The following is a 271282-nucleotide window of genomic DNA, read 5'->3' on the forward strand; positions in this document are numbered from 1 at the left end:
TTCGCTGCTCTTTGCCTTTTCCTTCTCCGAGAGCCAAGCTCAGACCTTTGGTGAATCTTAATTCAGGCCCAGGGTTATGTCTGTGATAATGCGGTGCTCCTCAATGCTGCTGTCGTGCATTAAAAGTGAGACAGGTCTTAAAGCATACTTGCAGAATTGGCGCAACTGGAGTTCTCCCTAAGAGTATATCTTACTGCAGAAAAAAACCCCAAAGCACAACAAAACACAAAATACCCACCCAAGACTCCAGCAAAACTAGAAGCAATAATGAAATAAATAAAAATCAAAGACATACCCCAAAATTATTTTTGCTGAATGTATCTTAACTCATTGATCTGTGTTTTTCACAGACATTATTCTGGCCTTAAAAGAAAAACTACGTCAAAGAGGCTTAAAAATTTATTATTCAAATATTTAACATATACCAGTAATTAACAGCAGCCCATACCATAAGCCGGTATGACTCCTATCTGAATGTATTTCAAATTTATATTTGTTGTCTAATTTAACAGAATGCCTTGCTCTCTGAGGAATTAAGGATTCAAAATTAAGAGTTAGATACCCAGGCAGTAATTGTAAGTGCTTTTAAGAAGCTTTGCCTGTAAGAAGCTTCCTGAAGTTCTCGAAGTTACATTTAAAAATTTTTGTACAAAACCGTGAGTGCTTCAAATTGACTCATCTTCATGCAAGTTTATAGTATCAATTTCTTTCTCAAAATAGATCCTAAGGAAGCTACTGGGACTTCACTACAGGAGAAAACTCCAGTTTTCTTTCTTCTTGAGACTCCTTCAGAAACTCGTTTTTGCATTACCAGGCTCCTCAGACTGAGTTCAGTTTACCAGAATGAGACAATCCTTTATTTCTAGACTGAGACTTTGAAATCACATGGGATTTATACTTCAGTATTGCAGCTACACACATTATTTAATTTCTTGTGTTGCCACCTGTTGCTTCCATTACCTGTCATAAAATCCAGTCTACACCTTTAGTTTTGTTCAATTTGCACTGGAGGACAATTGCCTAACCAGGAACTTAATTGGATTATAGTATTCACTTTGGGTTATCATTATGATGAACAGACATCCTAAATTTATGAGGACAGTGAATTGGCATCATTATTTAATACCTATTCCAAACGCATTAAATCAATTATGTTGTAAATATACTGTATCTGCTCTTAGAAATTAGCCATATCATTAACAAATGCTGAGAAAAAAATCAGTACCTGCTTTTACTTAATCAAATATTACTTATATTCACTAATAGCTACTGATATATCTCCTCTTCAGCTCATGTAAATTGCGATTCTTCATGAGCAAACCAATTAGAGTTAAAATGAGGAATTTATTGGGAGCAAGGGACTATTACGTGGAGCTATTAGGCAAATTTGAATTGGAAGCCCCAAAATAGAAAGGTTTGACTCTAAAAGAGACTATAATATGTTAAAAAGCATTAAATTAGTTTCTAGGATGGGCGTGTTACTAATCACTAATTTACTGATATAATCAGAAAAGATGGGGGGGATGAGCATTTTCTGAGCCATGTTGTACCATGGGAAGAATTCTTGGAGGCTGCAGCAGGGAATTCATGTGCAGGCATTTCTACACACCTATTTATCATGTTTAGCTTAATTTCCTAAGCAAATGAGGCTTGTGCAATAAAAGTATCTTGTCAGTGTGTGCCTTGTAAATGCAAGCAGTTGGCTAGCACATTTGCCAATTTCAGACAAATTTAACCAGGTTGTAAAAATATTGAGCAAAATGAAATTCCTGTAAATTTTGAGAATTAGAGGAGCAATATATAAAATAAACCCCCTTAAATTTCCTAACAGAAGCAAACATGCTCAGACTCAACTTGGTACCAGAGAACAGGTTCAGGGAGAGATGTTAGAAATGGCCCATTTCTTTGGGACTTTGGCCACTAGCCACAAGATCTGGAAAGACAGTCCTCAGTTTGGGCATCACAGAGCTACTTGGGTTTTCACTCCCTTTGCATTCCTCCTGTTAATGTAATTCTCTTGCATTTTCTTTCTTTCACTTCTTCACTGTCAATTTCAATATGCTGTGATTATTTGCAGCTAGGGATGCCAGTTTCTAATGAAAATGACCATTGAACATCTTTTGAGTTTTTCTGGAATGAGCCTATGAATACAGCAGTTAAATAGATCAGGCATCAGGTCTTTCGTAGTTTTTTTAAACTTACCAATCAGTGAATCAGAGATCCAAAGTGAGGATGGAAATGTACAGTGAAGGTTGTCCCATACAAGTCACAGCCCATTTATTTGGTTGCCAGAAGTTAAGGCATGTACTGGCAAGGCATGTATTATTATCTCTCCGGCCACAAAGTATATTCCAACTGCAGAAGATTAGGCAAGGAAGAACTTTTTGTCCAGTGACTAAAGCTTACTAATGTGTACAAAGATTGTTTTTACATTTGGTGTCTTTTATGAGTGGTCAGGAACTGAAGAAATAAGAACGTTGGACTTCAAGAGAAGAGTGCTCCTGTGAAAATTGAATTTAATCTTGCCTGAGGTCATAGTTTTTGACATTAGGGGAAGTCAGGCTTTTTATAGCTGACCTATCAGCTGTATGTGTCTGAGTGTCCAGCTTCAGTAATCAGTTGAACTCTGCTGATGTCCTAATTTGTGTTCAGGACAAGGAGAGCTGTGTTTTGATACTGAAAATGCTGTGCTACTTAATATCCTGAAAAAGAAAACCCAAACATAAGATATCCCAAACTGGACACTCAACACAGCTTTGATATTTGTTTTCTGGTGCCCCAGTTCTGGCTGTAAAACAGTAGATGATGACTGACTTCTGCCTTATGGTTACATTCTTCTAAATCACTTGGCATTCATGGTAGGAATGGGGGTAAAACACTGGTAAGAAAATGGGGTATATGTACATGTATTAATTTAAACAGCATTCCATGATGAGGTGAGAAAATGTCGTTACTAGTGGAGATGAATAAGGAAGCCATCCTCTGACTTTGAATATCTTGTTTCTGGTGCTTCCTGACTTAAACAGTCTTTGTCATTTTACTGGCTCCAAAACATTATCATTTTTAAATAATTAATGCAGGTAAGCAGATGCATTAAAACATACAGTAGTTTTAATAGCACTAGGAAGTAATGAGCTATGTATGCCATAGTTCTGCAGTGTCGCCTTTCATGTGACACATACAGAGCTCATCTGGAATTGCCATACATTGTGTCGTTGCCATACAGCCACTACAAATGAACTTCAAGGGGCAATACTCCAGCATGTCCTATGTTGGAGCTATTAGTTGCCTGTCAAGGCAGAACAACTTCTATGAAACACTGGAATTTGATCAACCTTTTGTTGCAATCTCCAGAAAAAATTCCTTATACCATTACATGCTCCATTGTTCTTGACAGCTACCATAAAAACTGAAATATTAGGATCCAAAATAATTAAAATACTATGTTTAATCATGAATGGACTTTAAAAAAAGGTCAGATGCTTCACCTTGAATAAACTTGCAATTGGAAACCCCTGTGTTCCTGAGGGTTGGCATTTTACAACAAAGAAAAATAATAATGTTTTGAGTGCTAATGATAATATGAATACTCTTATTAAAGGGCTGGATATTTAAGCCTTTAAGCACTTACCTAACAATATATTATTTACATAGAACAAAAGTGCTCTGAGACAGGAATCCTTGTGCGTTTTGCATTATGCTATAGATCAGTCAGAACCACTAAGTGAAATGCAAACAATAATGCAAACGCAGCCTGCCCTTTGTAGAAAGATGTGTTTTGTAGTATGAGCGACTATACATAAAAAGGCATGGGGCTGTGCCTGCAGTGAGGTGGGACAGGGAGAAAAATCCAACTCCTGGAGGAGCAATATGCAAATACAGGAACAGTTTGGACACAGGAGCCGGGTGGTTTTCCACGCAGTAGAGTGTTGGGAAATCCTGCATCCTGGCTGAAAAATTTTGAGGGAAGTGGATTTCCCTATTTTACTGTTTCAAAAGATGATAGTTTCATTCTATATTGTACAAGTTAGAGGAAAATGTTGAAGCTTGGGAACACTGACTAGAGACATTGTTTTCTTCTGATACATACAATGTCCATAGTAATTACATTTTCCTGGTGCATTTCCCATTGGGCTGTCCAGATTGGAAGCCATGGCAGATGGAGAAGTAAATAGGTCAATGAATTTTGAATTGCTCGATCCTCTGCTTTTTCCGGTCTTGTTGGTTTGTCTGTTTTTTCAGAGTCTTTGTTTTCCCAGTACCTAAATAAAAGCCAGGGTCTGATATCCTACAGCTGTAGAACTGCCTGGCCTTCCAGGAAAGAGAAATCCTATCTTCATTATTGTTTCCATTATCATTTTGCTATAATAAGATAAGGTAGTTCCTGATGAACTAATGAAAATTTCATTGATGTTTATATCTGTGATACCTGATTTAAGGATCTGAAATAGATGCTTTTAGGCAGAGTTTGGAAATAACTGTTTACTTTGCAGAGTTAATTTGATAAGAGAAAACAAGCGCTCAGGAATTTATATATAAAATCTCAAGAAATGCAGATAAAGAAATTTAAATGAGATTGAAATTAAATTGTGACTTTTAACTGACAGATTCGTATTCATTTTCATCTTCATGGGACTGCCATCTCTGTTAGTGATATTATCATGGCCTTCCAGACTCTGAATAGAAACTGTTTTTCCAGTCAGTTACAGGGTTATCCCTGAATTGTAGTTTTATTTTAATTTTAGTTATTCTAGCTTTTGTGCTGCTCTTATACACCAGGAAAATATGTGCAGGCTTCTCTTGCAAAGCATTGCTATTTGTCCTAATTGTTAGTTTTGGAGGCGCTTTACTGTTACATTACAAAATAAAATTAGTTCCAGAACAAGGAAATTTACAGTTTTTTTGGGGACAGAAAACAGTACAGAGGGGTGGAGAAAATAGCTGAATTTTAGAAAAACCTGTCAGAAAAATTTTAAGCTCTTCTCCTCAGAGATCTGTAGCATTTTGTGTTTCAAGTGTCACTGTTGACTTGTTAGGAGTCGTTGAACTTTATACTTATGTACTTGTTCGCAGTGTTTAGGTGTCAATTTCTGAAAGGCTACCTAGGAACTCACTGAGCTCTTGCTAAAGAAAACAAGTCCTAAATTTCAGTGAAAACCCTCCTCATTTGTGCTGTTTCAGAAATTCTGCAGTTTCTTCAATTATTTTTTTTCCTAGGCTTTATGACTTCGTTGTGTGTCTGGGGGGGAGAGTGGAGGGGTGGTGGTTGGGGGGGCAGTTGGGTGGTTTTTGTTAGTGTTTATCTTTTGTGCAAGTCTTTGTCTTATCAGTAGCTCAAATACGTTGAAGACTTTGCGTAGGATTCTTTCCTATGTGAGCTGCTGTAGAGTTGACATGGTCCTAGTGTTGAGATGGCTCCATGCACATGACTGGACACTTTAACAGATGTGATGATCCCGGTCCCCAGGTTTGCAAACCTTTTCTCCATTTCAGTGATACAAGTATAGCTTTTCACTGTGTTTTCAATTGTTCATCTTTGTGTCCTGTGTATATTTTATGTCTGACATACCCCAAATTACTTCAGGTCTATTGACTACTTCCTGCTGAAGAGAATTACTTGGGGGTTTTTGTTTGCCTTCGAGCCTCATTTTACCTGATTCAGTTTCTGGGTTTTGTGTAGGACACTCTCCCTATCCTCTTGATTACTACAGGAGAAATGCCTGCTGGCTGCTCTCAGTCACTGCCACATCAGTTTTCCTTGTAGTTTTACCTGCTTGCCCAGCTTGTCAGTCTGCCTGGGATAACGGCTCTTCTTGCAGGGGTAGGTTTATTATTCATGCACAGGTGAGAATGACAAAGTAAAGAGCCAGTAAGGGCTTGTTGTATGAAGATGGTTCTGAAAGAAGCAATTAATGGGTTTACCAGTAATGTTCTTAAACTAGCTGTAGAAATTACATTGGAAATTGATATTTTTGTCTGTGAAAACGCTTGTCGTTTGGCTTGGATCCGTGCAGCACTGAAAAGACAGAATAACAGATCCCAGGAGCTGTTTGTTTTTGCAGTTGTTAAAACCGATGAGCTCAGTGTTTGGAAATGCTGCAAAAAGGGAGGGAAGACCTGAAGCCAAGCAAGGGAAATTCATAAGCAGGGTGGAGAGAGGAATGTCAGATAGCTGGTGCCACCTAGTGGGAGCTCTCCAGAAGGTTGAGTGGAACCAGGCTGATGCCTTTACACCCTAAAGAAATTTCAGAGGTCAGGCAGTGAAAAAAGGCAACATTGATGAGGGTATGGGTGCTCAGCAGCATCAGTAAGCAAGACAGGGAGTGTGTGAGATGAAGGCAACTGATGGTGGATCATGTTTGGGTGAAAAAATTAAAAATAGTTCATTGCATCTCTGATAACAGCTTCAAGGGGACTCATGTCTTAGAGTTAGCTGACAAAAAAGAAACCCAACCCTTCTCAATCAGCATAGAGGAACTCTTTGGCTGTGATGTAACATAAACCAACTAAAGTATTGCCCTGAAAGGTTAGGGAGAGACATGAGACAGTGTGCACATGCATGATTTATTAATCATACCTGAATTATAGGTGCTTTGAGGCAATGGCGCTCATAAAGTTTTATAAGCATTTACACAGCACATTTACACTGTGAATAAAGAACTGCTATGGCTCCTATTAAAACCCTTTGTATGGAATTATTGCATAATAATGATCCCTGAGAGTAAAAACTACTAATCTATGTTATCAGAGACTCTGTGTTTTGGCCACAGTGATAAAAAGATTCTGAGACGCATGGAGGCCAGCACAGTGCATGACTTTTAGTTTGACTTTAATTTTTTTTTAACTATTTGTCTGGTTTCCTTAGAAAAGGATGCTGCAAGCAGCCAAGTGTGTTGTGTTTGTGTATTGTTCTCTTTAAAACATTGTAATTCCTTGTCTGATTCAAGCAGACTTAGCAGAGGGCAGGAATCTCAGATATTACATTCCTGAAAGTTTTGTGCAAATAGGTGGCTGGGTAAAGGAGAGTGAGTCACCAGGGAAAGGCTGAAATGGGGCATCAACTAGCATCTAATAACATGGAAAAATACTTTATAAATACTGGAAGCACAGGAAAAGCTACCATTACTTTTCAAAGTAAACTATAAACCACAAGATTTTCAAAGATAAGCTTCTGTTGGAACTGTTTGTTTAGGCAAAAGTAACAGAAAACTGGTAGCAAAACAGGAATGTGAACAGGATTAGGTAAACAGCATCAGTGGATTTGCTCCTGATTACGCTCTGAACTGGAATCACATTGCTAGAATAAAGTCATCATCATACTCCAGCATGCTGCCTGGTACCATGGCACCATTTAAAAATAGAAAAATTCTTAGCTGGAGTACATTTGTATCAGGACCCCAAAGCCAGAATTTGTCTTCACTAAGATTTCTCTTGCTGTTTCATAGAGTATCTTAGTATACGATGAACATGTTCTTGCTATTTTCCACTCATTCTATTTTAAATGTAAAATAACCTTGTCCCTAGGTGGGAGTTCAGAACTACAGTATATCATTGCCAGCAGACTAATGGTCCTTCATGAATTTGAGAGACCTGTGATTTGAAAGAAGGTGGTAATTCACACAGTCCTAGAAAGAACAAATAGAAATGCACTGAACCCTCACTTTCTTTGCTGCCCCTGGGACTCCTTTGCCTGTGTTGTCTCCAGACTCAGAGATATAAATCGGGCAAATCCTTAAGGAGGAGGGGGGGAGAGAGATGTCAGCAACCCAGTGGCCCAGATCATTGGTGATAGTCCATGTGTTTTGGTAAATATCCCAAGTCCCACAGCATCACGTACACTTGTGAATTCTGAACAGACCTGATTCTCTGTTATTTCTCTGTGGACGTTTTGTGGGTTTATTTGGAATTTTACTTACGCTGGCCACTAGAGGGCTGGGGCATGAGATTTTGTAAGACTGGTTGTACATGCATGTTACTTCTAGCATGTTGTTCATTATCTATTCCTCAAAAGGAATCTCCTTTTCAAACAGCCCCACAGAAGTTCCTGTATTTAAAAATAGGAACCATAAAGAGTTTGCATTCTTCTTTTGGCTTCTTACATATTGCATGATTCAAGAAAAAGCTTGAACATATAAGGAGGAAGTGACACAGAGATATTGCTCATGATACGAGCACTAAGTAACAGAAAACAGAAATTTGGCAGAAGCAGTGAGGAAGATTAAAGTACATCTGGAGTAGAGTTGTGTTATTCCAAGGGGATAAATAACCAAAACAACTGGAAATCAAAATGCATTATTGGATATTTAAGCATTCAAATACTATTAATGAGGAGAGTGAATTTGCCAAATTCTGGTAAAATAACATTTTATTATGGTGAGCTTTCTACAGTGACTCCAGAAAACTTCCTGGTTGCTTAGAATTAACTTGTTTTATCTGTAAAGTGCCTTAAAGAGTGGCAATGGCTGCTGCAACAAATCAACGTGGCTTTTGAGTTCATATAGTGCATGCAGAATAAATATGGTACTAAGAAAGCCGATGTTTTCCTCCAGTTTCAGATAGCAGAAATGTCCAAGCCTGAAGGTTACAGTTATATAAAATAATTCATGACCTACTACCCTTAAGAATGGTTGATTAAAAGTGCAATTCCTAATCAATTCAAGTATGTGTATATACTTACCTAAAGACTTCACCTGCTCCTTTGAGGAGCATACGATGTAATGCATGTTATGTATATAAAACAAAGACTTGAATTCCTGCAGTTTTCTGGGTGACATACTATTTTTATTAAAGTCACCATCAGATTACTGAATATAGTATACTCAAGATTTCACTTTTTCTTTTTTTTTTTTACTTCAAAATTTAATATGTGATTACTTTGTTATGACTTGACTTATAACCTAATGCATGACTAATGCTGATATGCAGTGATAAGACTTCCTGGTAGAGTAAATCCCAAGAAACTCTAGTAATTTTATTGTCAATTTGGACTCATACCAATGTTACAGTGGAGAATTTTTTCATTTTTATTTCCACAGTAAAAGTAAGAGGCCCCAGCTGAAATATGACAGCCAGACTGCATGTTGGAACACTTTAGGTCTAGAGCCAGCCCTGTACTATGCAGTCTGAATCTTTTTCTAATTAGAATGCACTTGATCTACTGTTACAGTGTTGAAGAGCTTTTGAAGTCATACTCTTGCTTTTTCAGTTTTGCAGGGTATTCTGAGGAAAGAGGGTTGTCTCTGTTTTGGGACACATAAATGAGGTTTGGTTAATAGATTACAGTAACCATAGACTAGATCACATTGTAAGTTTCACACTCCACTTTGATTTGTTTGTCCTAAAACCCTGGCTGTTTCTGGTTTTTTTTTTTTTTCCTTTTCCTGCACTTATCACAGTGATATTTGGAGGCATATTAGGTTTCAAAGTCAGCTTACTAAACTTTCTGAATCTGTCTTTTTTTTTTCCCTCAGGTCACTATATAATGTCTTTTCAGGATCTGTTCATGTGTTTCAGTGCAACTTTTGAAACTAGTTCAAGAAGTAGGTTTTATATGACTTTCTAAAGACATAATGCCTGAGGATCAGTCAGGATTACCCATCCTCTTTGAACACGTTACTTAATCCAAATATGCCAATATTTCTCTATAAATATCAAAGGCATATGGCCTGTTCTGAAACAAAGTAAATTTTTGACAATGGAAAATAAATTTACTTTTTTTTTGAGTAGGAATTATGATAGCTAGGATATTTTGCTTCAAAACATGTTCCTTTCCTTATTTGAAGGGAAAAGCTAAAATCCTGACTTTCCAGGTTCACACTGTTAGCAATGTACTTTTTACAGCTTACTTCAAAATCCATGTTAGTTCATTTGTGTAGGATAGAACCCACAATGGAAAATTTCAAGGTTCTCAGAGGCTGGGCAACACTTCATAATGTCACTTTTGGGGAAATCAGTTGTTCCAGAAGAGCAGGGTTTGGTTTAAACTTGATGTTTTGCATAATAGGTTTAGAGTAGATATTAGGAAGAAGTTCTCCACTATGAGAGTGGTGAGGCACTGGAACAAGTTGCCCAGAGGAGCTGTGGCTGCCCCATCCCTGACAGTGTTCAAAGCCATGTTGGATGGAGCTTTGAGTACCCAGGTCTAGTGGAAGGTGTCCCTGCCTGTGGCAGGGAGATGATCTTTAAGGTCCCTTCCAACCCAAGCCATTTTATGATACTATAAAATTCCTGCCTGGCAAATACTGATCTGTAATCTTCATGGGATAGTAGAGTGCTATGGGTGACCTGCATTTGCATGTATGGAAGCTACAGCATCCACCAGGTTGTTTTGCTGGGTGCTGTTGGGGAACCAAAGCACAAGTGGGCATACAGACACCTTGTTGCTGAAGGAGAGTGGGCTGCCCTCAACACCTGTCCATCTCTGGCTCCTCAGTCCTCAGAGAAAACCTAATAGTTGTTTCAAGAGCTAACTTGGAACATTAAAATTTCCTGGTTCTAATAGACAAGTTACTTTTATGGCTATTACAGTTTTTCTCACTTTGCACCTTACTGTCCCGAAGGTATCTGTCCTTCTCCTGTTGCCACGGGGTCAAAGAAGTCTCTTCTTCCATTGTGTTAGTTTAGCCCTAATATCCTTTCTTTTCACAAAGTTCCAGCACCTTCTTTCTTGCTGTAGTTGAGTAAAACAGCTTGGTAAACTTCTTCTTTGGCCTACACAGCTCAAAGGTTGGTGCTTCGGGCACAGCATGTGAACAATATGGAAGATGTATAAGAAATGGAACTCAGCTAAAGGAGAAGCAGTAAAGAAGCAAACATGAGATATCATTTGCCTTCTAAAAGGCATATGTAGAGTATCCTCTGGTGGTAAAGTTGTAAGTGGTATATGCCCAATATTTTTGGTTAGCTCAGGATTTTTTTCTGGCAATAATAAACACTATTGAGGGTGCCCAAACTGTTACCACTAGTCACAACTTCTGTATGGGATCATGTGAAAAATTGCAGTGTGTTCCAGCTGGGTGGTGCTTACCCAGGTATTATGACAGACTTCAAAGCCACAGACTAATGATAATATTTGGGGGGGGGGTTTCACTTACAATTGTGCAGTTAAGCATATGTATAGCAGTCTTGTATAATAGGAAAATTCACCCACGAGATCTGGCCTGAAGTCTTGAAAACACTGGGAATCTTTTCAGTACGGCATGGGCCCCAAACCTTCTATTTATAAAACTGATCCATAACATGCATCCAAGCTTTCTGTCCTGTTTCTGTGCCATAGTACTTTGTTTGGACACAATTTAAATTCCTCTGAACTCAAATTCTCCTTGACTACAAGAAACATTGTCTGAGATCCTGCCTTTAAAAACAGCAAAGTAACCCAGCCTCTATGCTCAATCACAATTTTTGTCTTTGTTATCTGAGCTCTGTTATCTGAGCTGCTTTTAACATAAAGATTGGTATGCAAAAAAGAAAAAAAAGGAACACACAATTTGTCAAAGCTCTGTTTCTGAGATGGGGGCATAAGTCTTGTCAGAGTCCACAGGAAGGCAGCTCACAGATAAAACTTACCTGAGAGATTGCAGATGGAGGTTACAGTCATCACTGAATCAGGGAAAGGAAGAATTCAACCATGGCTTTTGCACACTATGTTAATACCATAACTGCTGGTCTTTTGACTGTTTTGGATACCATGTTGAAAAGTCTTGATGTCATCCAAAACCAGATTGTGACTGTACTGTAAATCTCCAGTTTTTGTAGGCTGTGGGGGAGTTTCTTACTTCAAATAATGATCTGCTTTTACTGAAAATAAACAATTAGGAATGTCCTCCTGCCAACTTAAGTTACTTTTCTTTGCACCTAAAGATTGAGCCTGGGTTTTGATGTTGTAATTTATCATACTTCTTCTCTGTCGAATATCCTATAAACAACTTCTGCCTTGGAAGTTTATACAGACTTGACTTTGAGGCCATATTGACCCCTGAGATCAGGGCCCTATTCCTCAACTGAATTTGGAAAAGGGATTACAAAATACAGGGTATGAGCACTTCATTTGGAATGTGATTAATGTGCAGTAAAGAGCTTTTAACTAGCATATCCCCATCACTAGAACCCATCCAGTAATGGTCAATAATGCTGATACAACTGAAGAGTATAATAGAGAAGACAAAAAGAAGAGGCAAACAAACAGGTTGACTGATGATACCCAGCTCATTAGTAAGCTTTTTAAAAGGAGAAAAAACACACTAAAAGAATCCCTACTCCAACTTTCCTGGTGTGTCTTATTTTCTATGTTCCTTCTAGAATGCAGCTGCCTTCTGGACAAAGACCACCTATGTTATCCATATTCACCTATGTCATCCATATTCGATGATCCCAGAGACGGACTCCTCGTAAGGGACTGAAGCAACAGGACAAGGGGTAATGGATTAAGACTTAGAGAAAGTTCAGGTTAGATATAAGTAAGAAGTTCTTTACCGTAAGGGTGCTGAGGTACTGGAACAGGTTGCCCAAAGAAGTGGTAAATGTTCCCTTCCTGGCAGTGTTCAAGGCCAGGTTGGACAGAGCCTTGGGTGACATGGTCTAGTGTGAGGTGTCCCCGCCAATGGCAGGGGGGTTGGAACTAGGTGATCTTAGGTCCTTTCCAACCCTAACTATTCTGTGATTTTATATGTTTCTGATGCATATTCATCAGCAAAGAGGCTTATCCAAGCTTTTTTAGGAATCTCCATTTGGATTGAGAGGTGTATGACCTGTAATTTCGTCTTCTCACAATAGTAACTGCCACAAAAGTAAATTACTGAAGTATATTTGTGGCAATACTTGCAGAGATAAATCCTTCTGGGGTTCTTAGTAGGCACTCAAATGCTGAATAATAACTCCTTTGAAGTAAGTATATAATGTTTTTCTGGAGGTTTCAATGAAATACAGCTTCATGTTTCAAGATGTGGCAGTGATATGGAAGCCTCTGCATGCAAATCTACTGCAGCAATTATTTTGTGCCAATGAAAAATTGTTTTACTTTTTAATGAGAAAAGAAACAGAGACTAAAGTACAGTCATGTTATACATTAAAAAGGAGTGGTATATTTGTTAGCCAATTTTAACACCTTGTAATGAGAATATGTTGTGACAGATATAGTTCTTACAGTTACAAGCCGGTGGTAAAATGCTGAGATATTTTGGCTCCCAATTAACACAGTACAATTCTACTTTATATAGGTATGTGTGCTGTCATGATAGGTTAGTTGTTCTTGAAACTATCCAGGCATGATTCCAGTGTTCATTTTTACGTTGTGTTTATCCATTACAGTATATGGATGGCACTGATGTGTGAACTTCTCAGCAAAAGCAGAGCATCCCTGATCACCACAGAATAAACTACTCCAGTCCATTTGGCACTTCTCGCTGACATAGGGCTTTTCCCAGTAATTCTGTTTTCTGCTGTTCAGGCATCCAAGCTGGGAGCCAGTTTGAGATATACTCTTCCTCTTCTTTTTCTCTCCTTGCTCAATGATCTTAACTACAACTTCTTTACATTTCCATTCTGTTTACCTTCTATGATTCCTCAACAGCAACAGCATGTGTTCTGCTTTAGAATACTGCTACAAGGAATATAATCTGAAGGATTAAGCAGGTGTAATTCTGAAAACACTGTTTTATGTGGCTGTTCAGTTATATTTCGGAGCTTCTCGCAGCTCAGGGACCTTGTATATTGTTCCTGTGGACTACAGAAAGCACAGGAGTGTGTTACTCCTTATGGATGTTACATCCTTACAGATGTTCTTCTGTCACAAAATCCATCTGAGAGAGAAACTGGAGACCTTGGACTGGATGATCTTTTGAAGTCTCTGGCCCTGAGCTGTCCTGTGGTTGTGGTGCTGTGCAGGTGTTGCAGGTGGCTTCCAGCTGCTCTCTGCCCAGTGGAACCAAGTCCTTCATGCTGTGATGTTGCACCCAAATAATAAAAATTCCTGGTTACAGAGTTCCGTAAGGCAGCATGTATCTTTCACAGAGATACATGGAAGTGCTGGAGAAGTCTCCAGGTCTGAGTGATCTTTGTGAGAGGATCTTTCAACCCATCTACCTTTCTATTCCAGGACACCTTTGTGGAAAGCTGTTGGCTCTCATGAGTCCATCCTTGGCTTCCTTCTCTTGTGCCACAGTTTTCCTGCACATCTGTAGCTGAATATATTCTGCCCCCTAGGTGGATTCTTCCCCATAGGACAGCTACTGTTGTTCTCTGTTCCTGTCTCCGCACATCTGCAGTTTTATTTCAGAGCCAAAACAGAAAGTGAATAGGAAATAGAAAAAAACCCAAACCTTCCCCAGTTGGTGGAGGTTTCATCATAGAGTTCAAAGATGTTCACTGTGTCACTAAACAAGAAACTGTAACTGCATGTAATGTCTGTCTAACCTTCCCACCAGCTGATGCACTTTCATGTATAGATTATATGCCCTTTACTATCTTAAAAAATAAAAAAAAAGAACAAAAGAACATTCTATTGTACTATACCTGTGGCTTGGGCACTGGCATGGACCTTAAGATAACTGTGCTCTGAGCATCCCATCTCTGCTTCTGCTTGACTTCGTACATGTTACATATTGCCTTTTGTTCCATGTGAATTAGGAATGGTAATTTACATCTTCCCCTGTGTTGTTTATTTATTCTATAAAAATTTAATCTCCCATTGTATGTTTTTTCACAACTGATTTTGTCTCAGTGGGTATCCCTAGATGCTAATGTAATAGAAAAAAAGTATTTGACTGCTATGAAATTTTACTGGGGGGGGGGTGGTGGAGGAGGGTGTGTGTTTGTTTCTCTGTTTTCTTTCTGCCTATAAACTGCTGATAACATTCAGGAAAACGTTTCCAGAGCTTTAAGGCAGCCTTTTATAGAGGTTTGTAAAGTGTTTTGAGATTGTCAGGATGAACATGCTAAAGAAGCTCCAAGTGAAATAATAATAGAGTATGTTAATTTCCTTGATACAATCCATAGAGTTTCAGCAGAAACAAGTCATAAAGTGCTTATACCTAACTGATAGAAACTGGGGTCTTACAAAACTTTCTGATTCCCTTCTTCTCCCCACCCTGGCTCTTTGTCCTGTTTTTCACTGACCTGCTGTTCACAGTGTGCTGATGAGTTGCATGTTTTCAGTGCAGACTTGATTCACACAGCCCAAAGCCTGCATTGTAAGTAAAGCACTTTGTTTTATGTTGCCTCATTATTTTTCTTCACAGTACACCATGACACAAGGGTGTTTTTCTGAAGATTAATTGAAACCAACAAGTAACTGTCTGACCTGCGCTAGTTAGAAATGACCTCCTAGGTATCAATTTAGTATACTTCAACTGCTTTTTTGGCTTGTGCACAAGTATTTTTGGCAAATTGATTTAAAACCTATTGTATTAGGGTTGCTGTAGCACAGTAGAATTATTTATGTCTCAGAATTGCACTCCTTACAATCTAAGTTTTATTTCACAAATGAAAATGCATCTGTTCAGTTCTGCTAAATGGACATTTTACTACTGTGCAGTCCCACATTTGCTGGGAACTGCTCAAACTGGAAGTTTTTTTCATGGTGCTAAAAGTGGTAATCTGTGTACATGGAGAGTCACCAAGGCAGCTCCATACAGGGCTTTTGGTCACTTACTTTTCTCAGGAACAGCTTCTATAGGAAATGTTTGTGGAAGAAAAATCCTAGGAATTTTAAAGGATCGGAAACATATTTTGAATTGACATCTTTGTGCAAAAGAAAAAAACAGCTTACAAAATAATGATGAGTCTATAGCTCCATGTTATTTTTATTGTTTGTATATACCCAGAACAAACCCTATTTGTAAAACTTTTGCGAAGTATCAGTAAGTACAATGTGCTGAAGTGTGCTTGTAGAAATCACATAATAATTCATAGAAATATAAGCAAAACGCAGAGCACCCACAACAGTCTGGAGTTCACAGTGCTAGAAGGGAGCTCTTAATTCTTAGAAAAATTATTTGTGATTCTGGAAACAACTTCTGCAACTTTCATTTGTCATCTCTAAACTCGTTGACTGTGCTTTATTGGCAACTACAAGCAAGTCAGTTATGGCATGAGGAATGTGCTGAACAAGGTCAAGAACATTTTATGGCAGCAATTTCTTTCCTTGGTAACATAAGGCATAGATGTTTCAGCAGCTCAGTAAAGGTGATTCAGGGTCAGCCTTAAAAGTGCTGCCTTAAAAGAGTCATAAACACACAATGGTCCACAATTTTCAACTGTACAACTGTTTTTACAGTGTGAGCATAGTCAGTAATCATAGAAAGTCCTGTTTGGTTTACACCTAGAGGGAGAAGAGCATAGTAAAGATTTTTTGGAATACCCGTATTTCGGTATGTCATAAACATGCTAGAAAAGCTCTTCCCAGTATGAAAATTTCTTGTGGAATTAGGAGTTAAAAATTGTCTAGACTAGGTAGTGACAGGCATTCTTACAGCTTCAGCAGAAGTTGGTCATAGTCCCTTTTTCTGGAAGATAAAATTATAGGCATTTTGTTTGCTAGAAGAAGAAATTTCTTTGTGAGAGAACAATATATGTTTCCTAAATATGCCACAATTTTTTTTTTAGTATGCCTTTTCTACAATCAAAATGTAGCTGTGTCCTGTCCACTGTCTGTCCTAGAAAAGGGAAAATAAGTGATGCTTCACTTTGCCAGGTCAGATTTATAAATCTCTGGATTCTGGAACCCTAACTATTAGTGGGATAGCATTTGCTCCATATAACCACCCACTAGAACTGGAGTTTGCTCAGCAAAATTGTCATTTCCCACCTCCAAAGATCAGATACTTTCTTAACATCCTGATCTGTCTAAGGCTTAATAGTAATAAATTTGTTTTACATCTCTTAAGGCTAATAAGATCATTGCAGTAGGGAACCGGTGGAAACATTCATGTTCTCTGAAGTTTAGACTTGTGTATCACAACAGATAGTGATTTCTAGAGACAGATAGTTTATTATTAGTTTATTTTGCATAATTAGTCTGTCTGTGTGCTTGCATGGACTTCATGAATCACATCTTAGCTCATTATCTTTGGAAACAGACCTATTATTTTTGAAAGCCATCCAGTCAGTAAATTAGCTTGGAAGAAATGATAGTCCAAAACACCTTTTCAATAGATTACTGTCATGCTTGGTTCTTATCAAAGAGAAGCCTGAATTTTTTGTCATGACATATGGATTAACTGAGCCTTCCCTGCTGTGGGAAAACAAAAGACAATTGGTGATGCATGGAACAAACTGATCTTAAAACAGACATCAACAAAGAAACATGACAGCATGAAAAGACAGAGTGCAGTCTGCTGTCCACATTTACAAAGTCATTCTGTCTGTAACTCCAACATACATCTATTGTCTATTTTTTTCTCAAAGTGACACTGTTCCTTAACTACGGCATCTCAAAACCCCTGCACCTCAAATGGAAGTAGGGGTGTGTTAACCAGTTTCTTTTGGTCTCTATCATGCTTTCATGCTTGCCATTGAGCCACAATAAACTCACACAGTGTCACCACGAAATAATTCTCCAAGCACAGTTCCTTTCTTTGCTCTGCCTTTCATTTGCTCTTCCACACTGCTGAGACCATACAGAAATTTCAGTGTGATAAAATAGAAAAAGCTGATTGTCATATTTTTCCCTCATTATTTATGCATGAACATGCCTTTTGCCTGATTTTTTTTCTGTTGTACTTGCTTATAATGTATTTAAATAGCTCACTATATACCATGTAATGTGACTTTGTAATTGCCAATTACAGTTTTATGATGCATCCAGATATATTAGGGCACCGTAACACAGCTGGTTCTCATGTGGTGTAAGACAATGGTTCTGTGCTGGCTTGGCTCATGTCTTTCACCAGATCCTGACGCTCAGAGGCTTGACAGACTGTGAATGAGGAAAAGTCCTTGTTTGACAGTAGAAGTGACACAGCCATGGGCACTTCCTTCTAGGAGCACAACTTGAAATCTGAACAACTAAAAAAAATTTCATTCCAATGAATTTTGGTTATCTAATGTTCTTGTTCAGGTGGACTGAATTTGTATGATGTTTTTTATCCCTGAAGAAACTGAGCATTTTTCAGTGTCTTCAGTAATAAATGCTTAGTATTTTCTTGATTTTTAGAGAAATGGATATTTATTTCCTACCTCTTTAAAAGTATCCATTTTCTCTGAAATTTGGGATATTTGTGTGAAAAAAGTATTTGTACATTGTTCAGTTGCTGTCATACTGACTTGCTTATAAGAGTGATTGATTCTTAAAGAACAGCTAATAGAGCTCTTTGCCCACTATCCTCTTGTCATTGCTGTAGACAGAATGAAATATTTCAGCCAAAGAAACTATTGATTTTATTTCATCTTGTAAGATTGTCATCAGAATGAGAGAGCTTGAGCCTTTCCTTACTAATCCCTATTTTACATTGGTAATTCCTTTAATTTCTTTCTATGAGAAATAGGTGAGAGAGGCTCACATAGCTTCTGTAGATGGGAGGACTGGAATCATCATCCCTTAAAACATTGCCCTTTAGAATTATTCACAAGAAAAAAGTATGGACAGTGTGACTAGCACAGAAACTCTTGAGAAGCTAGAAGAAGAAAATGGTCGCATCTTACTTTACCCATAAGACTTTAATTATTGATGAAATCTACCTGCTTACATAATTCCCATAATGTAAATAAACTTGCATATCACATACATTAATGGATTTGTCCTTAGGCCACCTTGGCAAGGCAGGAAGAATCTAAAGGGAAATTTGAAATTAGAACACAACCCCCCAGTGCCTTAGGACACTGAGGTGAAATATAGGTACTTAAATCCTGGCAATACAGGGAGAATTGCAAGCCTTAAGCTCATAATGGTCGTGTTTTTCGTAGTGATGTTTCCCTAGTGCTTAACATTCTGTTTCAGCTGTGTCCAATACTGTCTCTGCCTCAGCAGGGCTCATCAGCATTGCCTGTCCCATGCTGACATCCCTTTGTGCAGACTGCTACCTGAGATAACCTCTACAGAAGAGATGAAGCCAGTATCTATCTTCACTAGAAATTATGCCGGAGTATACAGGTCTCTATTCTTGCCCACCTGTTCAAAAGAAGAGCCTTTTCCTCAGTGTTTCCTGTACATTTGCCAGTCTTCCTTTATGGAAGCACCTGACAAAGGACAAATAAAGATGAGAAATTGGGGATTTCTGGCAAAATGCTGGGAGAATGAGGAAGCCAAGGCAGGGCCGTAGATGGATGAAGCTGTTTTGAACAGACTCTGGCTCCTCAGTGCAGTGCAGTGTGGTGCAGGAGCAGATGGAGGCACTAAGCTGAAAAAGAGATTACTTGGTCTTGTTCACTCTTCTAAAGCTTGTCAATTTATCCAGTGATCGCTTGATGTAAAGATCAAGATGATCCCAGGCTGAAATTCCAAGCAGGCATAATCATTTTTTCATAAGGCAGTACTTAAGCCCTGAAGAAAGGGAGATTTAGGACACGTCTTTGTCTTTTGTATTTTTCTATAGGACAATTTATATAGCTTCCTTCTTGGTGATGCTGAGAATCCATTTCTTCTCTGCTGCAAGATTAACTGTTGCAAGCTCTCCTTTAGGAGCTAACCAGGCTGAGGTTAATTTGTTTAGAACTTTACAACTCTTAGAATTATAGAATAGTTAGGGTTGGAAAGGACCTTAAGATCATCAAATTCCAAAGCCTCTGCCATGGGCAGGGACACCTCACACTAGACCATGTCACCCAAGGCTCTGTCCAACCTGGCCTTGAACACTGCCAGGGAGGGAGCATTTACCACTTCTTTGGGCAACCTGTTCCAGTACCTCAGCACCCTTACGGTAAAGAACTTCTTACTTATATCTAACCTGAACTTTCTCTAAGTTTTAACCCATTACCCCTTGTCCTATTGCTTCAGTTCCTGATGAAGAGCCCCTCTCCAGCATCTCATGACTTCTTTCAGGTCACCTACAAATTTGGTGTGAGACAACAAACCAAATGTTCCATATAATTTTAATGCCTAAGCTATTAAATTCTGGTTCCTGTACTGTATTTACTGACTTTCAAGTGAAAACATATCCGTAAGATGGACAAAATAGTTTAATAGTTAATAATGTATATCCAAATATCACTGCTATGCTCAACAGTTATAGAAAGCAAATATAAAAACCACAATGAATTTGAAGTTTCAAGTTCAGTAATGCTGCAATTAGCCAAAATACATTCCAGCAGTTCAGGATGTGAACTCCATTTTCACTGAGAGTTATTAAAAATGTATACAAAGAGAAACTGCTTTTCAAACTAAATTTTAGCACATTGCTGTAATTTGTATTAACAGGAGCAGATGTCCTGGGGGGTTGTTACATACTTCAACACACACATAGTTAAGTGACAGGGGAGGAGTGACACAGCTGCAGAGGCATTCCCCTTTATCTATATCATGTCCAGACCAAGCTCTGAATGTCAATTGCGTATTGCCCTGGTCCAAATTATCAGCTATACTAAAAGCTAATTGATGTTAAGTGAATGTTATCTACCATATCAGTTTAATGAAATTAAATGTTTCTGTCAAATTTTCCTACTATGAATTTAGTACAGAAATGGGAAAATTGCTGCTACAAGGAATGACATAGTAGGAGTGAGATTTTCTTCTGCAGTTGTTTAGATCTGCAAAATCAACTTTGCAATTGCTGATCAATCACCAGTCTTATTTCCTGCATGCACTGTTGCTAGAGATAAAGGTCTTGTAAAGAAAATTTAGGAGGCAACTTGCTGATGGTGTATAAAGATACAGTAGAAGCTCTCTTGTTTTTCTGTTAGCCCTGCAGTGCTAACCTCAGTAGATTTGGCTTATCAGTAAATATATGGTTGCAAAAGAAGGTGCTGCTATACTGAAAAGAAAGTTGGCAGATATTATTTTTCTATTTCTAATTCAAATATAATAACTGATCATTCCCCATGACCAGCAACATTGCAAATAAACTCAGCCATCAGGTTTAGACTGTCTTGACACCATGGGTGTAATTGCCCATGCTATCACAATAGATGGATGCATGCTAATTTGAGTTTTTAAATGTAGCTAGTCTATGTTTTTGTTCAGTCTCTAGATGTTCTTCTGTGATCTAAAAGACAAATATATACCTCTCTTAAGAGAAAGCATCATAGCATGCTATAATGTCAGAGTTAGTCTACAAGGGTTTTTTTTGTTATTATTTGTATTAGTGTAAGGCTAAAATTCACGAAGCAAGGTTCGGGATTCTATTGCACCCTAAAAACAAACCACAAAGATTATTCCCACTTCAGGGAGCAGAAGGGTTGGTTACTGGAACTCACTGAAAGTTAGTTAAATTGGCAGCCTCCAAAGCTATTTCATATAGTTACTTGAGGTAGAACCTTTTTCTTTAGTAACTCCATTCAGGAGTTACCAGTGAAAGATCAGTGTGTTATTTTTGTACCTGAGTCTGCAACACACTATGGTTATAGTGATAGGATCTGTAATTAAAGGATGAATACCAGCAAGGAACATAGGATTGAAAGGCACTGCCTGGTGACCCAATCCAGTTCCCTATTATAAAAATATATTTTAGAATTGTTTTAATGAACTTACAAATTTCCATCATGTAGCTAGTTTTTTAATTTGTTCCTATTGCTTGTCGTAGGAGGATATTCCAGACACTTATTGTTTGAACATACATGTATGGCTAGTTTGGAGTGGCTTGTTCTTATGCCAGCATTGTTTCCTATCTTTGCCAGTATTCTTGTGTGCCCCTGATATTTATCCTGTCCCACCCTGCTTTTCAAAGGGTGTTTTAAAAGAGCAGTCACATAACCATCTTTCTCTCTGCTCTAGTCTTCATTCTACTCATTTAAAGAAGCCTCATTTTTGGTCATCTAAACAGATCAAATTCTCTCTAGTTTCCTCGCTTCGTATTCTCCTCTTCATCCTAACAGGTGCATGAGTGACTCCATTTCTCCTCTTTGTGTGTCATGGCAAAACCAGCAAAGATTGTTGTTACTATTAGTCCCCAAGTGTATAATCTAGCTTCTTGTGGTTTTAAATTTCATCCTTGTCTTACTTCAGCCTCAAAGTTATCTTGTGTTTCCAACATGATATTTTCATTCTCTTCAGCTATTCTTACTCTTTCTCCAGCAAACTCCATGAGGTTATGCCTATCATTTGTGGCATGTGCAGAGATTGTACTACTTTTTTCCCCAAGTCTCGTCCTTCAGAGATTCGTTAGTGAGCTTCCCGTAACTAAACAAGTCCCTTTTGAACACTGCTCCCTGTTATACTTTCCTTAGCTTTTCTTGCACAGTAAGCTGCTTAATGTTAAACTAGTAATTTTCCACATGTAATAAACATTTCACTAAAGTCTGCATAGGTTAGAGTTTGCATTAAAAAGGCACTAATAAAAAAAGAATGTTGAGTTCATTTGGCATGATTTAGCTTCATAAGCTTTTTAGAATTTTATACCATTAATTATAGTAACCTTCAGAAATATTTTGGATTTTTAGACAAATTTTGAGGTCAGTCTAAAAGCCTTGTAACTGCTCACAGTGCCTTTTTTCCTCCATATACCCAGGTTCTTTATTTCTTATTGTCTTGATACTTAAATTAATAAAACATGCTTGATTCGCAGTACTTAGTTCTATTAATGCTGATTTTGTTGGAGTGAAGACTGCTTTTTTGACTGTTCAATATTCTCCTCAGATACTTTCCATGTAAGTCTTTGTAGCAATGTGGGTTTCTCCACAAGTTAATAATAAGCACAGAATTATTAGTTGGGGATTCCATTCCAACACCATTTTGTTGTTCTTGGACATGATCACAGTACAACCCTTTAAGCTGCAGATAAACAGACATGCAGGCATGTGTGAAATATTTAATTGCTACTTTCTTAGTGCAGTTCTCTGCTTGCTGTTTCATGAAGCATGGTCAGCGCAATTCCCATACTCAGAATGATTTTATTTGCGTTTAGCAACAAATACTGCTGATGCTAATATCTGTCTCCCTTAAGAATTTGAAAAGAAAGCTTATTAAACTATTTTCAGTTCATCAGCTCCCAATAGACAAGAGTTTAAATCCTGCCTTGAAATATGTAAATACCTATATATATTTGCATGGCAGTATGAGGTTAACTCTTATGTATTAAGAGAGCTCTTCCAGAACACATGTCCTTGAGAATAAAAGAAATTAAACACCTTTTCATGTATCACAGTTATTACAAAGACAAGAATCCCCTTTGCTTCTCAAATATCCATGAGCAGGAAAACAATCTATCTTCTGCTAACTTTCGTAGTGGCTCATTTATTCTTTTAAGAGATCTTGGTTACTAACCTTTGATAGAGTAATATGAGGGAAAGCCTGTAAACACCCTCAACTGCAGTGTGCAGGCATCATCTCCTAGAGCTGATATTTGAAAAGAAAGCTTGCTAAAAGTTTAGGAGTTAGGGAAGAATCTGGAGCAAAGTGCTTCAGCAGCATAAGGGAAAATTATGCCTGTGTGATTTTTCTTTTTTAAATCATGGGCCCTGATGTGTACTTTGGAATACATATTTTACCATGAGGCATTCCGTTTCTTCATGTATTTGATCTAAGACTACACTAACTGTGTGTTTAAACAGTATGTTTGTGCACATGAGTTGGACCCTTTTCAGTTAGAAACATATCCAGATAAATTTTTTGTGTTTGTAGATGATGTGGGTCATTGTTGTCTATGGGGAGAGAGTCCAGAAGGAGGGGAGGAGGGATAAAACTGGCTTTCTTTATCAAAACATGACAAAGTTATCTGTATTTTAAAACATCTATTTTAGTTCTAAAATAATCTGAAAATATAGGTCAGGTCTTGTAGTTTCTGCTCATTCAAAATGTATACTGAAGTTTGCAAGTGGTAATAGGGGAAAAATAAATACAAAACCTTACATTGTTTTTGCTTAGATTTTGGTTTCATCATTCCCATGAAATTCTCCTGCTTTCTGTTAATAGTTGGCAAATAGGTTTATGGTAGGTGAACTGTCTCTCAGAAGACAAAAGCACAGACAAATGCTCCTTTATGCTATGGATAAAGCACCTTTCAAAGGCAATAAAGACATGAAGAATAAGGAAAAATCTCTCTTCTTTCATTTCAGCCTTCCTTCCCTCTTTCCCTCCAAGCCACTACATTAATTAGCTGTCTGACTGATTACTCAGTCAAGGACTTAAAAGATCAATAGTGACAGTAGCCAGGTGGGTAATTTAGAGGGAAAAACAGCAAAGTAATGTTCTAATGTCTTTCTGAGAATGAAGTGTGGTCTAGTTGTGTCAGCAGAACAGACAGAGAGGAAAGTTATACAGAGAAACACACTATTGAGTTTCAGTTCTTCTGCGACAAATTATCTCAAAGAGTATTCCTGGGGTTTCATTAGGTCCTAATTGGAAGCAAATAAACAAAGCATTTATTCCTGTGAATTTTAGTATTTTAAGTACCAGTGATCTACTTAGCTCTCTATTAGACAAAGGAATAAATACAGGCTTTCCAAGCAGCTCGCATCTGAAACACATGAGCAATTCCAAAGGGATGGGGAAACCCTGAGGAGAATTCTACTTCTGAGCATTTTCTTGATATATTTTGTGACAGCATTTTCAGTGCTGTAAATGAGAGCTACTAGTTTCAATATCTAAAAAGCAAATTTTGAGGGGGCTGCCTACCCCAGAGAATAAATTAGAATGCTTGAAGTATTAGCACCAGTTATGACTAGTTTTACATGCAGTGCTTGCTGGAGTGTTGTTATTGCCTGTTTTGTGTGATTGAGTTCATCCCTTTAGTATAGCCCTGACACTCACTGAACTATGCTGTGGACTAACTGAAAAATTCATTAGGTGGAATAGACCTCTTTTATCACTTTTTTTTTTTACCTATTTGTTTAAATTTTCTTGGAGAATAGCTCTTTGAAATTTTCTGCCCTCTGGACAGATCAAGAGTATGTGAAAATCAAATCGTGTTGTCTACCTGTGGTTGGCTGGCTAAGTCTCAAAGGGCTCTCTGTATTTCCTGACTTGGTGAGCCTTAAACAACCAGAGCATGAATATCCCAAATTTGATTTCTCTGAACACATAAGCATGCAGGCACTCTGCTGAGTTTCTGAATGAGTTGATTGTTCAGCTGTTTGCAGATTTTTCAGGTAGGTAGCAGTATGACCAAAAGAAGATCACTGAGATAAGAACTGTTCAAAAATAAAAAGGTACTTCTTCATAGAAAACATTTTGTAATAATTGCACTGCCCTGCAAAAGAGTGGATTGCTCTGAAGTTCTAACCCATAATTCTTTTCTTTGTATTGAGATGAGGCTGGAATAGCTCCATTAAGTTTATTTGAGTTACATGTGGCTCTCACCTGTGTAGGTCAGAGAAGATGTGAGTGTCCCCCAAATGTTTTGAGTGTATACAAAGACACTTGTATACATTGTATACTTGTACAGATGAACCACTCATTGGAGTGTCATTATCCCAAATCCAGAAATAGATACAAGTATTCCCAGTTGTTATTGCCTGCCAACATAAAACTTACTTTAGGATTATATTGTCAATAGCATGTTCTTGCTAGGGTTTTGGTTAACTAATGCTAAAGAGAAAAACTAAGAAATTATATCAGCAATCTTTATATAAGTCAGTGTGGGTAACATTTAATTTTCTCTATTAGATGCAATAGCTCCATACAGAAATATACTCCTGACTTGAATATCAATGGTTTCTTATTCTGTCAAAAAGTAATACTGCATTTGAAAGTTCTTTTCTCTTTTAGACTGCTATGGCTTCAGATTGTTCAGGCCCTCTTTATTTTCCCTCCTTTCTAACCCCTGCTGGCCTCTCCTCTGAATGATCCTCAGATATCAATGAAAACATGCTTCTATCAGGCAAATGGGAGAACATGGTTGGTGACTGTTGGATGGGTAGCGTAGAAATGACTGTGGAATGAGTAGGCTGTTGGCAATAAATTCCCTTACAAAGAAAATGTACTGAACTATGCATGCCCTGCCTCTCATCATTGCGTGCACTACTAGCACTTGCAAAGCAGTGCCTGCTGCAGGCAGGACTCTTGCCAGGTTCCTGGTTCCCATTCCCAGCCCAGTTTGCTCAAACACATAGCAAGTTTGTCATTACTCTTAGCGTGGGGCTTTGGCTTTTTGTGGCAGTTAATGTTTGTGGATGGTTGTGTTGCTACCAAGTAATGAAAGAGGTGGTCAGAGGGCAGAAATGCTCAGAAAGATAGAAATGAAGCAGGAATTTCAATTCAGAGCTAATGGATGGGGTTTGGAGGCTTCTATTAGCAGAAATTAGCACTGTATTAATGTATTTCAGGCAGCGTTTTTCACAGTTGAATATGGTGTTATTTTCTTCGTGATCCATTCCCTGACAAGTGGTTATAATCAAAGCTGTCTGTGAGCACTATTATCAGAAACTTACTATTATGTGCTGTAGGAAAAAATATCGGAGAATGATGCAGTGCCAGAAATCTATTATATGTTTTAAAGATCTAGTGCAATGCTAAGTATTTATTTATGTACTACTTTTACCTCGTGGAAGAAAATAATTTGAACTTAATTTTCTTGTCTTACTCAACTGCTTTAGAAAATATACCTCCCAAAGTAAGTCCATAATTATGATTAACAACACTGGCCATATCCTCAGTTACTGTAAATTAGCATTCCCCTATTCACTGCAATGAAACAATGCCAATTTATTACAACAGAGAATGCTTCCAGTGGCCTTGGGATGCTGTTTTACATCTTTAAGGGTATTATAAAACCTTCTTTAATTCAGCATTGTACAGAGTTTGCTCTGGCCAGAACAAACTTAAAAAAGGGGAAAATCTAGCATAGTGGTACTAAAAGACTTCACAATTATCTTGTAAGCAAAATTAATCCTTTAATACATTCTGTTAATTAATTGAATCAGCAAAATTGCTATTGCTCTGTCTTCTGGTCTGGCTTTGTACAACAACTGTATTTTCTTCTCAAATTTCAGGTTAGCCATATACTTAAAAATATTACAGTAATTCTGGTGATGCTCTTACCTTTCTTGTGGAGGAAGGAACTCCAGTGAGACAACATTGAAAGAAACTAATTACCTAGAAATGTTTATATCTATACAGTTGACTATGAAATATGAATAAAAAAATCATAAACCATAGGGATTTTGAGGTTAAGTTTATGAGTTGGCCATAGTAAATTCTGCACTTTTCAGTTAATAAATCCACAAGAAGGCTAAAGATTAATCAGATTAATTTGAGCAACAGGTAATCAGTACATCTTTGAAAACATTTTCTGTTTCAGGCTGGTCTGCCATGCTCTCCATCCAGTTGGTGCTGATGAAAATGATCATCCAAGACTAAGACTAGTAAAGAAAAATTCAGAATTCATGAGGACATGCTAATAGACAGTTCACATCTGAAAACAGGTACTATCCCTGCAACTTTCCAAATCTCCGTTTCTCAGCATCCCCTCTTTTTCGTCTTACACCTGGGAATTGAAAACACAAAGTTCAAATAGGTTTTCGAATCAGGGATACTGTGAAGACAAATGGCAAATGTCTGTTATCCCAGCTGCTAAGTTAATTATTGTAATGGAAACATCTTGAGAGAAGCATTGCATATGGTTATTAGCAATTAACCCACCACTCCAAAAATCAAGATTCCTGCTAATAACAGACCACAGCACAGCCTTCCTAATTACAATCTCTGCACATTTTTTTTTCTATCAGAAAGGAATGTTAAATCCTGTAACTAGCTATGACTGCAAAAGACTGAGAATGGAGACTTTGAGAAAAATGAAGACAGAAAAGGGTGGTGTGTTACTGACTCAAAGTTGGGGACACATTCAGTCATGCTTGAAGATATAAAAAAAATTCTGAAGAGAAAAATTCTGGTCAATGAGAGAGGATAATAATAAAAATTATAAATTTTCCTTCCCATAGAAAGTCATTCAGTGCTACATGGAGGACACAAGCTGTTTTTTTTCTAACTGTATTCTATGCAATTGAGTTAGATTATGTCTCACCTGCACCAACAGGAATCGGCACTTTAGCTGCTCAGTTCAAAAGTTGCTTTAGCAGAGCAAGATTCAATTTAACTTACTCATTTTGCCATTCCAGAAGGGGAACTGTTTTGTTAACATGTCCAGCAATTGGTTTGGTGGTGGCCACTATGTGGTTTGTAGTTATCAATATCAAAGATGCACAGTTGCATAGCAAATAAGATTCAGGACAGTCGATATGTGTGTAGCTGATCAAGGCAGGGATGTGGAATATAAAGAAGTCACTGATGCAGTATCCACAACCTTTTTTTTTTTTGACCTAGCCCACAGTTGCCACTGTAAGAATCAGAATAAATTAATTTGCTTTTATCTCTGTATTATCTGTGTCAGGTCTGAAGGTTTAACTGACTTGGGCACAATCAGATCAATTATCCCAGCAGGCTTTTGAAATTGCTTCACCAGTGCTGTAACTCTTACTTATTTGAACAGTCCCATTTGAGTCAACAGCTTTTCAGGATATTTTCAGCTAAAATAACAGCTGAGGATAAAACATTAGGTAGTATTTGTCAGAAGGGCACACTGCCCTGGGTTTACATTTCAGTTCAGGCGAATGTCAGTGTCACAGTTGCTGAAGTGGGGCCTGCAAAGCTTTCTGCACAGATTGCAAGGAAATTCTACACTGCTCTGTCCTCAGAATTCAGCTGCAGCTGTATTTTGCTGTGTGGCCCTTAGGCAAAGGTTTAATCTATTAAGTGGCCTTCACCGACTACGAAGCTCTGCACTTTGGTACCTCCCAATTGGCATGTTGCTATTCCGTTATTCAATAAAAGGATGTAATAAATGTTGTGTATAATTTGAATGATCACATGCAGGTTTGAAAAGTAATAATGAACAGTTGATTTCTGAGTTCCTTAAGGTGGAAAAAATTAGAATGTTTTTTTAAAGACTGATTTACTTCTCCTGGAAAAAACAGCCAAGCAGTAAGATCCTTTGCTATTTTGCCATTATGTGATCCTGAAAATAATCCAGGTTGGGATGACATCACAGAACTTAATGAACACTCTGTCTTGTCATAATGAAGGTCTATTACTTTACAAAAAAAAGATTTTCTGTGTTGAAGAAATGAAATGATTAGAAAACTATGTGGTCTATAGGAGTTAATGAGATTAGCTCAACACAAGGTCCTACAGAGTTAGAACTTCTCCAGACACAAGAATGGCTTAGCCATTCAATGGAAATTTCAGGGTACTATTAATCTGCTCTAAGGTCAGATGAAGGCTATATGTTTTCTTCACCACAAAAAAGAAATCAGTGGATAAAATCTCAAGGGGCTCATGCCAATGCAAGCTTCAAAGCAATGAACAATATAAAACAAGCTTTCTTGTTATGATTGGTAAATGTTTACCCAATTGAGCAAAAGCCTTAGAAAATAAAAACCATACAGGAAAATGGGCTTGTGAAGCACGTGTAAAGAAGAAGCCAGTGTATCTTATGACAGGACTGAAAGGAAGACAAATTAATGCACTATAAAACTGAGGCTGACTCCTAACCCAGGAGGGTGTCAGTGTACCCAGCAGGTCTCTCTGTCACAGATTTGTACAGGAGCTAATTTGCAGCAACTCAAGACCAAGCCCATTCCACAGGAGTAGAAGGAAATCACAGTCATCTTTAGCATTGGCTGGCTCAGGACCCATCTGCTTGGTCACAGCCCAACAGCTGGCTAGTCACGGCTCTCTAGAGGGAGGAGATTTGTGGCGTAATGAACCCTGAATTCTGCATTAGATCATAAAATGCTTAAGGTGTGTTTTTCTAATTTTTTATTTGCTACTATGCACAGTTCCCTTTCCAGGTCAGTTGGTCTTCCTTCGCTTGCCAGAAAAGGGAAAAGACTTGCTGTTTGACAGCAGTAAAGGTCTAGAGAGATCATAAAGATGACAAGATGTATGGTTTAGAGGATAACAGGCAAGGCAGGGATTTAAGAAACTACTCCTTGGTTCCCAGCTTTACATCCTTGCTGTCACTAACTCTCAGCAGTGGTGGTGCGAGCCTTCCCTCATGATGTTAAATGCATTTATTTCATGGTAACCTCTTTGAAGTGCTCAGATGTGATTGCAATGGATGTCACACACAGAACACAGGACTAGAGAAAAAAAGAGAAGCCAAGATGTGTCTCGCAGTGAAGCAGAAATGGCTTGGCATCCTTGCACAGAGGGAGAGAGTGTGGGGGCTGGTCAGCTCTTCTGAGAGCTGGTAACCAGCGTGAACATGAGGTTGCACATAACTTCATCTGCTATTGAGTGAAAACAAATTACTCCTTATCTCCACCTCTCTGTGCTGTACCCAACAAGAATTTGGACCAGGAGGAAAATCCCTTTCAAAGAGAGGAACCAAAAAGACATTGCAGGGAAGGAGAGGTGAGGCTGGAAGGACATGGACAGCGCTGGGCAGGAGAAGATCCAGTGGCAACCATGAATAAAAAAAAAAAAAAAAAAAAAAAAGGAAGGTGGGGTGATTTAGAGTAGATAGTAAGAAAAAGTTCTTTACTGTGAGGGTGCTGAGGCACTGGCACAAGTTGCCCAGAGAAGCTGTGGCTGCTCCATCCCTGGCAGTGTTCAAGGTCAGGCTGGATGGGACTTTGAGCAAATTGGTCTAGTGGAAGGTATCCCTGCCCATGGCAGGGGGGTTGGAACAGCATGAGCTTTAAGGTCCGTTCCAACCCAAACCATTCCATGATTCTATGATCCTATAACTCGCTCTGAGCGGGTCTCGCAGGAGACGGAGGAGGCGGCAGAGGAGGAGGAGGACACGAAGGAGGAGGTCGCGGCGAAGGAGGGGGCGGGCACCAGGGTCCCACCGCCCCGGGGAGCGGCCGGGGCGGTCCGGTACCGCCCCGCCAGTGGCGCGCCTCGCCGCCGCTTTAAATGATTTGGAGCACCGGCGGGTGTTGGGCTGCTGCTGCTGCGGCGGGCGGCATTCCTGTTGCCGGTGCTGCCGAGCCGCGGCAGCCCTCGTCTCCCCTGCCTTGGCAGCGCGATGGGAGCGGGGCCGGCGGGCCTGTACCTTGGCCTATGCTGGGCGCTGGCTGCCCGGGCGAGCGGCGCGACGGAGCCGCAGCTGCAGCGGGGCATGTGAGTGCGGCGCGGCGGGACCGGGGCTTTGTCTGTGGCCGGGTGGGGGCCTGCGCCCCTCCGGCCCCCCACGGGGCTGCCCGGCAGAACGCACCTCCGCGGTCATCCACACAGAAAGTTTAGTCGGGTGCGCCTTTAACTTGCCCAAGCGCCCCCAGCATCGCAGGTTTGTGGTCCGCGGGGTTGTCTTTGAGTGGGTACTGGTGAGATCCGCAGCCCCCGGGGGAAGGCGGAGGGGCTGGTTCGAGTTTGATTCGAGATCTGAAGTGAGCTTGAGAGCGCGTCGGTATCACCGAGTCAGTTTCTTTCTTTTTGTTTAAAAAGCGAACGAGTGGCGGAGCTGAGGCTTGTACGGCTGCACAGGTTCGTGCTTCCGAAGGGCTACGTTGAGCTTGACCTGAACAGCAATAGAAAAATCAGTGTAGTGAAACCTAGATGTAGTCAGAAGGAGTAGAGACCACGAGGAGATAGAGGTGAGAGCGATGGAAAGTATTCACCAGCGGCTGTGAGCACCGCTCGTTTGCAGACACAAAGGAGTTGGGACCACATATACGTGTGGAAGTTTCTAAGAGGTGTATTGCATGGCATGAGCAGCAAATGTACTTTGTTGTAAATGCAGTATAACGTTTTTGACAACAGGTAGTATTCTGGGCAAATCTAAAGCAGAATAGGTTACAGCATGCTCAAAGTCAAACAGTTGAAGTTTTTGTTCACTGAAATAGAAAATAAAATTGCTGGAGATTTCCCTGCTTTGTGTTGAGCACCTTGTTCTCTGTAAAACTCCTCTTGTATTTTTAAGGAATGTCATGTCCCCAAAACTGCAGCAGCCTGACAACAGCCTGTTGTCAGTGTGTACCCTAATTTCTAACCTCTTTTCCTATTTGACTTGATCAATTTCCACCCTTATAATTAATTTGTCTTTTGTTTGGTTTGATTCTACTTATTTCTTCTGTTACAAATTAAAAATTTCTAAGCCTGTTTCTCATTGGTTTTCTATGCATTATCATGTAAATATGTATTTACCAGAAGTGCTTTTAAGGTGGTTTATGTTACTTCATTTTACTAGAGCACTAAGTGTGTATCAGTGTCTAGAGAAGTCAAGTTGATTTTCTGGTAAAGCATTTTTCTATTAAAAGTGCTCTGTGTTTCTTTCAGGCATGCTTCTTACTCTCTTTGTAAACAATTACTCTGCTGTGAGGAAGAATACTGTTGGCATCCATTAATCTGTTTGCGTTAGACACTGGTAATAACTGTGTTTCTGTGCTTTTGAAGCTGATGTTAACTGCAAATTGTCTCCAAACAATTTGTGTTTGCTTTTACCTTTTTAAATGCAGTGTTGCTGAAAGAATACATGAAATATTTCCTTCTGGAAATGGCACCATATGAGGATATTGCTGTTGGGCATGAGTCATTGGGAGCAGCAGTGCAGTGTTATCCAACAACAACATAAAAGCCCACCAAACCTCATACGTACCCGTGGCAGAGCCTTGAGTGCTTTTCCCAAGAAGCATGTTCTTGCAACTATTGTCATTCTTATTACTTTTCCTGAGGTAGGGCAAGTACATATGTTACTCCAAACTTGCTTTACACTACTTACCATTGATGTAAACAAATGCAAGACGTGATAGCCCCTTAGGAGTGAACCTGACATCTTTCCCCAAGAAACAGTGAAATGCTCAAAAGGATACTTAGTGAATCACCTTTTTCTGGTAATTCAGGTTTTTTTTTTTGTTTTTTTTTTTTTTTTGACACTGGTCATCTGTAGTCAATGGGATAAGAACAACAAATGTATTCCTTGGAATGTACCATGTCAAGAGCTTTCTTTAGAATTTGCTGTTGTTGTGATTGAGATCTTTTGTGGCTGAGGATATACAGGATATTCTTCATAATTGTTTTTGTTCCGCTGCTAGCTTGAGTGTTTGCTCCCAGCTAAAAATGAAAGGGATCTGTGTGGATGTTGGTATTCTTCTTCCAAGCCCCCTGAGGAGATTTAATGTAGAACAGATTATATAGGATGACTAGCTATTTCCATCAACTACATTTCCAGACAATTAGCCCTTGATGATCTTCTAATAGAAGTTTAGAGAACATTGGAACAACCAGAGAACAAATACACAATTTTCATCAAAAAGCATGCTATTTAGGCCTTGAAACAACCATCTCTCATCATAAAAAGCACATTTTAGTAGCTCACTTGGCAGTGAGCTTTGTAGTTTAAAATTGCAGCATGTAATGATGTTGCAAGTGTGATATGTGGTTATCTACTGTTGAGTTTGCTTTCAGGATTGTGCATCCCAGAAGGATAGGATAGTTGTGGGGCAGTGCAGAAATCGGAGCTAATTGCAGAGGGCTTGAACTGCTGTCAGAAGTGGTAAATCCTATCCTAGAGAAATATTCCACTGCAAGTTTTAGAAGTGCAGATGCTGGCTCATAGTTGCAATACGGAACAGAGCAAGAGTCAGGAATGGTTCTGAGGTATGTGCTGGGAACCCCCTTTGTGCGATAAATATTACCTTTCGTAGTTAAGACTCGGACATGGCTCAAGAATGGATTTTTCTGTTCCCAAGTGGCATGAATGAGAACTTCTTTGAAAAAGTCATGAGAGAAGCTTCATCCCTGTCTACATTAAGCCCGTTGACTTGCTTTGTGGTTTTGCAGGTCCAGGATGACAGTTAAAATGTGTGATTTGGTTTTGAAAGATCCAGTAGAAATCTGAGAATAAACAAATTTTGTTTAGGTTTCTTTGACTGCTCAAGTGTTGCAGCTGCATATTTTCACTCTATCCATAAGCAAGTAAGTTTGGTCACGTTCCAAGGAACACCTGGATTTAGAGCTGGATTCCTGCCTGAGTAACTGTTTTCCAGCTTGTTCAGTCCTATGGGGCACTGCAGGCTTGTTTGTGCTCTTCCAGATAAATCCTATTCCCGAAAGGAAAATGGGGAATTTGGATGGTATCTACATTTGCAACTCTCAAACTTGGTCTTTTAATTGTACAAGTTATTGGTCTACGAAGATACAAGACTATTTTAGCACCATGTCTCACTGCAAGCAGATGTGGTTGTGGACACTATTCCAGTATATTTCAGAATAAACTATTGTACAACGTATGTTCATAGAAAGAGGTGCTTCTTCATTTTGGTTGCTGTAGTGGAACAAATTGCGTGTGACTTTGAGTATGCTGGAATGCAGTGCAAAAAACAAAGTAACACAAAAATGACTTCTATATAGTATTTGGCTACAAGCTAAAGCTGTATCACCTGGCATTTTGTCATAATGCTGTCCAAATGATGTGAAAAGCTGGTTGAGTAATAATTTCTTGGTGAGAAATTGTCTTAGTATATTGGCTGTTTAGCCAATATACCGTGTTTTCCTCTCCAGTGATACCAACTTGCAGGTGTGAGGAAAGTTTGTATTCCTAGTGGTAAATAAGGGCTCAAAGCATGTTTTTGTTCTTGGAGCTGAGTAATGTAGTAGATTTTCCTTCAGTTTCACTGAATAAAATATCCTCTGTTCAGAGACTTGATAGTTAAAAGAAGACTGCAGGTTTTCTGGTGAAGAGAAGGACCTGACTTTCCACTACTGTATTTAAAATTTCTTTTTTTTTTCTTTTTTTTTTCCTCTTGTTTTAACATTGGTAGAAATGATTCTGGCAATCCAGAGTTGCTGCAAAATCCTGATTTAGACTACTGAATTTTACCTAACAGGTGTTATTTCAGCTGAAGCCTCGAATACTACTTCCCAGTCCTGTCTGCCTAGAATCTGTAAAGTTGCAGTAAGCCCTCAGTACTTTTGGATAGTAGCTACCTCCAGCCTTTGAGGTTTGGACAATGTGATTCTAGGATTCTAGTAATTGTGGCTTAAACGCTTTGGCATAAGAGATACGACAGTCCCATCTCCTCTACCATTCCCTCGCCCCCACCCCTGCCCCCGTTCTCTTGCTAATCTTTTAGTATTGAGCAGTTCTTTCTAAGAAAGAAAAATACATGTTGAAGACTGAGATGCTTCTCATCTTCATGAACATGAATATCATGATGAACGTCTTTCTAACCTGTGCACTACAGTATCTGGCCACCAGATAGAGCTCGTGCTGGTCAGCATTAAAACACAGAATCACATTTTTCCGGAGTTTGGACTTAAAGCCTCTGCTTCTGAGTTTCTAAAGGAAAATTACTTTTTAATTTAGCCTTTTAACAGATGGAAAAGGGCTATATGTAGTTCTTTTCCTGCTTTATGACGTTTTTCTTCTGCTTTTTTGGGAGGAAAAAGGAGATCAAGAATTCCTCCTAAACTCTGAAATAGCTGTAAGACTGAAAATACACAATAATAAAGTGTGACAGCCTGAAGTAGCTGTATTTATCGAAGATGAGCTTGATCTCATGATGGACTGTAAAATACCAGTTTTATAAATGTCTGTATAAAGTATTTATAAATTATTTTCATATTGGGTACCACATGAAGTCTCTATGAGAAGCTTAGACATTTGCTGCCCATAATCACAATAGCTTATATATACTGTATGATTCTTAAATCTGCAAGTTTAAGTAAGGTAAGCCCCAGTTCTCATTCACTTTTAATGGGATTTGACTTCCTAAGTTACTCCTCAAAAATGCACTCTAAGAGGGGAGATCTTGTCAGTGTTTCTTTAGGTTTAATTGTGCTGCTTTATGAAATACTGATGTAGTTTAGTTATTTATGCATGCATTTATTACGTGCATTTAGTGCATGTTTGCAGTATTTCTGATTACTAGGAAAATTGCCTGCTTCTTGTTTCAGCTTTTTTCTTCATTGTTCATATCCGGTGCTGCTTACTTATCATAGTTCTAGATATGCTGTGATCTAGATATGGCAGAGAACATGGAATATTTTTAGTAAATTTAAAGAAAACTCTGGATGAGAAGGGGTAAGATTTTTTGGTAATGTAAATCCCAGTCTTTGGATGACTTGTCAGTGGCACCTTCTTTGATGGAAGCAATGCTTTGGCTCTCAGAGTTAACAGACCATATTGCAGACTTGTGTTATTCACCAATTAAATACCTTTTCTCTTTGAACGCAGTTAATAGATTTCCTCTTTCTGAAATTCAAGCCTGTTATTGCTTATGTCTTCCCTAAAATCTATGACTTTTATTTCTGAGCAGAAAGAAATTTTCTTTCATTATTGCAAAATCAAAGCATTTTAAAATTGCATACTGAACATATGTAGTCTTTGTTTTATACTTTGGATTCCATGCTGCTCTTGGTTTAAAACTAGTCATTAATTGTTCTGAAGGTAAACTTGGGTTTTCTGCCGTTGGCGTAAGAAGTCATGTGCTTCTGGATATAATGTGGGCTGAGCTTTTTTAAGCTGGGTGCTGTGCTGTATTTTTCTCAGTGCCTTTGACCTATGGGTGAATACTTGCCTTTATGTGTGTGAAAAAGGGAATGTTCTTTAGTAAGAGTGCTTTTTTGCATTTTGTAGTAGAAACACCATACTGCTTTCCCTTTGTAAGTCAGAGCAGAACTTGGTTCAAATTGTTGCTTGGTAGGGAATGCTACGCCCAGACTGTGTTTCTATGTACACAAATTAATTTGTTACTAAAAATATGCTATCTCAGGCTATGCTGGAGAAAGGAGGCTTTGTAAGGTGCTTTGTATTGCTTTATAACTCACCGAATATCAAATGATGAAACACTTGTGTAATTTGGGCCTAGTCTTTTCAGGTGAGGATATTGCTGTATAGGAAATGAGTATTCATACACCTCAACCCATATAATACCCTTTGGGGTTTATACTTCTATTTGTTTTTGCTAGACTCTCCCTGCCTGACAGATGCATCGTCATAGGTGAAAAATACGGTTGCATGAACTGATCACTTATAATTGTATTCTTCATGAGGCAAGGCCTGTCCATCCTTTTCTGTCTGTAAAGTAACACAAGTAACTTGTGGGTTATTTAGAACTTCAGTATTTTTTTTCTAATATTTCAGATGCAAATGTTTGAGGGTTTTTTTCCCCTTTTTATCACTATTGAAGATGCTTAGCTCTACCAAAATTGCTTAATGTTTTTAACATAATCAAACGGGTATTTGCATAAGTGGTACCAGTAAAAGTCCTGGAATATTTAACACTTAAAGCCTTTGTACGTAGGGACTTTTCTTGCATATATTGCATGCTACCTCATAAGTAAGCTTTCAAGAAAAGAGGTTTTGGCTCTAAGCTGTTAAAATCTGACACACACCAGAAAGGCAGTGAACAATTCCTAAACTCTGGTTGCCAAACTGAAACTGAGGAATTCGCTACCTTCTAACTAGTTTCACTGTCAAACAATATGACACTCACTGAAAACCAAAATGAGCTTTTTCTCCTTATGACACGAATGGTATAACATTTTTTGGTGATTTGTATTTTAAAATTTTAGCATCAGGCCCTCTGGTGCCTTCTTGCCAAAAGAAGCTGGGGGTGTATGTACGTGGCAGATTTACTGGGGTGACTTTTGTTACATACTTTTCTGCAATGGAATGGTAATTGAGATGGGTGTAGTTAATGTGGAATGTCATCCAGAGATGACTGATGCTATATGATTGCATTCCTCTTATAATTTCATATTTTTTAATGCTTGGTATTGTCTGAGTTCTGGACAACTTGCTTTATTTTTAACAGTGAGTAGGTGCAAACTGTTTCTTAGCTTCTTTGTCTGTGACTTCCAATATGATTGACCTCCAACATTAGAGGTGAATCCTTGGGACAAAGGTTCTTAAATTGTCTGTAAGGCAGTGTGTGTGCTAGAAGGATTTGTCAGTGCTGTGTGAGGCTTGGTAGGCCTCACCACATGCAGTGATGCTGACAAGCTCCTGGATGCTGTTCTTTAAGTCATATACTTAGAAATAACCCCAGTGTAGACCTCTGTAGAGGTGCACAGAAGGTACCAATAAAGGGTATAATGGTTGTAAGAAGGTGGTAATATCAGGTAGTCTCTGAAATTATTGTACCATTGTTTTGGTAGTGAATTTTCTTTGTTTACAATAAAACTCATGCCAGAGCAGCCATATTCTGGGATAATCAACTCTTTTGGGTACAGTAGATACACTGTAATATGCATGCTTCTCTGAGCATGAACGGGGATGGGTATTTGGAGGTTACTGGTGGTGTGTGCTAAAGTGGCAATAATACATTTGCTGTCTTGTGGTTGTGCTCTTTGATGCCTCCTTCTCCTGATCTTGCAGATGCCGCTTAGTGCCTGGAGAGGTCAGCCAGTAGAAGAAACTAGAAAACTGAATGTTCCTGGGGGCTGAGGCTATGTGACACTATTAAAATAAATAAATAATTGTATCCATTTAAAATGCAAAACAAAAGATGACCTGGCAAACTGTAGTTAAATGGTCTGGATGTGCATGTTTATCTTCTGCTTCTCTTGCTAAGCAAAACAGATTATTCTGTTTTGAGGGAGGAAGGAGCCTAGTTAAATAGAAGCTAAATGACAGATGCTTCACTTTGATAGCAGTAGGAACTAAAAATCTTATTGTTATAATAGCTGAGTGTGTAATTTATCATCTCATATTGATTTGCTCTTAATCTAGATGCAGTGCACAAAGGTTGGAAGAACCCTCGTGTTATTTAGCTACACCATGTAATCGGAGAGAGGATGTGAATAAGACACAGCAGTGCATTAGTAACCTGTGCGCTTAGGAGAGTTTTCTGTGGTGGACCTTTGTCCACAGATCCAGAGAATAGTAGTGATAATGAGATCTAATCTAAATGAGCTTGGTGCTTACAAGCTGTATCCCAGAGGGCAAATAAACATCACAAATATTGATACAGGATCAGCAGAGAGCATGGATTGATTAGTGGTCAAGGGAGCAGGATGTCCTAATTGTCTCTGGTAGGGTTGATTAATTTTATCAGTGAAATGTGGGGAAATGAGCCTTAAAATAGATTAAGGGTAGAAGGGCAGTGTGGCATTTTTAAACAGGAAGAAAAGCCTTTTCTGTCATTTCAGCCTTTGTGAATTATTGCTATTGAGCAATATGTATCTAGAGACAAATTTTATCTTTATCTTTGTTTATATGTATGTATATATATATATAGATAACTTGTCCTTTGGATCTTTTGTTTCTGTGGCCTATTTTGTAATTTGACTATTTTGTGTTAAGATAAAACTTGGTTTTCTTTCCTTTCCACTTGATGTTGCTTGTAGCAAACTAATATGTTGTTTGCATACAACATCATATTGCTAACCAGTTCCCCCTTACAGTGTAGCATGTTTGTGCATGGTGCCAACCTGACTTTCTAGAGGTCTTTTATAAGAACCTGAGGATGTTTTGCTTGGGTAGTTGGAAGTATGAGGAGACTCAGGCAGTTTTATATCCCGAGACAGTTCTAGCCAAAGCCATTGTAGAAATGTACATCTGTGTTCTGATCAACATTAGTGTATCTCTGGAGCAAAACTGTTGATATCACAGGAGTAGATAATTTAGCCCTGACAGTAATCCTGGTTTCCTTGAAGAAAATTCTTATTTATCTTTTCAAACTGAAGCTGGGAAAGCATGTAGACTGTGCTTTTCCTAAGCTTTTAATAACGGCATAAAGGAAAGGAGCACCGACCAATTAGTGTTTTGAAAATACAGAATTCTGGCAAGTTACTTATGACAGATTTCATCTTCTGACTGTTTCATGGGAAGATCGACAGTGTTCATGCTGCAGATTCTTCAGCTGAGGCAGCTCAGGCTACAACATATCATTTTTAGGAAGATGTTAACAGCCTTCTGTCTTAGTGTAGAAAGTGGTGTCATTCACTTAGTCTCTGTGGAAAGTCCTAAAATCAGACAGCCAAATCATGCTTTCTTGCTTATGCATTAATGTTTTGATTTCAAGTTTGCGCTGTTGAAATAAACCTTTGGGGATATCTTGATGTGTGTTTGCTCTCTCTTTTTCTCTGTCTCCCATTAAATCTACCTACCTTTAGCCTCTTGATTTGAGCTGGGAAAAGGTGTACTGAATGAGAGATTTACTTTGTCAGAGAGCCAGGTGTTAAGACCATGTTAAACAGAATAACAAAATAGCTCCCTCATAGAGATATGATGGACCTCCTGAAATGGTGAGCTGTTCCCTGTCTGCCTCTTGTGTGTTATCTCCCCATCTCCTCACCTCTGTTTGCCCCTTTTGGACCACATGTGCCAGGAGTGTGTGCAGAAAGATGCCTCTCTGCTCCAGATGGCCTTGACCTGTAACTGTCTTTTCCTTTGTTACAAAAAAAAGTGTACTTCTTCATCAGAGGTCATCTATTGCTATATAAATCATTTATGCTCTGGCGAGTGTGTGTAAAAAGACTGATGTCCTTCTCAGACTTGCAGAATCATGGAAAAGGATAAAACTGCCAACAATCTCACTTGGGACATTGTAGACAGGTTATTTGTATTGTGTTTTTTCTTGCCATGAGTAGTAGGAAGGCTACAACCGCTTCTTGGGGGAGCTCAGTTGTGGTGACACTGGTGGTGACAGCTTGAGGTAGGAAGGTGTAGGACTGCAGGTCAGGATAAACGACTACAATTGCCAGTGATTTGGAGGACTTGAAGTATGCTCTCTGTATGTCCAGGTGCTGAGTAGTTGAGATTGGAGTCCACTCAGCTTGTGGGCTGCTTATTGGAATAGGCAGCAAATGCCTGGTGAGGAGAGCAAGCCAAGGGGTGGGCATGCAGCAAGTCTTTGCCTGAGTAATTGCTTCAGCCTCATAACTTGAGGCTCATAGACTTCCTGAGCCAGGTTTGCCATCTTTGTATTTAATGAACTTCTGTGGACACTATTTTGACCTTTTTTTGTGTGTGTGTGAAGATGCAAACTCCTTTTAAAATTCTAAATGCAGGAATGAATTATATCCTGCCTGGAGATATTTTTACTTTTCTCTGAACTTTTCCTCTTGTGCAGTGGTTCACAGGGATCACAGCCATATGATTAGCCAAGTCTGCTCCTGCTTCATGTTGGTCTAATTATCTGTTCATTAGAATCTTGAGTCTTGAGCTGGGGCTGTGTAGGGTGTCTTTGTTTAAAGTGCAGTCTCCTAATGCAAATATTAAGAGAGAGCTTTCTGGCTTGCCTGTGTCAGACTGACAAGCTAATAATAGCCCTCATGTTAGTCTTGGCTAACAGAGAGCATCAGTATAAAAAGGTTTTATGGGGCTGGTATATCAATCAAATCATGGAACATAATATGCATTTGTGTATTTTGCTTGTTTTAACACTTAAGCTCCCATTAAGAAATATTTTCTGAATGCAGAGGGCATGGGAGCAGAAATTTCTTCCTCTAAATATACCATTACATCCACTTGAGATTTCAAATCGGTCTTAGATGGCCTCCAACTAATAGAATGCCATAATACAAAACTGTTTTTAATAGCTATAGTCTTGCTCAGGAAACTCTTCTTAAGTTTATAGGTAACGTGTCAGAGCAGTGAGTCAGATGGCTTAAAAACTGGTGTGTTGAATGTGTGGGGGAGTTGTGAGGATGGCTGATTGTTGGAGAGGGCATGTTTTATTTCCCAGCTTTGCCAGCAGAGATTACATGTTATGCAATTGCTGCAATTTAATTATAGTGTAGCAGAGGTTTTGATATCTGCCTTTAAATTATCCCAAGGGCATCTAGGAGGAATGGCCTACTTTGAATAAATCTTAATAAACATATGACTTTATGCTGTTGGCTTGTTGTGTTCTGAGTGTCATTTGTTCCTATTAACTATATCATAGAAGTCAATACAGCTGTTCCTGGAAACATGGCAATATGACATGAGTAAGTATTTGTAGGATGGGCTTCGTATTGTCATTGCAACAATTGTCAGCATCTCTCTTTTATTTGTGGAAGAGCAATGCATATGAATGTACCTTTATCTGGAAAGTTAGGCAATTCTAATAAAAGGAGATATGCATGAATTATCAGTACATGATGTTCCATTCACTAGAGGGAGAGTAATTTTTAAAAGCCTGCTAAGTGAGGCATGGTTGCTAAGTAAGGCAAGGGTTTTTATTAGACCAGCTGACGTAATGGAAAAAAAGCAGGCAAGATCTTGAGAGTACAAAGATCTCCTTTGGATGTGAAACAAATGGCAGACTGCACGAAGAATGGTTTTGGAACAATAGCTCTGAACTTAAGCTAAATACGTTAAATGGTGATGAAATACGAGAGGAAGGGATAGCTGAGACATGTGGGAAGAATTGTTAGGTAATGGAGATGACATGGGAACATGGAGCCAGGGTAGTTTCTGGAGGAATTTAAGGCTATTTAGAACTACAGTGCTACTGTCTTCTGTCTTGCTTCACGGTGTTGGCAGCTGCAGTTAGGGCAAACTCAAGGAATGGCAAATAAGGAACAATATAAAAGTGGACTGAGTGGAGGAGACAGAATATGAAGCAATGTGGGAGGGATGTTCACTGAAAGTGTTCTTTAGGATGATAGAGATGAGCAGTTCCTCCAGGGCCTGGGAGAAATAGGTATTCAAGTTCAGGAAACAAGAATGCTGGTAGGGTGGTTTTTACAGAGGCATGTAGGGATAGGGTAACGGAGAATGTCTTTAAACTGAAAGAGGGTAGATTTAAATTAGGTATTAGGAAGAAGTTCTTAGCTGTGAGGGCAGTGAGACATTGGCACAAGTTGCCTAGAGAAGCTGTGATTGCCCTGTCTGTGGCAATGTTTAAGGCCAGGTTGGATGGGGCTTGAAGCAACCTGCTCTAGTGGAAGGTGTCCCCACCCATGGCAGGGAATTGGAACTGGATGAGCTTTAAGGTCCCTTCCAACTCAAACCATTCCATTATTCTAAGAAATTAACTTTTGTCAGGATGTTTTCTAGTACTAATTTTTTTTTGTGCTGGTGAGCTAAGACAACCAGAGTATATAGTTGTGAACCTTCTTTTTATAACTTATTTTAAGTAGGCTACCTGGAATTCCTTGGGGGGAGGGGGTGGTGGTGGTTGGTTGATTTTTTTTTTTTTTTAATCTCTTTTTTTTTTTTCTCCCCCCCCTCTACTTAAGTGTCTTGCTTAAGTGTCCTTGTTGGGTGAAGGTCCTTGTTACGCTGAGGTGGGTATCTTGGGTATTACCTTTAGCTGGGGAGAGCTGTTCTACGTTTGGAGACCTGGCTGGCTTTCTCAGTCTGTGTGTGATTTGCATGACTGGCATCTGCAAGTACTGAGTGTCTTTTGCACAGTTCTGTGAATATTGTGGAGTGGACTTGATGTAGGCAGACAGGGTTTCTTCTGAGTATTTAGCTCAGCAGTAAAAATGACCACACTCTACTGTATTTTTCTGTGCTGCACAGGCTTAATTTAAACTACGTGAAGACCTGCAGATGAAAGACTTACTCTTTTTTTTTGTTTTTTTTTTTTTTTTATTAGAAAGGCTAACTTTCATGGTGTTGAGGCATAATAGAGACGTGTAAAGTACTTTGGGCCTCTGAGATAAAAAAAACACCATAAAGCTTGAAAGAGCTATTAACAGTATCCAATGTAACTAATGGTAACCTTAACTGCCCCGTAGCTATTGGGCCAGAACACTTCTTTCTTATTGATGGAAAGAAAACCTCTCCTGTTTTCCAGTGCAGGCTCACGTTAATACCTCTGATGACTGGCAGAGGAAACAAGTGTGTTACTCTTTGTTACTTTCTGGCCTGAAGAGGGGTCTCAAATGTAAATTTGGGGAGGGACTTGTCTGCTGGGCACTGTGACACAACTGTTCAATGTTATTTACCATTTACCAGAGTGGGTATGCAAGAACCCTGTTTTTAGCCCCCTTGTGCTTAAATTTGCAAAGCCTCACCAACTAGAACAGGCTGTCTTGGGGAATTCATGATTTAATTATATTAACAATCTGTAGCCTACTAAACATCACTGACTTTCATTTTTGTTACAGAAGGCTCCTGCCTGAAAAGATAACAACAAACTGCACCATGTTTGGTAGCATTAGGTAGACCTTGCAAGTTTCATGCAGTTATTATCTGGCATACTGCGTTTCCTAAATCACAGCATGGCAAACAAATTGTAATAGTGCTGACAGAATCTTTGCAAAACCATCAAGATGTAAATTTTTTTGTTTTTTTTTTTGCCTCCTGAAATCCTACTATTTTTCTAGCTAGGGCTAGGTAGCAGGATGAAGGTTACATGCCATCCTACAAAGCAATGCTTTTATTTTGGTCTTCTTATTTTAGTAATAATCAGCAGAGAACAACATACTTCCTGTTACAAATTAAATGTGCTTTCCTGAGGGGGCTGATAGCAGAGAGGGGCTGTTACAGAATATGAATTTGCTGTAACAAATAGTTTAGATTAGATAAATCTCATCTGCCCTTGAATCCAGTGTAAATTTTCCATTGACTTGTATGGAGCCTGAGTTTCATTGTATGTTTGTGTACTGTTTATAAGACAGGTGCTGTATTTTCATTGTGTATGTATGTTGGCTATTCAGTAGCTTTGGGCTGTGGAGGTCAGTGACTAAAGTTGTCAAGTCTGATTCCCACCCTTGCATGTCAACTGAAATAGGGGCTGTTGCATGTGTAAGACCTAGTATTAGGATTTGCAGTGGTCTTAGTGTAGGAAGAGTGTCTCAAGCCCCCTAGCCTCAGTCATCTGCTTTTCAACTTGTGAGGCACCATCCTTTGTCAGGCAGTACCTCATCTGAAAGAGTTGCTGTAGGTCAGTGTTTTTGAGGGAGACCAAAGAGCATCTGCTGGGTTGTCAGTCAAATCCTGTTTCAGCACTTGAGCTCATTTTCTGGGAACAGCATACAGTTGTGTTTTGCTAGCTGGGCCATTCATGTAAAAATTGCCATCAGGATGTGTTTGTGCTCATGGCTTGTACAACCAATACATTAATGAAATCTTAGTTTCATTAATACCTGTAGACCATTTGCCATTCTGAAGTCACTGGATCATGATTTGTCAGTTGTTTATCAATACTGGATTTTTAGCAAGGTGGCTGTTTGATCAGGTCAAGGTGAAAAAAGTCATAGAACTAGTTTTTGGGTTTTGTTTGGTTTTTTTTTATTTAAACAGCCATTTCAAAACCTGTTTCAAATTCTATTAAATGTAAGACACAACATGATTTTGTGTATTTCTCTAGACTTCTAAATTTTGTGCTAGAAATAATAAAGTATATCTTTCTTTCCCTCAAGGCCAAATGTCTGTCCAGTGCTTGAGTTGGCACTGGTAGGACACCCACAGCCGTGTGTCCAAGCCTTTAGTCGAATGGTGAAGATGTGGAAACAAGGTTGCGCAAGGAGGAGGTGGTGTACTGGCTATGAGAGAAGGTAGTCTATTATCTATAATTATAAATTGATTCTGTTACTAAGCTTAATGCAAATTCTTTATAACTTTTTTTTGTGAGGGAAGTTGTAAAATACTTCATCAGATGTGTGATATAGTTATGTATATAGTTGGTGTCCTACTGAGGTTTGCTTTGTTATTACTGAGTAGAAAATGCAGCTTTGTTTTCGTTTTGTTTTGGGTGTGTCATGAACTTCTTGGCTAGTGTTAGATCAGAATTATGTATTACTGGAAGACATTCCTGTCTTTTTCAGGTCAAGTCTAGCTGTCAAGCTATTTATTTCAAAAAACTGAACTGCTACTTCTGTCTTGCTTAGAACTGATGTTAGACCTGACTCCCCCAATGACTAAACCCCAAACTTATTATAAACCAAAATTACTCACCTTTGACTAGCCTGAACACAAATTAATTAGAAAATATGTGGACATGACATAATAGAGCATTGGATGTTATCAGGGTGCGTTTTACTCTTTGTTTCATTTTTAACAGCTACTGTTAGGGGCATTTTATTCCTGATGAGATGTAAATAACTGGAATAAACTTACTCTCTTTAAAGGTCTGGGTACTACACAATTTACAAGCAGGTGTATAGATTGGAGCATCAGACTGTCTATAAGTGCTGTCCTGGATGGGTCCAACATGACAATGAACCTGGCTGTTTGCACTGTAAGTTGATGGCAAAACGCTGACAAACCAAGAGAGGTGGCATGCTTAGGTCTTACTTTCCTATGCTTAATTCTAGGAAGATGGGGTTTGTTTCTTGCTATTTGTAACTGGGATTTCCAGTTAAAAGGATGCGATCTATTGATGGGTAAGAAAACTTCATTTTAAAATAAAAAAGCTGGCATAGGCAGAAGTACCAGCTACCTCTAAACAGTGGAAACTGATTTTTTTTATTATATTTGTTGCAGCATTTTTGTGTCAGCCTGACTTTGACAGGCCAACCGAAGTTATTGCTGTTACCCAAATTATGCAAAGAAATCTGCTGTAAGGCATTTGTTTATTGGATGTAGCACTCACTGCAGAGTCTAACTGGTTTTGGTTTTTCACTGCTGCTATTGCCATTGAAGCAATTGTGTTTCTACACTAGGGTCTTCCATTTGAGAACCTGTTCCTATCAGTAATTTTTAATCATGACTGGATGTTTTTCTGAAAGATGGAACTTAATTTAAATGATAAGGATGCAATTTAGCCCCTGTTAACAATGAGTAGAAGATAGCAATCTACTTGGTGTTTAGTTTTGTTTCTGTTTTGTCAGTAATTGTATTTTCTGTTTGAAAGTTAGCATCTGTTCCTCTGTATCTTTTCATCTTCATACCAACTTGAGGGATACACTCAGAAAGCTTGCTTTTATGTTTGTCTCTTTGTTTTTAAAAAAGTCTTAAGAGGTATTCCTGTTAGTTTCAGACTGAATCTACATATTTAGTGTGCACCTGTTTAGTTGTAAGAAGTCTGTAAGAGATGTTTACAATCTTTTTTAATCCCTGGTGTAAAGGAGTTTTAAGTATTTGAACACCAATAGCTATACACAATCCTTTTCTTCCTGAAAGAGCAGTGCAGGCTTGCTTTGAATTCTTTAAAGGCACAAAAGAGGTTGAATTAGTATTTTATATTTAATACTCTTTGCAAGTTTGGCTGAAGTATGTTGAATTTAATTTATAGTAAATAAATAATGTTCAGTGTTGGAGGAAAGGAAATATTTTAATTCCCTTGGATATATATAACATCTTCTAGTACACCAGTGTTTCTTAACCATTGCTTCATTATTCTCTGGCAGTTCATGTCTTCTTTAATACTGGATTCAGGCATTGCTTTGAGTCCTAAGAAACTGCCTTTGGTCTCTGAAACATACTCAGGTTAAACTGCATTATCTTAGTCTTATTTCTCACTTATTTTTTTTCATATCAACATGGTAGCTCCAACCATGATGATAATTTCTACTGCAATCTAACCTCTCCACTTAAATAAAAAGCTGGGTTTCTTCTTATTTGGAATTTCCTGTTGCAGCAGGACTATGACAGGAAGAGCAATTGTGGAAGACCCTTGGCACAAAAAACTGTAATACACCCACCCTCATTTCATTCTATTTGTGTGTCCTAGTGCTGTGCACTGTTGGCACTTGTTTCAATGGAGGGAAGTGTTCGGAAGCAGGATCCCAGGTTTGCCAGTGTCCTGCAGGATTTCAGGGTCCTCGCTGCCAGTATGGTGAGTCAAACTAAATGTCTCAAATGCATCTGGTGCTTGGGTAAAAAGCATGCTTAACAATATTTTTTACAGCATGAGCATTTTATTAATGTAGACTTACAGTTGCCTTTGCACTCTAACTTGTTATTTGGTCATTTTCTTATTTTCCAGAATTTGCCTTGTTTGGTATTGAATTTTAACAAAGCAAGAAGAAAATTTAACTTGGTTGATATCAGATGAGTTTCTGTAGTGGATAATACCATTGAATATCAGCAGTGGTATCCAGTGGAATATCTTTCTGTTGCTTCTGAACTTGAATGTTCTCGTGATACTCTTGCTAAGTTTCTCCATATTGCTTTTTACCTTTGTGAGGATAAATTCTAAGTCAAAACAGCTTGAACAGCAGGTAAAAAAAAAGGCAGCAAATGAACTGAATCTATTTTTTTCATGGGTTTTTTTTGGTGCATCTGTAAGTAAGAAGGCTGATTTTGCAGATCACTAGCAAATATTTCCTAGTATTCTTGAAATATGCACCAATCTTTCATTTCAGTAACTGTGTTCTAGCTTATTATAGACTAAATTCTATGAACTTATACTATCACCCGCTCTTAGTGGGAATCTTTCTCTCATATGCTGGTTCATAATCTAATAAACCCACAGTGGGTTGTCTTGTAATTAATGTGGAATAAGATGATCACATATTGTGTAAAGCTCTCTAAAATTACAGAACTGCATCCATCTGGCTTCTTATGGGAGGAGGAAAAAGTAATTCCTTCAGAGTAGGCTGTGACTGGGACAAAGAATTTCTTTTGTATTAAGAAAATGATAATTTCTTTTTCAACTGAAGCACATTGTGTTTCTTTCAAAGAAAGGTGGATTTTTGAATATGTAAGTCTTTCACTTTTAAATTCCCATATGTTCACATCCTCACCTGCCTCATCTGTCAGGAAGTATAAGTTGGAAGGAATGTAACTGTTTACAATGATCCCTGTAAGAGCTAAAAAGCCAAGCTCTATACTTGATATGTGGTTTCTATCATGCTTGTTTTGTAACCTTTGTCATATTCTGATCTCTGGGCTCCACCAAGGCTTATGTGATAGTGTGGGCTCACTGCACCAAAACAGCTGCATCTGTATGGGTAGCAGCCTCCCTCAGTAAAGGTTTAAAGCAGCTGGAGTTGCAGCAGGCATGGTAAGTGGGAAATGTAAAAAGTCAACAAATGTTGCAACAGTTTTGTGGTTTATTTATTTATTTTATTTATTCATGCCTGGTCATAGATGACATCTTTCACTATAAGGAAGCATTTAAATAAAATGCAGAGCTCTTTACAAGGAAGCTTCTACTCAGATCACACTGCAGTGTGCCAATATCTGCCATCGGACATGAGTTTAGTTGAGCACATTCTAAGGGAGATGGTGGAATTGTGTTTTTCTTTACTGCTCATAGAAACAAGCTTATGTATGTCACTTGATATGAACCAGAGTGACACCAATGCAGGTTATTTTGTTATTGACTTACAGTAAAGCTGCTGGTTCAAGGTAAGTAGGATCAGGATCTCTAAGGAGCCCATATAATAAGCTTTTGCCAAATACAATGTAAGTCTCAGCAAATTCTAAACAGTCTTTGCTAGTTTGAGTCTCCTGTTTCTTGCTAATACCTACAGCACTAAGGCATTTCTAAGAGGCAGATTATGTGGGTGTGACATGTGGATAACACAGGTCAGATTTTCAAACTGAAATGAGATAGTGTGGCCACTTTGTCACAGGTTGGTGACTGCAGATACTAAAACCAGTGTGAGGTATCCTGAAATGCTTGCTTTTTGCAGTTGAGTGGCTTTTTGTTTTTGTGGCTTGTCTGCTTTCCGTTGATTCCTGAGGTTTGAATGGGGTTTCAATAGTCACAGTTTTCAGGTTTATACAGTTGCTGCTATTGCAGTCTGGCAGGGGTAAGTTTATAAATTAAATTCTGAAGGGAAAAACCTACTTTCATGGACAATTCACCTGCCTAACAAAAACAAGGTAACTTTAGAGTGTAAGGCCTTTTTAACTGTTACAGGCATCTCCAGTTAGATGTTGGTGAGGTTTGTATTGTATTTGTTCTAAGCAGAACTAAAGAAAATGTACTGAGGAATCAGAAGCTATAGACTCTGTTTTACTGTCTGATGTTGGAATATTGGTCTTGTAAATCATCTTTAATTTAAAGTGACTGCATTACTTAGCAGTAATATCTCAAACTTATAGACAGTTAAGTTTAGTCTGTCCCCTCCTCTCCACTTGTCTGTGCAGCCTGGCTATAAATAAACTGTTTTCCTTCCAATACTTAACCCAAAGGAAAAGGAATCTCTCCTACCATCATCTTTTGCTTTGAGGAACAGGTGGGTGCCAGGAAAACTGGTTTGTGATCTTGGAACATGTGCTATAAAATGTTAGTATAAAAGATTATACTATAATATATGAAGCTGTCAGAGGGCACTGTGATACAGAGGCACACTTCTGCATCTTAACTGCATTTCTCAACTGAGTCTTTGGTATAAGTGTTCAGGTATTCCTTTTGGAGGCTTTACAGGAAAAGGGAGGCTCTAACTGGGTATGAGACCACAAACTTCTGGATGAAAGCTGTCCATCAGGCATTCCTTGGTTGTAGTCTTGGTTTCCATCACTCTTGGTGTTGTGGCCTCCTGTTAATCTCTTGACAGAGGAGGAACCATAAGCATTTCCTAACTATATGTACACTCATTTGAGCAAAATTGTTCTATATATTCCATTTTATAGCTCCCCTCTCAAACCTCTTTGTTCATCTTTGTTTCTGTCATTCAGTAGTGACAGCTAATTCTGAAAGTTTCACTTGTGAAGTGGCTCTCATTATCTCCCTGCTGGGCACTACAATCCACAGACAATAGACAAACTGTTATAAAAATATTATTAAAGCCAGTTACTCTAAAATATAAATGGGGGCATACATTCCTAATCTAATTTTTTTTGTTTGTCACATTTATATTTGCCATAAAGTTAGTGGGTAGGCCAGCCTCCTGCAAATCAAGTTGCTACATGCTTTGTCGTGGTCTGTCCTGCAGAAAGTTTGGTATGGATCATTGAGCATGACTTATAACAGCCCAGTGCATCATAGCAATCTTCAGCTGAGGTAATTATTCACAATTGGCATGGTTGCATCTAACAACTTTATCATATGCTTTAGCAGCCTGCAGCACAATGTTATGAGTACTGTAATGAACTTTAGGTAATTGTGACTAGAAATGTATTGCTGCATTGCTTCCATACTGTACTCCATAGTTTTATTATTTTACCCTCACAAGCAGCAATAAAAAGTTAGAAGAAAGATTCATGGGTGGAATGGTCGAGATCTTCATATAGCCACTACAAGGATTCAGTAACAGATTGAGCTGTCTTTTACATTGTCTGTTGCAATTTGTCTTGTAATAATAGACTTACATCAATTACAATGTAACTTGCAAGCTGTATTTCTTTCTATATTTCTTTACTTGCTTGAGAGTTGAGATTCCCATTTCTCTTGAGCTCAGTGAAGGGGAGGAAATGCACGTAACAGAAAAGAGAAATGGTAAAACCCACTGCCAAGAATCAAATCCGCTGCAGTGCTGGTTTCATTGTTATTCATTAGTTGTGCTGGTAATCTTGTTCAAGGCCTGCTAGCCAGCTGAGCTGGACATCAAAGTAAATTAACTTCATTCAGCTTGTTTAATTTGGCCCTGAGACTTGTACTTGGACATGCAGCTAGTGAAAGCATGCCACGTTCTACAAACAGGAGTAGCTTTATTTACTCCTTGTGTACATAAAGTTGTTCAATTTAAAATGAAGAGCTAGTTTTGATTCTTAAAATCAAACCTCAAGTTATTACAGGCTTTACCAAGTGCCTCCTGCTGGTTTTAATAATTCAAGTAAAAGCAAGAATGAGAACCAAATAGGCTTCAGAATTTCATGAGTGAAACAAAATACCAGCATTACAAAGGTTACGTAAGAGGCTACAGTAATTAGGAAAGAGTAACTGCGAGTGAGCATCTCTGAGATGATGAATGATATCAGAAGACAGATAAAAGTAGGTAAGGACTGACCAAGGCAGACTTGTCAGGGAAGTTATCTTACAACGACAGGATGTTTGTCATCTGAGCTTAATCATTTGAAGAAAGCTGAACACAGTATTCCAGTGTTGAACAGATTATTGTCAATATATTTCAGTTTTACAATGTGGTGTTGGCTGTAATGCAGGTGGAATTTTAAATTAATTCTCTTACAATACCTTATATAGATGACTAAAGATTGCGTGCTTGGGAAACTCTACTTCTGAGAGGCAGTGTAGTCTGCTGAATACAGTGCTCACCTGATATTTGAGATAAGGGCTTTGCTTTTTGCTTGCCACTGACCTTGGATATTAGTTCAGTAACTTCTAGCAAGTTGTATTGCTATGCCTCAATTTCTTTGTATGTGGAATGTTGATAATGATAGCTCATTCCTTTGTAAAGTGCTTTGAGACCTAAGTAATTAAGCATATGGTAATAGCATTAGAATGTGTATATAGAGGCAAAATGCACAGTGAATGGGTAGCTAAAATGAAATGCTTACGAGATATTAATCAATTAATTGACTAGCTGTCAATCTCTCCCTTACCTCTGGTCACACGCTATTAAGATGTTGAACTATATAAACAAAAATGCCATCACCTTGTAATCCAAGTAGATCAGAGTTTAAATTACAGAACTACCTAAAGGTTTGGTTGTATGTTTTTTGTTTGGGTGTTTGTGTTTGTGGGGTTTTTTGAGTTTTTTTTGTTTGTTTTCTAACCATTGAGTTAAATGGCAGGCATTCGGATGGATCTTCTCGCAAATCAAAATACTCATTCACTGTGAAAAAGAGTTTTCTTAAATTTTGCTCTAGGAAATATTTCTTCTTGCAAAGTCATTTGATAGAACTTCTCATTATTGTTCTGACTGCCATTTTGATCTCGTCTAAAGATGCATATTTTCTTCTTTGAGATGGACACCTAGGTGTGTATATATATATATATATATATATATGTATCCATAAAACAGTACTGCAAGTTTTCATTCTTTGTAGGTTCCTTAAAATGGCAAGCTTAAAACTCCATGGGTCTGTTACATAAAGAGATGTCTTTAGTTTTCATGGATCTTCATTTCCCAGTGGAACTACTTAATGTTTGAGTATTTGTGAGGGTAGAGTAGTTATTAATGTACTTAAGCAGTCTTGCTGATAGGCTTTCACTATTGCCAGTGGTTTTATAATTTTGTTTTCATATTTTGGCTATGAAATTTTGTATTCATATTTTGACCATGCAATTTTACCAAAGACAAAATTTTCAACGTGAACATTATTATTAGCCCATTGGAGGGTGGAAGAAGATAACACAAAGGTAATTTATTCAGATTACTCTAGAGTAGTGCATGTAATCTCTTTAAGATTATTAGGAACTTTTTCTGTTTTAGTACAGTAATTTTGCTCCAAATGACTTAGTTTCACCAGTGAAGAGCTAGCAAGCCAGTCATTGCAAGGGAAGCAGAGATATCTGATTAGGCTGCTCAGGATAGGCAGGTACCTGTTCTCTGGTAGAAAGAAACCTTGTGATTATCCTCTGCTCCTAGTGGGCTCTGCTCTTCTCTCTCTGCTCCTTTTCAGCTCCCAGGAAAAATGACCCATCAACCCTGTAACTTTTTCTTTGGCTACCATACTTTTCTGGTTTTGTGATTAAGAAGCACTGGCTGACAGAAAATATGAAGGTGTAGATGCTTTTGCTCCTTTGTATTGTAAGAAAGAAGCGCTAGTGTCATATGAGCTTCTGACAGCTTGAGAGCATCCTGTTGGTCTCGTATGTGCTCTTGAAAGTTGTACAACCGTTTGTGCCTGCATTAGGGGCTGTGGTAATGAGTGTCTTTTTCAGCACTTGTCAAGGTAATAAGTGTTGCTGTACTAGAGTATCCAAAACCCTCCCAAGTAGTGAAATTTGAAAATGTGAATGTGTTTTAAACAACAAGCACAGCTAACAAGGTGTGTTGACATGCTTCATCTTATCAGAAGTGTAGAGCAGACCATGACGCTTCCTTTCTGTTTGTCATGTGTGAACCGCACAGGAGAGATGAGTAGCATGAGGCAGTTCCATGTGATTGTGCTTTACTGTCTTATGTGGCAGGCTGGTTGTAGCCAGCAACTAATACTTGATGTTGTTAAGGAAGTAGACAGTGCAGGCATCTCAGCCAGTTCTAAAGCAAATTGCTTTAGTTCAATGAAAATAGCAGGAAGTCTAAACTTCAAACAACCTTAATATAAGTAGGGCATATTACAAATGCAGAAGCCCTTGATTTAGATGAAGCGACCTGCGAATACAGTATTTGTCTTTTTCTGTATGTCATTCCAACACTGAATGTTTTACAGTTCCTTTAAAACTGTTTCAAAGCCTGTTTCAGATGATTTTTATTTAGTGCTAAGTGTGCTCTGCTACTGAAGATGCAGTTGAAAAATCCCCATTGTTTAACTTATTTTAAAGTTTTTTTTTGTTTTAAAGTCCTAATTCAGTTATCTAGCCAACTCTACCCTTGCTAAAACTGCTAGATGCATATTTATATGGCATGGCAAGTTGTATGTTAAACTCATGTAGAATGATCCTATGGGCAAGAAAGCTAACCCAAAGGAGATCTAGAAATCTGCTGAGTCTAAAATCAGGATAACATTTTCAAATTTCCCCTCATTAACTAAAAATCGGTGTCTTATTTCATATGAAGATACCTTTATTACTAGGGTGTTGGCCCTCTTAGTATGCATCTTTTCACCTTGCTTGGTATTGTCTGTAACATACTGGCATCAGGTGAGTTCGTACCAAATTCAGCGTTTGTATTTCTCGGTGTAATCCTCTATATCATCAGCCTCTATCAGCTTAGAGTTGTCAGGGTTAAATTAGTGTTCTGCTGTCACTGCTGCATTCATTCCTGTGCTGCTTGTGTGATCTACTTCTTGGTGACCTTGGAAGCTGCTGTCAGCACTGCCTGTTTGTGCCTCAGATTGGGGCTGCAAAGCCCCACAAAATCTACAAATCTGGTTTTGGCCCTTGCAGAAGCAAGAGGGAAGAGACAAATGCTGGTGTCTTGCTCATTCAGTCCATAATTGGTTTATCATCTTTAATGAAATTTTAGCCAAGGTAAAGTCTTTTGATGTAAACTTTCAGCAGGTTCTGGTCTCACTGGGTAATTGGAGACCTTCAGCACTTCAGTGATCTGATTGCCTTGAAAACCTGAGAAACAAATATGCAGTGGTTAATTCTTCTTCCCCCACACATCCTCCAAGCCTTAATGTAGCATATAAATTTCACATTAGATTCTTAAATATTTTAAAAGAAAAATCAAACAAGCAAGCAAACAAATAAAAAACCCCAAAACTAACAAAGTATTGTAAGTATTAAGCAAACAAAAAACCCAACAAACCAACCAACCAAATAAATAATAATAAAAAAATCCATTTCTATGAAAATGCAAACCTCTACATGTAGGTCTACCAACACGGTCATCTGCTGTCACTGAATAATGCCTTCTGGATTTGGTCTCATAGTAATACACCTTTCTCTAATCTGTCTCCTGTATTCTACACTTTGGCAACTGATAGGTACCCTGACACTTAAAAGAGGTTGTGATTTGAATAATAAATTACAGACATATATAGTCACAAATTAATACAAATCAAATGTTGGACCTAAATATAAAATGTCACAGAGCTGGAGCTGATTAGAAGCTCCTGTGAAAGATGAGTTGAATGTTCTTCTATGCAGCTCTTCTATGTAGAGGCTTGCAAAAGACAAACATAGTGCGCAAAACACTACAAAAGTTCCAAGCTATGTAAAATCTCAAGAAAAAAGGTTAGATTAATGGCATTACTTGTCCTAATGATCGATAACAGTGGATTCAGAGGTTATTTCCAGTTTTTATTTCAGCAAGCAAGATCCTATGAAGGATTCAAAAATAACAACCCAAAATCATAGCTTCCTTCAGCCTTTTCATTCTTTCTTCTTTGGCCATTCCTCTGTTCAGTTCCTTCTTGACACACATTTAGTTTTTGCCAGCTCATCTATAGTAACACTTTCCAGCATTGGTGAGATATGAACCTCTACAGATCAAAAAGCTCTTTTAAGTAGCCACTGAAAGGCTAGAAGGAATAAAAGCTTTTTCACTTTAATATGGGAATGGTAAAACACTGATTTAAAAAGCAAGCCTGGCTCTCACCTAGATATGACAGGATATAATAATCAGCCCATCTTGCTGAAATGCTTTTGAGTGCCTAGGCTTCACAGCCATTAGTATGAAGCGACAGGTAGACAGATGACAGGAGTGAAACAGCAAACAAATATGTCAAAAGTAAATGAACCTAAGCATAACCACTTGAGAGCATATTCATTCTTACTGTGCTTGGTACAAAAGACTCTTTACTTTTTCCATGCTAGACAAAGTAATGGAAGAAAACTTGCTTTCTAGCTGCTAGCATTTATTTGATGTTGGTTTAGGAAATGTGATAATAAACTAGAGAAAAGATGAACATAGCACAGAGATGTTTGCAGGTACATTTCCCTCCCTTCCTATCAGAAGGCAGGTGAGCAGACCTTGAGTCTCTAGAAACATCTGGATTTTATTTCATGACTCCTGCAGGTCTCGGTGACCATGGGCAAATTTATTTGGGTATTCAGCCTGTCTGCTTCAGTGTAGTGCAGAGGTATCTGAGCTAGATCACAGTCAATTAGGTCAAGTAATACAGATGAGTTTAAATAGCCCATTGTACTATAGCTAGACTTTTCCCGACACTCAGTTAATGCAATTTTTATGTAGATCTGTAGGTAATCCTTATATTGAAATTATCTAGGTAACCTAGGGTTTTAATTGATTTGGAAGAATATGCAGCAGAGATTGTTGCTATGCATCTCATTCTTATCTCAACAGATAGATCTCACCTTTAACCTTCTTGTCCTCGGAGTCAGAGGTCAGGCACTTCCGTCTTTGGTTGTGTTTTCTTACCCATCCTTGGAAGTCATTGCACTGTCATGTGTTACCAAAGAGGTACAAATAATGAGAACTCTTCACAAAGCAAGCTTGACTGACTGTCGCTTTCTACTTCAGCAGCATTACTCTAGCATGTTGCTGATTGCTTTTATTCCCATGGAATATTCTTGAGGCACTGTCATTGCAACATTTCTTACAGAAGTGAGGAAGTGGAGGCTTCTTGAGCAGCATTTCAGGGGTTATAACTGAGAATCAAATTTAGGTTGCTAATTATTTTTTGCTGGCCTAAACACTTTAACATGTGTATATGAACAGTTTTTGACTGTAGAAGGAAAAAGCTATACTTCTAGAACTGTGCATATGCATGCACCTACCCAGTCAGGCTGTATCTCTAAGTCTGATTTAAGACACGGTGGCTTTCAAGAAATGATCTTACTATTAAAGGAAGGCCTGTTGTTCTTTTTCTGGTTCCTTTCCAGCCCTTGCGCACAATTCTCTCAAGCAGAGTATTGATGCTTGCTTTGTTTTAGTCTCTGTTTTAAAGTTGAAGAATAGATCTGTTAATGTGTATCTTGTTATACCTCCTTTCTACACAGAATTCCTTCCACCCTGTGCCTTATGTCTTCTTGGGTGTCCTCTCAGCGCTTTCAAGGAAACAGCTATTTGTTTTTATCCATTATCCACCTAGAAATTTGTTTTCTCAGGTGTGATGACTGCAACAGACTTCAATATAAGTACTACTTTACAGTCATTTAACAGTGTTCTTCCGTGCTGATGTTTATTTCATCTAAAAGGGGCAAAAGAGTTAATTACATTGTCTAGAAATTGAGACAGAATCTTGCCAGCAACCACAAGCTATTGCTGCTCACTTTGATATAACTGAACTCACAGTAGTGGTAGCTGGATTTAATTATAAGTTTGCAACCCTGTGGTTTTGGCAGCAGCTGCTGAAGAATGGATAATGCAAGTAGCCTTCAAAGCCATTCACATTAGAGATAAAACCTTGTCATTCATGGAGACAGCTGACTGAACAAGTATTGAAATGAACAAAGATTTCCCCAGGGTGTTTGTGGTATGAGGTTTGTTTTTTGTCTATCTGGCTTTTGCTCAGACATGCCAGGCATGCGGCATTTTATTCTGTTTCCACCCAAAAATGAGACTAATCACAAATGTTATAGAATAGAATCATAGAATGGTTAGGTTTGGAAAGTACCTGAAGATGATCTATCTCCAACCCCCCTGTCATTGGTAGGGATGCCTCACACTAGACCATGTCTCCCAAGGCTCTGTCCAACTTGACCTTGAACACTGCCAGGGATACCACTTCCCTGGGTAACCTGTTCCAGTGCCTTACCATTCTCATAGTAAAGAGCTTCTTCTTTGTATCTAACCTGAACTTCCCTTGTTTTAGTTTGAGTCTATTACTCTTTGTTCTGTTGCTATAGTCCTTAATGAAGAGTCCCTCCACAGAATCCTTGTAGGCTCCTTCCAGATACTGTAAGGCTGCTATGGGGTCTCAATGCAACCTTCTCCAGGCTGAATAGCCCCAGCTTGCTCAGCCTGTCTTCTTATGTCCTTAGAATACCTAATATTCTAAGGTACTGAACTTGCTGAACAGCAATGTATTTGCATGTGTTTTGTATTATAAGTGACTTCTCTAATGCTGAGCAGTCTAGGCTAAGCATCAATTGTGTGATTCAACATGTAGCTAAACAAGTTCAAAAGGAAATAATACTTTAATTAGATTTTTGTTGTATTTCTGTAGTTTATTAAGTAAGCATTATCCTTGCTTGAAACATGAGGAGGGAGATGAACGGGAGAAGGCTAAACATGTGCAAAAGGCACTAAAAATTTAACTTTGTTACTTTATTCAATGATATATTGGTAGTAGACTACTGTGATTGGCATACTATAGAAAAACATACCTATTGAAATTACATTTCAGGGTTTTTTTGGTTGATGTTTTCCATTTTTTATAAAATGGAAATTTTCAAATTCTAAAGTGAACTTGAGTCTTGAAAAGATGAAAACTAGAAGCTACAACCTCCACAGACAACTTCAAATATTTTTTCAAATAGTATTTGAACAAGAGTAGGGTCTAAATGACGTGGAAATTCTAAGCTTGATGCAGATTATATGCCTGGTTTCAAGCTTGGCTGTATTAGTGCCATTCAGTACAACATGACATTTACCCCAAAAAACTGTTGGCTGCTATGACTTCTTTCTCAAGGCAAATCTGCCTCTTCTGTGTAACTGGACACATTGTCAGGGTCTGAATGGAAAAAAACCCAGTGTTGGAAATATTTCATTTGTGATCCCAAGGTGAAATTAAGACACAAATGAGGTCAAGTACAGTGATCAGTCAGTTCATTTAATTATAAAAAGACAATTATAAAACATGATTAAAAAAAATAGGACAGATAGAAAAAAAGATAGAAATTAAGTGATCATTCAGAGTGCAGACAGATAGTTGTCCCAAGGGTCTGTAGTCGTCATCTTTGGAAAGTGCCACCCAAGATCAGTAGTCATCAGTGATGGAAGGTGTTCACCATGGTGATTACTTTCTTCTCCTTATATTATGTGCCGGGGAGAGTACCTCTGTTCTTAATGTCATGTACTGCACATTCCTTGTGGATCATGTGCATTCATTTTTGTTGGTCTTGCAGCCAGCTCTTCAACTGCATGTCTGTCAGCAGTCCTTGAGATAATGGACAGCAATTCCTTACACCAGTCCTTGAGATGGAGGAGTCTTGGCTCCTCCCACCCATCTCTCAGATAATGGATGGTGGAGTCCCATCTCAGCTTCTCATATCAATCTTTTATGACAATGGACAGTGGTTTCTAATTTCAGTTCAATCTCTCACACACATGCACACCAGTGTGTTTTCAGGAGAAGGCATTAAGCAAATCTGCAGGATTTTGTGTATGTTGCGGACTCTGTGCTTCATCTTTTTCCCTGAACTGCGACTGTCTCATCCCTGGAAGTGTTCAAGGCCAGGTTAGACATGGCTTTGAGCAACCTGGTCTAGTGGAAGGTGTCCCTGCATATAGCAAGAGATTGTCTGAGATTTCATTTCTCATGTTGTATCACTGGTAAGTTGCTACCTTACTCCCAGCAGTTTTGGTAGTTTTTCAGTGGTAATATGGGCATATAACCCATAATGTTTTTATTTAATCTCTGGAAGTTGTGGTATGGGCTTAATGTTAGTATTGTTTGTAGGCAATGATCAGGTTAAAGGTTAATTCTAGAAGAAAAATGGTCTGGACTTTATACAAATTAGATTTGTATATACATTAATTAGATGAAACAGGTTTAACTACTCTTGCTGAATTTTGCCCTGCTCAGAAAGACTTTCTAGCATCTCTAAAATGGTTGCAACTGTACAGTACAAACCACAACAATTAGGCTTGCACTGTGGTGCAGGCTTTCAGCTTATTTAGTTCAGACATTCTCTGCTGTCATTTTCTAACACCACTGGTCACAGTTGCTTTCTACAATAACTTTCTGTGCTCTCTCAAATTTTGAGTTTAGGAATGCTTTGGAATATCTGAAATCCTTTTCTGTTTTCTCTGCTACAAGTCTTGCTGTTCTCTGAAAATAGGCCCCAGTTAAGGTATGTTTTGTTGAGCACATGAAGGCAGATGAATATTTGTCAAATTCTAGTCTTGACTGTTTCAAAGCTCAGCATCACATGGTACTTAGGCCAGTTCTTAGATGCCATCCTTTTTTCCCCAGTAATAATGAAACATTGAATTGCACTGCTTAAAGCACAGTTTTTATCTGCTTTGGTAGAAATCTGTCACTTTTGCTTTGTCACCTCTCCTGTGAAGGACAAGGCAGCTACAGGGGGCATGGTCTCTGGAGGTGCTAGCCTGTGATTCTTTAAATTTTTTTTCATTCCTATTGTATGTCTTGATCGTTCCTCCTTTTCTTCCTTCTCTTATTTTTTTTAAATTTTTTAATTTTTTTTTATTATTTTTTTGTTCCTTGTCCTTGCTACTTTCCAAGCCTGAAGTTGTTACTTAAACTTCAGATCCAGTTATTTCAAAACTGTTTTCTGCTTCTTCAGGTACTTCCAAAATAACCTCTTTTTCAATAAAACTGAAGTTGAAAAGGCCAAATTTATTTAGTGGCCATCTGTAATAAAAGTTGCTACTCTTATTTGTAAGACGCCTGGAAGATTCTGGTAGTGTGCATCACTTGTACGGTACTGAAGTGTCTTTGATATCCTTCTAAAGAAAACTTATTTTTAACAGTTTCCTTTTTTGTAAAATCTAATTGCTTTTGGTTCAGTGAGAATTCATGGGCAATTGCTTTTCTCACAATTACCTACACTGTAAGTACAGCTTTTGTTATCAGGGCTGCTGACCTGAATTTGTTTTCTTTCTTCATAAGCTAGTACTGTTTTGGAGTTCAGAAAAGCTGATGGGAGATAGGGGAAGCAGTACTGATCCATCAGAGGGCAGATGTCTTTCATAGTTTACTTCACATATGAATACTAGAAATCCTGTTAGTATATAACAAAAAGCTAAAAGGGATGGGGGGAATAGCTCATTCCAGTGGAGATTTTTAGGGCTGCTCTTGTCCATCTATCTCTTCTTCCTGCACCTCTGCCTCAATCTGAAATGTACAATGCACACTTGCATTTGCAGGTGTGAGTTTATTTTTATCCTTTCATTTTTTTCTCTCCCCCCCAACTCTTTCTATGGACTCTGCATCTCAATGCTGCATTTATGCTGTGAATAATGTAGAAACTGTAAATGTAACTCATTTGGGACGTGGGGGGGAAAAACCACATTCAATACGATGTTAAGCCTTCTGAATATTTTTCTTATTTTGGATCTTTGTACCCTATGGAACATAGTCTTGAAAGTGTGTGTGGTGCTTGCTTAATTCAATAACTTTGTCTGCTCAGTGTGGTACTGCTATAAATAGAGTTTATATAACTGATGTTTTCCAAACTGTGGTCTGCAGTGTATTTCTTCTCGGTCTTTGCACAAAGAGGTTGAGAGTTCAATTAAATCCTCTCTTTCCCTGATTTCTCTGCTTTGTGGTTAAAACCTGTTTTCACTGACTTGGAGGTGGTACTATAGGAATGTATTTTGGAACTGAATTTGGAGTTCTTTTTAACCTTAGCACAGTAAAGCAACAATCTCCAATTGTAGTAATCTCCCTTTTAGTTTTATATAGTGTGGGAAACAACAGGAAGGAGAATGTGCTACCAGAGTAGATAACAAATATATGTTCATCAGAGGGCAAATTGAATAACTGTGAAATATGGGAATATATTAACAATGCTTGCTAAATTTTTTGCTCCCAGGGAAATTCATCTGTGTCATGACTGTACAATCATACTTTGATTGCAGTGGAATTTACTTCACATCTCTAGAGAATTTAGCCACAATTTGTTTCAAGTTCCACCTCTGTTCCAGCCAAGCAAATGTGAGACAGAAGAAAATTGCACAACACATGGGGAAAAAATGGAAAAAGAAACTGTAGGTGTAGCTCTAAGTTGCTCCTGTAGTCATCTTTGAATTTCAGATAGCTTTGTGTGACAATTCATTTATCATGGCAGTTCATTATCCCGCCAGCCACTTGGCATTATCATTTATTCTGACAAGCACATAATAAAGGTGAGAGTTTTAGAGCTGATGAACTACTGTATATGTGAATAAATTCTTTAGAATTTTTGTGTTGAACAGCTAATTTAGTTTCATTGAAAACATTTTCTTTTGGTTTCATCTAATTCTGTAAGAAAATGGGATGGCAAATCAAACAATTCACCAACAACTGCTATGTTATCAATCCTATCATAGAATATGGACAGCTTTTTGGAGGTGAAGGATAAAGCTAACCAGTAATTTTAAAATGTCCAGAACAGTTCAAACTGAGGTTTGCTCAGTACCTGATGACTTCTTTCATTTTCTTGGAATTCCTGTGTATTCTTAAATAATCATTTGTAATGTCAGTATGCTGTCTTCATTTAAAATGAAATAAAAACCTAATAAAAAAAAAGTTGTCTGACTTGCAGTATACTACATGCATGCTTTAGTAGAAGTCTAGCTGGGCAGTTAGTGAACTGTAGCACTTCGCAGAGTTCCATTACTGCATCCCAGTAATGATTCATTCTGCATGCCTTAGTCTTAAGGAAGGCTGTCTAAAGAAAAAAGCTTGAACAACCCCAGAATATGCAGTCCCCACACTTAGTGAATGTACCTAAACATTTAAGAAGGAGAGATGCACAAGTTGTAGTGGGGGAAAACTTGTGGGAGAGGACCTGTGTGAAGTTAAACATGCTCTGACATGGCTTCTGTTAACCCTAAGTTCTTGAAATGCAGCTACTCTGTCACTACAAGTTCTCCTTCTTAATTGATGTGTTGCTCTCTTGCCCTCTTTATGAATGCTCATTTACATAAGCTTTCAAAAATGCAAATTCAGTGGCAGTATCTTTTACTGGAAAGTGTGTATAGGAACAGCACATTCAGATTTCTAACCAGATGAAAATACGTTATCGGGGAAACATTGTACTGTGGAATTCAAAAGTTGAATACGCTTGAAGTATGGTTCCTTGTAGTGAAGGTTACAGGCCAGTTACCTTACAAACATTTCTGACTGACCTGCAGTGAAGTTCAGTCTGTCTGTACAGTTCATGGGATATAATGCCTTGGGCCTTTTTTCCCCTTAATCCTGATATAGGTACTTAGTAACTATCACCTCATTTATTGGCTTGTTCCCTTCCAATATCAAATTTCCTGTCTGTAGTTTTAAACAGAATCCCTCTCCTCCCCCCCCCCCCCCCCCCCCTCCTTCTTTTTTCTGTTGTTGGGATACTCAAATTTCTGTCACCATTTTCACCATTTCAGAGATTTTCTCTGTGGTCAGTATTAACCTTATTCATTGCTAAGAGGAAACCTGGTTAGTTTTTCCAACTGGTGATGGTGAAGAACCCTTGCCTACATACCATACTATTTGACAAATGTGCTAGTCTCTCCGTAATGGCAGTCTTATGTGTATAGGCTAAATTATCTGATGATTTGCAGTAAGGCACAACAGCACTGACCGACATCCATTCACTCTGCCCTCATACAATGAAGCTATATTCATTTTCCTTTTCCCAGGTAAATGGCTTTATTTGATAGTCCTGAGGATATGGGCCAGAGCATATTACAATTCTCTGTGGAACATGTCTTCTGCATTGCTTTTATTGCACTGGACTATCATTAAAGTTGGTACAGAAATTCTGGAGAGCATGTATGAAGAACTTGTTCCTTCTGGCTTTGGAAGAAGATTGTGTTGCTGCACCAGCAACTCAAATTTGCAAAGGCAAATGCTTAATGGCATGATGTCCTCTGTCATGTTCTTCCCCAAGTCTTTCTTTCCACTATAAAAGACTGTTCTCATATTTGTCACTCAGCTGTTTGGGATTAATACGTAAGTGCTTCATCAGAGCAGCTGAGAACTATATAGACCTTCCTGTAGTTCTCCAGACCTTGGAGAATAAGCAGCCTGTGTTAAGAGAACAGTGGCTTTGAGTGTACCCACCAACAGAACTGTGGAAGTGTTATTTTTTTTTTTCTCTTGATGAGCACTTGCCCCACTTCTGCTTTTGCACAGCCTAGTAGAAGCCATTTGCATTGCACTTGATCTCTCATACCCTCTGTTTAAAGGTTTTGTGTAGCAGGTATTTCGCCATGTTTAAACTCCTAAATATTGGTTTTGGTTTTTTTTTTGTTTTTTTTTTTTCTAAAGAAGATAGGCACTTAACATTTCAACAAATTATGTGTAAGAAAATTAGATCAAACCCAGTATGTTTTTCTTATTGTTGCAATCTGCAGCCAGATTTTAGGTTGCAAAAATAGGCCTTGCTACTCAAAAGTACCATATGCACATACTGACATGAAGGGAAGACTGACTCAGTTGCACATCAGGCCTATGTCAAATGGAGGCAGTGAAGACATGGTCCAAACTCAGTGTGGGAAGGATAAGTTGACAGCATTTTCCTGCGAGAGAACACGTTATTCTGAGAATCTATTGGTAAAGGATAGGGAATATTTTTGTTTTAGCTCCTGTGTTTTCTACAGTATGATGATGGATCATCTTAACAGTATAGTGATCCATTCTTCTAGCTCCTCTGAAAATTAGACACTTGGGTGAATGATACTTATCTAGAGACCCTGCAAGTAATTTATGGGAAGTTAATGTCTATAGGGAAAAAGGCATCTTCATATGTCTGGATAGATGCAGAGCCAGTAGTGCCTAAGAGGACAGAAAGATCTTTTCCTGAAAAGTCACTACTTCCTTTCATTTCTCCTACCTTTGCACACATAGATCATTATATAAAGGCTCATGGGTGTCTGTAAGTAACTTGAACTGGTAACAGACAGTCTCTTTTGGAATAGATGGTAGGGGTGAGTCTGAGAAACTTCTGCAAGTTTAAGGGCTGTTTACTATTTTTTTCCTGGACCAGTTTCTGATTTAAAGCTTTTAATTGTTGGAACTAGTATGTGGTGCTTCCATTCCTTCATTAAGAGTAATCTTAACTGCAGTGTGAGTTTGTTTTTTGTGTTTTGTTAGTTTCTTTTTTTGTGTGTGTGTGTGTGGTGCTTGTTTATGTTGTGGTTTTGGGGTAGGTTTTGTATTTGATTGTGTTTTTTTTTTTATTATAAAAAGCAAACTTAAAACTAGTGATGAAAACCAAACATCCCCCACAACAAACCCACTGATGAGTATCATTCAAAACCATTCTGAATCCATAAATGTGGAGAAGGTAAATTACTATTTATTCCTTTTCTTGTCTCATTACTGTCTCTTGTTCCTAGATGAGAACAAGAAATAATTTCTTTTTTTAGTTCTAATCATGCATGTTTTTCTTCCTCTCCCTTCAGTGTCCTGAATCAGACTAATCTCCTCTTCTTCACTTCTTGTAATACTGCTTTTAAATGTCAAAATATTAAACTGGCCTTCCTCAAAGTTTGTTTTGACCTTCCCTGCTGAGCATTCTAATCTTGTTTTGGATAAATATAAAGGTTTTGATATGCAAAGCATGTCATATTTTTTCATATTACTTTTCTCAAATGACACAGTTGTACATCTGACCACCTTCTGGGGATGACCATCAGATACTACAGAGTGGCTTGGAACTTGTCCTACCTCTTACCACTGCTAGAAATAGCAGCAAGTAAATTTTATATTTCTTTTAGAAGTATGGAGTAATAGAGCTTTTCTTGGAGGTTGGAAAGGAACAGAGTGAACAGTTGTGTAGAGCTCCAGCTGAGCTTTCCAAAAAACAGGGTAATGGCTGTTCTAGCCAGAGACTCTCAACTGTCCTATCCCTTTCCACATCCTATTCAGCCCAGTTGTCCTCCTTGGCTCTCTGTTGAAGGTGGTGTTAGCCATTAAGTAGGACTTCTGCAACATTACTGAGACAAGGGAGAATGGCTTTGAACTGAAAAAGGGTAGATTTAAGCTAGATATTAGGAAGAAATTCTTCATTATGAGGGTGGTCAGACATTGGCATAGGTTTCCCAGAGAAGCTGTGGGTGCCCCATCCCTGCAGTGTTCAAGGCCAGGTTGGACAGGGCTTTGAGCAACCTGCTCTAGTGGAAGGTGTTCCTCCTCATGGGAGGAGGATGAAACTAGATGATCTAACCCAAACCATGCTATGATTCTCTGATTTCATGAAGATGTAGCATAAATCTCCCTGTGTCTAGACTTACAGGTAGGAATAAATGTCACTGAAAAATAAGTGGCTGATCCTACAAACTGTACTTCTGACCACAGAAGGGATGAAATGATGCTGTAAAACTTCTGAGTTCTTATGGCCTGTGTTATGTCTGGAAGCAAGCAGCCTCATCTTATTTGTTTATGAACTACATGTTATTAATGTTTGGGGTTTTTTTCCTAATAATTGCAAAGCCTTTCCAAATCTTAGATATTTTCTTCTTATGAAGAATTTTATCTGTATGGTGAAATACTCATGAAAAGCCTATTGTGTTCACAGCGAAGAAAGATTCTGTGGTTTAAAAACCACTCCTTTCAAAATTTTCTTTAAAATATTGCAACAAATGTGTTAAAACTGAGGAGGTCTATTGATTTATTCCATACAACAGTATGGTGTTGTGTTATGTTAGATTTCTCTTTTAGTAGAAATGTATTATTGATTGTTTTCATTTTGACCAGATGGCAATGACTAGCAAAGTAAGTCTGCACAATTTGCCAATATCGGAAAATATTTGAAAACTTCTTTGCCATTTTGCTTGACTGTAGTGTACTTGTCAGGGTACCACTCGTTCTCATACTTAAGTAAATAATTGTTTCATTTCATTGAGAATAGATTTAAGCTTAAATACAACTTTATATAAATGTCAGTACTCTGTAACTTCCTGTTACATTTCTTAGGTAGGAAAAAAATGAATGTTGTAAATAATTGAAGAAACTTTGACTGAAATTACCTTGACTTACACTCTTTTCAGCCTTGCTGGCTTTGAGGGAGGGATATAAGGCAAAAGAGGACTTGATGCGCAGTTAGCCTCAATGAAATAGAGGATCTTTTTGATCTTAGACACTTGCAGCTCCTATTGAAACTTCTGGGAAGTCTTAGTGAGTAACAATGCGTTACTCACTTTACACAACTTTGCGTTCAGATGAATGGACCTTAAACATATTGTCCCAGCAGAATCTGGGAGAGCAGGAACAAAGTGGTAAAATACCATGTTACATATGATGGATCTGTCTAGCAGGGTCCTTGCTAACTGCATGCAACCTAAACGTGATTTGAAGCTTCAGAATAATTTTGCAAGTGATGTGCTGTCACCATGGAGTAAATAAGAAATGGTCACCTTCTAGCAGAGATTTATGTGGGACTTCATAACAGAAGGTATGATTGAATCTTTCTGTCCAGTGACTTTAAGCTGGTGTCCAGTCAGCATGGCAAGAAAGTACATGCTAGTTCAGGCGGAGAGGGTAGAAAAATCAGGTAGAAGGGAAAAAAGGAGTTTTGACTTAAGTGGATGGCAGTGTTATGTGATGTGGAATGTGTTCTTCAATTATGTTGATTTGGGACTACTGAAGCCAGAAGAGAGAGAAAACTAGGAATAGGATCCAGTATTGTGCATGATTATTCTATATTAGTTACACTAATTTTTTTATATAGTTTTTTTTTTTTTCCTGGTTGAAGCCAGAAAGTTGGTGGTTTCTAATACAAACTAGTGTTTTGGTCTTGGCAATGAAATGCAGCTATAGTCATCTATCTAGGATTTTGGCCACACGGCTTGCTTAACTCTACCCATCTGTCATCAACATCCTTTATTCTGTGGCAGAAAGAAACTGAGAGTTTGACTTCAGAGATGCTTGTTATGCCTGGCATGTCACTGTGCATGACAGATCTGATGTACTCATATAGCAATTAATGGTGGTGCAGACTTTCTTTTGGCACCATTGTGTTTCATGAGTTTCATCATCTCGTACTTAGTTTGAAGTGAACAAAATACTGAATATTAGACTGTGAGGGCTGAAATTGCACATGCCTTTGCAAATAGCATAAGAGAAAATGTGCCACAGAGTAGGGCTAGCCAGGCAACAATACTTCTGTTCTATGTTTTCAAGACCAGAGAGTTGTTTTGTTTTGGTCTTTCTCTAATTCAGAACAGAGCGCCACAATTCAAGTGTTTCTGGACCTTAAGATCTTAATTATTCTGCTTTGGTGTAGAGTACATATGTTACTTGAAGACAGTGTGGGCAGGTATTGTAAAACCTGAAGTATTTTTTTTGCAGTTTCCATTATACTCATTAATATAATGAAGAGCTGTTCAGTGGGACAGTATGACATGTGCCTGGCTCTGCACAAGCCTTGCAGCTTGGCTGTTTTGGGACCCTGGCCAGCGTGGCTTCTAGATGCAGGGGATGTATCCCTAGAATGTCTCAGGTCTGTGAAGAATGTCTCAGTTCTGTGACTGAAGGAAAATCCTATGGTTTCAAGGTCCATAACCCCTCCAGATGGGCTCTTATGGGTTATTGGAAATCGGGGATCTCTAGCAGCCGTCTGAATGAGCTGCTGAACATCTATGCTCTGCACTAGCATATGCCTTCTCCATGTTTCATCAGAATTTGCTTTCAACTCATGTGTTTTCTGTAAGATGCTTATTTCAGTGAATGATCTAAAACTGAATAAGCTTGTTTTTCTTGGAAAGTTCTCAATAGCCTTTATTGTATATTAAATTCTGCTCATGTTTCTGGCAGAAATTTTAGCCTAAATACATATACTCAATTTCCTTCTGAGACAGAGTGGTTTATTTTGTGTTTTATTTTACTAATTTGACATTTAAAAAGTAGTTTCAGCAGAAGATATTTTAGGCTAAAATATGAAATATTTTTAAGCAAGATGCTTAAGCAAAATTCAGTATCCATTCACATAAAAGGAGGTAGTAAAACAAAGAACTTATCTTCACCAAATAAAAAAATCCAGAATGCTCATGTCACTTAAGCCTATATAAAAAATTACTCTGAATTAATTTTAGGTTTCTGTTTGTTCTGCAATGTGATTGTCAGTTAACTGTTTAAATGCAATTGTAGCTTCATAGCCTAATTTTGGTGCTGTTGATGTGAATGTCAAACTTAGCCTCCTTCAGTGGAAAGAGAATTGAACCCTTAGCTTAATGTTAAGAGTGAGAATACACACCCAAATTTTTACTTTGCAAGAGTAAATTATTACAGAAAACCTTCCTGTCTAGGTTTTCAGTGAGTAGAATGTGTTTTCCATATTCAAACTGTAAAGATTAACAAGTTGAAACTTCCATTAACTTTTCTGGTTTTGCTGAGTATTACAGCATATTTCCAAACTGTCTTATAGGCATAATATTTCATGATTTTGCTTATTGTAGTCTTTAAACTAAAAAATGGTCTTCTAGAGTTGAGCTGTCCCAAGTCCAGTTTGGCAACTGTTCCACCTTAGGCTTGTATGCTTCTCATTTTAAATCTTGTTGATTGAGGTATTCCATACTGCATTACAGTTTTCTTACATAAATAAAATTAATTCTCAAAGGGACTGAAACAGCAGTTGTGGCAGCCGATTCTGGACTGTGACTTTTCTGATCTTTTTATGCCTTTGCTGGCAGAGAATGTGTGTATTGGTCCTGACTCAGCTACTGTGCTCTTTTGTCTGCTTTTTGATTTTTGTCTTTTCCATCATTAACAATATCAGAGGATCATTTAGTCACCTCAGCCTAGGTCTGAATAACCTATATGCTAGTCACTTTTGGCCTTTTGCCCTGGATCATCTAGGCTTTAGAAAAGACTTAAAGTAGATCTTTAATATAGGAAAAAAATCCTCGAAGCTCAGACTTGCTTATTTTATTTCTTTTGCCAGTGTTGTGTGACAACTGAAATCCACAATAATAATAGTTTCAAACCATCATTGTTTAGTTACTTTTCCCCAAACACTACGTAATTCTTTCTCGGTGTCCTGGCTAGTGAAGGGATGGAAAGGACAGGTATTAGATGTGATCAATTCATTTTGCTGTTTGCATAATACCCAGAAGCATTTTGTAAAAAATCACTTTTTGCTGTACAGTAATTTAATATGCAGAAATGAGCAAATATCTTTAAAATGTTTGTACCTTTTAATTAACAAAGCTATGTGCCAGTATTCTTTCAGTGAACATCCTCTGTGGAAGAAATTTTTTATGCCTTCTTTTCTTGTGTGGGGGAGTGGATCTCAAGATACACTTTAGCAAAAACCTTTTCTGGGATTGTACATAAATATCTGCAGAAAGCAGCATGTCATTGAACTGGGTGATTGATTTGTGGTTATGTGGCTCAAAGTATGTTAGAAAATATTCTGTTTTTTAAGTAAACCTTTCTGGTTTCAGTAAAGGTGCAGGGTGAATGGTGTTTCTCTGCTTTTCTTAGGGAGTTTTATTTACATACATATACAAATATACTCCGGTAAAAACAAGTCTGAGCTCACTATTACTAAATAGTCCCTATTCTTCCTGTATTATATACAAGGAAATTCTTTAAAGCTTGCCTCTTCCCAGCTAACCTTCTGACAAATGCTTACAAAAAGAGAAGAACCTTTCTAGACATTTTTTTTTTCAGAGGATCTGTTTCTCAGCTGAGTGTCCTTTAGGACTAATGCTTTAGCCCTAGCCTAGATACTGAAATCTAGGCACCATTAGCTAGAGTGTCCCAATTACTTTAATTGACACAGACATATCTGAGGAGAGAGACTGTTTCCAAGGTTACCAGGATTTGAATTACAGCATCATTTTTTTAAAAAGAAATGAAAAAAAAGGCAAAAAACACCCAAGAAAAAACATCAACCTTCCTGTGAAATTCCAGTCCTATTAGAAGTCAAAGAAATTGTAATAAGAGCGCAGTAGGCTGTTCCCAGCACTAGTAAATATGATCCTGAGCATAATTATCCAATGTTTTATCTAATGATATGGCCATTTCATTTGCTTTTGATTTATTTGCAAAGTACTGTTGTTATGGCTGGTTGCTGGATCATGCCTTCAGCCACTGAGGAATATTGCTTAACACATTCTTCAGTGTAAGATCCATGTGTGTGTCTGGCATTGAGAAAAAACACGTCTTCCCTTTTCACCATTTTCTGGAGAAATGTGTGTTACAGTCAATAGAAATGAGAGTTGAGTCTTCAGCTGTGTTCTATATTGATGTTTAAATCTTCATCTTAATATAAATTGGCATAATTCTAGAAATACTGTCTTCCAAACACTTTTTAATAATTCTTCAAAATAATTTCTGTGCCGTGATGCAGCTCTTAGTTCCCTTGCTGCATTCCAACATCTGTTTCACTTTAGTGGGAATTTCAAATGCTTATCCTCAATGTGGACTGTGAAGTTTTTAGAGTATAATTTTATGTAGTTTTCCAGGAATGACTAGTACTGGAAATGCCAGCAGAGCATGTGTAGGTTCTGAGATTGTCCTGGATTACAGGAGGAGATACAAGAAAGGTTAATGGATAACATTATATATATATAACATATATATATATAATATAATATAACATATATATAATTTATAATATTATATATATAACATGCGTTCTGTCTCAGTTGTCCTTTTGCCCCACTGCTGTCAACTTCACTGTGCATACTGGACTGTAACACTGAACAGGAGTTTGTGACAACTGGAGCTCCTGTCTGTCAGATTGGTGGCTTACTTTCCTCCATAATGTAGTTACATATTTGAGTCATCCACCCCTTTGCCCCACAGGCCCTCTTCTCTTTAGGTTCGCTAGAAGTCATGGAAACCTCAAAGACCTGGTGAGGGACTATTCATTAGGGACTGTAGTGATAGGACAAGGGGTAACAGGTTGAAACTTAAACAGCAGAGGTTTAGATTGGATCTAAGGAAGAAATTCTTTCCTGTTAGGGTGGTGAGGTACTGGAATGGGTTGCTCAGGGAGGTTGTGAATGCTCCATCCCTGGCAGTGTTCAAGGCCAGATTTGATGAAGCCTTGGGTGATACAGTTTAGTATGAGGTGTCCCTACCCATGGCAGGGGGGTTGGAAGTAGATGATCTTGTGGTCCTTTCCAACCCTAACTATTCTATGATTCTATGATGGCTGCAAAGGAAGATAAAATGTTGGAAGCATGGAGGGGAAAATGCAGCAGTAGCAGGGGAGCAACTATAAAATACACCTTAATCTCTGTCCTCTGGCAGTCAGTTTAGGGATGATCATTGTGGGAATTGACTTGGTCAGTGTTGGAGGTGGACAATTACTGTTGCATCCCCGTCTGGTGTCTTGTAGACTCAGCTGTGCTCAGAGGTTCGGAGCATCATTTGATCTTAATTCTATATTTTCTGTAACAGCCTAATGGAGAAAAAACTCTCTAAGTTCAGCCAGTTAACTTTCTGTGAACTCTCTTGTTAAATTTTCTTCTATTTCCATCATTTTAAGTCAGGAGCAGCTTTACTGGCCCCAGTCTGAAGCCACCTTATGTTACTGAAACTGGAGAGTTTGAAAACCAGTCTGCAAAAGGTTTTGTGGTAGAAACTAAGGAGTTTTTTCTCCTGTTGTGGAGATGCTAGATGGAGAGCATCTAGTCCTTATGTTCTGGAATGAAGAAAGGTATCCAGTTAATTTATACCTTAGTATCTCCTGTGGATGTGGTACCTTCTGCACACTCAATTTGCTGGTTGGACAGGTCCAGTACCATTTTGCCTAGTCCTCTGGCAGACCAGTTTTCCCAAAGTCCCTGATTGTCTGGAACATAAAACAGCAAAAGACAGTGAAAGCCTCGTTACTGGGTCAAACCTATTGCTATGTGTCTGGACGTAAAATGAGAGAAATTCTGTAAGTAAAATGAGAGAAATTCCATGAGATCTTTAGAGCAATTATATAGCTGCTATGAGTTTAAATGAAGTTCAGTAGGACACACTGGACTTAAACCCTTTTATGATCATCAGTCATCTGTGTGGATGACAGTGCAATTGTTATGGGCATGCTGTCAAACCTCTAAGACTCTAGTGAGGAATAATCTGCAAGGAAGGATCATAAATTTTGTCATGGAAGTGAAACCAATTTTCTTCTTATTGGACAAAACTGAAATGTACATGGATCTTATCCAGTGGATATCTCCTTTTAAAGCCTTTCTGGATTATATCTGCTTTATTGAACTATAACCATTAAATAAAATGCTGTTCTTGAAGTTTGAGATCTTTTCATTAGAGAATTGGAAAATATTACAATAGGTGGGAAGAACTTGTGATAAATTTCCTTTCTAGTCCGTGGTTCAGGTGGTTACAGGAAATTATGAGATTAATCTAGGTTTTGGACTGTGTTTGGCAAGGAAAAGAGACAAGAACACTGTCTGAATAGCATAATGAAACTAAGGCATTTAATTTTTTTTAATATCTTCAGTAAGTGAAGCCTGCCAGTTCTAGATATGTGGCATCATTGATTTAATCATATAAAGGTACATACACAGAAATTATACACAAATCATGTATTTGGAATTATTGAGAGTTCTTTATACCACTTCTGTGGGGAAAAAAAAAAGCCTTTTGAAATATTTTTTAGAGGTCTGAGTAGAGAATTGCATTCCTTAGTGTTGAACTAGAGATTTTAGATACTCTAACATGAATCAGAAGTTTGTGTTGAGAACTGGAAAAACACTGAGCAAAGATATATTCTCCATATAGAGAAGACTTACAAAGAGAAAAGATTTTTTTTTTAATGAAACTAAATATACAAAGACCATCTTCTTTTGAGCATATTTGTTTCTTTATTTTAAAATTCAGTCACCTTTTTCTTCTCATACGGAATCAAAGACTTTGGATAAATAAATTTTAAATAAGATCAATTCCTTTAATTGCACTGGTGCGTGGTCTTCTTCTGGTACTTTTATATGGGGAGCAGTATTGCTGAATGTTTTTGATTGGGACCCAGTGCAAGCTATGCCAGCAAGGAATTGTTTCTGAATGTGTTTGAAAGGGTGTTGTATGCAAAATGACTATGCCAGCAGAGCCCTACTGTCCATATTAATATAAAAGCCAAAAAGGTGCAGAAATGCTTTGAGGGTTCTAGTTAAAGGCTGGCGAAAATCCCCTCTATGAGACTATTGCAAGAGTAATGCATACAATCATAACTTAAACTGTTGAATCAGAGAATGGTTTGGGTTGTAAGGGACCATATAGGCCATCTGTATTCTGCCACGGGAAGGGAAACCTTCCACTAGAGCAGCTTGCTCCAAGCCCTGTCCAACCTGGCGTTGACCACTGCCAGGGATGGGGCAGCCACAGCTTCTTTGGGCAATCTATGACAGGGTATCAGCACTCTCAGCCCCCCTTAGGTACTGGAAGGCTACTGTAAGGTCTCCCTGGAGCCTTTTCTTCTCGAGGCTGAACACACCCAACTCTCTCAGCCCTTTGATCATCTCAGCTTTCTGATCATCTGATCATCCTCTGTTCATCTGCATGGCCCTCCTTTGGGTTTCCTCCAACAGGCCTATGTCCCTTTTGTGTTGGTGCCCCAGAGCTGCATGCAGTACTCCAGGTGGGGTCTCATTAGGATGGAATAGAGGGGGAGAATCCCATCCCTTGACCTGCTGTCCACACTCCTTTTAATGCAGCCCAGGATACACAGCTGGCCAAGAGGCCAAAGTAAAAAAAAAAAAAAAAAAAAAAAGAGGTAAAATACCAATCCAGAAGGTGCCTCACAAACAAAAGAACCCAAACACATAACCCCATACAGTTACAGATTTATTTTTTTTCCCCCAAAGAATGGTAGTACAGACCTTATTGCAAAAGAATTGCAGAATTTACTGGTTTTGAAGATCTTTTTGTTTTTGACTGTTAAAGTACTGTCCTTCTTTAGTAAATGTGGTTGTGCGTAACATGTATGCTTTGCAGACATACTGTAGGAGTTGCTTATCAAATACATTGAGACTGTTCAGTCAGCCAGTGAGACACCTCCCTGTACCAAGTTTCACAAAAAGTATGTTGGGCATGTGGAGTGAGATTATGAACTTTGGTTTTATTCCAACCTATTGAAAAATTTTTTTAACACACTTTTCATCATTTATCACATATCTCATTCATATTCAACTGGTGTTCTGGGATTTGCCAGATTCTAAGGTTTCTCATTTTATCATGTTTCTGCTTGTTTTTCTAAGTAGCTGGTTGCACTTCATAACTGTCTGGGGGTGAAGTCATGGCTTCCTTGAAATTTATGGAAAAACTCTCATTGACTGTAGTGAAACTGAGTTTTCCTTCTGAAATCTGTTTTTAATTATGAAAACAAACCTTAGCCTTTCATTTCCTTTGCCTTCTCTCTCCTTGCTTGACTCTTCATCCCTGCTAACTTGCCTTATGTTCAAATGCTCTTACTTGCATGTTGTAGCAACAAGAGCCTTTATTTCTTTTGGATGATAATTTTTTTTTTTCACTAATTTTTGTGCCTTTTGAAGAGAAGAAATAGACCAATAATTTTTGATGCTGACAGCAAGCAGAACATGCTGGATAAGTGTAAAAAAGTATACTTAGGTTCATTTCTGGGGATGTTAACTGAAAGCTCAAGGGATCTGTATTCCTGAGTAAAGGTATTAGAGTGTACATAAGTCTGCGAGATCTCACCGTTATGTTATTCCTAACCCTGTGGGACCAGGCAGGGACACAACATCCCCTGAACAAGACTAAATCATATCCCATTTTCAAAAAATACCTCCATCAAGTTACTTTGTGTTGCTGAGAACTCAATTGTCCTACTGAAGTAAAAATTGAATTTAGCATTGCTATAAATTCTTAAGCAGTGGGTAGAGTGGAAGCCTGTTTTATAACTACAGTGTTTTGCTTCCCCAGTTAAAGCTATTTTGTATTGTCTTTGAAGATTCTACTTAAAATGGCTGACAGGTATTTGGAGAAAACAGATAGCTATGTTTTCTAAATACATATATGGTAAATAAAGCACAGTAGTTGCTTTAGTGAGCATTGTTCTGTTGCAAGCCCTGGTTTTGTAATGACTTTGTAAAAGAGGGAATTTGATACACAACTTAATCCATTGTTAGGTAACCTCAGCAACCAGTTCCTATGAAAGTGAATATGAAAGAAGCTCATGTCTCTAGATGTTGCCTTCCTGCAATTGCATTTCTATAACAAGTTGAGGAATCATTAATAAATTTGAAACATAGGTTTGCCCCCTTGCAGCAGAATGGGGTTTTGTACTGGATTTCAAAGAGAGCATAGTGTTTACAATTTATTTCAGGAGTAAAATAAACTACTCTTTCAAGCAAATTCAGCGTATATATCGTATTAAAAAACCCACTGATTTCTCTAAAAATTTCCAGTGGGTAGCTTATTTTAAAGTAAACATTTTTAACAATCTTTAACTCCTTCAAATTGTGGAAACATTTGTCTGTTGGACTGTTCTTGTGATGTTTTTTTCTTCCTATGTTATTTTCCTCTTATGTATCAGGAGATTTGAAAATAGCTGAAGATATATCAGGATTTATGCCTTATATATATTGCTCACCCCTTAGAACAAAGTTTCAAAGGTTGCTTCTGAGAAAATTCTTCAATGATGCTTTTTTGAGATATGTATTTTATGGGATTATAATAAGCAGCTTCTGATCTCATTTCTTACTACCAGTTTGTTCTTAGGGTTGTCAGTTAATCTGTGTTCCTCAGTTTCTGAAATAAAACTGAGCTTATCTTGTAGTATGATATTTAATAACTTTTACATAGCTAACCAGAATGAGAAAGGCTGCTCATGGAAAGATTTTTAGAAATTCTAGTAACATTGTGCTTAATATGCTTGTGTTCTTATGGTTCTTCAAAGGGTGTACCTTTGTGGCTGCTGTCCTTTAGAGAAAGCAAGAAAGTAAATCTTGAAAACAGTCCTCCGCATGTTAACATTTGGTATATTGCATCTGTAAGTTCCCCAGAATTTGGGGGAAAATAATTATGATTAAGCTAAATAATCTATGAATTTAGGCATATTGTAGCATCTTTCTGTTTGTGCTTTTACTTGATAATGCTACATCTGTTCTCTGGCTATCATTTACAAAAGACTATGATTTAGAACTGTAATAAATATCAGCCAGTACTTGTACTAATCTGACCTTCAGTTGGAATTATTCTTCCAATTTAATCTTTAGAGATAGCAGATTTCATTGCAAATATATTGTCTTCCACAATAATGGCAGCATTTCCTTGGTGAAAGTGGAATGTTCTGCAGGAATTGTAATTATGACAGGTTTGATCAATATGTACTTCCTCAGAGATTTACTATAGCTTTCTTGTTAGGAAGCTAAAGAAATTACTTGCCTTCTGTAGGACTGCTGTGTTGAAATGCACCAAGCACAGCATCACAAAAACAGATAAGACAGTTAATCTAAAAGTCCATTGTAAAATAACAAATGTTATTACTATGGCTTATGTAGAATGGTCCAGTGTATTCCTAGAGAGCAGCTTGGATGATTTACATAGTCCTGATTTCCATTACTGCTGTCTGTGATGACTAACAGTGTGCTGTCCAGAACACAGGATTTCTGCAACTTCTCTTTGTAAAAATCTGTTGCTCTGAGCCAGCTATATCTGTTGTTATTTAAATGTCTCAAATATATACTTTCAGAGGACTAAAATATACAGACGTTGCTGAGTAAAGCTGAGAGAAACTCTGGTAATTCTTCTCTTTCGTAGATTCACTCAGGCTCATTAACGAAATCTTGGTATGTGGGACCCAAGTCAGTCCACTTAGATCTCTATTGGAGTTGAATATAAAATGCCAACTCAGAGCTGTCTTGTGTTTGCTATATAATTTTCAACCATTCAGTGTTCTATGATGCCCTCAAGAGGTTATTAAGAAAGTAATTCATTCTGGGAATCCAAAGTGTAGTACTGTTTTCCATAAGCTGCATAATGGAAGAATTTTATAGATTGTTAAAGCTCATTTTAACATTCCTTATTTCATTTTCTGCTTTGGATTAATGCAAAGACCACTGCAGACAAAGGATGGATGTTTGCTGCTGGATTCATGAACTTTGGATCAGGGTGCATAGGAGTCAATGAATAGAAGCAGATGGTTCCTATTGGACAAAGAGGTTCTGGGAAATCAAGTGTGTGTGTGTTTCTACTCCTATTTTTTGCCAGTAACAAGAGCACCAGTCATGATTTCAAGGCCCCTAGTGTGTTTTTACCAGATGCTTCCAATGAGAAATTCTTACTTTTTCTGGCAGTAAAATTAATGCACGTTACCTGTCCAGCACATTCTGTGTACTCCATAGTTAGTAATGTTAGAAGACTAGAAAATATTGGTAGGTGTAATAAAGCCACATTAGCATAAGCAAGTACACAGTTGCTCAGAGCATGGTACTGGAGAGGGTTGAGGTGGTTCACTGGAAAGTACAATACGTAATATATTAACATATAGTAGTGCCAAAATAGAAACTTTGGATGGAGGCCAGAGGAGGAGGAGCATATTCCTGGTGTTTTGGGGAAAAAGAGACAAAAATACAGGGGACATCTACCTTATACTGAACTTACAGATGCAACACAGTAGATTCTTTTCTTGTATAACTTATACAGATAAGAAATATTTCACTTTTTTGACAGGATTTCATATTAACGTTTTTCTTGTGGCCTTTAGTTATGGATGGGGTCCTCAAAGTGGTGAAAATACAAAGGATTTTTGCTTATCCCTGCTCAATTGCATGTTAAATGTAAAAGGCAATCGACACTAACAGAGGGGGAGATAGAAATTTAAACTATTTCTTGGTTTAGATTGTGGTTTTGTCATATCCATGACTTAATTTTTGAGCTTCTTCAAAACAAAGTAAGTTGGATTTTTTGAAGGTGAGGTATGATTTAGTTTTGTTTAGGGGAAGTTGTGTCCCTGCCTGGTCCCACAAGGTGAGGAATGACATAAGACCCTTTGTAAGGAGAGATGTTTGCTTTTATTTTTATCATATGGGCAATGAAGTCTGACATTTTGATTGATAGGACAGAGCTATTGGGGACCTTGAAGTATGGTAAGGCAGGAAAATATCTTCTGGATGGTGCAGAGAAAAATGGAGCCAGTTGAAGAAACAGCACTAAGATATGGCTGCAAACAGCACTGGGTTTTGCTGTACTTATCTGGACCGGTGTTTTCAGAAGTGTGTATGGATATCAGCAAGGGAAATAGTAACACGGGGTGGAGGGGGCAGAAGGGGAAATAAATCTTTTTTACAGTAGTCAACATGTAAAAATGGGAGTTAAAAAAAAAATTTAAGCTTTCCAGATGAATATTCTGTTATTGATGATGGTAGGCAACCAGGTCTGGCAGCTGGGATCTGCAGACAGACCCAAATGATGTGCAGATTAGCAGGTTGCCTGACAGGATGATTTAGTACCCGATAGATAAGAGAAGATGTAGTAGTAACTTTTTTTTTTTACCCAGACAGAAAACATGTCTGGAGCTGGAGACCTCATTAAAACATCAAAACAATTTGTTAATTAGTTTGCCTATTCAAAAGTACGTACCTAGGAGTCCAATGAAATAAATGGACTGGAGTAACTGTCATTTCTGCGGAAAAGCAGGTTTAGAATTTTAAATCTAAATAAAAGCAGTAAACTAGCTCCTGTTTTGAGCAAAACTGAAAATTAGAAAAGATGAAACTACTGATAAACCAAGTATCAAGTAATTTGTTTAACAGAAAAAGCTACCCCAGGGATTTGGATGGGTCTCAAGAAGTTGTTCACTTTTATTACCTGCAACATGGCCTGTCTTTGCATTTTATTTCTCCTCTTTATTTTGTAATTGCTAACCATTTTCTTGACCTTCATTTTCCTCACCTTGTCAGTTTGAGAAAAGTAATCAAATGCCTGACAGTGATCAGAACAATTAATCTCTTGTGCTTCATAATTTATTTTTTTTCTTTTGTTGCATTTTCTTTTTCTAAAGCTAAAACATATTTAGCTTCAGACCTGTGTAGCTGACATGTTACTCCTCCATAAGGCTTCTCTATTTTAGAAATCCACTGAGACTTTCAAATAAATTGAATTGACCTCACAGCTCACTGCCTGTTTGTCTCTTTCCTGACCCTCCTCTCATACAGCGAGCACACAGATCTGAATGAGTATAATTATATAGGAAAGCAAATTCTCTGTTTATAATTGTATTTAATTGCTGTTGCTTGGCATTGGAAAGTGTCAATACTGATTTTATCAGAAATGTGTTTTCTACAGGGACTTTTGTTTGAAACAATGATCATCTCAGTTGTTTAGTCCAATCGCTATGCCATGGCTAGTTACTAGACACTGTAATTGGTAGCTAATGGCAGGCTTTGGTTGTGTGTGTGACACTTTGTTTATTCAGAAGCAAATGTACCTTTCTTCAGGTAAGTATGATTCTGGCTTGGGTGAAATTAGTAGCTCAGTGTGCTGTTATTCTTTCCTGTGATCATCACCCCTGCAAAGTGGCTTTCCCTTTTGTATGCTATCTGTAGAAAATCTGTGAGCAGTATTCTCTTTTGCATGCCCAAGGATGTCTCTGTTTCATCAGGTGTCTGGTTATTTTGTGTTATGTGGGAAGTCTCAGAAGAGGAATTCGTCCAATCATTTGAGGTGGGGATCTTCTCCCTGTGTAGTATTTTCAGTCCAGCCATTGTGAAACCATGCAAACATTTGTAAACTGGAAGGTGTAGCATGCTGTAAACAAAGGGGATGTTTGTTAATGTACTATTGCCTGTGCAATCAGTAAGCAATAATAATGATGCAGTATCTCAGCCAGTAAACTGTGGGATTTTCTTGTTGGTTATTTTTGTTTGTTTTAATAAAAATATGATCTAGGTGACATCTCACTAAAAAAGCAAGGGATTTCATTTTAAAATTTATGTATGTCCTACTTTCCAGTGATTTAATTCACTAGTTAAATCCCTATAACTTTTTTTTTCCTCTATCACTCCTGATAGTGGTACTTTCAGGGCAATTTCTGTATATAAAATTTATGCAGTTATTTTAATGAAAATTTAATGTTTTCTTTTTTTTCTGCATAGACAACACCGAATTATTTTCCTTTTTTAGCAGCCTACTATGAAGTAAAAGAACATGTTAAGCTCTTCAGATAGCTACAGCAAAGCTAAAGGTTGAATAGAAATCTGTCTTGCTGCTGCTGCTAGTACTGACAGTGATTCTCCTATTTTTGTGGCAGTTTGTTTACCAAGTGGAAATATTTCATTCACTCCCATGTTCTTTCTTAGTTTTGTTTTTTTTTTTTGTCACAAAGAGAATTGGACTACATCTCTTAATCATCATTAAGAAGACCTAATACAAGGGCACTAAACAGTGGTGCCAAGAGGGCTGGTAAATTTAGCACTTTTTTTTAAAAAGAAAAATGAACTTGCCTATGTGAAAATCAAACTTTCTTCTCACCTTATCTCCATGTTTAATCACAGGCCTTGCTGCTGCCATTCTGCCTTTCTGGTGCTTACAATTTTGATATAGTAACTCATACCATTTTCCAGACTTGAAAGCTCAAGGGAATGCCTGTAAGCACATATTCACAATACAGGTTTTCTGGATTAAATTCACTATATCATTCCTAAAAGAGAAGATAAGTTTGAATTGGGAAATCTGCCCAGTTTCTCTGTAATGCAGTGTCTTCTTTATGCCTCAGATAAAGGGAATGTTGGAGACATGGCTTTATTTAAAATGAAATTAATATTTAGGAAAGAGAGATGAAATAGTTTTCCAATGTCCTCTAGGAGAGGAGCATACTGTTTTACTGAAATGACTGTTACAAGGTTTGAAGACTTATCTAGTCTGAACTGAATGTACACTGCTAATTTTGGCTATGTTGTTCTTCTGTTAGCCTGAGAATTTAAGCATTTGAGCCTGGAAAGTGCTTACAAGGATCTTACTATCATCTTTTAAGTGAATCCTTCTAATTACTTTATCCAGTCCACACTTCATATTTCTCATGATTTGTGTGGAAAAAAAAAAAGATGAAATAATGTGAAACATCAGTTCTGGATCCTTCCATTTGTCCCAGAGCAGGAGCAGGGAAGCTGCCTTTCAAGTTACTGGATCACCAGTGTGCCTCAATCATGCCGTCTCTGGTGGAAACCCTTCCAAGGAGGGAGTTGTCTTTGTTCCCACTTCAGGCTTCCTGTACGGTGATTTGTGTAAACTGATGTTTTCAGTGTTAGTGAGCTATTAGATGTAAAATGGGTTAAAGCCATTTATGTTTGGTGCTAGTATTGGGAGTATAGTACTTACTTGGCTAGGAGCTGCATTTATTTTTAGGGTGTGTAGGGTAAAGTAAACGTAAGAAATGCTGGTTATCTTTTTTTCCTTACTGCTTACAAACAGTGGTGCTCTCAGCACTATACTTACTTGAAAGCTCAAAGGCTGTTTCACATTAGACAGCTTTATTCTCTGAAAGTGTATTCTCGCACCAAAAGAATTATGGAAGTCTCGGACCTCCCTGCTTGGTCATAAGTCCTCTAAGCTTCCATCACCCTTTGCAACTATGCTTTTAATGAGACTGGCATTCACATCTGGCTTTTACTACTGTGAATGTGTGACAGAAAACAAAGGGTTCATTGTTTAAAAATGAAGAGCTAAGGCTTGTAAGAAAGCACTAGGAGTTGAAAGTGACTCTAAACAAAATCCATTTTATATGAATTCAAGTCTTCACAAGTATTTCTTGTTTATCAAAGGCCTTCATTTCTTAATTGTGATAGGCAGAAACTGTATAGGCAGAAACCGCATAGGCAGAAACTGCATAGTCCATTGGTTGGTATTGTTTTGTTCTTACTTTGCTATATTAGATGCTGGGTTACTTTAGGGTAGCATCAATGTTCAGTAAATCTATTTATCTTATCCATAAAGACCCCATGAGTCTATATTCTCTGTTAGGGAAAGTATATTTATGGTTACAGGCAACCAAGTATTGTTAGCCTTGGTGACAAATAATGAATAATATTTGCAATGGAAACAGAATAGCTTTACATTTCACGGGCAGACTCTGCAGAGAAGGGCTGTATCCACTAGAAATTTCTCACACACTTTGCATAAGCAAGCAGAGAGGGGCAGGTCTAGTGGGGGCTGACTGGCTGATGGATCCAAGGAGTTGCAAGAGGGATTGCTAACCCTGCAAGCTAAAACCTCTCTTTTTTTTTTTTTTTTTTGAAAAGGAAAGGGAGTGGGCATTTTAGAAGGCACTTTTCTGTATGAAAGCAACATCTGTGGCATGACTTTAATAGTAATCTGTAGCTGTGAAGAATGTTATGATCTTTTGCTGTCCCACAGAAGGTACTTGCACAAAGCCCCTCTTGCAAAGTGCAGAAATACGTTAACTTCACGAATCAGAAATTTTATAATTCATTAGTACTCTCAGAATTTCACCATATGTTATGGGAGCGATATATTGGGCTCTGTGTTGGTGTTGCTGTAAGATTGTTTTATGTACTCTGTGCTGGGTTCTTTCTGCTTTGCTCTACTATTGCTTTCCTTCTCATACCATTTTTCTCTGGTTCATTTGAACTAATTCAAAATGGGGAGAGTTTCACCCTGCTGTGTGCTCTCAGCTGTGTCAGCTTGGATTTTTTCCCCAAGCTATCTCCAAGAGATTCAGTAATGGTGAAGGAGGGGAAGCTCTTGGGCTATATACAGGCACTAATTTTATTTAAGGTAATTTTGAAGTTGGAAACTAAAAAACAGTGGAGGGGGGAAATACTATGTTTATATCTTCATAGATGGTTTTACTTAAAAGGTAGCCTACAGAACCTTTCTGTCACTGCTGGGGGTTGCCAGGAATCCTGGCTCAATTTCAGCTCACTCTGTTTAGCTGAACCCTTTGCTTTGATGTATGGGGTTGGTAAGTGCCGTGGTTACTGTTGGCATTCAGAGAATCATCTGTGAGGGAGATGATGTGATTTACGGGGCGTGTAAGGTGCACCAAAGGTATCGAGTCTTTAGAAATTAATGTTAAGCATGCTACTGTAGCCTTTGATTCAGTGAAAAGTAAAAACAATTTGTAGACAGACCTGAATACAATATAAAGAGGTTAACTTCATTGCAAGTTTTCAGCAATTTTGTTTTTCACCTGCAAACAGCTGATGGGCACAATTTGTAGGTCAGAGTGTGAATTTTGTTTGGCAGCTTGTTCATGGTACACTTGGCTGGACTGTAGTACCCATCATAGGGACTGCTGCCAGCTTGACCTTGTTGGGGCTGGCAATCTCCAAGTCAGTTCCATCTGTGAGATTAGAGGTTTGTGTGTCTCTGTGCTCACAGATACTTGGTCTGCTCATCTTCACTTGTCTGAGATGTGACAGATGAGGTCCTGCAAATTTGTTTTCTTGGAAATAACATTGTATCTCCTTTTTCTCATGTAGTGATTGATTTCTTTTCAGTAATTCTTGACAGAAAAGGGAAATTTAGAAGTCTTGGTTCTCTAAACTGAAGCAGCTCCTATGGTTTGGCATCTGAATCTATTCCAGAGCAAGAAAGATGTAGTCTCCCCTTTGGATTTGCTTGGCATATTACAAGAGCTTTCAATCCAGGCAGAGAGAAACATTTTAAGAATGAACAGCTTTGTACAAATGTAGTTTGACCTACTGTTGTGATGCAGGTGCATAGCTTTTGTTAAATTTTCTTAGGTAACAAATGGCACAGACTTAGTCTGTAGCAATAAAATTTTGTATTGCATTGGTCCATTTATCAGCTGGCGTGAAGTGGAGAGAAAACCTTTTGATCGTTTGTGATATCTGTACTCCTGTTGCACCATACTCCATAGCATTGGTGCTCTTGGGGACACTGGTGCATACACTTGATATAAAATACTGTTCACTGTGAGTGAGGTTACTGTAATCTGTCCTTAAAATTCAAGATAAGGAGTTTCAGCACTGCCAAGTCCTGAATAGTTGCTTTTGTTGTAGAGACGAGCAATTGAATGCAGGAAAGATCACCAAGGTCTAAGGGAAACAAATACAAAAGAAAGCACTATGCTGAACAAGCAGAAGCCTTTGCATTGAACAGGCAGCAGAAACTTTATCTTCTGGGAGCAAATTGTGTTATCTCTGACTGTTTTCTGCTTCTGGAGCAGAAAACTGCTTTGGCCAGGAAGGTTTCTTTTTCCTTCATAGTCTCTCATAATGTGGCCTGATTTTTGCCTGTTAACCTTTCATGCTTACACAAGGTTAGAGCTTTGAGAATGTTTTGCTTTCCCCACTAAAAGTTCCAATATGAGGAAAGAACAGAATGTAGCTTCATCTGTTGCAGCCCCTCAGCTAATACAAACCGCCGCAGAGCTACTGAAATTGCAGGGCTGACTGCCAAAATGGTTTTTGTCTGCCTCCTCTTTTTCAGGGGTGAGTTGTAGGCATCAACACACTAATGTTAGGGGTGTTTTTTTTTAAACATCATCCCCTTATCACCTTATCTCTAGCACATGGCAGTTTTAGTCTATAAACTTTGTGATAAATGGAAGAAATTGAGGCACATTGGTGATCAGTTTGTGGATGTACACTGACTTAGTGAAACTGGCAATAATTAAGCTAGTTTTGTAACTCCTGGGTGCTAGTTCATTCAGTGTTTAAGCCTTGCTGTCAAAGGGTATCTATTTTGATAGTAATCTGCTCGTCTTCCTGAAGAACAGGTAGCTACTGTAGCTTTTTTCAGAAATGCCAGTAACCTAATTAATTTGGGAAGTCATTTGGGGTATTTGAGCTTGACAACTGTGAAAATGAGACTTCTGGGTTGTAGAATGATGCCCACAGTCTTCTGAAATGAAGTCAGTTCCAGAAGGAGAGTTGTTTTTCTTTTTCTTTGACTAAACTCTTGAACATTTACCACTGCCATAGCACCAGTAAAAGTTCTTTGGATTGAGTAAAATGCAGTGTGGCATAGATGAGATCTCGAAGACCAAACTTGTCTGAAGCTAATATGCAATTCTTCCTGCCTCAGCCCTACCCTGCCAGATTAATGACACCATAAACTGAAACAAATCTGAAATATGTATCTGGGTCAGGCCTTCTGTACTCCTCCTGTCTTCAGCTTGATCCAAATACTCTTAAGTCTTTCTTTTCATCATTTACTTTTGAAATAGACCAGGCTCTAATTGTACCTTTAGTGAGAAAGGTGATCTTTTAACTAATGATTTTTCTTTTACTGAATTAATTTCTTTGTGTTTGAAAAGAGACTTTGTTTGCCCCTGAAATTACTCTGTTATACAAAGGGAACTGAGATTTAATAATGATAATGCTTCTCTTGTACTTCCTTTTAATGTTTCTTATAGGAATGTTCTGGTACAATCCTAAGCGGAAGTCACTGGAGTCTTCCCATTAACCTGACCAAGGTCATACAAAAAATAAACAGTATTTTTCATGAAGCTTGAGCTATATCTTCAAATACTTTTCTTTAATCTGGTCTATAACAGATTGATAAAGGAATTGGCTATAAAGAAACTAAAATATTTGTCTATTACAGACAACTTTTTTCAAAACTGAAGCATCCTAGGTTTTTCTTGTTGAAGCTTGACAACGTGAAAGGTCTTGGAAAACTTATGTGTGTTAATGAATGTATGAATTTTATAAACTAATAATGTAGTTATAAATTAGCATTAGAAAAACATTAAGAAATAATGTTTTATGAATAACACACCTCAATTGTGACTTTGTGACATTTCCATACTTGAAGTAATTTTGTTTTAATTGGGAATTCTAAGAAACTGCAACCCTTACATTTCCTGAATTTTGAGGTCCAAAAGGGATGTAAAGGTCACCCACTTCCTTGAATAAATGTCTTTTTTCCTAAGTCACAAGCACTGTTCCTTTAAAAGAGCAGGAACAGTAACAAGATGCCACCTTCTTCCCCAAGAAATTTGGAGCCAGGAAAGAAACTCTGTGGGCAAACTAAATATAACTATCTAATATTTTATGAAGAATGATTGCTCCTCCAGGGTAACTGTTTCACGTTTTCATTCTAATAAATTTGTTAAACAATGAAGCAGGTAACTCGGTCCTTACTTTTAATGACTGGTTTCAAAAAAGTGCTGCTGTTCATCGAGTTAAGTGCTTAATTATTGTTCCCTTGGCTGTTTACAAATACGCCCTGAAACAGTCTATCAGTGTAAAGATTAATTGAAGTAATTTCATTGTCTTGCAAAAATTTGAAATCATTTTGCTGTCTAGAGAGAATTTCAGAAGTTTTTCTTGATGTTCCCTGGTTTTAAGAGTAGATTTGTAGCTAAAGTATGAGCTTGTGTTGGGGTTATCCTGGATGACAACTTATTTTTCAGCTTTAGACAATAAAAGCTGTCACCATCCCTTCAAACTGCATACCTTTGGTCAGGAGCTGATCCAAGCACGTATCTCAGACTTTCAGTCAACCCATGGCTTGTGGGTTGTTTTCCTGCAGGACTCAGAGGACCAAAAGAGCTTCTACTGTAGTGATCAACAGGGTATACTAATAAGAGAAAATGAAGAGACAGTGATTTTTTTTCTTTTAACAACTTGCAAAAGTTGCTTCATTAAACCAACACCAGTACAAAAAATGTCTGTTCAAATAGACAGTGCCTACCTGTTAAGAGGTTGGCATCCTGAATTACGTTTTATATTTGATGCATATTCGGCTTTTCATTAGTGTCTGTGGGCTTTATGAAGTGTTTATGAACTTCCTTCTTTCTTTTATGAAATTGCATTAACCTCTAGGCTGGAGCTCCTCAGTCCAGTAGCAATAGACAGAACTGAGAGAAAACTTTAAAGATTTTATTCTCCTCTTTTAGTAGGGTATAAAGGTCTCAGTCATGCTTGGGCCTTTGCTGAGCAGCATACAGCTATATAACAGGAAGATAGTTTCTTTCCCAGATACTGTAATAAGATAAATATAAAGTTGACAATAACAGGTGGAGGCAACAGATTGAGAGAGCACAAGTTAATGATGATATTGCTATAATTAATGTATTAGCAGTGATTATTTTACAGCAGCTGCTTAGTTGTCTAAAACAACCTATTCAGCCAAAGTAACAATGACATAGGTGAGAACGTATCTTATAATAACAAAAAAAAAACAAACTCAGGATGGCTTTAGTTAACATCCAGTCATTAATGCAAACTCATCTTACCATTTCCTTGCAGTCATTAGTGATTTTGAATAATTTCTACTCCTCTTCAAAATCTGATCCAGAAGATGGTTCTTGTGATGATCTTGGAGCATCTGATGTTGTAGTGACATGTGGGTTTTCTTCTCACCCATGTTACTTTTGACATGTATTTTTCTAAATTCCTGTTAATATCTGTGCTTTTGGGGGAAGATTTTTTTTTAAAGCTTAAATAATGAATTTTTAAAGAATTATCTGTTCTTGGTCACACTCTTGGAGTCTATAATTTTAAAAGTTGGTGGAGAGACAAAGGGAGTTCACATCTTTGTGAAACCATGCTGAGTGAAACCCTTGCTTAAAGAAGTGTAAAGTAAGGTGGAAAGACATCCATTTCATTTTTTGAAGAGCTTGGAGATAGGGTGTTTGATGGTTTGAAAACCAAGTCAAATAATACAGTGACAAATGTCCCTTTAACTATATGCAAGTGTCTCAGATTCGTCTGTACTTCTTTACATGTTACTTAGGAGGGGTTGTTTTACACTGAAATAGTATCAACCAGAGAAAGAAAGTTACGGCTACTGTGGCCATAAAAACAGGAGCAGCATCAAGGGAAGTACTCCCTTTGAAAGAGGCTGGCATTAACTAGGTTTTCTTTCTGACCATGAAAAAGCCACAGGTTAACATTGTTTTAGTTTAGATTTCAGAAGGTAATAGTCAAGTGTAGGCAGCTTAGACTGAGGAGCCCATAGACTAAGGTAGGCAAGGTCTGTTGTGCTCATTCATTGCTGTCATTCTTCAGAAGTGTGGCAGAAAGTCATGACACACAAATATTTCTTACTTTAGTCATTGACCTCAGCAATATACCTGTGAAGCTATTGTCTTGCCATTAAGAAGATAAGGAATATCTCTCTGTGAGATGTGTGAAAAGTCCAGAATCTAATAAAATCTGGGAGTTTGTTCCCACCTGGTTGTAATTGCTTTAGTTCTCAACCCAGCTAATTTGCAGATAATAAATGCTTGGAACAAGCATATTAGTTAATTAAATACTTACTATAGCTCTTTCTGAAATAGTGACAACTCCTGGAACAGATTAGGGGAGTTCGAGTTGTAATGTACATACTCCTTAGGTTTTTCCTTTGCTTCAAGGAAGTGCTGCCATATATGTTCACTGCAGGTGAGCTGGTGAAGCTCTTGGCATCAGTCTATACCAGGAGAGTCAGTAAGTGTCCATAAATAATGGTGATCTGTTCAGTTCTTGCAACAAATAAAGAAGTAGCTGTTCACTGAGAATGATTTTCTGGGAAAAGAAATACCTTAAGTTTAGATTTATTTATTTATTTATTTATTTATTTATTTATCTCCAGAAAAAGTAGAAAAATACTATATTAAGGTAAAAAAAATATTAGGAAAATTTTCTTGTAAAGGCAGTCTGCTTGGCTTTAAGTGATGTAGGTTGCTTTGCAACGTAGTATTTTACAATTTAAGCTTGCAAGACCTAGAGTATGTTATCTTTGCTCAGCACATCACATGTATTAATAATTAAAGTTGGATTTCAAGGGACAACTGGGCTTTGATACACAGTTTCTCTGCCTCCTCACTTTTTTGTTCATTAGTGACCTTTGGAGCAAGAGAGGAAAAAGAAAGATATTTTCATTGAACTTATGCTTTGTACAATGAAAGGGCAAGTTTTGAACTGCGTTTACAAATTTATTTTTTCATTGGACTTTCTGATTGGATTAGCAATACTGCTGGCTTTATTACCCCTGATTAAAGTCAGGGCACTGGGGATCTGACAAATTAATTCTGTCTGTAGTTCACCCAACACACACTATTTAATCCTGTTGATTGCAAGGCTTACCAAAATTGTTAAGTCACAAAGCTAAGTGACTCTAAGTCGGCAAGGAGAATAAAGGTAAATAAAGGATGACTTGAGAAGAAAAGAGCTTGCAAATTGTGCATACCCATACAGCCTCTACTGAAAGTCTAGGAAATCAGTGTTAAAAGTTAGAGATCTGGATGACTGTTCAGTCATCTGGTCTGTCCCTGTACTATTGCAAGATTATTTCTTATGGTATGCATTTTCTGAAGTACTTGGAGGAACGAGTTTAGGTCTGAGTATTCTGCCCATAAAAATATACTTGATGGCAAGGCAGAAAGAAACAAAGTATGTATGTCATTTTTACTGTCTTCTGTGTGCCTTTAAACTCCAATTTCCTAAATGTGGAGGAATGATTAAATTAGTTTGCTCACATTAAAGACTTTAGATTTTCTTTTTTCTCCACAAAACTGAACAGTAGTGATTCTGCATTAAACATATTAGTGGCAGACAAATTAATAAGCAACTATTTTCAGTTATAATTACTTTGTGGTTTGGGGTTGTTATTGTTCTCCAAATGCCTTATGTCTACAGTCCTCAATTTCTGCCATGTTCTTCGGGTGGCAGCCCTGCTTGTCTCCCACCATGTGGTGTGAAGTAATTAGGCAGACTGAAACCAGATTTAGTGGTGATCCTTCTATTTTGCGAAGATTTTTGCACTGCTCTGTTGAATCTGGCCTGCTCGCTGCTGCTTCTGGCTTCTCCTGCTTTTTTGCTGCGAGAACAACTGGTTTGGTGTTTTTCAGAGTTCTGGTTTGCCAGCCCTTGGAAGTCATAAGAACACATGATAGCCCCTAGTGGGGACAGAAGACTAAAACCTGCACTGAGTAGTTGCTGAGAGTGCAAGTTAAATAGCAGAGATGATGTATTTCACGACTTCTTCAGAAAAAGGCTGGTATTAAAATTTGTTGCTAAAGACTAAAAGGACATGCTGAGGTTTACCTTAAAAGTTCAACATCTGGAGCCCCCATAATTCTACGAGTGAATGTGACTGACTGTTCCTGCATGGGATTGTGCTCCTGAATTGAGAACGGGGAGGTGCAAGTGAGAATTCACACTCTTGTTTGTTGTGCCTTGCTCAACAACGCTGCCGTGGGAGATGAGAGTTGATCCCGACTTTTCAGTATTATTGCTTAATTCAATACAGTATCATTGGAAATCTGCTAGAAAGCACTAAATTAGCTTTAGACTGTAGAAGGAGGTTGTATAAATGAGAGATGATAAAGCTTTTTTTAAGGGTGTAATTTGTACTGAACACTCTTGGAAAAAGTTTTGTGGATTTGGAGGCTGAATATTACAATTTCAATGTGGCAGAAATATATTTTGGTGAGAAATAATTCCTGAGTAACAGAATTACGCTTAGTGTCCACTCAGCTTCTATTCTGTCCAGGGCAGCATCTGGCTTATCCTCCTCCCCAATTTTATGTTTGGGTAAAGTCTGAGTAAGAAAACTCAGTTGCACTACAGTTCGCCAAGTAACTTGGGGATCCAGTCCTGCTTTTAGGTCCTTTTCTAGCTCTCAGTTTGTTGCTGTAATGGGTTGTGGAAAGTCTCTGTCTACCCAAATAGAGGGCTGATGTTTTTGTCTCTCGTTTTCTGACTTCCCGTGAGAATTCACTGCATAGCTTGACCAGATTTGCAGATGACAGGCCCAGTCTAAATTAAAGAAAGATCGGGAAGAACTTTTGCTGTAGCAGCTTCTCATACTTGGATTTGTGTTGTGCTGTGGGGAATGGGCTCTTTTGCCTCTTGCTGTTGCCTATCAGATGAGAGTCATGGAAAAGCTGGTAGGAATGAGTTGCCTTGGATTCCCTTTGTGCCTGTGTTTCATCAGCAGCTGTTGCATGTTTAATAATCTTACAATAATGAAGCAGGAGAGCTGGAAGCATGTCTATTCCTGTTAAGACAGGGAGTGATATTGCCCCAACAAGGCTGTTCTCACCTCTGCTCTTCATTAAATGCCTTTCCCATTGCTGCTTGTCATGTTTGGGGTGCGGCTTCTATATTTTTGCAAATAAATTGAAAATACACTGTAGTACTCAAATCTTCTTAAATGATGTTTGGGTTGCCTTGTAAAATAGGATAATTGTGCAATCACAGAACAGTTTAAACATCTGATTTGGATTTGAAACAAAATGCTGTATAATTGCTCTCTAAAACTTTTAACTCACACACAAAATGGATGTTATCAGGCAGATGTTCTTTTATTCACCAGCACATTCAGTATCTCTGGCTCTTAAGTATCAGGATAAGCGAAACATGCTCAGTTAGCTTAATTGTCTGTGGCTGTTATGCCCAGTTTCTGGTTTCTAGGTACAACAACGCAATAACTCCTGACAGTTTTCTCATGTACTTGATCGTGTTATACCAGTCAACTGAGCCAGTGCTGAAGGACATAAAAGATGTGGGAACACTGACACTTAACTACAATTGAGGATTTTCACTTAAATAGACTTAACATTGCATCAATATGTAAACCAATTTGCACCTTGCTACAGGGTTATTTAGATGGAAACCTGTTCTCTCATCGAGACAGAAAAGATTTTAAAATCTGAATTATTTCAGAAGTAAAACTTTAAAACCTACCTTATTTTTTTGCTGACCCAAAAATTAATGCTGTCACTTTTGTATGTGCTTTCTCCTTGATTTCCTACCCATTCACATTTTCTGAAGTAATTTCATTAACTGTCATTAACATTTTCTGGGGGAGGGACAACTCCCAAGCAAATGCCACCTCTTCCACCAATCTGTGAGCAAATTCCAAAGGAAACTTAGTCTTTAAGTAGTGTGCGAGAGGATTTTTGACAGATCTGAAAGTGTTGTCCTGATGAAGTACAATTCTAGTTGTCCTTTTAAAGTTTCTCTTCTGAGAGATTCTAAGCACTTCAAAATTCTCAGAACTTTGGAGTAGGTAGTTAAAGATGACTGGAAAAAAATTCCTGCTACCTAGAATTTTTTTTGGTATTTCTAGTGCATGTTAGTGGGTTTCCCCTGGTCTTGTTCCATAATTATTGCCAGGTCTTCCTGCACATTATTTCACTATCAAATTTTCTTTAATTTTCTGAAATCCATTGTTCTGTCACCGGATTTGCAGTACATGGATCTCTAGTCAAGCACACACTTGCCCTTACTTTAGCAGTTCCTTGCCTGTGAGCTGCAGCTTCTTGTTATTTTTCCACTGGCTGCTGTACTCTGAGATATGTCCATCCTTCTGTTAAGTGCATTTGAAAGGCACAGATTCTTCTATGTTCTCCTAATAGGAAAAATAGTAATAAATCTCTTCTAGCCAAAGAAACACAGAGTATGTAACTTGACTTTTTTTTTCTTCCTTTTGTCCTACAGTTCATATTTATATTTTTTCTAAAACTTACCATGTTACAAAACACTCCAAGACAAGTAAAATTAAGCAAAACAAAAGGAACTTTACCATCTAAGTTTCTAAGTTTGGAAGAGTCAGTGCAGACAAATAACCCAACAGTAGCTTTAGTTCTTAAAGCTTAATTATGTCAGATTTTGTTAGCAGTTAGATGAGCAAGCACAGGATGAGGCAGGAATTGCTTTCAAAGGTAGTGTGGTGAGGAGAGATTGTATTTGATTCTCTATTGAACAAAAGCCTGATCTTGGAAGTAAAAGCACAGGAGAGTAGTAGGTGTTCAGCTTTAGGAACCTTGAAACCCAGAACTTTATTCTTGTCGCCCTTTTATGCTGTGTTAACCAGCTGAAATCTAAATTGGGGTGTTTAATTTGTCTAGCTAAATTTCCCTTGAGGATTCAAAAGAGACTGCCCCCAGCTCTCTGCTGCTAATTGCTAGTAGATTTTTTTTCTGTCTGTTTGTCACAAATGTAAGAAGTGAATATCCTCAAACATAAACTCTTATGGCATGGATGGGATCATCTTCTTTCAAGTTCATTTTCTTTGTTGTACATCAGCTTCCAAAGGCATCATACATGATTCTAAAAATTAGAAAGGCAGATACGGTGACTAAGGTCCACATTACTCATGGTTATAAATAAAGCACGTTCCTGAGCTGTAGATAAGAGTAGCTGTGGATGCAGTGAAGCAGCAGAAAGTGTGCACATAGGCATCTCTGTCCTCTGCAGGACGAGAGCTATCAGGAATCCTTCTTCCTCCAGGATAACTATAAAATCCTGTTGCTGAATTAATTAATTACTAGGAGAGGGAAGTTTAGGTCTTAAAAGAAAACTAAAAATAATAACCACCATAAAAGAAAGCACCTTCTGTTAGCAGAAATACTGATCACAATTAGACGTGGGTTTTTATAGGAAAGTTTTTCAAGTAAAATTAGCACAAACAATAAAAAAGTTCAAGCAAGGCATCCAAACTTATTTTATGAAACTAAAACAATGAGGAGATCCCAAGGTGCCATATAAGACTATAAAAGGGGATGTAACTTGTGTAGTTGGCAGTCTGAGAATCCAGTTGGCAGTCTGAGAATCCTGGAATATTGTTAAATTACCATAACTTTAACTCATTATAAAAATTGCCATTTTTTTCCTCCTTAGTAAACTTTTGTACTTTTTCTTTTTCTTCATAAGAAAGAAAACCAACATCATATATTGCATTTAAAGCATGGCTCGGCACCTTGAAATCTAATTTGTGGGTTAAAAAGAATGAGGGATAAACACAGGTTTATTTTGATCAAAGCAGAATTACTAACTGAAATTTCTGTGGGTTTTTGTTTATTTGTTTTTCTGGGGGCCTGCTCGTGCTGTGCTGGACAAGTCTGCTAAAGAAAGCTGTGGCTGTGTTATGCAGGAATGTCAAATTCATGGTTCTTATTAACCTGTGAGGGATCTCTGACAACAGGCAGTAACAACATCATGGAAATACAGCACTTCCTTGCAGGACTTCTTTTTTTTTTGTGTGTGTGTGTGTGCATTTGTACACTTGTACTAATCTAAAGGGGCAATTTAACCTTTCTAGCAAATTCAGGTCTACCCAGCAGTGAAAATGGGCCAGCTCTTAAAATCCTCTATCGCTTTATGCACTCTCATAAAAGCATTGCTCTGGGGGAGCTGAAGGTGAGTGCTGCAGGAGAGGCCTGTCCAGAGGGTCTGCCACAGGCTGCCTTTAGCTGCAAGTAGTGGCAGCTGGTTTACTTTAACATTCCTTAGTGGCAGAAGATGAATTTCTCTGATTTGAAGCTCACCGCTTGAATCAGGCTGCAAAACAGGAAGGTGGTTATGAATCCTTAGCAGCTGGAGGACTAGATAATTTTGCAGCTAATTTTTCTGCTGTTTTTAGTCCCTGATTGATTACCTTATAAAGGAATTAAAGTTTCATTTAAGCCACTGTGTTACTTCCTTTAATAAGATTGCCTTCCTTTGGGGTGGGACATAAGCAAGTGATTTTGTGCAGAGAACCTGCTATACATAAGTTCATGTAGGTTGGCCTGGGCTCTGGGGACTTGCAGAGCATTCAGGATTTGAGCATTGTGCTTGGAAATTGGACACTTGCCACACTTTGCATTATTCTCATTCCACTTATTAGTATCCCTATGAGGGTACCTTTGGAGAAGGCAAGGAGATGAGAACAGAGATAAACTTGAGAGAGGACAGTAGCATTGGAACGACATGAAATGAAAGTCAACCCCCTTCAGTATGTTGACATTTAGTATTTTAAGATGAAGGATACCATTTAATAATGCTGTGGTACATCCTTAACCCAGCTGTTGGTGCTTTTGTCTTTATATTGCAAGTGATCAAGACTTTTCTGTAGGTTAACCCAAGTTCAGATACTAATCTAAAAGCATGACCTCTTTCTGAAAGCTGGGTATTTCAGGATAGTTCTTCCTGTTTTTCTTTTATGTCTGTCTGTTTTTTTTTTTTTTGGCAATTCCCGCTTGTTGATTGGTACCACGCACCAAAAACAGAGCAGCCAACTCTTTACAGACTTAAAAACAGTTTATACCATATATTTTGTATACGTTTATGTATGTTCTTGGGTGCATAGAGAAAGAATTTCATTTGGCAAAACTAAACTGTACGTAGCAGGATTTAAACAGCTTCCATCCAGTAGCTTCTGCTGGCTTGTTAACAAGATTATGGAAGATTCAGGAAATTCTTTTGATAGTTATATTGTGTGCTATGATAACAGAATTCACTAATGAGGGCTGATTGTGATTCACTGATCTTTGAAAAGGTAGGGTAATAGTTAATTTATTTCAGAGAAGACTAAACCACATAGGGAAAAATGGGTGATGGGATGAGGTTTTGCTTTTTATGGGATCATGTTACAAACACAGCATCCCTATGAAGTTGGAAGGGGGTTGAAAATGTGCTAAATCAGGGAAAGGAAAAAACAAGCGGCTGATATTTGCTAAAGCAAATAGTAATAGGAATGAGGTTGTAAGTTCTGGGAGAACTTGAAAGCACAAATGTTATTAGACTTTCTAACACTTAAAATGGCAATGGATAACTCTGAATGCATGCGGTATGCAGATGTCTAGCAGCAGCCAGTGGCATTTGAGACTTCACTGTAGGTAAAAGAATAGAAATGTTTCAACAAGGAAACATTCACCAGTATGTGAAAGATTGAAATGAGGCCATGTGAGATCTTGGCGTGGTGTGTGTACTTACTGGGGCAGCAGCTCTCTCCTTTCTCTGTAACCCCAGACAGGGCCCTCAGTCTCCCCCTTGGTAAAATGGAAAGATCAGTGTTTTCCTGTCTTGCAAGAGAATGTTGATGGCAAATATATTAAAGACTAAGAGATTCCCATCAAATAGTATAGACCTGGGACTGGAAGAAAGCTCCTGGGCCACTGGTAGGATTTCCAGCTAGCATAAGCAGATGTGTTTTATTAATCCCTATATAAAGTTGTTGAGTGATTGCTTTAAAAGCCTTATGTTCGAGTATTTGTATCTTTCTTTCAGATCTTATGGTCATTAAATTTTTATTTTTATTTTTTCAGTTCTGTTGCTGTTAATCCATCTGGCAGTGGACACAGTTTTAACAAGGTTTTCCTCTTTTCCTGTTGGATTTTGGTTTCCTGGTTTAGTACCAGACATAAATCCAAAGAAATTAAAAACTGAGGGCCTAAACCACTGTTCATGCTCTTATTTTATGATCTACATGCAGGCAGCTCTCACTGAAAACACAGACTGAACCTTATCTTGCTTTTTTCATTGTGCTTAGTTAAATGTTTAAGAGCACAAAATTGTATATATCTTGGCTTTCTTGTATAAAGCCTGGTTTGGGTTTTTTCTTTGAGGGGGGTGGGGTGTGTTTGTTTTTTTTCAGGAAGTTATAGAAAATATGAAAGGAAAGAGGGGAGGAAATCCTATTCCTTTACCTGCCCAGTTTGTCTACCTTCATGCCAATAAGAACACTGCTGTCTTGTGTAGAAGTGGCTGTGAAGGAAAGTGTTCTCAGAAAGAGGGTAAGGCAGCCCTGTTGTGCAACTGCTGTTTCTTGTAGAACAGGAAAAAAAGATGAGTGTCTCTTAAACACACCACACTCCACAAATTTTGTGTCTCTGTTTCAATTAAAAATTTTAAGTGAAACTTCATGCTAATGGAAGCCGTGGCAGAACATCTGCGGGTGACTGATCGGCTTGTGTGTTGCAATAGCTAACCTGGGGAATAAAGATGTGGTAAATCTGGAATGGGAGCAATGGGAGAGGGGCATCCAGTGCATTATTTTAGAACAAATGCAGGTATTCATTAACAGGAATATCAAAGGTAAGCATTATAACGTTAAACAGGAGAGAAGAAAAAGGGAGAGATGAAACACATAAAATTGTTTGAAGATGGTATTTTTAGTTTAAAAATTTTAAATGTGCTGCTATAGATTAAGTGCAAAATGTAAAAAATGATTGGTTTGTACAACGTGCTTGGACACAAGTTTCAACTTTTCATGTTGCGTTTTGCTATTTTGCTCTGTTTTTGCATTTAAATAAACCCCAGTACATCATTTCTGATTTTCAAAAGGATTTGTGACATTAGTTAAACACTCCTTGGTACTTTATCAAATGGGCAATGGCCAAAATGCAAGACAGACTTCTTTGTTGTTGTGCATTAAAGCCAATTGTATTCACCCAGGAAATCTTAGCTACAATAAAATATGTTAGCTATGTTTTTCTTCCCCCCCCAGTCAGGGTTGAGTGCAGTTCTTTCCTCTTCTTTTTACTCTGGTTCAAGAGGAAGCAGAAGTGGTCTCTTCCCATTTCTCACCTCATCTTTTGATTAACTGTTTTATTTAGATTCACTTTCACTTGGGTTAGTGAAGGTCACACGTTGATGTAGTTAGCTGTGTGACACTTAAAGCCTTCATTTCTGTAACAGATCTTAGAAATGTCAACTTGAACGTGGGATAAAGTCCTTTTGTTGTCCTTTTATATTTGCATGTTGATATTTTGTGGACTGAAATTACACTCTCTATTTTCTTTACTCACAAGGTCAACATGTGACCCCTCTTTCCACCTTGTCATCCTAGTTTGTATTGCAGCTTCCAGCAGTTAATGCTGACATTAGATATATCTGCTTCCCCTCAAACAACTGTACGAATAGAAAAGTCAGCTGAGCAGTAATATCAGGTTCTGCTAATGCCACTCTTTCTTCAGGCAAGTTTGAATAAACTAGATAAACATTTCCGACCTGAGAATTTGTAAGTGTTTTCTATTGGCATATAAATTTTTTACTTATATTTGTATTCTCTTGTGAAGTATATATTTGAAGCAAAATTGGCTCCAAGTAAAACTCCGTAAAAACTCAATTTTTGGGCTCAAGGTTGCATCAGTTGGATATGCATCCTGTCTACCACTCTGATTTTTGGATCCTCTTCTAAAAAGTAATCCACAGACTGACATCAGACTTCCAAGAAGGTCTTGGAATGAGCCACACAGCCTTCACCCTGAAGCTGTGACGTGTGCAGCTGCACTGATCCTCATTATTTAGCAAAATGATCAATGTGGAAGAAGAGACATCCCTGTGGCAGCTGCTGCTGTTCTGGGTTTTTGGCCAGGATGACAGCAGAAGTGCACATCAGCATCCTTGGTGCCATACGGCTTGAGACTGTTGTGTCGCACAGCATGTGGAACATAAGAGAGAATAATTTCAGCTGAGTATTTAGGGAAGGCTGCTAGGTATTTTAGGTGCCTCTGTGTCCTCATATTGACCCTTTCTCTACAGTGTATCTGCTTAGTTAATTCTTGTCAGCACGAGGGTATGTGACATGTACTTTCCTTAAGTTGAATAAATTAGTCATGTGAGAATATTACTCCAACAATAAATTTTACCCTATGTCTCCCTCACCTTATCCTTCCTTCATATTGTGACCAGCCTTTACATCCTGACATCCCCTTTAAATGTCTTTAGAAACAACTGAATTAAACTTTCTTTTGTGACTCTTATCCTGCATGTTAGATGAGACTAGCATTGTTGGTGGAACTGCCTTTTAGCTAAATGACTTGTATTTAATATCAAATGCCTTATTTTAAATGCTAACAAAACATACCCTGCCAAAATGAAAACAAAGCATGTTAAGCGAAGACCAGGCACACAGGGCTTGATTGATGTTCAGAAGTTATGTTTTTTCTCTGTGAACTCTTGTCAAAGTCTAGAATTCATGAAAGCAAAAAAAGAGTCTTGATTCACTTTGTGTGCCCTGGGAGAATATATATGGTAAAAAGATTTAAAATTCTGATGCAGCAGCCTCAGAAACATGGCAGCTGAAATAAATTATTTTCACTACATAGCAGCAAGTGAACTTTTACATCAGAATTATTCCTTTTGAACTCTGTGCACAACACAGCTGTATTAAGCCATGCAGCACCAAGCAAACACTGTCTTTCAGTGTTGTAGCCTTTCTGGCTCAGGTTTGTACCAACAGCTGCTAGACTGCTGTCTCTTTTTTTGTATTGATCATTTGACTGGAAAATGAGAAGATAATTAACAGTCTGATATTTAAGAGGGCATTGTTTTAAAAGCAAAGCAAAACCTAGATGGAAGGGATTCCTGCTGGAAATCACCTGGAGATCGTATATTTCACTTAACTGCAAATTTGCCTCATAAATCTTAATGGTTCTGTTCCATATTAAATGACTTAGTGTCAGCAAATTTTAAAACTGTGTCTAAAGTGTCTAATGAGTTTATAAGCCACTAGAGAAGATAGGATGCTTTGCTTGCATTGTGGAGCTTAATTTGATATTCAAGGTCAGCACATCAAACTTCTTAATCAAGACCTTAATGAGGAAAACATTTCTACTCAAGCAAAAGAGCAAAAAATAGGAATAGCTTAAGAAAGAGCATTTATACAGCTGATTAGCATTAGTTCTTGTTTTAGTTTCCTGTCAAAATTGAACCAGCACTGTCACATGTTATATTAAAGTTGTGCATTTAAAATGTAAAGAAACAAAAAAAAACCCAAAAATAAAAATCACCAAAAAAACAACCCCCCCCCCCCAAACCCCTTAGTTTCCAAGGGATTGGTAAATGAATATGAAACCACATCATTCTGTTTTATTAGCAGGGTGGCGATGTTCTAGTGCCCTACATTTCAAATGGAAACACTGAAGCTTTCAAGATTTAATGCATTAAACATTCTCTTAAATTGTGCCACAATAGAAGCAGAGCACAGGAAAAGAACTTCAGGAACACTCTGTAAAGGAGGTGGGAGCTGCTTTGGGGAATTAGTGAAGGTATTCTGTTTATATTAGCAAATAAAGATAAGAACTCTTCAGTTCTTCAGCAGCAGAGTTAAAATCTCAGTCCTTAGGGCAGGCTTTTTGATGGAAAAACAGTCTGAAGGTTTGGTAATTTTATTTGTACAGTTGATAACAGGAATTGCTTCTGTCTTCACTAACTGATGACCAAGGGCTGAGGCAATACGGGTGTAGTGTATCTGCTTTTTTGAGTGCTTTAGGCATTTGACCTTCACTTTGCCCTTCAACTGTGTGTTTTTGGCTCTGTATCCACAGACTACATAAGCAGTGTGTCCAAAATTATTTCATTCTGAGATACTGTCAATATGTCATCAACTACAGCCCTACTGGGGGAGTTTTAAAATTCTTTCCAACACATAATGGATAGATCTGTTTAAACAGTTCTTAAAATTCTGAGGAGATAGACAAATCTGGCAGAAAATCAATAGTGTGTTGCTAGTGGCTCTATTATTTATTAATTTCAACACAACCCAGTGTACTGTTAGGTGAATATCAAAGGCCAGGGGTTTTTTTTCAGTACATTATAAAGGTAATGTCTTAAGGGGGAGGGGGCTGATTTGTCAGATAAATATCTCCAGAAGGTCTGTCAAATAGACTGTGTTCCTTTTGAAGTCTGACCTACATCTGTGCAATTTGGAGCCAAGCATGGGCATATAAACTGATATTTGCATGGATTTCTGTAGAGATCCATCTCTTTAGTGTTTTATTTACTCTGAAATTAGACTATGTAGCCTTTAGTGTGATCCTTGCATCAATGATGTTCTGTAATCTTTCTAGGAAGTGAAGTGAGAAGCCTGATGCATAGAAATATTTTCTTTCATTTATTGGGTTACTTGATGGGTCTCATAAATAAAGATTTAAGAAAAGCTGTTTCAGTAAGTATATTTCTATGGGGAATAAATCTATTTTATTACAGTACAAGTAATTATTGCTCATCATGGATGTCTGCTAGGAACTGGCAAAAGGTTGGGGTACCTTTTAAATGTTAAATTGTGATTACGAAGATATTAAAGCCTGGCATTATCCTGAAAATAAGTATGTACCAATCATACCTTCTTACTTGTGGATGTACTTCCTGCATGCATTTACAGTCCAACCTTCTAATGGAAGAAACTAAAACAGATTGTTTGCTTGTTGCTCTGCAGTCATCATGCTCCTGGAAATACTTTCCTCACAGCTAAGCAAATCCACCCATACTCAAGGAAAGGCCTGACAGCAGGACCTTCATGGACAGTAGTACAGACAGCATTAAAAAAAAAAAACAAAAAAAAGGGGGGGGAGTTTTTTTTTTTTTAGATTCAAAATGCAGCTTCTAGGCTGATGGGAATCAATGGGAGGAAGCCAATGAACTGATCAAGATTCTAAAGATCTCCTGGGAGTGAGACAGTCTCCTGGGAATCTCCCAGAGCACTCTATTTATAGAAAGAAACAGCATTCAAGTACTCAGAATTACTGGGAAGTAAATTTCTTTGCAGCAGAAATTGCTAACTCTAGGGAATTTTTTTGGTATATTTTTTTTCCCAAAAGCAAAATGCAAATCTGATTGATTGCATGATTCTAGAAAAGAAAATTAAGCCTCAGAATGAAAAACTGGTTCTTGTGCTGTATTCCTAGAACTGTGCAAGTGTGCTGGGGTAGGACAGAATGAGACCTCCTGGGACTATGGTGCCTGTTTTGTGGAAATTTAGGGTAGCTGGATCAGCCTGGGTAACGAGGTCCAGTTTTCTATTGCCATAGGCCTGTCACATCATGTAAGTCCTTTAAAGTTTTTGTCTTTAGACTACCTTTATATTTTCAGTTTCCTTCCCTTTCCTGTTTTCTAAACAACTGACCAGAGATATAGGACACACTTTCAGTACTTTTGCTGGGCCACCAAACTGTGCAGTTCCCTTCTCTTATCTCAGGAGCTTAGTGAGAAGCCTTCCAAGTATGAGAGTGCTTCTTATTTCCAGTACAACTGATGGAAGCAGGCAGATGAAGCAATGCAAAACTTCCATCTCCCTGTTTAAATTAATGATGTAGTCTGGGTCTGAAATCAGCTCCAGGTGCATGGACATCACTCATGGTTCTTGTTTACCCTGAGCAGCATACTTCCCTTGGCCTCTGCTTTGTATTTTTTCTCAGTTGCTGATAGGTGCCAGCTGGTGTTCATAAACTGGTGATCAGGTATTTGCATTAATTTTTTTAAATGTTTCTTTGTGATTCTCCAAGAACTTTGCAGAGAGAGGTGGGTAAAGTACCAGCTTTCACAGTGAGTGTCACATCCCCACACTGATTGAGATTCAAGCCTTATGGCTCATTCTCACCTTATGTTAGGGACACTACTTGTCACAGGTACAGAACTGGTAACTTGCTGTTTAGCACTAATAAGATTGCAAATTTGCTGGTTTTAAGGCAATTAAATACTGGAATTATCCTTCTGTAGCCATTTTATAACCTTTGTCTTACACCATTATCTTCCTTCTGTATACTGAAAGTGAAAACAGATTTTTAGAAAGCTTTTCTGTCAATATAATAAACTGAAGATTTTTATACTAAAACCATAGCAAAAGTTCATACTGTAATTTAGAAGAAATTGTCCATGAGGTTTTTGTATTATTATTTAAGTATTATTTACTTCATGTTGTCAGGAAACGCTGTTCTCATTTTGGCTTCCTTGCTCGTGATATTTATATAATGTAGATATAAATTCTATTTGGACATTGTAGGTACTTCAATTTAAGATACAGAAGTAGTTGAAACTATCTAAAACTAGTTTAGTCTGATTCTAAACTCTCTAGTCACAGCTGATTATCAGTATAGTGAAAATGGATTTATTGTCATTTGAAATAAAACATAAAACCCACACATGACAGTAGCTTGTAGAACCACCTTTGGAGTCTGATTCTCAAGAGTTGTTCTTGGGCATAATGAGTCTAAGTACTATAGTTTCATGACCTAATTTGTGTGTTTGTATGAATAAAATAGTCTTAAAATTATGTATTGAACCAAAATTGGTCATGGTAGAGACTTGGCAAAATGCAGTAAAGCAGAAAGCCACACGTGAAAATGAGCTTTAATTCACTTGTAACTTCTCTGTATAACAGCTGTGTCCATTTTATGAACTGAATGATGGGGTGGGAAAATTATTTCGCATAATTTTCCTATGGGAAAATTATGAGTGGATATTTAAGAGAGAAGGCATGTGCTGCAGAGGCAGGAAACCTCATTGTAGTATTTCTTCTTGCTCTTTAACAATAATATGCGTATTTTGTTTATTTTAATAAAATCTTTAGGTGGATTTTCTTTGCCAACTGGACTGTGTAGCTATATAGGTCTGTAGTTTATTATTGGGATTTCAATTTACAATAGTAAGTTATAGTAAGGATTTGAATCAGCATCATTTTCTGTAATATCTTTGAGCATGCGAATATTGTATTCTAGTTTATGGTGTCAGAATATTTGTTAAATACACTTTTATCTTCCCTTTCACTAAACTGAATCTGAAATATACTGCTTCTTTTGCTGAAGACAGAATCTTATATAAGACCTTTTTCTTTTTCAGTAGTTCATTACATATAAATCTTGGCTTATAACTTCATGAAGCCTTCAGGCTGGAGGCATTGCTAAAAAAAGAGTTATAGAAGGCAATCATTTTTACTATGCTCCTAATAAATGGAACTAGGCCAGGTAAGGGTATAAAAAACTCAATACATAAGGTGTAAAGAAGTGAAACCAGTGGATTGCATTTGTGTTCTAATGTGAATAAAAAACACGGCACATGTAATTGAGAGATCAAGAAAGGTTTGCCTTATTGGCAACCTTATTATCTGGGTACACAATAAATTCAGTGAAAGGAGAACTGTCGTTCTGAGGGTGTTTGTACTTCTTTCATCTAGGTAGCCCAAGTGTGTGTGTCAAGTGTTTACACTACAGTGCAGTTGGTTATCTTACATTTCACATATAAATACTTTGTTGATCTAAGTTTGCAGAAAACTCAATTCAGCATGCAGTTAAATTGTAGATGTAATTTTACCTCGATATGCTTGAAATTACATTGAATGTGTGAAGCTGGTTTTCCTTATACAGATCCGTGCATGGCAGTGCTCAGGGATAGTTTTCATGTTCAGTCTTGTGTCTGGCCCTCTGATGCCAGTTCCATGGTTTGCCATTCAAACCTGAAGAGTTGCTGGTGAGTGGCAAGTGACAAAGACTTGATCGAAGGAAGAGTAGGATAAGAGCAGGCATGATTATAGAGCTGTGGGGCTCTAAAATATAAATATAAGGTCACTGAATCAGATTTATATATGGAAAAAGCACACAGAGAACAACAACAAAAACTTCCCCTTCTGCCTGATGCCACCCCCTCTGAGTTGGTCCCCCTGAAGCATGGCCATCTTCCTGTCTGCTTCACCCACAACTTTATAATCCTAAAGAAGTTATCGATCATGTTCTCTGATATCAGCTTAGTAGTCTAAGAGAGGTAATTAAGAGAGAGACTTTAGTGCTTGTGTAGCTGTGTCAGACGTAAAAGTAGTCATAGGGAGCAGATAAATTCACTTGAACTGTGGTGCTGCTGTAAATGTCTTGTGAGAGAGGTGAAGCCAGCACCATGGTCTTGTTTGTCGCATTACTGCATAAGATGGGGAAGATACTCAGTTCCTATAAATCCTTCTGGCTGCATTTGTTGAGGTTCACTTATTGTTTACACCACTTGCAGATGTGCCCCTGTTGTACCCATAGCTGACAGTGTGTTGATGCAACTGTCCCATCCGTGTATCGAGTGGTTTAGTGGCACCTTCTACTCAACAACTGGCATGACAACAGAAATCTGGCTTAGTTTTCAGTGGGAATTAATGGATTTGGAAAATCCACAATTCTCAGGATTCTTGCTAGTGGGAGTGATGGTTTTCAGGGTACTACATGTCCCATAAAAATTATGTTTGTGTATGTTTGTGTATGCAAAAGCAAGAGCATCAGGGACAGCCTCAGCACAAATATAGTTAGTAGCTGTGGCTCATGATGCGCAGGTATGACACAGCACAGAAAATATGACAATAAACTTTGAGTTCTTTTGTCTTGCAATGTAGTGGTGGGGGATGGGGGTTGAATCCTAGTTGTACCAAGTTTAATAACTGCAAGTTGTCATTTCTTTGACCTTCCCTGGTGTCAGACTGGAAGTGGTGTCAGGATGCCTCACCCATCTGTGTTTCCCCAAGCCAGGGCTTTGCTGTTAGGAGGGACGCTCAGCCCAAAACCCTACTTGAACAGAAAGATTAATGTGTCAGTACTAGCTTAACTTGTCAACCAGGTAATATTTCTTTGGTATAAAAATGTAATTACTAGTGAAGTAAAGGATAGGTTTAGCTATCCAGAGGTTTAAAATGACATGAGGAATTTGGTGTTACTATTATAAGAAGTGATTTACCCCAGTCGATCCAGAAGGCTGGTGCAATGAAAATATTTCTGGTTACTGTTACGGCTTACCATGCATAAAATCCCTGAAAGAAATATCTGAACCCTTCCAAAGAGTAATACTGGGAAGAAACACAGTATGTGCTGTTCTTGTGGTTTGCATATTTTGTTGCATTCTTGTCCTTTGATGGGGTGTTTTAGTTTTTTGTTTTTTCCCCCCCTAAAAATTCCAATAAACTACAAAAGATATTTACTGCTGGAACCAAAACAAAGAACCCCCACCCCAAAAAAACTCCAAACCAATCACCCTCCCCCCCCCCCCCAAAAAAAAAAAAAAACAAACAAAAAATAAGCCCTGTCGTGGTTTAAACTAAATCTGCACAGTTCCCTCACTCACTCCCCCCCTTGCTCCCCCAACTCCTGGAGAGTTAGGAAGGAGAATACAAAGAATGTGGCCCCCACGGCTTGAGATAAGAACGGTTTAATTGCTAAGGTATAACACAAATCACTACTGCCACTACTACTACAAATAATAACGATAAAGCAAACAACAAGTGAAGAGAATACAACACCTCACCTGCCACCGACCCATAACTCACTCCACCCTGCCCGGCCGAGCACTGCGTTCTCCCTCCTCCATTTCCCTCCAGAGCTCCACCCTTCCAGCTCTCTCCCCCAGTTGCATCCTGGGCATCCCGTGCTATGGTATCGAATACCTCATTGGCTATCCTGGGTCAGGTGTCCTGTCTCTCCTTCCTTCCAGCCTCCCCTCCTCCCCAGCAGAGCACGTGCTCAGAAAAGGCCCTGAACAAAAACACCCGAGCAGTACCTCAAAACATGCTCGCTATCAAGCAACTGTTCCAAGCCCAGAAGTCAAAACACAGCACTGCACCAGCTACAAGAAGGAGAAAAATGACTGCTACAGCTGAACCCATGACAAGCCCCAAAACTGCAACCAACCAACCAGAAAAAAAATAACCCAAACAAAAAAACCCAGCCCAACACTTTTACCCAGTTGTTAGAACTTCAGACCTGTAACTGAAGTGAATACAAGGTTATTTGGCTGATTACCAATTCTCACAATGGCAGGTTTCCTTGTGTGAGAAAACTAAATGATAATGTTTAAGTCACGACTGCACCTTGGCAGCCTTTCAATTTGGATGTACAGAGCTTTCCTTAAGGTAATATAGGAGCCTCATAGCATAAAGCAGTAATTGATGTGACTGATCCACAAGTGAACTCTGCAACGTGTAAGGTGAATAACAATGAAGTTGCAAAAGCTGCAGTAATGAGGAAGGCTGTATTTTAGTCTGTTTTGCTGTATATAAGAAGCTGCCGCTTACACTGATTCGCACTATGCTACATTGTAAAGGGCATCCTAATGTAAACTCGGAATTTTAGTTTTCATTAATTTCAAACAGACCTCCAAATTGTTCAGTGTTTTAGGACAGATTTTGTTGGAAGCAAAAAATTCTCTTGTACATACATTGTGCTTAAAAGGTGGTTTGTCCTTTTTTTTTTCTTTTCATAAATTTTCTATCTAAGCAAAAATGTTGCTGTATTTTGACCATTGCTTTTGTTATTTTTTACCAAGCTGCAGGGTGGTTACTTCTACGTAAAAAACCCCAAGCTTCTTAGTCAAGATTTTTAAAAAAAAAAACACAAATTCCTTCTGTGAAGTAATCCTCAATCTAATAAAGGTAAAATCTGTTACTCTATTTTTAGCAGTAATATGCTCATTTCAGAATTTGGCCATGTTTCCTTTACTAAAAGAAACCTCTGCAAAATAGCTTGCTTTAAACAAGCGCAGTAAAAGATCAGACTTGGAGTTTCACATTAAATTATTCTATTCCCTAATATATTTCATATCTGAAGTTACAGTTTTGCTCATTTCTTGATATTAAACACTTCAGTTGAAAAGTTGGTGGCAACTGCTGAAATGCTTCCTGGGTCCCTTATGCTACAGGAGGTGCCTTCTAGCTGGTTTCACATTGGAAGTGCTGTCATTTAGCAGATCAGATAGCTCATTATTTCAGTCTGGTAATTGTGACGCTATGGTGGAATATTTGAGAAACCCACCAATTTGGATAGACCATGTTGAACAGGACTTTATCTTCTGACTTTATCAGTTCTTATCAGTGAAATTGCACATGAAACTATGACATGAAAGCAGAAAACTGAGGATTAACAAAAGTGGTAGCAGTTAAACTGCCTGGACAAGCCCACCACTGTACATCTGCTGTGTGTCACACAGATGATGGTTTGGGCAGAATTTTGGCAATATAAGCAAAGAGGGTATTTAAGCCTTAATTTCCTTTGTTTCTCCATGTCCTCTGCTTGCAGCTTGAGCCCTGGATGCACCACTGATTTTGAATTCCTTGCTTGTAAAAATTAAGGCAAGGGGAAGGAGAGTTTCTGTTGCTGGAGATCAGTGACAGCGTGCTTATTGACTTCTGTGGGACTGAGAAAGAGTGCAGCAATCATGGAAGGGGAGAAGGAGTAATGGGCTATTATGGTTTGGATCTGAGGGGCAATAGGATTTAAAAGGGTCATGAAGTTTATACATTATTGACAGAATACCCATAATGACTCCTTAGGAGCTATTATACAGTGATATGTGAAGCCCTTAGTTGGGGATGATTTAGTTTATGAATCATTTCTGTGTTGGATTGCCTGCTATGTCAACTGGATGCTGCAGTAACTTGGTGTTCTTAATTCATTATGAGAGATTTTATGCAAAGTAATTGCTGTACAACAGCTCTGCTTTCTCCCCCTCACTCCTACTAGTGAAAGCTTTTGTTCACATTATCAGCAATGTTCAATTTGTGAGGTATCATCTGGAAAAGCTTTGCTAGGAAGTAGCACTGCTAAAGAACAGTGTCTGAAATGGCAAAAGTTTTTGCACTTTATGGTCTAATCTTTCAGGTTTCAGGTTTACTTCTGTCAGATGAAGGCTCATGTTAATTCAGGCATAGGCAACATATTGAAATTCTTCATTCACAGATCCTCCAGAGGAATTCAGGAACTGGTTCTAAGATATCAGAGGTGAAATTTAAAAAGGTCTTTTTATTATTTGGTGGTTTTCCTCTACAGTCTTGAGCAAGGCTCGTAATCTTTCTCTGTCTGTCTCTCCTTACTGCAAAACAAAGCTACTTATGCTTCCGTTCACTTCCGAGAAAGTGAAAAATTTACTTTTCCAAGCAATGCAAAATGAGGGAATGTAGGTTTACAGTAGGTGAAGTATGTAAAATATAATTCAGAAAGACTAGATCAACTCTGTGCGCATCGTCAACAGTTGTACCCTGTGGCCCAGATGCAATTTTTGTCTCAGAAAATCTCAACAGAGTATGAAGAAAGAACTTCTTCCTTTCCCTTGTGATGTACTGATTTGTCAGCCTTCAGCCAGCCAGGTGGCTGAATTGGGTCAGACACTGATCATCAGGGACTTTCTGGATGCCCTCTTTCCTCATCTTGTTTCAACTGTAGGGTCTTCCCAACAGAAACTGCCTTCCTTGCAGAGTATCCTGGCAGCATGCGGTTAGAACACTGTTCTTCAAGGCATCTAGTTCATCTTCTCCATGCAGTGAAGGGACATGCCGGAATATTGAATAAGAAGCTGTGTTAGTGTGGTACATGCTTAATTTATTCTGCTCCTCAGGGGGTGAGTTGCTAGTCATTTTTGAGAGAGCATAAACACAGAAACACGAAGCATGGTTTTGATAGCTATTTTTAAAAATCTTAATTCCTTCATTTTGCTTTCTTAATTAAAAGCAGGGATGAAATTGTAATATATTCTTCTGGGAAACACAAAAATGGATTCCTCCGGGTTAAAAACCTAAAGTGTGAGTTTAAAAATAACTCAAGTGGTCCTTTTTCTTTCCATTAGCATGTCCTATTTTTTGAAGTCTAGAAATGAAATCTTTAAGATTTTTATTTCATATTAATGGATGAGTAACTTGAAAGTGCAATCCCAGAAATACAGTAGGAAGATACGAGCTCCTCTGCCTTGGACAAGATTGATGAGGTTAGCCTGACTGGCAAGTGTGCAGTTTACATGCTAATAGCAAGTAGGCTGTCTTGCATTGAGAAAATACATTGCAGAGTAAGTGTGGAATGTTTATTAGTCTCCCAGTAAAGTGCAGCAGAGACAGTACAAATGATGTAAGAGGAATGCTGTGCAGGAAATATAAGTCATTAGATAAGGCATATGGGTTTCTTTGCCAAAACCCATTTGGTTTATAATAAATCCATAAGGACTTGATGCAAGCAGATGTCATGCTCATCATCTTCGCCTCATGCTGGGTTCCACAGAAATGCAGCCACTCACCCAAAGCTGCCCCCATGGCTCCAGAAATCAAGGGTGGGTAAGACCTCGTAAGCAAACTTTAAGGCGACCCATACTTGGTTTCAGGGGCTGTGTGGCTATCTTCACTGCGGGCTATTGATGTACATGCATGTGTGAATGTACATGCTTTGTTTTCTTAACAAAACACTATGCATGGCAAGTAGAGAACAATTTTGCTTTTCCCCTGCTTGCAATGAAGTTAATGACAATGAAAAGTTGAATGAATCGTAGTAAGATACCTTTTGCATTAGCAAATATAAAGCTTACTTTTTATTGAAGAGGGAAGGCAGGGAGGCTTTAAAGTCTAATCTTCCTATTTATTATCATAGTCATAAATCTGACGGAGACTTTCAAGGCACATTGATTAGAAACAAAATGAAATTTATCCCTACTGCATCATAGATATATTTCTGTAGAAATCACCTTGGCTTCATTGAATGTAGCTTTTTGGTAAAATAAGGAAAACATAATTCCCTTTGCAATTTACATAGCCTACAACTTATAAATTCATCATCTTTCGATTTTAGTATTACTGTCATTCTAGAAGGTGGAAAGGAGTCACATTTTTATGCTGTACCTACTTTTCCCTTAGTTACCCTCTTGAAAGGTAGAAAACTCAAATTAGTTTTCCTTTTGAGAATGCTGGGTTTATACAAGAAGTCCATCAGAAAATGTCTTGCAATACCTCTTTATCTTTCAGTACCAAAACTTCATTGTTTTAAGTTTGCTGGACAGGTTGTACCAGTTTTCATCCAACGTAGCTAGAGACTTACTCAAATTCCCATATAACAAATTGGAATGAAAATTCCCAACAAAACTGTAGTGATATCAACTGTGAATGAACTAAAGGTAAAACTGTCTGGAAGCAATATAAATCTGTCATACCCATCCAATGTTACTGAAAAGTTTTTTTTTACTAGTGAATGTGATTTTTTCATTTTCCTATGGTATACAGTAAAACTATGTTACCATTTCTCCTGATCGTGAATCTGATCATATTTGCTCTATGAATTAAATATTCCAATGCACCTTGGATGTGGTGCCCCTTGAAGCAGCTGGCAAACCTGGTGGACCAAGAAATCAACACTTTGCTACAGAAAGCCTGCTCCTTGTCTTCGTAATATTGAATTGACTCTGGGTACAGACAGAGAAACATATGAATAAAGTATGGACAAATGTAAGCATCTGTTATATGCTCAATTATTAATAATAATCTTAAACAAAACAAGCTGCCTGTTCTGAATATGCTCTAAAATTCATATCCAGTGGATTTCTAAACTTAAATGCTTAGGAAATAAAGACAGAAATAAAAATCCCAAGATGTTACTTTATAATACAAACAGAAAGCTCATTGGAAGGCTCTGGCAAGAGTTAAAAAAAAAAAAACAAACCCCTCAAAAACTAAACCAACACAACAATAAAAAACAACCCAGAAAACAAAACAAAAAACAACCCAACGACCAACCAACCAAGCAACTAAAATCCACATTGCTGTATGCCATTTATCTATGTCATCCCTTATTTGCATTCTGGCAATCAAAATAACCTACTCCGTATTCTTTGAATAGGTTTTTCAGGCTTTTTTTGTTTGCTTGTTTTTAATTGCTCTATTTCTCTCTGGCATATTGATGGGGTCTTTATTTTTTTTCTTCATATCTGGTGTGATAATTTTCAGATACATGTCTTTTCTGGGAATATAAAGTTTTGGGTAGTATATTCTTAAAGCTGATTTACTCTTTCTTCTATTAGCTTAAGGGTTAGCAGCTTTTGGGCAGATTTTAAACTCTGTGTTTGATCTTTTTTTTTTCTTTTTCCTAAGAAGACGACAGCTCATAGCAATCAGTAAGCTTTATCTCTCTGGGTTTTCTGCAAAATAAGTGTCTCTATGTGAAAGTATATCTTTACATTTTAAACAGGGGCCATTTCAGAAAAGGACATGCTTCTTAATTTTTTAAACCAATGATATTTAACGATTAAAAAACAAAAAATAAATAAATAAATAAAAATCTAGACTTCATTCTCTTTATTTTCTCAGTGTAGGTTTTGAAATTAACAAGGAAGAAGTCAACATAATAGCTGGGATTTGTAAATTCAAATCTGAGGGCAGGCACACTCAGAACATAATATGGATGCCAGTCATGAAGCACAGCCCTGCCCTGGGTCTCATCAAATGCTCTCATTTAGTCCAGGAACCTGTAATACAGTGGGTTGTTCTTTTCTTTCCAATTAGGCCCATAATATTTTTATTTACAGAGAGAATACTGATCCTAGGCAGCCTTCATTCTTCTTTCCCTTGTTGACATCCCTTTCATCTTCTGTTTAGAGAATATCTCCTGTATAGTTATAGCCTTTCATGTTGGATATGCAGTAATGTCATGCTCTGGGTACAACTAACTTCAGAGCTGTCCCTGCTTGTGACACTGCCCCATAAAACCAAAAGGGCAGGAGCTGAGGGTGGAGGCTTGGACAGTCCCAAGCAGAACATCTGGAAGTGCACTGCTTAATATTCTGCAATAATAAAGAATTCTTATTTAAAAATGAACATTTTTCCTGTTCCCTGCTTTCCTTCAGTACCTTGTCTGCCAAGCCAGTATCTAATGCTACTTGCCCCTAGACTGTGTTCTCTTGGTCTTGATGTTTCATGCTGTAGCTTGTATATAGCTTGGTATGTAAGCTGCTGCTTGTACACTAAACCCCTTTTCTGTCCTCTTTTACACTTCTTTAGAGAAACATCTTTTCTTTTCCCCTGTATGCTCAGTCTTCCGTTAATGTGTATTGTTCCTGTTATCCATTACTCAGGATAGAAGTACCATAGTAGCTGCTAGTTATAACAGAGAACACGTCCAAGGCAACACATCACATCTTTTGGGTACGGATAGATTACATTACAACAGTAGCTATTGATATCTATGAAACTTAAAGGACATGGTTAAACTGTAACACATCTGAAAGTGCTGGAGATATTACTTTGTTTTAAAATTCTGATTGTGGTGAAGAATTGTGTGTAAGAGTTAATCCTATTCTCTTTTCCAGTGAAAAGGGAGAATTTCTATCTTGCCTCAGTGTAAAGCATTTAACCATCCAATTAGCAAGTTCATCTGGAACCATGTGAGGAAAGACATAAGAAACCTCCTGGGCATGCTATGTGAATGCCAATGTATTAACTAAAATATACCTCAATATGTCAGTATTCTGCAGATAGGCCCATATCATGGGGCCATCTTTTTTTTCATCAAGTTACAGCGTATATATACAGCATTAGATATTTATCTTTAAAAAACCTCTACTCTTTCTGGGATACATAAAAGTCTGGAAGGCTCCTGGGTTTATACAAATGTCTTGTAACTGCAAAGAACCATATTGTGGTTGCCACAGGGAGATCTGTTGAGATGATGCCTGTGCGTTGGGCCCTGTAAAAACAAGCTCTGTTTGGGTTTGTTCCTCTGGTCTCCTTTCTTTCTTTACACTATGAAACGCTCAATGTAAACACACAGCATAAATAGCCAATCCCAAATGTAATTTATGAACTTTGTTTCTTTGGGCTTAGGTTTTTTTAAATGCTCTAAAGTGCAAGTTCCCAGGCTCCTTGGACTTTGAGCTGAATCAGCATGTGTACCCCTTTAATCTCACTACAATGATCTGTTTCCACTAGGCTCAAATCTTCTTGTCATCTTATCTGCTTTCTGTCCAGTTTTTCTCTTACTTTCTTCTGTTCTCTTCAGTTCTTTCCTCTTTTTTCCAGTAATTCCTACCCATCTTCTCAAAATTGCTATTCGGGACCCCTAAGCCATGTAACCTTACAGCAAGCATAGGTGCTATGTGTCCTGGAGTGCATACTGTTACGAAAAGGACTAGAAACAAGGCTTCAGCTGTTGGATAGTGGCATGAATCCAAGACATTTTTGGGGAGGGAAAATCAGCAGCAATTGCAAGGCTTGTACTAAACCTCAGCAGTGAGAGACCTGATATCATACTCTCTGTTGTGGCCTACTGCAAGTAGGAGGGTGTCATTCAGGGTGAAATCGGGTTCATATGTGCTGGATTTTATATTCATTTGCTATCAATATTTACTGAAGGTATTTAAAATAAATACAGATTTGTTGCTTAGGGACATGGTTTAGTGGTAGACTTGACAGCGTTAAGTTAGTGGTTGGACCCGCTGATCTTAAAGGTCTTTTCCAACTCAAATGATTCTATGATTCTATGAAAATCCAGGCAGGATTGCCAGCACCATTGTGGAAGCCCCAGGACAGTAGAAGCCTAACAGGACTTGGCTCTATTTGCAGTGGGAGACACCTTCACCCAATGGTACCTGTCACCAGTGCTGTGTCCCTTTGCTGGGCTTAGCTGTGTGCCTGTAACTGAGACAGAGATGGGGCACACACACAGCTGTTCCCTTGCAGAGGGACTGTACTTGGCAGTATCTTTTTAAACAAGCCTTTTTTTGTCTCCTATGTTGCTTTAGAAAGTTAATAAAGTTTTCCCATTTGGTTTGCTCTTGCTAGGTGCTGGGAGGGGGGGGGATATTTTTGGTTTTGGGTTTTAATTTTTTTTTTCTTTTTCATTGTGGTTGTTATGAAGAAGCCTTCAGCAGGCTAAGAATATTTTATAAGGTTAGAAAATGGTGTTAAATGTTAATTAGCAGTTGCATAATCCCAGGTGGCATCCTCTCACATGCGCTTGTCAATTTTTAATGAGTGTCACTCGTGCACATCAAACTCAAAATTAGCTTTCTTTCCCAAGTACTCTGTTTGATTTTCACACTCACTTTCCCTCCCCTTCTCCTTTGATGTTACTGACACAATATATCATGCTGGCATTTGCTTTGGTTTCATCTCCAATGCATAGTGTCATGTAGCTAGTTAGTTATCTGCAACATGTACACATACTGGTATCCGTAGAAGCACAGCTTCACAGAATCACAGAATGAATCTTGTTTTGTTTTTTTTTTTTATCTTCTTCTTAGGCATAGCCTCTAGTAACTTGAATAGGAAAAACTTGATGCAAAGGCATTTTGTGTTTCAGTCTGAGATTTCAGAGTATTAGATTTGCTTTCTGAGTTTGGCTGGAGGTGACCCTCACTGAACTGCATTGCATCTGTTGGAGCCCTGGCATAGTTCCTCCAAATTTCAATTTGGAGCAAAAATCTCTATCTTTACAAAACTTATCAGCAGTTAAAAACAAACAAGTAGCGTTGTACATACACCTGTCTTCTAACTGGTAGGATACTTCACCTTGTTACCTGTGCATTTGTACTTGTGCAAAAGCATGAGTAGGGATACATGGGAAGGGTATTTTCATCCATAGAAGTATGCTTGGCCCTATATGGGAATGCCCTCTATGGGCTGCTTTTGTTTTTGAAAGGTGTTGTAAACGAAAGTTGCCGAGCCTAACGATGTCTTGCAGATCTGTATGTGCAGGTGAAGTAACCTGATGATTACAACCCTTGCATCAACTCTTTGGCTGCTCTCAGATGAGCTAGCTGCAACAGTGTTACCCAGCCAGCTGGTATTGAAGAAAGTGCACACATAAAATGAATGCAGATAAAGGGACAGTCAGGCTGAGTAACATCATCCTAACTCCTACGGAGTCTTCCTCTTGACTTTCTCAGTTTGAGCAGAGCTGTTGACTAAAATCTGTTAAACAACTTCTTCGTAAATTGCAGAATAGCTGAACAGAAGCTGAGATAACTGAATTTTCACTGTTGATCATTTCCATTAGTCTTTTTACTTGATAAAAGCAAAACTCTCCCCCCTACTCTTCCCTAAACATGCACAGTTTGGTATTTAGCTTCTGTTTTGATCATGGAAGTAGTTCTACTTGGGTCTGCATTTTGCTTTGATTTTTATTTGTTAAGGAAAGAGTTCTAAGCATCAGGATGGTTTGGTTTTGTTAAATGGAGTTGTTAGCTCACTTGGCAGGAGACTCTGTACAGACTTTGCTTTGATTTCCCCTAAGAATACCATGTGTGCCAATGACCTCTCTTTCCAATAGAACAAACTCAGCTTTAAATTATTTTTATTAATCAAGATTTTGTCTCTTACCAGAGACTGACAGTTTTCTAAAATCTTTTTGACAGCTACTGTTACATGATAGAGGTGAACCAGAATTAAAATGATCCAGGGTTACAGGCCTGATTCCTGCTGTTACTTACCAAAATGTAAATGGAGGGGGAAGCTCACTGATCCTCCTGCAGTTACACCCGCACAAATGAGATTAGAATCCAGTTGTGTATCCAGGAAAATGAAAATGTCATGGCAATGACTTGTGTCCAACTTCTGAAATAAACAGGAGAAATCAAACAGGAGTAATTACATTTCTTTCATCCTCTTTGCACACACTTTTCACTATCTTTTGATGATCTGTATGGAAAATATATATGATAATAAATAACTTCACACCCATTGCTAGTTTGCAAGAGTAATGTAGCCACTTAACATGAAGCAAGTAGCAAGATGATACACAAGGTGTTGAAATGCTAAAAGGCCAGGATGTTTTCTGAAAGCTTTCTACTTAAAATGTGTTAGGGTTTTTTTGTTGGTTTTTTTTTTTTGGGGGGGGGGGTTGTTTTTGTTTTTTTTAATGTACAGTAGGAAAGGTGGGAAGGGGAAATACGCTGGCTTTCTCTTCCTATCCCAGCAGTACATAGAAGCCCTGATCATGGACAGACACCACTGCAGGCGCTGCCCGAGGAAGCAGTGGGAATAAAATCCAATAGTGCAACCCTGCCAACTCCCACTCCATTGTTGTGCAGTGCAAGCAAAGATACACAATACTCAGATATGCTAATTGAAGCATATTGTTCTTTCATTTCAAAGTTCTTACTGCATGGGAGAATTTAAAAGATGGTTCTAACATTAATTAGCCTGATTCCGATCCTTTATAAGAAAAAGCAAGCTGTTTTAATAGGAATCCAGACCTTGATGCTCCTGAGCTTGCATCTGCTCTAGACCCATCTGGAAACTCAAATGCAGTAGATGACTTGAACAGAGAAATTGCTACTTGAGTTTATTCCAGTGTGGATCAGAAGTTAAATGTAAAAATTTAATGAGATAGCTTGCCATTGTGGGATTTGGCACCCCAATGCTGCTTCTTAGAAGCATGAATTGTATGCAGTATTCATTAGGACTGATTTTGGGTCTATTTTGACTCTCATTGTCACTCTTTAGTTTTTCACACTTTTGTCTTTCAAGAGATTTGGGCTGTCCATTGAAGCTTTGGGTACCATGAAAGAGAATGTGTTTTTCCAACTATTTTTGTTGGCAGATTATTAGACAAAATATCAGTTGCTTCTAGAGGATCTCCAGTCATTTCATGTGCATTTGTGACCAAACACATACTGCCAGGCATTTCTCTCCTAAAAGCTGGCTTATTCTTCTGTGTCTAAAAACACACAGAAAAATAAGCCATGTGCATCACCCTTAAAATGCTCTCTGAATGCTGACTCAACCTGGAAGAAAGGCATTTCAATGCGTTACCTCATGTTCTGTCTCCTGACACATAATTATGTATTTTCAAACACATGTACATTTGGAGGGCAGGAGTTTTTTCTTTTACCCTCTCCTTGCTTTTGAGATAAGATTTATTTAATGTAAGTTATACTGCTTTCCAAGTGGCAGAAAATTGGTTGCTTCTGCCAATATTTGGAGTTATAAACCGTTGCTTGAACTTTATGACAGGATTAATACCAGTGTATAGATTATTACTATGGTTAAGGACTATCTTATCAGCTCTAACTGCCATTGGTATTGCTTCAGGCCATTAAGCAACAAATTGTCTATAAAGAATAATTTGGTGCATTTCTCCTATCTTGTTTTATAATTAAAGGTATTATATATAATGTTATGCTTCAGTTGTCACACCCAGACAGTGCCACCAGCTCTTCAGTCTATATAACTGCCCAGTTATTCCTTTGCTTGGGAATGGCAAGGGGGTTGGAACTAGATGATCTTAAGGTCCTTTCCAACCCTAGCTATTCTATGATTTTAAGAATATGAGATCAATTCAAAAGTATTTTGAAGTAACAGTAGCATTTTACTTGTTGCAGCTGAGGAGTTCAGCGATCCCAGGAAATCTGTGTTCTAATGGTAGGGGTTTTTTTTTCCTTCCATGGTAGTTTCTAGGGCAGACAAATACAGGCTTGAGTCTGTTTTGATCACCTATTTGCATGTCAGTATTGAGTGTTATGAACACATATGATGGCTTACAGAAAGTTGTGGCAGAAGAATGTCAGAAGACAGAATTATATGGAAATTATATTATTATATGCACTCGCAGCCCAGAAAGCCAACCATATCCTGGACTGCATCAAAAGAAGCATGACCAGCAGGTCAAAGGAGGTGATCCTGCCCCTCTACTCTGCTCTCGTGAGACCTCACTTGGAGTATTGTGTGCAGTTTTGGTGTCCTCAACATAGAAAGGACATGGAACTGTTAGAACAAGTCCAGAGGAGGGCCATGAGGATGATCAGGGGACTGGAGCACCTCCCGCATGGAGACAGGCTGAGAAAGTTGGGGCTGTTCAGCCCGAAGAAGAAAAAGGTGCGTGGAGACCTCATAGCAGCCTTCCAGTATCTGAACAGGGCCCATAGGGATGCTGGGGATGGGCTATTTAACTGTTTAAGTTGAAGTTTAGATTAGATATAGGGAAGAAGTTCTTTGCTGTTAGGGTGGTGAGGTACTGGAATGGGTTGCCCAGGGAAGTTGTGAATGCTCCTTCCCTGGTGCTGTCCAAGACCGGGTTGGACAAAGCCTTGGGTGACATGGTTTAATGTGAGGTGTGCCTGCCCATGGTAGGGGGTTTGGAACTAGATGATCTTAAGGTCCTTTCCAACCCTAACTATTCTATGATTCTAAATGTAATAAGTGAATGAAATTACTTAATAAAATTGGACATATGACAAAATTAGAATATGACCCTATTTTGAATGGAGACTATGGAGATGTTTCATGTCATCTTACTTGCACTGTGTTTAAGTCTCATTTATTCAAAATCTGATTACTTCCAAGCTGTGTCATGGAAAGGAGAGTTGTTCTTGATGTTCTTTATGTTTATAGCTTATTTTGCTAAAGAGATGAGTAAGGAGTGTTTCAGCTTTCTTAACTTCCATGGTAGTTTAAAGAAAAAAGAAATAAAGATGGACGTTCTCAAGACATAACAGAATGCACAGGACTTGCTTCTTAGCAGCAGCAAAATTGAATTGACTCACTCTGCCTGTTACTGAGAGGCAAAGTTGCACCTGCACATAAAGAACATCCCTGTCTCCATACCTTTGCACAGGTGAGGGTGGAGCAAACACACTTGTCTGGAGCTGGTGGGACTTTCTCTCTATTCTCTTGTTTCATTCTCTTCCTTCATGAAAATTAATTTAATTTCTCTGGAAATTGGCTGAGAAGTGGCCCAAAAGCATCTCAGCAAATAGGCTGGGAAGCTGGCAGTAATAAGCAATTACACTGTGTTATATCAAGAACCCATCTGGAATGGGGTTCACAGGTGTGAAAAATGAGAAGAGGTAAGAAATGTATTGGGTTGTTTTTCCTGGATTACCTTCTCTGTATGGTTTAGTTTGAAATGTATGCTGGATTCCAGCTATTCCTACTGATATGCTCCACAAAGGTATTAGCATTTTGCAGTTACTGATTTCAGCAGGGTGATTTAGAAACCTGTTATATGCCTTTTCTCCTTCTGCTGTTTGACTTCAAGAGCCAACAAAGCCAAGAGGCAGTGCTGTAGAGAAAGCTGTCCATTAGCAAACTCCATTGATTCTGATGGAGCTGCGGTGACTGACACCACCCAAGGAATTTGCCTGAAATGAGAGGTGGATTGTAGTATTGTAGATATTATTGGGAGAATTAGGGTTTTTACATTCCAGTTAGCTAAGATGTGTAAATTTGTTGAAAGCTTTTGGTGACACAGGGAACAAGAAGGACATAATTTGGCTCTGCAGAACTTTGAGTGGGAAAGTGAGAAACTGTGGGGTCTGATTTTCCTTTTAGGATAATATAAATCAGAAATAACTGCTGAAATCAGTGAGCTACACAAATACAAAAATTGGAGAAAGCAAAAAGCAAATCTGTCCCATTACCATTTTACTTGTAAACTCAATACATCTGATAAAGAAATCATTTAGAAATAATAAACATGCCATTTTTGCAGTCACTTTTCAGAGCAGAACCGCACTTCAGGGCTATAATTGTGACCTACATTTTGAATTATTTGATAAGACTGACCCCCCATGATGAACTCAAATTAAAATCTTATAAATTACCACTTTCTGACAAATAGGCTTGCTGTTATCATTTCAGTCTGACATTTATTCTTTGCTATGGGTCACTGCTTTATTATCGTAAGAGCTTTTGGCCAAGTGCTATTCCCAAAGCATAGGAAAGACGTTAAAGGTTAATTTCTTGCAAACTGTGAGAAAATGTTACTTCTCATTCATTTAGACTTGTATTACTGAATTTGCATTCTTTTTATAGTATGTGTATTAGTATGTAGATAAAATCCCTCACAGCAAATCAACCAATAAATTGCCCTGAATTACAGTGCAATAATGAATTGCTTTTCATTTGGTTTCTAACAACAATAAGAAGAATGGTTTTGGGGGTGGTTTTATGCTCTTGGCCAGACAATTAACGTATTTTCATGTAACACTGAAGTCTTTCAAACTCTGCCTTCAGAATACTTGGCCCAAAAATTGCAAGGGTCATAAAAGTTGATTGTTTTGTTTTTGTCTGAAGGTGTCTTTGGCTTGGAGCCTTTCTGTTAAAAAAATTACGATGATGAGAGCTAATGTTTGGTTCTATTGTGTGCTGGGTCTTAAGTAGACAGGCAATTCCCCTGGAAATTAACATCGAAGATAAAACAATTCTTGGTCAACCAAGACAAGACCAGATGGACCAATTAACACCCCCCTCCCTGCCCCCTGAGGATGAGCCCTGTGAGGTTTCTTCTGCATCTAAACAAGATTCATTTGGGATTTGACAAGGGGACTGTATATGGAAGAGTTATTGGGATCTATCAGACTTCAGGTGGTGACAAGGCCAGAAGGCAACATGAGTGATGTGAATGCATAGTTGCCCTCTGAATATATTGTATTTTATTTTTTTTTTTACTTTTTATTTTTATTAATGTCTACTTTCCCAGTAGAAATCTGTAGAGAGAACTTGGAACTTTTTAGATTAGGGAACTGTTTGAGTAGGGAGGTTACACTAGATGACTTCTGGTGGTCCCTTCCAACCTCAACCATTCTGTAAATTGTTAATTGTCTCCATACTCAGTTGAGATCGAGGTGATTCTGTGATTCTGTGAAGGAGCTGAATGACTGTGACACATGCACGTTGCCTGTGCAAGTACTTCTTCCCTGGAGCACCAAAGTTGTCCTTAACAAGAATTGGGGTACAGCATGGGGTTGATAATAGTGAAGGCACCTACACACATCTAGATCTCTTCAGTATTACTCAGAGGAATTCTGCTGTGTAGAGGAGGAGGAAGGGGAACATTGACATAATTGCTTACCAGACAGATATGATTAAAACATGAATCACTGTGTGAGCTATCACTGGTAGTTCCCTGAAGAAATAGGTTAATAAAGTTGTGGCCTAATTAAATCACAGATCTTGTTTGTCTTCTTGCCCATCTGAGACTGATGTCTTCCAGACTTTGCCATGACACCAGCCCAGAGGCTTATATGCCTTGTGCAGGACAGCACAAACAGTTGAGAAGTTTTACCCATTGAATCACTGAAGTATTCCCTTTTTGCACTCAGTGGGGGCTTGTATAAGTCAGGTTATTGTTTACTAGTCGGGGTTGCCGATAGTTTATGCTTAGCATCAAGAACTGTGTGATTTCTCCTGAGGCTTTTGTCATTTATATACTGTCTAGTCTTAATTCTCTTAAATTACTTTGGTGATCATACAGTCTCCCTCTACTGACATGTTTGGAGGTTTTTGAAACTAGCAAATTAAATGTGTAACCTGTGTTTAAGAAAAGCCTCTGTACATAAAGGCACTGCTTCACTTTACACTGCATGACTCATTCTTACAGTAAGAACAAGGTTACCTGTGCTAGCAAGGATTAGGCAAGATTTACTTTGGTGCCAGCTGCTATATTAGAGCTTCATATATTAACCTTTAAAAGCTACAAATCAGTGTTATATGTGTTCATACTGAGCATATATTCACCATAAAGTAAATCTGATCTTTTGAGATTTTATTTTCTTCAGTTTGTGAGCATATTGTGTGTTTGCTTTCATCCTGGTTTAGGCTTTTATTTTGAGTTAAGCTCACTGATAATTGTCAGTGAATGATGTATACCTGTGGCTGTGAAATTCAAGAAGCCACTGATACAATTATAGCCTCAACAAGTAGATGTAGCATTCATTCTTCACAGAGCTAGTTTTTTGATACTCATTCTTACCTAAAGAAGTGCTAATGAGAATATTTTGTAGTAACTTCTGTAATTTTTCACTGCTTTCTTGTATAAGAGTTAGAGGTTTTGTTTGGGTTTGTATGCCAGGTTTTGGGTTTTCTTAGAACTCCAAGTGGTTGAGATTTTTTTTCTATAGGTAAACATCAGGGGCTGCAAGAAGAGTAACAAAAACATGTTAGAGATAAAATAGAGCAGTATATGGCACTTCACACTTTAATTAGGAAAACATTTAGTTCTTTTAATTATGTGGTTGTTGTAAAGAATTTTAAGGATTTTGCCATTAAAGATCTGATTATACATCAATATACACATTGATTTTTGGACTACTTTGATATCATGCATGCTTTCTCCAATGTATTCCTAATTCAGACCCACAGGTTGTAATGTCTGTGCCAGTCTGACAAAGGGGTCAGCTGGTGGGACCTTCTGATTCAATGAAATCCAGCTTCTTGTTGGTAGGCTATTTCCTTAAGCTGCCTAAGGACTTAGCAACTGAGTAAGAAAGTACATTCAGTGATGGGTCATCCAGTCTTACTGCTATAATACAAGCTATGTTAAAAAAAGAAATGCAAAGTAAATGTCTTGAGCTTATAATTTTGTCACAGGGATGACAAACTCATCAGTACATTCTGAATTGCCTGTAGATGCTGTGTCTTAAGTAAATTTGGAATTCGCTGTGTTTAAGTATCAATAGCAAATAATCCTTTTTCTCAGTGGTAATTAAATCACTGTGATTTAATAGACTTGATGTCTATGATATATTTCATTGATAGAAGACTGTATGAATTTATCTTCTAGGTAAACACGTTTCTATTTAAAATCACTATGTGATTTATTTGGGGTTGTTTTAAAACTTCATAATCTAAGTAGTAATGCAAATTAACCAACTAAATTTTTTCATTTGCTCAGGTGATATGCAATTGTCTTGCATGTTAAAGAGCTGGGGTTTCCTTACTTTTCTGTAGTCTTCACCCAAAACTTGCTGTAACAAAAGTGCTGTTTGGATTTAATTTTAAATGATGAATGGAAAACCTCATTCACTTACTTTCATAATTAAAATTAATTCACAGAGAATATAGATTGTAAGCTATTGAACTGAAAGTTTTGTAGTTTTAAGCAGCTCTACTTTTTCCCTATAATGGCCCTTGCATCACAACTCACATTAGGTCTCTTATCAGCTTGCAGCAAGGGCTGTGGTTACAGCTCCAATATCCTGCAAAGAGATGATGCCAGACACATAGGGGGGAAGGGGCAGTGCTTCCATCTGTTAAGTGTATGATGACAAGAAGTAAAATTGTTTTAGAAATTAAATATAATCTTCTCAAAATCATGTGCCAGGAGAGAAAGTGAGTGTTTCACTGCACTATAGGACTGGTAACAATTGTTAGTTGAGTGGATTAAGGAGAATGAGTCTCTCTCCAGGTGTTCTTTTGCTGACTTGCTCTCCAGCTTCTTTCAGACCCTTGCTCTTGATGTCTATGATATATTTCATTGATAGAAGTCTGTATGAACTTATATTCCAGGTAAACATGTTTCTATTTTAAAGGGTGGTGAAATTGTTCCAAGGTACAAGTAAATGATCAAAATGTGCTATCAGCTCCAGGTGTAATTTTTGGCTTACTGATTTTGTCTGTGGTTAGCTACAGTACCTGTAAAGTCAGACAAGTGAAGCAGTGGAAAATAGGGATATATCCATGGGTTAGCCACATGATGTAGTAGTTTTTCTGCTGTAAATTCTGGTCTTGCACAAGTTTAAATTAAAAGGAAGGTTTCAATTTTAACGTAGGTAGCCAGATTACCACGTGCAACTTCAAAATAAAAAGGCAGAAATACAGTATTAAATGTAAATATTCAGTGTTAAGGCTCCTGAGATGCTGTTTGCCTAGGTTATTATTCTTCTAAATTTAAATACACAGTAGTACTTTTTGAAAATCACTTGTATAGATGTGCTATTTATCTTTGAGTAATAATGATTTACCACCTTTTATCTTTCAGGTGTCCAGGGTAGTAGCATTACCACATTGAGACTAAATCATATTTCTTAAATCCTATTTCATTCTCTAGCAGTATTTGACAAGAGAAAGAAGAATATTACATTTCCAAACTGCAAAATACCCATACTTCCTTATGAGTTATGAGGCACATTTTAATAACTTTAGTCACATGTAGTCAAAGTAGGCATAAGCAAAATATTAATTTATGTGGTATTTGTATAAGGAAAGTTTTGGTATTTATTGTGTAATAAGGACATATGACCATTTTATGGAGATTTTAGACCCTGAGATTTAATCATCTTTTTGATTTGCCGCTCTGGAATGAAGGTGCTCATGAATTTACTCTAAATAGAATTTTCTAATCATCCTTAGGAAAATTAGAAATATATGGCAGATTAACAAACCAGCCATTCATCTGTTGGGTTAACGTACTAACATGAACTTAACAAGCCATGTCGTCTTTTAACACATGCAAAGGATCAAATTATCTGCTGAAAGACTGACATTATGTAAATGTAACATTTGCTGGACCTCTAAACCCTGTGATTAAATTACTGTCTAAATTATTCTGCAATATGAATGTCGCCTACAAAAAGAAAAGCTGCAAAAGAAATGACTGTGACATCTTCTGGGTTTGCAGTATTTCCATAATGACTATTTGAAATGAACAGTTTGTATATATAACTCAAAATCTTAATGAAATAAGAGGAAAAAAGTGGAGAATGTGACGTGAGGAAAACTTACTCCACAAAGAGATAAACTTATTGCAGGGTTTTGGAAAGGTTTGTTAGGGAAAGAAGCATGGCTCCATTAGGAATGGTATTTCACCCACAAATCAAAACTTGTCTACTGGAGAGATACTTCCCCTACCTCCCTCTGTGAATGTGTTGGGTAATCAGTGGCAGGTAATCTGCTTTCACTTTGGACTTTGAGAGTGACACATCTGTAAAACAGGAAAAAACAAAAATAGAAGAACATGCTGAGACTCTGGTATTGCAGGTAATTATGTCCCTGAAAGGCTGCATATAAATTGTTTCCTGCAAATATGTATCTCCTCATGCAGAATAACTGATCAGTTAACTTAGACTCTATCATTAACTCATGTAGATTATCTTATTCGTATTTCACTCATTCAAAAAACTAAAATCTAGAGAACAAATGTGCTTCAGCAAATGGAGGAATTGAATGCTTTATTAATTGGCTACTTAGTAAACTATGACAACAGTGGAGAGAGGCAGCACTGCACAAAAAGTCATTAATTGAGCCTCATGGTGCACCTGCAAGGCAAAATGGTGACTGACCCATAGCCCTTTTCAGATTACATAGCACTAGAGCCCATGGGAATGGAGAGTTAACATTCACCTGAAAATCCATAAAGACCAAGTTTTTTTCTCCTTTAGTGTCTCCATGAAGCCCCAGGTGGAAATTCAGCATAGGTAGAAAGCAGCAAAACTCAGAGAAATTATTTTATATCCACCTACACTGGAAAGTAGAACATTTCTGTGAGGATCAATTTTTTTTCTTTGTTGGAGCTTTTACTCTTTAGTGGAGAACTTCTCTCTCTTTTCTGTACCTCTTTCTTGAGAGAAGGATTTGGGGAGGACAGAGGAGGCTGCTGGAGGGAATGGCAGCTCTGAAACCTTGGAGATGGAGCACTCCTGCTCCCTTCTGCTTACTATTGCTCCCTTTTCTGTTCACCAGTTGGTAAACGTGTAATGATAGGTAAAAAGATGAAAAATGTGTTCATGTAGCTAAGGCAAGATGTTCCATTACTGGTTCAGGAATGGTTACTTTGAGCTTACACTAAGGAAGATTGACAGAGAAATTAAAATTTTTAAAGGGTGGGGGAGGGTGGGAAAACAGGACATGGGTTATTTTTATATATATATATATATATATATATATACATATATATATAAACACATATATATATGAAATAAGCAAGCCAGCATCAAGCAGACACTATTTTCATGTTTTCAGGCTTTCCCAACCAACTGAAACTTCCAGATCAGACTTTTTCCCCAAGACTGTCTTGTAGTTTGTAAGACACCTTGATTCATCTGTGCTGCTAGCTTTTCTTTCCTTCTTCACTCCCTTCCTCCCTTTTTTCCTTTGTCCTTCTTGAAAATAAATATTGCAAATTTAACTATAATATGAACCCCTTTCTATGGAGATTTTTTATATATTTTATAACTGAGAAGACTCGTTCCAACACATGGGAATCCCTCCTTGTTTTCTCAGCACCTTGGTGGGATTTCTTGATTCCTTTTATAAATGTTGTACGGAGTAATGACCAGAAAATGCAATGTGAACTTTTTTACAAGCAATGCATACATAGTATCTTTCTGCAGACAGCAGCAAAGTTTCTTCTTGGACAGTGATGTTTTCCTAAGAGCTTTACTTGCTTTCTTGCTTCATGTGCCAAATCCTATAATAGGAGAATCAGTTGTATGTTTTACATATAACCAGCTTATTCAAATTCTGGGGGGAAAACCAGATGTAATTTCCAGATTAATTCATGTTTCCACAAGCTGCTCAATCATGGTAATATTTACAGATGAAGCAATTCTCTCTCGATTCTATAGACTTCATAAAAATTCACCTCTTCTTCCTGTTTTCTCATGTGATTTAATTCAGTGAGAATGAGAATGAAAGGGGCTTAATTCAGGTGACTTTGTAGTGATGAGACCTGTTCTGCTACTTAAGTGGGATGTGATGGTTTATTTCTTTTTGCTAGAAAAAACTTTTTTTTTGGATTAAAAAGCCTTCAGGTGTCCTACTGGTTTCTCTTCATCTGAACCCTTCTGTTGTGTTCAAAGAAAAGCAGAAAAAATACTGGAGAGGGAATAATAGTAAAAAAAAAAAACAAACAAAAACGAAGCCAACCCTTTGAACTGACCTCCCCATCCCAACTATTTACAGATACAAACGAAATAACATATTCACAACTTCTTTTTTATTTATGCATTGTCGTGGGAGAATGTCGTATTTATGCATAGCAGTGGGAGAAGATTCTGCAGAGTGACTTACTGGTTTCTGGTATTTCCTCTATTGAACTGGAAATGCAATTTTCTGTGCAACTGTACCAATATTACCTCCAAGATTTGTTTCCCTTTCTGTCTAAGAAGCAAATATTTCTTGTCCTTTCTCCTTTCCCTCTCCTTTTTGGTCAGTGCCCCATAAATATATCTAAAACCAGCCCCTGCCCTAAGCAGTTCGGTTCTTAATTAAAAATATGAGGAAAATAAATAAGCGCGAGAGTCAGTGGTATGTATACTCTTTGTTTTTTCCTATTAATTCAAATTCTGGAGGAAATTAGATGGACAGGATAATGGATGAGTTTAAAGGCTTTGAAGGTGAGGACTGGTCCTATATTTTATTATCTTTGAAATATATATTGCTCTTAGTTATACTGTAATCCCTGGTAACAGACATTTGGACATTTCTGGCACAAAACAAAGTAATTTTTCAGTATCTTGGTACTGAACTTAAATTACCACAGGTTTACACTTGTGTAACTATAAACTAAACTTTATCATGATTTTTCCACATTAAAAAGAGAAAGTAGGCTAAACTTCAGCTATAGATGAAGTATTTCAAATAATTTCCCAAAGCCCTTCATAAATGTGACATTGATTCATTGATATACACACCATTAGCAGTTAGTCTGCTCTGTTCATCTATCATTTCAATTATCTCTAGACTTCCCCAGGGTCTCTGACAAATGGGAGACAATTTGCATTTAGTACATTAATGACCTTGGCTGAATTTGTAATTTTATTCCCCCCATCTTATAATTATACTTTAGCATTTGAGGGGAAAACCCCACAAAACTATAGTTGACCAATTTTTTGTTTAATCAGCTGCTCCTGTCTGTGCTGTGGCTGTCCTCTTGTCCTCCTGTTTCTCGTGACCTCTTGTCCACAGTGGTGCAAAGAGAGAGTGTCACCCAGACCTGGGTGACTGCACCGCAACTGGAACATCTGACCTGATCCTGCAGGGAACAATCATGGACCTGGCAGAGGTGTTTGCTGGGTCCAGGTCTCTCCAAGTGTCAGGAATTGTCATCACAGGATATCTCACTAAAGCCCCTCTAATACCCAGTGGGAAGGTGAATTATGGGCTATACTAGCATGATGGTTGGCTACTAGGTGACAAGACCCGTTTCCAACAATTTCCATTAATGAATTTGGGTTGTCTAAAACTCCCAAATGATCCTTCTTATCTTTATGTTGTATAGAAGATTGTCTGTTAAGTTAAACTATTAAATTCCTCCTGTGGTCTTCTGCTCTAGTGCTGTAGTAACCAGGTTTTAGTGTTACTTGTGTTGGCCACTGTTCACAACTTTCCTGGATTAAAAAAAAGATGTGCAGGAATGTCCATGTTATCAGTGCTTTTCACTGTTTAATGCTCCTAATGTGGGTACACTTGGAGAAGAGGTATACGTATTGAGTAAAACAATGCCTTTTAAGCTTCTAGGTGAGCCAGAGAGGTGGTACAGTTTCATAGAAAAAGTCAGAATTTCAGTATCCTGTAATTGAAGATCAGCTTGATGGCCTTCCTGGGTCAGTTCCTGTGCCAGAAAGCTTCCTGGCTGACTTTCAGGGGTTTGGGGTGGTGTGTTGTTTTTTAAGTAACACAGGGACACACATGCAGAGAATGCATCCCCCATGATGAAGATGATCTCTGCTTTCCCTAGGAATGTTCTCCAGTTGTTGAAAATTCACTGTTGCTGTCAGTAATGACAGTGTGGTATCTGAGATACCAGAGTCCTTGCCTTTTCCTTTGAACATGAAATCACTGCAGTGTCTCAGACAACGTTAGGTCGTAACTGTTGGCAACAGCTACAGAGTTCAGAGCAATGTATGTTTCTGGCTAGGTTTTCAAAACCATCCATAACATTATAGTGCATGTACTTTGCTCATATATCACACTTCCCTTTTTTGCGTCAGAGTGAATTTGGCTGTCTCTTCAGTGCAAAAGATTAATTAGTCTGGTTGAATGTGAGGAATTTATTTTTTGATTGGAATCGAAAGGGTGAAATTCCAAATGCGGAAGCCTGAGCTGAGAACTTGGCATCGCCCTACGGCTTAGAGGCTCACGTTTAGGAGGGACTTGTGCATACAGCAAGAAAGCTCTTGGTACTCAACCAGTCTGGGGTATGTTCAGGCCAAGCTGTTCAGCCTTGGATTCTTCTGACGTACATTGTACAACTGTTTTTCTGCTTGCTGAAGAGCTGGTAGCATTTTGTTTGAAGAGGTTCGGTTAAATTAGATGCTCTGAGTGCTCTGTAAGAGAGACCAAACATGAAGGAAAACATATTTACTGATTTGTTTCCCCGCTCATCTGAAAACTGGACTTGAACTCCAAACAGTACATGTTTCCATAGAATATACTTTGCTGAAATATATAAAGACTTTGGTAAAGTCTTTGATGAAGTTACGTATGCTGCACACAACTGCCAGGTGGATTACATATTTATTTTCACACAGCCTCTATGGCTGTGTTTAGATTCTTCTGCCTCTTAATAGTGTGTGCCCATTGATGTCTGTTTTTAATATAATAAACAGCTACAATAGATCTTTAAAACTTTTGAATTTATCTCTAATAGACATTCTGTTTAGGAGCATTAAATTTAATACTTTGACCTTACTGCTGCTCAGAAAATATAGTTGGCTATCCTAAATCCATCAATTTTATAGGGGTGTGTTATTTAGCATTTTACAATGGTATACCTTTTGCTAATAGTGAGGAACACTGTTTTTGGGGTTAGAGGTAGAGAAATGCATATTGTAAGGTGTAAAATGATCATGTGTGAAATGACCAGTTGATGTAGGAACTCTGAAGACTTATGTTAATCTCAGTAATACCTGGCTGAAAACACAAATGCAAATTTATTTTTGGTTTTGCCCCCTGAAAAAAATGGGTATAGCTCTCCATTAAAACCAGATGCCTGACATCCAGATAGATTTAAAAGGCAAATTTAGTTTGGATTGGGAACCAGAATGTAAAGTTTGGGTTACATAAAACTTGCTCTTTCTGGCTCTGATATGAATCAGTTTTAGCAATGCAGGAGTAACAGTTTCAGCCCTCTAATTTCTGCCTGTGATCACCTTTGACATTTGACAGTTTAAAAGCCTTGAGATCACGTATTTTTATAATCAGAACTCCCAGACTGTAAAACTAAGGCTGCTATCTCTGCTAACAACAGCTGCTGCACATGGTGAACACATGTGCTGGCAGAAGCAGTGAAGGTCCTAGGTTCAAATGCCTGTATCAGGCTGAGGTAGCTTTCTGCCAAATTGTTCTTTCTGCAGAGTGTCTGACTTACACCATCATGCTGAGCCTGGTTTATTTGTTTTAAAGGACACCTCTGTGCTGTTCTGCTGGGAAAGGCCATGAGAAATCACAGCTGTTCTCTGCCACTCATTGTTAATTTGGCTGGAAAAAGAAAATCTTCTTTTTTTCCATCCTTTGCTTTGAGCTTGTCACTGGTAAAAACTGTACACAAGTTAATGGTTTGTACATCTTTCTTCTTTCAAGCTTGTTTTAACTCCATATCCAACTTTGTGTCCTTCTTGAATTCCTTACTGGGAATTTCCTTTCAGTTAAAGGATGCTCACCTCACTGCCATTTCTGGTGAGAAGGATCCAGACCTCTCTGAAATACTTAGCTCATATTTAACATGAACTGAAATAGCTGTGTTTCTGAAGCAACCAGTGGATCCCTCTCATTGAGGTACTCAGCACCAAATAATGCTGCTTACCTGCTGTGCTCCTTAGCAAACCTGCCCTGCAGTCACAATAAGCAATAGTTAACAAGCACCCATTGGTGTCAGGTAATGTAGAAGGATTCAGAAGACAAATTGGGCAATGAAGTCTCTGGAAATAATGACTTCCCTTGGGTTCCTTTACAAATTAAAGTAATGAAGATTTAATTTTTTTTTTTTTTTAAACATGTCGGTTCCTTTGCCCTTGACACATGAGATTAGTTACTAGAAGGCAGAGTGACTGAGTGCGGCCAAGTGGTAATAGCATATATCTGTGTAAACCAAGTAATGAGTTCTCATTTCTGTCTCTAGTAAACAAATGACCTGATTGTATGGTTGTGTTTCAGTCACGCAGGGAATGATTACAGAAAAGTTATTTTCTGTAGCAGAAAGTAAGATGACTTTACAGCTATAGTTATTACAGGATCTTTGTCAGGGCAGTGAATAATTCCGCCTCTGTAACTGTTAGGATATCTTCTAGAAATGGAAAACAAAAGACGGGGGAGAATATTCAGAAGGACATAGGAAGAAAGAAGTATTTAACCCATTTGAGTCTGTAGCAAAGACCTGCTATTCACTGCTGTTTGATCTAATCCCAGGCTCTATCTGGTGATGAGCAGAGTCTGTTCTACCAGTGATTGACATTGACTGGCAAGGACAACTATTAAGAAAAATAAGAAAATAGGAGCTTCCATTTAAATCTCAATAATGAATTCTAATTCGAAACCAAGAAGCTGGGCACACACACATCATCCTTTCTCTGCTGAGAAATCTTTTACACTCACTTCAGTTGGTAATGGTTTGGTGGGGGGGCAGGAGTAAGGAAGGGGGAAGGTTTTCATTATTCATGTGAAAAATGAACTAATTTGCTCACATGCTTAGTCCCGGGGTTACTTATATTATGAAAAAGAATAGTTCATAAGGAACAGGCTTATTACAATAGGAGTGCCCTGAAATTTAAGCTGCTTAATTTGCTAGCTGTAACAGACCATACTATTGTAATCATCAGCCTGTTTGTATGTTAAGCAGCAACTCCTGGAGTAGTGATAAGAGGGGGGAGTTGCTTTAAACTGAAAGAGGATAGATTCAAATTAGATACTAGGAAGAAATTCTTAGCTGCGAGGGTGATGAAGCACTAGAACAGGTTGCCCAGGGAAACTGGCAGCCCCATCCCTGGCAGTGTTCAGGGCCAGGCTGGATGGGGCTTTGAGCAGCCTGGGCTAGTGGAAGGTGTCCCTGTCTATGGCAGGTAGGTTGGAACTGGATGAGCTTTAAGGTCTGTTCTAACCTAAACTATTCTATGATTCTGTGAGATGATTCTAGGACTTATGCTTTGGCCTTACAGCAGGGGCTGCAACATTCGCTATGGTTTGACATTCTTTCTGCTGGGGTGTTCCTCCTGTGGCAGCACTGACACCTTTGCATCTGCAGTTCTGGCCCACATGCTGGCATGACATTAGATAGTATTTTGTATCAGGTGAGAGATTGCCCCAGTATGAATTGAAGTACCAAAATTTACTGTGGAGTGCTTCATGTGTCCCTTTTCCATAGTGCTGCAGTGGAAGTGGGGACACTCTTGGATTTAAGACACTGATTTTACAGGCTTAGAGAAAAGGACCCATGCAGTTGCTTAGATTGATCAGCTAGAATAAACACTTTATTCTACATTCATAGCAGTCTTTGTTCTCTTTTCTGCAACTAGAAGCTAAAACCGTGATTTGAGTTCCCTCCAACTAAGCTGTTTTTGTAACATCCAGTTCCCTGTTCCTGCATGCTGCTGGCTGGAGCTTGCTCTGCTCCAGATTCCTGGTGCTACAAACACAAATTGTTGCTATACGTAGATCTTCAAGTAACAATACAGCAGAGCTTTTAAGCATCCCACTTTGCACAGGGGCAACAAAGTATGCCACCAGTGAACTAGTAGAATCTGACCCATCATTACAGGTTTTACCTAGAGCAAATATATTTATGTCTCTTTGAAACTGTTCATTCAACTTTTATCCTGTCGAGTCTGAAAGGCATCAACAGTGTACACCTCTATCTTTATCTCTGCTTTTGTTATTTATTTGTTGGACTATTGAAGTGCTCTTCCTAGGACAAGAGGCCTTAAATCTCTTTAAAATACAGGTTGAACAGGATGCAGGAGCTGTTGCTTCTGTTTCCTTGATGTTCTTTTTTGATGCTACGGCTGTGTGTTTCTGAGCTTGTGTTTGGTCTTGGAGATGCTGTGGCTAGTTAACCCATGGGTACCTTCAGGTTATTTACACTTACATATACTGGCTTTCACTCTTCAGCTGTCTTGGCCTGTAATTCTCCAAATGTTTTCACAGCCTTGATATTATTTTTATTATTTTTATTTATTTATTTTTTATATAGAAGCAGCTAGTCCTTATGGAGATTTACAAAAATCCTAATGACTGTAATTGCTAAGCTTTTAGAAATGACCTAGCATGCCTGTTTTTTCTGTACCCTTTTAAAGTAAGTTCTGATTTATAGGAGATCATAGGAAGTTGGGGGAGAGGCAGAAGTTCTGCATGTAAATTTTCTTGAGATACAGGAGCAAGAGATGGAAGTTGGGCATCTTATTGGGAATAATAGAAAATACTGGGAAAGAGCCAGCCTAGTTTGTGACCCACTGACTGATAACTTCTACTCGTTTTCTTACCCAAGAAAGCAGAAAGAAGCAAGCCTGTCTTGGGTTCAAAGTTCACTCTGCAAACTCCCCTTCAGAAACCAGGACTTGCCTTGGCTGGAGTCAACCTCCTGGCTTGTGTTTGCAATTTATGCCTGGGGTTTAGCACTCAAAACATGAAAGAAATCCATTTGCTGAAAGTTCTGAAGTCTTGCTAATAAATTACTGCTTTGGAAATGATCTGTAAAGAATAATCACCTGCCTGCAAAATATGTAATGGATTTACATTGTGAAATCAAACTTTGGAAGTTTGAAGTTTTTTCTTGTTTGTGTGTGCATGACCAGCATTGTTGGTACTGGAAGTTAGATGTATCACAAAGAGAATGCATTTTAGGACAAAAGCACTTTTAGACTAAAGCAAGGGCCTTTTAAGGATGGCACTGCAGAGTCCTGAATTATTTCTAAAAAGGCTCCATTCTGTGGCATAAAAAGTTGAAAAAGAAAGAAATGCATCCTGGCAGAGTAATCATATAAGGAAAGCTGAAGTCCGACAAACAATGCTTTCTTTTATGTTTTCTTATAACCATTATAGAAGGCAAAGGCAAACACTTGTCTAATTTAATAAAATATCTTTAATTACAGCAACTGTACTGAGGTTTGGGCTGGATGTGTAAGCTCTGTTTGTAATCATAGTTCCAGCCATGCTCCACAATCATCTCAAATCACTGCTAATTAGCATTTGTTAGTCTGTTGTTGCTTAATTCAAATGTTCTGGGATGTTTAGTTGCATTATTCATAACTTGTCTGGGAAAACGTATTTTAAAAATGAGTACAATTACAGGATTTCATTGTACTGTGATAGATTTCCCTGCCACACTTTTCAGTTATTCTAGTTGGTGTAGAAAGGAAAACTGTGCGCGATTTAAATCCTGCATTTTGCTAATAGGAAATAGTCATTCCTGCTTGACAGAGAGTTTTAAAGAGGAACAAAAAAAAAAGAAATTCAAAACTGGTATTTTTTCTCAGAACAGTTTGGGTTTGAGCTAAAAAAAAAAGAGAGCAGGCATGTGTATGCTTACGGAGGAGTGCCATAACTAGTGCTAGAAATTTTTAAAGCTTCTTTAAATGCCAATTATCAGAACTGAGTCTAGTCTTCAGCTGATGGAACACTTGGGTGGAACAGGCCACCTCTGTACCTGCAGCAGGGCATACGAGCATTCTCTCCTGTGGCATGAAACAAGCAAATGGTCTAGCACAGCAGTGTTTGCCATCACCTTAGGTTTTAAAAGTTTGTTGTTTGACTTATATAAATTTTGAACGTGTTTTTTTTTCCCTCTTCAGAATTTCATTCTGACTTCAAAGCAGTTATTCTCAATGTGAGCAAGTACAAGTGATTGATGAATCTGTTTTCTTCTTCAGATGATGATTTTAATGATGAAAAATTAATACTAGAGAAGTATGTTTAACAAAGGGCTTTGTTTGATTTTTGGTTTTGCATCTAAGTTTAATGAAATGGAATTTTTTAGTGCCCCAGTAACAAAAGAAAGCAAATCATGGCAGAGACCCACATCCTGGGGGAATGTGGGCCATGCGTGCATTTGTTACGTGACTGCTGTTCTTTGTGTATACAAATGTGACGTGAGGATAAAGAGTAATGAGTGTAGCAGCAATTTTCTTTTTTTTAAGGATAAAAAGTAAGAAGGGGGTGATAAGTTGTGAAAGCACAAGTACTGCAGCTGCCAATGGACACAAGGGCAATGATGGGTGTCTTTTGGGAGTTCACGCATGAAGAGTCTGTGCCAAACTCTCAGATAAGTTTGCTCCACTAATCAGACGCTTGTTAATAACAGCTTAGATTTATGATACTTCATAACAGCACAAGAAGAAATATTCATCCTGTTATTGACTTTGTGGAGGAAGAAAACCTAATAAGGCATTAAGAGTGCTTAATCAATACATGTGTAGGACTGCGCTTGACTATCAGAATGAGCAGCTTTGTTTTCTGTTCAGGCAGATAATTTATGGTTAGCACTGGAAGTGGTGTATGTAATTTATGTTTTAGAGACAATTGCTGTTCAAAGGCAACTGTTACAAAGCTCTTGCACAAAATGAAGAAAAAGACAAATGCAGTCTCTGGAGTCTGAGCATTGTGCTTGAAAGCCTGTCCAATATATTTGCTAATTATATATATATTATTTATATTTTAATATATATATATTTACATATATCATTGCTATCATGTATGGTTCTATACATTCAGATTTATTACTTTGTGTCATAGCACTGAATGGCCTTTAAAGTTCAAATCGACTTTCTTTAGTTTCATGATTTTTTAGACATATGGTTTTGGTTGCAGACCATCTTGGCCATAATTTAAAATAACAGCATCTAAAGCTGTAACTAAGGAACTACTTATTTGCCAGATCTGTAGCACTTTTTAAAAAATTAATCAAATTATTTAGATATATAAATGAGAATTTAAGTGTGCATTATAGTTTACAGACCTATAGTTTACTACCTAAAACACCCCCTTATAAAAGTGTATTGTAATACAGTTGCATATACACTCATTTGTTCAAGAACCAGGCACTCAGATATATTAAGAAACACATATAAACACTTAAGTTGCACATTATAAACTGTATTTAGGCTTTGATTCTAACCATTGTGAGGGTTTTGTTCCTGAATGTGTTATGTTTTTTGAGTTAGGAATTTACATCTCTAAATTGCTGTTAAATTTATATAAGCTGCCTGTTAGAGAGCGTAATCAAACCTTTTTCTTAGATAAAGGTGTATTTAACATTTAGATTCTTGAAATCAGACTATCTTCATTATGGCCTTCAGCAGAAATTCCCAACTGAGAGGGAGTATTATTAATGAAATGCTGTCTTTCTCCTAAATAAATATGTTCTCATTAGTTTGACCCCAAATTGAAGAGTGGTGTGTTAGCCTAACACTTTAAAACTAATCAAAATAACCTCCCCTCTCCAGAATGGTGGGCTTTGTTCTTGTTGTATTGCAATAATGATGTGAATGATTTTACAGATTTTATTCCACTTCAATTATTCATTACAAATCCAGTGAGCTCTGACATGCACTGCAGTCAGCAGCTTATGGGTCAGAGAACACGGTAACCCCGAGGGCTGGTCACTGAAATGGCAAGTTTGCATGTGGCTGCATTAAATAAAGCTGTTGCTCATAAACAGCTGATAAATATAGAAACCTTGGAAAATGGGTTTTATTACTTGGCTGCAATTACAAGATTCTCTTTATTATCTTAAAAATGAGTATTTATATTAATGTGTATCGTATAAATTTGTATAGGAAAAATCTATTTTAAAATACTTCATCCTGTAAGCAGTTAGCAGGTGTGTCCCATAGATCTAAACATCCAAACTGTTGCCAAAATGAAGCTGGTTGTTTTCCCACAATGGCCTCTCCTTGCATGTGGTTCCTCCTCACTGCAGATGCTTTCTCCTTCAGCAAGTCCATCCAGTCATGAAGTCATGGCATGGTTTTTAAAGATAATGAATTCAGCTCCATGTAGAGGACCAGCAGAGCTTCAGCCTTCACCAGTAGCTCTGCAAAGAGGTGTGGGGAAGAAACTTCTACCCTAATTCAAGGCCAGGTTGGATGGGGCTTTGAGCAACCTGGCGTAGTGGAAGATGTCCCTGGCCACATCTGGGGGGTTGGAACTGGATGAGTTTTAAGGTCCCTTCCAACCCAGACCATTCTGTGATTGTATGATATGAAAGTATTCCTGCTTTTCAGACTGATTTTTTTTTTCTTCATCTACTTGCTACATTTGAGAGCTCTTAGTAGTACACTTTGCTTTTGTTAGAATTGGAATTACTAATGGAAAACCTTGTCCAGTGTCTGCTTTTATATATAATTTTCATTTATTTGTAGAAAATCTGAAATAACTTAGACTTGCATAAAACTTGGTGAAGGGTTATTTCCCCTGGAGCTGAGGATCTCTCATTTGCTCTACTGTGTGATATTTTCAGACAGGTAGTGAGTAACATTAAACAAGAAGAGAAGGAAAGGGATTGAAACCAGTCCTTCTCCATTTATCATACAGCTGCTAGATGTATTTCATTGGACAAAGATGGTATGTTTCATGAAAAAGCCATGATCCCCTACAAATCAAATATTTGACAAGATCTTTAAACAGGAATACCTTTTCACATTCTATAATACTGCATGTGCAGGGAGTGTGGGACATAGGCACATGTCTACAATCCATGTTTTGGTGTATTCGTGGCTTTAAAAAATGCTACGGATGTTTTTCCACACGTATGGTAGACAGATCATATATAAAGTTAATATCAAGTTAATTTTGATTTTTTTTCAGGTTTTACTTCCTTAAGACTTTGCATGTGGGTTAAACTTATTAAACTTAAAAATCTTATTAAATCTTATAAAATCTTTAAACTTAAATCTTCCTTAAGACTTTACAGGTTGCCCAGGGGGGTTGTGGAGTCTCCTATGTTGGAGATATTCAAGGTCTGCCTGGACAAGTTCCTGTGTGATGTACTCTAGGTTTCCCTGCTCTTGCAGGGGGGTTGGACTAGATGATCTTTCGAGGTTCCTTCTAACCCTTGGGATTCTGTGATTCTGTGAATGAAAGCTCACACAGAGCATGTCCTATGGATGTTTTTGTGTTGTAACATTTGCTCTATAAATAGTTTTGAAGCACTGCAGTAGCAAACATCGCTTATTTCCTTTTTTTTTTGTTTAAACACCTACAGCATGTCATTACAGATGGATTGATAGTCTTGATAACATTGAACTTTGTCAGATCTAATGTGGCAGACTTGTTACGTCAGAAAGTTTGTCTTTTTTCTTGCTTTTCAAAAGGCAAATATATTTGCAACCTTGAATGACATTGAATATGGAAAGCAGAAAGAAATGTATCATTTGTTAGAATGGGTTTTCTTGTGGGGTTTGTTGGATTCTTTTTCCTTTTAATTCTGACTATTCTGTTTTAGGAATATAGAACAGCCGATTGTGGCTCATAAGAGCTATACAAACTGTCTTTTTACAAATGTAACCCACATTCTTTATTACTTCACATTCGGGTCATTTATTTTAATGCTTTTTGGACAGAAACAACATCTGACCTTTATTACTGAGTTGCATAAAACAACTTGGCAAGGTACAGCTAACGGTGAAGGTCTTGTACAGGAGATGGTACAGTGAGGGACACAGATGCATAGAGAGCAAATTTTCATAACATGAAGGTTAAAATTAGAATGTTTTCTACCAAGTGTATTTCTTCAAGTGTGAGTGCTTTGTAATGGGAATAAAGCTGTATCAAAAAAGCTTATCTTGGTGTCTTAATATAAACTATAATTTCTGTTATGATGATAAGCTGTAAATAAGGTATTTGTTTTAGAGACATGTGGATGAAAAGTCAGGTTTTCTGCATATGATAGAAAAAGCAGTGGATTTCTGGTGTAAGAAGCAGCAAAGAAATGGATGAAAACATTTCAGCAAAGGATGAAAACAGGTATTAAGGCAGAGACAAGGAAATCCAGGACAGAACATTAGGAAGACAGAGTTAAAAGAAAAAGGTGAGGTTATCAGTCATATAGCACTAATACTTTTGTGAGGGGCAAAACTCATAGGAGAATGACAGCTTTTTATGCTGAACAAGAAAGAAAAAGACTTATAATTGCTAATAGAAATGCACTGCAATCAAAAGGAAAAGCATTCTGTGCATTAGTATGCAATAGCACTATACATTTCTGAATGTATTACATCTTAGCGAAATCAAGAGGATAATGATTAGCTCCTCAGCAAGAAAGGTTTTCTTCCAATATTTTGGTTCAAAATACAGATATTGGTTTTAATAAATTGGGCTATATATTGTAAACCACATCACTTAGTCAATATTTTATTCTAGGAGGTCACGTAGCATTGTAGGTGCTGAGCACAGTAAAGTAGTTCTCATTATTTTGTTTAAAAAATAAAAAGAGCAAGAGATTTTATTAGCTCTCAATACTGTTAGTATAAATAGAAGTTGAAAGTGTGGAGCAGGGTTATTATGTGGCTCATTACTGTTTATTACCACAAGGCACATCAAGATGTCTCCTAGTTAGGGGGAGTAAATCACTTGGAACATGCCTCTTTTGTCGATCTTCTGCACAATGCTCAGCGCTAGCGTGCTTTCTTCCAGTGCTTTAAGGAATATGTCTAAAATCTGTTGCTTGTCATATGTTCTCTCCATCTCTTGCTGAAGACAAGTGAACAGATGAATGTCTTATTTTGATATGATTTGTTTTTACATCTTGGAGAGAGGAGGGGAAGTGTTTTTCTTCTGAAAAGTTTCTGTCTAAATTGTGTTCCCAGGAAACAGAAGAGCTTTGCTGACTTCACACGAGTTAAAATTTGGTTAATTTTGTAGCTCAGCGATAACTGAATATTTTTTTTTTTTAATACAGCTTGCCAATGTTTTTCACTGTCACTGAGGACAAAGAAAATTTTGTTTTGTCAGTCATTACACTGAATTTAGAACTGGAAAGAAATGAGATGGTTTTAGTGAGTTTGTTCCTCTTCAGCTGCCCTTTAGTAAATGTTTGTGTTTCATGGTACATTTCTCTTTTAGCTTTTTAATAGTCTGAAACCTTCTCAAAAATGTCTTAACCTTTGCTTTTTAGCCAGGATCAGAAATGAGCTAGTAAAGTTAAGCTCAAGCTCTTTGAAGAGCTAACAAACCTTGGTGAATCTTAGTCTTTAACAGCAAAGGATTGCAGTTGAAAGGCCATCACTTCTCTTGTATGAATGTGAAAGGTTTTTGGCTGGTTTGCTTTTGGTTGGTTGGTTTGTTGTGTTTTTTTTTTTTTTTTTCATTTGTCTTTACAGCACTCTGTATTACTTTTGACCAGAGTCTAATCAGAAGATTTTTAAAAAGCTTCATTTCCTCATTAGAGATGGGAAATGCACCAGTATGAAGTAACTGTCTGTGATTTTTAGTCATGATGATACTCATCTTTCTCCTCCTCTCTACTTTTCTTGCTCTCTAGCCTGAATGTAGTGTGTGATTTCTACCAGTGCCAAAGGCCTTGCAGATCTGAGATCTGTCATCTGTGTCCTTGTGCCAGGCTTTGCTAACGTGGCGTGTCCCCTTAGCCCTGGCTTTCCTCTTACCAACACGCTAAGCAGGTCTGCTCTGCCACCAAGTCAATTCAAGACATATGTCAAAACACCGAAAAAAAGACAACCCAAGCCCATTATTCTTATGGCGTTTCTTTGCTGTCCCTGCACTGATGGATTACATCTCTGTGTGATATTAGCACTTCAGAGAGAGCAAAGCAAGCAAGAAGGCAATGGTACAAGTATATGTTCCAGAATATGTGAAATCAGTGCAGCAAATACCTGCTGGTTTTGTTACATTTACTGCCCTGTTTGACAAGTTTTCTAGTTTGGAAATATTTCCATACCATCTGTTGTCCCTGATCCTGTTCAACAGAGTAGTAGTACTGGCCTGGTCACTTCTAACACATTTCCTCAGAAATTCTTATGTAGGGCTCTTATGTACATGGATTAAAAAACCAATATCTTTACTATTGATTTTTCTTCAACCATTGCCTGTTTATTTATTTATTTATTTATTTATGTGGTTCTTAAACATTCTGCATTAACAATTTGTAAAGTTCTATTTTTGCATGCCTGCAAGCACTAAGTTGATCAGGTGAAAAAGTAAGGTGTGTAGATACTAGTGCACACATATCTGAAGGAAACAGGACCTTAATTGATTCAAAATACTACCACATTTCAGAGGTTTCTCGTCTGCCATAACTGTTCGAAGCAACCTAATACACAAGGAGCCTGGTGGAAATGAGAGTATAAAGATTGTTCTTGATCTTGTTGCACAGAGATAGGGAATTGATGAGGTGGGTAGATCCTGCAGCTGGAGCCAGGTGTATTCTGTGGCTTATCTTGCACAGAAGTGGGGGAGTAAAATCCCCCCATTGAACCTCCTGGTTGAGTTGGGGGACACAGTGACATAGGTGGCAGTCACTGCTCCTGTGGTTGCTTTCAGGGCCCTTAGCTATACTTCTTAGTGATGCTCTCATTTTGTTACATCAGCATCATACACGATTGTCCTCAAATAACCAGGTAACGTGGTCAATGCTGACCCTTTAGTGACTGCTGTTCACTCTCTTCTGACAGATGTAAATGAGTGCAGCACGGAGAATGGTGGCTGTCATGACCAATGCTGTAATACTGTTGGCAGCTACCACTGCAAATGTCCAGCTGGCCAGAAACTCAAGGAAGATGGAAAATCATGCAGAGGTAATGTTTTGTATTTGTACTGTGTTCCACTGCTATTAAGAGATCAGAAAAGACATTGGAAAGGAAAAGGAAATGTTAGTTTTTGTCTGGAGCCAGCTGAAGAGCATATACTCAGACTTGTCAAGAGTGCAGATCTTCTACTGTCTGGATTATGAAGATATGACTATAAGAACACTTCAAAGGGTTGGGATTTTGTTTTCTTTTCTGAAGAAATGTTATTACTTAACCTGGATTGGCTTTGCCATGTTCTGATTATGGAATTTCCATCATCAATTTAAAAACTTGAACGTGGATATGTTTGATAACATTTCGTCTGTCTCTAAAACAAAATGGTTCTTATCCAAAAATATGCATACTTTTTTGCATTTCAATCACAGTTCCAAGGCTAGAGATTAACTGAATAAAAAAGGATTTTAAACCACATGCTATGTAAACCCATTTGTCTTCTTCCTAAAGGAAATGTAAGTCTAGTTAGTTCGTTGTAGGGTAAAATTTTCTTTCTAAAAGCTTGATTTTGTGGAGAAGCAAAACATGACATAAGCTTATGTTGGAACACATGATGAATTTTGGTTAGACTTCTTGAATATAGACTGGTAAATATAGACTTGGTGCAAGTAAGCCCATGTGATCTGTTGACTTACAATCACTACAAATTTGCATAATCAGATGCTGCAAAAGGTAGAGGACATAAGGTGTAAAGTAGCCAAGGTGTACTGTATTTGCAGGCCAGAGCAGTTCCTTCTTCTTGAACTCTGCTCTAACATAGGTAATGAATGTTCACTGCTCTATGATCTTGTATGCACAGACTGGTGCATTTCATTGCTGTAAGTATATCATTATCTTATATATGATTATCTTAAGATGAAAGGCACTAGATAAGTTTTCATTAGCTGTATTTTTATCTTTTCACAAGAAACCATCTTCTCTGGCTTTTTCTCAGTTGCATAGTATCTCACAAATTTCTTAAGGTTTGTATAAAGCAATGTCTTTCTTGGCTGCGATTGTATTCTGTATCCTGACTTTGTAATTTACTTGGCTGCCCTCCTTTTTTTTCACTAGAATATGATAGAATTATTTTCCACAGCAACCTGTCATTTGATATCCAACTTTACAGTGTAAATAAGCTGTGGATGGTTATTTTGTTTTGATAGAAGCTTTTCATTCTGGTCCTGCATGCTTTCATTTTGGCCTTTTGAGAACCCAAGCCAGAAATACTATGATTCACAGATTACTGCTACTTCACCTCAGCCTTCTCTTACCTTTTTTTTAGACTGGCTGGTAATATGGCCATGAACAGGCATATAGGTTCGTAAGTTGATGACTTCTTACTGCTATCAGATCTGTGTAAAAGTTGTCCAAAACCTGAGTTTTTGAAAGAAGGGATCCTACTCATTATCATCCTAAATTGCTCAGCATGCAGGAGTCCTGTTTCCTTTAAAATAATTTTGTGTAAGTTAACTTAGTGTTCTTTGTGCACAATTCTTTTATTCTGAAAATATACTTTAAATTCTAGTATTTTGACATTCTTTAAAAACTCAAACAGAGTTTAAGATGTTTGATTCTAATCAGGAATTACAGGAGAATATATTATAAGCTTGTTTTAAACCACTTTTTAAAATCTTCAGACAAAAATGAAAACTTACAATAAATTTGAAACACTCAAGTCATGGAACAAAGTGAATGTAGCAGTAACAGTAATTACACCTGAATTTTTGTGAAGATGATAATGATGGTAAGTGTATGGCTATACTGACTTGCAAAAAAGCCAACTTGAGCCGACCTCTAGCATCAGATGTTACAATATAAGTAACTTAGTGGTTGATTACTACTACATATGGGAAAAGAGATCTTCCAAACAAAACTCTGTATGCTGCTGGAAAGTGCTGGTCTTTCAGGTTGTAATACTGGATTGGTGTTTTATTGCATTTATCTGCATTGCTCAGAGGGGTCATTTCACAGATGAGAGTAAAACAGCTTCTCACTCATGTTATTCAGCATCTTTAGAGGAATAAGGCTTACAGTTGTTCTGGGTAGTTATATTCTTTCTTTCTTTATAGCATCATTGTGCTTTATGTTACCCTTTAGTCTGAACTCAAACCTTAAATAGATCTGTACTATTGTTCTGCTCCTGTTATCCATCTCATAGTTGGTTTTATTTCACTGGTGACTGAAATGATCAATGGGTGTGCAGTTTTTTTATAAACCAAAGTACAAATAAGGTGTATCATTAAAAAAAGTGCTATGGAAGTAGTACAGATTTTATTCAAAAAGTCATTATTAGTGTGAAGATTGATCCTGTCTTTCAAAAAAAAAAAAAAAAGGAAAATAAATAGAGCATCCTTCTGTCCAAAAGGGAAGACATCAGGGAATGTATATATATACATATATATAAAAAAAAAAAGATTTTAGCTATTTGTAGCTGTTTAATGCTAAAGAAGGGAAAGTGGGTAAAAATTCACTACTCCCAACAACATAATGAAGTTTACTTCTGATTTGATCAATAATAGCTAGGGGTTTTGTGAGCAATTTTAGGAGACCCAAAGGCCTACTTTCACAGCTGGAGTAAGTTGATGATGCCCAGCATCACTGTCTTCTTGGTTGTCAAATGTGTGTGCAAGACACAAGGCTCCATGAATATGCACAAGACAACACCATAAAATAGGGAAAATAATCTTAACACAAGTTATTGCTATCAGCATTGACTAAATCTTTGCTTTCTCAGGTGGTTCTGCAGCTGATTAGAGCCATATGGGGAAGGGGACAGCACAGCCTGGGACACCCCACACTTGCAGGGTCCACACTCCTCACGAGGCTTGTAAGGATCTTTTCTAGCTCATTGGGAGCTTTTCTGTCAGGATGTATCATTCAGATGGTGTGACATATAAAGCCTTACCTCATTTCAGGGAGGGATACTTACATCAAGAGGTAAGTTGAAGGAAGGGGAAGGCATGTGCATTTATATAGCAATGCCAGCCACAGCAGTGAACTGATTAGCCTTTCAAAACTAATTATCTACATGTTGTACTGCAGATTTTACTCTTCAGTGTTCATAGACAGAATTTCGTTTTCTTATCTGACAGAGAAATATTTTCTGGCAGATAGTTGCTTAGGAATTACAGATTTTGACAGAAAGCTCATGCTTACCTCTCCCTTTTCGCATGTCTGATGGAAATTAATGATGAGAAATGATGTGGATTTAAGTCACTGCACAAATAATACAACAAATTAATATATGACATTTACGCGTGTATGACTATCAGCCTGATACTGTGTCCTCTGGGTCTGTACCAGCATTCAGTGTTTTGTGGGCAGTCTGGAGAGTGTCTGTGGGTGGATTTGCTGAGAAAAGTGTAACTTGGTCTGAGGAAGGGAGAGGAAATGTGTGTGTGTGCAATACTTCCTTATTTGATGAGCAGAGGTACCACTGATGACTTATGTCAGTGAGGTGCACTGTGAGATATATGAATATTCTCATTTAATATTTTATACTAACACAAAACAATTCTACTCTAACATCACAAAAAGCAGAAATGGTATTTTCTGAGCATAAATAACATTTTAAAACTCAGTTATTGGCACAAGTCAAGATCTGTAAGGGATGCTGAGGCTATAACTACAAAAGCATGTTTTCACACATGAATAAGCTCCAGAAGTCAAATGAAAAAGGGTTGTGACCTTATGTTAACCTTCTTTGGTAAACTGTCATTTCTTATTTATATGGTTATGCTCTCATCTGTCAGGATAACTGAAAGAAGTTAGAGACAAATGAAGTCTTACAATTAGTTATTGATGAAAAGAAGCTTATATTTTACAGATTAGAGTAGTATTGCAGTGGCTGTAACCCTATCCCCAGCGGCTGTGGTCAGACCTCGGAGCCCAGGCAAGTTTCTTGACTTTTGCCATAGGGACTTTGGGGGCAGCTGTATCCAGACCCAGTGTGTGACTTTGCAAGGCCATCGCTGTTTACCCCAGTAATGTCAGAGTCACTAGTGTCACTGATTTAGCCTGATCCCAGGTCAGATAGAAACTCTCAGAACACTGGTGACACCGAAGAGTTAACAGCTGGGCTAAAAAGAATATTGAGGGAATTGTCTAAGAGAAACAAAGTGCTTATTGAAATGACTTCAGCATTTACTTAGTCTGTAAGCTTTGAGGTGTAACTTGGTCTTGTCAAACTCTCTTTTTGTTGATACTAATTCTGCGTTTGGACTGTTTTCCTTGCCCAACAAATCAATGCACAAGGCTTCTGCCATTTCCTAGGGAAAAAAAAAAAAGCCTGAAGGACATAATATCATGAACCTTTAGGAAAAAGACAAACAGGTCTTTAATTTTTTTTTATTTTTTTTAATAGAACAGAAGAAATTAGTGCACTGGAGGGATTCAGGATGCCTTTTCATTACTTTATCTCAGAAAGTTGCATTTGACTGGTAACATTATGGCACATCATGACACAGTTATGTTCAGGAACACTTCCAATAGAAGGAGAATAAGGAAAATTAATTATGTTTTACAAAAAGAAAATTATACCAGTTCTGATTACAGATGCAACAAGTACCCCTCTGCATGAGCTCAAATCTCAGAGCAATCAAGTGAAAGCACTCATAGATGAGGTGAAGCCACCCATCCTTCATCTTTCTCTATCTCAAGACCTTGTCTTGAGATATAGAAATAAAATCAGTTGCATGAACTGTATCACAATTATCCAATTATTTGTAACTGAATTACTGTGTCCACTTAGTGTGCGCCTTAGAGAATTAGGGGAGCAGACAACTCCATCTTGTGACCTTAATAGACCCTGGGTGAAAAATATTGATTACTAGGATAATTTAACATGCTGGATTTTTTACAGCCATTCAGAAAGAAAGAGAAAAAAGAGTAACTGAAATTAAAAAAAAAAAAGTGAGACAAAACCTAATTTCTGATATTTCCAACCCTGTCGTTAGGTGCTCTCATAGGTTCTTATAGCAAAGCCATAAAACTCCCCAAGTATTTATGTTTCAAAATATAAAAAAGCTGTGAAGCACTCTGTCAGAGGCTAAAGAATAAACATTTACTTCTCCATTACCTTATACATCCAGGATAGTGGTAGATGCTTGATCATTTGAAGTGAATTCAACCAGAAGCAATACCTGTTTTTACATTTAAATATTGTTTATCTATGGTTGCTCCTGCCTGTCATATCAGTATCTTTAGTCACAAATAGAAAGCATAAATACTGCTTTTGATTTCAGATCCCAGTTCATAAAAGAAAGAGTGCCCTTATTCCTCTTATGAAGGGAAATACATTAGCAAAGATTAAGGATTAATTGTTCATTTTAAACACTACTGAGCATTATGCAGTCAGACTTCTGTGGTTTTCTGGAGACTATTGGATTTAGGCATGAGAACTGTGTGGTATTTGCGTATGGTTGCAGAGAGAATCCAGGCAGAAATTACTGAAGACATGCTTTGCTACATTTGCAAACGTTGCTGGAAATGCAGTTATATTTATACTCCTGAGCAATTATTTTGGAAATTATGGATTCTTGTTTCAAAGCATTTGTCTCTGACTCTTGAGGAGAAACAAACACTGGAGGTTGTTTTTCTGACCTTTCTTATGCGCTCCTGTGCTGCATTTGGAGCCAGCTGGGATCAATAGCTACGAGAAGCTGTTGCACTCTCCACAGAAAATAGCGTCATCTTTCTGCATTTGTGTCTTCGTGGTAGTACTACAGCGAAAAATGTGCTTAAAGTAAGTAGTAAAAATTACAAGAGATTCATAATAAAGGTAACATTATCTGTAGGTTATTGGATTTTTAATTAATTACCTGAATCCTGATTAATGGCAAGCCCAAGCAGACAGGGACCCGAGCTGAATTTTGGCAGGCTCATTTGAGGCTCTCAGCAGCTGTCAGCACGTAGCAAATGCCATGGGTTGGTTTGGTCAGTCCCCTCTCATTTTATGCACCCTCCTAAGCCTAATCCACTCAATTACATGCTGTGGACATACGAACCCTTTTAGTCTCATTAAAATGTAGCGTATACCGAACTCAGCAAAATCACAGTCATTTTGTCTGACCTGTTTCTCTTCAGTCAGGGAAGACTAGACCAGAACAGACAATTTGGCCTATTTTTTGAGCACATATTTGGCAGTCTTTGCCAAAAGCAGTACCTAATGCCCTGATAATTGTGCTGTTTGGGCGGGGGGTGGGTGCTATTATTTTAATTGTATTTGTTTAGGTTTTTCCTGATTCATGTTTGACTGTTGCTCAAGTCTCTCCACTCCTCTCTGACACACTGAGCTAAGATGGCTGTGAGCTAACCCATGCAATTTCTCACATCTGATATCCCTCAGGGTAGATGAACTAGCAGTTATGACAGTTTCTCCCAGAGTGAGTATTGCCACTGAAAAGTGAGCTCGTTTATCCAAGATGCATGTTTTTATTGATTGAGGCTGAGGACAGGCACAGTCAGTTTTCAGTCACTTTTTAAGCAGATGTTTTATGCAGGCCACTTGGGTAGAAATGACTGGTGTCAAGGGCAATATCCTAATCCAAAGCTCCAAAGCAAGAGCAGAAGGAGTCCTGCTTGCATTTGCAGCCTTGGTTCTTGGGGGCAGACTGAGGCCTTTTATATTTCAAGAATTTAGTGATTATTTCAGCATAATCTTGGTAAATCTCCTTTTCCATGGAGGAAAAAATCTGCTTTTTCAGTGGAGGAAAAATGAATTTTTTTCCCTGGAGGGTTTTTTTGGTGTCTAGAGTTTTCTCTGTGAATGTTTAATTCAACCGCAGCATTTTAATAACAGTCTTTTGCATAAACTATGCAACTGGCAGTTTAATTTTCAGGTTATGTGAGGATTACACAGGGTTGAGTGTAGTGCAGTTTATCAGCACATCATATGTTTCTGCTGCTGTGTTCCAAAGCAGCGCATTTTTTAAAAAGCACGGCATTATTCATAAACCACAGAAAACTGGCACCACATTCTATGTTTCAGTTATGAGTTGAGTTATTAGTCACTGATCTAACATGGACTGAAAGGGAAGAATTGTTTGTAGATATCACAGGCCTCCCAGGTAACAACAAATGAAGAGTCCCATCCCTATGGCATCTGCTGGTCTAGCCCATATGACACTAGAAAGCTCACCATCAGTCACAGCTGATTATAGACTGCACATGGGCTGCTTCCCCAAGGCTTTCAGCTCCCTAGTCTTCCTCCAGGATCTGAAAAGCTTCACATGGGTTCTACCAACTGGAAGGAATAACAAAGTGCAAACTATAACTTGCTATTATCTTTGGAAAGGCATAGTTGAGTAAAGTGCAGGGAGAATGGCAGTCATCCCCTTCATGGGCTTGCTGTGTCTGACTCCAGCTTTTGCAATTGTGAGTTTCTGAAGAAAGCTGGGCATGAGCAAACATACCAGCCTGAAAAGTTTTCTTTGTCTACACTTCTTGATGCATAAAGCTTTATTGATCAGCTTTTGACAATGAAAACATTTAAGGTTGGGAAATATTATAGTATTTGCTACACCACTCAGGGATTTAATGTTTAATTAATGTAAGAGCTTTGAATAGTCAGATGAAAAGCACTATGTAACTTTATGAAAAGCCTATTATTGTCCAGCCCTAGAAATAATATGACAAAAATGATAGACTGCAGTACAAATATGTTTTGAGATATTTCTAAAGCTCTGATTAGTTTATATTAGCTAGTTTCTAGCATTTATGACTACCTCTGAAAGACGGGTTATAGAGATTGGTAACATTCCACTGGGCTGATTGACAATAATTAGTTTATTTTAAAGGAAAGGAAAGAAGCATGGTATTGTTGCAGCTGACTAATGTGTATTAAAAGCTAGGTAATCTTTTGCACAATTACAGAGATACAATGATTGCCATTGTCAGAGAAGAAAATACACTCTTACTTTTAAGAATCATTGTGTAGGAAGAGCTTTGCAAGCCTGAAATTGAAGCTCTGGTCATGGTCTCCAAAATTACGGTTAGTAGTAATTTTATGCAGAAACAAGACTTTTGAATACTTAAATTATAGCTTGCTTGTAGCAAGGTATTTACCAGCAAATACAAGCATCTTATAAACAGCACATGAGTCATCTTGGTGTTCGTTTTAAGCACATCGAAAATGTAAATTGCAACTGAATTATCCTTGTGTAGAGAGGCAAGGCTCAGAACCTTCAATTCATACTTTAAATGGAAATGACGAAAGGAAAAATGTGTACATTTGCCTTTCAGTGGAGTATTGTGCAGGGTAACTACTGCTTTTTCTATATCTTTACTTGCAGGCTACATAAACAAGGACTAACTAGATACAGAGATAGGAAGAAGTGCAACTCCTGAGCGGTGTTTATGTTCCTCTTTAGAAGCATTTAATACCTGTCTTCTCTAGGATAACTAATAGAAATCCCATTTTTTATTGAAATGCACATGGACTTTACAAGCCATCTGATATAACCTTAAAAAGCTTTAAACCAATCTGTGATAAAATCTAAACCAAACAGAAATCTGTCAGCTCTGTTCAAAGCAGTGGCCCAAAGGAAGCAATGCAGACATGACTGTCAGCAAGATAGCAACTGCTGGGAGGGCTACACTTCCTTATTAAAAGATCAGTAGTGTGATCAACATCGTATTGAATTACTCAGACTTCAATTACATGAGTACCTGAGGGCTTTAACTGAGACTTATTAGAAGACCAACTTGAAATAAACCTGCTGTTGTTGCATACCAGATCTTTGAAAGACCCACCTGAGAACTTTGTTAACAGTTACTATTCCAGAAGACATTCAGTGTCAGCCAAGGAATTAAAAATATATATATATATATATAAACAATATCAAAACAATAAAAATGGAGCAATCAAGTGATTAATTTGATGTCATTTTTAATCTCGGGAAGAAGAAAAAAAAAGAGAAGAAAAAATTTCTGTACCTGGTGACATTGTTCATTAGGATCCAGTTCTGGAAGCTGGTATGGACAGGTTTGGGATGTGTTAATGCCACTACTGTCTTCTTGTGGTTGAATCTGGGCAGTCACAACTAATATATGTCATAAGGAAGCAAAGTAAGAAAATCTGTATAACGTTCTAGATTTTCTCACTGGCGATTTGTGTTGCAGATTGGCTTGGAGCTGTGATAGCTCCAGTGGGGGATGGATGCTTGTGGTGGCTTCTTGATGAGGCACCTAATAAAGTAATGGCTATAGAGCAATGACAGTGAGCCAGTTTTTACAGAAATGGGATGGATTGTGTTATGGTCTCATGTAGGTGAGATTGGAAGAGAGATGCAACTTAGTGGCTGCATGCTGTGTTTTCCCTCCGTCTTCCTAGTCCCTCACGGTCTTGTCACTGCAAGCACAACGCCAGCGTTATACGTGTTTCATGTGTTGAGCAATACAGTTCTGACGGGCAATTGCTCCTCCAAAACCAATTATTCCCAATATTGGCCTATGTTCCAGTCAGTTTGCAAAATGAGTCTATCCATGTCATGTTTTAAAGCTTTTTGCCAACCCAGTAGGATTACTGTCACAAATAGCACTGATGTTTCTGACCAGCAGAGCATATGTACTGTAAGATGGAAACATCAGATTATGATTTGCATGATTGTCGTTTTCTTTTGCATATTTTACCTACTGTGTGTGGAAAAGACATTTCTCTATGCATTATACTGTTGTAAAGACACTTGCTGAGCTCAGCAAGTGGGCATTAATATTGCTGCTAACAAAAAAAAAAGATATTCTCATCAGTTCAGTCATTTCTCTCTTCATATTTCATAACTGTTTCTTCCAACTGTCATATCCTGCCAAGAGAACATGCTGATGGCCCAGCATATAAACCTCCTTAGTACATCTCAGGTTTGAATCTGTGCAAGGAGTTTTGGCTGTATCATGCTGTCGCTTATTAAGTGCATCTCCTCACAGAGATCCTTTCCTCCATTGCCACCCTCCTACCTCCCAGCATGGCATGACTGAATTGTGCTGGGGAGCTGTATTTAAAAATTAATAGCCCCATAACAAATTTTCCTTCTGCTATTCTGCGGCACATCAGTAAAACTTGCAGGAGCGTTGCAGTAAAGCTGCTGATGCTGGTGGTCTCAAAGCCTTTCTCCTAAACAGAAATTACATAAAACTTTAATTATTGTGTTACAGCCTGCACTGCTGTGGTGCACAGGCAAAATGTCCTCTTCCATCTTTAGTGTTTACAGCTGGTACATTCACTTCTTTTCTGCAGGTAACAGTAAAATTAATGAAGCTGTCTTCAGTACATAAACATTTTTAAAGATCATAAGTTATGCATTTGTCTGGATTATTGATCTTCAGATTGTACTCACTTGTTATCTCATGTGGTCATTCACTTATCCTGGCACCGGTTTTCTACTGACGGTTTGTCCATCTGCATGGGTTTCATATCAATGTGAATTGGAGTCATCAAGGGTGTACAGTTGCCAAAATATCTTAGTATAGCCCTACTGTGGAGGCTGGTAACGCTATCAGTTTTTCTTTTTGGCTTTATTTTGCTGAGATGCTGTGTGCTACTCCAAGATTCAGAAATGGATCATTCTTTTTTGTTCTAAAGACTAAGAGTGGAGAAAGATGTTCAGATCTTCTTTGTGAAAAGATGGAGAAAAGGATTGCTTTGCAGCTGTGTGAAACTGTCACGGTGTTGTCTGAGGTTGGTCCATGAAATTGTCATGTTCCTTACTTTAATTCTATACCCTGATTTTCTTGCAAATTATCTGATCCCAATGGCTGCTTAAAACTCATATATAGAGGTATATGTCTCTGTGTGTATATTTAATGAAGAATTCCTTGAAACTCTAATTAGGGTGCTTGACTCTAAAGCAGTTTACATGTCACAGGCTTACACAGCTATCAAACAGATGCTGTTTCTTTTTTTTTTTTTTTTTGCATTCAACTGACATTTTCATTTTCTCTGCATATTTTGAGGACTGAGCAGTGATGTGTTTTGACTCCTGAGGCTACAGACGATACCAAAATGAGGATTAGAAATGAAGCTTTACCTGTCAATTAAGTTGTTAAGCTTGTCCTCCACAGCGTCTGCACTTTCAAATGGCCTGTTTATTGAATTTGAAATAGTTTTCATCCTTGACTTTGTTTAAATTGAATGGACAGTTCTAATTATAATTTTCAGAGTTTTCAACTGCAACATATGGTTTGCATATAGAGTTGTGGATGAGGGGCTCTTGGCTTCTTATTGAGCTAAACCACTGTTAAATATCTCAGGAGAGACTGGCATATCAGGCATTGAAAGTAAGCAGAAATTGGCAGTACAAATATTGGTCATTTTTATATTTTTGTGTCACTCTGTCCAAGTGATCCGCTCTTGAAGTACATTGAAGAACTGTGGTTGCAGGATCTAGCCATTGGCAAGGAACAAGTCACCACTTTCAGTGGCTGCATTGTGCCAGTCTTCACATGAAAGTGCTATTAAAAAGAGAAAAAAAAAAAAGTCTTAGAGCATCTTTTACTCTGATATATTCCTCCCTCATCCCAACAATGAGTTTAAATAACCACAGTCTTTGGCAAATCAGTGTTGTTCTTTGAAATCATTTGCACAACATCTCACAGAAGTATATTCATGTATTTATTCTCCAGTAAGGCCAGTGGCAGATTGGGAAATTAAATTCAGGTCTTTAGGACTTGATCAGTTTTCTTTCAGTGCTTTTACAAGTCTCCTCCACAAAAGCAGGCTGTAGAGCAGCTTGCACTGGGCTTGTGTGCTACAAGCAGCTCCCTGCCTTTCCTCTGCTGCTGTTCCTGAATCTCCCCAAAAAACTGTACCTCGGTGATGCCTCTGTCCTCTTCCCTCCTTGAAACCATTCATCAGGAAAGACATCTCCCTTCAGAACTGGACCCAAATATTTACTACTGGACACAGACATAGTCCCATAGATGACTCTGCTGTTCAGCATTTCACAGTGACATGGTCTCTGCCCTTTGGTGTTCAAATAAACCAAGGGTGAGAGAGTGGAAATGCAACCTAGACACAGCTAGAAGGCATTGAAGCTACCTGGAAAAACATCTGAAATGTAGGGCAAGTTACTGATGACAGGGTAGAAGATTCCTTTCTGTAATGTGACCAAATCACTGGGGAGGTCTAAAGGAAGGTGACAGACTGAAAGGCTGTGAAGCTGGTGCAAAAAGTTTTGGGTTTTTTTTTTTTTTTTTTTTTAATGCCATCAATTTTCAGGGGAAAGTAAATAATCAGATAACTTGGAAAGCCTGTTTCTGTGCATGGCTAATTGGATAGCCTTGCCAAAGTAAGTGGTGGTTGAAGCTGCTTTGTCCTTAATCCTGAGCAAAGAATAAACATAGTGGAGAAACTCATTGCTCTAACAAGGGTCCTCTTTCATTAGGGAGTTCTTTTGCAGGGACTAAATTGGGTAAGGGATCTCTTAACCATGCCTTTTTACCAATCTCTTATCAGATGTGACATGCTCCTTTCAGTATTGTTTGCTGAAGCTCTTCTGTTAGTTAACTTTATTGTAGCAGGCTTGCCTCAGCCACCTGTGACTTACTGAAATTTAAGGAAGCTTCGGCAGTGATTGGAGCTAGCCTGACTGACTTTGAACTGGAGCAGACAATGGATGCTCATGTAATCCATCGGAGGACCTAGGAAGGGCAGAAACAAATAACCTAGGAGAAAAAATAAAAGCCTAGGAGTGCTATCAGTTCAAAATGGCCCAGCTAGCTCTGCAGGAGCACACTTACCTATGCTGAAAGCTGTTTCACGAAGGTGTGTTAACATCAGGTTCTAGTAAAGCACTCAAAAGAGCTTGTACCATAATTATTTTTTTTTGTGAAGCCTAAGAAAGCCATAGGTTTTGCAACATAAAATCTCACAGCCATAGAAAATGTCTTTTCTCCCTCTTTGCTCCTCAGTTGAGTTCAATGAAACAAAAATGGTTTTTATTAATATGAATAAAAATTCTGATTTTCCTTGTTTAATTATAGGCTTTATTTTAGACTAGATGTTAAACTTGTATTTTTCTTCCTAGAGTCAATACTAATATCACACTTCCTTCACTGTGGAAAAAATTGACAATTATTTTTCTAGTAACAGGAGTTTCAAAACTCCTCCAGTTAAACTTTTGAACCCTGAAAAACACGTTCGTGTTAGCAAAGCAGGACAGATAATTTTAAAAACTTCTACTGCAAGAGCAAAATATGTCATGCTTAATAGTGGGTATATTTGTGAGTGGATTCATACTGGTTGTCAGATTTAGGACAGTTTCAAACTCAAAACTTGGGGAGACTGTGATTTAAAAGAATCTATGAATTTAATCTGTCCCAAATTTACTTATAGCAGTAGCAGGTCTTTTGCTTTTATAGAAAAATTTCTGACTTTTGTGATGAGTTTACGAATGGCTGGGAACCAAGCCTGCTTCCCTTCCTTCCCTGAAGTGTATGAATTATTTAGAAACACACTAAATTGAAAATTCACCATGTAAATTAGTGGGGAAAAAGACCATATGATATTTTCACTTCATGACTTGTGTGAAGTTTAAACAACCTTTGGAATACATGAAAGAGACTAATCACAGTGCCATTACAAATAACAGAAGGGAAAGCACTGTCATACATCTTTATTTTAAATACCATGTTAAATAGCAAACAATAAGAGAGCTTCCATGTCAGACATACTAAATAATCTGGAGCTGAAGAGACTTGGTGAGGTAGTCTGGGCAAGGGAGTGGTAAGCCAGATATTGAACTTATTTCCAAATAAACATTTGAGTTTAACAGTTTATCCGCTTGCCATAATTTCAAATACAGCCATTTAAGTGTTCCTGTGTTTGTTCTTCATGTAAGATCCAATCTCCTCTGTTTCTCTGTCACCATCGTTACTGACTAATCCTCACATCCTTACCATATTGCTTGTGGACCAATGACCCACAGGGCTCCCTGAGTAAAGAGACAAACCCCTGAAGTCACTGAATTTTAAGAAAATGCTGTATAGAATAGACCATGCTTCCTCTTCCTGGTCATGATTTTTTAATAAATAATTACTATAATTATTTTTAATGAGACTGTGACTTTCCAGCCATCAGCATAAGCCATCCTCTGAATAAATGCAGGTAGGGTTTTGTGTTTCCCTGCTTCTGCTGGTTGCATCCTTTCTGCAGTGAGCTATGGGGACTGCAGTGACTGGAAAATGGAAAGTGTGTGTCATTCATTCAAATTTTATGTAGTATTTCTTAGGCAATTGGTAAAAAGTGCGCAGTTATGCTTCTGTGAAAGTCATTTGGGTCGGGTGCTCAGGTGTTTGTGCTAGCATGTACCCAGAACATGTTTTGTACATCAGCTCCCAGCTGGACAGCAATCTTTTCAGTCATGTCAAGTCTCTAGAGTGAGGGGTCCTGGATGCTCATAACTATTTGGTGTCTGCTTCTTCATGTTGTTCTTTACTTGCCAAAGTAAAGAGTTTTTGCTAGAAATAAAAAATCTTCAAATTGTGAGGTCAGAACTGCCCAATTCTGGTTTTTTATTCTCCAGCAGTGTCTGGACACTGTGAAAAGACATTTTTTTCTTTGCTTATCTATTAGAAAGATGTGGCTTTGAATAGTTATCAATCTGTGCATGTTTTTACAGTCAAGGGAGAGAAAGCATTTTCATTTGTCACCCAGAAGGAATGCCACTGGCCCTGTGAAGCTTGCTGAGAGGCAAACCTTGCTCTGCCACCTGTCCCTGCTTAGGCTGTGCATGTTGCTCTTGAAAAGTGTCCTCGATGTGAATGCTATCCGTGTGATACCCTTGGCACATCATCTCTCTTTACATTCAGGATTCTCAAAATGTGTGTGCTGTCATTGACTTGGCCAGACCAAAGATTGGAACTCAGTTCTGCAGTGGGGGTTGTAATTTAAATAACCTTGTATCTCTGATTTTGCTAAAAATACACAAGCAGGAAAAATGTGCAGTAAACTTAATATTAAAGGACCATTTCATATTGTCATTTCAGAGCAGGCACACACATGTGCACAGAAGGAAGGCATGTGAAAAGTGATAAAAATTACAAATAATGACCTTGTGAAGAAAGCAGTGCTTTAAAAAATAAATTGAATTAGAAAGTAAGGCAGATCTGCAGGCACTTTGAGATTCAAAGTAGCAGTTGTTCTGCACCAGAGCTCAAATGTATGCATATGCCTACAGGTGGTTATGGGTGCATCAATGCAGACCTGCGGGAGAGCAGGTGATGCATTGATTGTAGGAGCAGTCACTGTAACAGCTGCTAGACAAGTTCCTTGAAAAAAGAGGATTTAAAACCACAGAGGACTTAGGATTGCATTAAATAGTTGTCTAGTGGTTAAAATAGACATGCGTTTCTGTGTCCTTTGGAGGCTCCTGATTCTTTGGGTATTTAGGAGCAGGTTTAAGGAGGTACCTGATTTGTAGTGTAAGCACAAGGGCTTTTGTCAACATCAGCTCCCCTCCATCTGGAGACATGGGAGCTGTGGCTGCAACCTGCTCTTGACTGCAAGTGGTGTTGGGCTGCAGCAAGTGGAGAACGTGAAAATAGGGAACTGAAAAATAACCCACCTGCTCACAACTTTGTGTTGCACAGCATGGCCAGAAAAGAAGAGAAAGATGATAAAAATGGAGAGGATACTCCAAAAGCGCAGTCCTTCTGCCATCAGAAGTTGTGCTTTTCTTGTTTTGGGATTTAGTTTTGCATGTTGTTTATATTTCTTAATGGTTTAAAAAGCTAAGCTGCTTATTAGTGGGGAACTGATCTGGCAACACATCGCTTTTTTTTTTCTTTATAAAAGCATGATTTCAGGTTCACTAATTATCTGTGTTTAACACCACTGTCTGCTTATTTTTGAGGAGCTGGTTGATCGTAGATGTTCCTAAATGTTTCAGTAACGATATTAAAAAAAACATGGACGTGATGACCCTGAATTCCAAACAAACAATCACACAGTTCTGTATTTAAAAAGGTTTGAGTTGGGGCAAACAAACTATTACCAATGTGGTTCATCAAGTCAACTGGGGACAAACCTCCTTGAAGATTATCAAAAACCTATTCAAGGATATGGAGGACTTAAAAATCTGTAACTTCATCAATAGGATCTGCCTTTGGAAATGGACACTGTGCTGGCAATGGTTTGTGCATTTGTACACTGCATCCTCTTTTCCCATGTTCTAGACTTGCGATGTGCATCCTGTCAGGAGGGAGGAAACGGCAGTGTGCAGTCAAAATGCACTGAGCTCAGTACAAGTACATAGGCCTCGGAAGCATGAAGAGCTAAAAAAGTTCTTAGTCATGGTGGCTAAAATACTTTGCATCTTGGAAGCATGTAGAATTCACTTTTGGTTTTTATGGCTTACCATAAGGCTATTCCTGCCAAGTTGTTCCTGATGAAAAGTAGGTATCCCTGTGCAGGAGTGGGGGCACACTGCCTACATTCCGTGCTGCATACAAACAACATGGAAAGCAGAGACATCTGCAGTGGGGAATTCCACTAAAATGCATGTTTATTGAAATCTTCCATAGGTGGGAAGGAGGATATTCACGTACTTACTCTGATCTATTCACCCAACAGTGTAATCCCCTTTGCAACGTAGCCTGGGATGGCACACTCTTCTCATTTCACTTCTCATCTGAGCAGATTGCGCTGCCTCTGTTTTGTGGGAATTCAGGTGCTTTTATTGCAGTCTGCCTCATGAGATACAAGCTGTAAATGGCCTGAAATTTGGGGTATTCAGGTAATTGTCCTAAATTGTAACTACAGAGGGCTGAGCACGTAGGTGTTTCAGTGTGATCTGCAGTGGAAATGAATCAAAATTTAATTATAATGTATTCTTAAACAGATGCAATCTTCCATAATCCCGTAATATTCTAGAATTACAATAGAATGACTTTATATTTCTATAATATTTTTTGATATTTTTAGAACTTCATAATTCTTGAATAATTTTCTATTTCTGTAGGTATTTCCATGTAGAAAAAGAAGCAGCTACGTCTGTACCTGTAACAGCATAAGGTGTTGCTTTTCTGGTGTATATGTCCATTACCAAGATGGCAATTTAAATATGAAAGTCCAAAGAAGCAGGATTTTTATAACTTTCAAGTGCAATTGAAACATTTAGATTAGTGTCTACTTAGCACACTGCTCCCTGACCTAGATAATTAAGGCATTTTTCTTCTGTAACTGGGGGCAAAATCGTTTCCTGGCCTTGGGATGTAGGAGACATTGACAGGCGACTGTGCACGGCATTTTTCATTATTATATCTATAGTATGTGAAGGAATCTATCAACATATAATCCTAAAAATATTGATCCTGCAGAAAAAGCCTGAAACTAGAAGGGATTGGGTGTTACCAAACTTGCCATTCACATGGCATCCATGCAGGACAGTCATGGAGTCGCATTGCGGGTTCATTGATCTCACCTCTGCTTTTGTCCTGACCTGCTGCAGGGAGTCTTGGGGTGGGGTTGGGTATAGCTCTTACATACAGCTATTTCAGGGTCTTTATTTTTTATTTAATTACACTGCTTTTCAGCAATATAGTTGCCTCATGGCCCTTCGGGATGTACTATCATGAGGGAAATACCATTGAAAGAGCCACAGCAGCTGTAGGAGCTGCAGAGCTCCCCTGTAAACCAACTCAGTTCTTTAAACGTTCAGAGTCCAACAAGTAGAGCTAACTCCAAGTGCTTGTTTTTATTAGCTGAACTAATCTTTTCTCCTTTCTAAGTGCTGAAATGATAGCTTAAAACTGTATCTGGTATATTAGATTAATTCTGCAGCTGATTGTAGCCTATAAAATTACTATATTGAAGCTCCCAGTACTTGAGTTTATTGAGGTATAAATACTAGAATGTGGTGTGCTGTACAGTTCAGCTGCTTCCTTGTTATATTTTTCTGAGTCTTTTTGCTTATTTTATTTCTGTGATACTCAAGACAAATAGTTTCCTGGTTTTGATTTTGTCCTGACATTTTTCAGTAGGCTAGTTCTTAACAGCATAGAATTCGAAAAGATGAAGAACATTTTCTGTGTACTGTTTACATTTTAAAAAGCAAAACTTCTGTTAAAGAAGAGTATTCCAGATGTCTCCAGGCAACAGGAATGTAGTATACAGTCTAATACAGCAGAAGGATTAAAAAGTAGTGCACATTAGCAAATAGTCAGAATTTAAACACTAGTCAACACCAGGATTTCATTTTAGGTGAATGAAATTCACACGTGAAGTATTAAAGTTTAACTTTATAAATACATTTCTTTATGACCAAGACACTGTGCCTTTCCAAGTCATCTTTAAAACTTCCTTTTTCATTTAACTTTGATTAGATTTTTGTAAAATGAAATAAACTTTAAAGCATTTTTAAAAAGTTAAACCACAAAGGCTAAAAGCAAAGCAGATGTATCAACAGCAAAAATATGAAAGCCAGGTCCCTTGTTCGTTCAGTGCAATATGGGGGAACCTCTGTGTTGCTGTGTTCTCCACTGCTGGCATGCTTCCCCAGGGCAGCACTTGTTGCAGCCACTCTTTTTTATTTCTTCAAATCCCAATCTCCCCATTCACACCTGCTTTGGTGTGCTTGGGTGGGTGAACTCCTTAGATGACTTGAGAAGGTGATCTAAAGAGCAATTAAGTCGATGGGAGTCTTTGATGTTGAAAGGGGCATTCTTTTTAGACGTCTTTTGCTGGAGGGAATTTTGGCTTCAGAAAGGGGAGAATGTCTTTGGTGTTGAGGATAATTTGGTACCAGCATCAGTCCTTGGTGAGGTGGAAAGAAGTGGCATTGCCATCCCACGGGGCTCTTAAGGAGCAGGCAGACAAATCCTAGGCAGACATCTGCAGATGAAATTTTGCTCGAGGATTGGACCCACTGACCCTTATTTCCAATTACTTCTGTGTCAGTTTTTAAGGCACTGGTGTCAACATGCCAGCCAGGTGCTATTTACAGTAGCCCAGTGTTGCTGAAAAGGTGCAGACACTGCTTATTTGGTATTTTTGGAAATTCAGGTTTGTGGGTCTGTTGTAAACCTTCACCTGTTTACTTAAACTGTTCTTGATCTTTTTTTTTTTTCCATCATTGTGTATCATTTTTCAGATGAAACTTTAAAGCAACATTCTCAAGCTATTTTAATACTAGTTTCCCTCTTCATTTGGCTAAATTTTATTCCCTAAAATGTGAAATATGAAAAGATACCTGCTTAGGTTCGGAAACGATATTATCAGGAAATTACATAGTTTTTCTAGGAGGTCATCTGAAAAGATGCTATGGAAAGCTTAGGTGAATACTAGGAAGCCTAAGTGGAACGAGTCACAGAAAATGTGGCACAAAATCATCATTCTTTTTAAATGTAACATCTAAGCTCCCTGTGTATTCAGTGGTTAAAAATCTAATGTTGATTGAGATCATGGGCTCTGTTATTGCATCACTTTTTTCCATTTATGTCAGTTTTATGTGCTTGTACCTTCAAGAGCACCTGCTAAAAGGATTAAATGCCTGGTGCAAAAGGAAATCTTCATACAGCAAATGTTTAAAAAAGCCAAGTGTTTGACCAGTGGTACCTATGAGCTCAGATGTGTTACCTTGCCCTAATTATTTTGCTGTATTTTTCTCTTGGCCCTGAGGAAACAACCATGTCACAGATCATTCTAATTAACAAGAGCTTCAGAAGTAGAAACTACAGAGGCAGTGCCTGCAGGAACTTTGAAAAACACCGTAAAATTTCAATTTTCTTTGCTCTGTTTACAGCGCAGAAGTGAAGCAAACAAAACCCCAGTCTGAGTGTAACGGTTGCATTATGTATAAGCTATATGCCTGCCATCCAGGAGAGCTGGGGTATGTCTTTGCTAAGGCTGTCTTGTAATTCTCATCATCTGCCTTTCTTCCCTAGATGTGGATGAGTGCGCGGTGGTGAATGGTGGCTGCCAGCAAGGCTGTGTCAATACACATGGCTCTTTCCACTGCCAGTGCTGGGCAGGATATAGGCTCCATGCTGATGGGCGCACTTGCATAGGTGAGTGAATGTTGACAAGCACTTCACATGCTTGAATACACAGTTTTCTCTGCTAAACCTGTCTTTGCCTCAGTGCAAAGGTTTGTCGACTATCCCAGTCTGAGTTTTGACTAATTCACAAAGGATGTCATTATTCATTCCAGCTCAAGAAGCTTGATTCAGGTATTTCCAAATTTCTTCCTTTTTTCTGCAAGGAACAAAAAAGGAACTGAATTGTTCCTTTTTGTGTGTGTGTGTGTGTGTGTGAGTGATGGTGTCCAGTGTTTCTGTGATGCAATCTTTTGACCATTTCTTTTGTTTGCTGGAAGTATTAAGGAAGTAGGGGATCTTAGTTTCAAATGAAAATGTTTTTTTGGATTCTGAGCATTTTTAATTTGCGTCACATCTCCCTGCATGTTCCAGCACTGCCCTGGGCTTTTCTGCACCATTACTCTTCCTCTTAGTCTTTTTGTCTGTTTTTTTAAGAGAGACAAACAGAGGGTAGCAAAATCTCTTGCCCACAGCTGCCTGGCACAACACCGCTCTTATGACCAAGCAATCCCAAAATGTAGTTTGTGTCTTCAGCAATGAAGACAAAATAAAAGCTTGTGGTTGCCACCGAGAAGTTGGATTTAGCCTTTTAGTCCATCAGACTGCCCAGGATGGGTCCCCATAGGCTTTCCCAGATGGTGGCATGAGCTGAGGAAGACAGATCTCATTAACTGGGTCAAGGGGTGCAGCGGTGAAGTAAAATCTCTGACTGCACTACAGTGAGCAGAACAGAAAATAGTCTTGGGAGGATCAAAAGCAGAGGCCAAATTTGTGAATTACTAAGGTACATCTCAGAACACGGTGCTATGGTCTGGTAGCTAGACAGGGAGCTCTAAAAGGCTGATGAAATATTTAAGTATGCCTTCAGAGGTCTTCTGGTTTTCAGAGAGTCTATGAAAGGAAGCAGCCCTACCTTTCATCTCTTCAGTCTTTGCTGTATGTTGAGGGGCTTTTTTATGTAAAACAGTAATGCAGAATTGTCTGCTTGAGTCTGTTTTGCATTTTATTTATTAGGTACAGTGAGAAGTATGGATGGGGTGGGCTGAAAACTCTCTCCAAGTATATGAATGAATGGTTGGCTTGCGCTAATCTTTTTAACTTGATCAGGGGGTGCCCATGCATGTGAATCTGAGTCATGAGCACTTTTCCTGACATTCTGCTCCTACTGTGGGCTGATAATTAGGGTGCTATAGATTTCTGAAAGTTCCTGGTTCCTATTGCGATCCTATGCCCTTTGATCTGTTCCTTTATCTACACTGGTCTTTAAAAGGTTGCACTGTCCCTGTATATCAGGGATACATCTTCATCTGCTGCGGTCCTGTTTGTAACATCTCCATTACAACCAATAACTAATTTCCCTTGCTCAGCCAGCAAAAGAGCCAGCAAAACCCCTGCTCTACTCCTCTGTGGCACACTCAAACAAAAGATAACATATGAAAGCCAGTAACAAAAGAAGTTGCAAACCAAACTGATTGCCTTTCTTTAAATCAGTTTTATATCTCCTGTATTGAAGATCTTCAGCTCATGAATGCTTGCTTTGGATGTGCTCCCCTTTCTGCCAACATTAAATGCAGAGCTTGGGCTGGCTGTAGGTTTTGGCAACTGCTCTGCTAATCCGAATGATGCTCGCAGTTGTACTGACAGACAACCTGTTCCAAGAAATAGGCATTAAAAAACAGTAGGGAGAGGGTGGATATGATCCCAAAGGCTGTACCTGAATTTGAAAAACAGGATGAAAAGCCACTGATTCACAGTATGGAGTTACCCCGTGTATGCTCGTGTAGATGAGAGCACCATGGAGCGTGGCATTTCATCCCATGACACAGTGCCCGTTTATGTGCTTCTGGAGGAATAAACCCTGTGTTTCTTAGGTTGGGCTTTGAGCACTGAAACAAGACACGTGGAGTTAATTCTGCATGTTGCTAAAAGCAATAATAAAATAAAATATGCCATCCTTGTGTTACATTTAAATCATTACTAAAGTCAAGTTGTTGAATTTTGTAAAAAGGATTATAATGTCCTGTCATTTGGGAAGAAGAAAATGTTATTTATTTAATTTTTTAAGGTTGATTTTAGGTAATACGAGAAGAGCAGTCAAGTCTGGTCAGCTCACATCTGCAGAATAAGTTCACTCACAGTTTGGTCATTGTTCTTGTACAAAGTCCCTTGGTTGTGATTAACGTCAGCCAAATATGTCATCAGTCATTTCTGGTATTATCACAGCAATAAATTTACTGATGCAGCTAGAACACAGGATGTACCAATGCTCAAGCTGTGGGAATAGCTTTTTTTGTTGAAAGAACTTGCTCTTTCAGGTTTAGTTCACCACATACAGAGATTTTCAGTGTTTTGGTCATTGCTTAACTGCAATTGAAAGTACTGTAAAGTCTCAATCTTTTTTTAACTATCTTAGCTGGATAAGGTGTGGGTAAGGAAACACTAGTGTGAGAGAAGAAATTAATGTAAAAGCAGAGCAGAGCATATTCAACTAGAAACACTAACAGTTTTCTGTGAATTAAAAGAGACAGAAATTCATATCTCTCTGATCAGGTCTGAGAAGGGAAGACCCAGAAGTGAAAGATATCCTGAGTTGTGTTACTCCTCCTGAATAGTCTCATTTTTGGCTGTGGGGAGAGGGAATTTTATGCAGAAAAGGACTAAAGTGGCTTTAGGGAAAAAGAGCAAGATAACTGAATGAACACAAAAAGTAGGCAGTACAACAAATTAATTTACCTGTGTAATGTGTAGAACCTTCTGTGGGCATAGAGTAGTAAGGTTTTGTCCTGGCACAAATAATCAAAAGCTCAGTTTGGAGTTGTCCTAGCCGTGAACATTATCAGAAAACAAGTTTTCACTTCACAAATTTGTTCACAAGAAGTTATTAAATACACTTAATACATGGTCAGTTCTTTTTTCAGTATCACAGAAATTATCAAGGAGAAACAGAAATAAATCCTAAAATGAGAGATGGGAGTAGGTTTCAGAGAGAGTGCTATCATAAAATGGATACTGAGTGGAGGATATTGAGTTCTGTTTCAGGTTTAGACAAGACACCAAAATAAATGTATATAATAAGCTCTCATGCACTGAAGCACAAGACAGTTACTAACTGATGAGGACAGAGAAGCTTTCATATAAACCAGTAATCCAGGAGTGCCTAGCCTCAGGATTTGGACACTAACTGCTGACCATTGGGGATGGAGAGTTTGCTTTTTCCTGCTGCACCAGTTCATACATTCAATTTTGAGCACTCATCTGATCAAGAAGTAAACCCAATAATCACAGAGTCATAGAATGGTTTGGGTTGGAAGGGACCTTAAAGATCATGTACTTCCAACCCCCCTGCCATGGGCAGGGACACCTTGCACTAAATGAGGTTGCTCAAAGCCCTGTGCAGCCTGGCCTGGGCAACTTGTGCCAGTGCCTCAGCACCCTCACAGTAAAGAACTTCCTCTTAATATCTTATCTAAACCTCCCCTCTTTCAAAGTCATTCCCCCTTGTCCTATCCCTACAGGCCCTCGCAAAAAGTCCCTCTGCAGCTTTCTTGTAGGCCCCCTTTAGGTATTGGCATTCTGACCTTGTGCAGCTAAGCAGAGCATTGAATGTTTCAAATGGGGCTTGCATTAGCAATTATATTTCTTCTGTGGATACTTTAGACGATGTAATGATCTCTCCCACGTACTAAAAATGAAAAGGGACTACGTTCTGGAGATGAACTGTTTATGGAAGGTGATTACCTCAGCTGCAGAAATAAGAAACAAACATCCCTCCAGACAGACTTTTCAGATGAACCCAGCCCAGACTTCTGTTATATTCATTCCTTCCACAGTGTCTTTTTCTTCTTGGCAACCCTGTGTTTCTGGGACCAAAAGTGCCAAAATCACTTGAGGGAAAGCAGATTTTGCAGCCTAGATGGCTTGGATGGCTCTCATACATAAGGAAGTGGGTCTATCTTCTTGTGAGATACTCAGCCTACATCTGAGTCAAAAAAGAGTAAAAAACCTGGGATAAGCTCTCTTGTGTAATTGCATGGAAGTTTACTGAACTTCTGTCAAACTCTTCCCAGTGAGTCCAGTCCTCTTACAATGTCATCACAGTATGTTTGGGATCCTGACTGCTGGTGATACACACCTTCACTGCTTGTATGAGCCTCAAAATACATGGTCTGAAGTTTGTTGTTTGTCATTCCTCCTGCTCTCATTAGAAACTTCTGCCCACACGCTAAGGCAAACAACCTCTAAAATGGGTTCCCTTGTTCAATGATAAGTAGTATGTGAAAGTAAGTTACTGTCATCTTGAATCCTTAGATTATCTCTGATACTATGTGGCATGTCAGAATCCCATCTTTTTCAATGCACCTTTTCTTCCTTAGCTTTTTTGGCCCCACAAATTTTGATCAATATTGAATTCACATTTAGATACATGTGCCAGACTGAATGTTCACTACAAATTAGGTAATTAAAATAGCTAGAGGTTACACTGTCCTCTTTTTTTGCCTTGTTTTTAGTGCCTTGATTATGTTAACGTAATAAATTTAATTTCAATAAAGTTTAACTGAACGGTGTCTGGAAGGCAGAAACTCAGAGGGAGTACATGTTTATTGTAGTATTGGGCTGTGGTTTTAGACTGATGTAAATTCATTGTCTTCACTGAAATTTATTCTTTTTGAAACTCCTAGAAGTGAAAGCAGAACAGAGTTTTAAGACCCCCATTCATCTCTGGTGCCACCATCTTTGGTGTCTGCCTTATGTAGAAAAGCTGTTGAGATGTGGGATTTTACAGAGACTTTTGCACACTAAGGCTTTTAACAGGAAGTAACAAGATATCACTATAAATCTACAACCTATGTTTTTCCACATAAGTGAAAGCACAGTATGTCTGGAGTTTTTTGAAACTGATAAGGTTAGGTTGAAGGTGATAGAAAACATAGGGTTGAAGAGACTGCATATTCTAACCCTGTGGTTGCTGTGTATCCATCTAGCTATGGCTTCATAGTCAGGTTTTCTGTGAAAATATGACTATTATAAAAAATAATGTGTTGAAAAATGTATATTTCTCTGGACTTGACAGCAGGGTGAGCTTTCTACTAAACTTCAAGAGTAAATCTTTGCAGGAGGGCATGCCGTATTTCTGCCTGAACTCCATGCAGGTGCCTTAGCCACAAGCCCCTTTACAGAAGGTGGAATTACATTCATGATATGCCGAGTCTCTCCTTTTTTCTGACCAAAGATGCATTGCTGGCACCAGACACCACAAGCACAATTCATCCTGTTCCTTCCCCAGTGGCTCTTATCATTCAGTCTGGCACCTCCTCTCACGTAGCACACGTGATGCCTTGGCAGCAGGCATGAAACCTGGCTGTGGCTGCTCTGGAGTAGTAACCCCTCCCTCCACAGCTGCTAGCAGAGCCCCATGCTGGGCCAGGCGGCACAGCCCCCTCAGTGCAAGCTCTCTGTGCAGGAATTTACACCCATTGCCTTCTGGCTTAGAAGCCTCCAAAATCCTCAGTACGACAGGTTGCTGCTTATTTCCCCTTACATCCAAATTGGCTTATGCCCAGAAAAGGGGGGAGAAAATGCACTTCTAAAAACTGAGATGCATATTCCATCACTTGGAGCTGATTTAAGGCAGTTTTCATCTTCTGAAATATTTTCATCTCATTTGAATATTCTTGCTGAAAACCAGGTCTTTGGAAACAAATGTGCAGCAAGCAGGCAGCTCAGAGTGTATTGGGTCTGCTGTCTCCCATGCAGAAATCAAGCTGCTTTCAACTGGGTGGGAGGTTTGCAAACACAGGTGAAGATCAGAAGCCAGGGTCAGGTCCTGTGTGCAGCAAGTGTCTTCTGGCTACTGCTGTGCATGCATCCATGATAATGTAAAAATTTGCTTTTCTTTGTGTATTTTTAACATACACTTTGCTTCCCACAGCAGCTTTTGTGGCTAATGTTTTCTTAATGCCTATTACATATAAATGAATTAATACGAATATTCCTAAAATAAATATCAAAGCTCTTGGCTAACTTCATTGGGTCCGGATTTTGATGCCTCTCGTGAAGAATCAAATAGTCTTTCCAGCTACTCACTGAGAACGTAATACATCCACTGATGTTAAAATACATACAGACGCAGTCCTGCACACACATATGTACAGCTGAACAACAGGTTCAGTTGATCTCTCTTATTTTTATATGCAGTGTGTGAATAGGTGTGGGTGTGTGATAATGTATTTTGGCAGAAGACTAAATGCTTCTCTAGAAGCCAGAGATACATGTTAAACAAAAAAGAGTTAATTTGCTTGGGTAAAAGAAGCAGCATCTTTAGAGATGTACTAAAGACCCTCTTGTTTCTTGTTGTGGTTTACTTTCTAACTCTGTCCTGTGGAGCTTGTGGCTCCTGTCATTTGCAGCTTCCTATGCATGAGGCTGAGGAAATCAAACTGAAAGACAGATTTTGTATGTATGTTTTTTTAAAAAAATAAATAAGAGCAAGGGCAGGAAAAAAAAACAACAACAACAACAACACAACAATGGGCCAGTAGGGACTTTGTTTTCCCTCCTTACCTCAGTGGAATCTCAAGTGCTTTGCTGCTGTCAGATCAAAAGGTGGCTGTACTTCAGTCAGCATTACAGCTCTTGGATCTCACCTGCCTCCCACTGGAATCACAGCTTTCACTGACATGGAACACTGTGTCAGGCAAGCACCCTGAATGCATGGGAAGGCAATCACGCAGGGGATGAGGACAGGTGCATTTATGAAAGCTGTTTGGTGATGTTTGTGTATTTTTACTGTCATTTATGTATTTAAAATAGGAAATAAGTTTCTTGGGTTGTTGACATGTGTTCCTTCAATGCTTCCTTGGCTCCAGCCATCAACTCCTGCAGTGTTAACAAGGGGGGCTGTGAGCAGGTTTGTGTTCAGCTCAGTGAAGACCACTATAAGTGCCAGTGCCAGCCGGGCTACCAGCTAAAGAGGGATGCCAGATCCTGTGAAGGTAAGTCGTGCACTACCTGCCTGGAGACACACATTAAAGGCAAATAAAAAGACCCCAGGATAGTGCTTCGGGTTGCTCTGTTCATTCATATTTCACCCTGCTTGCGAAAGGCAGTTCCAGGAATTGCTTATTAACAGAAATTTAAAATGACACATTTGAGGTGTGAAGTCCACATTGATTCACAATTTTGAACAAGATTTTGGCCTCATAGACCACTCACTCATTGTTGCACACTGACAATGATGACATAGGTTAGGAACTTGATCATGTTGTAATTCCAACATCTTATTACTCATGAAGTTGTATATCTAGTTGGCCTGTGTTTTATTCTACATAATTCCATAATGTGTTTTATTCTACATAAATTTTATCTGATTTTGGTTTATGTCTCTCCTAATCATAGTCTGATTAATTTATTCTCCCCTTCGGGTTTATAAGCAAACACTCTCACAAGCAGAACAGAAATGCTACCTTTGGGTTTGATTATTTGGGGAGGGGGGGGTTCTCACATGTATTCATCAGTTTTTAAGGCAACTCCTCCCCTTCCCCAACATAGGTGCATGCACATAGTACCCTTGAATATGCCAGAGTAAGATAGGGCCAAATACATGGGTATACTGCACTAAAATTCCTGTCACAAAACCGTTTCCATATGACTTCTTTTCTGCTTGGAGATTTCATGTATAAAGTGTAAGTAAATCCTGCTGTTCAGTTTGAGCACTTGGCCTTCAGTTTTGGCCTCCCCAGGTCCTGCCCTCCACAGGGCACCCACAACCAGCTCACCTCTCCATCTTCCATGGGATGGCTGCGCTTTGTCCCCAGGATTGCCAGAAAGAGTCAGAAAAGGGGAGTTTTGGCTAGGGGAAAGGGCATATGAGACCTTCTTCCACTGTTCTCCAGTCTATTTCCAGACCTCTCATGATTCGTCTGTGCCTCTGGCACTTGAGTTGTCCTTGGCCAAGCCAGCTGGACATGCAGACCCCTGCATAAAACTTTGTAGTGTTTTGGTTTTTTTTTATGGTGGTGTGATGGGGCAGAGGTTGGATTGGCAGGGTCTGAGTGTAGCGATGCCTGGTTGGGTTACCCAGGCAGTCATGGAGCTGTTCAAACCTCAATGTGCCACTTAAAGCTCTATCTCAGCTGTTAGTGACTGGTTCAGCTCAGCAGCAGAACAAGCAGGTTCATTCCCCTAGTTGGTGAGGTTCTGCCACCACGCAGGCAACTGTGGCCATTGGCTTCCTCACATCATGAAGCTAATGAGGGTCAGACACCCACCAAAGGCAGCAGTTCATCACCAGCCAGTAACTACTGAACAGCGGCTAAGGGGCAAGGTCAGCTTTATCTGCAGGTGAGACCTCTGGAGTTCACGTCTCTACCTGGTTACCTGTGTTCAGAATGGTATAAATCAAAATAGCACAGCCTCTCTGGGATGACAGTTGTGCTTAGAGGAAGGAGAATCTGTCTCACAAGGGGATCTCAGCTGGCAAAATGAAGATTGAGTAGGATGCATTCTGCCATAAATACCTTAGTAAATAAACACCTGGAAAAGAAAAATGATAGTTAAGCCAATGGACAAGATTATTACAGGAACAAATGAGCATAAAGTGGCCATGAATACAGTTGGGTTGGCAATTAGAGATGTTGTAAGTAGAAAAGGTGACAGGAGGTGAGCTTTGCTGATTTTACTTTCCAAGCAGAAAGGATGGCTGCTGTAGCACTGGTTGCACAGCACTAGAGAAACTAGTGTCATGAGGGTGTTTCCTGCAGCAGGTGTATCTGTGGTGCATGTGTGGAGTCATCCCTGCTGACTGCTTGGGGGTTAATACCTCACCCCATAGCGCTGAAAAGCTGCACAGAAACATCCAAGCCTAGCAGGGTAGTGCCGCTTTCAGCATGGAGGCAAACTGACCTGGAACACGTAGGAAATTAAACCATTCCATTAAATTTTTTTGCCATAGTGTTTAACAGCTTGGAATAGGGATTTGTAGGATGCAGTCTGTTATCTGCTAAAGCTGTTAAGTCAATAGGAGCCAAATGTGTAGGAAAAATAACTCTAATGAGTTATTTTTAGTTTTTCCTGAAACCTGCTTATAACAGGAAGGAACAGATATGTCAGTGGAAAACCAGTCAATCAGTGGTTGCCTTATGTCCTGAAGATCTTTCCTTTACAATCTTTTATCTTGTCTAAGGACTTCCAAGGCTGCTATCTTTATTCAAATTACTGTGTTGTGCTAACATCTACCCTATAATTTGTTGTTTGTTTGTTGTCATGTCACACAGTATTACAAGTTTACTCTGGTGCTATAATCATTCTCAAATTAAAGCTTTAGATGCTCTGAAAACCATTGTAAAATGCAGGTTTAACAGATGCTGTTTGCTAGTAATTTCATTTAGTTTAACCAAATAGAAAAAAAAACAGCAAATAACTCAGTATTTTATATCAGCAAGGAATGAGTTCTTTCTTGAAGCTGAATCTTTTGTAGACCACAAATTGTCAAACTGTAGATCTGAGCTGTCGATGTTGAAAGTGTCATGTAGAATGCAGTGCTGCTGTCCCTTGGAAAAATATCTGCAAACTATTGTGGTGAAAATCCAACAGAAAATTTCAGTTCTACATACTTAACAGTGATTTTTTTATTTATTCATAATTCTCTGATGGCAAACTCAGCCTGCAAACTTGAATTGTTACGTTCTTGAGATGGCAGAGGTTAAACAAGGGGATTTAAAGATGTTCTAGGACAATATTCTTCTTTGCCAAATGATGGCGGGAAATGCCACTGACTCCACAGAAAAGTGCAAATTGGAGGAAATGAAAAAGAAAATTAAAAAAATAAAAACGAGAACAGCTTCAACCCTTTGCCATGGTTACTGAAACCCTGACAGCACTGCCAGTGCTTTGAACTGATATTAACTTTCTTCCTCATGCCTTGATAAAAGTTGGCTTGTACAGAGCTTGAGATGGCTGGTGAAGGAGTTTTCAGGTTAGAGGCGAGTGGGAAATACTGGACAAATGTCTTAAATCAGACAATGCTAAAATTGATTAAGAACTTTTGAAAAGCTTTATTTGAAGCTAAGCAGAACTCTAGAGGACACATTTTCAAAGGTGTCCTCCAAATTTATCTATGTGATGTTAATCATCAGTGTGTTAGTGTAACTAGTACTCCAAACTGAAACCTCAACCTTGTACAGAATATCAGATTTTGGTATGAAAACTCTGGCTCTTAAATTAGACCTGCCCAAATAGTCCCAGTTAGGTCTCTTTTACTGTGTGCAAAGTCTTTATTTGAGCAGATACATCAGAATTGTTTCCATCAGGTACATATTCCAGAAATAAACCCATAAAACACAGTGAAATCTCTGAGGTGGAGACTTCTATAAGCACTTTATAAATGTGTTGCTAAGTACTTGCCACTTAGAGCGGCTTATCCTTGAAATGGTATGGTTTTGTTCAAGAAAATCTTGATGTATAACAGGAATGACATAAGTTTTTAGACTGAAGGAGGTCTTCTGTGGCTCTTCAGCATTTATTTCCTCTAGAGACTTTTAAATACACACTGTTCTGTGGCAAACTCCACAGCTGTGTGTGTTTATGGGTTCACACACATTGGAATGCTAATTGCTGTTGTTTAGGGCAACTATTGAAATCTGCTCAGTTACAGCAAAATAAGAATAAAATGTACTTATCTTGTCCTACTTTCAAGGTGTAACACAAGCCCAGCTTCCCACTGTGTAAAGCATTGTTGCTGCTCTTGAAAAATGCTGTCCAGCAACAGAGAAAACAGTGTTCAGAAAAACAATGGCTTTACTATACACCAAATTCTGTCAAATGTTTTTTTTTTCCAATCTAATCTCTTGCAGCTACAGTAATCTTTGTTGTTAGTTATAACAGTGGCAGGTAAGATCATTTTCAGACAAAACCATGACCTTTAAGTTGACAGTGTGTTCTAATTGGTTTCAGTGATAGACCCCTGCACAACTGGGAATGGAGGATGCTCACAAATCTGTCAAAATGAGAGAGGAGCTGCAAAGTGCGAGTGTCATGCAGGGTATTATCTTTCTGCAGACGAAACATCCTGTTTAGGTAAGAAACGGTGGACTATTTATTGGGAAGAAAGATACTAATACGCACTCTGGTTTGCTGAGCTTTGAATGGAAAAGAATATATTATACAAATATATGTTTGCATTTTGAAATGGTGTTTCTTTCTGTGGTATTGAAGTCACACAATAATATTGAAGAACCATTTTATTAATGAAAATTACTCTGTGATCTCTTAAACCCTGCTTTCTAGTAACTGGATTTGTAGATGCTGTAGTGTCATTCCTGTAGGGTCCCTTTAAAATAATGCCTCAGATACAGCTCCTGGAAAATTGGTTCAAGTTAGCTCTGAACCAGGTCACTGAAAATCTATTTAGAATTCAGAGGGCTTTTTAGCTGGAGAACTGTTTCCGTATTAATAGACAAAATACTGTTAAGGCAAATTATGAAGTGTAAGATTTCCAAAGAAAGGTGCTTAAAAACCTGAATTCTAAAGTCTTGTATTTAGTCTGAGATTTTTCAAAAGGATTTAAAGCATTTTTGAGCTGAAATGTGGAACAATTAGCTATCAAAATACCTGATTTTCTTTCAATATGATACTTGGAAGCTAGATTATCAGTTTTATGAAGGAAAAAGAAATTGTGGACTTCATGGTGCACAGATGTTTAACAGCCTTGTCAGGATCAGGGTATGTATTTGGACACCAATTATGAACTCCTCTGAAAACTTGGTCAAGATTTTGTCAGTGTTCAAATTGTTGTCTTATGTGGTGCTGGGTGCTTTGCAAAATACTTCCTACCTTGAGCATTTTACTCAGTTGTCTCTAAGCTATTCTGTGAGTAGCATTGCACAGCCCAGTGATTATTCTCTCTTACTGCGTTTACTCATGAGTAAGGTTACTAAAAAAGCAGAGTATTTTAAAGCAGTGTAGACACTTCACTGACGATTAATAGATGGAAACAGCAGTGGGCTTAATAGTAGGGTCAGCATGTTATTCATTTTATCTCAGATACACGTTGACAATTCCATTAATTTATGTATAAACTAGCACCCTAGGAAACTTCTAGTGTTACATATTGGAATAAATCTCCTTCCCACCTTCATGGCAACAGTCTTTTGAATTGCTAGACATCATGTCATAGAATCATAGAATCATAGAACAGTTAGTATTGGAAAGGACCTCAAGATCATCTAGTTCCAACCCCCCTGCCATGGGCAGGGACACCTCACACTAAACCATATCACTCAAGGCTTCATCCAACCTGGTCTTGAACACTGCCAGGGATGGAGCATTCACAACCTCCCTGGGCAACACATTCCAGTACCTCACCACCCTAACAGGAAAGAATTTCTTCCTTCTATCCAGTCTAAACCCCTGCTGTTTAAGTTTCAACCCGTTACCCCTTGTCCTATCACTACAGTCCCTAATGAACAGTCCCTCCCCAGCATCCCTGTAGGCCCCCTTCAGATACTGGAAGGCTGCTATGAGGTCTCCATGCTGAACAGCTCCAACTTTCTCAGCCTGACTTCATAGGGGAGGTGCTCCAGTCCCCTGATCATCCTTGTGGCCCTCCTCTGGACTTGTTCTAACAGTACCATGTCCTTTCTATGTTGAGGACACCAAAACTGCACACAATACTCCAAGTGAGGTCTCACAAGAGCAGAGTAGAGGGGCAGGATCACCTCCTTTGACCTGCTGGTCATGCTCCTCTTGATGCAGCCCAGGATACGGTTGGGTTTCTGGGCTGTGAATGCACACTGCTGGTTCATGTTCATTTTCTCATTGACCAACACCCCCAAGTCCTTCTCCGCAGGACTACCATGAATTTCCTTTTTGCCCAACCTGTAGCTGTGCCTGGGATTGCTCCCACCCAGGTGTAGGACCTTGCACTTGGCATGGTTAAACTTCATGAGGTTGGCATCAGCCCACCTCACAAGTGTGTCAAGGTCCCTCTGAATGGCATTCCTTCCCTCTAGCGTATCAACAGAACCACACAGCTTGGTGTCATCGGCAAACTTGCTGAGGGCACACTCAATTCCATTGTCCATGTCAGCGACAAAAATATTAAACAAGACCGGTCCCCACACTGATCCCTGAGGGTCACCACTCATTACTGGTCTCCAACCGGACATTGAACCGTTGACCACAACTCTTTGAGTGCGACCATCCAGCCAGTTCTTTATCCACTGAGTGGTCCACCTATCAAATTGATGTCTCTCCAATTTAGAGACAAGGATGTCATGTGGGACAGTGTCGAACGCTTTGCACAAGTCCAGGTAGATGACGTCAACTGCTCCACCCCTGTCCATCACTTTTGTAGCCCCGTCATAGAAGGCCACCAAATTGGTCAGGCAGGATTTTCCCTTAGTGAAGCCATGCTGGCTGTCACCAAGCACCTTGTTGTTTTTCATGTGCCCTAGCATGCCTTCCAGGAGAATCTGCTCCCAGATTTTGCCAGGCACAGAGGTGAGACTGTCTGTAATTCCCTGGGTCATCCATTTTCCCCTTCTTGAAAATGGGGGTTATATTTCCCTTTTTCCAGTCATCAGGAACTTCATGTGTCTGCCATGATTTTTCAAATATGATGGCCAGTGGCTTTGCAACTTCATTAGGGTTGATGCAATTATTGTTTTTTTCTTCCAGATATTATTCAATGTCTTTTTCAAAATTCAAGCTAGTATTAGGACGAGACAGAGGGCAACTAAAGTGTCATACTTTAGCTCTTAGCTGTATTTAAAAGATAGGAAGAAATGGTCAGAATGGTGACTGTGTTTCAGTTTTCCAACTTCTTACTATTTGAAAAAGCAGAAAAAGAGAAAAGCACATTTACAGAATTTGCCAACATGGTCTACTTGCAAATGACAATTACAGAAAAAGGAGAGAGACCCCATTTTAGTCTAAACAGCAGCTATACTCACATGGCTGCTTCAGAGAAACTGTCATTTATCCTGAAATTTTCATGAGTTGGTGTGTTGTGTTTGCACTGCCTGAGGCCTCTTTTTGCAAGCAGGCTGATTGCATTTGTAAAGCTACTTGTGTTCAAGTACAAGGGGCCATGACAATGGCACTGGTTACAGCATATGCGAAGGAAAAATATCAAACCTGTTAGAAAGTGGTTTGCTATGGTAAAAGGTGAGGAGCTGCACACCAGACTGTTCTCTCCTGTGTGTGAGACACAGACCCAGGATCGGTGCAATGAATAATTTGTATTTTGCAAGCAAAATATCAAAACAACAGAAGGAACAGGAGGTGGGTTAGGGGTTTGCTATGTGCAAGATAATGTCGGCCTTTGCACAGAGGTTAATGTTGTCTGCAGCTGTGCTCCACAGCAGCAGCATTTAGTGTAAGTTTTTGCTTTGCTTTTTTTCTTTTTTTTTTCCCCAATAATTATTCTGTATGAGTAGTTTTATGCTCCACTGAGATTTTAGGAAAATGGATGCCTTCAGTGGCATTTAACTCCAAAATACAAACTAGTGAGTATAAAGCTCAGAAGGGCTTTGACAGCCTTAAGAGAAAGCTGGGCGAAGAACCATCTCTCCATCCACAGTTCCTCACCTTTTTTCTTTACTTATAGGTGTGGTGAAACTCTACTGGTTAGAGTAGATGCTTCCCAGCTGGACTTTTGTAGGAGCATCATTCAGGGATGTGACGGAGATCTATCTCCATTGTACTTGCTGAAACCCAGCCACTACTCAATCCAAATCATTTGTCATTCAGGAAATAATCAGCTATTTCCTGTTCCATTATTTTAAATATGGTAGTTTTGAAGACAGTGATAATTTTAGGGTAGTGGGAGGTAGGACTTTCTTCTGAATTCTTCATGTGACTTATTTGGCCATTGTTTTCTTTACAGGAATAATAAGTTGCTTTGGCTGACACTGTAAATATAATGCTTGATATTGTAAATATTCACACTGAATGGTTCAAGGTCAATGGTGTTTGGAAAAAAAGGTTGTTTTGTAGAGCAATGTTTAATTCAGTGTTCCTGGATTCATCAGATGCTGTCATTTGTATACTAACATCACGATGTGCTTTTCAGCCATGTACACATAGAGAAATACTTTTTTTTACTTTAATATCCAAATGAATGTCTTTACCTTTCTTTGTGCTTCATAGACATTGATGAGTGTGCAGAAGGAAGAGCCAGGTGTGCTCATCGTTGTGTGAACAGTCTGGGATCCTTCACCTGTGTCTGTAATCCAGGCTTTGAGCTGGGGGCTGATGGAAAGCAGTGCTACCGTAAGTGACACTTTTGCAATTATGCATTTCAGGCATTCTTATCTGCAAACTGCTATACTTCATTTTTAATTCAGTTGGATTAGCACTCCCAGCAACATAAATATATGCAAAAGCTCAAGCTTAATACCATTTTCTCCATCTTCTGCTACTGCTGGTTTTGCAGGTTGATATTCCTAAGCCTGTGTTCACAGACCTTAATTACTGCATTTCAAAGAACAAATAGCCATGTTGGTTTATCTTCTGAGACTGGTGAATTCTATTGTAGAACTACTAAAATATTGCTCTTCTGTGAAATGCATTCATTCCTGCCCTCTGCCTCCCAATTTTATTATATGCCACATCTGAGGCAAGAAGAAAACATGATGTTCTGCTCCTGTCTTTATCTCTCTAAGTTTACTTATGTTTCTTCTGAGATTATTGACACTATTAAGTAGATGCCTTAAAAAAAGGAAAAAAAACCAAGGGTTTGGATGCAAAAAAATATTTGAACAACTGATATTTCCCAAACTAAAATGATGCTGAGCTCTGTTGTCTTCCCTCACATGCTTATCTCTTGCCAGCAGGGTTTCTTAATCAACATCACTTTTTTTGAGGAGGGGACTGAGTTCCAGCACTATTAGTTGATAGGTGATCCCTAGGCTGTCCTTGAGGGCAAATTTAGATTAATAAAGGAGATGATCTGGAAAAATTTGTGTTATTATGGACATAACATAAGCTCACTGGAATGCACACAAAAGCATGATCTGTTCTAACAAAGAGGTAGGCAAAGATCATTCAATGTAATAATACTGTGCAAGAGCTTTCAGCAGAATTTCCTGAGGAAAATATGCTGCATGCCAGAGAATGAATGCTTTCTTTAAGAATGTGTGTGTAAGAAATACTTATTAAGGATGAAATTCAGTTTCAAAGCATTAACATACATTAAAAACAAAAAACAATTATGTGAGAGATATCTTGGAGAATTATTTCATAGGGGGAACTGTGAATAGTGCAGTGGCAAAGGAAATGCAATTAGTATATAGCTATGAAATTATCTATTATCTTGGGATAAAAAAAAGTGCTTTAGACCACTTAGATTTTATTGTGATTTTTCTGATAATGTATTTTCTTCATGTTCTGCAGATCTAAGGGGATGGTGATTCTCTGTGCCTTATGTACAATATTATAAAGGAAAAAAAAATAAAAATAAAAGCATTCTGCATCTATTCATGATCAGGGTTATCCCAGTGCTTGAGAAATTTAGAATCTTTGTTTATTCTTTCATTTCCCCAGTGTTAGGGGGAAGAGCTATTATTCTATTTTTGCTGATGAAGAACTGAGACAAAGTAAATGATGAAGACAGTGTATAAAGTCAGATTCTGCATTTGATTGCTGGGTTTCCTAAATCCCAGCTTGACACAAGGGACAGGAGACTAGGTTTCTTCACCCTGCTGCAAATAATCATACTATACACAAGATGTAGCCTTCAATATATGTTCTGCTAATTTATATCCTCTTCCAGCTAGACTTACATTTCGGCAGGCAGATTGCTCCCTGAGGGCACAAAAAGCATAGGAGTAGAGCCTCCAACACAGATGTGTCCTTGAGCCACAGCAGTGGGGAAATGCCATCCTTCTGCACCAAATCTGATGGCCTCAGCTCTGAGCTGGAGTGTTTCTGGAAGTATGGTGGCTCCTTTAAAGACGGTGTTTCTCAGTTCTCCTGCATATTATGGGAAATTAATTCCTTTCTACATAGTTATGTAATGAGACAATCTGTGTAATTCTTCAGGAGAAAATTTAGAACTGAGCTTACAGTTAATTTTCATCCTGAAGAAATCATCCAATGAAGTACCTGGGTGGGACTGAGGTGGCCTTTTCTATCCGAGGACTTCCACTGGACCTGGCCAAAATGTTGTAAATACTCTCCAGCATAACCCAGTGCAGAAAAATGGGGATGGTCCATCAGGGTGAGGAGGGGTGGCAACAGTATCGGGCCACCACACTGTCTTAATTATGGGCAAAGTCCCAGCAGCGAAATTGCCATGTGTCCTGTTTAAGGGACATAAAATCATAGAATAGTTAGGGTTGGAAAGGACTTTAAGATCATCTAGTTCCAACCCCCCTGCCATGGGTAGGGATACCTTACACTAAACCATGTCATCCAAGGCTCTGTCCAACCTGGCATTGAACACTGCCAGGGATGGAGCATTCACAACTTCCTTGGGCAACCCATTCCAGTGCCTCACCACCCTCAAATTAAAGAACTTCTTCCTTATATTAACCTTAGATCCAACAGTCAAAACCTGTGGAATCTTCTGCTTTGTGGTTAGGTGTCAGACTTGCCACCTGGTGGCTTTGTGTCACACAGCACTCTGCTGTTAAAGTTTTAAGACATTTGTGTTTGGTGGATGTCTCAGAACCCAGCTCTTTCCCATTCGCTTACAACACTAAAAGTTACTTATTGGAAAGCATAAGCAGTGTGGGTTGAGATGGACCACCTGGGTTCCTCAGATGGTTCCTTTTGTCATTTGAGGCAAGGGCAGAACTTGCTATTGCATTCAAACAAAGCATAAATCTCAGGAAACCTTGTCTCCTGTTGTAGGCAGACTGCTGAAACAGTGAACCAGCTTCACATTACCAAAGTCAAGAGCATATACTGTTATGACACAAAGAGACAAATACCCAGAGTTCAGTGGCTCCAAAACATACTTTTTTTGTGGTGTGAGTGGGAGTTCAGTTTATATTTCCTGCTACAGCAGTCAGCTTATGGATGCTTTTTTACAGAAAGCTTACTCTCCAGTGACTCTCGCCCTGTGACTGCTTTTTAACATCATTTTGATTTATTTCTCTGCAAGGCATCGAAATGGAAATTGTCGATAGCTGCCAGGAAAACAATGGTGGCTGCTCTCACCACTGCAAGCACACGACTGCGGGGCCACGCTGCTCCTGTGATGATGGCTATCACCTCGATTTTGATGGCAAAACATGTGCAGGTAATTTCTGACAAATTCAGTGTTCCTGTGGGAGGAGGGAAGAGGTGCAGCAGGTCTCTCTGCAAGGGCAGCCTGCAGGAGAGCTGTCGCTCAAGGAAATTCCTTCCCATCTCCTTCCTTTCTTCTACAAGTTTTAATTAATACCATCCTCTGGTGCTTCCAAGCCACTGCTCCAGCTTGCCTCACTCTGCATGTTTGCTGGGAGTATTAATTAACATGGGGAAGGAGTTCTGCCTCCCAAATGGAAGATGACAATTTGGTGCATTGCCAGTTGCTGTGGCTATATCTCATTGTGTGCAGCTCAAACATCACTTGTCTGATTTTTTTGCCTTCCCTTCCTCAGCTGGTGGCTGGGAAGAGGTCACCTCTGGCTGGGAGAAGTAGCACTGCTGTTCTGAAGTGCTTCATGTGCAAACCCCACTTTGTGTTGTGGAAGTTGCTATATTTCTATCAGATTGGCTCAGTGATGAGATTGCACTTCAGACTGTGAGAAGTCTCACTTAGGAAGTGAAAGCAATAGTTAGATTTGTTTTCATTTCAAGAAAGAGCTTAAAAATTCATTCATGTTTTAAATAATTTTACGATGTGATTTTTATTTTTTTTGTTTACTCCTTTTGCTGTGCAAACTGTATCTTGTTCTGCTTCAGGTTTGCTGTCACTATACCATTAAAATTTTAAAGAATAGCCAAGAAGAAAGGGAGGAAAAAAAGAGAGCAGGTACCACACAGCAGTATAGTAAGATGTGAGGAGAGATACAGAGTGAGAGCACTGGTTAATGTGACAAGCATTACAGACAAGAAGAGCCTTGCAACAAAAAAGGCCAAGTGCAGGAGAGAGGAGGGAGGAGGGAAGCACTGAGGTCTGCAAGGGTGACCTGTGCTGGAGCTTAAAAAGCAGGTCAGGGAGGCAGATTTGGTCCCAGAGCCTTGCAGGGGTGGGATGGTTTATGCAGTGATGTTTGTGTACGGATGAGAGGAGGCAGAGCAGCCTCCTGCCTGTGCCCCAGCTCAGTGACCTGCTGATGAGGATTTCAGAGGGAAGCAGTTACTCTGGATGTGTCCAGGAGGGAAGTCAGAGCACAGGGGAAGGATTTGGCAAGGCTGAGGACATGGAAAGCTACTCTTAACAGCAAAAATATCCTTTTTGTAGGATGCACACTTCACATTCCTGCACAGACAAGGGCCTGTTGCTAGACCCCAGAGCAAGGCATTGTCTGATGTACTGCAGAGGAGCTTAGCTTGCAGCACTTCTGGAAAACACTCATGTGTTCAAATAACCTGCATTTATCATTTTCATGCTGACCTCTTCACCTCGATTGATTAATTACATTTTCTTCCTCCTCTTTCTCCTGTCGGTGTTTCCTAATAATGTTGGTACTTCTTCCAAGGTTAATTGAGACACTGACCTTTCCCATCTGCGGCTGCTCATCTGGGCAATGTTCAAATGCATTTTGCAGACTCAGCATTGACAAGGTGGCCCTTGAATGGCCACTGACCTGCTTAGCAGGCTGCAAGGGCTGGCATCACCTGAGAGCCTGCAGTGGAAAGATAACAGCTCGATTCTCCTGTCTCATCACCGGAATAGCGGTGTCAATTATACCAATTTCCAGATGGACACAGGGCAAGATAAGGCAATCGGCAATTAGTTATCAAAAACTACAAGTGCGCCTAGTAAGCTGCTGATGTCCAGCAAATGCTTTGTTGGATCAGAGCTTTGTTTCACTACCAGTTTGTTTTGAATAAGGTTGAATGTAAAAAAGTACAAATGGTTAAATGTAGATTACTGTTAAATAGATGGTATTTGTGAGCTGGTGAGACCTAATCGTTGTTTTGTAAATCATCTCGTGGAAGCTAAGACTTGAAGAAAAGGTACCTCTCCTTGGTAGAGTAGTGGCTACTGTGGGAGAAGGTAGAAAGCTGCTGTCAGGATTCAGTGTTTTATGTGGGTGAAGAGAATGGAAGACATAGAAAAGCATGTGCTGAAAAGCACAAATGGCAACTGAGCCAAACTGATGGAGCAGCTCAGACTGTGCCTAAGGGCTGAACAATTTGCTCCTTTCTTGCAGAGGTGGACGAGTGCAAGACCGGAGAGTCCTGCTGCACCCAATTCTGCATCAACTATGCAGGTGGCTACGAGTGTGCCTGCAAAGCGGGGTTCCAGCCAAATGCTGATGGCTGTGCCTGCGATGGTGAGTCCCTTGATACCAGTGTCTCAGTCTAACTAAGCACAGCAGTGGACAGAAGAAATGCTGTCAAAGCCCATCACAGAGCTTTGTGAACTCTCTAATAAGAGAATCAGTGACCGTATGCGAGCTTTGCTGATAAGATTTTGCAAATGTATAATTTCCACTTTGTGAGACGAATACAGTAATAACCCAGGATCCAGCAGGGAGAAGTGGGTCTGTGGGAAACAAGCCAGCAAAGAGGAACTTTTCCGTCTCTCTCCATGGACACTGTATATTGATATGTATTAAAGACTAGTTCTACAAAAGGAAAGCCTTCAAAATAACCAAAGGATCAACTGAGCTTAACAGCTTAAAGCAGCTGTTTTCACTCGAGACAAAAATATAGATGAAATAATCCATTCCATGTTGTCCTAAAATGTTTTAATATCTCAAATTCTAGTGAGAAGCAGAAACCCCTCCAAAATACTAAAAATTCAGGTTTCATATGTGCAGAATAATTTTTCAGATGCAGCCAGGCAGAGAGTGTGCTCTCCAAACAGAAGGCCTTGCACTTAATCAGCATTTGTATCTGTTTTTAATAGACGTGGATGAATGTCGTCTTAATAATGGCAACTGTGACCATTTCTGTGTTAATCTTCTGGGGTCATACGAATGTGCATGTAAGGAGGGTTACAGGCTTGGTGTTAACAGATGGTCCTGCATTGGTAAGTTATTTTTACATATTGGAGGCCATTAAGTATTTCCCACTGATCTAAAACATGAATTCAGAACTGGGATTTTCACAGGTTCTGGGATTTTGGGATCCATCTCTGAATGTGGCCAGGGTAGAGCTACATACAACACCAAGTTGCATGATCCCAAATTATTCCTCAAGTAATGGGTGTTGCCAGAGATAATTGGAGATGAAATCCCCTGGATATGTTGGAAAACCTAAACCTCACATTCTAGAAATGAATACTATTTTGACAGTTTTCTTGCACCTTTTGGTGAAGTTTAACATCCTGTGGAAAAAAGATAGCCCAATTGTGCTTTTATGAACTATAGGAAGTTTTCCACTAATGTCAGTGGTGTGATTCTGGATTTCTGCCAGCGTAACCAGTACAGAATTTAGCCTGGCAACTTAGTTTTACAACCAAGTTTAGCACCTGTTAAACCTTAGTCAGAGTTTGATATTTTAACCAGCTCCAGAAAAACAAGCCAAATGATTTCCCATCACTTTTAAGGCTCAAATGTTAGGTTTTATGAAGATAAATTGGACAACCAGCTTCACTCTATATATGTCATCTCCAAAATGAGCCAAAGTAATGACCTTCATTAACTAAAAATAATCTCAATCTTCAAGTGAGGAAAATTAAAATCCTCTCTTTTTTTTTTTTTGGACTCTCCATAACCAGAGTTTATTTCCAGAAGGAAGGAAAGGGAAGGATTTCCTCTCCTGCCCTCCTTCCCTCCCATTTCTCCCATTTCTCTTTTTTGGGTAGCAGAAACTCTGTTTGTACTTACAGATGAGAAAACTAATCAGCTGTGACTGCTGTGCACACTGTACAGTGGTGTAGGTGGTAAATGCACCAGCATAATAAGAATTAAAAAAACTCCAATAAATTAAAAAGCTGTAAGTAAGAGTCAGTCAGGGCAGTTCCTGATGGCATGTGTATGTGTCAACCCTAGATGGGGAGGACATGGATGCAGAGGAGGCAGTGGGGTTTGCTGGGGCTCCAGGGCTGCAGTTCAGAGATCCCCCGCAGCTCCTTCGCTACACGCTTGGTGCCCTCTACGAGGATGAAGATCCACGAGGAGAGCTCACCCTGGTGCACAGGGTCGGTGAGTGAACAAACATCACTTTTAGCTATCACAGCAAACTGGGGGAATAGTGTCAGAAAGAGAATTCTAGGTGAGAGTTATGCTGGGCTGGCTGGGCTTACGCTGTGAGGGATGGAGGATTCCTGTCAGAAGGGATAAACTTAAAATCATTTCTGTCTGTCCTCTATACCGTCAGGGAGGTGGCATTACTACATGTCCCATCCCAAATGGGACATGTTTGAGGAACAGGGAGGCTCACTGCTCGTAGCTGCTGCCTGGATGTGATGGGAGGGATGCAGGGGGAAGCAGGGGAAAAGCGAGAGCACAGCAAGCAGGGGATGGGAGGCTTCTTGGAAAAACAGGTAGTCTGCACAAAGCCTCAGAAGCAACAAGAGGGAGATCCCAGGGCCAGAGGGTTCCATGGATTATTGCAATGGCTTTGGGGGCATGTGTGCCTTTTTAACAAGCCCTTTTATAATCACTGGATGGTTTTTGCTTAATATATTTGCATTTTTTTTTGTGGAAAAAAACAACTCTCTGGAGATTCACATCCCGTTTGATGCTTTGGGCATGTTCTCTGGAAAAAGTTGGGGCACATCCATGTAATGCTCAGGCTGGCCAAGGGCTTGGCATGACTGATGGCAAAGAGAGTACATGAGCCCACACAGTCACAGGATTGAGTGCAAAAGCTGCTTTGCACCCCACCTGAGCTTTGCATCACTTCAGTCTTTCCACCTGAAGGTAGAAACTTCATCACCTAAAGAGTATTATGAGTTGAAACCCTGTGCTTTCTTTCTCATGAGTACAGTATGTGCCAGTGGTCACTAGGGAAGAAAGAGATTTCTTACTTTTTTTTGTATGTCCTGTGATTTTTATATGAGCTTTAATTACTCATCTGAGTACTGTGCCCTACAGGCAAAAATCAGGAATTGGTCTTGGCTTTAATAAAAAATTAACTTATTTTTATGAACAAAACTGTTAAGACCTCCCAAATCACATAGCATCTGGTCGGACTCAACGACACCGGTAACCAATTGGGAAACTGATAAATGAGATAACCACAGGCAAAATTATCAGTCCTAGAAACCACAATCAAATATTTATTGACCAGTTCTTACATGTTTTATTTATATTTAGCCACATAAATTTAGGTGTTATCAGTCATAGCAGAGCATCTGCACTTGTTCTAAAGCTGAGGCTTTGCAGCACATGATGGAAGGAAAAGGTGAGGGAGAATTGGAACTTCTAATGGTTTAATAAGTACTTTTAACTCCCAAATACTGATTTATTTCTCATACTTTCAGACATATTTCTGTGCTGCTATCTATATTATAAACCCCCATGCTTTAACAATAAACTGGCAAAAGTAATTAAATATTTTCTTTAACTTGAATGACTTTTTAAGGTAGAAGTATGATGTTTTTACTGGTAATCTGTATTATTCTCCTGAAGTATGAATTTACAACCTGTTCCATGTGGGAGCACTGAGATTCTGAAAGTCTCTGGAAGCCTTGCCATTTGTTGAGCTAATAAGAGAAAAGAATAGCTGGGTGCTGAGATCTAAAGGAAATCTGGCCCCACATGGAAAATTGCTAGCGAGAAGCAACCAGCCTGCTGACTTACTGTTAGCTGAAACAGTCTGCCAGCTTGATTTCAGGTGTTGTTCAAAATCCCTTTCCAAAATGCTTCCAGCCAAAGCCATAAAGCCTCAGAGGCAATAAACTGACCATGTGGATAGGATCTTAATGACACCAAGGTATTTTAGCAGCAAGTAACATGTATTTTCTAAGCCTTTCTCAATAGACCTCACAATGAAAGAACATGAGGGTGCAGGTGTCTGTGGGCGTAAGGGAAAAAAGGAGGTTGGGAAAGGTGAGGGAGAAATACGTTTTCACATAAGGTTTCCCATATAAACTAACCCTTTTTTCATATCTGTGAAGAAAAAGGAGAGGATAAATGTCTATTATGCGTTGTTTTCCTAGAATAACACTCAGCCTGTGCTGTTAAAAATATCACTGAGCTATGCTTAAATAGTACCACATCCACCTACTGCAATAGAAGAACAAAAAGCTTAGCCTAATATGGAGAAAAGGTGATTCTCTCCCACAAAATACTTCTAATTATATACAGTATTATCAAGCTTTTATTAGGTGCAAATTCACTTTTTCTGAAGGCAAGATATTTGCTTTTAAAAAGTAGTTTTAAGTGCTCTTTGATAGGAATTACGGCATTTAAAGGAATAAATTACAGCTAAGTCTCAGCTTTCCTTTTATTTAGACTATAAAATTTGGAGAGGGAAGTTTAGGAATCACTATTTGGGCCATGCAATGAATCAGTGGTATTTGCAACATTACCAGAATTAATGCTAGCAACATGAATACTTTTTTCCCAGGCTGTCAATGTTGCGTAGGTTGCTTTTTACACTTGTACATCTGGGATGAGAGGTAAAAGCTTGTGGAAGTATTTTGTCTGTATGCTCACTAAGCCTTCTGTATTTTTTGATTCCAGTTTGCCTTGATAACACTTTTGGCAATGACTGTAGCTTGAGCTGTGAGGATTGTCTGAATGGAGGCAGATGTAACAGTGAACATAGTGGCTGTGTTTGCTCACCTGGGTGGACTGGCATTATCTGTAATGAAAGTGAGTACAGTGGGTTTCAAAGGTGGGGACTTTGTCCTAGTGCTGTGATGCTGCAGATAGTTAGGAAATAGGAATAATCTGTTGTGTTTTTAATCTGTAAAGCTCTCTAAGGAGCACAGTTGTCTCATAGGCAGATCAAACTTTATTGTAATGGGGAAGGATGCTACAATATATAGTACAAGCCCTCAAACAGTGGGGTCCCTGCTCACCAGTGCAGTATTGTACAGTATTTATCTGGTGTTCATTCCTATTCACTCTGCTGCTAAAAACTGCTGAAGTTTGCCTGCAATGCTTCATTCCACAACTTGCCTTACTGACTTTCAGAAGTCTGTCCCGGCAGATGTTGAGACAGTCTGGGTGGACACGTGTACTAAGCTTGATTTTTTTTCCATTGACATTGCTTTTTAAATTTTTTTTTACTTGTGTTGGTGAACTGGGGCCTGTTTTATTTTTCCTTTATCATTCTTTTTATTATTAGCATCATTTTCTTTTGATGTTTAATTTTTAATATTGGGAATTTTATATTTCAGAATTCTAGTACCAAGTAAAACAGTGTCCTTTGTAACAGCTTTTTACTCTCCTTATTTCTGCTTCCTGGCAGAGGATCCTTCTGGTTCAGAAGTGTGTGTCAAAACCAACTAGAACCATAGAGTGGTGATTTCTTGATGTACCATGCACAGTTCTTAATCTGTAGTTCGGCAAAACTTGTCTGTTGCTTGTCTGAGACTACATGATAGGTCTCCTGCGTGTTTGAGATAGGTCCCTCTGTTTTATGGTGTGTGGCATGATGGCCCATCATACTCAGAAAGTCCGTTCTGTCACTGATGAGGCAGAGTCAGTGAAGAATTATTATTCACCATAGGTAGACATCAATGTTAAGAAAAACGTAATCAAGATTGTTTAGGAGGTATCATCACAAGAACAGAAATATAGAAAAAAAGGCAAATTATTGAAACCAACAGTCTGTCCAAAATAAGTTTGGGCGGCTGATCCTGGGTTTGTTTTATAAACATTGGGGGAAGCTAAGAGAATATATATGATAGCCTACCTAAGACTAGACCATTTAGGGTATTCTTACATCTATTCGTGGTGCTTTAGTGATTCAGGACAGGTCATAAAAACTTCAAGAGAGGATCCAAATTCTTTAGTCCACTTCATAAATAATAATAACATTTTTGCTTTATATTTACAGTAGATATACATGCATGTAATCTGGTGGAAATCACCTCCATAATTTAAAGAACTTTAATGGGATGCCTTTAATGCATTACTGAGCAAAACCTGCAACCCAATGACATAGCTGTTGACAATGATAAATACAATAGATAATCTACGATTTAGTCATATGTGATTGCTTTCACTCTTTTCTATTTTTTTCTTAATGTACAGCATAATTAATGGGTTTAGGGTGAGATAAGCAGTTGAGAAAACTGAAACTAAATTTTGGTAATAACGCACCAAAGAAGCTGAATGGAAATTGATGTGAAATGCCAAGTTTCTTAATGTACATTGTCAAAATGTCAGTTAAGTCAGATGACGCCAGCAGCTGTCTTTACTCAGCTAGCTCAGGCTGTGGTCGGTGGATCAAGGCTTCATTTCACAATTTGTTTTGCACTGGAGCGATGATAGGAAGGAATCCTGTTGTGGATCCGTTTCTGCCATGATCATCTGAGGAATTTCAGAGACTATGTTAGAAAAACATAACATTTTTATAGTAGTATTTGGGGGAAAAAAAATAAGCTTTGTCCTTAACAAGCAATGTTTTTTGAGCCTTGTGCATTGCGTGGAGGGAAGCATATGCGGCGGAGAATTTGAATACATCATGCAGTACTTCACATAAGTCAGCTTAATTCAGGTGTCCTTTTAAAATTAAATAGTAAATATCAGACACATGTGCGTTACCTTATATAGAAAGAGTATGACTTTGATTAGAGCCGCTTGACTAAAAGAGCTCTCATTGCTCAGTTTTGATGACTGGAGTGTGATATTGTAAAGAGACAGGATTTCATGGCCCATTCATTTTCCCTGATTTCTTCACAGCTTGCTCCCCAGGGACATATGGCAGAGGCTGTGCCAGCATTTGCAAGTGCCAGAACGGAGGCTCGTGTGACCCTGTCACAGGGCAGTGCCGCTGCCCACCTGGTGTGCACGGCAATCTCTGTGAAGATGGTATGGCTCCCGTTGTCTTACCGGAAACTTCACCGTTTCTTTCCCTTTGTTTCTATCTAGATGTAATTGTGTGTGGTAAACATTAGTGGTCCTAATGAGAATAGTCTCCATTGTGTGAGACATAACCCTGCAGCTTGTTTTGTGGTGACTTTTGTTTAAATAATAAGCAAGACAGCGAAAAAGCATGTGCCTTGCAAGGATGGGCTCACAACCCCCGGGTCAGCAACAAGGCAACCTGGTCTTTTCCGTAGCACCAGCTAAAAGAGAGCTGATTTGGTGTTTATGTTTTAATACTTAACAGCTGATGCCTTGCTGTGTTTGTGCACTTAAAAGGTTGCCCGAAAGGCTTCTTTGGGAAGAACTGTAACAAACCATGCAACTGTGCCAACAACGGCTATTGCCACAGACTCTATGGAGCCTGCCTCTGTGACCCAGGGCTTTATGGGCGCTTCTGCCATCTTAGTAAGTTTCTATAATTTTTCAGATCTGTTTAACATATGCAAAACATAACGGTCTCTAAAAGATTCCACATCACATACAAAATGAGTGGGGCTTTGGGTTCTGTGATGAACTGGGAGTAGCAGGAGGATGTGCCTCTGGATGCATGCCAGGAAGTCCCAGAAATTTCATTAATCTTTTCCTCTAGCAATTAAATTTGGCCATAAGGACTGAGATTTATTGACTACAATTGAGGACTACAGGTAGGGTTGCTTTGGATTGAGTAGGTTAATGTCAGGGTTGTTGGTGAGGCTAAAGTCCAGCTGGAGTTAGTGGCTGCCAATAGTGTCAGAGTATGAGCTGAGGAGTAGGGCCAACTGGCACAGGATGAGGATGAAAGGTCAAATGGGGATGCAAAGAATCAAAACAAAAATATTAAAATATGGCTTACAGCTTTTGTTCATAAATCTGTGCAAGGTTAGTTGTGTGATTTGGTTGGTTTTTTTTGTTTGTTTGGTTGGTTTTGGTTTGTTTTTTCTTAAGAGAAGATTTTGTCTTGGACTGTATCAATTTTTTTTTTCATTCAGAAACTTAAGTAAGTTTTCTTTGAAACATTTCTGTTTCTTGCATTCAACACATATTGCTTGAAATTAAATTAATTACTTAATATAGGAGTCATGTAAACCGTATTTTACACACCCACACATTAATAGGCACCATCATAGGAATGTGGATGTATTTGCTGAAAGTAAAATGAACGTTTTACTTTTTTGCAGCAGTTGCATTCTGCAGCAGTATGCAATTTCAAATAACTCATGCATAATTACAGAGCTAATGATTCCTTTTATCTGGCTGCAGCCTGTCCCAGGTGGGCCTTTGGAGCTGGCTGCTCAGAGGAGTGTCAGTGCATGAAGGAGCACACGCAGGAATGCAACGCAAGGAATGGGACTTGCACCTGCAAGCCTGGTTATCATGGCAAAAAGTGTCAGAAAGGTATAATAGAAAGCCAGATTCCCTGTGCCTGCTTATTCCTTTGTAACAGCGTTTTTTCTCATTTGCTTTGTTCAGCTGCTGCTGCTACTGATACTCATATTCTGCTAATTATTTTGTCTGTGGTTTTTCATACATCAAATGCCATGAGTGCTGGCTATCACAAGGCTTACAGGGACATCAAAGGGAATACAGCTTAATAATAGAGGAATTTTAGCCTAAGCAAATGACAACAGAAATCTAGAAACCAAATTCTAATACAGCCCTAAATAATGAAGACTGTGGGAGTTATCACTTCTGTTCATTCCTTTTTCTGCACAGACAGTAAATAAGTGGCAAAAACTGTTTTATGGCAGCAGGGTTATTTGTAAACGGTTTCAGTAATGCTCGTTCAGGTTTGTGGGTCTTTGAATTCAACTTACTCTGTAGTTTTTGGGGGTGGTTGAAAGAGAATTGTATTCCACATTCATGTTTACATGTCTCAGTAGCCCTCTCCAGACAGTAATGAAATAACACAATAAAGATTCTTCCTTCAGATTCCAATCTGGGCAGGCAGGAATGTGTCAGATTTACGACACTAGTTCTTGGAAGGAGGTTGGTGGAGAATAACAGTGATGATATTTAGCATCTTTAGCATTCTTGGTGATGTGCGTAGTTCTGTGGGGAGACCATCCTTCTCCCAGCACTGGCTTTGCACCAAGGCAGAGAGCAGCAGAAGGTACAGACAGATAAGAAGAGTAATTCTGTAATGGTTATAATTAAATATATCCTTAAGTACACTGCCATTCTGTTTATGGGTTGTATTTAAGCTGTAACCTCTTTGAAATGTCCACACAAGTGTTTAATAAGTATTTATGCTTTCTTATCAACACCTCTAAAATGTATAATATATTTTCTGCAAGTTTCTGCTAAATTATTTTCTGATTTATGTTCAGTTTTCTTATTTTTTCCTTTTTCTTATACATGTTTTGTGTCTACTTGCATTTTCCAGAGTGCATGCCTGGATTTTATGGGGCTGGTTGCAAACTGAGGTGCAACTGTCCTACTGATGTTTTGTGTGATCATGAGACAGGAGTCTGCCAACATCCATGTCCACCTGGGTTTCATGGAGAAAAATGCCATTTATGTAGGTACTCATCGCATGTTTTCCTGGGAGGTACTCTTGGGATGGGAAAGCTTACTCAGGAAACTTATGTTCAGATATAGAAGTTGCAAATAAAAGGGTTCATTTGTTGTTGGTATGGCTTGGCAGTTCCCCACTGAAGCCAAACTAATATTTGGAGCCTGGCAACTACTGTGTCTCCCTACTTGTAAGGGTCAAGGCACAAGGCTAAGGCCAGTTGCTAAAACAAGTGTTTGTCCAGGTAACTGTGGTTCCTTCTAAAGCTTGAGGGGCAGACTTTCTAGAGCTCTGCTGCAGTTAACTACAGGCCACCAGTTGATGAGACATTGATGCTAACATTGGTCACTTTGTACCAGCACAGTTCAGTTTGAAATTGCTGCTGGTGGTGCCTCCTAATCTTGGAAATGCTTCCTTATACTAACTGTGTGTTTGGGTTTCTTTTGACCAGCCTGTCAGCCTGGGAGTTTTGGTGTGAACTGCAGGGAAAGGTGCAGCTGTGGAGAAGCGCCATGCAATCCAAAGACAGGACAGTGTATTTGCCCAGCTGGGAAGACTGGAGCTACATGTGAGCAAGGTGTGTTAGATGTTGGACTAGGGTAGTGAAAGTCTTTCTTTGGAAGACGTGAGAAGAATTGGAATTACTCTGGTTCCCACCAAAACTGCTGCAATGCAATATGCTTCATTTGCAGAATGGGTAAAGGGTAAGTCTTGGTACAGATCACACGACATCCACCATGGGGGGTTGCTTGTAAAGGAGGGAACATGTTTCAGTTACCCTGAGCCACCTTTCTGCTACAGTTAATAATAGTGGTTTATATGTTAGGCTGTGTTCACACATGTTGGCAGAGATACTGGGGCATTGCAACACCTCTGAGTCCCAGAGCAGAACCTGGGACTGTGCTGCCATATGCACCTCAGGAGGTGTTGAAGATCCTTAGCCAAAGACAGCTATTGTGGAAAACAGCAAGTTAACAGAGGAAGGAATTGAAAAGGAGAGCATTACGATGGGTAACTAAGTAAATGGATGAAAAAATCTCAGGGATACTAAACTACTAAGGTGCCATGGGTTGCCCCTCTAACCACTTGCAGACCTCTGGCTGTTGCATACCTGAGGAGCATCTACCCTGTCTGGACACAGGTTGTGGCTCACGGCTGCAGGAACCTGATGAAGGAGGTGGAGTTCTATGGCGACCTGGGCTCCGCCTCACAGGCACACCACTACAGAAGCTGGAAAAGAGCCTTTGGATCTCTTTTTAGATGTGTTCTCATCTGCTGTGTTACAGAGGCGTGTTGACTCTCAGGTTTACTGTGACAGCACTGTAGGTCTGTAGAGAAGACACAACCATCCTTTATCCAGCTTAATTTTACTAATATTTTTAAATTCTTCATGATAATTGCAGAAATTTATATCTTCTTTGAAACAGAAAATGGCACTGGGGACATGTCATGTGCTTTTTTCATCCAGATTGCCCAGCTGGTCAGTGGGGACCAGACTGCCAGTACTCCTGTGAGCCCTGTGCCAATGGGGGACAATGCAACACAGAGACTGGAGCCTGCGATTGTCCTCCAGGCTACAGTGGGGCATCCTGTTCCACATGTAAGTCCTCACATTGGCCTTCCCAATGAAAAGACTGTCATGTTATGGTTTGACTTCTACATTCCTGCTCTTTTGTGAGATGCTTGTTAGGTTAGATACGCTGAGCCAAGATAAACTACCTTTTGGCTTCAGGAATTCTCTGGGTTGAATTTGACATTATTTACCAGAAGGAGAATACAGATGAATGCAGATGACCAGCTAAACTGCATCTCAAATTGATGTTATCATTAGACCTAATTAATGACAATATGTCCTTACAAAGACAATGTTTAATAGGCACAGTACTTGTATTGCAATCCTGATTGCTTGGCAAGAGGTGCTGACCAACTGACCCATACAGTATCATTCTTGGGTTATATTTGCAGCAACATTCCTTGATATATATACTTCAGGATTAAATAACACTAAGGATGGTGGAGTAGTATCAGTGCTCTCTCTGCAGATTGACCAGAGACCACAGGAATATGCTCACACAAGTGGTCTGTGCTACTGTGGTATGGCTCCTTGTCCAGTCTCTGGGTATTAAAGGCTACTTTGAGTACGGTTGTCATGCTGGCATAGACAGGCTCTCAAGGACAGCAGTGCTTCATACAGGACCTCTGTGGTGACATCTCTTTTGTTCTTGTTAGTCACAAATTCACATTTGATGAAGGTTTGCTTAGCACTGTTTTTCCTCCTCTGATTGATCCTGATGTGCAGGAGAAGTAACCGAAAGTCACTCAAGCTATTCCCACTTTGCAGGACTTGGCCCCAGACACCTAGTGTACAAATTACAGATGTTTAATTTTTCCACTTTGATTTCTAGGTTCAGCTAATGCATGTGTTAGGGGCAAGCTGTTGCTGTCTTGTTTGAAAAGATCAGTCTGTGCCTGAGTTACTACCTAGGTGCATCTGTTTTCAGCTTGCCCTGATGGTTATTATGGACAAAATTGCCTGCTGTTATGCAGCTGTAGCAGCAGTGCTCAATGTCACCATGTCACCGGAGAGTGCACATGTTCCCCTGGCTGGACTGGCCATGACTGCAAGCACCGTAAGTCAACTGTGTATTTACTCCACAGGGTACACGGTGTCTCCCAGGGACTGAACTTAAAATGTAGAAACCAGCACTGTTTGTTCTTAGTCTATTACAGTTTTTTAATATACTTTTGCTAATCTTACTGCTTCTGAAATTGTGTGTTTATGGGTTTGCACAGCCTGGGTGGTTATAATCCTTAATTATCTAGGTTCAAAGTATTGAAATAGATGGCTGATGAAGCACAAAGTATTGATATAACTTCTTATTTCAATGCTATGGATCACTTTGCCTAATACCATCTGTCCTGACAGCATTTTGACTGACAGTTTTGGTTTTCATTTTCAGCACAGATTAGTTTCAAGTTTAATTCTCAATTTTTCATTTTGTTTAGAGATTTATTCAACAAGTGAGTGGCATGTATAGTTGTGTGTCTTAAGGTCACTTCTTAACTTGTGAATATAAATGCTGGGAGAAATTCTGTTCCCTGGAAGAACAGAGCATCCTTCTGTTGGCTTTAGCATCACTCTCCATATTGATGGCCATATAAAAGTGCAGATTTGCCCTTTTTAGATAGCACCATGTAAATGTTAAGCAATCTTGCTTGATTCTTTTCTTTTCCTGTTTCATGTCTTTTCTGATTGATTTATTACGATCCCTCTTGCAAGAAGCCAACAGAATGCAAACCTCTTTCTAAACTTGGTCTTAAATACATAAAATCATGTAAATTAATTGCCAGTGTTGACAGAAATAAGCTTTGGACCTGGCTTCTCAGGCTTGGTACTGAAGAACACTCTGGGAAAATCTGTAGTTTCCACCAATATACATATTTTAAAAATCAAATCAGTTGGTAGCATGTAGAGTCATTTGGATTGCTTGCATGAATCCCTAGGCTGTGTAAAGAATTAAGAGACCTGCCAAAGAAAAGCTTTTATTTCTATTCAGGGTAAGATATGAGAAAAGTTGTTTTGCAAAGATGTCTCGGTAAGGCAGTGCTACCAACTATTGCAGACTGGGCTTGAAATGGATGCCCAACTCCAGAACCAGGTTACTGTTGCTTTAATTGGAACTTTCATCTTTATCCTTGCAAGAATGGAAGGAGATGCTATGGTACATTGTCATAATCCTGTCAGTGTTAGTTGATTTTTAGAATGAAAGCAGTAAGTTGCTTTAATAAAGATTGTGAAATTTCTCTGTCTGTATCCTTGTTGCATTTCACAGTATTTTTGAGGAAAATATGGAGGATGCTCACAAATCTGTCTAGTTTTACCCATTCACTATTCTGATTATGCAGATTTTTGTGAAGTGAGTCAATAGCTGATGTTTTATTTCCATGAAATTATGCACTTGTGACTGTGGAATGATTGATATGGATTGGCTGTGAATGATTAGGTTTTTTGTGGATGGTATAATATCTGCCTACTTTCAGCTGAAGTAAATTGGCAAAAATGTATTTATTTTTATCAATTTATGCCCCATGCTGCAGTGGAGAGCCTAGTCCAGAACTCCTGTATCTTAAGGGATCATTTTGCATTTTTCTGGTCTTATTTAGATGTAAACTAATCCATTAGGCAAACTTAAAGTTAATTCTTAATGTAAATATCTTTTTACACTGCAGCCTGCAATAGTGGCCGGTGGGGACAACACTGTGAAAACACTTGTGTCTGCAATAACAGTGACGGTAGCTGTGATCCAGTCACTGGCTCCTGCTTCTGTGAGCCAGGATTCACTGGGAAACACTGTGAATGGAGTAAGTTGCCACTTTGTCAACACAAGGAATTCACAAAACCAGCGGAAAGTGTGTTTTTCCTGATAATTCCCTCCAGGCTGTGCTGCCTCCGGTCTGCCCAGCACATCACAGGGCTCTGAGGTTTCATTTGGGTTTGATAGTTTCCCTAATTTTGATTCCAGAAAAGTTATTTTCAGACTTGTTTTGGACTCAACAGCTATTTTTAATGTTAAGACCTCATGTGAGTGATAGGAGTGTTGTGTATTTGGATTGTGCTATTAAAGTTTCCATATTGGTTTTATTTATCTGGTTTTAGGTCTGCACTATTTCTTTGTAAATACGCAACAGGCTTACCAGAGGCCCATGATCTCCACTAATCTATCTCTAGCAGAGGCCAGTAGCAGATGCCTTAAGAGCATAAAAACATATAGATATAGATATCTATAATGTACGTAATTCCTGATATGTTTCCCCAGGTATCATGATACTTTGATGGCATCTGGGTACACTGTGCACCAGTATCTGCTAGAGCCTTATACTTCTGTGGGACTGATGTGCCAGGCCATCTGACCCACACCGTCCAGTAAATCCGATTGTCCCTCTCCTCTACCTGGCTGTAGGCAGGCCCCTTCTAATAGTGCTCTTAAATTTCTTCACTTACTTGTACAAAGAGATTGGATTAGAATTCCTTTTCATAAGAGTCAGAGTAAAATCAACTCTTTCATTCCATCTGGGAAACTGCCCACCAGAGTCTGGAACAGTAACTTTCTTTGGAGGATCCTCATTCACTGTTGTTGTTTTACCTCCTTTATCTTCCCTCTTGAGCAATAGGGCACTTACTGTTAATAGCTGAGATGTGGGTCTGTACATGTGGGGAGCTGGATATATTGTCTCTCAATTGCTTGAACTCCTGGACAGGAGTTTTTCTACAACTGAAATGATGGAGGGGGCAAGATTGTCTTCAAACTCCCAGAGTTGGCAATTCACTTCATCCACTGTTGGTGGTGCTGCATCCACCCAGCTCACTCTTGCCAATGAGTTGGCATATAATGATGGCTCCATGTAAATTTCAATCACACGGATCATGTACATTTGACTTCATCTGGATCTATGGGTGTATCATCTGACTTTTGATAGATCATGTCTAGAATGGTTAATTCCCTCAGGTAGTGGTCTCTGTCGTGGTCTACTTGCCTCGGCAATGTATAACATCTTCCTTGTAGGGATACCTTTCTTTCACAGATGACAAGAGCTGCTTCCAGAGGCTGAGGACTCTTTTTTCTTTTGCAGTCACTTTGTCAATTCCCTCTTCCCTAGCAAGTGATCCCAGCTTCTTGGCTTCCTTACCCTCTAGTTTGTGAAATGTTGGCCCCCTTGTCCCAGCATCAGAGCATCCAGGTGATGATGTGCTCCCCTGGAAGATGGCTGAAATCTTTTCAAATATTCCACAGCTCAGTAAAGGACAGGGATTGAAAAAATACCTCTTGTTCTGCCTCTTTGTCTGTTTCTCGTACTGATTCCTCTCTTTCTGGTGTTGCCCCCTCTAGTTCTGGCACAATATCTTCATCTTGCTTCACTACATGAGTTGCTTTTTGTTTCCATTGCCTCTTGCATATAGGGGCAACTGATAGCAGCACAGATTGGTCTTTTAGTTCAGCTGGGGTTGGAGTGACTGCAGTGTCTTTCAATGTGGTTGAAGGGGTTGCAATGTCTGTTGTCGGAGCAGTTGCTGTGCTTGTTGCTGGTGTTGGGATAGCTGCTGTGGTCATTATTACGGATGGAGTAGCTGTGGTATCTGTTGCTCTGCCATTAGATCCAGAGACATCCTCTTCCACCTGAGGGTACTGGGTAGTGTTCAGCAGGATTCTGTAGGCATAGGCCAAGCCCCAGCACATTGCAGTTATTTGCACCTCCCTGGTATTGCCAGGATGACAGCATGCCTTTTTAAGTGTTTTACTGGTTTTTATGGATTTTGCACTTGATCAGGGTTGAAGTTCCAAAGCACTGGAGGGATGCACTGCCCTAGATACTTGCCCATACTGTCCCACACACCCTGCCACTCATGACTGTCTAGCCTCAGGGAAGATCTCTTGGTAGTATTCTTAGGTAGCTTTTTAACCTTAGACAAGACCTGAACCATATCCAACAAAGTGATCGTTCCCAGCAAAGAAGCAGGCTGGTTTCAAGGGTATTCAAAGGATATTCACAATTTTTGAAATTCTCAAATGGCATTGTAAATAGCCTAGTGGGGAAGGGAATATGCGAGATGATGTCTCCTCCTTAGGTCGGCTCCCTCCAAGGGAGATAAAAATGAGATGTAACTATTAATAATTCCCATTACATGCTCCCAAATTACATAGGTGATGGCAATGCTGAGAACACATACCAGATCAGTTTAATGATCAATAATTCTATCGTATCACAAGCCATTATCATAAAGTACAGCAAAACGAGAACCTTAGCCCAGGCCCCAGAAAAGCTGATAAGCACTAAAACAGCAAATGCTGGCTGCAAGTAAGGTGTGACATAAAGAAACTGTGAGACTAAGTGCAACAATTTCGAGAGCAAATAAATTAATATTATGACAAGTGTCTATTAATACAGAGTAATGAATGCTTATCATAAATATTATTAGACTCATTCTGGTCAGATCTGTTGTTATCTCAACCTTTCCTGCCCCATGTTGGGCACCACAAAGGACGGTTGTCGTTTAAGGCCAGCTGGTAACTCGGAACCATGCAGCGACTCTCTCACTCCCTCTTTCCCTTTCCTTCTCTGGGCGGGATGGGGAGGAGAATTGAAGGAATGTAAATCCCATGGGTTGAGATAAGAACAGTCCAGTAACTAAAGTATAATATAAAAAGTACTACTGCTACTACTACTACTAATAAGGGAAATAACAAGGGGAGAGAATATAAAATTTAAAGGGGAAAGGAAAAAGCAACAATAAACACAAGTGATGCACAGTACAATTGCTCACCACCCGCTGACTGATACCCAACCCAGTCTGAGGAGCGATCTGCCCTTCTGGGTAACTTCCCCCCCAGTTTATATACTGGGCATGATGTGCTGTGGTATGGAATACCTGTTTGGCTAGTTTGGGTCAGGTGTCCTGTCTCTGCTTCCTCACAGCTTCCCCTCCTCCCTGGCAAAGCATGAAACTGAAAAGTCCTTGATTGGCATAAGTATTACTTAGCAACAAGTAAAACATCAGTGTGTTGTCAGCATTGTTCTCAGACTGAAGCCAAAACACAGCACTGCACCAGCTACTAGGAAGGAGAAAAAAAAGCTCTTACAGCTAAACCTAGGACACAAGGTTTCATCAGTTTGTCACTCAGGAGCTTCTTAAGACAGAAGCAATATCTCTATATTTAATACAACTTGGGTGTTTTTTTAATTAATGTGCCTATTTCCTTTTTGATTCCATGCAGACTTTTGCTATCTACTTCATCTTGTGGCAATAAGTTGCATAGTTAGGTAGTAGTAGTAACTTGTTAAATAATATAAATATTCTATTTATTAGTTTAACAGTCTTACAGTAGCACATACATAACTACCAGGGTCTCAGTAGTGTAGGCAGAATTAACTGCTGCTGTCATACAGAAATGTCAAAACAATTTAGCTGGAGCAGTGACCAAAGACAAGAATCTTGGAAAGTTGATCTTACAGCTCCTGTTGTTGGCACAGAGTGAGTGGAAAGAGAGTTAGTTGGAAAGACCAGCTCCCAGAGAAAAAGGTGCCAGCTCCACTTCTCCTTCATTCTTGACCCCTCTCAAAATAGGATCCCTGCAGCAGAAGGTAGCCAAAGAGCTGGTTGTAATCTTCTCTGGCAAGGTAAGCAGTGAAGCCATTGTCACTGACAAAACATCTGGCAACACCTAACATTCTGTCTATAGGTTTCCTGTTTTACTCATTCTACTTTTTATCCCGCTTTAGTTGTGTGTGTATATACATATATATACATGCATATATGTGTGTGTGCAATGTTATGAAAGCCATAATTCTTCCCGAAAGATTTTATGCTGCCTTTGAGGCAAAATCTTTACTGTGTCTGGAGAGCTCCTTTCCTCCTGAGACATCTCCAGCCTCTTGCTACAGGTTGGGCTCTTTGTGACTTTGCAGGCAGCTCAGGTTCTCCAGTGTGGTGGATGTATCTCAGTACACCCTGCAGCAGCCCATGCCTGCTCAAGCAGGGGGCAGACTCTGTAATGTGGACTGCAAAATCATCTGTTAAATGTACTGATCCACTGCCATTACCTTGAAAGTCTCACCTCAAGGTTTAACACTGTAGGTTTGTAGAAAGCTCAGCTGAGAGTCCCACCCCCATTCCTGCACTGAAATACTATTTTCCTTGCATAGATTCGCTGGGTTCTGTCTGAAATTTCAAGTGAAAAATAAACACTGAGCAGGATGAAGCTTTTAAGGCACAAGTGCACTCCTGTCTATTCACTCATTAAACTAGTGTAGAGAGCATGCTGCCTGGTGACCTGCCGCTCTGGGAATAGGAGGTGATGCAAAAGGGGTTTTGCGTTGCTTCCATCCTGGCACTGAACTTCACCTGTAAATGCAAAAACTATATTCGAACAACTCCACATTTAAAAAACAGCCCATTTTTCTGACACAGATGATTGAAAGCAAAGACATACTCAAGGTGCTTTGCTATCCTGTCTCCCATCCCAGCCTATAGTCCCTGTAAGAGACCCAGGGGCTGGCATCTGTTAGTAGAGAGTCACTAAGCTGCAGGAGCAACTGAATTCATGCCGGCTCCAATCATTGCTCACCTATGGCACCAAATAGGCAACACCAAACCCATCCATTTATTCCAGAGTTGTCTTTGAGGATCCTTGTTGTTCTCTGTTCTCTGTAATTCCTTCCAGATTGCCTGAAAATCACTTTGTTGATGTAAATGCTAAAATCATACATTTTTAAGAGAGACCTGGCAATAATCTATGTAACTCATTTAGAAAGGAGTTCACAAAACCCTCAAACATGAGTAGAGGCCTTGTAATATTGTGTTTAGCCAAGTATATATCTGTATTTCAGCCTGTCCAAAATGTCTAACATGAATTACACAACTGGTCCTGTTCTTACTTGGTTTTCCTATAATCCTGGAAGAAATTATTTTCATTCTCAAGTGTTGTTTTCTTTCTTCCAATAGTGAGTACCACGCAAATCTTTTAAAACTCCTTATATTACTGCTGTAGAAATGTAATTGTTAATCTGTCCTCCAGATGTAATGTTTTGCTTAAATTTTGCAAAGCAGAATCTGAAAATAAAGTACACGCAGCATTCAATGTGGAGCTTTCTGAAGGAATCTACCACAATTCATATTTTCTCCAGATTTCTGGGCAAAGAGGGTTTGCAGGAAAACAGAGGACAGGGCCTCAAAAGGAGGCACAAAAGCTGGGAGCTTTCCTCCTCCTTGCTGGTGAAATCCCAGAGGGAGATATGCACATACGTGACTCCAGACCAGGGTGCAAAGTGTCATCAAGCAGAACCTGGGAAGTCACAGGCTTTGCAACTATCAGATGAGATTAGTTTTCTGTGCAGAATTTAGGTTTTCTACACTGTGGTGTTTTTCTAAAATAGACCTTAATAAAACCAGCCCAACTTACTTGGACCCCAAGCAAAACACTTAATCACATCAGTTTTAAGGCATTACCATTATGCCTGGATTATTCTTTTGGAAATAGTAAGGATTCCCATGTATCTAAAAATTCCTTATTGATCCCTGATTTGCTCCAGAATTAACCTGTCATCTGGTTTTGATTCCTTTGCTGCAGGGTGCCCTGAGGGAAGCTTTGGCCCGAGCTGTGAGCACAGCTGTCAGTGCCAGAATGGAGCTGCCTGCGACCACGTGAGCGGAGCCTGTACTTGCACAGCGGGCTGGACAGGAACCTTTTGTGAAAGAGGTACTGCTACTCCCTCTGGTCCTTTTTGGGTTTATGCAGATGGGATTTTTTTATGCACAGAGTTGGTTTTGCAGTTTACAGCACCTGATCTAAATAAAACATTGAACTAAATTGGAGGACGTTATTGAAATGTGCACTTCCATCCTAACTCAGGAAGAATTTGCTGGGTGCCTAACGATGGGAATGTTTTAAAGTAGATAAAATTAGGTACATGTGTAATACTCCTTGAGGTTAAGATTACTTAGATTCCTCATGAATCACATCTTTATGAAGACTCTGTTTAAGCAGAGTCCTATTGTCTGAACACTGAGCAGAAAGATGCTTGTCCTGACTTACACTTTCTTGTGCCTATTGCCTCTCTGACATGTTTTAGGGAAAAACATGGATCTGTGGATCATCCCAAAGGAACTCTTTAAGAACAGATATATTTTTAACTTTAATAAAGCCAATAGATCATTTTCTATTACCTGATAATTCGGTAAAGTGTTGGAAAGATTGGATTGGATTTCTTAGATACATTATTGTGAGTTGCATCGCCTAAGGAGCTTACTGTCAGGCTGCATCATTGCACAGATCATATAAAATAATATCTTGAATGCAGTATAAGCAGCATATAGTCAGACATTATGAAAGTTATTTAAGAGTAAATGATTGAAGATTCTACAAATGGTGATTATTAAACCAAAGTCACAATTATTTTGTCTATCAGACGGTTTACAGAGGTAGCATTATAGCTACGATGACGGGAAGTGGCAGTTCTCGTAGGCAACTACTGCCCTCTGATGGGAAGGGAGGTGCTTCACAGCCTTGCCCGTAATGCAGCAAAGCATTGCATTGGTGAGATACTGCTTGCTGTTTCCCTCTGATTCTTACCAGGAATTATTATACAAAATAAATACCCTTTTCAAGGTTCTGCTGCAAAGTTTGTCTCATAATTTATGGCATCTCAATTATGTCCCCTTTTAAAATTATTTAGTGAAATCTTTTTCTTCTAGTTTATTCTTTTGTTTGTTTGTTTGTTATTATTATTTGTTACTGGAGAAGTGATACAGTTACCTGTGCTATGGTGTAAATATGTTAATTCCAGCAGGAATCAAAATGGGGACAAAGAGGCTAAATATTGTTCACCAAAGTAGGTGTGAAGACTATGGAGAAGCCTGGGTGACATCACTGAGGAAAAAAAATAATACGAGTCTCAGCATCCAAATAACTCATGTGGGACATTTTCATCTTTTTTAATTCCTGAAAGAAGATGGTAGAGGGGAGAGTAGAATTTAGTGCTTACCATATGTAAAACCCTGTTTTCTACACATTTCTCTCCAGCAGGCAGAGTGCTCTGAGCTGACCAGTGTTACCTTTTAATGTAGAAAATTTCAGCCAGAACTGTTTGGCTGATTCCAAAAGATGAAGAGGGAGGAAAATATGTGGGTGGTTTGCCCTTGGTAGAACCTTCTTGGCATCTATTCTCAGAGGAGTTTTAGCACTTCTGTTTTTAGTTGCTCTCAGAATAGCAGGGTTTCCTTCTGGCAAGGATGTGCTTTTTGCCGTCCTCTTGGCAATCCACCCACGTTTGCCAGGCTCTGTGCCTTCCAGAGAAGAATATAGAGATTGAGACCTGCCACAGCAGTTGCCTTACACTTCTCACATACTGCTGATGGTTCACCCCAAGGCTGGGAAGGACTTTTCTGTCATCACAGAAACATTGAAACTGAAGTTGTTGCAGCCTTCTAAGTTCAAAGTCTTAGGAGAGACATTACCTTACAAAATTAAAAATTGATTAGTTAGAAGTGTGCCATACCACACTGAGCCAGCCAAGTCACCCTGCCTCGTGTCAGGGCTGCTCTGCTCCTGTTTGGGAAGGCAATTGTTATAATTGGTTTAATTCTGGGAAGTGCTGAGCATCTGCTGCTCCCGCTTTGAAGGTTGCAGTTGTCTCCACCACACTATGATTTTGTTTAATTTTGCTCCCCACTGCTTTCTGGTATGTGTTGTATGGCCCAAGGCAGGTGTCCAGTTTCAGAATCAGGGCAACAGAAGAATTATCCAGCTCTCTGCTTGATCTGACTGAATATCCAAAATGCCACACAATTAGCCCACACACTGGAGGCAGCAGGAGTGAGTCTTGAACTTTCCCCTGCAGTCTGGTTATTAACTGATGCATTAATATCAGCAACATACAGCCCTTGTGAAGTGCAGCACTTAAAGTTTGCTTTTGAACCTCTGCCTAAATCAGCATTGTCTGCAAGACAATCTGACTGGGCGTCTCTCTTGGAATTTCAGTGGTTAATCATTATCATAAGAAAGCCCAGCAAGATTTTTGTTTTAACAAGATATAGAGAAAAATAAATACTGTGCATGTCTACGAATAGCTGACAACACTGTGTAGTTCCTTCATTAAACAATGGAAAACTTTGTCAGCCTTTGAAGTCACCTAGGGTTAAACAGAAGTCCTTTCTTGTATGCTGTGCCCTACACACTACTGAAGCATAATAAATAAGGACAGAAAGATTGGAACCACATGCTTATGTCTTTTTCTTACAACTTGATAACAGCTCTGTCCTTGGTATGAAATGAATAGAGGCTGGCAAATGCGTTACAGTTTCATATTGGTATGAGGCACACTTCTGTTGCTGTAGACAGCGCATACTTGGAAAGTGGTGTAAGCCTGAAATTTTTCTTATGCCAAAGAAGAAGCTGCAGTTGGGACAGGATGAAGGGAAGAGCTTTTTGGTTGGAATAGCTGAAATGAAGCAATGGTATGTAGTCACATGTTAAGCAGGAGCTTGGAGATTAGAAACACCAAAGCAGATATTGCTGTGTGTTGCACTATTGCCATCCCTGTCTGAAAGTCCAAGTTTGCCTCTATCTATGGATACTAAATTTCCCCCACACTTACTGCCGAAGCAGACAGTTGTGCTTTCTACTAAAAAGCTGAATTTACATTTGTGGGAGAGGCAGTACAAGTAGACTGGAACAAAGACCATGGGTGTGAAGAAGACAAAAGGCAAGAAAAAAGTTGGACAGAGGAGTCCAACAGTGGAAGATGCAGATGGGTAACGGTGGTGTTCTGATCTGATAGAGAGCTGTGAAATTAGTGGGGGGGGGGGCTGTTGGGTAGTGTGCATGATGGTAATTATCATAAGACTATTGGGAAGCCAGTCATTCTGATTTCATGGTAGAAGTGCAAGGCTGGGGTTTTAAATATAAATTTAAAAATAACAAGGAGGACAAGCAGCTCAGTTCTATTGTATAACTGCTTATTTAAAATGTACTGTCACTCCTGAGACTGAGTGATTTGGGGATTCTGTGGAAAGGATGACATATAGGTACAAATTTATTAATATTTAATATAATTTAAGCAGACTTCCTGTACCTGAAGGGCATACAAGAAACCTGGAGAGGGACATTTTACAAGGGCATGTAGGGGTAGGACTATGTGGAATGGCTTTAAACTAAAGGGAGGCAGATTTGGATTAGACATTAGGCAGTTCTTCACTGTGAGAGCGGTGAGGCCCTGGTCAGGTTACCAAGAGAAGCTGTGGCTGCCCCATCTCTGGCAGTGTGCAAAGCAAGGTTGGATAGGGCTTCAAGCAACCTGGTCTAGTGGAAGGTTGGGACTAGAGGGAGGTTGGAACTAGATGATCTTTAAGGTCCCTTACAACCCAAACCATTCTATGATTCTATCTATGAACTTACATAATCTAAACACACACACATACATATGCATACATACATATCACATATATATATGTTTGTATATATATATATACACCCCCAACACCCCCAAAGTCCTTCTCCTCAGGGCTGCTCTGAATCTCTTCTCTGCCCAACCTGTAGCTGTGTCTGGGATTGCCCCAACCCAGGTATGACCTTGCACTTGGCTTGGTTGAACTGCATAAGGTTAGCATTGGCCCACCTCTCGAGCGTGTCAAGGTCCCTCTGGATGGCAATCCTTCCCTCCAGCATATCAACCAAACCACATGACCAGGTAGATGATGTCACCTGCCCTGCCCCATCGTTTCTGTAGCCCCGTCATAGAAGGCCACCAAATTGGTCAGGCAGGATTTCCCCCTAGTGAAGCCATGCTGGCTGTCACCAAGAACATTTTTCTTTTTCATGTGCCTTAGCATGCCTTCCAAGAGAATCTGTTCCCAGATTTTGCCAGGCACAGAGGTGAGACTGACTGGTCTGTAATTCCCCGGGTCATCCATTTTCCCCTTCTTGAAAATGGGGGTTATATTTACCTTTTTCCAACCATCGGGAACTTCACCTAACTGCCATGATTTTTCAAATATGATGACCAGTGGCTTTGCAACTTCAATTGCCAGCTTCTTCAGGACCCGCGGATGGATTTCATGTGTACATTCATGTTCTTAAGATGGTCTTGAACCAGATTCTCTTGTACAGTAGGCCCAAGGTCTTCATTCTCACAGTCCCTTCCAAGACTTAGGTGGTGTGGTCAGAGCATTTGCCAGTGAAGACTGAGGTAAAGAAATCATTAAGAACCTTAGCCTTCTCCAAATCCAGGGAAGCCAGTTCTCCCGATAGCTTCCAGACAGGGCCCACATTATCCCTATTCGCAATGTACCTATAGGATCCCTTCCTGTTATCTTTCACATTCCTAGCCAAGTTTAATTCTAACTGGGCCTTAGCTTTCCTAACCTGGTCCCTAGCTTCCCAGACAATGTCCCTGTATTCTTCCAAGGCTGAATGTCCTCGCTTCCACCTTTTATAAGCCTCTTTTTTCCCCTCGAAGTTTCCTCAGCAGCTCCTTATTCATCCAAGGAGGTCTCCTGGCCCTCCTGCTGCACTTCCTTCTAGTCGGGATGCAACACTCCTGAGCTTGCAGTAGGTGATCCTTGAATATCAACCAGCAGTCTTGGCCCCCCCTGCCCTCTAGGGCTACATCCCATGGAACCTTACTAAGCAGGTTCCTGAAGAGGCCAAAGTCTGCTCTCTTGAAGTCCAGGGCAGTGACATTGCTGCATGCTCTTCTCATTGCCCTGAGGATCTTGAGTTTGACCATCTCATGACCGCTACAGCCAAGGCTGCCCTGGAGCATCAGATTCCCAACCAGCCCCTCCCTGTTGGTGAGCATGAGGTCAAGCATGACACGTCTCCTTGTCGGCTCCTCTGTTACTTGCAAGAGGAAGTTGTCTTCCACACAATCGAGGAACCTTGCTCCCTGGGTCGGGTTTTACCGGCTCAGGGCAGGGCTGTCCCTTCTGGCACCGCCCCCTGTGAGTCCCTGCTCGCCTCAGCGGAGCTGCCGGCTCCTGGCCAAGGCCTGGCGAGGGCTCGAGGCTCCCTCGGTGGCTCTCGCTGCTCAGAACGGAGGCTCCTGGCTGCGGGGTTCCCCCTTGCTTTGGGGTTCAAGGATCCTCTATGGAGGCACTCACCTCAGCAAGTACAGCAGCATTTTGGTATGATGTGGCTCACTGACAAGCACTTATTTTCACTTCTGTCAACACTGGTACAGATGTAAATCAAATCTATGGGTCTTCCTTACATATGCTAGATGTAGGTACAGAGCTCCTCAAGCTCCCTGCTGGTTTGCTACATTTAATTTGTCTTGAACTTTTCTATTCATTCTCTTTGCCATGCATTCATTTCAGCAGTAAATTACATCACTATGGCTTATGTTCCCTGTTAAAAATTTTTGAAATGTGTTAGGAGAGTAAATGGGAGCATAAGTTTTACATTTCAGAAGTCAGGGAGATCATCAGGGATGGCCCCATAGTCTTGCATTATGTTGAACTATTTCAGTTGTCCTCTGTCAGTTACAGAAACACAGATACTGGCTTGTGTGAATTCAGATCCTTTCTCTCTCCTATTTTATGGCTTTTCAGTATTCTTGCCTGAACGTTTCTATGCAGAAATTAGTGCTTGTGTAAAATGTGTCATGTTTTACGATGCATGTAGCAGAGTTGTGCAGGCTTAACCCTTGAAACAACTGTGGCTCTTAAACACAGTGACACATGACAAAGCATACATGAAAAAACGAGCAGTGCCCTGTGTTTTCAGACCTCTGAGATAGAATTTATACAGAAAAGAATCAGGAACTCTGCTAAAAAAATTAATGTTTTGCATTTTCAGCTTGTCCAGATGGATTCTTTGGGCTTGACTGCCACCAGGTGTGCAAGTGCAAGAATGCTGCTGGCTGCGACCATATCCTGGGAACGTGCCACTGCCTCCCTGGCTGGCTGGGAGAGACCTGCGAGCAGCGTACGTACAGGCTGCACTCACTATCCTCATTCACAAACTCTTACAGTGCTAACATGGAATGTAGGATGACCTGCCAGTGTACTGTTTTAGATAGGTCACATTCCTTCCCAAAGATGCCCAAAAAGGAAATAATTCTTGGTAGCTGTGTAAATAATCAACTTTTTTTTTTTTTGACTGCTGTTGGCACTTGTCAAGCATTATAAGCATCAGTTTTTAGATAGCAGAGCTGTCTTCTACTATATGACGAATTTCTGCTTTTTATTTTTGTGCAACATGAAAAGATGAAATGTTGTATCACTGTTTCTGATCTATCTCATCTAATTACCCATTTATTGTTACAGATTAGAAAAGCACAATGTGGAAAAATCAGAGCTGGGACTACTTATTTGAGCATGACAAAATAGCTTTTTAACTAATTCTTAGGAAAGTTGTTTGTATTTTAAAAAGACACTTAGATTTTCACAAGTACAAATTATCCTACAATCTTTAAACTAGTAAGGGTTTTTTGTATGTTTGTGTGTATGTAAGATTGGCTCTTCTGAGATACTGTTCATGAAATTTCATGGTAAATTAAATTACTTTCTTTAGCTACATGGCATTACATATGGATATCACTGAGCCTGTTTGCAATATTTAGCAATTATGTAGGGGATTTTCAGATTTTCAGGTTTTAGTCTCTCAACTCTCTCATTTCACTTTAAGATAATGTCATCATCTATACTTTCTTTTGGAACTGTGACTGCTGTCTGCAGGACTATGTTGTAGGCCTGGGGTCCAAAGCAGCTTCACAAGGAGCCAGCTTTCATTGTTAGTGAATGCTTTCACAGGATTTCTTTAATCCATAGGTTGCAGATTTCTGCAATAGGAAAATGGTTTAATTTAGTAAACAGAGAGAAATGGGGAAAAGTTACTTGTATTAAAACAATTCCATTTTCCAGCCATACACCGTGTTACAATCTATCAGCCCTGTTTAAGTGTTGCTCTTGCTATTCGTAATATTTTTCCCTCATTATCCCCCACCACGTAACATAACCTGTCTTCTGAAAGGCTTATCCAAAATTCCTTGCTTTTTTTTTATTTATAGGAGGGTCAATGCTGGTGAATACTTCCATTTGTTAGATATTTCTGAAAAAAATCCCACCATTGCAGTCCTTTTTGCCTCCTCCTGGCCCCCCCAAGGAAAGCTTGGATCTCTGTCTCTCACCACCTGAAGATGGTGGTGGCAATACTCTCCTGTGGGTGTGGGTTGGTGAGCTGACCATGAAATAAACGCAGAGGCAGAGCCATTATAGCCATACTGCAGAGCAGTAAAGGTAATGCTGAACAGGTACAATGTTTGCTTCTCAGTCACAGCCCATTTTTACTGCCAAGTCAGGGCATTAGCAATATATCACCTTGGCCCTTCCCTGCTCTTTAGACTGCATTAGGGATGAGAAGCTTTGTTTCATATTTCATTAAATTCAATTAAGAAATGTAGTTCTTTGTCAAACAGCTTCCTGTGCCCCTTCTACTTGTGAGAATTGAAACAAAATAATTATTCTTTTGTGCTGCAGCCATTAGAGCTTTATGCTGACTTGATTTATTCTTCACACTGGTGAAGGTGCCAAAGCCTCTGAGGCCTCCTTTGCCTGTACGTGAAAAAGCAAGATCACTTAATTATGCAGAGGGTAACCTCTTTTTCTCATGGCTAAATGAAGAATCTGCATTTTGATTTAAAAATGGGACCTCAGCCACACCACTCCGAAACTGCTCAGAATAAAACAACCATGGGTCTGAGATGCCAGCCCACCATTCTCCATCTTTGTTTGGTGTTTAATATTTACCTTGCCAGTTCCTAGGACTTGCTAGCTCTAGCAGCTGGAAGAACAGCACTCGTGTTCAAGTAATCAGATTTCAGGCAATGTGCTGGAGGATATTGAGGAATAATTTTGACATCATGGGATTTGAATTGATCTTAAACCAGCCATGCAGTGCATTTTATACGCTGCTATCTAATTATGGGCTATATGGACAGTAATGCCTTTTGATGAAGCTGCCTAACACTTTCCATTACAAGACCATGTTTTTCAATTGCTTATAAATAAATTATATTAATCTGGGATGAAATCTGCCAAGCAAGCTTTGCCTTGGCTTAAGTTTGTATTTGGTGATTTTTTTATTTTGGAGAGGGGGCTGGTGGGAGGGTTGCATGTCTGCCTAAGATATTTCAGGTTTCCAGGAAACAGGTTTAAGAAAAGTATGTCGCTTATTTGTTGGTGGGGTTTTAACAGTTTCACAAAGTTTTGTAGTGCCTTAGTGCTACAGAAGTGAGGATTTGACATTTGGCATCAATTTGTATCAGAGATGTAACCACCTTCCTTTCTGTATACAAACCTGTCCAAATTTTGCTGTCTCAGAAAAAAAACCCAACCTCAAAAAAAAAAAACCTAACCCCCGGCCCCGCCCCCCAAAAAAAAGTCTCATGTTGCATATGGTTTGTAGAAGCTGAACACAATTCTGCATCTGCATTTTGCTCTGATTCTATAAGTAGTAAAAATATCTCATTCTGGAGCTGCTGGGGCTCAGCAGGATCTTCACAGAAGCAGTTCCCTGTGGTAAAAAAGAAGAGACCAAACTGGTCTGCAAAATGTATGAGTATGAAAAGATTGGCTCTGCCAGAGTCTCTGCTCATGGGAACTGATAACCAGGGGTTTGACATTTCATAGTGTGTGAGCACTTGACTTTGCAAATTCCCTGTTCTTTTAAAGCTGAAGCTTCATTTTGGGGAGAATAATGCACAGGAGCTGCATTAAATCAAAGCTTCTGGACACCCTGTAGTGTCTTAGTGCCCCTTATTTCCCTGTTCTCCCCAACATTTTTGATGGCTGTTGACTTCCAGTCTGGAAGTAAATCTCCAATTTTATGTGTTCCTTACTCTGCATGCAAAAAGGGATTTAAAGACTGCAAACAAATAAATCCTCCTTTTACAGAGAAAAGGCACTGAGAGGAAAATTTTTAAGTGAGAAGTCTAATAATTTAAACTTTTCTATCACTTTTTTCTTTGTATTTATCATGAAGGAGAAAAGGCACAGGAATATTTGTACATTCAGTTGTGGAACTCTATAAAATAGCTTCAATATATCACTTGTTATCTTAATTTTTGGAAAAGTATGTTGATAACCAGGACTGTCCCACCAATAAGCTAAAAAAAGTTTATATCCGCCCAAAAGAATATTTAAAATCTTCTTCTCCAGAAACTTCTGCTTTCTTACCAAAACTTTCACTGGAACACCCTTGTGTCTTCTCAGTAAGAATAACAAGAACTTTGTATGCATACTCCAAAAACCTCACGCAAACCACTAGTAACCAGTCAGGGGACCTGGTTATGAGCTGGTTTTTCCTTTGGCTTGGTTATGATATAGTTCTAGTCTGTATTGTGGAAATACTTAGTTCTGCTCCCAAAACTGAGCCAGAGCTGTGTAGGACAGGCTGAACTTTTAACTTGGCAACTAAGTCTCATTTGCAGAACAAACTTTTAACTGTGATGGGATTGAGCTCCTGCCTTTTCTTGTGGTCTCAGTGTGGATGGGGTCCAAGCAATGGCAAAAATGAACACTGTTGAAGAGAAGTACTAGGAGAAAAGGTGTCTGTGAGAACTGTATTGGGAAACTGAAAGTCCTCAGATGGGAAGAACAGGGCTGAAGAGGGGTCAGATACGTCAACCAAGTTCACCCCTGAGGTCAAAATGGTCTCACGCCTCACTTCAGTCCCCAGGGATGCGTCCTCCAATAGCCCTGCATCTTATTCTGCACTCTGACACCCTCAAAGGCATAGAGGTTTCAGTAAAAAGTCATCATTTGCATCTGATCCTAGGAGATGTCGCATTCAGCAAGTGCAGAACACTTTTGGATCAGGGATCAGGTCTTTTTTTGTCTCTTCAATGCATACCAGCAGTACCGCAGACACAAGAGGCTCTGACATCTTTGTGCCAGTGAAGGAGAGACGCTGTAAGGCAGGCACAAAAACCGTGCAAGGAGGCTATCCAACTTCATCAACTCATTTTGTATTTTTTGGGTGATAGCTGAAGAAAACAAGGTAGCAGTACTGTCTGTTTTCCACCATTTAAAGCTATCCAAATCTCCAGTGCAATAGAGACTAGAGGACTTTTATCACTGCCATTTTTCATAGGCAGCAGCACTGAAAACAGAGCTGCAGCAGGAGTACGTTTGTGAGATGGCTATTTTAAGTTTTCACGTGGGAGCCAGCTGCTTAACAGAACATGTTGAAAATATCAGCCCTCTTTGACCAAAGAATGAGACTCTGGGTGAGCAAAGGCATCCAGCTGTGAAAAATGAACACTGAAAACAATGAAGTTGTCAGTTCTCTTACCAGGATGCAAATAAATACCTGGGCTGTCAAGCTCGCGGTTCTGCTGGACCATTAGTTTAGTACAAAGGCATTCTGCAGGGCAGGAGATGACAGCTGATCCATCACCTGAGCAATCCTGCCCTTTGAGAAATACCTCTTCAGAACATGTATGATATGTATTTTTAAGCCATGTTATTTAGTGTCAGGCATGGTTCATATATGGGCTTATGCACCCTTATGATGTGAAAAGTGTGTCATTGAAAGCCAGTTTCACACTGGCTTCCCTGTCGTTGTGTGTTGTGTCTCAGGTTTGCTCTGTACAATGCCTCCGTTGATGCTTCCTGATGGGGTTTTACGGAATTCTCTCATTGCAGCCTGCCAGGGGTACAGCTATGGGCCAGGCTGCAGGCACACGTGTCAGTGTCACAACGAAGCATTCTGTCATCATGTAACTGGGACATGCCTTTGTAACCCGGGGTGGAAAGGGGCCACCTGCCAAGAAGGTACAATTGGAAATTGAAACCCCTGCCGGAGAATTACAGGAGGGAAAAATTACACTTCTACTCAGGGGGGTTTCACTGGTATTTTAATTATCAGCCAATTGTCCAGTGTTGTCATTGTTTTGTATCTGCACGATTACACGGATTGGTCCATTAAATACATCTGTGACATCTGGGGGCTGGGTGTAAGAGCTTGGTACACTGGGCAAGCTCTGCAACAGTCATAAATGGGAAAGAGGGCTGATTTTGAAGGCTGATTAAGGGTGAAAAGGTCCATAAAACTCCCAATTATGACACTGAAATGAACCTCTGCTTTTTTTCTATGGCCTGCTTTACTGTCCCGTGCGCCTGACTGATCCTCCTCATTACCGTATACTGTTCCAGACATAGCCTAAATCCAGAACATGTGTAAGGCATTGGGGACTTCCAGTCTTGGCAATTAGACCAATACATGTGACTCAAATACAAGCCCAGTTCGGGGAACCTTAAGAAAAGAGGTTGGCAAAGAAAGGCTGCCCTGAGGCTTACATCATAGTCCCTGCATACAAGCCACTGGAAAACTTCAACCCATCCCTGATGCAGACTGCACTTTTTTTCTGTGCCTCCCCCGGGAGGTACCTGGCTCTGTAAGCAGTGCCACAGAGCCAGGGATGCTGCTGTGGAGGCTAATATGTAAGCTGCAGTCTGCACTAAAATTTTCTGGTTTACATGAAGGCCTCAAATACAAAACCAAAGCAAAAGTTAAAAAAGCTGTCATCAAATATGAAGACATTGTCAAATATAACCTTTTTCTTTAATGATACATCTGGGAATTTCTTTTCTCTTTGGAAGTAAGGTGATATGTGTGTGTGTGAGGCTGGGTGAGCTGTCCTCTGGTAACTGTGCTTTTGCAGAGTGAGAACTTGCTCCTGTTAACATCTTAAAAAGATGTTATTCTAGGACATGACAGAGGTGCGTATTTTTTGTGCCAAAAAAAGTAGGCTCTATCAATATGAATTGGTTGTGATAGGAATTAATAAACTTGCTTAATTAAAATTAGGTAAAATGTGCAATGTCATCAGCCAGCTGTGGGTAGCAGGATCAATTAGAAAAGGAGTTGTGATTTTAAGAGGACTACAAAGAAACTCTGAAAACAGGAAATCACTAACTCTATTCCTTGGTGCTGAGAAAGCTGGTAGGAACCAAGAGATGTTTTTCACAGGTGTGAACAGAAAATCTTGAGGCCTTTTGCTGGGTCACAGCTAATTCACTTAATCACTTATTTTGTTCCCAGACCAGTTTTACATTAGTCTGTGTAATTCCTTATCAGTCATGGCTTCATTTTTACTCAGTTGTATCTCCCACAGTGTCTGCATGAGCACCAGGGCAAGAAGGGGTGTAAGCTGGGAAAGGTTGTGTTTAACCTGTGTCCTTCTTTTACCTTCGTAATGGAAGGCTTTTGTCCTGCCTCTTCACAGCCTGTCCCACTGGATGGTATGGTGCAAACTGTCTCCAGCGCTGCATCTGCCACAGCCAGGCAACGTGTGACCGTGTAACGGGCGAGTGCCAGTGTTCCCCGGGTTGGACAGGGACAACATGTGAGCTGGGTGAGTCTCTTCATGTTCTCCATCCTTCCAGCACCTTGTTTCTGTTGCTGTGCAGGGAAATTCAGTTCTGATGACAGTTTGAGACAGCTCAGAAAAAGGAAAGGATGGGTAGAGGGCTGGAGAGCACCGAGTGTGGAAAGGCTGAAAAAATTGGGGTTGTTTAGTTAGAGATGAGAAGACTGAGGGGAGATATGGCATTGACACTTGAATGATGCTAGAAACTTGCTTGACAGAGGAGAGGAGTAAGCTATTCTCTGTCCCTTTTTTGAGGAGTAAAAATAATGTAAATCCTCCCAGAGGAAAACAAGTTATCTCTAGAGAATTTTGTTAAGGGAGGTTTCAAAATCTCCTTCACTGAAGGTTTTTAGGACCAGCCTATTTCAGAGGCATAAGTGTGTTTTTTCTGGAGTCCTTCCAGCTTGCCCCCACCCCCATCAGCATCCCCTGTTTCGTTTCAGAGTGTGGGGACAGGAGATATGGAGAGGGATGCGAGCAGAACTGTACCTGCCACCATGGGGTTTGTGAACAGCACTCAGGAAAATGCATCTGCCATGCTGGCTGGACTGGGGACCACTGTGATGTTGGTAAGGGCAGTTCCTTCTGCAGATGCTTTACTTGAACACTCTCTTCTGCAATCAGCCATTTCTGCCTCCACAATATGAAGTCCTTTTCTATTTTGTATCTTAATTTTCCAGTGTAGGCCAATAAGAGATAATGCTGGTGTGAGCACTCACCGACTATCTTAGAAGCACCACAGGCAGGTCTCTGCCCATCCGTGTATACATGCCCTTGTCCAAATCATTTTATGTCCTCCTGCTTCTGTTCCCTGCCTGCTGAGAAAATGAAGGTATTTCTCTACCTTATGGGCATGAGGAAGAACATATAAAAGGGAGTGAGTTGTAAGGAGAGTTTGCCAGATCAACCATGTGCTGCTGTACCTCTATGGGCCATTGTGGAGGAGCTCAGCAAATTGGACTGTGACAGTTCAGTTTGTACCAGTCTTGCATGTGGTCCGGATTGCCCAGATTTGACATAGCTGTCTGGTGTGTTTAGGGCCATGTAAATCCATGAAATAGAAATCTTGTAAGCAGTAAATATCGGATGACTTGAAATGGGCTTTCAGCTTTGCCATTGACATGCTGTGATTTTTTGCAAGCCACAAGCAATTTTCTGATGTCTCCTGCAGTGCTGAGGACTCACAGAACCTCAAACACCAGCATGGCCTGTAAAGCCTGCACAGTGCCCACCTTCCTTTTCTTTAGGCCTCACTTTCTCTTTGATCACTTTGCAGAGATCTGTCAGGGGGAAAGCAGTATGTGGACACAGCGTATTTTCACCATTCAAACATCTGTTCCATTGTAGATAACCATGTAAATGTGAATGGCATTGTTATCTGTATAGACACCATCTGGATTTGTACTTTTGACTGGGACTAAGTCTTTGCAAGCTTTCACATGCAGACTCATTAACAGCCAATACTGAATGTTTTTAATATTTTTAATATATTTTCAACTATGTTTTCTGGGAATGGAGTCTTCTAAATATACATCACCATGTGCAAGAAGAACAATATTGGCTCATTTGCCAGTGACAGATGCTTTCCATGCAGCAGGAAGAACTATTGCTTTCTCTGCTTCTCCTCACAGTCTGTCCCGTGGGATTTTTTGGCAAATGGTGTGAGGAGCAATGTGACTGCATACACGGCTTGTCCTGCCACCACCAAACTGGAGCATGTCACTGTGAAAAGGGATGGAGAGGGAGGCACTGTGACAGACGTGAGTGTCTGCTGGGCGTTTATGGAAGGAAGTTCAGGTTGGCATGTACCTTACTCCCAAATCCAGAGCTGATGACAGGATCCTTTCATTCCTGCATTGCACTGTGGGGTTGGTTTGGGAGTGCTCATGGGAATGGGTGGAGCAGATCCATTGGAGGGAGTAACTTTGCAATGTCCTACCACTGTTGCAGCTTGCTTGCCTGGCCGCTATGGTATGGGCTGTGCTCAGAGGTGCCGGTGTCCCATGGGTACACCCTGCCATCACCTGACGGGTGAGTGTGGATGTCCTCCAGGATTCACTGGCTACAGCTGTGAGAAAAGTAAGTTTGTTATCAGAATACGAATGCTACCTTTGTAAATTAATTAAGAAACTAATTTCTTAAATAAAAGCCTGATGATATAATGCCTGAAGAGGGAGGAAACACCAACCTCACAGCAGTGAGATGGACAAGTGCTGCTTGTCACTCACCCAAATGATTTGGCCACTTCTGGCCCCTGTGCCTGGCACAGTTTGGGCTGCCAGGTTTGCCCTCCCTAGGTTTGCAGCTTACAGGCTGGCAGGGAGAAGCTGAGGGCTAAACTGTATCAAAATAGGCTAAGGAGATGATTGCTGAGCCCAGCCTGCAGTCATTACTGTGCCATGGGTAAAGCACCAGCTCTGCTTTCTGTTGGCTTTGTCCCTGTGAGAGACCATCTATTCCTACTGTCAGAGCTGTTTTTTCTTCAGTGTTGAGTTTGACTGTCTGGAGCTAGCTTCGAAAACAGGCTTGTTCTGTGACCCCAGCTGCATAATTTTGACTTGGTTCTTCCTTACAATGTTTTGCCTATCACTGCCTTAGCAAAAATAAAAACAACAGAAAAAAAGAATTAAAAGAATTACATTGGTATCTCATATGATTCACTAAAGGACTGTTAAATCCTGACCCACAACCAGGGCAACTTAATGAAAGTGAAACACAAGAATTAGCTGTGGAGTGTCCAAAACCTCTAGGCAATATGACTGTCAACAGGGCAAAAGAAACCTGTAAAGATGCTAGCGCTACAGCAGCTTTGTAAGTTTAAACTCACTGCAAAAGGTGGAATGTCTTTATCCACATGCCTAGTCCCTTGTGAATTATGCTGTTTTAGTCAATTTTACCTGACATTTCCCTATGATTTTTTCTAGTGACAAGAAAATTGTATCTGGCCCTTGACAGTTGGGCACAAATTGACTGAACGAAACAAAATCAAGCAGTGAAGTAACCCCCAAGTAAATGTAATAAATCCAAAGTCCCAGAGGAGAGCGTCATTTTGTAGGCAGGGCTTTTATTTAATAAATTTGAGCTTGAGCTTTGTTTGTGTGCTATATTTACTAAGACAAATTTAATTTATTGGTTTACATTTCCTCTTCCTCAAGCTTGTCCACCAGGCACGTATGGCAAGAACTGTAAGCAAGTATGTCAGTGCTCTGCTGAGAATGAGGAATGTCACCCAGTGACCGGCAACTGCATGTGCCGCCTGGGGTACTACGGAGCACGCTGCAACATCCGTGAGTATCTTTGTGGGCTGCACACTTAGTGAGGAAGGATCAAGTTATGAAGAAGCATGTGCTAGCATTCTGAGTTAATCTCTGTCAGTACCTTCAGTGTTGACTCAGATACATATATATATATAGGTTAGTTATAAGAAGTAAGCATAGACTGGGATAAATTTACAATGATAAAAGTACCTGTATTAATTGCAAGGGATTAATGGGGAAAAAAGTAAAAAAGACTCATTTGCTAGCTAATTTCTTTCCAATTTCATGCCACCCTGAAGAATATCAATATCATTCTCGCATTTACACCTGAATACTGTGTAGCTCTTTCATTTCCAAATACCTAGGCCAAAATACTTCCCAAAATCTTTGCACACTCAAGTAAGGACAAATGCTTATTAGAAAACAGCAAGCTGCAATTGGCAATAAATCTATGTGATTCGTAAAGTCAGTTAAGTTGTAGGGACTTCTGAGGAACAATCAAATTAAACAAATTGTTACTCAGGATTGAAAAATGGTGACTAGTATAGAGGACAAATGCCAATTGGCTGAACACTCCATCATAAAAAGTATTACCAGATCCACATGCTGCATGCTGGTATTTTAGGACATCTGTAAAGTTGTTTCTGGTGGAATGTGGCAACTGATAAGAAACATATACCAAAGTATCCAACAAAAGAGACAGTTTATTACCTTTTTATTTACAGCTTTAATTTTGTTTTTACTCCATGGCTTGTAAGTCTCATTTAAAAAAAGAAAAAAAGCTGTGGTCTTTCAAGCTCAGTCTTCCTGTCTTTGCCAAGTGCTCGTTTTCTTTTCTTGGAAATCCAGTTTAGCTCTGTTTGGTTTGCTTGCTTTTGGGGATGATATTTTGGATACAAAGGCTAGCTGCAATATATATGGTTCTAGTAAGGGTTAAACCTATGCTTTATTCCTACAGTAGAAATAGGAAAGGGGCATATTTTAGAGATGAGCATTTATATTATCATCATGTCATCACAAATATTCTTTAAAATATAAATGTAAATGTAAGGATTGATTCTGTCCTCCTTTGTGCATCAGTTCTCACTGTGAGATCAAAATCAATCCTTCAATACCTAGGCTAGAGCCATCTGGATCCATTATACATTAGTTTATAATAAATGTTATAGTAGAGATCAACTTTTTAACAGTATCATTTTAAAAGACTTAGTCATGGTTAGCCTATTACTTTTATGTAGCAATCTTTCAGTAGTTATTACCTGTGCATATAGTACTAAATCTCTGTAGATTACAGTAAGTTATCAAGCTTGCTTAGATCCTTAAGATTTTATTTCAGAATTTTAAAATTTAAAGCATAATTACACTGAAGTCCTGATATAAAAAGAAATTACTTACAAAATGAAGTCTATGGTTCATTGCATTCAGAGGGGATTTTGCCACAGAATTCTCTGTAGCTAGGATTAAACCTACAACATATGGGACATGAGCCTTCATGGCATTGTGTTCTCTTTGATTCCAAATATACGTAATATTTTGTGCAGCAAATTATTAATAAATATGGTTTTGTTAAATATTTGCTGGAGAGGTAATGGAATGATAGAGATTCAGAGAGGCTGCATCTATGTGGGTTTTGTTTTACTTGTTCTCCCCTGTGCCACTCAGGCTATTGCATAGACATAAAAGTTGATGGAAAATGTATTAAGAGTGAGTTATTTTTAGGTTTAGGTTCATGGAGTGAGAGATTGTGGACCTGATTCTAAAGTGACTGTCTGATAACCAAGGGTAGCTAGCATTATTTTGGCATGAATATTGCATGTTCCCACCATCTACAGGGAGAAATAGAGCTGCTCCAGGATGAAGAAGCATTCAATGTAATATTAAAAACAGTATAGGGAGCCGCTCCCAAAGATGTGAAACGGGCTTCAGTCCAGTCAACATGTGGCTGGATGCTGCTGGAAACGTTTTCTGGCAACTATTGCTATATTTATAGTACTGTGAAAAAGGGTTCGAGAAAGTATCTATAAAAGGTGTAGTTGGCTGGGAAGTCGAATTTCCAGGAGCCAAGAGCAACGAGGCTTTCATGTTCTCAAATTTTGGAGTGAAGAGCTGAAACAGTCTCTTGGCAGGATCCAGAGGAAGTAGACAAACTAGCAATAAGGTTCCCATCAGTTTTTCATAATTCAGTGGACAGGCAGATCTACTTGAGTGAAGTTACAAATAAAAAGCAGTAAGTGGTGGTGTAATGGATTAAAAAAACATTCTCTGTCTCTGTGACATTTACTGGGCTGGGTGAACTCTGAGCTAGAAAGACCTCACCAGCTTCACCTTCAAGCAGTAGGTAACAGGATGCTTCAGAAGTGATTTTTTTGACAATGCAATTAAGAATTATTTGGTAAGAAAAACCCCAGTGTATGCAGTTGGTATGCAAAGATTTAGGAGCTCTTGGTCATGGCAAACTCACCCAAATCAGAAGGAAAAAATCAGGAAATGAGTTGTAAAATCTGGCTGCCACTCCTGCCGTTCTCAGAAAAACATAAGTCAGATGCACAGGAAACTGTTAAATTAGAAAATGTCTTTATGAGATAACTGGTGGTTAGAGGCTAACCTGCTTTATGAAGGCAGAACCTACTTAAATGGCAGGATACTCTGTAAATTGCCCTAGCTACCTGCATAGAAGATCTACTACAAAATAGTAACAGATGAGATGGCCTTATTAATAATCATGTGAACATCCCAGCTGATGTGTTTGCCCTGCTTGTGCTGCTCCCTGTTGAACCGAAATAAGTAAAATACTGCAAGGGTAAATAAATTTGTAAAGGGGGGGAGTTACTGCATCCTTTTCAGTAATGGAGCAGCTCTTACTAGTGTTGAGCTGAGGAACAACTCTGAGGGCTTTGCCAGGGAGAAGCAACGTGCTTGGGACTGTGTGAAACAGAAATGAAAAAAGAGAAAAGCCAAATGATGACTGAAAGGAAAGGGAGGAGAAGAGGAGAAATTTACTGAGAGTCCAATTGAATAATTGAATCTGGGTGTTTCCTTAACTTTATGTCTTGGTGTAAATGAAATAGATGTTTCAGGGCTCACTCCTGGATGCCACAGTTTGCACATGAAACAGATTTTATGTACAGACAGATGAAGCACTGATGAAAAAGTATTCAGAGAAGCCATGTTTGAGAAGGGCTGGGGCAAATATCTGTATGGTATAAAAGTGTGTATGCGTTTAGTTCTTATGATCTGCTATCCTAATTCAAGGAGAAGCCAATTTTCAGTTTTATTTTAAAAGACATCCCTTTAAAGCTTCATCATAAGCTCTCCCTCTCTATTGAATAGTTCAAAATATCCAGAGATTTCACTAGCTCCTCAGAGTATGCTTTCATGTCTTCAGAAAAGAGAGAAAAAAATATATGAAGTTACTTACGCACAGATTGAGAGAGATCTGTTGCTTGGAGACGTGTGCAAATATATATTCAACCAGATTTCCAAATTAACCATACTCTTTCCTTTTTCCAAGGGAAGAGAATGAAGGAGCAAAGAAATAACATGTGAATGTAGTAGGACTAGTGTAACAGTTCAATTATGATCATGTGGCTCTAAAAGCACCAGTTTCTCCCTATTCCAATAGAGTGAAAAAATTCAATAACCCACATCTCCAGAGTTCAGTGGTGGCACACTGGAGGCAACCCTGACAAACACAGGCACGTGTTTAGCAGTTCTGCCCACTTCTCCCTCCATTCCATGATCCATCCCTCCAAAGAGTATCTTGAGAACATGAGCTAAGCATGGCAGATGCATTCATGTCTCTCTGATCTTGTATTCAGTGCTCCTTCAACATTAGCTGTCCAAAAAAACCCCAGAAATACTTGCTACCTCCTCGAAAACCTCTTCATGGACAGCTTATTGCCATGTAACCCTGGTTTAGCAATCCATCCATGTTCCTTCTGGTTAATATGAAATACATCTGCTTTGTGATTTTAGTCAGAGAATTTTCTGGCTTTGCATTTAAACCATCTCTCTCCTGTACCTATCTTCTGAGAAGATGTGCTCTGAAATTTCATGTTATTGTCATGTGTACAGTTTCATCATCCTCCATGCACAGCACTAGTTGTGCCAAAGTAATGCCAACTTCAGTTTGGAGAGAAAGAATAGATTTTAGGGAAAAGAAACTTTCTCTAATTTAAACATCTTTAAAAGGTGAGACCTGCCCCAGTATCCATAACTGGTCAGCTAAAATAACTGCTAAAATAGGCAGAGATGGATGAAGGCTTTTCACCACCTCAGGCAAAGTAGGCTGTCACTGCTCAAAGGATGAGGGACCAGGGCCCCATCTCTCTATCTCTGCCATAGGAGGGAAATGGTGAACAGGTTAATTTGGAACAGAAATCTAAGAGGAAAACTTCGGGAGAAGTGGGCTTGCATTTCTTGCTGCTGTCACATATGAAGAATGGGAGAAGCAGACAGAACCAGGAGTAGTCAAACTGAGATCTGTGGCAGCAGTTGTTCCAGCTCTTCAGGGGTTTGCCGTTGCAAGTCAGTGCTGCCTTGCTGCCCAATGGACTGTATTGCCTGAGGCAGCCATCTGCTCATCAGTGCCTCCTCCTGGCCCTCTAGAAGTAAATAGAATTAGAAAATGAAAAACTTATTTTGATGGAAAGTAACAAAAGTGCTTATGACATGAAATGCAAAGGGCTCAATAGCACATAGCCTAATTGCTGTTTTGTTCTTTTAAAATAGGGTGTCCAAAAGGTACTTATGGTTCAAACTGCCAAAACCTCTGTAAATGTATGAATGAAGGCCATTGCGACCCCGCGTCAGGAACTTGTGATTGCATGCCTGGTTTTATTGGAGCCGACTGTAGTAAAAGTAAGCCAACATTCATGTTCTGCTTCTTTCAAGAAACAGCAGAAAGAGTAATCTGCATAAGAGCTTGTCAGTAGAAAAACAGACAGATTCCAGCTACCTCCTCCTTGAATTGTAAATCAGGATTCCAGCTTTGTAAAAAATCCCTTGCAAAATATTTTCCCTCTCTTCTGCATGCGTAGAAGCAAGGACACTCATCCCAGGATTACAACCTGCTTGCCCAAATCTATTTCTAAAGCCAGCTCAGCTCTTCCTGTCTAAAATTTCTAGGTTGAGAAATTAGCTCAAATATTTTGCTTCACACTGTGCTGCCATTAGTTTCAATAAATGGGAAAAAGATCAAGTTTTGTCATGGCAAAACTGGTAAAAACTTCATGGCAACTCTACTTTTACTTCTCTATTTCAGAGCTAAATAGAGTGGCTGACTTTCCGTGCTATTTCCAAAGCTACGTTCTCCCTGAAGTTCTCTTCAACTTATTCACAGAATGACAGTGTTTTAATGTTTAGTAGTCTATAGCTTTGTTCTTCAGCATAGGACAGCATCAATATTAAGGAAAGAAGGACTTGTCAGAGGTCTTTAGCTGGAAGGATGAGCAGCTGATATTCCAGTTGTACACTCCCAATTTTGGTAGGAAACCTCCTAAATGTTACATGTGAAGCCATGGGTTATATTTATAACCTTAAATAAAGTTTTTAGAGAATTAAGCAGTTATGTCTTTGGATGGGGTTTGGTTTCATAGTTGTTGCTTTAAAGCACACTAACTGGAATAAAACCAAAGCTAACTCTAAGATCCTGCCTATGTTAAAAATGAAAACTGGCATTGGATACCCAGGGTGTTTAACAAAAGAATGTGTTTCCTTCAGCTTGCCCTGAAAACCGATATGGGAAGGACTGCACCCTGTTCTGTGCATGTGGTAAAGGTCAGTGTGACCCACGCACTGGCAAGTGTACCTGTCCTCCTGGCCAAATGGGACCCAGCTGTCAGCAAGGTAACAAAGCAGGACCCAAGGTCATCTTGTCAGTTGGTGACATACTTAGAACAACCAGCAAATAGGTCTCAGTTCCAAACATTGTTTAGAAGTGTTTCCCAATGTCTTTGCTTGATAGCAATGCAGTTTGCTCTACTCTGCTCCTGTCCCTCTCTGCTCCACCACCCTGCCTTTCTCCTGCCCACATCTCACTTCTTTGCTCCACCACATTTGATACCATTGTACCAGTTTCTCAAAAAAGCCAAAGCAACTCCTTTGAGAGGCTGCAGTCCGAACAGAACATAAAGAAGGTGAAAAGCGTAGTTTGAACCACCTGACTTGAGCAGTGAGAAGGAGCTGTGGATAGATAGGACTAAATTTAGAAGCAAATTGCTTTAGTTGAAAAAAAATGAATGGCAGAGATTTGAAGAGGGCAAGTTGAGAGATGGGACAAAGGAAGAAGAGCAAAGGAAGTGAATGTGGAGTTAAGCCAAGTGAGAAGCTATGGTGAGACAAAGTGTTTGGATGAAACTGCTAATAAGCATGAGTGTCCCACAGCCCTCTGCAGACACAAGGCATTTGGGATACTCTGTGGGGAGCATGTGTTTGTATTTTTTCCCTGTCACCTTCATCCTTTTTTGGGATGCTAACTTTTTTTTTTTTCCCAAACTTTGTTAATTCTCTGTAGTGTGTCCCCAGGGACAATATGGCCCCAGCTGCCTCCTGACGTGTACCTGTCAGAATGGTGGCATCTGTGACCATGTGGATGGCAACTGCACTTGTGGGCTCGGCTGGACAGGAAAATTGTGTGAGAAAGGTAATTTTCTGCTTTGATGATAGTGAATGTGTGCATTCATGCAGGGGTTCACGGTGTCTACAGATATAGACCCACAAAAGGAGACAGTTTTTGCTTAAGTAGATTCCTTCCCAGCTGCATTCATGTCTTAGCTTCTCTCACACAGAACTGTCCCCAGTTAAAGCTTTAGGTCTTTTTTTCAGAGGCAGTTTTCTCCTGAGTCCTGCTCTGTAAGTTTTATAAATTACTTTGCATGGGCTCTTTCTTCTCATATCCTACTTTTTGTATTATTTTGTTCCATGGCAACATTGTTTTGTATCTTTGTTCATGTTCTCCTCCAAGGTCAGCAGAATCCTACATCACCCTCCTTTCTTGTTATTGTCTTCCCTTTGACACTGGAGTGCAGTTGAACTTCCCATGTATTGACTTCCCTGCTAGTACAGTTCTGACATCTGTCAAAAGCAATTGAGATTGTCCTGCTATTTCTCCCTTACTACTCCATGACAGTTTTTTCTTACACAAGACACAGCTCATTAAAACGTAATAAGCTCAGTTTTCTCTTCAGAAACCCTCCTGACAGTCCTGAGTACAGTCTTTACACATCTTTCTTTCTGTCCATCTCCCAAAAATCATTCTGCATTTTTGTGTTCCCATTTCTCTCTCTACATGAGAGATATCTATATAGTTATGGATTTAAATGTCCAGGAAACCATGAGTTTACTGTTATGAAAGAAAGATCATTTTGAGTTCACATTCAAGACAGATGTCACCATTACATTGTAACTGCCATGGTGCAATACACATTCCAGGCCCTGACTTACAGCCTTTCTGTTCCCGACATCTGTACAATATGTCCACCTCAAACTCTGTACTTACCTTTTCTAGGAATTGGTCGTTTTAAGGAAGTATGCCTATCTGAAGTGTCATATCAAAATTACACTTTTTTAGCAGCATTCTTTAATGTAATTGTTTCACTTTGAACCTTAGAAGACTCAGAGACCCATTTCACAGATATATGTGTGTAGAGAGAAAAAGAATTCTATTAATTAAATGGAGCCACTCACAGTGTGAATACCACTATGGACAGGCACTAAAAAATGCAATTTACCAATAACTGGCTAACTTTGTATTGTGTAGGCCACCTGTGTTCACCTCTGTTTCTCCATTCCTTGAAATCTCTGTAATGACTCATAGGCTTCATTTGGGTTGCAAGGCCTCCGTAGGTCATGCAGGTGTCACCATGTGGAGCAGCAGGTTCCACGTGTATCTTAAAGATGTGTTTAGGTTAAGCATCCCTGAAGACATTTTATAAGGAACTGTGTGTTATATCACTAGAAAGAGCTTCAAGGTTTATCTTTTGAGAGAAATAACCAAATTATTGGAAAACTGAGTCTTGATTTCCCCAGCAGTGTGGTTTTGACTGTGTTTTGACTAGAAGTCAAAGACTGCTAATCAGGCATCCTTTTTCTAGTGATTAGATATGATGTTCTTTAAAGATCTTGTCTGACATTTGCAGAGTTATGAACCTCGATTATTTGGACTGTCACACTTATTTAAGTTGGTCTGCTCAGATTCACATTATCCCAGCAGTGGGAAGTGAACCTATGCAGAAATAATGTCTAGGTTAATTATATTGGCACAGTCACTTTTGCATGACTTGACTTTCGGTAATTTGAGACATGTTTAGTTCTGTAAAAGCAGATATCTCATTATACATGGAAAGTCTCTTGCTATTCGGGAAGGAGAGATCCCCCCGTTTTATTAGGAATTGGAATAGTCTGAACTGCAGTGACAACACAGAGGAGGAAAAGTTTCATGTTCTTTCACACTTTCTAAGTGCCTAAATTATTGCTGTAGATTTAAAAAAAAAAAAAGATACCATTGATGCCATTTCCTCTGTGGCTTTACAACGTGGTGTGTGTTCAACATCAACTACTCTAATAGACAAATTTTAAAAGATGGATTGTAAAAAGTACGAGGAAATTGCTGTCTGAATGTCTATATATTATAAAAAAAATCCTATCCAGGTATGTATACTTACTATACATCATATGATACATACAATACATCATAGTTGTGCAGAAATGCTGTATCATCATAACAAATGTTCTCCTTGGGTCTGCAAGTTATTGCACAAACTATCACATAAGAGGTTTTCTGGGTGAGGTCAGTGATTATTTTTGTTTGTCTGTTTTTGTGTCTGTGTTCTGCCAGCAGAATGCCTGCCAGGGAAGTATGGGTCTGGCTGTGTCTTGGACTGCTCATGCCAGCACAATGGCACCTGCGACAGGTTCACAGGCTGCTGCCGATGCCCTGAGGGTTACTATGGCCACTCATGTGAGCACAGTAAGTGAAAGCACCCTGGGTGCCCTGTTTTCCAAGTGATGGGATGTGGTGCTTTAGAGTAGTCACATAAACATCTTGCTAGTTCAGTTGAAATTTTTGGGGTGTCCCAGATCACCCTGCTGCTCCAGATCTGAGTAACTTCCATTTCTCTGATGCTGGGACAGTACAAGTTTGAAAGCACTTGGCATTATTAGAGTTAATGGTAAATGTAATTTCTGTTGGCTCCCAGGGGATGTAGCTAAGAATACAGAGAATTTTTAAGGGTTGTATGTTTTTCTTCATAAACCATCCTCACTTGATACTTTAATTTTTTTCAGGGTGCCCCCTTGGATTTTATGGGCTAAGCTGTCTTCACACATGTGCCTGTAAAAATGGAGCAAGCTGTGATGCAGTGACAGGACAATGCACTTGTCCTTTGGGTTATCAAGGTGTACACTGTGAAAAAGGTACTCGTACTGTTCTGATGTAAAATTAAAAAAAAACAAACCAAACAAACAAAAAAACCCCCAAAACTCCAAAACAAAACAAAAACCAAGCAACAAATCAACAAATGAAAAAAAAAAAAACCTCATAAAGCTCCATGCCATTACTGAAATACTTGTTTGTTGAGAGCTTCTTCCATGTTTTAAGGTTCATGAATATCCTGAAATGTTAAATTTGGGATATTTTACCTGTTATATAGCTGGGTGTCCTCATTTCCTTATAAATTAACTAATCTGGTTCCGATTACTATGGTGAAAGTCCTGGTCTCCATGATGTCTTGCAGCAATGAGTTCCACATGTTTATTAAAAATAAGTCCTTTTTACTGATTCTAAATTTGCTTCTAAAACTCCAAATAAGATTATTAAATAGGTGCATGTCAGACCTGTTGAGTGTTATGGAATGGTCTTCAAGAGAGTTCTAATTAAAAATGAAAATAAGTGCCAGTTACATTTCTGGGACAGATTTACAGATACCTTTGATATGTTAGATTAGACAAACCCAACATAAGGAGAGTTTATAAATATAAATATGCCTATTCCACTGTGTTGGATTCTTCATTAAACTTGGCATTTACACTAGCTTCAGTGGAGAGCTTATGGACTTTCCTCTGAGACATCCCGGAAAATCTCCTCTGGCTTAATGTACGTCTTGCCATTCACATATGTGTTTAAAAAAGCATTCTTGCTCTCAGGCTGTGACAGGGGCTGGTTTGGAGAGAGGTGCCAGCATAAGTGCGACTGCGGAGATGTTCCTTGTGATCCAGAGACTGGGAAATGCCTCTGTCCACCTGGGAAGACTGGAGAAAAATGTGACATGGGTAAGAGTAATATTTTCTGACTCTAAAGTTAAACCAATCTGGCCTGTTGTCTAAGTGTACCTATAAAAGGACATTTGCTAGTATTCAGGAACACATTGTTTGTAGCAAATGACTCTTACGGATTACCGACAGCTTTCTCAACAGACTAAACCTCTTGATTTAGTCAGTATTGAAATGGACAAACTGATAGGAAAACTGTTCATGAGTCAGCTGTAAAATGTCATTTGCCTCGAGTTTTGGAGAGCACATGCTAGTAAAGAATATACCAAAAAGCTCCCATCTCTGCAGGTGTAGTGGGGAAGGAGGGATCTGACTGTGGTGTGTTTTGTCTCATGGACATCTGTGACCCTTTTCAGACCAATGCAAAAGTATATCCAGCTCCAGGTTTGCTTCCCTGGGAAGGGGGCAGAATCCCTGGGGATGAGGCTAGCAGAGATGTAGCAGCTGTGCCTACCTGTAGGATTCATCAGTAGTCCATGAACATTTAATCCAAATAAAATTTCTTCATTTGCAGCAGATGCACTTGAGCTGTGTGTCTGGGAGATGGTTTCTTACAAGAGCAGAATTATTTTGTAGGTGAGAAAATTCTCCAGCAGGGAAGACTAGTCCCACCACTGATGAGATGGTGACAGAACTGAGAGGCAGCAATGGCAGGCAAGATTCTTGAGCTAAACTCACAGTTATGATGGAGTACATTTAAGGTAATAATTGGAGTAAAAGGAATTGCAGTGGCTTAAACAAGTGTAGGAAGAGATTTGTGATCTTAATGCTGTGGCAAACAAGGTAAAAGGAATGAACATCCATTGAAAATTCACACCAGGAACCATAATCCTCCTGAGCCTCCAAGTCACAATGGGGAAATACTATTTCTCCTTTTGTTCTAGGATAGGGCAGGGAGCAGCTTTAAACAGCCTGTTATTAATGCAAAGTAATTGCTGGGAGCTTAAGTGCCAGTACAACCTGAAAAACTAAAATGGGAAAAGATTTGTTCCCTCTCCACACTGTCCTGTGGTCAGAAACTGAACCCACCCATACTGCAGGGGCTGCTCCAGTGGGTTATATCAGCCACCCCCACAGGCAGCCTGGTACTGGATATCCAAGGGCCTTTCCAGCAACATTTTAGGCAAAAGTGGAACACAAGGGGGAAGCTCAGCACCAAAAATGTGAACCAAGGTTTTGTATCTTGCAAACTCTAGTAATAATTTTTATTTTTCTTAAATCATCTGGGGTAGCCCCCATCCGTGAAAAGCTGTTATGGGCTAGGTTTTATTTGCATTTTTATTTTCAATTAGGCTCAGTTCATCTGTGATATAACTCTGAGCAGCTGTGACTGTGCAGCAGCCATAAAGATAAAAGGCCTGATTTTAATTTGAACTCTGGTAAAGCACCCATTAAACAGGCAAAATGTTAATTAAAAAAAAAAAAAAGAGAGAGAGAGAATATAACAGACTTTTATGGGTGCTCTTTTTCTGTAGTAAATTAACATTGCAGACTTTCAAACAGATGTCTTAAATACACATTGTTATTAACATGAAAATGTGGTATTACATAAATTAAAATCAGGTCCAGAGGTGTTTGAGGCGACCTTTCTTCATAACATTTCCTAATTGAAAAGGCCAAGCTCCGAGCACAGGGAGAGTTCTCCCATGTGTTGGGGCTGCAGCTGATGCAGGGCTCAGCCACACTTTCATTTACTTAATGGTGCTTGTGTGAGAAAGCAAGCACTTTGATTATCTACAGTATTTTCTAGTGAGGTGAGGGAGAAAGGGCAGTTGTTTACAGTGTATTTAGCACCCTGCCTTGTGACCTGCTGCCAACTTTTCCTTCGTGCCTGTACTCTCACTGCATTAAAAAATTGCAATGAGGATTTATCAGCCTAGGTATGAAATGTGTTTGTATTTGGAAGTGAGACATTTTGTGAGTTTAATTTGCCAGGAGTCAAGTAATGGGTGTAAGACATAAAAGTGTGTGTAAAATGGATTAATTTTTAATTCCCCATTCTTTGTGTGAAGGCTCTTTGCTGGCACACACTGTGACAGTTAAGCCATGCAGTGGAGAGGTGCAGGAGATAGCATGGATCCAGGATGCTGATGGTAATTTTCTTGAGTAGATCTCAAGATTTTTTCTGTTGGGCTGTCAACCCCTGTTTTTACACCAGTAATGATTTCCATTCTGGGAACTCTTTTAGGACAGCTGGGCTACAGTTTGGTCAGACGAAACTTGAAGATTGCAAAGCTTTCCAAGATGTCATGGTTTAATGTTACCAGATGTGTCTAAGTAGCTTCCTGATCTCAGAGAACAGGGGTATTACTAGGGGAACATTCTCCCTCTTCCAAATATTTCTGTTCTTCTAGAATGCAGGTCAGACCAGTACGGCCCCAACTGCTCCCTACGATGCCAGTGTGCCAACAAATCCCAGTGCAATCCGTACAATGGGAACTGCGTATGTCCAGCAACGTGGATGGGACCAACCTGTAAAGAAGGTAATGCAAGCTGGAGATGTGCAGCCTTTCTTAGTAGGAAAAATCACACATTGACCATGGTGGTGGGCAGTGGACCGTTTAGATGGGAGTATCAACCCACCATGCAAACGTGGTGCAGGATCCAGCACAGCTATGCCAGAATGTGATACACTCTTCTATCACCGTTCTATGCCTGCTAGTATGAAATCTTGCCCTGAAATAGTTGCTGTTCACAGCCTCTGTGAAATGAATAAGGGGACTTGCTTGCAGTACATGCCAGCATATTCAAAGTCTTTTTGTAAAGCTGTCAGGTTTTGAAGAGCATGGTGAGACATGATGAAACAGATAAGTAGACAAAACATTGGAAAATAGATTTGGATTGATTTCTGAGCGTGCTCAAAACTCATCACCCTATCACAAAAGGGTTTTGTTTTGGGTTCATTTTTTCTTTTTTGTTTGTTTGTTTTGGTTGGGTTTTTTAAGATAATTTCTATTTTTAGCATGATACAGTACTGAGTGAAAGTTTCCTTCCATTTGTACTCTAATCACATCTGGCTTGATGGTGCTACCGTATAGTTCTGCATTTAGTTTAGGAGGTACCTCTCCATTTGAGAGATGTTTTACTGTTTTTCCTGCTCTTTGCCTGTGTGAGGAGGCCAGTGTAACTCAGTCCTCTACATTCTTTTGGAGAGTACCATTTATTGAATTATGTAAGTGTAAATTGTATAATCTTTATAATATTTCAGTATTACATTATACAGACCTGAAACTGTGTTTCTACTTAATTCTCTAGGTGGCCCTCCAGAGCTTCCTTATTATGAAGAACAAACTCAAGAAAGAGGGAGTGTTTTTCCAAGAGCTCTACTACAGTAACATTTGGACTAATAAATGAACTGTTTTATATGCACAGATGGTATTTGAATTTGGATATGAAAACAGTTATTCAATTCAGCTTGAATTGTACTAAGTATTCACACTTCTTATGGAAGACTACAGAGGCCATTTAGTAGCTGGTTCCTTTTTAAAAGTTTAATTTCTTTCATGTATTTATTCCTAGCCTCTTACCTCTCCATTAATCTGCTCTGGACATTCTTTCTGATATAATTTGTTGTTTGAAAGTTTGGGCATATTTTTAGTAAGACCATCTCCGAAGAGTGTCGTTATAAGCAGTATGTAACATATTGACATGCAGTGAGCCACACCACGTATAAGTGGCTTTCTAAACCCACTTGACAACCAATGTGAAGTTTAACAAGCATTTCACAGATTATGAGGCCAGTATGGATTCACTGCAAAATGACATTGCACAGAAACTAGTGGGATTCACCAAATTAATTCCTTTTTGAATAACATTCTAGAAAAGCATTCAGTCTAATTTTACACCTGCAACTGAAGAAAAAGCCACCACAGTCCTTAATCGGTTGTTAATTAATTTGTGTACCGCATTTCTAGTGTGAATTGACTGATTGGAAAGGCTCCATCTAGATCTTCTTTACGTCTGAATCTGCCTTCCAAAGGGCCTGGTGTCATCTGTCAGACTATTCTGGCTTTCTGCATCCTACCACCGTGTCAGTTGAGTTTCTTGGTGTTTATCAAGTCAAACTCTGCAGCAGTTCTCATCAAACAGTACCTGCTAACATAGAAAAGACTTATCTGGGTTGGAGAAAGCAAACAGTAAGCAAGGATAGATGTTTAAAGATAATCTGTGTTCTTTATATAAAGGATTCTAATATGCACTTACTGCACAATACCTCAATTAAGTTAGCTTTAAAATATCCTGATACCATTCAACAGCTGCTATTGGTCACTTAATAGAACAGAGACATTTTGGTGCTATTTTGTGTGTTTAGACACCTTATTCTTTAATATAGGACTATGTCATTATATAGAAATGTTCTCTATTTTAATATTCTGCATTAACCAGACTAAAACCTTTCAGAGTGCCTCTTTATACTACTTGCTAGGTTAGGAGTTATAAAATCTATGCGGTAACCTCTTGAGTTTGGCTGTATCTGAAGTGCACTTATTAAAGGGCATCAGGACCATGGGCTCAGTAAACAGGTATTACAGGCAGTACCAGGTCTTGGATTCATTCATACTGCCTTTTGCACATCGTAACAAATTGCAACTCTGCAAGAAAAGATGATTGTCTTAGAAGAGACAAAGTGACAATACTTGATGCTAACCTGTGATTTTTAAAGATGATAATTGTTGTTGCAGTAGGATAATGAGAAGGTGAAGTAACAGTTTTAGCCCATGGTTCACCTCAGGTCTTAAATACATCTACAGTCAGTAACTGTCCAGTAAAAACCAAGCAACACTTGCTCATCTGTGAGTTTAATTCAAACTGTGATCTGCCAGGAGCAATACAAGTTTGGCTGGTATTTTTCAATGCTGGTAAAGGCTCATGCTGCCCCGTCATTTCCTCTTCAGAGTTGTGAATCACTGGAAACTTTACTCAATGTAAATATGACAAAATTACTGCTGTCCCAGAACTAGTCAGAATTGTGTGGCTCTCAGCAGGGTCTTACTATCAGCTGTGACATTTTAAATGTTCTTTTGGAGGTGTGGTGGCCTGGGTCTGATTCTACAATTATGTGAATTTGGGGCAATTTCACTAAACTGGAACTGATAAGGTAAATCTTGTGTGAGACAATTAGATATAATGCTAGCAACTGCTGGGGAAGACCAATCTAAGTTAAGCAATTGACATATATTGATCTTAACTATGTGTTTACCACAGAGCCAAACTACAATGGTAATGAAAACATTGCATTATATTAATGATTTTCTACAGAATCATAAAGTTCAGTTGTAAAGACCTCTGGAGTTCCAGGCTTCTCTACAAAACCCAGTCAACTTCAAAGTTAAATGGATTTGCTCAGAGATCTTTCAGTTGGGTTCTGAGTGTCTCCAAGGATGAAGATTTCACCGCCCCTTGAGCTTCTGTCCCAGTGAAAATTTCATGTTCAGTTTCAACTTTGGTCCACTGCTTCTCATCCTTTCAGCATGCATCTGTGTTTGTCTTCATCTCATCTACAGCCCCCATGGGGTAGTTGACAACAGCAGTAATACCTCCCCTTGGTCTTCTCTCCTGAAGACTGAGCAAACCCAGCTCCCTCAGACCCACTTGTATCTGCCCAAATACCTTGGTGGCCTTCCACTTTTCCAGTATGTTGCACATTTCAGTCTAGGGAAAGATGCCCAATGATTGGTGTGGTTACTCAGCAGCTAATTCATAAACTCCAGAAATTACATTTTGCTGTTTGACAGCATTTTATAAAATGTACTGTTTTTTTCTTATCTGTGTATACTCATCTGTGATTACAGCAGCTAATCGAAGAGGAAACCTTTCTCAAGCCATAGGATTTACATGTGTGTATACTTGTTTACATTTTCCACAGTACCTTGATAATAGAACTGTAAATATATAGTATAAAGAAAAAAATTTTGTATTATGTATTTTTAAGGAATGTCACAATTTTAAGTACATGATGAAACACATATTTTAAGTGACTGATACTGAGCCCGTGCCAATGAATGAGAGGCCCAAGTAGATCTGCCTGGGAAATATTTCACCAACTTTTTATTTAAATCCAGAAATACCAATTCATACAAAACCATTCACATGTAATAATCTTTTTTATTTATTCCTCCTTCAAAATACTTCTTAGCTTCCTTATATTATTGCCTTGGGGAAAGAAGTTCATTTCAGTGCTGTTAAACAGATCTTTCTGATTCCGGGCTCAATATGACTTTTTCAGAGTACACTCATATAAAGGTAAAAATCAAAAATATTTCAAAAATATTAAAATATTAAGTTTGATTGGGTTTTGAACATTTTTTCTTGGTTCTCTGTGAAGGTTCTCTTTTCACAAGGCAATGAAAATGTTTACAGGATGTTGTTTTCTAGAAGAAGAGCCAAAACTTTGTGTCATTTTCTATTAATTAAGGAAGTTTACTTGCTTGCAGTGTCATTCATATGGTTTGATTCTGCTCCTTACTGCAGATTAACAAGAGTACCTAATTCTGTGGCTGCAAAATAGTCTTTATTAGGTAGCATGGACTTTTTTTAATAGGAAGTCTACTAAAACAGCCTTTCCATAGGTTAATCTTGTGGCAAGTGAGTGCAGTTCCTACTAAAATAATGCAGTTACTCATTTGCTTCATCACATTCCAGTGAAAGACAGGCTGATACTGTCCTGAACATAGCACTGGAGCTGGTTGAAAAAGAAAGTTAAAACTTCAGGTTTTACATGTAAATTTACATCCATCTTCCACTTTGTAAGAGCCTTTCCTGGTTGTCCATATCCCAGAAGGCTGAAGTTATTAGACTTTCTCGAAAAGAGCACTGTCTGTATTCCACTGTAGTATGCTTGCATGCATAGATAAAAAATTCAGAAAGACGCTCAAATAATTTCAGCCATGCAGTTTCTGTGCCAAATCCCACTCTCTTACCTTGTTGTGTCCCAGATAACTCCAGTTTGAGAAGAGTGGAAATGACATGAGTGTAACTCAGTGGGTCCAGAGGAATCATACTCATTGTGAGTTCATGAAACCAGAACATGTTTTAAGTTAGTCTTCAGTATTTATAACACAATCCTCATAGGAAAACAATCAGAATTTTAAAAATCCCCACTTCCCCTGCCAAAAATTATTATTCTACTTTCATCCTTTTGATGCTGAGGAACCATAGCTATTAAAGTTTGCCCAGATTTCTTGCCAACCATATTATTTTGATTGGCTGCAGATTTCTATTTGTGTAAGTGATAACCATCCTAGTATCAGGAGTTGCCAATGGGACAAACATGGAAATTATACCTTTATGTAATTCCCAGAAGAGCCAAAGACACATTTTGGAGCCATCATGGTTTTGTACTGTTGGTCTAATGGTGACAAACAATAGAGCTTAGCTTCTTATCAGAGCAAAGAAAAGCTTAGGGAGAGTTCTTGAGAGAACTGATGGACCAAGAAACCTCCATCCTCCCATCTTTGTGTTAATTTTATATATCTGTATAGTTAGGCTAGAAACCTTCTCAATCCCCAGAACTTTTCCTGCATATTGACCTGTAGATAACTGCTGCATGAGCTGCAACTGTTCCCAGTAAATTTTTACATGGTCAAAGCTTTGAATTCTAACACTGTGTAAGGCAATTTCCAGTGGTAAACACCAAATCTCAAATTTGTAGAGCATAAATTGATCATTCTGTCTTTTTATTGCTTTTAATAAGCACTTGCATAGCAGTATTATGTCTTTGTGAATTTGTAACCCCTCTTCAAAGAATATGTGGGATATATCTTGAAACTGTACTGTACTTTCTGTTGTAGACATATCATAGTGAAAGGACACTGATTTTTTCTTTTTTTATATAAACATGTCATTAAAACTTGTTCCTGTTTTCTCTTTATTGATAGACTTAAAGCAATAGGCTTCAGATTCAGAGCAAACACACTGAAATCGCACCTGCTTTCAGTAATTTGTATAAAATAGTGGCCTATATTTAAATGGGTTTATACGTGATCCCTGACCAGACCAATTTGTTCAGTGACCGAGCCTGGTAAATAGAGGTTTCTGGCACTCAGACTCCAGAGTATTAGAAATATTCAAAGCATAGCATAAATCTTGCTTGAAGGGGATGGTTATGAAGTGTAACATTTCTGGAAGACTTGGGCATGAAACACTTTGAAAGCATTTGAAGCTGCACACCTGCTGGCTTCCATCAACCTTCTTGGACAATTCCCAGAGCCAGATAGATAGCCACTGAACAAATAGCCTGGTTCACCTTTAGAGTATTGTCTTCTAACACTGGTGAGGGCTAAAGGAACACATGTAACTATTTAATGCCAAATAATGCCATAAGTGTGTGCTGGTTAATTGGAAGTATCATGCTAAATTGAAGTCAAAACGTTTAACAAAGGGGAACAGTATATCAAACAGAGAAGTGGGCAGATATGGCAAGCTAGGTTCTAGGAGAACAGCTCAGCAGGCTTTGACTTCTGAATTTTAGAGGAAACGTTTGAAATTGAGCTCTGTAGTACTGCAGGATTTTGTTGTATGTGATATACTTCATGTTTCCTATAGTTTTCAACAAGGAATAGAATAATTGAGTTCACTTAGTTTGTCTTTTTAACTTATGTTCTAAAGACAGTCCTATAATAATTGCAACTTATTCAGTAATTTCTTTATTAGAAATATTTAAACTGTTTAAAGAAACAGTTGATCTTGCACTAACCTTTCAGTCCCAATGATTGCTATTGAGAGCTGATCAAAAACAGATATAGAATCATAGAATAATTAGGGTTGGAAAGGACCTCAAGATCATCTAGTTCCAACCCCCCTGCCATGGGCAGGGACACCTCACACTAAACCATGTCACCCAAGGCTTCATCCAACCTGGTCTTGAACACTGCCAGGGATGGAGCATTCACAACCTCCCTGGGCAACCCATTCCAGTACCTCACCACCCTAACAGTCTAAACCTCTGCAGTCTAAACCTCTGCTGTTTAAGTTTCATCCCGTTACCCCTTGTCCCTCTCCAGCAACCCTGTAGGCCCCCTTCAGATACTGGAAGGCTGCTATGAGGTGTCCATGCAGCCTTCTCTTCTCCAGGCTGAACAGCCCTTCTCCAGGTTAAACCGTAATATTCTCAACCTATGCAGAGTTAGCATTGATATGTCTTAAACCTGTAATTAAGCCATTTCTCCACAACACTTGGAATGGTCATGTATGCCCCCAATAGATGTATGGCACCGGAATAAGAGGGATCGTGTGGCTTTGATCCTTGAAGCAGTGCTCCATGGTATGGTCCCCTCAGTCTCCTTAGACACTGTAAAACCAATCTGTAGCCAGCACTGCTTATCTCTTCTTTTAGTCAACACTAAAAGTTCACAGGGTGCTAATGGAGTATTCTGTACACGCACAGTAAAAACAAAAACTGTCTAAAGTTCATGAATGATTTAAAAATGACTTAAAAGTTCTGTGTGATAAGACACTGCTTTGTTGATTCCTTCAGGCATAGTACTTAAAAAAAATACAACTCAGTTGTGTTGTTTTATATATGAATAAAGATGTCAGCAACTAGTCATCTAACTGTCCATGCCATTTGGCAGTATCTAGCTTCCTTTTCAGTAATAGCTCTATAAATCTTTATCTTTTAGTAAGCTGATGACAGCAAAATATCTTGAGAAGCTGCATGTGGTGTAGATATTACAGTTAATGTTTAAAATACTTCATGCCATCATCTACTGGGTGTTTTTTCCAGGCCAGATGTAATATCTTGGCTTAAGGCATGTGCTCATTTTTCCCCTCTAGTGACTCCAAGAGCTTAATGATAATTAAACTAATTAATTATTTTAAGGTCTATGATTTATCAATGTAAGAGATCAAAGAGTTAGGATTGCTGTTCCTCAGAGGTCAAATCTTGGCTAATTAATTAATATAATAAAATATGACCTACTACAGTTGTATACCATGGCCCATCTGAGCAAAGGCTGCAAGGTAATGGTCCTGCCCTGAGACCACCATGTTTGTCCACAGCAACTCAGATCCAGCTCTGTTCAGGTGTCCTTAGTGCTTGCACCGGCCTCTTACCAAAAGTAATGCAAAGTTTGCAGCTTTCCAATTTGCAGACGTCTTTATACTTTGCATCAATGTTTCCTTTTTAACCTACAAGTCCTTCTTAGTTAATCCACAAAACTGAAGGAAGCTTTGAGAAACTCAAGGATTGTCTCATCTCTGTCCCTGGCTTTGAAGATGGTGTGGAGGCTTCCCAGCGAAGGGCCACCAGATCCAACTGAGTGAACATCACCTGGTTAAATGGAGCCCTATTAGGGCTGGAAATGCTCTGTGCTCCCATTGATTCTGCACTGTTCTAGTCCTTATTAACATGAGACTGGCTTGTCATTTCTTTGTTTTGTAAGTCATATGGTGCTATAAATTACTGGCAAAATGACTTAATAAAAATTCTCTGGGCTTTTGCAGCTGGAGGTTGTTAGGGTTTAACCAGAAATACAGTTCTAAATTATTTCTATTCCCATAAGATAATGCGGTAGGATTCCTTGCTGTATGTCCTCAGAAAAGAGTAAGATCAGTGCGAGCAGAGGCTGTGGGGGTAATTCCTGCCTGTCTGGTTGCTTTTTTCCCTTTGCTATTCACCATTTATGCTGTGGTAGCCTTTGTGGATCTTGGCCTTCCTCTACTAGGCACATGAGAAGCCTGCTCTTAATTATTACTTTAACCTTAAGGGTATTTATGAAGTACAAAATAGCAAGCGTAATAGCATCAGTTTAAATATGGGCCATGTTCCTGGGTAATGAGGGATGGAAGTGCTGCAGAAGCAGCCTCACAACAAACCGTTCTGACCAGGTCTTTGCTCTTCTCTAGCCCCTTGTGGAGCCCTTCTCCATTCTCTCAAAAGCAAGAGTTTGAACAGACACCTTGAAGGAGTATTCAAACTGTTCACAGTCATATTTAGTATGTTTAAATCTTTTACAAGAACTAGTGAATTTGATCACAGAAGTTATTTTTGGCTGCCAATGTGACAAAACCACTTAAAATACAAACTCAAAAATGTGTTGAAAGGAGACAGTTTGCCAGTGCAGCTATTGTTGTAGCGAAAGTCTCCACTCTGATCCAATGGGAATCCTGTCTCCAGGACATATTACTTAAAAAGTTAAGGTGGACGTCAAGGTCCTGGAAAATCTTTACATCTTTTCAGAGTGTTGGCATGGATTGTTTTGGTTCGGTTTCTTTTTCTTTTTCTGTGGAATGGTAGCTGGAGTGGTTTTTTCCTTTGGGAAGCTTTTCAGATTAACTTTGTAGTCACTAGTTTGATAATGTTCTCTCTCTGAGGGATAATGGAGATGCCTAACTTGGGCAGTGCATCCAGCCCTCTAAGCCCAGCAGTTTTGCCCTAAAAAACTAAGTGTAGTGTCATGAGGAATTGGCAGTGAATTTTCTCTTATTTCTGGCTTCTAGCTCCAGAAAAAGGACTTAGGTTTGTTTTTTATTGGGGGGGGGGGGGGGGGGGGGGGTTAACATAGAAAAATAACTCCTGGACTACCACACAAGGTCCTCTAGAGAGTCAGGGCTGTCTCCTGTGGGAAAAATCAGAAAAGGCCTTTAATGGTTTGGGACAGAATGATTTTACCTAAACATGGCAGCAGTAAAAATCCATTTTAATGCCTATCTCAGCAAGGGGTTATGCTAGCAGAAAATAGCCCCTGAACACCTCAGGAACTGAAAAAGGGACAAATCCGCAACCTGTGTTATTTGAGTACATAAACGGTGCTTCAGTGCCCTGCATTACAGCTGTCACGTGATAAGCGTGTGCCAAGTCCCAGGAGATGTGAAAAACATTGAGGCCGATAAATGAATGTTTTATTTTGAGTAGGCATGAAGGAGGATGTTGAAAACTCTGTTTCTTCCTGATCCTGCTGCCAGGAATACAAAGCACTACACAAGAGACTTTGAAGGTCCCTCTGGGAAAAGTGCCATTACCAACTCAACTGCGGTGTGTTGTCCAAGTAGCCCTGAAGGAATCTCTGCCAGCAATACCTGTTAACAATAAGGACTTGTTAATGTTTCACAATTATTTTCCCAAGTATGTTATTGCTACACCAGTCCCCAACACAAGAAATTCTGGCAAACATGAAATACATGGGATACCTGTGAAAACTGCTGGTCTGGCTGCATCTGCAAAGACCAAGATAAAGCTGCATCTGCGGGTCTGGTGAGGACTCAGTAGAGCTAAGCTTGCATGCAGCAGGGAGGGATTAATGAGGTGTGTGGGGCATACACTTGGAATCCTTTAGGAGCTAGCACTAGGGAAGAGAAAGCAGTCTGTAGATGAATAATAGCCCATTCCTGTGCCTCCTTACCATAGTACTAAAGATCTTACTTGACACTGAGTTGTTTATCCAGCCTTGTGATTCTTCACTTTTAATCTATCCTTTTTCAATCCCAAAACTGATCTACATCATTAGAGATTAAAAAATCTCAGACTTGTGTTTTTAATGCCATTCCCCTGACATGGGGCACACCTGACATAGTATCTCCCACTGCTCTGTATGCAGTCAGGAAGAATAAAAAGCTGTGGCATTGGCAGCCACTCAGGATGGATTTCTTGTATTTGCCTCATCCCTCTGAATGTGTTGCTTCATCACCATCTCCAGTTCACACCAGAAAAAAAAACTGATTTATTAAAGATGTGAGCCTCCTGCTTCATGGTGTATTTACACAGCTCTTGGTAGACTTCACCCTGTGGAAGTCAAGGCTGACCAGGCTGTGTACCTTTGCAACTAAAGAAAAGCCATAAACTGCAGCTTCTCTGACTGATACTAAGACAACATTGAAGTTTATTTACTTGGGGACTATATTTTATCCTCCCCCAGTAAGGAAGCTGCAGCACTAGCACGCCACTTCCAATATACCTGCCTCACTGACAGATTTTAAAGATGAGGCTGTTTCAATGGATCTCAAAAAGGGACATTGGATTTTGAAATAGTACTGAGAGCCTGCCTTCATTCTTAAGGCTTGCTACACATTTTCAGTGAGTTTGTAAGTTTAGGTATCTATCTGCTTAACTCTCATCTGCTTTGTACAGTTTATGTGTCAGCTCTTTGATAGCATACATTTCCAATTAGTGACAGATTGCTAAATGGTGTGCAGCCCAAGGAACAGTCCACATTGATGGTGCAACACTCCTAGATTCTCATGTGTTGAGTATCCCATCCATTGCTTGTAAAAGATTTTCACGGACTGTAATGACAGAGCCTGGCTCATTTTACTTGGGTTTTCTGCAGGAATAGGTGGATTCAAACCTGCTGATATACAAGAGGAAGGTGGAGCTGGGATCTCCTATACCCTGGTAAGTGCTCCAGTCACTGAGTGATTTGATAAGGAAAACACTATTTGCGCATATCTTCACACAGGCTTATAAATACAGCTTTAATGTTTATTTTCAGCTGGAACAAGTGTGCTGGTAATCTGTATGTTTTTTTGGCCTCAAAAAATGTCTAAGTGACTCAGTAGGTGGCACCCTTTCTACTCCTTTATTTTCCACCAAATGTCAAAAATAAGTTGGAGCTGGAGCTCGTGTGTGTGAAGCAAGTTCAGTAAAAATGTAAATGCATATTTGTCTCCTTAATTGAATATAGTATATTGTGAAATCGTTACTGTCAGGGCATACTTGGGTTTATACAAATGCGTAAGTAAAGAAAATATATAAATCTAGATTGACTTGAACAATTTGAATGTGATAGTGGACATCTGTGTTCAATAACATTACTTTAGTAAGCGGTGTTTAATATTTCATGTCAAAGCAAGGAGAGTAATAGAACAGGGTATTTTCTGAATTCTTAGATTGCTGAAGTTTATGGCATAGAGTAACGTATAATCTGCCTTTTGTCAAGCTCACCAGAAAGAGCCCTACTGCAACTGAAGACGTAAAGTGCTCTAATATATATGTTTCTAGACCTCTTCCTGCTGGAAGAATTAATCTTGGAAGGTGCTGAATGCCCTGAAGTGCCAGTGAAGTCAGTGGGATTTGAAGTTTCTTGCAGCTTGGTGGATGGGGATCCTTACAGGGTCTAATTACCCTCCTTCAGTCCCCAGTCAGGAAAGCCCTAAAGCACTGCTTAACTTTTAGTATGTGTGGAGTCATCTTGAAACTGGTGTTAGTAACACTGCTGAGAGAGTGTCCAGAGGTCCAGCTCATGCCTCCATCATCTTAGAAAACATAAGCTGTGCCCTGACCTTGGGAATTCAAAATCTGGATATGAAAAGGTTAAAAAGAGGAGAAAAGCTCCTTGCCCAATGGAAGATCTGCCACCAGAGTGCTGAGCCTAGGGTGCCCCAAAATGGGCAAGGGCCTTATCCGCTAGAATCTGGGTGGTGGAGGAGGAGAAGGCAAAGGGTACCCCTTCGCTACAAGTGAAGTCTACATGCACATATGTTGCCAGCTCAAGGACTCTGTTTTCCTTCAGAAAGTTCAAAAGAAGAGAAACATTTCTAAGTATCTTCCAAGTCTATTATTAATGAACAATTACATTGATATTTTTGGATGGATTTGCACATCTACATTCATCTACATTCATCTACAAACAAATCTTTCTTTGTATCTTTCTTCCCCCAAACCCAATCTTTTGTATTTCATTTTTAGGTGAAATTCTGTAGTGGAAGTGGCCAAAAAAAACATGCTTTCCCTAGCTTCATGCTGAATGTCTGTCTGGATAATTTCATTTTAACTGCAGCTTGGGAAAAAAAATGTAAACATGGTACTAGTATCATTTTTAAGCTAAAACTGTTCTTCCACCGTGTTCAAATAGTATTATAAATGTTTGCTCAAAAGAGGCATACTTATTCATCTAGCCTCTGAGGGAACACTATGTGCACAGGTAGTAATAAAAATGTATTGAGGAGTGAGAGAGATTCCCCTGGTAAATGACTTTTCTCTTGACCTCCTGTCAAGCATCTTAGCAGGGCTCTGCTGCTGCCTCTCTGAGGAAGTATGTTTGCACTGGGGAGGAAGAATTTTTAAAGTTGCAGAGTGTTACAAACAATGAGCAAATAAGTGTGGGTTTGCTGGGGGGGGGTTTATAACACTGGAAAAAAAGTCTTATGAAAAAGATGTGGCATGCAGAGGGGTCAGACAAAATGAATGGTGTTCCCAACATGCTGTATAATTTCTTACAAGGTAGGTGAGCTATATAATTGTTGTGCCATAATAATTGTTTTTCTCACTAATTTCTCCACAAATTGTTTTTCAGTGTGGCTATTCGCTACTCCTGCTTTTGATATTGAGATGTCAATCAGATACCCAACATCTGACCATGTGGCTTGTTTGGCACATGATCACCAGTGCAAGTATTTGTATGTGCAAAAATGATTTCCAGTAACTCTTTTGTATGAGAGCATGGAATTGCTTTTCCATTAATTTGGTTCACTCAAATGTTTGTGGCAGGGAAACACAAAACAGGAGGGATTGTAGCAGAAACAAATTCATCTGGCTATTTATATGCTAAGAGCAGGACTTCCCTGCTTTGCTCATGCAGCTATCTCTCTCATCCAATTAAATATGCACTTGGCAGTCACCAAGTTAGTTCACCATAGAAGCTAGAGACGGAAAACACCTGCTCAGATCATCTTCTGTCCAGTGCAGAGCCATTTTCCTGCAGGACATAGGTCATCCCTAAGTTCTGCAGCTGACATTCTATGTACAGCCTCAACTGGCAACATCCTGTCCAGAGCTGCACTTCATAAATCAGGGTTAGGCCCAGTAAATCGGCTAGGAAGAGCAGTTACCAACTGCATATCTCTCTTCCCAATGGCTTTCTTATGTTCCAAGGAATCAGTGGCATGTCAGAAATGATACTCTTATTCAAATGCTAAATAGTATCTTGATAGTGCCGTATCTTGCCAAGCAAGAACATAAGCAAACACTCAGGTCTTCACTGGGGACTTGAGCAATCGCCCTCCATGGCCAACATTCCTCCCAGCTGTTTATGCGTCTATCATAGGGTCATAGCTGTTGTTATCAATAGCTGATGTTATTACTGCTATGTTGCTATGTCATTTTATCATTCCTGGGTGGGAGGATGAGTTAAACGATGAATCTGCACATATTTGTCACGATGGGAGCCTCTGGATCTCTGTGTTTCTGTGGAAACCTGGCCCTGTTTTAGCTGAACTGGCTTTAAAATCTGGCCCCATCATGGGTGCTGAGCACTCAGAAAAGAAAAAAACCTGGCACGGAGCTCCACTTGGAAATCTGCTCCCAGATATATGGATATTTGTTTATTTTTACGTGTAAGAGATCTAGAAAACTGCACCAAGATACAAAATAGCACAACAAAAGTAGTCTTTGCAAATACAGATCTCCACCGGTTGGCATAAGGCAGATATGTATTATTTCCATAAATCTGGGGGTAAGATTACATTACAAGAGGCCAAAAAGGAAAGGGAAAAAAAAAAAGCCCATCTCAGCCAAGATCATTAGTTTAGAATATATGTAGTGCCAAAACAATACAAGTTGCACAATTTCATTACACACCCTCAATGAGCTTTACACCAGGCTGTGGCAGATGATGTCTTACTCCTGGTTATGGTCCGTTGGCCCATCAAACTCAACACAGGCAATATGGGTCACTGTAGGGTTATTTCCGCCTTACCTTGTGAAGCACTGAGTATTTTGAGCAGAAATTCCTCAGGTACTAGACAGAAATGTTGCACCCTCCCCTCTGTTAGACGTAGCTTGTAAGAAGCTCCAATGAAGGGCTGCTGGTTCACTTCCTGAAGAAGACCACAGCACTATATTATTGTGCGTGTCTTCCTGGGTCTTGAGATGAAGTTTCTTGATGCTTCTGAGATACCTGTAGCATATGGTAACATTTTCAAATCTTTGCCATGCTGGGGAGTCTGTGCCATAATGTAGGCAACTGCTACTCTGCTGTGACACTGGGGAAAGAGCAGAAGTCTGACTTACAGAGCACAGATTAAATAATGTTGTCCAAATTTTAACAAGGTTATCACCGTGGGCCTGCGAAAATTTCAGCCATGTGGTTCTCTAAAGACTTTGAGGTATTCTTAATTAAATGACTGCTGTGTTTTTACCTCCTATAAAAAACCTTTACCTCCCATAAAAGCTTTTTAGCTTGACAATGCATTACGCAGAAAAACTGACTGGTGTCTGCCTGCTCACAAGCCTTATGCTGCTCTTGGGACCATGCAAGCAGATTCAGCTATAGTGCCAGCACCCCAACCCAAGCTACATCTGGCTAGAAGGGCCCTGAAACACCACCGACACCCTAAAGTTTGGCCATGAGTGAGACAAAGGCAGTCACCTCCAAACAGGATGGGAAGGGCATGAAAACATTCAGATTGCCATGAGTAGCAACACAACATCCATATTGCCTCTCTTGTTCTTGGCATTGCAACAATGCATAGTTTTCTGTTGTCTCTGGAACCACTCAGACCTATAACGAATGGAGTACCAGTGACTGGAAACGTTCCTTTTAAGCGGATGTTTCCATTAATTTGTTTTCCTCCTTAAGCTTTTTACTGTTTTTTTCAAGTGTCAGCAGAAGGGCTGAAGCATCTCTTGATCTTGCAGATTGCATGTCCATGTGGACCAGTCCAGGCACTATGTGGAATTTTTAACACAATATTCACTTGTTCTCCCAACTCTCAGTGTTTTGATTGTTTCATTTCACTGGTACTAAGGGGGGAAGACTTCCAAGGTCTACATTTGAAAAAGCGATTGCAGACATTAATTCTGTTCATAAACACGATACACGCAGCTGATTTTCAGAAAAGCTGAGGTCACCTGTTTCTCCGTGACTTCAGGCAAAGGTATGGGAGTTTGATATCTCTGAAGAACCGGAAAAAATAGTCTTCAGCCTTTAAAATAGCAGTTGAATGTTTAGAGTTCATTAGGACACTTAAAATACAATTTTAGAAAATAATTTGTCAACACCAAAGCCCTGTGGAGGATCGGGTGAATTTAAACTGTACCTTCCACTGTATCCACTTCTTATTCTGTGATTTACCCAAATCACGAGAATGTTGCTGCTTCATACAGCCCAGTGGTCAGGTAGCTCATATGTGCAAGAACTGGGATTACAACTTTCAGGTGAATGTGTCTGAACAAAGATTTGGTCTTGAATTTCCCATACCCACAGGCCTAAATTAGGGAAGCCAAAAAGAGAGAAAAGGAAAAAAAAAAAAACTCTTGGTTTCAGCCCAGTGTGGAAACCTTTTCCCATCACAATTTAGCTGAAAAAAATGAGCCAATACTAACAGCCAAATGCCTTAGTAATGTAGGGACCCTATTCAGCTAAATGTTTAATCCCATACTTAAGTGTACCTATGGGTATGGTTTATGTTCAAACTTGCAGGTTTTGTTGGATTAGTATGGATTTAGATGGAAACTTGAATATCTGGAGAAACAAATCGTATCTCTGAGCCTTTGAGCTTTTACTCAGGCAGATTACTTACTTATCAATAAAAACTCAGATAAGTAGTGAAAGCGCAGACCAGTTTCCCCCATGGCAATGATAACTGGTAGAGCTTTGGGCTCAGTATCTGCCTATATTTTTTTATCATGTCTGTAAGATGTGGTACAGATTGGATCACAGTACTTCCGTCTCTGAACATCTCATGTCAACCAACAACAGAAGCCATGCTGAGAAGGTGGCTCTGAAAATACCCCTAATGTCACACTTGCTGTCAACAGTGATCATGGAGTTGGAGGGCATACACATCATCTTACACTGACAGCAAAAATGTGCAGACCAAAGTGTATAAGGAAGCCCAGAAGGGGACTGTGTGAGCTTGGTTGTGTGTTAGGTTGGTAACCTGGAGAAGAGGGATATAAAAGAGGGATATCCTGAATGTGATTTCCTTTTGCAGAAATGCAGTAGAGAAATCCCAGGCTCCTGTGCTTCCAGACATGCTAGATGCACTTTCTTGAGCTCACAGAAACTTGGGGTTGACGGGAACCCTGGGAGGTCACATAGTCAAGCTGCTGCACTGATACCAAGATCATCCCTGACATGTGTTTGCCTGTGAATACTTCTTCTTGAGGGACTCACTAACTTTATTCTTTCCATTAAGTGCTTCATGACCTTTGCAGCTGGGAAGCTTTGCCTAATATCCAAGTTACACCACCTCTGCTGCAAACATGATTAATTTCTTTTCCCACAGGATTCAGAGTTCATTTCCCTTTTCATAGCCACGCTTTGTGCACTGGGGGATAGCTGGTACAACTGCCATGTGAAAACAAGCACCTTTCCAATTCTTCTCAAGCTTACATATATACATGTGTGTATACATAAATATATATATATAATGGTACTTCAGTCTCACCGTTTCCCAAGTGTGGCTGTTTCTGAAGCTGAAGCACACTTCTTTCTCCATAGTGATGTCCCCACTGGAGCTGTGCTCCTCTTCCAGACCTCTATCCCACCCAGTATTCCTACTGCACTTCTGTTGATCACCCTCGTGTCTATGCATCAAATGGCCCTGAGCTTCTTCCCTCACATCATTTCTCTAGGCTTTGTGAGACAGCACTGAACAGAGCTCTCAAAGTCCTCCCCACATCCCTTGGGTCCAACAGTGGGAGGTGCTGAAGGACCTGAAAATCCTGGTAGCCACATGGGGTGATTTGGCAGCTCCTGCATAGATACAACAGCATTGTTGTTCTTAAAAGAAATATTTTGGCATTCAAGCATGACTGTGCCCCACAGGATCATAGAAATGATTTAATATTTTAAACTATGAAACATGGCTTTTAACAGTTTCTGCAGGGTGCAAGGGTACTTACAAGATAGCACTGTATTAGTCACTACCATGGGCCACCTTCTGAATATTATAAACCTTAATTTACTTTTTTTATAATCTGAATGGACTTTTTAAGTGTATCTAAGGGAATTGGAGTGAGGAGAAACATTGCTTAATTCAGCCATTGCATCCTTAAAGCCAGATTGGAAACATGGAAACCATATGTGAGCTTTTAGCTAATAAAATAAAATGCCAAAATGTGGCGGCTGAAGCTATTGCACCCAAAATATAATTGCACATATGCTCATTTACTCACTTTTAATCAAAACATTAAAAAGAAAAGAAAATCTTTGATACTCAGACTAGGTGTAACTGTTGGACTGAGCTATTTTACAAAATTATTTTACATGGAAAAAATGTGCATGGGTTTCTCTAATGGCAACATGAAAAGCAAACTGTATAAATGCAGCCACACACAGCACCAGCTGATAATGCTTCACCTGAATACAAAGAAGTCCTCAAAATCCTTTAGCAGGCCAAATTTATATTCATTTTAATATAAAGTAATGTTACATTTAGATGTCTCTAGACTACAAATTCAACAGTGAAATTGCTGGTAACAGGTAAATACATATTTTATGCTGGGTCTTGCTTTTCTTAGTGGTAGATTCATTTTTTCATTTTATTACAAGTCCTAAAGAGATACTTAGGCCTGCCAAAGGTGACAGAAATGAAATAATTTCTTTACTTAAACACTTCATTCCTCATGTCCTGACTGTCTCTAAACATTAGTTTTAGCTGGTTTTAGTCTCTCTTTAGGCCAAGCCGCACCATTTCAGAACTGATTGCAAGGTTCATGAAGATGTTGAAAACCTGTTGCTTGAAAATCTGCTACTTAAAAATCAAATAAGACCCTTCTCCTCATTCAGAGGTTAAGGACCATGCAGTCCTTTTTCTCCTGTATTCCCCCTGTGGTATCAGTTGCATGAATTCAAGGAATCTTGGCTCAACTAGGGCAGCTGAAAAGGGTTTTGCAGCAGATGGTCCCTTGGGAGGTATTTGCTGAAGCCTCTCAGGGATGGGCAAAGAACATTTATGGCATCAGTCTTGAACTCCAAGGTCTAGTGCAATGCTGAACCACTGATGGGGCCACAATAAATTCACTTTTTCTGTGGATTAGCTGTCAAGAGTGGGAAGTGAGAGGAGCAGCATTGCTCTCTTTGACCGATAGACTACACTAAAAGTTGTCTGAGCGTAAACCTCAGCCTAATGTGCAATGAGATGCCATTGCCTGGCTGGAAATAACAGGACCAGTTCTCTTACCTTCCTGGTACCACCCCAGGGTGTCCTCACCATGGGCAGCCCCCATGCCTGCTCCAACGCATCACTTTGAAAGCCATTGCAAAGTTCCTTGAAATTAGCCAAGTGTCTGAAAAATGTGTGACCTGCATGGAGAATAGAAGTTTTCAATCGCCAGCTCTTTATTTTTTTAGAAACATGAGAGAAGGGGTAAAAATTATAATGTGTCTTCTAAAAGGATGAGAGAGGAAAATTAATAGGGAAGCAATTGGATGGGAATGTGGGTTAAGTGCCTGGCTCTGCCACTGGCTTCTTTCGCAACCATGGCCAACATCCATATTTCTTCCTCTCCCCAACCTTCGTGTCTCTCCTGCCCCCGTACACCATCTGTAAAACAGCTCCCATCTGTAAAGTATTTCCATTGTTTGTCTCGAGAGCTTGATGGCTTTTGACTATGTGCAGCACATTGCACAATGGCCTCTGGATACTATTTTATAAACAGCAAATGTAAATAGAAGAATTTTAGGGAGACTAATAAAAAAACTTTACGAATAATCTATTTAAAGTGAATTTGAAAGTGAAAAGCTGACATGCAGATACAGTGCTGGGATATCTTTAAGCCAGGCTAGCCAAGAAATTGGCCTTGTTTATTTTCTTACGTGATAAGTTGGATAGGGAAAATGTTTTGGGATTGGGTTTTTTGTTTTGTTTTGGGTTGGTTTTGGGTTGTTTTTTTTTTCAAAAATTAAAACTCAGATGGAACAGCCAAAAGAGTGAGTGAAGTCAGATCAAAGATGATAAATGGGGTCTGATGAAGAGTTCACCTATTTCAAGTAGTGAACTGAAAAAGTCCATTTTATAGAAAATTCTTTCTTAAAAAAAAAAAAAAGGCAAGAGAAATGAAAAGGAAAACATGCCATAGCCAATAAGTTGTGAAAAACTCTGGAGACTGGCACTTTCAAATGCTTGGCAGGTTATTAAGCCAATTTTTATTTAGTCCACTATAACTGTTGGAGGGTCTGTGATTCCCAACTGTTTCACATCAGAGAATGAAAACAACTATAGCTCAGCCAAGACCACATTGGTGACTGCCAGCCCCTTTATGTGCCAAACATGAAAGCAACAAGTCCAGATGCTTTGATCCCAGCATTTTTGGATTTAGCCCAGAATGTTTTTAACTCATGTTAGGACAACATACATTATAACTGGAAATCAATCAATAGCACTGTGACCTTCAAACGCAGTAAATGTTTGGAGTTAGTTTCTGAGCATGTAATCTAAATTGGGGATTGGAAGTTGGAAGCAATCCTAACCTAACAGAAAAAAAAATGTATAGTTTTAAAATCTGGAGTTGCAAGGAAGCAACAGATGAAGGTTTAATTATCTATGGAAAGAATATCAGGCATTGGAAATGCATCTGATGTAGGGGGCTGCAAAAGCCCAAGAAGGAAAATAACAGCAGTGAGCCATTCACCCCAGCATAATTGGAAAACAATAACCAGGACAATATGAGAGAAATACACAGGCACCAGCCCTCTCCCACTCTATGCTGGGGATCATGAGCCCATTTAAGAGGTAAAGTAGTCCCTAGGTCAGTGCCATGCTAAATGACTGCAAATGCCCCCTCTCAGTCACTGGTGGAAGCCTATTGGCATCTGCCTTCAGCAAAGCTATCAGTGGCCTTCATTCCACAACGTGGGTTTGCAGGGTAGAGTGGTGACACACAGAGGCAAGGAGATGGCCATGAGGAGCAGGCAGGGAAATGCATCCAAGCATCCCAGGAAAGTTTATGACTGGTGTCTGTATCTTGGGCATTTCACATGAGGTCCTGAGTCACTACCCCATGCTGGGGGATTCCTTTGGCAGAGTTTGTAGAAAGGCAAAAAAAGCAACCAACTTTATTGCAAATATAGCTGTACTATAGACCAGGCTTTAGTTAGTCTCACAGACTGACCCATGACCCCTTTAACCTTATACTGCTGCTACATCACTGGAGTAACACCTGATGTGTACCATCTAAATCAGATCAAGATCTGACCTCTACAGGGAAGAAGTGGCTTCAAAAGGTAATTATAATAATTTAATCTCTGGGGTTATTTTCCTTTTGCAATATGATTTAATTGTGTTGCTACTAAATACAAGTCTAGACAGAGCCTTGTTAAAAGCTTAAAAATCCCAGAGTAGTTTTACCTATTAGTGATTGTGAATAGCTCTTGGCATGCTGTGGGCCAAGATGACACAAAAGCTCTCTTACAGTAACGCTCTTAAAGTTACAAACCCCTATGACAAGGACCAAAACCACTAAACAATAATAATAAGAAGAAATCTTCTCCAGCTAGAAAAGCATGTACTTTTTAGGAAATATAAATCCACACTGATACAAATCACAAACTGATGAATCACTGTGTCAATGCAATACCGACCCCTTGCCCAACAGATTGTCACCAGCAGCTGCAGGGACACAGGGGTAGCAATGATGCCAGAAAGGTGGTCATGGCCCACAGCCTAGCAAGGATTTGCAGTCAGACCTGAAGACAAGGCCAAGTAGTTATTGTGATTCATACCACAAATAAACTCCCTTGAGGCGGTATAATGGGGGGAGGGGAAGGGAGGCAGTCATTACACATGGGTAAGGAGAGGGCATTGGGTACATGGAAACCATTGGGAAAGGAGATATAATCTTCAGTTTAGGGTATTGCTGACGTACTGCACCCCTATATGCACAGGAGCAGCCTGTGCCATCTCCGCTTTTTCAGCATACCATGTTCTTAGTGGCTAATTTTTAAGGAAAGGGAAGAAAATAACATGGTGCTGCATAATTACCATCGTTTGTCTGTCTGAGCTGATGACTTTCCTGTTTCATTTCCTCCTGTGTAATGTTATAGGGGACATATATGAGATATTCAGTGAGGACTGAAGCAGGGAAGTCTGCAGGAGTGTTTAGTGGGAGGTCAGGAATTTTTAAGAGGTATTATTACAAGGCAGTGTGGTTTGGGTCATGTTTCTTGTAGACATCTTGTCAGGAAACTTTCTAAATAATAAATTATAATCTCTTTATATATCATACAAGCTTATTAAACTCAGTCTTTAAACATAAAGCTGAATTTTGAAAATATCATCAGACAAGATTAGAAACTAAAAAAAAATATATAATGAAGAGAAATAAAACATATGCTGGCCAGAGTTTTAAAGACAGTAGCTGCAGCACACCAGATTTTAATTAGCAGCTACCTGCAGTGGCCTGGGATGAAATGTTTTGATGTGTGTAAATGTTTCTATAAAACAGTTGCAGTTTTCTTAGATCCTGTATCTCTGGGGTTTTTTTCCTAAGCATTGCGATTTTCTAGTATGGACATTTCACAGACTGGGATGTCAGGAAGATCTAAAGTCTGTGCTCTCTGTCCCTGTTTCTCCAATAGTAAAATGAGGGTACTTATAATTATTTACTATGAAAGGCTCTTAACTGTTCCAAAAGCCCAGCATTTAATGACTGGGTAGACCTAGCAGTTGTGGTAGCAATAGCTGAAGTCATAATCTTGCCATAAATCCTTCTAACACTTGGACTAGGAGAATAATGTCTTATGGAGTGGTCCAGATTTCCTCTCTGAAATATTCCTGCTGTGCCATCTTTTGTTAAAGATATCCTTGAGTTTAAATTGAACAGGCGTTTTTCAGAAACATAGAACAAAATTAATGGTCTTTCTCCCCAGTGCTTCCTGCAAATGCCTGTGCATTGCAGAGCCTCTGCTGACTTAGCAAAGGCACTTCACAAATAAAATCCTTGGAGGTGGCTTGGTGACCCAAGTACCATCTCTGCTTTGAATCCCCCACGGCAGCAGCTCAGCTCTGATTTGAACATGGACTCTGCCTTGGCATCAGCTTTTCCTTTCTGGATGGGTCAAGACTGCCCAAAATCATGGCAAAACCCCACTGACACCACCTTGTGCCCCAGAACTGTGTGGAGTGATAAAGTGGGTCTTGAAGGGCTTTTGGAGCAGGAAGGTGCATGCCCAGCACCATGCTTATTGCTTGTTCATCCACTGAGACTGACCTCACAATGCAGAAAAAGATGAGAAGGCAGGACCAACCTGGTCTGTGAGCCCTTTGCAGGACTTCATGTTAATGGCTGATAATGTCTGATAATAGTCAGGAAAAAATCCACTTTCCAGAGCACAGCCTGATTTTTATGGATGTACGGGGAAGGGTGAGGTGCATTTGCTATCCTCTGAATAAATCCCGCCCCAAGTCAGGCAGGTGGCTGTTGATCCCTCTTAAAGAAGTGCTTACAAATTACTGGGATATCCCTTAATCCATATTTATCCAAATGGGAGAAACATTATATATGTGTGTGAATACAAATTTGCCCTACCTTGTGTGCCTGTGATGCTCATTTCTGGTTTTGTTATTCTGCCCTAAATTTTTGGGAGCCCATCTTGTGTCACAGCCTACATCTCCACTCATATCACCAGGGCAGGTTCCTCATTACACGGTGCTGTCCCATAGGGACCTGCTCTTGAAGTGGACTCATCAACCTGAGACACAGAGGATGTAACATGCCCTGTCCTGATTTACATCCTACACAGTCCATCTTGGCCAGCATTGGCAGCTAGCAACTTGTGAGGAGATAATATTTATAGAGATATAAATCAGGGAGCCTCTTTCCAATGTAAATAGTACCAAAACAATTTGACCCTAGGTACTAATTTCCTTTCTTAATCTGCAGCCTAATAGAGCATTCTTGTAAAGTGCAAGTTTCCCTCAAAGGTGCTTTTTTGTCAAACACTTGATGGAGGTTGGTGGAATGATTGGTCCTGGATTGCCAGCCTCACAGTAAGGATAAATGTGATTAAAGTAATTAACTTGTAGGCTCTGTTACATATTAGAGATAGCTATAGATTTTTATTATCTGTCCTGTCAGGTTTAATTGGTGGCTATTAGTGTCTCGTCAGATCTGAAGATACACAAACCTTTTTAATCAGAAATCTGATTGCACCTGGGGGCATTTTCTGTCTGCAGTCGAGATTGTTTTTCTTCTCTATCATCACAGGAAATACTTGTATTCATCAGTACCAGTGCAGCTCTTGATCAAGGAAACAACCTTCAGTGGTCATTAGGAGGTGTTAGAAGGCCTAGGATGGATGGGTAGCATGGAGAGGACAGTATGTGGGTTATCAAGGAACTGAGGGGCTATTTTCTGTGTTGCCAATTACTTGTGTTTGAATTGCTGGTCATTTCTGCCTATTTTGACTGTAAAATTTTCAGGATAAGAGGAATTGCACTATATTGTATAGAGGAGAGCATATTGTTTCTCATCTAATTTTTTGGACTTGTTGATCTTCCTATAACACAAATAATTACCACAGAATACTACCAGACACTGAGGATTAAAAAAACAAACAAACAAAAAAAAAACAAAAAACAAACAAAAAAAACAAATATTATTTAAAAGTGAGGCTTAGCAGCAAGAATTTCTGACCCAGTCTGATCCTGTCACAGTTTAGAGAACAGAAAAGGGAATTGCAAGATCAGTTAATTAACCATAGACTAGACAAGATACACTGGCACAAGACTGTGCCTCTGCTTTCAAATCACATTGAGAAGCTGCTGCTTCTAACGATGTGCTACATGGGTATCTTACATTAACCTGGAGGGAGCGTCCCTACTGCTGAACCACACAGCTCATCAGCTTCAAATAACATGTTAGATTTATCCTCTGCAAATTCTCATCCACATGTATAGAGTCAGTCCAATGTTGTTAAGCTTGTGAAATTTGATGGGCTCACAGCACGAGGTAGTTTAGCTGCTGCTATGTGAGATTCCCATCTATGTTCGGGTTTATTGAAAATGTTATGTCCCATCTGTTTCTAGATGCTCCTTTCATGTTCCTCATCTCTTTAGGCTTTCTTTTCCAAAGAGTTTGCTTGATCCATGTGGAGTTAATAAGCGATTTTGGTGTGTGAGTATAAGTGTAAGGACCAAGATGTCTTGTTTCATAAAACTCTGTCATTGATTTATTTCTCCTTCTGTTGCCTTGCTTCCTGTTCATTTCTTCTTGCACTTTCAGAGCGGAGGACACTGTTTACATTAAGGATGTTTCTTGTGTTTACAGATGGGGCAGCATTTGTAAATGATTCTGAAGAGTTGTTGTTTCCAGGGAGTCTCTCCAGGCTTTCAAGAAGAGTTCTCACCACGTTAGTGCTTTTTGCTCACTGTTTGTTTTTATTTTATTCTATATGGCCCCAGAATGTGCCAGTGGGACTGGTCAGCTCCTGATATTGTTAACCTCCCTACCATCTCCTGACAACTGGGCAGCCAGGGTGCATCTGGACATCAGCTCTTGTGGCGTTTGCATGTGTGGTTCCACTTACTTTTCCTTCTGTGTAATTGAGTGTGACATACAATCCTGGGGGTTTATTTCAGAAAGTCATCATTTTACTTCAAATCCCTCCTCTATGTGTGATTAATCCCTATATCATAACTAGGAACACTGGAATTTTATAACAACACCAGAGTTTGGTTTTTTGGTTTGTTTTTTTTTTCAGGAAAAATGGTAAAAAACATACTAGTTTATATCACTGTGTACACTTTGTCTTTTGAATCCTACTTTTAGTATCATAGATTGGTTTGGGTTGGAAAGGTTCTTAAGATCTAGTTCCACCCCCCCTGCCATGCGGACACCTCACACTAGATCATGTCACCCATGACAGCAACCTGACCTTTAACACTCCCAGGAATGGAGAATTTACTACTTCTTGGGACAACTCATTCCAGTGCCTCACCACTCTAACAGTAAAAAACTTCTTCCTTATATTTAACCTGAACTTCCCCTGTTTAAATTTAAACCTTCAGGACCCACGGATGGATTTCATCAGGTCTCATGGACCTGTGCACATTCAGGTTCTTAAGATGGTCTCAAACCAGATCCTCTCCTACAGTGGGTCTACGGTCTTCATTCTCACAGCCCCTGCACCTGCCTTCCAAGACTTGGACAGCATGGTCAGAGCATTTGCCAGTGAAGACTGAGGCAAAGAAATCATTAAGAACCTCAGCCTTCTCCAAATCCAGGGTAGCCAGTTCTCCTGATAGCTTCCAGACAGGGCCCACATTATCCCTACTCTCAACGTACCTATAGGATCCCTTCCTGTTATCTTTCACAACCCTTGCCAGATTTATTTCTAACTGGGCCTTAGCTTTCTTGACCTGGTCGTTAGATTCCCAGACAACATCCATGTGTTCTTCCCAGGCTGTCTGTCCTTGCTTCCACCTTTTATAAGCCTCTTTTTTCCCCTTGAAGTTTCCTCAGCAGCTCCTTATCCATCCAAGGAGGTCTCCTGGCCCTCCTGCTGCACTTCCTTCTAGTCAGGATGCAACACTCCTGAGCTTTGAGCAGGTGATCCTTGAATATCAACCAACGGTCTTGGGTGCCACTGCCCTCTAGGGCTATATCCCATGGAACCTTACTGAGAGACACACTAAAACTTACTTTAAAGACACATTTGTTGGTTTGGACCTTTGCTGGCTAATTAGAAAGATGAGCCAGAGACATGGCTCTTCATTGAAGTCCTTTTGTCAATTTGGTGGATTTTGTGCTTCTCTTGACATCTGAACCATACAAAGACACTGGAAATAAATACACACACTTGCCATGGAAGAGTGGACACCAATTCAAATCAACTACCATCCTTTTTATCCTGGAATTTGCAGAGGAATATATTTTCCTGAGGGTCATGACATAGGTTTTGCATAGCTTAAAATGAAAAGCACATGTTTGCATAAAGGCAAAGTGCACCAATATCTAAGCTGTGAAAGAGGAAGAGTGACCAAGCCAAATATCTTTGTCTAAATGAGGCAGGAACTCAAAGCTGAGAACTCTGTACAAATAAAATGCCAAAACCATTGTCGTTGTTTATAGTTTTTTATAAAAGAGGAGGGCTGTAGGCTGATCCCAGTGGGCAAATCTAGCCTGGAGTTTTGCTGAGCCAGTGAGACTTGTGAACACACATTGCAGCTGGCAGAGAGGAGCTGATGGCTTTTGGAAAAGATCACCTTAGTGGGAGCATTTCTGTGTCTTCTGAAACAGGTTTAAAGGGTGGCTACAAGCGTTCAGCTCCTAGTTGTAGAGCAACTTTATTTCAATTGTACTGGATGCAGTTTCTTGGATGAGATGAAAAACTGAGGCCTTGACCTCCTGTTATAAGGATTTTTGTTTGTTTGTTTGTTTTGAAGTGCAAGAAAGTCTGATTTCACACTTCATGATGTCCCAGTGTTCTTACTAGATTGCTGCCAATTATAGTCAGTCAGATCTTGGGGGAGGTTTTTTTTAACCACTTCATATCCAAGTAAATTTGCCTGGGAGAAATTGAACTCGGCAAAAATATTTGTTTCAACAAGCATTTTGGGAGAAGGTTTAAAACACACATTGCACTTGCTAGAGCTTCTCAGGCTTGTGAGAGCTGCAAAAATTAACTAAAATCACTAAATAGATATCTGAAACCTCACCTTGGCAAAACCCACCAAATCCTGTAAGTGGAGATATGTACAGAGAAATCGTTGCAACCTGAAGCACTGTGAAGTTGCAGGGATTCTGTTTAGAAAAGAATTTCAAGTTATACACAGAAACCTTCATACAGTATGGGTTTAGTATGTGCAATTCCAATTTTAAACATAAACTGTGAGTCAAGCATTAGGTAGGGCTGCTGGTGCTGAAAAGTTATGCAGGGAAAGGTCTGAAGGAATCTGATACTTCTGTGATAATGCAGCTTTGGATATTTGGGTATTCTTTCCATTGCTGCTTTTTCTATGCTCCATTACCAGTAAAATATGCAAGTGTCATTCCAGCTTTACTGTTTTTGAAGTGCTACTTGAGCATTGTAGGAATCTTTTGGCAGGAAAAATATATCTTTCACAGGAAATTCTATAACAATCAAGATAAGTTTTATTTTTTTTTTTTTTCAGAGAAATGTGGATCAAGCACTGCTCTGTAAACTGATACTCTAGATGAAGCAATGAGCTTGAGCTGCCTGAAAGCAAGGGAAGAGTCTACAGCTCCTTACATCTGCTGTTATCTGCCTTTCCAAAAGGTATTTAAATTAGTTTGTATTCTTGGAAATATAATTTTCTGGGTCAATGCTGTATGCTGCTGTTGCCAGAAAGTCCCTCCTCCTTCAGGGGAAAGTGGCAGTCCTGATATGGAGATGTGCCTGACCAGCATGATCTGTTATCCCCTCTTTGATCTGACAGTAGCTACCTGGAAGTTACCAACCTTTGGTATTCAGTTACTGCTGCAGTGGATTTGACTGGGCCGTCTTGAGAGACTCAGTGCTTAAATCTCTTAACCATCCATGCTTTGGGTTTTAATGTTATTCCTATGAGTACTTCTGATGTAAAGTATGTCTGATGTAAAGAGAAAATTGTGTTCTCTCTCGGACATTACGGGAAATACCTTTCAAAGGAAGGGCAGCATTTACATCTTTAAAAAAGATTAATTCAAGACCAGAAGCAATGACCTCCAATTCTATTTTTTTTTCAAAGTTTGGTATCCTGAACCATCTGATCTTACCTAAGAATGCTGCAGCACATCAACTGATCAGTCTTCTCCTCTTTGTTCCTAGGTAGCCTCCACCAAGATGTTAAGCTGTATTTGCTTTGGGTAAAGTACCATGGTATGCCAATATTGTTTTGCAGGGACAATTTTCTGATGTTTGATTGCCTTGGGTAAGATATTTTTGGTGAATCATTATACTGAAATGCAAAGAAGGTAACTTGAGAAAGATGCTTATGTTTCTGTAGCACTTTGCAGCAGATGTCTCCTATTTACTGCTTTATTTTATTGCTTAATGACTGGATCTCGAGTAATTGAACAATTTGACAGATATTTATTTGTGAAACGTGATTCATTTAGTCAGACATTGTGGAACAGTTTCATGCCAGTTCTAGAGATTTCGGTAGAACTTTCTAAAGATGCAAACATTCAAGTAAATTGCTCATGTCAATAGCACATCCACTTTTTACTGTTCTTTACTGCACAAAAATATTTGAGTTGACAAAAAAGCGCTGGTGAACAGACTACAGGGACTTCTGAACTTTAATCAACCACAAGCACTGGCAGGGTTCAGAAGTAATTTCCTAACTATGAATCACCTGCAGACAATGAATCACATACTGGAGAAGATTGCCAAATAAAACAAGCCATCATGTATAGCTTGCATTGACTGGACTATGGAAAGGCCTTTGATTCACCTAGCTGAAAGAGAAGCTGTGATGAAAGCACTGAAATAAAGGCATAAAAGAATGTAGGAATCCCAAACCACATCTGCTAGCAGTGAATGGCGACATTTAAGTTCGACAAGGAAGATAAAAGAAAGCGAGACTAAGCAAAATAGCAGGCAGGAGACACTATCTTACTGGAAAAGACTTGCCTGCAGAAGAACTTCACAAAGCATTTCTGGGAAGAAGACCTTAGCTTAACTTCAACCATATGTGCAAGCTCAGATTTCGACTGCGATGGAGAAGTTGTCTTTTCTGAAACGGCCAATGATCTCTGGGTGATTTTTAGGGGAACTGAAACGTGGGGATAGTGGGGAAGACAAATGGCAGTGGAAGGCTGAGGAGAGAAGGCGCTCTCTCAGCAGTTGGCCTGGTGCTCCCTGAGGTGAACAGAAAGCTTCTCCAGGAATTTCACAGGCCAGACTCCTTCTGCTGAAGAAGTGCTAGGTTTCCACCTCGAAGAGAAAGGGGCCAAGATTTTGGGTGCTAGCAAAAAAAAAAAAAAAAGGAGGGGATAATGAAATAGGGGAAGAAGGCAAAAACTTCCTGCAGACTGTAAAGATGCACACATAAGAGTAAGTCCCACCACAAAGAAAATAAATAGAAGAAGGAATACAATTTACTTTTTTAATATTTTATTTCTTATGAGAGGTATTTGGCCATGCTTTCCCAGGGAGTGTTACAATAGCTGGTAAAGCAGCGACAGTGGAAGCAAAAAAAGCCCTGCAATTATCTAGACTTTGATGATTCTCCTCTAGTTGTGCCAGTATTCAATAAACCCTCAAATTGCATGCTGTAGCAGAAGAGTGAATTTACTGCAGCCAAAATCATATGAGTGCAATGAATCAAGGCAGCCTTTCTGTGCTGCTTACGTCTGGCTCATGTGTTATACTCCACATACTAATGTATATTAAAAAAAAGCTAAATCAGAACTTCAGAATTGCTATAGTAACTACCAGATAATGCAGAGACTTGCTGCCAGCACAAGGAGGTCATCATAGGTACCTCTGCCAAACAGGACTTGGTTTAGCTCCCTGCTACTCCAACAGGCAATCTGAATTTGCTCCCTCCTACCAAACACAAGCCCAGCAAAGAGCTGCGGTAGCCCAGCCCTTTCGTACTGGGCTGTAAAGACTCTTCTTACTGGGGGCTTTACAGTCAGAAAGAGTTAATTCCAGTCGGCGACAGGCCCTTTTCTTTAATTTGTTTTGAAAAAGTCTGTTCTGAGCTGGAGGGACCTTGAGCACTTCCCCGAGCAGCCACAAGAGAGCACCCGGCAATTAGGCTGGGAGGGCTTTGAGCTGCTCTGGGAAGGAAAATAAATCACTGACAACGTTGAGAGAAACCCTTCGCAGGATTCCCTCCTTGCCTTAAACTCTTTAAACAAATTTGGAGTCAGGAATGCAAGCCAGGGTTAACTAAACCCTCACTAGTTGTTTTGAGCAGCAAGTTGCTGAGAGGTTTAGCCATGGGTTGGTGAGTGGAAGCAGTAGCTGTGGAATACTGCCCCAGGGCAGGGAAAGGGGGAATTTCTCCCCTGGCTTATGATATTCTTGTTCAAAGCCAAAGGCTGCCTAATGACTGCTGGCAATGTCGACAGCTGTTTAGCAGCGGCTAGCTCTTTACCTAAGTTGTCCATTTTCCTGTGTGCTGAATAATACTCAGGCATTGGCTGATCAAAGAGCCTGCCCATGAAATGCAGCTGAAATAAGTTTTCCACACTTTATTTCTCACATGTTAGATACGTTGATACAGACAAAAAATGTGTGTACAAGCAGGCATGGGAAAGGGGTCTGTGGGGAGGCAGGGATGGCCTGTCCCATCATCCACCACCGTCCACCCTAGGACACATTTCTGATGCTCCCATGAAGAGCTGCATCACTCCCAACAGACATTAAAGCCTCGGTTCAGGTTTTACTTTTATTTTCAAAGAGTTTATGCCAGATTTACTGTAAGGTTTAGGGTGAGCTGTAAAGAAAAAAGACATAAATATAATACATAATGGAAAATAATTTACATAGAAGTTTATGTTCCTGGACAGTGCTTTCAAACATGCCAAATAGCATTAAAAAATGCAGAAATCACTGCTCCTAAAACCTCAGATCACACATGAATCATGTAGTTCATGAGTCACAAGTTTACTTGTGTGGTCACTGGGGTACATATTTTCACAGGCATGTAAGATCTTCTCTCAGGCTGCAGCACAGGCACAGGTCAGAGGCAGCATGCCCTGCTGAGAGCTGTGATTGCCAAGGCTCTGATCCAATCCCACTGCTGCTGCCAGAGCTGCTGGTGACTTGCACACCCCTAGAACATGCCCCAGCTCTTCTGCAGCAAGGCTGGGATTGGTGTCCACTCCGGCAGGCAGGGGCACAAGTGATGTCTTGCATGGCACAGTAAATACCCTCAACAAAAGTGTTTTGGCTCTTTGCTTTCAGCTGTGGCATGTCTCTGAGTCTGGGCTCCATCCCTTGGGGAGAGACCTTTTGCTCCTAGGTCTGGGTTTGGGAAAGTTCTTTGTTGAGAGGAGGAAGAAAAAGGTGCCTAAGGCTGAAGGGTGTGTAAAAGGAATTCGGTGCTTTGCCTCACATCCTCAAAGACACCTTGCTCCCAGTTAGGAGCCTCTGGCAACACCAGCCCCACTCCCTGGTACTGTCAAATTGGAGCTTTTCAACAGGGATAAAAAATTAAATGTTTTTAGAAAACAACAAAGTAATTAAACACAAATACAGTCTTGTGTGCTTTTCATGTTTGGCTGCCCCTTGCAGAGACACTCTGGCTCCAGCCATTCAACCTGTTTCCTATTTCTTGACTTGAAAACCAAGCAATAACAACCATAAGCTCTGCCCTGCACTGGCCTGCACTGAACCCAGTGCAGGAGTCATACACCCAGCCTGGACACAGGTGCATGGACTCCCACACCTTTCAGCCAGGGGTAAATTAAAGTCATCTCCTTATTCCCAGGGTTAATCATGACCACTGTGGTTGCCGCCATCCCTTTGGTGAATAGTAAATGCTATCTCCAAATTGCATGAGTGTATACGCAATTATGTGCAATACTTATATATAATTAATACTTATATTCAATACTGTTACATGAATATTGTAAGTATATAAAATCAGGGAGAAGTGAAAAGGAGGAAAATGTACAAAGACATATTTGAAACCATATCAAGTCCGGGAGTATTTCCAGTCCTGCCTTTGGGAGAGTCAGCCCCTAATTTAGCTGATGCTTCATTCAGGTTGCCATGTGGAGTAATACTGCTAATTAAGTCTGTACTTAAATATTAGAGAAAGGGTAAGAAAACAAGGTCTTGCTCAATACTTAATAGATACTTAGTATTTAATATAAAAGTTTATGTAAACAAATTCAACTGGCGGAGATCAAATGGCTGGTTCGATACCAGGTGCCACAAAGTGTACCAGAAAGTGCTTTGAAGGACTCCCATAAGATTTTATGGGGAAAGGGAAAGTAAAGTACATAATGGATCTATTTCTCTAAATAAATCCGGGCTTACTGATGGACAATAACAAACACCTTGTGGTGGTGCCACTGGAAAGCAGTACCAAGTGGCCAGCACCCAAATCAGATTTTCCACTGTTTTCTCTCTCCATTCATTTGATCACCCTAAAATGTTTTCAGAAGTTAAAATTCTTCCTTCTGGTGTATCTTGTACCCAGTAAATGCTGTTTATATTGACAACAAACAAATCTTAACTGAATCTATACAACTAATGTCTAAGTTCAGAGAACAAAAATAATCATTCCAAAAAGTGTTTAAGATGAAATCAATCTAGGATTGCAAAAGGTTGGTGGAAAATATATTTTGATGGTGTGGGCTTACAGTCAGGCTGCTAAAGACACCTTCTGGATCTGTTTTAAGAATTGCTTATTAATCACTTCAATAACAAACAGAGAGATTAAGAGCATGCAATAACAGAAAATCCAGTGGATATTTCACTTGATATCCTCAAGCACGACACATTTATCTAATTCAAAAATTTCTGTTGCTGATTCTGTAATGTGACTCAATGTTTACTTCAGTTAATGATTATTAGGGATCTTTCATTGGCCTCTTAATGCTATAAATGCAGTGAAGATCTGCATGAAATATAAGGGTTAGGTTTGCTTTTAAAATATAAAAAATATAAAAGAATTTATATTATTAGTTAATCTTCACCAATGAGTTTTTGGGTTGCCATAGGCACCAAAAGTGTTGTACAGTAGCACAGTAATGCAACATAACTGGGCCTGACTCTGAAAAGCAAGTGAAGGATTTTGCTTCCATATGTGGCTTCATTTGTGTGTTTTAGTGGTAGCAAGACCAGCCACAAAGGTGGGAGCTGCTCTTGGAGGTTGCTGAGCAATTATTTTCAGGTCTCTTCTGTAGTAGACACTGACTGCTAAACGGTTGATATCTCAAACTCTAAAGTGTGGCTTTAGCAGTAAATATGCCTATTTCAACGTTCCTTCTGAGGGAAATGTCATGGCATATTTAATGGTTGCTTTAATTGTGTTTTTAATGCTTTCTTAAAGTCATGTTAAGCTGGGGACTCTAGCTGCTGGGGAGAGATTAACCAGGAAAGTGTCATTTGGAGAACTCACCTAACCCTGCAGAGACCAGAGGCTTAACAAGAAACAGTTGGTCTTTAAAAAGGTTCTCATTTCTGCTCTGAGCTGAAAATTACTCGTCACGGCTGAATTTTGAAGCAAGTGAATAAAATGTGAGGGTTAGTTCTTTCTTCAGTCTTATGAAAAGAAGTTAGAGTGGGTCCTTGCAGTTTGCAGATATTTAATGTTTCCAGGATTGTTTTAAGATACAATTGTTAGGCATGTTTAAAAAAGAAAAAAGGATCTTTCAAGAGCTCATTTCCCAGAACATTACCAGCCAACAGCCCTAGCAGGCTCACACCACACAACAATTGTTGACCAATACTATGTGCTTTGCAAAGAAAAAAAAAAGAGAAGAAAGAAACTGTTATATGTTTTTTGTTGAGATATATTTAGAGAGCTTTCTTATTGTTAAGAGCTTTAGGAACAATAATCAGTGGTATGTCATTCTGGTATTGTTAGCAAAGTCCTTTCTATTGAATTTTCAAGATGTTGTAAAGTGAGATTATGTGAGTAGCACCTCTGGACACTTTTTCCCATCATTGTGTTGGTATCAATCGCTGACTTCCACTGTTTCTCCTGGTATTAAATGAAAATGTTGTTTCCCACTACGCTGATTGGAGGCTGTATAATGCATGACATAACTGATAACCCTTCTGAGATTACGCATTGTAAGACCCAAACTGCACGAGAAATTTACAGAACAAAGTAGGTGGCCACTTGGACTGGGAGACAAAGTTTAAAAGAAAATGTACTGGGATCATTGTTTCAGCTGAAACGAAGAAACATTATAAATGGATAATTTATGAGGCTGGTTCCTCAGGTTTTTGAAAAAAAATGTCTTTTTTTTGGTGGGTTTGGGATTTGCTTTTTGGGGTTTTTTTTTTGGTTGGGTTTTTTTTTTTTTCTGTGAGGAGAGAATCTAGAATGCATTTTCCAAGGGCAAAGTGTTTCCCTTCGACACCCCAGCCTCATTCACCCCCAGCAGAGCTGTGTTAGAGCAGAAGCCCTCATCCTGCTGAGACTCCTGACATTTTCCAAAGAGGAAATATTAAAAATCCAGTGGCAGAGCAGAGGAGGAGGAAGTTATGCTTTGGAAGTAGCAGTGAGCTGAGGAAGCCAGATTTTTCAACTCTATAATAAAAAAAAGTGAAAATAATGAGAGTCTTTTACCTAGCTTCTGTATTACACACTCCACCAGTATCTGGGCAATATAAAGAGTGACACAGGGAGTTCCCTTATAGAAGTTTTTGGCCAGAGTCATTTCCATGACACTATGTCAGGTTGTTTTGGTTTTGCACTCATGCTTCAGAGGGTTTCTGTTTTTCAGGGGTGACTGAGCTGGTCCAACACTGCTGTGCCATCCTGCTGGTTACCCATGCATGCTGCTTCTCCCCCAGAACCACACCAAATATAGGCTGGTTCGAGATATTTTTATTTCTTTTTTTAAGGTATTTACCCCTATTTTTCTTTAGTTCTTAACACAGCGACTTCTCTTTCAACTTTGCTCCTTCCTAAGCTAACAGGGGGTGGCAAGTGCAGAGCTTGGCTTATGACCAGCACACGGGGAAAGTTAGAGGTCACTGTGGCTTCCCACTCCCTGTCCTTCCTTACTAGCTGCAAAGAAAATCATTGGTAAAATCCAGTTATAGTTATGATCCTGCCCTTCAGCATCTCTCAGCTTTGCCTGTAAACTCAGATGGGACAAGGACAAATTCAGACCTGATTCTGGCATTCCTCAGCTGATGGGGTGTTATGTCCAAAAAGTAGTTCCTGATCTCCCATTCAAAGTTTTTATGGACAAGTGTAAAGCTGGAGTGAGTTGCTCCATGCAGTGGTTAAGTTTTAATAGCTCTTAAGTAATAAAACCAGCAGAACTGCTTCCAAAAAGAGTACCAGGGAATCAAGTCTAAATGTAATAAAGGTCTTTACTTCATTACAGTGGTTTGCAAAGGGTTTTGTGACTTGTGGTTACACAGAGCAGAGGGTCTGTGTATCTTTCTGAACTAAACTTTTATGAGAGAGTTGTGATTGAAGCTGACTGGACTTCACATCTCTGGGAGTACCCTCCTAAGAAAGGGTAGGCATGTGTCAGTGTGCAGGGACTTTACACTGGTACAACAGTGGCAAAGGTTTTCCTCCTTTACAACATGAACCAGGAGAAGCAGGGTGATCTAAAACATCCCTGGCCATGGTCAGACTGCAGATGAATTTGGTCATTTCTCGGATTTTCACACAAATCGCACTAAAATTCAGGAGAGGTTCAACACTTAAAGTCATTTCCACATCTCAGCTCATGCCTTCTTTTTTTTTTTCCTCTGTTCTAGTGTATTAGCACTTCAGATGTAAGAGAAGTGCTTATTTTGGAAGTGGAGAAAGACCTCCAGACAAGAGAAGAGAGCACTGTTGGAAGATGTTGGGCTTGTGTTACGGGGGAGAAGGATGTAGCTCACTACCTTTGTCTCTCTTGACAGAAACTTTAATGCAGGAGGCCATGCAGTGAGCTGCTGAGTGAGCACTCTGAGCTGTCTTATCCAGCACTACCATAAACTCTCATTCCACTTAATAACTTTTTCCTGGTGATTTTCTAGCAGGAGTTTCTCTGTCGGCTGCCCTCAGGAAGAGAGACCAGCCAGCACAAGGGCAGGTGCTGGCGTGGACAAAGAGCCTGCTTTGCTGAATGACCATGTTGCACCACTGCATACCTCAACCTAATTAGTGTGAGGCTGCCTGGACCTTAATTGGGCCTGACATATGCCTGTTGAAAGAGATTCTCCAGGAGTTAAAGCGCTACTTCCCTAGTTTGAGTTGGCTGGTGATGCAAAACATAACATGATTTTTGAGAATTTTCTGCACTTACCATGAAACAAATATGCCACAGGTATCAAGCAGGCTTTGTTTTGGGGCTATAATCATATTACAAATTGAATGCTTCCACATGTGTGTGCTGGCACATCTACCCTTGGCTATCTCACATTTATCTGCCCCAAGGTACAGACGCTGAGGTCTTGACATAGCATAATATAGATCTAAATATATTTTCCAGATTGCTTTAACACATGCTAATGAAAATGAGGAGTAAAGGCCTGAAAGAAGCAGCTGTTTAAAATTTTCCTCAATCCTAGAAAATCAACTTCTTAATTACTGATAATTTAAGCATCAAAATGACCACTAACCCTCTTCTCCCACTAGACCCTCCCAAGCTGGGAGGACTGCTTCAAGACTTTCAGGCAAAACGTTTTCTTAAACGTACAGTATTCCATCAATTTTTTTTAGCCTTTCTGGAATGAATTAGTATTAAAATAAAGCAGGAAAAAGAAGGGTGCCTTTTGAAGGTGCATTCTTTCAGACCCTCTTCTCAGGCAGCCAGAGCAGATACTGCTAAAGCTCCTATCCAACATGTTATATGAGACTACTTTTATATTAGCACAGCACTATCATAATAAAAGGCTCCCCAAACTTCCCTGAATTAATTTATATATATGAATAGCTTCAATTGCCATTAAAATACAGACACTCCTAGATCAGAAAAGAGCAGTCTCTGCTTCTAGCAATCAGCAGCAAAGGGATCTGTGTTCAGGCTTGTCTATAGTCAGAGCCAGGGGTACAACTAGTCCAAAGCAAAATTTGGGCAGTAGGTTTGGGAAAAAGGATTCAGTCTCGCAATATGCACCGTGAGTTCCTGAATCACTGCGTGGCAGTAAGGCCTCTTTTCAGGGATTATTTAAATGCTAGTTAGTCTGATTAAAATCTGAATTCTGGGAAAACAGTAAATTTTCCTGAAAATCGTTTTTCTCTCATGGCAGATGAATCTGAGATGTGGAAAACAAATAAAGGAAAAGGAATACAGTAACTTTTTTTTTCTTTTTATTTGATGTTCCCCTTCACCCTCTCCCCAGATTTCGTTAAGTGTCAATTCAGAAATTGTAAAGTTGAGCCTTTCCTAAAGCTGGCACTATTTTCTTCATAGAAACAAAGGATGAATTAATCAGGATATTGGAAGCAGCAGAGTAGGTATATTTGCAAACCTACCCAGCAATTCAATGGGATGGGAAAGAAGATGGTTTTGGCCAGGCTGCAAAATACATTTTTCTTATAACTGGAGTCCTGGCATAGTACGTGGTCTTTGACATGGAGAAAAGGGCTTTCTCTTTGGTGCAGAATGCCTTTGTTTTGTTTAAATCATTACTGGAAGCATCTTTAAAACAAGCTAGCTTTTCCATGCCACTATATGACTGAGCAGCAAAACCACAAATGAGAGTTAATATAGCTGGAAAGCAGCAGAGTGTGGCAAAACGATCCAGGAGGTTGCAGCAGTTCTCCGTATGTCTGAGCAAGAGGGACCTGACAGAAAGTTTTAAAGTTCAAGACATGCATGGAGCAATGGGCCAAACTGAATCATTGAGTGAAAGCAACCTCACAAATGCTTTTATAATAACTTCCTCTCCCATACTCCGTAAATGTGGCTATTAATGCAGAAAAACAGCAGGGCTGACACAGGAACAGCGGCTCAAGACCCACTGTGGTATTGAGGATCTGGGCCAGGGTGAAATATTGATTAATCATCTTGTCATGCTGGTGCTTTGTTAGATTCTGTAGATAGGAATTGAAGCAGTAATGTGCACCTCCTTCGTCTAGTAAGGCTGCTGTATCACATGGGAATGATTTGCTGACTTATGGAAAACTACTACAGTGGGGTGAACAGTAGGATGACTCTGAAGGAAGCTGAAGTGTTTTTTCTTAAGTATTGAAATTATTTTTTTAATAAAAAACACAGAAAAATCACTGTAGGAGAAAGATAGAAACATTGGTCCTCATGTAACAATCTGTTTGCATCTGGACAAGTGCATCTGTGTGGTCCATCAGGGAGGATATAACACTAAGAAAAATTGTCCAGTTTTCTTGGTTTATTTAGGCTAATCAAATCTGGATTGCTTTTTAGCTATTCCTCTGGGTGAATAACTGCCAGTGAGAAAAGGCAATGAAAATCAAGGCCATGGTAAGGTACCTACCATGGAGTTGAAGGACTCCTTGTGATATGTTTTGCCCCCCTCTGCTTTTTGCACCCCATAGACAGTGCTGACAGGCAGGATATGCTGACATGAAAATAGAAAGCTCAAGGCTCTCAAAAGGACTTGTCAGCCAGGAATTGGATGAGTTGATGGCAGCCACTCCCTGATGGTCAATAGACCTGGTTATGAGCAGGTTAAACTAACCCTAGAGCTCAGCTCAAGGAGTACTTTCCCTGACAGTTATATGATGGGAGTGTGCTACTGTAACTCAGAACATTAAACCCAAGGAAAACTGTCCCACCCTTTCTCCACCTCCCCAAACCCCTTTCATCTAGGGCAGGTGAGGGTAAAGCTGATAAGAACTGTCATTGTATCAAATTAAAGGGGAAAACGATCTGGAAAGTTGTTTGCAGGCAAAACTTGACTTGATTAATCTATTTGTTCTCTTTATTTGGCAGAAACCTAAACCCAAGTTTCACGGTGACTTTAACTGCACCAAAAATAATAGCCTACTCATGCAATTATCTGCATGTAGCTGACCACTGGCTCAGGCCAGTGAAGTGAGTACAAGAATATGCACACAGGTGCTTTTTTTTACTAATTTATTTTTTTATTTACGGGTGTGGTTTAGGCTTCCTGCATGAAAACCATTGGCCTGTAGGTCTCAGTTTGCCATAACTTGTGCATGAGGCTCAGGAGCTGTTAAGTGCAAACCGAAGTCCATGCCTGTCCTCACAGCATTTGGATTCAGACCTGCCAGTGCTCCTGTTGATACCTGATGGGTACATAGCTGGGCTGAAGATGAGAACAATACATATAGGTTATTCTGAAATACAACTTCAGTATCTGATGAGCTATGAGAGGTCTTTATGTAACAAAACAGACTGAGAGAGGAGCGTCCCTTGCCTTTGGCCTGGAGACAAGGCTTCCATTTTGGAGGTGATTTTGGCTTCAGTAGAACCAGATTTAACCAAACCTCCTGCAAATCATACTCCCTAAATGTGTCTTTCCCATAGGGACAGTGTTGGATTTAATATGCAGTTTGTTACTAACTACCCTGGGTTACTGATAGCCAGCACTGTGCTCCCTCATTGCTGCTCATGCCAGCTCTCTAGCATCTGGAAATAGCAAGCCTTGGTTCCACTGCAAAAAAAAGAGACTTCACAGGGTGTCATACTTACTCTTTCGAGTCACTTAAACTTGAAGGATAATCCTGTGCAGTAGCTGCAAAGACCAAGTTTGGCCCACAGTGGCAGGCAGGAACCTCCCCAGGGTCTTCTCTGGAGCAGTCTTAGTTCTTCCATCTCTGCTGATAGGAAGTGCAGTAAAATGTGCATCACCTGGGCCAGTGCTGGCTCCTCCTGGATATCCTACCTCCCACCACTCTGCATGAACAGAAGAAGCTGGGCTTTGGACCCAGTTTCAAAAGGAACACTCAAACTAAATTTTCTTTGACAAGAAGACTCTAGAGGCTCATTTCATGCAGTTGGAGGCCCATTTAACTTCTCAGCTATGGACTTTCATCATTCTGGTGAGTCAAAGTTTTGCTATTAGCCAGCTGCTTTCCAACATCATCCTCATGAAAAACAGGTGAAGGTTTTTGCATCACCAGCCCAAGCTCAAGGCTCTACTATGTTTGTTACAGGAACAGTGCTAATTTTAATCAACAAACAATCATTTGCCAACAAATAAATACATGGTACACA

General features: G+C 39.2%; 1 protein-coding gene across 1 annotated transcript; it reads left to right on the plus strand.

The window, feature by feature from the left end:
• Positions 1–33611: 33611 nt before the first annotated feature.
• Positions 33612–232237, plus strand: LOC101881642 (multiple epidermal growth factor-like domains protein 6). The gene is made up of 39 exons (XM_031047076.1): positions 33612–33622; positions 45272–45406; positions 45980–46089; positions 47524–47628; positions 142472–142594; positions 162458–162580; positions 169477–169602; positions 173561–173683; positions 177758–177880; positions 180717–180854; positions 182920–183042; positions 183621–183743; positions 184650–184655; positions 184708–184860; positions 187348–187479; positions 189520–189648; positions 189982–190110; positions 190945–191079; positions 192068–192202; positions 192648–192773; positions 193665–193796; positions 194698–194826; positions 196427–196558; positions 202321–202449; positions 208546–208674; positions 213396–213524; positions 214979–215107; positions 215566–215691; positions 216754–216882; positions 217073–217201; positions 218278–218409; positions 223111–223239; positions 224101–224226; positions 224894–225022; positions 227219–227347; positions 227665–227793; positions 228523–228648; positions 231003–231131; positions 231904–232237. The coding sequence occupies exons 1-39, from the start codon at positions 33612–33614 to the stop codon at positions 231981–231983; spliced, it is 4710 nt and encodes a 1569-aa protein (XP_030902936.1). The 3' UTR covers positions 231984–232237.
• Positions 232238–271282: the final 39045 nt, after the last annotated feature.

Source organism: Melopsittacus undulatus, chromosome 6 (genome assembly GCF_012275295.1).
Source record: "Melopsittacus undulatus isolate bMelUnd1 chromosome 6, bMelUnd1.mat.Z, whole genome shotgun sequence".
NCBI classification, from domain to species: Eukaryota; Metazoa; Chordata; class Aves; order Psittaciformes; family Psittaculidae; genus Melopsittacus; species Melopsittacus undulatus.

Bases quoted from the DNA above. Each gene is read 5' to 3' on its own strand.
- LOC101881642 (XM_031047076.1), top strand. The intron at 215,692-216,753 runs GTAAGGGCAGTT...TTCTCCTCACAG, and splicing joins TGGGGACCACTGTGATGTTG to TCTGTCCCGTGGGATTTTTT. The intron at 227,794-228,522 runs GTACTCGTACTG...TCTTGCTCTCAG, and splicing joins AGGTGTACACTGTGAAAAAG to GCTGTGACAGGGGCTGGTTT.